This window comes from Argopecten irradians, chromosome 3 (genome assembly GCF_041381155.1).
Source record: "Argopecten irradians isolate NY chromosome 3, Ai_NY, whole genome shotgun sequence".
NCBI classification, from domain to species: domain Eukaryota; kingdom Metazoa; phylum Mollusca; class Bivalvia; order Pectinida; family Pectinidae; genus Argopecten; species Argopecten irradians.
Genome location: NC_091136.1, coordinates 1,960,310 through 2,244,485, shown reverse-complemented (window position 1 = coordinate 2,244,485; position 284,176 = coordinate 1,960,310). Strand labels below are relative to the sequence as shown.

Here is a 284,176-nt window from a genome sequence, read left to right as displayed (position 1 = left end):
TAAGTCGATAGACTAAATGACCTCCTCAACATTAAGAAGGATACTTGCAGTAAAGCTTTTAGATGCCATGGAAATCTCTTAACCAAGAAATGCAATCTCAAAACAACTTAACTGAAGAATAACAAAATCTTCTACATTAACTGAAAAAATCAACTCTTTATTTGCTCGCAAAAATATCATTAATCCATTTAAAAGGTAATAAAAGTGTATCGCAAAATATAACAGTACTCTAGATTTACTTTATATCCAGTAAATTTAACCGCAAAACAATGTTCAAAAGGTTAGCGCCACGAAGAATTTACACAATATACGGGAATACAATTAGTGCAAAAATCATTTTGACAACAATGCTTTTTCGAAAAGCCCTGAAATAAATTTCCCGCTAAAATGTATATATTTACAGTATATTGAAGATATGAGTTCTAATGGTGTTTGCCTAACGGGCATGCTTACAAGACAAACTAGTTTTTATGTGGAATTAGGTTAACTGAGAAGAATACAGACACCTAGGATGACCTAAGTGTATCGATTTTTACACGCTTCTAATGTTTGTCTGCAGCACACGACCTTGTATATCTCAGAAATATTCAAGAGGAATACAATCGCAGTTTATTGTTTAGTTGAGTTCCACATCGGAAGCAATGTTTATACTTTGGGCTATAGTCAATAGTATACGTTAGTATACGTCTATTCAAAAGCCAATTAAGGCGTTTATGTTTGAATATGGGGTTTTAAATAAGAAACAAATACATTGACCTTATTAGTGTGTTTCACAATTTCAGTGGTATGCATTCCCGTGAGAATTATAAAGTACCTGTTCGGTTTCAACGTTCCATTTTGAATAATAGATCGAAGGCATGCCCCAGGAGTGTATGGTAAATCATATTAAAAAGGCTGTTTTAAAACTAACTCATGTTTTGATGAAGAAGTATAGACAACGCTTTGACTGTTATAAATAATAAAAGGAATTGCCGGTGTGATCACACGGGCTACTGGTCCATATCTAAGTATTGATTTAGATAACGTTGCCGTGCATACGTGTGTAAGGTAGAAGTCGACAAGTAGTGTGTATAATGACGAAAAGAGAGACAAAACGAAGACAACTGTTGAAACATCACTTTCCAAGAAATCACAAAGAAACAAAGAAAATTAGAACAACACGTGGAATAGTGATTGGTGATATCGTTATATGAGATCTATCGTTTGTTCTCAGTTGTGTATTTCATACAAACAGGCGGTTATTGAAGCATCCGATCTTGTGTCAATGCAGTTTTCTCCTAGGTACCGTTAACCAAACACGGTATGGTGAGCCTACCAAACTATAGCTGTATAATGGTATTTGGTAGTACTGATTGGTTTCGTACATGGCTATACATTGTTTATAAGTCATCACAATAGACTGGGTGATACTGTGAAGAAATAAAACGGTGACTACACATTCACGAGATGACAATTTACTAGGTATTGGAAATGTGGCTGGAGCTGAGGTATGAAATGTATCGCTGTGTGTAATTTTTAATGCTATTCGCATAATTTTTTGTTTGGACTTACGTTATATTGGACCGATGCCATGTCACGTGCGCAATAAATATTTGATGCGAAAGTTGTTTCTTGCATCGACAGTATCACACCTCAGCTAGCAGACAGCAGGTCAGATCTATCGGTCACTCCGCTGGTCAGTTTACCGAATATAATTGCAGCCACTGCCCACTCGTGGTCAACCTAACATCGATTCATGCCTTCCAGCCATGACGACTAAGGAACACCTTGTGAGTATGTTCAGGGCTTGCTTGATAGATATAACAATAATGTAACATTTTTAATATTTTCATTAACTCATTGATATCAATTTATCTTAACATATCTTTAATTAGTTTTACACACAATAAAAAAATAATGCAGAAATAAATGCTTTGTATTTGTACAAATAACTATAGGATACAAATATTACAATTTTTTTCACTCTCTGAAATGACAAGCTTAATGAAGTATATGTCATATCTGGCCTTTGAGCCTTTTATATCTTGCTTGATCTTTGACCCTCTTTTTATCTGCCTTTTAATACAAGAAATGTCTTTTTATTCGCGACTGCTATACACATGTAACGATTTTTTCTAATAAAAAAATAAAATCAATAATGATAAATAAATGAATGACTGAATTCTGACGGATACTATTCAAAGCCAAGCTAATTTGACAAGGTTGTTTGGAAATTTGAAGTATACACTCACGAAACGGGTCATTAATAGATGCTTTTGTACGACTCCTACTTGGATTCTATTCACAATACCTAAGATAAGTTGGAAGGAGGGCGATGGATAGTAACAGGAGTAAGGCTACAATGCCGAATTCCGCGGCTGGTTTGGCAGCGGACCGATTACACTTTAACCTCATAAAACCTACATCCACATCAGGGCAAATCGATTAGGCGTATTGTATGATATATATTTATAACTTTTATCTATTTACAATTTGCTGTTGGAAAGGAAACACGGTCCAATTGGCAATACACCTCAGAGCGAAACTTTGAAGCATACTGACACGACTGCTAATTTAAGGTGTTATATTTTCGCTGCTCATTAGTGCAATATTATTCCAAAAAGAGAGCAGAATATCTATATGCAGGTTAAATAATTGTCGTTCTACGAAAACATGCAGCTCATCTGAGAATATGTACGATGTTTGTCTGGTGAATTACGGTTGAAATGTATTGCATCGATTGTCAATTCAATACAAGATATTCTTATATTTCAATTTTCTTTCTCGTTCTGTCCTAGTCCTAGACATGGATACCTATTCAACATTAACATGAGGCTAGAACACGTTCATATTTGGATATGGAAACACATACTATTACTGTAAATGTTTTCAATTATCATCGTCATCGCGGTTTATCAGGAATATGTTCCTGATTAAACGAGTGATTTTTGTATGTCTTTATACCACTTCTTAGGTGTATTTTAACATAACTTAGTAGACATAAAGTATGTATATATTGGCGCTTACATTACTTTTGAGTCATAGATTGTTGTGTGGCTTGTAAAGATGCAAAATATGCGAAAAATGTACATTTTAGGAAAACAGATTTCTGTCACCAAATAACCGTGTCATTATGTTCACCAGTGTCTACCTTGCAGTGGCATCTGTATGCAAAGGTCAAATAAGAACTCGATATAAATGTTTTTGTAAAGTCGAATCCAGTCAAACAAACGCTCTTTGTACTTAATATAGACACAGGTAAACATAATGGCAGAAATATGTACGGAACCCTATGGACATATTTTCCTAAATTGTTCATTTGTTCGCATATTTAGCAAATAAATTCAAACTACACAACTCATGTCAATAGTGATGCTTAATCTTAGACCTGGTGCATACACACTTTTAATCATTTTTGTTAGGTTCAAATGCACATAAGAAGTTAGATATGTATATATGTAGGTCTATAAAATATCACTAGTTACATAGAGGCCAATACCGTAATTCCATTATAGTATAGTTATTAATTTAATCTGACGCATTCAATGCTAAACTTGTTTTCTAATTTTGACAGGTATACTATTACCTGCAAATTACCTGCACAGTTTATGGGATTTAATTAACTTTGTGATCCTGGTTATGTTAATACTTAAAATACTCGTTCTTATATCATTAAATTCTGCTATGTTATTGCAACATTTCCAATTAGAACGAAACACTATATGATCTCATTTAGGTATACAGTATATAACTAAATGAGTATATTAACAGGAAACAAATGCGATAGTTAGTCAGGCTTGTCAACAAGCAAGAGGACGCTGTGAATCATTGATGAAACTATTGTTGATGTCAACCTTTGTATATAAGACACGGTAAATTGGTTGATTAGTTATGTATTACCTCCAACAGCAAGGGTTGCTTAAAAATGAAGTCTCATGGACATTATAGTTATATAGTTAGTTGATGTATGCAGGTAGATTTGTCTCTATTTTCACATTTTGAATATTACGGCTGATACACAGTTTAAAGTCCTTTCTTGACTCTTTCGAATATTTTAAAGTTATCTATGACGACATTATTGTATTTCGTCAACCCTTCTCTCTAGACGGACTACCCTCCTATCCCATGGCGGCCCGCGGACTCTATATAAAATCGCCGTCTTCCCTGTCTGGCTTCTCATTTGCTTCTTCTCTGAGTATATTTTCTCTTTCGTTTTCGCTTAAATTTCGTCAAGCCGTTCTTTATGTGTATCGAAGACTCTTTTCTGTTAAATTTTAGGTTTCAAATGTTATTAAATATGGTTTTCTTGGTTTTTTAACTGTTTCAACATAATAAAAATCGACTTGTTGGATTTTAGTTCGTTTTTCAATCAATTCTTTGCCTAGACTAATTAACCTTTGAACTTTTTTGTTTTCTGGTGATTCTGCTCCACATGCTGATAAAAATTCATCTATTTCTTTTGTATCGATCATTATTATGTGTTGGTTCTGGTGAGTGTGTAAGTGTTTTGAAAGACTACGGTAAGCTACTATTGTGTCATATTGAAGTCGTGGAATCCATGCTCCTTTATAATGTTACCTCACCAAATCATACTGCTTAATCACATTTCTACTGAAAATGGGCTAATCAATCGTCCCTCTACCGTTTTGTTGAATACAATAGCAGACAGAGCTTTAGATGTGTCTATGATATAAAGTTTGAAAAAGGACATGTCACAAAGTCGCCATTGATGGTGAAAAACGTTCGTGGACAACTAAAGCAAATGTTGGCCTGTTTCGACCCTGACTATTACATAAATGTACAACGATGGGTGACTTTCAGTTCAATTCTTGTTTGTTTTCTGTGGGTTGTAAACCTGTGTTATCACTTATGTCTACTGCGTCAGTATGATTTGTTTTCAAAATTTACACCTCATGAGACATCAATATATTACAGAACCATTAATTGTAACAATAACTAGTTAAGATGTTCTTCAATTGGGAATTAATCAAACCTAATTGTACACTATGGTGTATCAAGGGGTATCTTTGCTTGGTCCAGGCAATTCTTATTTAATAATACATTATTGTGCGTTGTTGAGTTGAAATATTCTGAGTGTTTGTTTTACCCGTGATTCAAACCCTGATCGTAACTTTATGCATGTCGTCCATTTATAATATGAATATATAATATGTTTACGTAAAATAAACAAACCACTGAATTTGTAATATCTAGATTTAATATTATGTGAAATAGAAAAAGTAATGATTACTTTTAAATGTACCTGTTTTATGATAGATTTTTACTATTTAATGCATTTTAATTCTTTTCTATGAATGCTATGAAATAACAATGAAACAAAAACAAGACGATTAGATATAACGGGTTGATATAAAAGCGCCACGCCTTTATGTTTCAGGCGAAGCTAGCGGCGCTACAGAGTCTGACGGAAGAACAAGTGGCGGGTAAGTTTCTGATAAATAGTGTCTCCCCACTCTACTTCCCCACCCGCTGTTAACAACTCTGGCATTCATGGCAGCAACAGAATCATGTGAAATTAAACTATGGCGATCAATCAAAAAGATGGGCTTAGTTATCTTATAATCTCCTGTCTTCATGTAGGCGATGTTAGATGATATTACGCATCACAGCTGGTCTTTGAAACAGTATTCGGCTATCATCAACTTTATATCGAGTTTATCTTTCCTAATGATGAAATTTTCAAGAGTAGTCAATAATTCGGATATTATAAACCTTCAATTGAGTGCATGTTTATCTAAGAATAGAATGTCCACGGATAATAACAACAGGATCAACATAGAAGGATTGTCAATGCATATTTGTGAATTTAAGTTATGCGCAAATACATTTTAAACATTCAAATTTACGTCATATTTTATAAAAGAATTTCATATCCATCTTATTCAAGTTTTTAAAAAGCGTTTAATATATTCCTTGATATTTGATAAGGTATATTGGTTATCATTGATTAACGAATGCTAATTGAAATCAATTTATTGTAAACGTATTTTAATAAGTAAAATTGTAGGTATATGTGATAAGTCGGCAGAATTATAATACTTGCTAGTTGATTTATCTTTTCTACAGTGCATTTGTAGCCTAACGTCAATAGAAATTAGGTCGCCAGACTTGTAGAGAGCATGATCTGAACGCATCATGTAGACATATATTTTACGGTATTTCACATAATTGGCGTATAAGTGCTTGAAACTTTTACATTGTCAAACGCCTGAACTTGGACGCATAACATAGACATAGGGGCAAGGATAAGATGATTGGTCTGAGGACTTACACCTGAAGCCAGACGTAGGCATCAGGGCAAGACCTCTGGCCTAAAGACAGTAAATATATATTTGATCTAGAGATGGTAACAATACGCCAGACATAGAGTCGGTTAAAAGACACTTGGAGTAGAGACGCCAACAAGACATCCAACCTAGAGACGGTAACAAGAAACCTGACCTAGATACAATAACAAGACATCTGACCTTGAGACAATTACAAGACACCTGACCTAAAGACAATAACAAGACACCTGACCTAGAGACGGTAACAAGACAGCTGACCTAGAGACAATAACAAGACACATGACCTTGAGACAATAACAAGACACCTGACCTAAAGACAATAACAAGACACCTGACCTAGAGACGGTAACAAGACAGCTGACCTAGAGACAATAACAAGACACCTGACCTAGAGACGGTAACAAGACACCTGACCTAAAGACAATAACAAGACACCTGACCTAGAGACAGTATTAACCATAAGACCTGGTATAAACGTGTTATTTTTTAGGAATTACGATTGAAGCATTAAGAATATATGACCAGCAAAGACGTCTGAATTAGGTACCTGACATTAATTTTTGGATGAATCGAACGGCGGACGTTTGACCTTGGTACTTGGAAATTAGGTTTAAGGATGTATTCTGCTGAGGGGTCAAAAATTTCTTGTAAATACAGTTTTTTTTCTTATGACTTTTTTGAAAGAGGGGTTATTGACAAACAAAAAAATGCAATAAAAAATATATGTTGGTGTGCTTCTTTTTTCTCTATAGCTTCTTGAAAATGCCTACTTATTTACACTTTTTTCATCAATTTTCCATGAAAAATTCAATTATGAACAATAATTATTAAAATAAACAAAATATAAGTATCAGGTTAATTTTCTTCTTCTTCAAATTGATTCATGACTATGTCATTTACAAAGTTTGAGCAAAAAATTGTACATGAAAACGCATGTGTTGCCATTTGTTTCTTATTTTCATCCAGGTATGATTGATTATGTATGGCATGATTTAAATACATTATTTTAGCTTTTAAACTAAAATTTATCCAAATTGTTGTAAATACATCTTCTCCATTTTTTTTCATATGATAAAAGAGACCTAAATGAACAAATATTTGAAAAAAAAATAATAGGTTAGTGTTGAAACTTTAGAAATAATGATGGAAAAAGAGAAAACCAAAAAATTACAGAGTTATCTCCCCTGGCCCGATTTACCAAATACATTGCTATTCATTTGGGGGTGCATCCAAATTAATACAAACATTGCAACAAACATTTCTTATTCTTCCAAAATAGCAAAAGTATATAGTTAATTAATTTTTTTTCAAAATTTATATTGTTTTTTCAGATACAAATAGAGGACATCGAGAATCATATATAATATTAAATTTTGCCACTTTTAACATGACTGACAGAACCACAAAGTTCAGGTCTTAGTTATAATATTCATATTTATTTTACATACCTACAATTATGTAAGTATGTTGAATAAATTAATTTAATAAAAAATGTCTTTTTATAGTTTTTTTTTTTTAATTTCACCTATATATATTTAACATTTTATTGTTTTCACAAGAAGAATGAATGTTGTAATGCCATAACTATTTAAATGTCGGAAAAGAAATATCCATTTTAAATATGATGTCAATAGTGAATATAAGTTGTAAAAAAATATAAATCATTAGAATTCCATTTCACATCTGCTTCAGACTTCTGTATCCAATTCATTATTATACAAAAATAATTAATCAATGCATGTTTAATTTACTCTTACAGCTAATAAGTATATACCAGGTATATATAAAGAGCCATCAATCATGACACAACAAAAGTGCTAGCAAGAAATTTTGTTGTTGTTGTTATTTTTTTTAAATATATATATAATATATATATTTATATATGTACATTGTATGTGAAAGGTACTACATGTATATATCAGTGATTTTGCACCAGAAATTGACTTCATTGGCAGGAATAAGAAATTTAATCTAGACTATTCCTATACATGTGTAATGGTTCTGAATCAGTATTAGGTACAGTAGTTTATCTGTAAATTTGAGATCCAAGATTGGAACCCTTGTCTTGTCATGTATTTGTCTGCTCCTCTTATATTACACTTGTATAGTTCATGTCTATATATCCAACATGAAAGAATTCGAAGCTAACACAATACTGCATTATTGATTTATTTATTTCACATAATAGAATTTCACCTGATAACATACACCAGGTATATATGCCTCTTTCACATTATGTGTATGACACATTTCCAAGAAAATTTTACACTATTATGATAAATTAATTGTTAAGAGTACCAAAACTGAAAATGTTTTTGATCACAGAATTTTTATTTCCTCGTGTACACACATGTTGAACACAAATTTGCTCCTGGAGTGGTTCCTAGTCGAATTATACTGTGATGTGCCTGCAGCCATTCTGTAAAAAAAATATGAGAACATACATGTACAGATGTATATCATGTAGGCCTTTCATGTGCCAAAGAAATATGATTTGTTACTTTCATAAATTTTACAACAATATCAGTTCAGAAGAGACAAGAGATGAACAAGTTTTCATTCTTTTCTTAATACCCTAACCTAGAATCATTTATAAATTATAGACCTAAATCTGATAAATGAATGTGTGCACATTGTACATGTACTCAACTGTACTTGAACTGTATGTGTGGAGGGGCTGATGGGAATATAACCTGTGTGCAATGTACAATATTTTAGCTATAGAATAAGTGTTTTACACATTGTTAATATACTGCATTTGATAATTGCGTTTATAGATAATGTAATAAAAATGTAAATGTACTTACATTTAGAATGTACCTTATTTACTGCCGTCAGTTGGAAGATCTAGATCTTGCGACTTTGAATAACTTGTTAGCTTTAGATATTCTGAACAGTGTCAGTCAGTATTACGTACTAGTACTTAGAGGCAGTTACGTGAAATCGATGTAAGACAGGGTTTATTTTCCGCAACTGCATCATCAAACACACTGTCGTAAATTATCAGCATGATCACTCTTTCAACATTCCAGGGCAGATGTCCAGTTGACAAGTTTATAATCATGAGCTCGACTGCCCAACTGCAAGTTGGTCTGTCCGTCTAGTCACCACTCAGTTTGCTATTGATTAAAGTTCCACGATATACTAAATCTTGGTGTTTCATGTTTGTCTTTCTTCTAGTGTCACATTACAAGTGCACTGACTCTATATTATTTTCCTAATGACGGTTGAAAGACGTCACTCTCACCACACACATGAAAACTCGACCGACATTGTTTACATTTCCGGTCATTGCGCCGATATACGATATGTCGTAAAATGATACTATTTTTTACTAAAACTAAAAATAAACACTTTGGACTTCATGGAAACGTCACATTTAGTTTATTTTTTAACAGTAAACACCTTAATAACCAAAACATATTTTAAAAATGGTTTACGTCATAGTAATGGTGCTAAAGAGTTACGTCCCTTTGTTCACGTCAAACCTTGGTACTTGAAAGTTACTTAATACAGGTACGAGTCATTGACGATTAATTTGAAGAACGCCTAAGGAAGACACTTGCTTATTTTATTGCCGCTAGACTCTGCATCATTAATACAAAATCATTACGAATTGGTCAATAAAAACTTACGCGAATAAAGTTAACCGATCAGTCAAGTGAAAAATGTATGAATTTGATAGCAATGTTTATATTTATCATGATTACATGACCACGATATAAATTTGAGGAATAATACATAGATGTCATAATTATACAACCAATCGTGGATGAGTAACATTTTATGAGTTGTTAATTGGATGTTAGATATGCCTACTTGTCAATTTGATGTGTTTTTCTTAGTAGTGATAGTGTATTATTTTGTATCATATCAATTATGGACCTATGTTGAGGTCCATATAGTGTTATGTCAGCTGAGTAGAATAAATAATGAGCAAGGGCATAGCTCGATGCCATTATATTAAATCCTACAAGGACGAAATAACACCACACAGACGTCTTTAATTTTTATATTAGATATATCGCTTCTCACAAATGTCAAAACATATCCTATGTGCCTATCAATTACAAGAAAGTATTGGTCAAAGAACGCCATCCTGAAGAATGCAGCAGCTGGGCAATGAAATATTGACTCGGTGGTTCTCAAAATTGAAACACCGAGTCAATTTGCTACATATTGAACGTCACGTGACTATGTATTAACCAATGAAAATAGTGATAAATTAGAACATATCTGATATATTTTGATAAGTTTTATGCAAAACACACATATATTTGGTGTTATGAAACTAAGAAGCTGCGAAAAAAATAGACTAAGTAGACTTAGAATAAAACTACTTATTACTACCGAAAGTTTTATATATTATATTGTCAATTTGTATTAGTAAAGTTTAAGTCAACTATTTCATTATTAAGCATGTAATTTAACATTTAATATTATAAATAAACGATATACACATATTCTTTTTTTTCATTTTAGAAATACGTGAGGCTTTTAATGTCTTTGATAAGAATGGTGACGGAATTGTTTCCCTTAAGGAGTTAGGGACAGTGATGAGGTCCTTGGGACAGAACCCTACGGACGCCGAGGTACAGGAGATGATCAACGAGGTGGACGCGGATGGTAAGATGGTAGTCTATCCTTGCTCCATTTCTGCTTTTAAAACTGAGGTTAAATATAGTTAACAGTATTGTGAAACATTAGACAACGTTTAGAAATCATTATAACTAGCAGAACCCGGAGTACCTAGAACAATTCTTCAAAATATCGTCTTTCTTTTTAATACTGTGAGGCTATGAACGACTCAGCCCCTAATAAAAAGGCGATATAAAGGTATATCGGCGCAAGGCTTATAAAACGATAAAACGGGAAGGTTGTTCTGACTTATTGGGAACATCCATTTAGGGAATCGAATCACGACCAGTTGAATAGTCCTCGACGAAATATCTCCCCTTTGAATAGTCCCCAATTAACATATATCCCTATGAATAGCCCCGATGGAACATATATCTTCCCTTTGAGTAGTCTTCAATGGAACATCTATCCATTCGATATCTAGATATTGGTTTCATCAAGTTAACATGTTATTTTTAAAAGGTTATATTTCCTAAAATATCCATTGTTTTTGTTTGTCATATATACAACAAAAATCGAATATTCATTTTGATGACGTTTGATTTATATCAACATACGATGTAATCATGTATTTCATCCACTACACCTGCTATCACTTATACATTGCAGTTATAAGAAAAGAGGCTATGATGACAGAAATGTTAACAATGATATATCATAACCAATACGCATAAAAATATTTGCTCTTAGACAAACGACACTATACAATGTTTTTGATCAATATCGTTCTGTGGTTTCAGGTAGCGGAACGATCGAGTTCCTAGAGTTCGTGAACATGATGAAACGTAAAATTGACACCATCGACGATGCGGAGGAGGTGAGGCAAGCATGGCGAGTGTTCGACCGTGACGGTCAAGGCTTCATTCACGTGGATGAGATGAAATACGTACTAACAAGTCTAGAGGAGGCAGATGTATCCATTGATGAGGTGGACGAACTACTAGAGGTAGCAGACAAAGACGGCGATGGTCTGCTGGAGTACGACGGTAGGAAGATATGTTGTACTTCTATAGAACAAATCATGATTACTGTCAGAAACATTTTAGATTATGACTCACGAACTGTTCACAAATACATTATCCGTTTAACAACTGAAGTGTTCATTACGGAAATTTTATAATGTTTTGTCATTTATATCCACTAAAACACACCCGTGCTTACCACGAGAAAAAAAAAATACTGTATGGTTGGTAATATTCGCGGGGGTTTTAATTTCGATGAGTTCGCAGATTCATCACACATCGCGAAATTTAGTACCTCGCGAAATTTATCAAATTCATGGTTAACTATATTATGGCATGTCGTAGGAATGACGCTTTCAAATGTTGCTAAGGTAATTCGCGAAAATAACCCCCCCCCCCAAGAGAACGTTACAAACAATAATATATTATCACGAAATTTTGCACCCGCAAAATGTAAAAGAACTATACAGTACTATATCGGAAAGTGATGAAGAAAGGCAGAGTAATAGACAATGGTACTCCACCATACCAAGATTAACCTTATTAATCAATAAGCGAAAAGCCGTGGTACCAACTCATAAAGTTACAATCTCTGATTATATTCACGATATTAATGATAATTGACCAATCCACGTTTATTTAATCTTCGAATGACTGTTTTTGTTTCAGAATTCGTCATGATGATAACGAAGAAGGACTGGAGATAGTTCTGTAATCTGAATACCAGGAAGGCGTGTGACGCTTTTTGAAAATAGCTTTTTACAACGACGTGGTGTCCTGCATCGATTTGATATCTCACATTCCTCCATACTGTTTGTTACTGTGCTAAGGAAACCATATTTACATTTATAAGGATTGGACGTGGCTGAAAAGATTTCAATAAATCCAACGATATCATAGATAATGAATGCATCTTTTATTTCATTTTATTCGTAATTGTGTTACATGTTTTCTTATATATAAATGTTTATAACACCAGTCAGTTAAATGCAAACCATGCTCTCATATCATTCACACTTCAAATATTTAAAGTCAAGCATTCTTATAAATAAACATTGTTTCAAAATAAGTTAAATTGTAAATAACATTTTTCAATCATTCATTAGCAAAAAGTACATTTGAAGAAGTGTTTGACATCATTGAGAAAATGTTGAATCAGCTATGTCGGACATGAGTGCTCTATGTAGAGTTGATATGATGTTTAGTTTCTTTTTGATGATTTTCCTTGGGAGAAACACCAAATCAATCATCAAAGTCAAACATCAAAGTGTTTTTTAAATTACATATTGTGGTTCAGTATATTATTCATAGGTAAATGTTCTTTGATTTTTTTTCGCCACAGTAACTTGTTAAATGCCATGCTCTAAAAGTTTTAAAGCGTTTAACCTTTGATATTCCTCAAAATTTACATTATACCCTTACGCGAATGTTTAACAAATACATATTCATCGTATGTACATCATTCTTTAAGCTGTATTGATTTCGCAATATATTTGTGTTCTATGAATAATTAAGATCAATTTGAATACTATCGTTTCTTCCTATAGCCAATAGATAACCATAAATGATTCGGATAACAATTGAGAATTGGCCTTAGGGGAGAAAACACCGCATAACAACCGATACGTGTATCTACATATTCATTGGCTTCATTGGCATTTAAAGTACACTGATTGATGTATTTATCAATTGTTCCATATGTGATATATATATATATATATATAGTTTTTTTCCATAGCTATTGGTTGAATAAGTCGCTTTACCAGAATAATTCACGGCAGAGTGGAATGCTATATATCACTCGTTTTTCACAGTATCAAGATTTTTCTCCAAAGACCAGTAATACTACACAATCAAATTTGATTTGTGAAATTGTAATTAATTATACATGTAATAATAACAATATCACTGTCAGTAATACATATATAACCTTGCGATACAGATGGGTGTCTTTAAAAATCGAAACTTTAAGTATTACCAAAACTATTTGTAAAGCAGCTATGACAATAAATCCTAATTATGAATATGAATCTTGATCACATGTAATATATGTACACAGATCCCTTCCTTACAAACTCAAATGTAATTTATAACACGCTCAATTGTAAGTCATTTTCGAAGACACAATGTATATTGTTATAATAAATAACATCATTTGTTACCAGGTCCCAGTTTCATAAACATCCCTCAACTTTAAAGAAGTTCTCAATATTATCAATAGAGAAGCATTACAGAAGTTAAGGAAAGAACCTTAACTTAAGATTATACCCTTAACATTGTAGTGCTTTCCTATGGAGACTAGTGTGAAAGAATGCTAAAACTGAGCCCTGATAGAAAGCGGAAGTAGTATCTACTATGTTGGGTACTAGATACAAACTCAAGCATTTAATAAAGTTAAAATGAGATCAAACAATATATCGGTTTGGGGGTATCAACATAACTGATACATTATCATACTGTTCAAAATCATAATCTTTTTATGATTGGTTTATAACATGAAGATGTGATGTATTTACAAAATGAATTTAGTGGATTTTTTGCGTTAATCTAAAGTGATGACTAATTATCCAGGTTGAAGCCTCACTACCCTATACTTAAGGCTATTTCAGGGATATTTATCATTTAAAAGGGTAAAACAAAATTAAATGTACCCTCTTAACTTATTTTCCACTCTCTTTTTTTTATCAAAAATTACCTTAATGTAGAAATAAGTTTTCTTGTTTTATAGAACCAGCAACACTTAATTGAGTCATAAAACTGTAGCTTTTGATCTTTGCATATAAATAAAAATTATCTTTCATTTCAGAGGAATTGTATTCCCAGTTGCAGTTGTCGACATATTTAAGAATTACGTCAGTGAAGCTAAATTATAAATAAATATAAGCTATCAACTTGTTTTATGTGATTTCCATACTGAAATTTAGTGAAATATTATTGACAGAACGTTTTAATTGTGTAATATTACATTTCAATGTGCATGTCGTCTTCAAATGTGTTACCTCAGAGGTGACGTAGTCTTGTTAAACAATGTTTAATTGAATTATCTATGCAATTTGATAATATACCATGATACATTTCTTGCACTTTAACTTATTATATGTGCACTTTCCTGTTTGTAACTTTTAATAAAACTTCATGCCAATCTACATTGAGTTTTGTTATCTCATCAATGCAAAATTAATTATCAATTTGCTATTAGACATCTCAGATTCAGCGAAAGGAACGTAGGCACGCCAGCCACGCCACGTGTCAAACGTATAAAATCATATAGATTCTTCGTCTAAACACGTGTATTGAAAATTTAGAAAGTACTTGGCGCAGACCTCACATTCCACACAGATGTGTGATTAAATTACATTGCAACGGTTACATCGCTCTGAAACTACATAATCATGCTTTCTGTTACGTTTATACGCATGAAACCATATTTTACTGATTGAAATTGTCATGTGGCGTCGTATTGTCAAAGATAGCTTCTAACTTGCGTCACAAAAGACTCAAATGCATTCACCTACTGTTAAAACACAGATAAATGTATTTTGTAAGGTGCTTGAATTTTAAAACTCGAAAGTTTTCTCGTAAGAATAAATATGGCAAGTACGTGAAGATACCAAATCTGTCTGTGAGAGTGGTAATGGCTGAGGAAACTAGAATGATGCTTCTTTTTAAAGATTCAGCAACATGATTAAGAGTTATATACACATACAATGTTCCTTTATACAGCTGCAATATCCCTCAGTCCACCCACAACACGCTCTCGACTTAATGACAGGACATCAACTCTTCGACATCATTGCCAGGAATTCTAAAATCCAAAATATGATCTTAATGAAGCATAAAAAAGTAAATAAAACAAAAGAAGCCAATAAATCAATAAATAAATAAAACAAAATAATTCAATAAATCAATAGATAAATATAGATAAATAAATAAAACGTTATGATACGTTTTGCTTAAAAATCATCTTGTTGTTATGTAAATCCCGTTAAATTCTTCTATATTAAAGATGCTCCACCGGCGACAGAGCGTAAATTATATTTATCATTTGAACAATAATTAGTGTTAATCATGTATATATATGTTTAATTAACACAAGAAATAATAGTAGGTTTTTGGCCACTCGTGCATGCGCAATCAGTACTTCATTTATTATAGGATATAGTGCCACGGAGTCCAGGTCAGTGAGATAACTTACATAGACATTGCCAGTTGTTAATCACTTTTCAATTGAATTTTTAATTGAAATAAGATTGTATTGAAATTGAAATTGAAATGTATATTTCTCACCATCATAGTTAATGAGACCGTCCCCGTCAAGGTCTGCCTCGCTAATCATCTCTTCTACCTCCTCGTCCGACAGTTTCTCCCCTAGACACGCCATCACTAGCCGGAGCTCCTCACCACTTATATAACCATTTCCGTCCTTATCGAACACTCGGAAAGCCTCTTTTATTTCCTGTTCGCTATCGGAGTCTTTCATTTTCTTCACCATCATTTGTAGGAATTCATCGAATTCAATAGTGCCGTTACCTGAAATTATTGGTTAAAGTTATAAGTGCTTCTACAAAAATATACTAGTCATTTCCCTTCTCAGGCCAAAGATAAGAATGTTACTTTTTCAATTGAAGTAATTTGAGTACACCAAAGTACATGTAATAGAATCATTATCACAATATTTGTTTTTACTTCCACTATAATTAATGTATGTATGTACTACATATACCTTAGATATTTCCCCCGTTTGTTCTTTAAAATCAATATAATTTTAGATACATACTTTTTATTGTTTTATGTATTGCACATAAAATTACCTTACCATCAGTATCTACTTCTTTTATCATTTCTTGTAGCTCTGCGTCTGATGGGTTCTGCCCGAGAGCCTTCATCACTGTTCCAAGTTCTTTGGCGGAAACTGTGCCGTCGCCATCTTTATCAAACAGGCTAAACGCCTCTTGGAACTCTATCAAAAATTTAAAATAAAATGAAACGATTAATATTTATATAATCAGTTAGGAGGATTCGCGTTAAAACTTATCAATCTTGAACAGTCTGACTCTAAGCATCGATGTAACAAATGAAATCGATATAAACGAGTGTGTGCAATTTCTTTTTGTCTTATGTTTCAGATTTCTATTCATTGTTCATTTCCATTTTAAAGTCATATATTGAAATGTACTTCTTTTGAAAAAAAAATCACTTCTTTATTTCTTAATCTGAAAAAAACAATGTTTGTGATACTCGCATTTTATGTCCACAAATCCCATTATTAAACTCGTTTACTCTATCTATCGCATATTAATATTCTGTAGTTAGTCTCTGTTCCCATGTGGGTGTCTCTCACCTGCTATCTGATCCGGGGATAGGTCGATTTCATCATCAGCTGGCTCTGACGTCGTTGACTTTAAAAATGAAACAATTACAACAATATATTGTTCTGTCACTGTCAACACGGAGACAACGCTTAATCTTACTTAGAAAGAGACAGATCAGGTACAAGTATTGTCCTGTCTAGACTCGGAATAAAATTAATGCAAAAATATAATATGCAGAGAAAAAATATCAGTAGAGTTTAGATATGTCGTAGTGTTATCAATGACTGTCAAATAAAAACAAAAAAACCATTGAAGCTATCTTTGGAAAAGGTGCATTGTAACTACGTGTGGGAAGGGAGAAGAAATAAACATGTCGAGGCTGCAACAACAGCTGAGAACTGATAAGCAAAAACCTCATTTATATTTCATAAATCAATATGGCGTATCGAGATATGGACAAGAAGATGGCATGTCTAGCATTTGAAACAACAAACTGGTTTCTTGGTAGTATCTATTGGAAACAATAAGTTAGAGCTACATTGTAAACTTTCGAATATTAGGTAGGTGACTCTAAGAAAGTCGTGAAATGAAATCATTAATATTGTATCGGAATGTTAATTGTAGGTCACCATGTAATACTTTTGAATGTTGTTTCGTCAATAAGCATTTGACATTACCCGATCATGTTGAACTCATGTTGGTAATTGTACATGAAGGCAAAATATAATTACACAAGATAAAGATACGTGTCATGTCACAAATGCATACGCAGTTGTACACTGCACACACACAAATAAAATGCCAATTGTTATGATGTTTATTTCCGAATTAGACGTAATAAGCGTTACGTTCCTGGATAAATTAATACCGCTCATTATATATCCTTTTAATGGTCCAAACACGTCCACAGGAGTAAGGCATATGTAGGAGATTATTCTACATATAACAGACTGCGAGAAAGATACAAAAGTACAAGAAAGGTAAAATGTCCAGCATTTCATAATAACCGGGTTGGCAGTGTCATGCTATCCCTATTAAAACTCAAGCAGTATGTCTGATTAACATTGCATTATTGACATCAATATGTGAAATAAATACCATACGAAACACTATTTTAATGTTTGATAACACAATACTTACCATTTTAAGGAAACTACTGTTTCCGCCTACATGTGTAGCTGGTGATGTAGAGTATCAGAAAACCAGTCCTGTGTTATTCGTGAATATGTTGACTCAGTATGGCATTAACGTTGTTTTGATATCTACACGAATCGGTTTATGCATGATTTAATTGTTTTATAAACCACGGGATCTCAATATGTGAATTGTCTTATAGGTAGAGATCATTGTTTAATTACACAGTTAAGTTGTAGCCGAGGCTTTGTCAGATGTGTCTCGTTCCCAATCAGCTGTAACTCGATCTCTGTCCATTGTCCGATCCCGAACTATGTTTTAGATGACAGCCATAGGGTCAGTTCGTGTCACTCAAACTTAGACTTATTCAGTGCCAAAGTCTGCAAGGACAAAATTGATTTAAATAATCAATTAATAGTATCATCAAAAGTACATTTACATTATGTACCTTTACGTATTTTAATAGATTTTAATGACGTAATCCGTTGATCTTCTTTATATCTCACACATGATGGAGTTTATATATATGTCACCAGGACCAATATGTTGGTCAGTATATACAGGAATCCGGATTATACAGGTTTTTATTACTATAAACTAGGAAAGAAATTATCGTATAATTACCCAGGTATAGACAGGACTAGGTTTAACACATAAACTATAAAAAATCGCATATCAAGCTCAATAGGAAAATTGAATAGGTAATGTTTAAAACAAAAATATGAATAATATAAAAAATCTTCTGCTTATTGTGGGATAGATAAAAATGACCTTATTTGTGGATTTAAAAAAAAAAGAACACAAAAAATCATACCGAATGTAAACGATACTCAAATCATTTAATATGTATAAAATTGCAATGATAAGGGAATCAGAAAATACAAGAAATTTGTGACGTAATTCAATTTCTGAGGGAGAATAATTAAAATGATCGTGTACAATAATTATATTTGAATTGAATATAGATATTAAATACTTTGTACGTTGTACTTAAAGATGCTCCGCCGCCGACGAATGGTATTTTTATCTCTATCTAAAAACAGGATCATACAACTAAGTAATTTCCTTCGATTGCAAAAGTTATTTACACCAAAACCAGCATTGAAAAGTTTGAGCTTCTTATTTTAATTCAAGATAGAAATATTTAAAATAATTTAGTACCGTAAAAAAATCCACGGCACTATGCCTTATATGGAATGAAGTACTGATTGGGCATGTACTAAAAGCAAAATATATCATTCTATAAATGTTAATTTGACACATATATACACGATTAAACATCAGTTATTGTTCAAAAGATGGATGTCGTTTATGCTCTGTCGGCTGTAGAGTATTTTTAAAAGGTTCTAGATATTGCATAAAAATTAAGTCGTTGTTAAGTGCTGATGTGTTTGATCATTTTCCACTAGTTTAGAGTACTCTTTGCCTTGATGTGTGTCATTGCTGACTATGTTTCCCTTAACATAATTACTCACATACACATAGATAGATAGAGTTCTAGAGTGATCCCTGCAATCCTTTGCATGATTACTGAATGTGACTTAAGTGGAATTCTATTTTCTCTTCCCGTAACCCCAATATCTCCGTTATCACCGCTGCAATTTATATCTTCACTTAACGTACTTTCTCTTCAAACGTCATACATGTAACTACTGCTTTGAAAACCTAGCGCGAATTCCGGCCAGATCTTATGTATGATAAAGTCAGTCAGAGCACGAAAAGTAGACCAAAGTACATGTGTAAGTATATACGTGTTTACTTGCATAACGCTTTGTTAGCCTATAAAACATATTTGTTAGACTGCGAAAAATCTATATTATATAAGCACCACTTATTTAATTGCAATTGATGTATACATAAGAGCAGGAAGATGATTATTCATAAGATATCGAAAGAGATTTTTAATGCAATAAACTGAAAACGCCCCCCCCCCCTTTCAGAGGCAATTAAACAATGAGAAAGTATTGATACGAAATTTACAAAGGCATCAAGGGGAGACATGATGTATCATCTTAGTTGTTGCTATTTACAAATATGTGGTGTTGTGGAATGATTCGACAGAGAGCGAAAGATAAAGTGTGCCGGCGAGAGTATCGTTTATAGACCCGAGACTGTTGTCGAATCTATTTTAAAACGACGAAATCTTCGCGTGTGCTGATTTCTCCAAGATTACGCGAGCTTACAACATAGAATCCATATCATGTATTACTTGTACTGATATCGGGATTGGATCCACGAATCGCACACGTTTTCGTTCCCTACGCCGCAACCATGAACACCAAGATGCTGAAATCCTAAGATAAAGAGTCATGCATTTGATATCAACCGATCCCCGACTTCCCCAAGCTTCCATCAGACCTCAACATCTATTTTTATAAGCAGACCACTATACGTGTGTCAGTTTGCGGTTATAGGGTGGTGAATAATTCTTCAATGTGTTTTAAGGAGTATGATTTGTTACTTATATATTATACGGGACTTTACAAAGCGCACGAAAAACGCTAGATATTGATAAAGGACTTAAACGGCTTTATTGTTCTTCATACAGATCTGTCCGCGCAATCACAGGCAACTTAAACAGGATCCGTTCCAACCCACAGCACACTGTTCAATTATCGACTAATTTCAATATACCAAGTGGAGACCAAACGAGAAAAGGACCGTATATATTTTGTAAATGAGCCAAAAAGATTTGATGTTCTGATAGAAATAATTAAAGACGGTTCAAGACAAAGGACATATAATATTAATTCTACTGTGAGTACGTTAGGCGAAGGGACAACACTGTGATGTCAGACTTCCCCTAGTACACGGTGAGTTGTTTTTACTTTACTTGTCAGAATTAATTAGATCTTCTCCTCGTTGGTATAAATGTGTGTTAATGTTAAAAACAGATTCCCCTGAAGCCGACCAGCACCTGATTCACTAGTGTAACAGGTGAGCAGCTGCCTCTCATGTGTTACGCTAATCATCCCAATAAACTTACTAACGGGCCCTCCCCATCTTATTGGTTTAAATGATTCTAGATATGTGAGGTTTCACAGGAATTCGGTTTAGAATATTGTATCCACCATTGTCTATAAAACAGTTTTCGAAAAAGTGTGGTAGAACTAAAAATATTTGTTTTGACGAAATTGGATTATAATACTGACGTACCAGTCACGGTTCTACGACAAACAAACTTGGTGTTTATCCGAAACCGAAGATGGAGTAACATAATGTAAACAAACATACATTTATTTTCTGTCTATATCAATTGGAGAACTGGCATCTGTTCAAATAATCATATCTGTATGATATAATTGCGAGTGTGCTGCAAAGATGTTGCATATACCTTTCCCAGTAAAGTTTGATTTCTACCAGAATTATAGAAATAATCATATTCTGTTTACAGAGATCTTTTCTGCATGTATTTTTAACATTTCGTTGTTGATGAGTCATTAAATTGTTAATAGTTATAAATATAACTATATGTTTGAGTAACTTAACGCATGTTTGAAGCCATTTTACCAACCATTATGCGTGAAAAGTCAAAATAAATAATCAAAACATTACGTTATCATGTTACACATGAATGTACAAAACAGTAGAGTTGAAAAAGAACATTAAAACTTACTTGCTTTTACTTGAAATATAACATGACGTGTGTGAAGATAAGGACATCTTGCATGTCGTTGTTTTATATTATATCGCACAATTGATTATTTTTCAGATGGAACATCTCTCACAGGAGCAAATAGACGGTAAGTTAAAATCCTCGTGAAATCAATTGGTCTACACACTACACATTTCCATTATGGTGACGTCACACGGCCTTCCATCATGGGTTCTATGTTGTTCATTATAACTGTACTACCGCGTACAACTCCTGCAAACCACAATTTTAATAGAGCTATTCAGCTATTGGTATGCTACCGCGAAGTTGAGATAATTTCCTTCAATTATAAGTTGAAGTAGACTGGGAATTGCTAGTATGAAAGATGTGAGGGTGAATGTTTTGGAGTGAGATTCCAGCAGATGAGACCGGACAGGGCTGAGTCACAGCACTTAAAATCAAGTTTAACAAACAACATCAGCAAATGATAACATGTGGCGACCCTTTAACTGTATCGCTTAAGACCCATCCCCTGCCTATCGTGGTGCAGGATGGAGCAACATCACTGTATGTATGTTTATACACCAGAGTTATTATCGTTATCCTTCACTACATTACGTAACGTTCACTGACAGTCATTGAAAGGCTGCTCTGTAGGTCTCTACCGAAATCTGGATTTCACTGTCTCAAGGACTTCACTATATCAATCAGACTCCTGCACTGTCATTCAACAAAATCAGTTAGACTTCTCGGGCATTATTAAACTATAAGCTGAGTAGTATGACACAGTAGCGTTTTACTTTTTTATCCAAAGAAACCTTTTCGTTACATATCGCAGTACCGCGATTAACTTTGCCGTTAAAGGGTTCATTTACTTCTATATGTAAAATAAAGATACTTTATCAGCTGATCGCACTTGATCATGTAACTGTTAGACACCAGAGAAGTGATAAAAGTATAAACACCGAATCACTTTACCACAGATTCGTATCTATCAGTAACACAGTGGAAATATTACCGATTGCTGATGTAAACAGCGGGAAACATTTGTATTACCATTTATTGATTTTTTGCTGATTTTTCAAAAATCTTTTTACTAAGTGGATATACATGCTATTTAACATTGTCAATCCTGTCTGTGCTTGTTGAATTACTACCTATCATATTTTCCGTTTTTGAGCGAATTGTGGTATAAATCATACGATTGAGTATATCTAGTCTTATTCCTAATAACCACAGTCTTTCTTTCTAATACGTTAACGATAAAGTCACGACTTTATCTTAATAAAATTGATTATTCCTATTGTTTTACACTATAAATAGATTTGATGACTGATATAAAAAAAATAATCGAGAATCACGTAAACGAGGTCACGTGTCCTAGTTATTTGGCCTAGAAGTACCTGCCCAGAGATATTGTGGTTTATTTCATTCACACATCCTGAATCTTTACAATTATTTTTGCATGCGACTTATCTGATACGTTATAACCTAATTATACGTTTACTATTGAGGTTTATCCGATGTATTTATATACGCGGCATAACTATATTTATTAAATTACTCTGACGCGATAACAAGATATAAATATATATTTTGCGCAAGGTCTAATCTTATTGTGATAAATTGGCTTATATCTTAGAGATACAGCATGTTTATATTTGTATCTATCCATCTTGATAAGAAAATATTAATAAGCGGTTAAGGTTAGTTGGATTAGTTTGGACTGTGTATTCTAGAAATGATTTATATAATTGTATCAAAAAGTTCGAGATGAATTTTACATAGTCGGTTTTTGTTTCCATGTAAAATAGGATGGCAGGGATTTGATAATTTGTACAAGAAGTGTTTGGTACTATTTAAATCATACATATTTTCTCCTTCTGGATGACGATTATCTGAATCTATTGTATATTTCAAGGATATCATTTTACAGATGAATGAAACCGGAGCTAACTATACAACAACAAAAATGCATTGTCAGTGTGAAAAATTAAGCTGTATTTACGCGAGAATTATGTAATTGTTTTAAGCATTAGTGTGCAAAAATTCATTTTTTTACTATCATTATCTATACAGACAAGTTTTCAAATACGATATTTAATGATGCCGAAATACGTGCAAAAAGGACAATATAAGTATACTTTATGTTGCCATTTGATAACACAAAATACTACATGTATTAATAGGTCATGCTATTTTTTATGATTTATTCAGCATGTAGTAGCATTTCATTACAAAGGCGTTCATGGAAGTTAGTTTTGTAAACCAAATAAATGTAATAGTCACTATACAGATGACCTATAAATGTATGTATTGTTACAGAATTTAAAGAGGCTTTTAAGCTGTTTGACCGTGATGGCGACGGGACGGTGGATGTGGACGAGTTGGGGACGGTAATGAAATCCTTAGGACAGGAACCGACGGAACAGGAAGTCAGGGACATGATCAACGAAGTGGATAATGATCGTAGGTATCATCTACAATACACAATATACATACAAACTTCAGGATCTGTTTTAATGAAGATACCCTCGTCTTTAAGCTCGTTTAAGACGTTGAATTGATGAGCATGTCATTCAATAAACCTCTTTTTTCTCAGATGATTTCATTTCATTAGTAATAAGATGCAGCATTACAAAAGGCGACATAGTTTTTATGTCCACGATATTATAACATATTATCATTCTACAAAGCTCAGCACCACAACTTTCAATGAAGCATTGCCTTTTTCCAACAGAGAGCGGTTCCATTGAGTTTCCGGAGTTCTTACAGCTTATGGCAAAGAAAATGAATGACACTGATACTGAGCAGGAAATCAAAGATGCATTCAAAGTGTTTGATTCGAACGCTAGAGGATACATTACGGCGAGTGAGCTAAAGGACATCATGACAACTTTAGGTGAGAAACTAACGGACGAAGAAACGGACGAAATGATCAAGTACTCTCACGCTGATATGGACGGACACATCAACTATGTCGGTAAGTGGTATATGTTTAAAGAGTATGAAGTAGAATGCTCTGCAAGGAGAGAAGGGACAATGCTAATCACAAGAACCATCTAAGCCTTATATTATATAATGTTCAGTTTAACGTTAGTTAATGGAAAAATTCTGCGCATAATCAACCAATAGTAATCATGACATTAAAAAAAAATCTCAAATTCCTTATTTCCCCATTTGAGTTCTCAAAAGTCATATTTTGTTCTCATTAATAATTATACCATTTCTCGGTTAATGATATTTCAAATAAATCAAAATAACTAAAATATATGTATTTGAAATGTGTGTATTTATGTTATAAATAGATCAAATAATGTTTTGTAGGAAGTTGTGGCGTTTAAATATTTCATAAAATGTTCTCCATGTACTTTAGGATAGCAAACAATTTTAATATTGTAATGAATTACATATTATCACCTTTGACTCAAAATTGGGACACTGTGCCTACACAGTACTCAGGAAATGTATTTTCAATAAATCAAAGCAATCAGGAAATGGTAATTAGTTACTTCAGACAATGTATTTATTATCAATTTGAATTAAGGAAGTACTTTACAATTCATTAACAAGCTCGCTTTCTTTTTCTCTCAAAGTAGGTAGACTCTTTGTACCAATTAATGGCAGAGTGCTATGCACTCTCGACATCCGTATACCGATCGGAGAAACAGGCACTTCTTGAATTTGTTTTTGTTTTTACAGAGTTCGTGCGCCTGATGACAGCGCCTTAAAGATGTTTATCAGCTGATATCCTCTGTGGTTTGGAACTGTGCCTAGGAGAGACAATATAGTCATACATTAGTAGATGCATTATGAATCACGTATATTAATTTATTTTTACTCTACATTTTATCCCTTCTTCAACATCACTGATGAAAATAATTTTTTTAGACGGAATCTTTGGTAAATCCGCGATATTGTTTTTTCACGATCAGAAAGACTTGCAGATTTTTGTGCAATGATGAAGCATGGTAAATATTATGTTTCTGGACTTGTTAATGCACCGCTAGAGTTTGTACAGCAAATGGATTGCACATTATGAGTTATAAATTCGTTTGTTATATGTACATTCATTAAAGATATATCTAACAATTATTCTACGTTGTTGTTCACTTTTATTTTATTATAACTTAGGATGACATTTTACAAATATTAAGGACACAGAAGAGTCGAATCTGTTACAAAAATATACAAAGTTTTACATTAAAATGGCGTTAGGTTTCCTTTTGCAATTTTCTAACTTAAACGATATAAAATTAATTGAGTGATTTTACGTTGACAAAAAACAAGTAGAATGTATAGAAACACTTATATCATTACCAGTTAACGAATAAGCCTACTTGGGATTTTAGAAAGGTGATCTTCATTAAACTTATTACATATGAAAAAGATAATATGTTTAAAACAAATCTAGGTCGTTCTCATTTATACTTTCATAACACAAAAAACCCATTCAGTTGTATTCACACCGCCGATAGCTGCACAACGCTGTATCAATAACAGGTTCTATACGACTATAATTATATAAAGCTATTCCTCACACAGGACATTTTATATGTCAATAACGCTCGTATTTATTATATTTTTTCCACACAGCTATGCCGCTAAACATTTTAAACATTCTTTTCTACCATATAAACCTTTTAAGAGTTGTTTCCCTTTAAAGGAGAAAATTGATTTATGAACTCGATCGTATAAAAACAGACTTATATGAATATAAAACTTAATAATAATCATGTACGTTAAGCCTATTAACAGGTTACAAATAATTTACAATCAGTCGTTTCACTTAAAATGTTTCTCTTAATTCGCTGTATCAACAGCCCATATTGGCATTATTAAAGAAAAAAATGTCGTGCTTCTTTCATTGCCTTGTATCAATATTATACTCAACATTTTTAAAACGACAATTAAATGCATTTCCTTTACGCGTTAAAACACATTAGAAGCCGTTTGAATTCACAGTGACATAGCCGTGATATTTCCATTGTCCTTGGAGCTGTTCTCCTACATACCTGTTTTATTGTTGATAACAATAATGCCTTAATATAATGTGTATTACTGGTCAACAGGCGAGGAGATTATCCCCCAGGGGTTAACGCCACTTGTGTCCTTTAATGAAAAGTACCGGATTTATCGTGAAACCAATAGTGGACTGTTTAGATTGTATGTCTGCCAGCTCCTTATAAAGCAAGGTAATTCGTGAACTTAGACGTAGTACAAGCAAGTCATGGTAAGTGTTACTGTTTCATATAAACTCTTTGTTCTAGTAACTGCATTTGTTTCGATTTATATAACTATACTGAAGTACCTTTAAGCATCACTGATATAGGTAGGCTCATAACAGATCCGAAGTATCTTACAATATTAAATATACCAATATTACGTACATAGAGATTGTAAACTACTTGTCAAAATGAATGTTAGATGTCCATTGCTCTGTAATTTCAAAAAGCCATAATTAATTGCAAAAATATGCATTATAAACATATCTTATTTGTTGCAAAATTTACATCTGAAATATCATTAAGATGCCTTAATATCTTTGCTCCAATCTGAGGAATTCTAAACATAGTAACTGACGTTTGGATATTCAGTGATATTGATTTAAACCGCACTCGCCTTTCACTCTCTATAACCATCAGAGGACTTAAATTCTTTACTATGTCATAGACATGTAATGCATCATTGCGTTGTATAAAGATATGTTTTCAGTATCAACAATTTACATTGGTATATGCTTAAATGCTTTATCCGCAATTAATATGCATTACTGATTGGCATTATAGTTAATTTTTGTGTGACGAAATATTTGTAAAATATCAAAAAAAAAAAAAAAAAAAAAAGTTTTGTTTCCATGAAATACTAGAAGAATTCAATATTCTGTATGAAACAATATTTTAACAATAATGCAAATAAACAAAAATACGTATGACTACTATCACCGTTTTATACAAATTTGATTAACTACCTTTGATTGCAGGATGAACTACTAAATGTTGACCTCAGTGACAAAGGTAAGTAAAAGCAGAGAGAGAGAGAGAGAGAGTGTGTGTGTGCGCATGTTTGTGGTGGTGTTTGAGAGGATGTATTTGCTGTGTACCAGGTTTTATTGCATATAAGGTATATAAAACTTGCAATAAAAATAATGACGAATGATTGTGAGTGAGTGACTTAACATATGTCAGTATATGTCTATGGATTCATAAACTTGATCGGAAAAAAGAAAAGAAAAGAAAACATATCACAATCAAAGCTATATTGCGATTTCATTACAATAATCATCTTGAAGTAAAACATATATAATAATATACGCCAAGTCGGAATGAGTGGTCACACGCTAAAACTAATATAAGGAAGAAAGGATTAAGTCATTCCAATGTCAGGGGTGTAAGAGAATGATCCAGTCATATTCTGCATTCCTACAAAATACTTCTCGGGCGCAGTCCGAAGGGATTGTAGTTAACCATACATGTAGTTGTTGAAGCGCGATGTGTCGGACAGCTTTCAAATTTTGACAAAATATACTAACAAAATTGTGCGTATAAGGAAAAAGGCGCAGTGTGTTTGGATCATTATCACATGTCAGTCAATACATAAAAATGTAAGACAATGATTGATCCGTATCTCTTGATTGTGTTTGATGTATTGACGCCGAACAACGAAAATTAAATAGCATGTTTCAAATCGGAAAATATGTTGTAAACTGTGTAATTATGCCATACATAATCCAGAAGAAAATGTTATGACGCATCAACACATATGTACACATAATATTAAATGCTTTCCAGTATACAGATTAAAAACTTAGCTCGATAGTTCAGATACTCTGGTAAAGACAAATCCTGTTGTGAACTGCCTTAAGAATTGTTTTCAGATTTTGATTTCTTTTCTTAAGTAATCATGTGAAACCAAACAAAATAAAAAGCGGAATAACCTATAGGCTTTTTATTCAATAATACACGTGATATTTTTACTGTTTGAATGGAAATAGAGTGTACAATACCAATTACAAATTAGTTTTTGCATTATGGCGCTCCCCTTGTACTGCAGCGTCGTACATGATGTAATTTCCTGCAAACTGATACACTGTATAAGGATTGTCATATAGGTAGCTAAACCTTGAGACAACTCGTGACAGAAAAGAACGTGGGCCTTCCAATCACTTCAGACGTGATTTAATAAATATATTTATAGTGTAAATCGTTTCTGCCACGGGTATGTGTTTTCCTTTAGTAACATGATGGTATCCCCATTTTCCTTTCACAGAAATAGCGGAAGCGTTTGCCCTTTTTGACGATGATGGGGACGGAACCATCACTATTAAGGAGCTCGGCGGGATAATGAGATCACTGGGCCACAACCCCACTAATGACGAACTGAAGGAAATCATGCTGGAGGCGGATGTCGACGGTCAGTTTATAGAAACTGTCGCTGATTGAGTTAGTCTCTTCACATTCATTTCAGATTTGGTACTCTACAGTGTATCCATAGTTCAGTTCCAAATATTGATTGTGATAGACAGACCCGTATTTGCGTTATTTGCATACCCAGTTTTGTTTTATACTTTGAATAGACTCTACGTTACGAACAAAGAACGATAATCGTTAGTAAAGACATTTGAGATGAGAATCATCGGTTGTGACTACATGTATATATATTATACAAGTAATATATAATAATGAGTGCTTTAATTTTGACCTGGAGAAAAGAATGAAATTATAACAAATATCCAATATTATTATCATAAATTAATATTGACGGCGGCTTTTATTAGTAAAGAAGCAATAGCTTCCACATATATGCATAGACAATGAACTATATATCAAATGTCAGTACGTTTATACATGTCAGACACTTATATGTACCTAGAGTAGTCTCCCTTTACAAAGAATATCGAGACGATTATGATATCAATTAACTAATAATAAGAACACTTAAATAAAATAGTCCAACATTAAATAAAGTAATAAATAGTTTTGAATCGCTGGCATTCCGATATGAAATATCACTTTCACGTCATTCAACAAGTTTTTTATATTATTTTTGATTCTTAGATAAATGTTCTTATAGTAATCCGATTGCACTCATGGGTTGATCCAAATGTAATTACTTAATCACTCCGTAAAAGGTCAGCATTACTATACACCTGAACAAAAAATAAAAACATATTAACTAGTTCAAGAAACCTCAATCGCTTTATTTATAGCATCATTAATCCTGTTTTCATTACTTTCACATCACGTTTAGTTTTGACACATTGAAACGCAGCTCGATTAAATTTCTATATAATTTACATTTTTTGTGTTAAATGATGATTTAGGAAATCTGACAAACATTTACTGAAATTGAACAAAATATATGGGAATGACATGCCTATAAAAGCATGTCTAACACTATTATCATTTGTATTCTACATAAAAATTGTATTTTAATTAACAACATAATTATCAAACAGTATTTTGTACATGTCTTTTTGCTTTTTGATATGAAGGCAACGGCTACATTGATGTTGAGGAATTCAAAATGGTTATAGCAAAGAAACAATCCGAGGAGAACACTGAAGAGGAAATCAGAGAGGCGTTCCATGTGTTCGATAAAGATGGGAATGGTTACATTACGCGCAAAGATATCAAGATACTTCTCGCGAGACTTGGAGACGAGATGTCCCCCGACGACATAGACGACATGATAGCCGAGGCCGACAATGACGGTAACGGCAGAGTCAGCATAGAAGGTTCGTTCGAATCGTGAAGTGTACTTACAATGTATGTTATTATTGCATCCGTCCGCCATCGAAAGTGATTTGTATAAGTTATATAACTTGTTTAGCAATCGAGGTCTACATTTGATATATGTATGGTCTTAAACAATTAATTATATATATATATATATAATGGTAAAGATCAATAAGCGCAATCATAATTTTGAAACTTTCACAGAAAAAATGTTAGAACATCAATTAGGCTTTGCTGATTGTCTTTGAAATAGTGACGATATTGTTTCCAATCAATATAACTCATTGCACGTCCTCGACATATTTTATATAATACATTTATGTGTATTGCAGAACGTATTTATTTACGAATTATACTGCATTACCTATTTTTTTTAATTTTCAGAGTTTGTTGAAATAATGCAACGAGTATAGAAGAGAATTCGGTATCATCCTTCTTCATTTTTTCTACTGAAACCGTTACTAAAACGTCAGAAATCTCGATTTCATCATTGTTCACCAGTCTGTCTGGTATCTATCTGCAGTATTAGTTACGTGATGGATAATCTGCCAACATGTCTTCTGAAGTTATCCGCCGAGCTGTGTACATAGGTTATGGTTGTACAATGTATAATGGTTCCTTTTCCCTTTCAAACGGTTAAATTTACATTGTAGTTAGTCTTTATTTTCAAATACCACTGTGTGTTCATTCATCATTGATTTTAGTAATCAAGTCAAAGTCCTTAACATTTGCTTAATCAAGATTGTTTCTGTGAACATATGTCCTTTTTAACGACGAACTTTTCAATCTGTTATCATTTGAGTTTAACTGTGTAGCATAGATATGTGTTCTACACATTGCCGATATATTTACAAGCTATTTTCCTACACTGCTTTATGAGAACACTGTATTTGTCCTATGTATATATAATTCCATTGTTATTCCCTGATTTTATTACAATGCTAAATTATCTTGCCACATAACAATGTTGACGTAATTAGTGTCTAGCTATGTCAATACACATGTACATTCGTGACTATATTGTATTGGGTCTTTACCATATTTGTCTGAAAATGCAATGTTGGTTCTTAATCCTCGTAAACTGGTTGTGCAATTAATTTGTAAAAAATCAAGCATTTTAACTTAAATCAACGAAATCAAAAAAATATATATGAATATCTATATGTATTTGTTCATAATTCCTATTGAAGGACAGATTATCGAATCGACGCCCAACAAAGATTACCATCTTCAAGAATATATAACTCGTTTTAGACATCATGATGAATCCGACTGCATGTCTTGTATATATATATATATGTGTGTAATCGATATTTGATACGGCTATATCTCAACCGCAAGAAAATACATCGTGTTCACCTCGGGTACTTTGACGTGGTTAATGCCAGGCAATACCTTAAACACTGATTGTCAGTGTGACTTAAAACGAGATGAATCATTACTTCTGTTTAAGAAATTCGATAATTCTAAATCAATATTAACACCATCTCAAATATTCACCTAAAATGAATAAGAAGTATCTTTAAAAAAATAACTGTTTACGGACCATGAGAAACTCACAAAATGTAAAATAATGGAGAGGTTTTGTATTGTAATCTCACTATAATAGGACAGTTTGAAACTCAGATTCTACAATAAAAACAGGTTATGACAACATATCAACGAGTCATCTAATATCCTATCGTATTTTTATTCTTGTTGATCGTCGCTATAAATCGGCTTTCCTCGATCTGTATGGTTAGTAAAGCCATTTTCAGATATATCGCCCTTTCTCCCATCTCCACCTCATCCCTTAATACATCCACTTTACATACCAGGCTTTTTTTTAAAGCGGATATTAACACTATACATTGTGTGTTGTTAATGTAGCATAGCAGCTATAAACAAACTGTGCATAAGCATAGGGTACAAAAAACTTACAGTAATTTAAAGTTTTATGACGTAGTGACGTGATGTTTTTCGTTGGTAACGGATTCTATGTTAATGAAGATATGTTAATATATTATTTCGCGGTTCTGTTATAACCGAGAATTAATATTTTCTTAACATTCCACGTATGCTTATGGCCACTGCTATATTAACAGCCAAGATCATTTAAGGACTTGATATGGTTAAGGTTGATAAAAAACAGACTACCCGGAGAGAAACCTCCGATCTGTGGTCAATACATTTGAACCTTGAAACTGCCCGATTTAACATTCCAACTTGCCAGCCAGGTATGGAAGGACAGTGGTTATGTGTTGTGACACCACAACTCAGTTACCGCTGTACCATCGTTTTGTTTTACAATTATGCATATTTCTTATTTAAATTATGCACAATGCAGATCGACGATTGACATCAAGATTTCCGTTGTGAGTGAAGCAATAGGTTTACAGACATGAACTATTATACATATTTCCTTTTTACCGTTATCTAGCACGCTACACTGTATATAAACACGCACAGCAATACTCAAGGTGTGCTTTGTAACAGATACCCGTATTTAACATAACAAATCAAAACTTTAAAATTAGCCTGCTGTGGCGCTAATTAAACACTAGTTTGAATGGGATCCGACCTCGGAGGTATATTTAAATAAACATGAGGCGGTACGGAGACCTCCCAACCGTGTTTGTAATGTTTCAAGTGGTGTATGATTGTGCGGCAATGTGGACCTAAGACATTACCTATCAAAGAGCCTCTCGGGTATTCTATTGAAGTGTTCAGAAGTCATTGTACCCCATCAACAATCTAAATGATAATCGTCCAATAAACATTTAGAAAAATCAGTCAGCTGGAGCAATGTATTTAAAGCTGTAAGCTATTACCAACTGAATGCTACCAGCTACACTTAGAAAGCGTCTGAAGTGTTTTGAAATAAGAAACTCTTTCACGAAAGGAAAATAGCAAATAATGACTGTCGACTATGGTAAGTGTATTGGAATTACTATATATAACAGTTACATATTTACTCTGCTACATGTGTATTCATAAGCTCTAATCACACCACAACGTTCTGGGCTTAGTTCTACCTACAGAGCGACATGGCTTGATTTCGGTATAAAACACAAATGGCGCATAAAGATAACCGTGTCTGGCAGGCAAGAAGAGTAAGATAATTAATTTATTGTCATTTTATTTATTTGCCTATTTTATATTATTTATTGTTTTGACAAAATTTGACATTGTGTTTGTTATCGACACTTTTATTTTTATCTTAAGTAATGTTTGTACCTATCGACACCGGAAGTCGATCATGGCCGGACATATTTTCAAACATTTATTGTATCATTACAAAATACAATGCCAAAAAGACATTGATATGCTTTTTATTTGTTTTCCTTTAGGATGAATTGACCGAAGAACAGATTGCGGGTGAGTGTTATTTATTTTATATTTATTCTTTATCCTCTCGTAATGTTAATGGTGTGTTAGAGGAACCAAATTCATATTACATTTTCTAAGGGATCCATCAATAGTTGTCTTATAAAACATACTTCTTATATGTTTGAATAACTAAACTTTGATGAAATCGTATGATTGTACAATACTACATTTAGCATGAAACCGTTACGTTATACCTCTATGAAGTTAGTAATGTTTGTGCGATCCCTTCGTGCTTATAGTACGTCAGTATAATTAGACGTATTAGATATTACCTCCTGTAAGGTATAAGGCAGCAATTTATAATCCTATTAAATACTATTAATAGTGCATTATGTATCCGACTTTATATTTGGTGGTTACATATCTTAATCAAAATAATATATGGAGTTGTATTGGTGCTATCCAGTAAACTAGGTACATGTTGTTTAATGTAATTTTAAAGAGGAATTTTCGAATAAGTAAACAAAGTCGTAAATGATTATACAATCACAGACCGAAGTATTAACTGTAAATAATTTTTTACGCATGCAATCCTAATTGTGTTTCTTATAGTTAAGGTGATATGACATTCTGAGTTTTATGATATATACACCAAACAAAACACAAAAGATATATTCGACTCCATCATTCAATAATGCCATGAACTTACAAATTTAACGGAGATTAATTTTTGATATAATCATTACTGTGATTTTTTGGCGAATAAGACTCTACAATACAAAACAGCGACGTCCATGAGTTGATCACATAATTTTCAAAGGCAATGTAAATGCTCGTTGCAAGTGAAATTGGATTATTATAATATACACTGACATATATTTCACTAACATTCACCCATTCCATATGAAGAGCTGGAGGCTGCGTTCAGTATCTTTGATACTGATGATGATGGCTGTATCACCACGGACGAGCTGGCCTCCGTGATGCGGAGTATGGGTGGAGTCACCACAGAGGAAGAACTACAGGACATGATTAAGGAGGCAGACGCAGACGGTAAGTACAAAGATGAGGATCTAAATGAGGGATACCAATACTAGTAATCAAAGAAACAAACAGCATACGCCGGCATTAGTTATTACAGAGGGATTAAGGTAGTCATTAATGGGAGTCAAGCATGCAGACACTAGCGGTAGGTATTAATAAAGAGGATCAAGGTTGAAGTCACTAGCGGTAGGATGCAGTCACTAGCGGTAGGTATTAATGGAGGGGGTCAAGAATGCAGTCACTAGCGGTAGGTATTAATAAAGGGGATCAAGAATCCAGTCACTAGCGGTAGGTATTAATGGAGATCGAAGATGCAGTCACTAGCGGTAGGTATTAATGGGGATCGAAGATGCAGTCACTAGCGGTAGGTATTAATGGAGGGGTCAAGAATGCAGTCACTAGCGGTAGGTATTAATGGGGATCAAGGTTGAAGTCACTAGCGGTAGGTATTGATGGTGGATCAAGGTTGCAGTCACTAGCGGTAGGTATTAATGGGGGTCAAAGATGCAGTCACTAGCGGTAGGTATTGATGGGGGATCAAGGATGCAGTCACTAGCGGTAGGTGTTTATGGGAGATCAAGGTTGAAGTCACTAGCGGTAGGTATTAATGGGGATCGAAGATGCAGTCACTAGCGGTAGGTATTAATGGGAGATCAAGGTTGAAGTCACTAGCGGTAGGTATTAATGGAGGGGATCGCGGTAGGTATAAATGGGGGGAACAGGGATGCAGTCACTAGCGGTAAGTATTCATGAGTATCAAGGATCTAGTAACTAGCGGTAGGTATTAATGGAGGGGATCAAGGATGTAGGGAAGATTGAACGGTGGCAGATGTTGACGACGATGAGCACGTTAGTGAATGATATGTAAGTAGTAAATCGTACAAAGGATTACTGAGGAGGAAATGGAGCTAATAGAGTCTAAGAAGAATGCCTCTTTTAACATTCGATTTTTAGTCTTTAGGGAGTATATAGTTAAGCATACCATCATATCATTATGATTTGGAAATGCAGTTATATGGACTTATTCGTTTAGGTTACATACCAAGTAAGGGACATAACCAAATACTCGTTATATGTTAACTATAATGACGTCATTTTGATTGGTATTTTAAGAAAACAAAAATAAATTATAAAAGTATGTGAAATCATTAATGAAAATGCAATACTGTTCAAAACCATTCTTGCAGGCAGTGGTGATATCGATTTGGAGGAATTCCTTGCATTGATGGCTAAGAAGATGAAGGACACTGACTCTGAAGAAGACTTAAAACAAGCCTTTAAGGTGTTCGATAAAGATAATAGTGGTTTTATTACTCAGATAGAACTACGGACAGTCATGACAAACCTCGGAGAGAAGATGGACGATGAGGAGGTTGAGGAAATGATCAAAGAGGCAGATTTAGACGGGGATGGAAAAATCAATTACTCAGGTATTCAAATATTCAAATATAATAATTGTATTAAGACATTGCCAAAAGAGTTACTTTACTACAAAGAAGCCTACACTTCGCTATCAAAGGTTCTATTATGGTTACAACAAAATTAAGTCTCTGTTGTCAGATATTTATTTTTTTGACATTGAAACAATACTAATTAAACAAAAACTCTAATAGACTGGTATCTTAATTTTACCAGGCATAATTAGAGATTGCTGACATGTCTGGTTAGGTTTTTAATCTTTTCTCTTGATGTTGCAGTCAATGTGACCTTTAGATCGTGATATGTCAGTGTAGGGGGTAGTTTCAACAACTGTGACATTTGAAGTCTTTAGACGATATACACTTCACCCCATTATACTTCTACGTCCACATCATAGATAATTTACGCTATCAGATAGTTGCAGTAGTATTGTAGATAATTGTGAATGCGTCTATCAGTTGCTTTAGCATCCTAGATATGTATTATCATTTTTGTATCAGGAAATAATGTTTTTATTTGTCGTGAGAATTTCGCATAACCTAGTATAAAAATATATTTAATACTTAAGATATCATGACATTATTTAATTTATTTTCCATTAGAATTTGTTGCGATGATGACGAGGTCCTGACAGGCAGATAATGGATTCAATAAGACTTTAATATGTGATGTATAGAGAAAGACACTGCTGTGATGGGCTCCAGGATTGTTCCTTGATTTTCCATACAGTATTTTGTTCCATGAAAATGCATTGATTATATCGATTAAATTTGTATTTGTATGTAAATAAATAATACCTTGATCTAACCAGTATGTTGAATTCTTTGTTTTAAAAGTGTAAACACTCACAAAATAACAAAAATAATCAATAATTTTCAATCAAACAAAAAAGCCAAACTGACAAATAATTGTCCTCTCTGTGGTCTTTATGTGACAATAGATTAATATGAAGCAAACGTATAATCTCTGTACCAGCCTTGCTATTCAATAATGAATACATTTTTGTTCATCCCTCCCTTGATAATTAAGTAACAAGGCCCAGTTCCATGATCATTCCTTAAACTTAAGGAAAGCATTACAGATTTTAAGGATGGTGTCTTAACTTAAAAGTTTTCCCGTAACTGTTGTAACGCTTTTCTATGGGGAAATTTAAGTTAAGAAATTCCTTAGTTAAGGAATGTTCGTGAAACTGGGCCCATATATACTTCAGTTTGAAATTACCAAACAATATCCACCTTATATTGTGATTCCCAGTGAGTGATATTTGCATACCAATATATAAAGATACAATCATAAATCATAAAATCATAAATTCTGTCTTCATGTGCATACACGTAATGCGGTCTATGATTATGATTCGATGTCACCTCCCAGTGTTGTCTTTTCGCGCTATACTAGGGGGCTAAGCTGTCTGCTCCAACATTAACTGTTGCCAAAGCTACTTGTGTGCACATGGCACAGAGTCAATCACGGAAACCATTACAACACTGATTTGGAACTGTGATTAATAGAACATCATTCTCCACAAAACGCGAAACGAGAAAAGATATAGCTTATTGTACTTTTCTCATAGGAGCGGAGAGAAAATCGATCTGTTTTTTTCAGCTGTCAAAAACAGACAGCTGGCTATTGGTAAACAACAATGCGAACTTTTTATTCTTCAAACAATTGCTCAGCTGCTTGGTAAAAGGCAAGTTATCTACCGAATAACAACATAACTACTAGTATACTATATAATTTATGAAAGTCTGTGTCAGTAATTTAACGACTCTTCCACAAGTTGTGAAAACCCGTGAGGTAGTTATCTATTCACCTGATTTCTATGGTGCATCATATGTCATTGTTTCTCTGTGCCGTACCGTTAGAATTCCCGTGCCTACTTGAACAATACGCTATAAGAAACAGTACGAAGAATAGAAGAAATAAAGTGTGAAACCTACGCCCTACCAGGCCGATAATTTTACAATAAAAAAAGAAGTCACGACACGATATGTTTTGTGTTGATAATGTAGCCCCATATAACAATGTTCATAGAGACTACGATATACATATTTTTGTATTTGCGAAAGTGAGGTAGAAGGAAAACCTATGTGTTTGATCTTTGGTGATATTCCTGGACAATATGGTAAGTTTTCGTCTTTAAAGATAGAAATCGTTTAATATAGATTGGTGGTATGATAACTTAAGACAATGATACAGATGTAAATGTTTCACTGGAATGTTGTAACAAATAATCAGTAGTGTCTGTTATAATACGGCTGTTTCTGATACAAATTATAAAAACCGTCTTTTAGTCTCACCTTCCGGTGATTTTGACGTTACAAAAATCACATCGGAAACGTCGTCGTCATACTAACTGACTGTCACTATTATTATAACTACCATGGTGATATATACATATTAAGTTTTTTAACTCTTTTTATCGGGTTGTTGAGATTTATAATCAATAAGATTTGTACATATCTATGCGACAATATTCATCGTTATTTTTTTTAAATTTATTTATTTACAATATTCTATAAATGTTATGATATTTCCACCTAATCGAATATAGAATAATGAAGTTTTTGTTTGGGTTTTCGGCTTGTACAATTCTCAAGTTATAAAAACATACATTTAATGTAAACAGTATATATGGTGACTTTCAGGATATCACCGCGTCACTAACGGAAGTACAGATTGCCGGTAAGGTTATTCAATAGCATTATATACCGTACGATTTTATATATTTATAATTATAACTGATTTATAAGTGTCTTACTGAGTAACGTCTAGTGTATATAAGAAACAAAAACAAATCCGCATTACCAATTTAGTTTGTATAACTCTCCATAATCATGGCGCCTGGACTACAGTTGCCTAGTAAATACTCCTTTTTGGACCAACATAAATCCAACCCCAATCTCCCCAAAGACCACATCCTACCTTAAACAATTCTGTTCCGTAATGTTGTAACGTATTCATATAACACCAACCAAGATTTGCCCTACGCAATCACATTGGCCTTATATCTAAATATCTAACTTATATATCTCTGTTTCCATTGGCCTGCCTCAGAACTGAAAGAGGTGTTTAGTTTATACGACAAAGACTGTGACGGCTTTGTGGACCTGGCGGAGCTGGGACCAATGATGAGGTCAATGGGACTAAATCCATCGGAGAAGGAAATACTCGCTTACACAGAAAAGTTCAATGAAAGTACGCTTCCATACTACTTTTTACACTGTTTCAGTAAAGTATAGAAAAGATGTATTAATCTGTAAATGACACATATAATTGAGAGTATGATGATAATCAAGCCCTGTTACTGCATTATCAACCTTGTCCCTTAGTTTAAAAGTTTTACGTGAAGGTAAAAAATGCATCGAAAATAAATTGCATCCCGCAAAATTCTGTCGCACTATGTCCAATATGGAATTAAGTACTGATTGCGCATGCACCAAAAGCAATGTTTGTTGTGGTAATTAGACAGACATATACATGATTAAATGCGAATTATTGTTCAAATTATTGGTATCGCTCATACTCTGTCGGCGTTGGAGCTTTTTTAAACATATTTTTTGAGGAGTCTGAACACATGAAGATAATATTATTCAGATATATGAAATATCAGTAAAAGAAAGACTCGTATTACAAATGTGGTATATATATTTTATCGATTTTTTTTTTCATTTTCTCGGTTGTTTGCTTGATAGCACGGTTCCATATTTCTTCATATGGTAACCTTTTTGGGTGCGCTGTTTGAACATTTTTTTTATATCTGTATTATGGAGTCATAAGCATCTACGTCCTTGATCTGCATACCTAGAGTATTGATAAAAAAATAGATCATAGGAGTCTTGCAGATAAAATACATATCTGGCTGACTTCTTCCTTTAATACTATTCGTCTAGGACATGACAAAAATGTAGACTTTCGGGACGCCTTAGAAGTTGTGGTTGACACTCTAGCTAACCCACAGGAGACAGAAGAAAGTCTACGCGAGGCGTTCCGAGTACTAGACAGAGACGGCACCGGATTCGTCAGCTGTGCCGAACTCACCCAACTGATGACATCACGAGGAGAGCGATTATCAGATGATGACGTCAAGGAGATGATAATCGAGGCTGACGATGGCGAAGGGCACATCAAATACGAAGGTACATGGATTACTTTTTCTTTTCTGTTATTTTTCTCTATCTCATTTCAACACTCAGAGAGTTGAGACGTCAGACATGTCAGGTGTTATCATTGTCACCATCGTTTTCGTCCAAACCCTAAGTACCAATACATTCACACTCGTCTGTCATCCGTACCCTTTTTGCATATGATTAAGACCATTCTCCCATCACTTTCAGATCTACTACACTATTTAGTTATTTAGTTTTTATTGGTGTCTCATTAATTGCATAATACAAATATTCTTCCTTTCACTACAGTTTTTGCCTTTTCATTTCAAGTACATGGATTACTAGTATTCAAAAGAGAATGCCATTTGAAAGATTGTATTCTTTTTTTAAGTTGACAGAAAACTTAATAATTTTTGACACGTGAATTAGTTATCATTTAATTAGTTATGAACTGAATTATCTTCTTTGGAATAATGAAGCTATATCTAATAGCCTGACAGAACAGAATTAGTATTGATGTTGACAAACTTTAATATCTACCCTATACAAGCAAGTACAGAATTATTGACATTGCATTCACTCGAATGGAAAACCTTAAATTATCGGGCTGCAATAGTATATATTATCCACTGATTATTCTACATTGATATTTGCAGTTATCATATAAAGCACAAAATAAGCCTACTTCCAACTAATCTTATAATCTATTCTAACGATTTCCGGGAAATCTGGTTAATATATGACGGTTGGTTAATGACAATCATGTACCTCTCATTTATCACATCACGATATCGCGAAATTATTACGTTAACGAGATGTGCCATGTACATACGGGCACCTCGCACGAGCGTTAATCACCAACCACGTGACATTAATTGTATTTGAAACGGTCTGCTTACTATTTATCATTAACAACATATCTACAGAGGACAACAATCTGCATTCTTGACCAGTATAAGTGATTCTTAACCATAACAATACGTGGTCTTTTGTTACTGATACTGTAGAGATGGAAATTTACGCGAGAGGGAATTTTACGCTAATTATTCGAAGGTAATATTTTGTACATTTTGCTGTTAAAAGTCCGAAAGTATATTATCACAACCCAACAACACCACGAATTTTTAAGTATTAAAATCGCGAAATTAAACATTAAAATATCCATGTTTACAGAAGACGTGGTCGTTTGTTTAAGTCCATAGTTTTATATCTTTTCTTGTCAACATACGTTCAAATTCAATTGCATTAGAATCGTTGTTTCTTCACCAAGAACAATGCTATTTTTTCCTATATCACTCCCCAATGTATTCAAAACAGCTTTTTATCAATTTATTTATTGGTTTTATTTTTGTTACGTAAGTCATTACCTTTGTTTTATTTTATATTTTCTTAAAGATGTGTTTGTTTAAAAGGAATTTGCCAGCTGTATAACCCGCGAGGTATTTAACTGACAATCCCTTGTGAAAAGACAATATATCTATATATTTTTTTATTTATTTTACAGAGTTTGTCCGGTTAATCCTAGGAAAGAGCTAGCCAGTACATCATCAGTGAATCTGTACTAACGGCTTTGTGGGGGAAATAATCATTGCATCACTTAATACGATTGTGACGGTCCAGGAACGGCCGACATCGTTCTATAAAGTGTTCACCCTCCCTGGGGACGCAAAGGCCGGGAAAGTGTTTCAAACCCGACTCGAATATCATGCCTATGTTGCTGTGGACGCGACTGATACATCATCAGGGGCCCTTTACCTAATTGATTTGTACTACATTCCACAACACTCGGGGGTGCTATGTTACAATGTATTAATCTAGGGTCGCTTGTTCTTCAAATACAATCACATCTCCCGTTTAGACACACCAACTGCCTGGCTGTATCAACCATTTTCATTTGACAGTGCTGGTGTTAGCTGATGGCGGTATTCATTTCCGTCCAAAGGTTTTCTTCCAATCAAATGTGTAAATGTGTAATGCGTATATCACACAGTTTATTGCTCATATATGCTTTGTACAAATTCAATACATATTTTGTAAGTTATATTGTACTTGAAAAGTCATAAAAGATTATATATCATAAATTCTCAATATCATCGGTCCTATATGAATAGAACCGTTAGACAGGCAGGTTGTTGCTGTCTATAAAACCTATGACGTAACAACAACGCAAATAAAGATAATCTTGCTTGCTACTTCAAAGTATATACAGTATATCTATAACATTTATATTTGTCTACTTTGTCCCGCATTACTGTTCGTATCCTATTATGTAATCGTGTTCGTTTTGTATATCTTGATAAAGAGGCAGATCGCCTCGAAAATTTGATAATTTTGTTTTGTCCACACGGTTGGAATTACTTCCTTGTCCCATATTTACCATTTGAAGTCATTCGTATCCAACAGACTTTCGTTTGATTGGATCCCATGTCATTTAGAAAATCCTGTTGATATAACTTCTTTGACCCTTATAACATTTATATCTTAATATATACATATATGGTGTTTTATTGGGTTTTTTTATCAAAAATGTTTTCAAGTCAATAATGAACCCCTAAGTCATACATGATATACTTCCGTTAGCTGCTGTAACACACTATCGCGCGGGAACTGGTTCAAAATCGTGAATCAAACGGATCTCGAACCAAAGTAAACACTTATTCAGAAAATTTGCTATTGGTGTTAAGAAGCCGTTATATTAACATACTGGGTAGGGGGGGGAGGTTGTCAAAGGGAATTTTTTTGGTTTTCTTCTGCAATTTTGGGAGGGTGTCTTTTTCTTTAATGCCACTTTATACATAAACTATCAAACGCATATTTATCACATAACTGGTCTGTCCAGCTATGTCATACGGCATACGGAATAACGTTACCTCCGAGTCGGATTTCTACCTTTTTATATAAAGACAAAAGTCTAAACTTTTACTTATATCGATATTAATTAAAGTTATGTGAAAAACAGAATCTTACACTATTGACTAAGTGATAAAAAATTGTCGAAATAATTTGATATGCTACTCGCCTAAAGGCTCGTGGCATACCAAATTATTGAACTCGTTTAATAAATTTTATATTACAAAGCCACTCATGTAAGATGCTCTATATCAACTGTATTGTATTTTCATTTTATTATTTTTATCTCATCATGTAATGTCTAATGATCATACGGAGTTTTTCAAATACATCATTGAATTGCAAATACTGCTGTTTACTTTTACAAAGAACACATTATTATATTGTGTATATCGCATTGTTTAGTATTGTTTAGAATTGTAACTGAGCGCACACTGCAAAATTAAATACATAGGATGTTTTAAATCTATCAAAAAGAAACCCGTTCAAGTTTTATTAAGCTTGATTACAACAGTGTCCAAATTGTGTTTTGTTATTTTAGATATATTGTATCAACAAAAAAATGACTTTAAATCATGTTGTCAAAACAACAAATCGTTAACATTACCTGTCTTTGTTTGTTTTTTTTTTCAAATTGAAGTCATCAACTTGTAAGCATTTAATACATTTGTTTCGCTCTGGTCATACCTTTTATTGGTTTATAAACTTTATTTAACATTTTACATCCAATATGGGTATCATTATAGTACGGCTATGTCTACTCAATACAAACACGCACATCGTAAGTTTGGGTTTCACCTCTATGCAGTCAACCGTTTGTATTTTTATCAAGAGTTGTGATAAGTCGATGCCATGTTAGCTTACAAAACGTTTTACGCGATTGTTAAAAATGCAAATCTCTAAACATTTATTACTTATGAGTGTCCGGAACTCACAGACTTGTCATTTTCCAGTTCCTGTCATTCTATTTATACATTTATGTATTAATCATAAGCAATTTATAAAACTTTCAAATAGAATTAATTAGAGGGAGATGACGTGGCTTTCGTTATTATGTCTATGACCAACATGAGGGTTGGTAAGAATTCCCACCAAAGTCTGATTGTCTAAACAAACTATTTGCAGACACACATTAGAAATAGATAAACATCCATAATGGTAAGTATTCAATAATGACGAACAGATTCATGTGTGGCTAACCATTTTTTCAAAATGTGTTGATGATAATTTTTGTAATGATAAATTAAAAACAGGGGCTGATATGATTTTATGTATCGTACTTTGGATTTGTGTAGAACGAAGGAGAAGAGGACCAACAGATACCGGAAAACCAGGTAGTAGGTAGGTGTCTTTTATTTATTTTTTCATCTATTTATCCATTTATGCGTTATCTCATTTTTCTTTTTCATGTATTTATCCACTTATCTATTTTTTCTATTGTAAAAAACAACTAACAGAAAAGACTGTACGACAGAGTGACTAGCAAACGTCAGTACCCGGATCTTTGTGGCGCAATATGTAAATCGTTTTGGTGAAACAGATTGTTACTCTACAGTAAAACACGGTTATAATGAACCTCTTGGAACCAACACATCACTTCGTTATAAGCATAGTTTTTTATTCGTGTTCTTTATAAACGTGATTTATTGTAACGTCACACCGCTCACAATGAAATGCTAGCAAAATTGAACACTTTTAAAATATTTGATACAGTTTTGACAATGATGTAAAACAAACTTTAATTGGGAGTTCTATTTTGGGTATAGAGACCAGGTATGCTTAAAAGTTCTCCATTTGTAAAAGAACACTAATGATTCGTATCAGAAAGCTAGAGGGTCGGTTGCCTGAATTTTCCACGACAGTTTAGCCACCATCTTAAGTAGGCAAGAAAATGAACACAGATCAGATTTTAGACCTAGATTATATCATTTGTGAATTATTCGGAAATAAATCAGGATCAAACATTCGGTAGACAAGTTTTAACAATTATCTTCAAAAGATGTTCTGTTTTCGGTAGCGTCGCATTTAGTTAATAAAATAAAACAACTCTTTCGTATTATACAACTAATTGATTGACTGAGGTCAGTATAGACCCAAGAAAAAATAAATAATCAAGGGCAATAACTCCATATATTAGCCTACATTAAATTGTATGTCAATACCTGCAGTTGTGCAAGGCTACCATCACATAGTGAGCATTCAAATAGTGTTATCGTTTAAAGCATCACAAAGCAATATTTTTGACGTAGGCTAGTTCGCTATAGTATTCACATTGCTTTTGATTCGGAGTTTAGGTAGGCGGTACTAGTGTATACTAGATACAGAATCTGTATATAGTTGTCAACCCTCTTTCTTTCAAAATGACATCAATCTGAACTTTATCCTGAAGATAATCACGACCCTGTTTTCAATATGTTTGTATATGAAAGATCAAAACGCAATTTTCTTCATTTCATCATTAAGAATCTCATCGCACAGATCGTGTCGTTTACGATACGAATCCGTATTTAGTTCACGAGTGAGTGGTGTATGCGAATACGACATCTGGCAAATACTGAATAGACCTTGTTAGTTCTGTAACACGGGCCAAGATTATACCTCGTTTTTACAAACGAACACTTTATCCTTTTTTGTTAATCAGGATATACGGGATATTAAAAAAAAACAATAATGTTATTTAAAAAATGAACACATTGATTGATAAATTGTTAGGCATTTGATACCTTCGTTTTCATTACAATAGATCCTCGGAATCAATGGCAGATATTAGACAACAAAACTTCGTAAGGTACAATAATATGAACAATGATGCATTTTCTGTATCTAAACACTTCAGAGATGAAGGAAGTATTCAGCCTGCTGGACAAGGACTGTGATGGTCTGATCCCAGTTGAACACCTAGGTCCCGCCTTAAGGTCCATGGGACTTAATCCAACCGAGGAGTCACTTAAGGCTGCTGGCGAGGAATTTAAATCTAGTATGTTGAAAACAATATAACTCTTTTTACCGATGAAATTGATTTATGTTCTTACATTGTGTACCCATTCGCTAATATTTGTCATATGTTTATATTGACATCCGATCATAACATCAATTAGTTATTTCGTTTTCCGTTTTATGTTTTTGCGTTTTGATCTAAGCAAAATAACTAACCAATATGTATTTTCTAGTTGAGTTTTGTCATTTCGCTTGAATTCACTTTGATAAATCTGTTATTGAAGTGTAAATCCATTCTGAGTTGATGTTTTAAAAAAAATAAAAATCTGAACATCTTATTTTTTATCATCGATGCATTTTATTCCATGTTTCGGATTAGGACCTAGTTGTTTATTTCAACAAAAAGAATGACAATTGGATATTTTCTTTGCTTTTATCTCAATATTTGATTGATCCATATTATTCCTTTTAGGAGAAAATCGATCACTTAATTTTGACGAATGTTTAAAAATTGCTGCGGAGTTGATAAAAGAGCCCGATGAGACCAAAGAGAGTCTACGCGAGGCGTTCCGAGCGTTTGACAAAGAAAGGATTGGATGGATAGACAGTGCGGATCTCCGGCAGGCTATGATAAACCTGGGTGAACGACTGACAGAAGAGGAAGCGTCTGAACTGATAGAAGACGCCAATGGCTTAGACGGACACATTCAATACGGAGGTAGGGTCCCACTCGGGCCAAGCTAACTTTCTTATTTTTCTCACAGCCCAGTCAATTTTGATATGGAAATTCCCATTACATCTCATGCAAGTCGTCTAAATAACCTCTTCAAACACTACACATGCAATTATAAAACTTATTAAAGGGACATGAACGTTAATAAGCCATGTAAATTTGAGTAAAATACATATTTAAGACGTGTCAGATACCTTACTAAGTAATATATATCAATTATTGTGCAAATGTGTCAAATAAAATGATTATAATGGAAATTCCATCTTTCTGTATTTTGAACCGGCCCGGTCGAATTTTGTAACGATAGTATAGTAGTGTTGAACTTTAGTGACCTCCCACAATGAACTGCATATGCGTGAGACGGGAGCAACTCCCCTTTTTATACTTGCGTGATGTACATACATGTATGTGCAATAAGTCAGGAACCTTCCTTCGCGGTGCCCTGTCGAATGAAAAGTTTCGTTTGACTTTTGACTTATCATTCTTACGCTAAATACAAATTGTTTATAGCAAATATGGCTTAAACTTCATTTGCCAACCATCGTATATCAGAAAATCAACTTAAAATGTGGAAAACTAATATTCCTTGTTATGTCAGCAAGTTTGTTGTTCATTATAACCTCGCTTTCGGCCAGCTTTCGTTTTGTGTTCCAAAAATAGAATATGACGGTCTATTTTTAGCTCACCTGGCCCAAAGGGCCGGTGAGCTTATGTCATGGCGCGCGTATCGTCTCGCGTCGCTCCTCCGTCGTCCGTCCGTCCGTCCTTCCGTCCGTCTGTCTGACGTCAACATTTCCTTCAAATCGCTACTAGTCATAGAGTTCTGCATGGATTGTAACCAAATTTGGCCAGAAACATCCTTGGGGGAAGGGAAACAGGACTTGTATAAATTTTGGCTCTGACCCCCGGTTGCAGGAGGGGCGGGGCCCAATAGGGGAAATAGAGGTAAATCCTATAAATCGCTACTTGTCCTAGAGTTCTGCATGGATTGTAACCAAATTTGGCCAGAAACATCCTTTGGGGAAGGGGAACAGAACTTGTATAAATTTTGGCTTTGACCCCCCGGTTGCAGGAGGGGCGGGGCTCAATAGGGGAAATAGAGGTAAATCCTATAAATCGCTACTTGTCCTAGAGTTCTGCATGGATTGTAACCAAATTTGGCCAGAAACATCCTTTGGGGAAGGGGAACAGAACTTGTATAAATTTTGGCTTTGACCCCCCGGTGGCAGGAGGGGCGGGGCCCAATAGGGGAAATAGAGGTAAATCTTCATTCGGGATCAGTATATATTATAAGCTGTGCACTACAATACAAACTTAGATACAGTTAGCATGCATAACGTTCTTATTGGCAAATATGTCAATGTTGATTTCGAAACAGCATATATCTGTATAGCCTGGACCATATCACGATTTCATATCCATATTGACTTTCAGTAGTAATGGTTTTTAAAAACCAATGTCGAAGTGTTTACCGAGTATTTATCGTTTTATTCACATTTCATTTTGTAGATTTTTAAAACTTTGATATTATTTGTATTTGTTTCAGAATTTATCAAGTTAATTCTGAGTGATCGGTAACATGGGTGATTCCTGGAAAACGTCGCAGAAAGCCTGTGCTGGCACAACCCGCGTTATAAACCATATTCGGGATATTTGTACATCAGCTAGTCTGACAAGTATCGATCCTGCTCCCCGACGACACTCCTTTCACTAATCTGATTCCTTTACATCCAATATTATTTAGCTTTATTAACTTTTATATTATATATACATATATACACGGTCTCAATAACAAAATCATATCATTTTTACAATGCAGAATGTCGATGACCTCAGCGTAATACAATGGTATCGGTCTTTTTTCTTATTTTAATGGCATATTAAAACGCATATGTATAGTTTTGAAATATGTTTGTGCTTTTTCTTTATACGCCTGTCCAAATTTAATCAGACGACAATGGTTGTGTCTATCGATGCCTGTCAGACTGTAATGATCAGTATTCAACAGAGTTACCAAATCGTCTCGGATATCAAATAATACAACAACGCATAAATGTTGCTAATGTTTTCAGTTCACATGTCTACTATTAGTCTTACTCGCAGCATATCAAATTGTCTGTCAATTCGTTGATTTCATAGTACAAACCCGGAATTACTTTTATTCCAATTCCGGGAGTGGTTTTTATCCATATTCCGATGAATTCTGTCCCAATCTAGAGTTTTTTTTTAGTTTTTTTTATTAGTTTAATGTCCTAGCCATGGTCATGTAAGGACGTGTAAGATTTGTTGGTGGAGGAAGGTCGAGCTGGATTGATTACAACGATTGTGATTACAATCAGAATTTTTGTCCCAATCCGCGACTATATATAATCCCAATCCGGCTGATGTGTATCCAATTTTGAAGTAATTTTGTCCCAACACACAGGATCTTTATCCGATGGTTGATGCATAAAGGTGACCAGACAGGGGGCATGCCAAGTTCTTACATTTCGATAGTGTCGCTGTTTGGTGTGTTTAAGGTTAATTAATTAGCATAGATATTTTTTCAAATGGCCTAAAAATGTGATATTTTCATATTGATATTTTATATGTATCGTCATTTTGTTACAATATACAATACAATCCCGTTCTTTGAATCGTTAAATATGTTTGATCGAGCCAAGATCAATGAAGTAGGGCAATCACAGGTACAATATATAATGTGAACGTTTAAAGTTAGTTAGGATACCAACATCATAAACACAAGTAGATAGATATGCATAATGTACTCAAAATAAAACAATTAAAACATTATAATACAAATTTAAGGGAATGGGATTCATTGCTGATATAGTCGATCGATTCACCTTTTGAAGTAACAAAATGTCCTACTTCATTGCAATCTATAATGTATAGTGATGTTGTTTGTTTTTACAACGGATGTTTACCATGCCTCAATTAACAATACTTGATTAAAAGTCTAGTGTACTTATCGATACTCTTACCTTTGATCAAGGGCGATAACCCTAATTAGTTACAATTTTACCATGAGAATTCAATGTTGTTATCGAGTGTTACGTCATCACGATAATGATCGTGGTCTATGAACGAACGCACCGATCGTCAGCGGTGTGCCCGAAGGCGCGTTTGATTGTGACAATTAGCGGAACGCTATTGAAAGAGACGAGGGAACCGGAAGCCAAACAAACAACAGCTTCGTTAATTATGCATCTTACACTTGTGACCGGCTTATTAGAGTCAGTCTCTGACAGCTGTCGTCTGCTTAGTAGATAGGCCATGACGACCCCAAAGTCACAGAGAAATGAAGTATTGTTCATATACCTGCAACAGGACGATCGCTACACTTATGTTCAATACTTAATATTAAAACCTGCTACACACTAAAGGGGGGATTTGGTGACAATGTCTGCTAGTCATAGAACATAATTATCCATTTGTTTAAATTTTAATTAAGTATAAGTCAAGCAAAGCAAAAAGTATACCTGCAACAGGGCGAGCGCTTCACTATCTTAATATTCTCAATTAAAACCTGCTTCAGACTGAATGGGGATTGGTGAAAATGTGTGCTTGTTATTGGACATATCCATTTGTTTAAAATTCAATGAATTATAAGTCAAGCAAGGAAAACAACAACAACAACAACAACAACAAACAACAATACAACAAATCCACGGATGAAACCTGGCGCGTTATTAAGTTTACCTATATACTAGAGTGTCGCGTTATTGCTGAAATTGATTCTATAACAACAATACATTACACATATATACTACTAGTCTTTATGAGTTTTAGATTATAGATGCTATGATAACACGATTGTAACTTTAAAACCATTGAAAACGTATCGATCTGTTTTTGGAATAACATTTGCATTCACAAATTTGAATAATCGATGATTTCGCCATGTAACATTAACGATGATGGTTGACAACGTGCGATTAGGATGCGAGGACGGCAAGCATTAAACAAATAAGGCTGTTTTTCAATTTCCGATCGAACTAATTGCTATGCACACAGAATTTGAATGAGAGAAATACAGGTTTAGTGTCTTCAATATCATCCGTATTGATACAGACTGGTTGGTGTTTAAATTGCCAATGAGGAAACCCAGAAACGCCACCGAAAGACCGCGACGAGACAAAAGTGTTCTCGTTATGGTGGAGAGTCAATAAACACTACTGCAGTGATCGAATTTATTGTCATGATGCCACCTGTTTTAAAGAGTCAGTGTAGTGTGAACCAAGCTCTGCTCGTGTGCAGTCAGCTTGTTATCGCCAACAAAGTACTGCTTTTTCTGATGTGTTTGTCTACGCTAATGGCACCGGGCCTTGAGTAAACACATAATAATCAGTAAGATATAATAAAATAATGATTTTTTCCCGAGTTGAACGCGTTCAACCAGCATCAAGTATCAAATACTGTTTCAAATCGGCATAATACCAAACCTTGAGTCATATTCTAGTGTTGACATATATATTGTAATGTCTATACCCGTCTATACATGAAACCGACAACAGTTTAGATCAGCCCTATATACTGCAACTTGCCAAAACTTGAAACCGATACCAGTTGATGAAATCAACATCGTCATTGTTCCCTTTTCACAATGGACTGGGCATCACGATACCAACAATACTGTTCTTTTACATGAGGAGTCCTTTCATGACATCGATTTTAACCGTTGAAAATAATGCTCTGGTTCAGTTTCATAGAACTTTATAGCCGATGCCAGAGACAGGGTGTGACATCTGCTGTAATGGCGCCCAGCACACCACTATGATCGATTTCCGTACAGTACTCTTACATCTAGTACTGTCCTCCAACCGCAGACTTCGTTTGTGTGATACGTAGCAACCCTTAGTGGATAACTGCCTGAATGCAAGCACCATATTTCGATATCTTTACAAATTAATGAAAATCGCAGAACTGTCAAATGCACTGTATTATTCATGGTGAAGTAGTTTCTGTCGAATAGCAGTACGCTAGTATTCCACGGTCCAGTGGCTTGGCAACACCAGGCAGCCTCGTTTTCGTTTTGTTCACGGGACGTTACCACGCCACTCGAATCCTTAACAAGGACTGTGTGAACTATACCAGCGAGATGGTAAGTATATAATGCATGAGATGTTTCTTTTAATCACTGCTTTTCAATCATTTACGTATGTACGGTACAGTTAACGTTTCATCTTCGTTTAATATTTTATTCTCTGTAGCTTCGCTGGTAGCAAATTGACATGACTTCATAACAATAATTAATTAAAAGTCGATTTTTTTTTTTACTTTCATACATATGTATATATATATGCCTCATTACTTTAACACATTGTAAGTATCAACAATACCGTGGAATGTAAGCGTGTCGTTTCGTTTTATTCTAGATTTCAATATATACTAATACTACATTTTTACGCTATAAGTGTTATAGTATAGCCGGTCACATGAACTTTTTGGTTCAGCCTAACAACTTAGATAAAATGCCACCAGGCGATTATATACTCATCAGTGCTCGATTTAATAATTCAACACGTACACAATTACAATAGGTCGCTAATTATGAAATTACGTTCCGTACTGCATTCATCTACAAAAAAACCAAGGCAGTATCCGTTTATATGTTGTTGTGAGGTTAAAGGGTTTGGTAGGCTGACTGTCAAACGTAGCGACTGGTCGATAATATGACTACTTTTGAAACCCGCGCAGTGTATCAGACTTCATCAGAGTGCAAACTATTGCGAGAGTGTTGCTAGGGTCGCTATTAAAAGTAATATTTGTCATAGGAAAATGAAGATAATGTTAGAATTTGATTGTTGGACCAACGACATTTCAAAACATAAGTTTACAAGCTGATATGGTGTATTTCGGAGTAAAACATTTAAAACACAAGTGTATACATTTATCGGTGTTTGTAAAACTCATCAGGGCTACAAACGAAAACTATATTTGGGACAACAGTTTATCTTACCCCGGACACGGATTTCCGTAATTTGTGAGATTTTGCCCACGTGCTCTAATAGGATAAAAGGAGCATGCGCTCTCTTTGGGGCGAGACAGGAGATTTCAACCCTCGGGGTGAACTTCTTAAGCTGCCAAACAGCTGCAAAGCCTATGGTTGAGGTTTCCCTGTCTCACCCAAAAGGGGATGAAAGATTTTATTACTCATACAGGGGTATATCGAGTAACCATAGCATACAGGGGGGTACATGTATATCGGGTACAAATACTATACACAGGGGTACATCGGGTAAACATATCATAAAGGGGATGTATCGGGAAACATACCATACAGGGGGGTATATCGGGTAAACATACCATACAGGGGTTATATCGGGTAAACATGCCTTACACGGGGTATATCGGGTAAACATACCATACAGGGGGGTATATCGGGTAAACATACCATACAGGGGGTTATATCGGGTAAACATACCATACAGGGGGTATATCGTGTAAACATCTAGGTAAACGGTACAAACTTACAGGGGGGTATATCGGGTAAACATAACTTACACGGGGTATATCGGGTAAACATAACTTACACGGGGTATATCGGGTAAACATAACTTACACGGGGTATATCGGGTAAACATACCATACAGGGGGTATATCGGGTAAACATACCATACAGGGGGTTATATCGGGTAAACATACCATACAGGGGGTTATATCGGGTAAACATACCATACAGGAGGGTATATCGGGTAAACATACCATACAGGGGGTATATCGGGTAAACATACCTTACAGGGGTTATATCGGGTAAACATACCATACAGGGGGGTATATCGGGTAAACATACCATACAGGGGGTTATATCGGGTAAACATACCATACAGGGGGTATATCGGGTAAACATACCATACAGGGGGTATATCGGGTAAACATACCATACAGGGGGTATATCGGGTAAACATACCTTACACGGGGTATATCGGGTAAACATACCATACAGGGGTTATATCGGGTAAACATACCATACAGGGGGTATATCGGGTAAACATACCATACAGGGGGTTATATCGGGTAAACATACCATACAGGGGGTATATCGGGTAAACATACCATACAGGGGTTATATCGGGTAAACATACCATACAGGGGGTTATATCGGGTAAACATACCATACAGGGGGGTATATCGGGTAAACATACCATACAGGGGTTATATCGGGTAAACATACCATACAGGGGGTTATATCGGGTAAACATACCATACAGGGGGTTATATCGGGTAAATACCATACAGGGGGGTATATCGGGTAAACATACCATACAGGGGGTTATATCGGGTAAACATACCATACAGGGGGTTATATCGGGTAAACATACCATACAGGGGGTTATATCGGGTAAACATACCATACAGGGAGGTATATCGGGTAAACATACCATACAGGGGTTATATCGTGTAAACATATCATACAGGGGTTATATCGGGTAAACATACCATACAGGGGTTATATCGTGTAAACATACCATACAGGGGGTTATATCGGGTAAACATACCATACATACCGTACAGAGGGTTATATCGTGTAAACATACCATACAGGGGGTTATATCGGGTAAACATACCATACAGGGGGTTATATCGGGTAAACATACCATACAGGGAAGTATATCGTGTAAACACATCATATAGGGGTTATATCGGGTAAACATACCATACAGGGGTTATATCGTGTAAACATACCATACAGGGGGTTATATCGGATAAACATACCATACAGGGGGTTATATCGGGTAAACATACCATACAGGGGGTTATATCGGGTAAACATACCATACAGGGGGTATATCGGGTAAACATACCATACAGGGGTTATATCGGGTAAACATACCATACAGGGGGTATATCGGGTAAACATACCATACAGGGGGTTATATCGGGTAAACATACCATACAGGGGGTTATATCGGTAAACATACCATACAGGGGTTATATCGGTAAACTAAACAGGGGGTAACAGGTAACATACCATACAGGGGGTTATATCGTGATAAACATACCATACAGGGGGTTATATCGGGTAAACATACCATACAGGGGGTTATATCGGGTAAACATACCATACAGGGAGGTATATCGGGTAAACATACCATACAGGGGGTATATCGGGTAAACATACCATACAGGGGGTATATCGGGTAAACATACCATACAGGGGGTTATATCGGGGGTAATCGTACATACCATACAGGGGGTATATCGGGTAAACATACCATACCGGTAACATACAGGGGGTTATAAACATACCTACAGGTTAATCGGGTAAACATACCATACAGGGGGTATATCGGGTAAACATACCATACAGGGGGTTTTATCGGGTAAACATATACCATACAGGGGGTATATCGGGTAAACATACCATACAGGGGGTTATATCGGGTAAACATACCATACAGGGGGTTTTATCGGGTAAACATACCATACAGGGGGTTATATCGGGTAAACATACCATACAGGGGTTATATCGGGTAAACATACCATACAGGGGGTTATCGGGTAAACATACCATACAGGGTTATATCGGGTAAACATACCATACAGAGGGGTATATCGGGTAAACATACCATACAGGGGGTATATCGGGTAAGCATACCATACAGGGGGTATATCGGGTAAACATACCATACAGGGGGTTATATCGGGTAAACATACCATACATAGGGTTATATCGGGTAAACATACCATACAGGGGGTATATCGGGTAAACATACCATACAGGGGTATATCGGGTAAACATACATACAGGGGGTATATCGGGTAAACATACCATACAGGGGGTATTACAGGGTAAAACATACCATACAGGGGGTTATCGGGTAAACATACCATACAGGGGTATATCGGGTAAACATACCATACAGGGGGTATATCGGGTAAACATACCATACAGGGGGTATATCGGGTAAACATACCATACAGGGGGTATATCGGTATACCATACATACAGGGGTATATCGGGTAAACATACGGGGTATATCGGGTAACATACCATACAGGGGGTTATATCGGGTAAACATACCATACAGGGGTTATATCGGGTAAACATACCATACAGGGGGGTTATCGGGTAAACATACCATACAGGGTTATATCGGGTAAACATACCAAGGTACATACAGGGGGTTATATCGGGTAAACATACCATACAGGGGGTATATCGGATAAACATACCATACAGGGGGTTATATCGGGTAAACATACCTTACAGGGGGTTTTATCGGGTACATACCATACAGGGAGGTATATCGGGTAAACATACCATACAGGGGTTATATCGGGTAAACATACCATACAGGGGGGTTATATCGGGTAAACATACCATACAAGGGTTATATCGGGTAAACATACCATACAGAGGGGTATATCGGGTAAACATACCATACAGGGGGTTATATCGGGTAAGCATACCATACAGGGGGTATATCGGGTAAACATACCATACAGTGGGTATATCGGGTAAAACATACCATACAAGGGTTATATCGGGTAAACATACCATACAGAGGGGTATATCGGGTAAACATACCATACATGGGGGTATATCGGGTAAGCATACCATACAGGGGGGTATATCGGGTAAACATACCATACACGGGGTATATCGGGTAAACATAACTTACACGGGGTATATCGGGTAAACATACCATACAGGGGGTATATCGGGTAAACATACCATACAGGAGGTTATATCGGGGTACAAAATCTCAATACAATATAATTTGAGGTATGATATATTTTTTTTAATATGGAATTACATATTTTAAGATTTTGTGACAATAATTATTGTTTAACGATCAAATAACGTCTGCTTTATAACCTAATCTATAAACTTCATTTTTAAATACTTTTGTTCTATGACGTAATGTATGGCCAACTGATATCTACCGATTATTTGTTTGCCAACATGCGCAAAAATGCAATATGATGTTTTATATCTTATTGCTTATGACACTATATTGACTATTGACTTCGGCATTATAACACGCTTAACTTAAATTAATAATAATTAAATTGAATATATGTAAGCAAACTGTCATGATTGTATATGTTTAAGGTATTCATAGAAAAAATACGTTCTCATTCATTCAAAGTGCGAACTGTTGAATTGGTGCGTGAAATGTACTTAATGAACAAGGACAACATACAGTGGGATGTTATGAGGTGATTCAGCGACCACATATCTCGTCAACGTGTGTCTTGATGTGTAAAATTATTGGACTCAGTTGTCAGAAGTGATTTCCTAAACATTCAACAGCCGCTCGTTGCTTTAAGGCCAAGCAAACAACACATCTTTTGGTCATTCGGTAGTCGTTTGCTACTTCAAGTACAAACAAGTATGACATAGAAACCATAAAGATCAGCGTGACAGTTGTCGATGTAAGGCCAAACAAACAAAATAGAATGACATAAGAATTGAAATCATCCAAATGTCAGTCGCTGCTGAAAGGCCAAACAAACAAAATAGAATGACATAAGAATTGAAAACATCCAAATGTCAGTCGCTGCTGAAAGGCCAAACAAACAAAATAGAATGACATAAGAATTGAAAACATCCAAATGTCAGTCGCTGCTGAAAGGCCAAACAAACAAAATAGTGTGACATAAGAATCATGACAAAATAGAATGACATAAGAATTGAAATCATCCAAATGTCAGTCGCTGCTGAAAGGCCAAACAAACAAAATAGTATGACATAAGAATCGAAAACATCCAAATGTCAGTCGCTGCTGAAAGGCCAAACAAACAAAATAGAATGACATAAGAATTGAAAACATCCAAATGTCAGTCGCTGCTGAAAGGCCAGACAAACAAAATAGTATGACATAAGAATTGAAAACATCCAAATGTCAGTCGCTGCTGAAAGGCCAAACAAACAAAATAGTATGACATAAGAATCGAAAACATCCAAATGTCAGTCGCTGCTGAAAGGCCAAACAAACAAAATAGTATGACATAAGAATCGAAAACATCCAAATGTCAGTCGCTGCTGAAAGGCCAAACAAACAAAATAGTATGACATAAGAATCGAAAACATCCAAATGTCAGTCGCTGCTGAAAGGCCAAACAAACAAAATAGTATGACATAAGAATCGAAAAAATCCAAATGTCAGTCGCTGCTGAAAGGCTAAACAAACAAAATAGTATGACATAAGAATCGGAAAAAACCCAAATGTCAGTCGTTACTGTTATACAAATCAAGCCTGCTAGTATGACATTGGGATACCAAACATTTGAAATTGTTGTTTGGTGCGTCTGTCGTTGCTTTAAGGCCAAGCAAGCAGTAATGTATGATGCAGGGGAATAATAAGGTGATGATTTGTCAAATATGACCGTTGAGATGTGATGTGTTAAATGTTCATAAATACCTTCAATTAGTGAGATCCTTTTGTCGTATCTTAAATGGATGTATATATATTTTCAACACAGTAGATATTCCAACCCGATGATAACGATCAATCAAAATGTTTTTAATTCTGGTTAATTCTTCATTTAGTTCTGCGTGTCGTTTTGTCGTAGTAAGTATAGTCTGAGGGGTGGTATGGTGTAGAAGTGTTCAGGAAGACATCTGAATAACGCAGTTATGGTGTCCCCTGAACACTCACAAACATCACATTTACGGCTGTGCAGCAATTCACGGAATGCTGAATATGATTTGACCATGAAGCATCAATTTATGAAAGTATAGACAAAATCCATGGTCAAAGTAATCATGATAAAAAAATTATCAATCAGACTTTATTTTTTTAGAATCAAGTAATCTCCATCTATTTTTTCAAACACAAATGTTAGTATGACCTACATGACAGTTTAAACTCAAAGACAACGTAAAATCATAGCTCTGTATTTCATGAAAAAGATCCAAACAGCATTTTCGTAGGGAATTAAATTTCATAAGAGTGTAATCCTAATGATACTGAACTTGAATCGCTGTGGTGTATTGCGCTTGTTGGTGGAGAATTAAGGCAACATGAAATGTATGAGTCAAATAGACCACTAGTACATTTACCCTTCATCTGTGAGTCAATAGTAATGTATAATAATCGATATGTGAGCAGGTCCTTCTGTACTGTTATCAATATTTCATGTTATCTTTTGTTGTTTGCAAGTAATTGTGACGGATGACCTCAAATAAACACAAAATAGACCAGGGTTGTTGAAACGAAGCTGTAGATAATGAGGATTTGAACAGGTAAACACATATATGTCACTAAAATCAACACGAAAAAGACCAGGGTTGTTAAAATGAAGCTTTAGTTGATGATGTTTTGATCAGGGTAAACACACGTGTTAAGTGGCTGAAATGAACACGAAATAGACTAGTGTTGCGGAAATGAAGCTTAGTTGATGAAGTTTTGAACAATGTAAATGTACGTGTTAAGTGACTGAAATCAACACGAAATAGACCGGTGTTGCTGAAATGAAGCTTAGTTGATGAGGTTTTGGACAGGGTAATATACACGTATTATTTGACTGAAATCAACACGAAATAGACCAGGGTTGTCGAAATGAAGCTTTAGTTAATTGAGCTTTTAACAAGGTAAATATACGCGTGTTAAAAGACTGAAATCAACACGAAATAGACCAGGGTTGTTGAAATGAAGCTTTAGTTAATTGAGCTTTTTAAATATACGTATGTTAAGTGACTGAAATCAATACGAAATAGACCAGGGATTAAAACAGGGTAAATACTTTGTGTTAAGTGACTGAAATCAACACGAAATAGACCAGGGTTGCTGAAATGAAGCTTCAGTTAATTGAGTTTTAAACAGGGTAAATATACGCGTGTTAAGTGACTGAAATCAACACGAAATAGTTTTTTTGGTATCTTGATTGACAGAAAAGCTAGAAATTACATAAAAGTCTTATACTGATAATACAAACTAAACAAACTTTTCTTGACTGATGGAGCTACATTAAAGGTGTGCTTAAACAATCACTTGGCGGACTATTATATTATGTATGAAGCTAGCAAATACAACGTATACACAACATACTCATATAGTCATATCAAATTAACTATTGAAAAACTGATACCAATCAGACATGGTTTAATTGTTATAGTCCAGTTTGATTGTATCTGTATCCCGGAAACCGATAATGGTAGATCGCGTACGAAAATGCCACCTGCCGTAGGAATGCTGGTTGATAGGATTGTTGACACTGATATTGTGTCGTATGTAATAATTCACCAATCAGCTTGAATCTGAGAACTGACCGCCAGTCATACCAACGGTTATATATTTTGTAGAGAGGCATTGTAATGACCATTAATTACGCTTGATACCATAAGGTTATACCACAAATCACGAACTTGTTGCAATGACCTCTGATTCGATGACGTCACCCCACCACTTATGTATGAGACACGTTTAAGTGCTCAAGGTATAGTTTATTCACTGCAGTTGATGAATCTATATTTTAAATATATATATCGGTTTTATTGTTATAATTTTGCAACCACCATCGACGATTTTGACATTTTTCTTGCTTACATCGATTTACGACACGGAACTAGTAGATTTATATATACTAAGTAAAGAGAATGTCAGTAGACTTATATAATAAGAACTCGCTTAATTGGAACACTAGGATAACTCGAAGTTTATCTCGCTCCCTTCAAGTTTAACCGAGTTTCACTGTACTTTGAAATAGAAATTATTCTTGTGCAGTCAGTCAGGATTGATATTGTCGATTCTTACACAGTGAAATACTTGAGACTGCTTGAGTATCCATATCGAGTGATTGATTTGTGTACGTATGTACTGTATAACACAACATTTTCGTGGGAACATTTTATCGTGTTTTGGAGGCTTCAGATTATTTCGAGAGAAGAAATAATCGTTGTTGGGTCGTGGAACAGTAATTTTATTAACTCATTAACCAAATTCGTTTTTATTTTAATTTATTTACGGCTTCAACGAGAATTTCTTCAAGAAAAACATTACATGATATACATCAATCCTTGTAACCATACTAAAATGATAATTATTTATCTCATAATTTTGAGCGCTTTCGATGTCAATGCATCTTGTGGTAGTATTTGGTTTGTTTCTGCGGAATGCTTTTTGATGCACTCCATGTTTTTGGATGTTAACATTCGGCTTTCAAGCTGATTTGTGCGATGGGTTTTGATGATAAAGATCAAGCTTACCTTACATGTACATAGTCCCTGGTTCATTAAGCATAAAACTCTAATTCAGAACCGATGTACAAAATACATTATTTTAGGCTATTTATTGACTATCAGGATTATTTCCATCTTTGCTTCGATGAATATTTCGATAGTTCGATGCCAATGTAAAGATTATCTAACCCTTTTGTTTTCATCAGCAAAAATCGAAGTCTATGTGCTTCTAATCTTGTGTTTAACTGACAGAATGGCGGTGACTGATTTTCCCCCGCATATATACATATTAAAACAAATCATTTTTTGAATTCAATATCAAATACCCCTCGGAAATCATATTGCGTATTTATTGATACAAATGTAGCCATGCCTATGAGTTATTTTTATATATACTGTTTTAATATTTGACTTTAGATTCACAAAAATCGTTAGGGCTAGACTGAGTTATGGGTAAGAACATGTATCGTTAGCAAGGACTTGAAAAATGAAGAGTTTTTTTTATGACTGCAGCATCAGACATACTCAGGAACATTTTATGAAGATTCTAGAGTTCTAAAACAAAGCCTTGCTTACGATGACACAATAGCATGGAGGTCTGGTATTGTTTATGGGGGAATATAAACAGCTGCTCGTCTTTTAGTATGCTATACAACACAATTTCTAAGATTAAATCCGGCCGGTAGGTGGCACTACAATCAGAAAACGGTAGAACTGTAGACAAAGAGGTGATATGAAATAGAATCGATTTTTCGTAAGATGTTCCTTAATAGTACGGCGTGTGTCATTCACTCACAGAGACATAAACAACTATTGTTGTTACTGAAGGGCAAGGTATGCTGCGAATCTCTGATTAATATTTCAGTCTTTTAATCCCGCACAAATACTGTTCCTGTCTAATAAGCTATGGTGCGGATTGGATTGAAGCTGTACAGGCTAATACGTAAACCAATAATGGCCTGATGGCCACGGATTGAGTAATGAGGAGCCAAAAGTTAAAACTAATTATATTAAATAATTAAGTTGAATATATGTCTATTTAAGGATCACAATAAGGTGCTTAAACTTGTACATAGACACAATGAGAATCCGTCCGTTCGGAACTCTTCTTTGATATTTGCATATATAATGTATAACTGCCGAAGTAAATCTGATAGGATCTGTACTTACATCTATATTATAATTAGCTTATAAGTTCATGAACTTATCAACAGCTTAATAAATTAAATAATTGAGCCACTTTTGAAATATTTTATGTCACGTCATTAATTAAAATGAATAGATAATTTCTTATCAGATATTGGTCGCAGTTCTGATTATTTGAATAAGTGTTAGTAAATACGGCCTGTTCGAAAGAGGACAAAGAAGATAGATGCGGTTGAAAAATTAAGTTTAAAAGTACCTTTTTATATGAGGGGGTGGTTAGGACCTCACATTCACGGAACGGGTTACTCGGATATAGACAAATACCCGGTGTGCACAAAGGAAGTTAATGACGGAAGAAACAAAACAAGACAAATATATAAAAACCTTAATGTAATCATTCAGGATGTAATATTAAATGTTGAAATATTTAGGCTTTTACCTGATGCAAAATCTATTTGCATCTTATCATTCACAATAAAATTTGTTAAAATTGAAATATAGAAACAAAACATATATGATGGCTCTGGTGTGATTTCCTTTTCAAGTTCGAGTACTACCACGACAAACTGGCATACACATTTAAAAACATAAGAGAAATTATTGATTTTAATGAAATAACGTTATTTATTTCGGATTAGTTTGACATTATGTAAATCTGTTCAATTGTCTTCTATTCTCAAAATTCCTCTTTTGTCCTTCACATTACGAAAAGGTTATAGTAGAGGGGACCATCTTCGCGGTTTTATTGTCATGTGTAAGGATTTCTTTAGCGTTGGTTTTGATTTTTCACATTTCTGTAATAGTATTATAAAACGTGGACCAGTTCGCCCTTTACTGGTAAATTAATGCTCATTATCCCATCTTAACGATTGATGCGTCACATTTGCAAAAGGCTGGCGGATAAGTGAGAGTGGGTCTGGGAGAAGTCGTCACGAGGTCTATCTGCCTATACGCTTTGGCACCATGGAGGACTGAGCGTCTGGGATAACTACCACGATACAGATCTGTACTGATACCACTATCACTCAAGGCCGCCTAGGATTCCGAACCACACGCCATGCCGTAATTATAGCGAGTATTAGCTTGTGCATAGGTGCACTAGAACTGTGTCGTGTCTAGGTGATATTTATGGGACACGTGCACCGTTTCGTTAAATGTATAAGCCGCAGTCGGTTCGAAACATTTAAACTAAATTGGCGACTGTTACAATCATATAAAACGAAATCTTTAGAAGAATGAAGCAAACGGTTGATTTCGGTATCATCTTGATTGGGTTGAAGAAATCCATTTATATACCATTAGACCTAAAACAATAAAATATTAAATAATCCTTCAAGCATCATAACTTGACTTGAAGCATCATAAGTTGACTTGAAGCATCATAAGTTGACTAGAAGCATCATAAGACTTGACTAAGTTGAAGCATCATAAGTTGACTTGAAGCATCATAGTTGACTTGAAGCATCATAAGTTGACTAGAAGCATCATAAGTTGACTAGAAGCATCATAAGTTACTAGAAGCATCATAAGTTGACTAGAAGCATCATAAGTTGACTTGAAGCATAAGTTGACTTGAAGCATCATAAGTTGACTTGAAGCATCATAAGTTGACTTGAAGCATCATAAGTTGACTAGAAGCATCATAAGTTGACTAGAAGCATCATAAGTTGACTGAAGCATCATAAGTTGACTAGAGCTCATAAGTTGACTGAAGCATCATAAGTTGACTAGAAGCATCATAAGTTGACTAGAAGCATCATAAGTTGACTAGAAGCATCATAAGTTGACTGAAGCATCATAAGTTGACTAGAAGCATCATAAGTTGACTAGAGCATCATAGTTAATACAAGCATCATAAGACTAGAAGCATCATAAGTTGACTAGAAGCATCATAGTTACTACAAGCATCATAAGTTGACTAGAAGCATCATAAGTTGACTAGAAGCATCATAAGTTAACTAGAAGCATCATAAGTTGACTAGAAGCATCATAAGTTGACTATAAGTGACTTGACTAGAAGCATCATAAGTTGAGACTAGAAGCATCATAAGTTGACTAGAAGCATCATACGTTGACTTGAAGCACGAATATTGACTCTTGTTTGGATGATTGTTTTTACTTCGTTGCTAATTCACGAAAATACAAACCACATCGCCTCTGTAAAATGTTGTGACATTTTATCGATCTTCACTTTCTTTTTAAGAAAATAATTCTTATCTATGTTTGAATGTATAAAGTTCAATCAATAACAGTGATGTATTCACTAAAAAAGACAAATATTGAACCATTCGATATGTTACTTCACTTTATATAAATACTGTATATATATTATTCACATTTGCTTTGTATGTATAGAAAACACTTCTTTGTATTGCCGGCAGGTTTTTTGCTAGATACAATGTAGTAGTTTGACTATATCTTTCGAGCTTGTATCACAACTATACTCAATTCGGGAAGCTTTCTTCGCAGGAATTGCAAGATGGGATAGTAAGAAGTAGTTACTATGTGCAAGCAGTTCAGCCTTATCATTATTCCGTGAGCCCCTCTCTCTCCGGGTTGCTTTGACAAACTGATGAAAGTGTCTGTAATTCTTCCATGAAATTTAGACTTATTCATTAGTTTATCACTGGTATTGGGTTGTGTGTCTTTCCCCCGGTACCCCTCTGCCTCCGTCAATCATTATGATATGACACTACTCCTAGTCTTTAACACTACAAATCCTGACTATTTGTTTCTTGTTTATTCTGTCTCCCTTTGCATCCTCTCATTTTAGTTCCATTGACGGGTGAGGATGATTCTTTGAAATCAGCTAGATGTAGACTTAGTGCGCAGGTGCGGAAATGCTATATAAGCACCCGAAAGCCGGAGGCGATCGGAAAAGAATCCCCTGGATGTAGATTGTCTCTTGCTTACCAACATGGTGTAAGTGACAAAACGAATGGAAGGAACAAATAGAATTATGACCTTTTTCAATTGGAAAATGACATGAATAATCTGCTATCATGAATAACAACACATCTACGATCTTTTTTCTCTGTACATCTACTTACCAAACATATGGCATCATTAATTATTCATATCATATAGTGTTGACAAGATATTAGACCAATATGCAACTTAATCAAGAAAGCAACTTGTTAATGTGGGAACCTATCTGTGTTAGTCCCTTTGGTCCTTTAGTTGTCAGGGGAAATATCGAACATGCTTGTAACTGTAATTAATTCTTAAAATGTGAAGTGGTTAAGTTTAGCATGTTTTCGATATTTCATCATAACGATATGTATGATACATGTGCTTCGCGTGCTCACACGCACACTAAAACACTCATCCTATCAGGAATATTGTGACGAGACATGTTGCAATGGTGATACCAATATAAAATTGAATTTGAGAAAGTTTACGTAACTCCTCAGACGGATTTATAATTGAACGTTAAAGGTATTTGATGTTATTAGAAATGATTGGCGATAGATAAAGCCGTGAGAGATACAGACAAATTTCGTTTTCGTCCAGTGTATTGGCAGTGTTTCTAAAGAGCGAGGCTAATATGTGCGATAGTCGTGTGTCGTTGGGAACCTACACCAGCCCATCGACTTGTAACTCAATGAAGAGAAAGCGCCGGTACGTCGATGCATAAATCATGAGATTTCACATTAAGGGGTCGATGCACGTGCTCCACGCACGATATGTCATTGTTAAATTAGTAAATGTTGAAATCAATAGATTTATAGAAGTGAGTATAGTTTCAACCATGAATCGACCAAATTGCTATGTATACTGGAATACAATGGGCGTAGTAATACAAAGAGCGTATCATCACTTGTTTTCTGGAAAGGTCGATTTGTCTATCAGATTTATTGGAAAGGGCTAACCAATTAAGTACAAGTTCGTGAGGAAAGTTGCAATGAAATTATTATTGTTTTCTTCTATTCTTGACTCATTAAAGAGAGCGGAAGAGGAAGTTATTTGAGTTTCGACTGCAAGCATAGACAAATGATTGTAGCAATTCGTTTGGTTTATTGTACCGACAACTTTGTGTAGTGTATTCGATGTACCTGCACTTTTAAGTAGTCAACTTTGTAGAAATTGTTATCATATATAATCATAAGTGAAAAATCGTGAAAATAAATGAACTATCCGTATGGGCTGTGACTACTATTCCGCTTACTTTTAACATATGTTTTATGAGCAGTGATTCTGCCTAATTTCACATGATCATGTGTATTGAACAAAAATAAAATTTTGTCGTTAATCGGTTAATTAACACAGTTAACAACAAATTGATCAATAAGAAGCTATGTAACACGGTCGTTTTGCTTAAAGTGAATAGTCGGGCAAAGAAAACCAGTCTAAATGCGTTCATTGGCCTTCCAAAAGTTCTCACATATTTATGCCAAGTTCTGCTTACGTTTCCCAGTTTGACCATTAAAGTAAAGGAAAGTTGAAAGCATTGAAAGCGAGGCTGCATGGAAATGTAACCACGGACATAGTCAGCCGGGAGGACATTTTAGGATTCTTGTACTTTAAATTAATTTCTTCGTACGCAGACAGATTTTGGTGAGAGATTTTATTTTTTTATTTCAAAAGAAATTATACTGGATACATTCACACCATTTTTACCGACTTTAGCCATCCTTGCCCGACTGTTCACTTTAACATTTATTCATATGCACGAAATATTACTAATAATGGAATAAAGTTTGATACAAAATGCATATTGCACATATTTTTTTCCAATTTTGAACTTCTGTAAATGTAAATCTAACGTCAACATATAGCGATAAATATTGTATTCTATTTATATCTAGCCATCTACTAGCAAATTCTAGTTGGAGAAAAAGGGCTTCCACCTGTCGCCATATATGCTAATATTTGACATTTTCCATCTCATTATACAATTAATTGACTCTAATGTTATTTATCATATAGCAGATATACTTGTTAATTTCGAAACGTCATCTAATTGACGAAAAAGGGCTGCTCGAAATGAGTTATGGAGAGAGACCCACATATTGATTCAGTGAGGAACGGCTGGTTACGTACCAGGTTAGCTGCAGACATAGAACGAAAACCCGTCTCACAGACATTTTTCTGATTTCACTAATCTGTAAAAAATATCTAATTGTCCTAGCCCCTGCATGATTTACTTCTTCCGACTGATTCAGACATAGGATGTTTCCCATCACGTGTGTTCAGTATCAGGCTTCCTGCATTCAGTAATACTAAGTAAATGTTTCAGTTTGCCGGATCTTTGTTAAATATGTTACATAAAAATGTTTCAATTATCTAGGTCTGTGGTAAATTTGTTAGATAAAATGTTTCATTTTTTCAGGTCTGTGTTAAATATGTCATATGAAATGTTTCAGTTTGCCAAATCTGTATCAAATATGTTAAATCAAATGTTTCGGTCCATAGTCTCTGTGTTAAATACAATTTATGTTATATGAAATATTTCAGATTGCCGGTTCTGAGTTAAATATGTATGAATAAAATGTTTAAGTTTACCGCCTGTATGTTAAATACATTATGAGCATTGGTTCAGTTTGCCAACCCATGTGTTTAGTATGGAATGGAAAATTTTTCAGCTTGCTAATTCCTGTCTTTAGTATGGAATGTAAAATGTTTTAGTAGATTACCAGCCCTTATACGACAGACAAACAATATGCATGGTTTCCTGTGTGACTAAAACACTGATCCAATTGTCATCCGTATGAATTATGGAACTACAACTCTGACTTACGTCGCGTGCACACGAGATTTGCCATGTTTATAGGAATGATATGCTACAAAAGGATATAATATCCATCTTTTGTCTGACTATCATAAAGAAAAAAAAAACTTAATCAGTTTCTAAAAGAGTCTGATGATTGTTTGCTAAATAAATCAACACAAATCGTTTCGGAAAAATGTAAGGAGACACTTTTTTCATCTAACCTAGAACGAAGTTGTTTTTAAAAATTGAAACTTTGATATAGAAGAAGATTTTATTAAAAATGCTTCACCGCCGACAGAGCATAAACGATACTCATCATTTTAACAATAATGGGTGTTTAGTGGTGTATATATATGTCTAATTAACACAAAAATAATTATAAATAATCATTTTGCTGTTGGTGTATGCGCAATCAGTACTTCATTTCATATAGGGTATAGTACCGCGGATATTATTCGGGAAGCAAGAAATTATTTTTCAATGGTGGCAATGGTGCACAGTAAGTAACTTTTTTTACTTAACTTAAATACTATACTTAATGTTTTTGATAGAGAAAAATACCAGTTATCAGCGGGGGAGCAGCTTTAATATACAATAATGTATTTGGATCGGTGTCAGTATTTGTGCACGTAAGGTAATGGTATACACACTCTGTTCGTGTGGGAAAAACCTCTTACTTACCGGCTTTATAATGCTGTTAATTGTGGCAGGCTTAAGTTGGTTCCGAGTTCCGAGTTCCGTTTACGCTAAACGGAACTCGGAACTGGTTCCGAAATCCGTTTTACTTAAGCGGAACTCGGAAATTTGGAGTTGTTGGAATACGAAATTAAAGTGGATTCATCATTAGTAAAATCACTATGAAAAAGACAACAGGCAACATTTATCATATGTTTTAGGCATATTGAATGATTTTATCTAAAATGATAGAAATCCGATTTCCGTTTTATTTAAACGGAAATACAAGTTTTTTTAAACTTATTTAAACTGACTCTATCATAAATTATCCATGACAAAACACAACAGACAACATTCTTAATATGTTCAAATCACATAAACTGATTTTTTTTTTAAATTTTATTTAAAAAAACAAAATCCTTAAACGGAACTGTTTTACTGAAACGGAACTCGGAATCAACATCAATATGTACTCCTCAATCAATTTCAGCATTATCTTTTAGTATTGATGAGGTAATATCAAACAGTAATACATACTTTTCGGACGGGGCTTATCCAGGTTTACTAACCTGCACGAACCATATCTTTATTCACTTGTACATTTGCTTTTTGCTGCTCTATTGGTTGTTCTATTGTTGTTGGATCCATTTCAGATATATACTGGTATTTGGTACCTTTGTAGTACTTATTGGTGTCGGCTAGGGATTTTATTGTAGCCTCCAATACGGATTTACGCTCACGTTATCGTGAAAATTTGTTATCCAGCCCAGTGATTTCCTATATATCCCATACTGTTCAAAAAGAGGAAATTAGCGGGACAAATTTTCATATACTTTGTCACAGTCACGAAAACATCGACACTTTTACCTACCTGACAATGTGTTACTAGTCTTGCTTTCCATTAAATATGGTGATGGTGTGGCAGAGTGTGTTACTGTCCTGCCTTCTATGTTGGTGAAGAATACATGTTGTCGGTTTCCACTCAAAATATTCAGGGTTTTTTTCACTTACTATTCCGTTACTATTCTGTTTGTTGTAGACGCCCGTTTTGGTTTCATGATTTCCCCTATGATCAATGAATTCTGGACTTTAGTGTAACAAGTGATCAGAATAACTTAGAATTACCTTTAATCTTCCTTACAAGGTCCGTTGTGTATTTGCACATTGGAATTGGGCCTTGTTTTAGGGCAAACATGCTAGCAACCACAGCTTGTGACGATTTGGTCAATTTTCTGTTTTCTAATGGGAGTAATTGGCCCATAGACAAATTTGAGCTCCAATGTATGTTTTAGCTTCTTCATTAATCCTTGTTCTGCTGTGAATTTTGTTTTCTTCATCCTTTTATACATTTTTCTATGCTATTTTACATATCAGATATTGTAATCGAACCCCGGCCAACATGGTTGAAAGCACGTTCATATTTAACGTGCCATTCGAGCCTATGGAGCGATACCAATAGTTACTGATACCATTTGATTGGCGCATGAATGACTTCTTAAGAGCAATGTGTCATTTGTATCACTTGCTTCACATTTGTCACAAGACACACAGTATAGAGGGGTACTAGGTAACAAGCTTAATCCGTTTTCAAGGTTACATAATTTTACTATCGATCCGCGATCCGCATGTCGAGAGGTGCGATATAACCGTAGACTGATCCTCTACCTGTCATGAGAGGCAGGATAAAAATATTCCCTGTTGAGGAGTCTGGATGCCATATCAGAAGGCGGGAAATCCCCGTGTATGAATAATTCATTAGTTTAAATATTGACTCTGAATTCGATGCCGCCGTGGATCGATGTTATGTTTGCGCTGCATGTTTATTACGGCTCCGTATCACTGACTTTAGTAACGGATGCCAGGTGCCTCGATAGCAGACGATCCTTGGAGGCTCGCGCGCGTTTCAGACAGGTCTGGACTAAGTTCGGTTTCGTCCCATGCGATCCTCTGTGCCTATGCAGCATCGTCACATCCACGTCTCGGGGACATGTGGATTGTATCAGTTTTATTTATCGTAGCATTATATATGTGGAAATAAACTTCATGCCGTCTAGACCATGTCATAAAATACATTACTTGGACCAAAAAACGAGGCATAAAGGATAATCTGTAAACTTCTTGTACTGTACGTGTTAAATTCAGAGTTTTTGATGATTATACTTCATCTTAAATATATGGTCAATATATATTATATTTGAAAGCTTATTATGTGGTTTTAAGCAAGGAATCAACTATTTATGTAGCATTATCGATTATTTGTTCGGTCCTGGGTATTCAGAATCAAAAACTAAAAATGCATTGTCGAAAAGTAGAACATTATTGACATGAAAGCGAAGGCAATGTGGTGGAAAGCAAGCATAGTTCAGAACTACATGGTGGATAATTTGTGTTAATGAAAGTGTCGATATATGTTATGCGATGTAAGGCTATAGGAAAAACCAAATATAAATTTTTAGCGTGATTCGTTTCCTCTGCATTCTACCACTCCTTGTTTACAAGAAAATGAAAAAGAACTATAAAACGCAGCTTTTTGTTCTCATAGGCTGTTTCAAAAAGTGCAATCTCTCGGTTGGGCTATGCCATCCTCAATACTCCAGTGGTTACTATAAATGTCATAATATCCAACCCTGGCCTATGACAGAGTAAAATTTAAAGTATTTCAGGAGAAAAAAATGACCATTAACTGCAGGCCTAGAGGGACTGCATTTGAAGATTATAAAGAGTGACTTTCAACTGTAAATCCACACCACTCTTGCTCGTGGAATATATTTTGATTTTTTAATGAAACATAGTCAATGTTTACTTTTAAATTGTCCGTTTCAGACGGATCTAAGGTAGTAATGTGTAGACGTGACATAATCTGTGTCTAATATGACCTTAATGAGGGCTTCACTTAAGTTCAATAACGTGTGCCCAATTACTTTTACACCGTCATATAAAAACAGTTTCAACTAAAATCATATGAATTTCTTGATAATCAATATGAAATCACTTAACTTACATTAATTCCTTTTCATACATTATCTTTTATATACTGTAAACCAATTTCTTTCGCGCGCGATTTACTTTCGCGAATTGTGCGATACAAATAAATTTGAGAAACTTAATTTCCGCGAATTTATATCTACATTATTGAAAATTATGATGTCTACTCAATTTTAAAATCCGTAAATTTAAGCTTTGCTAACTTGTTTTAATTTGAAAATCGCGAAATTAAGTAGCCGCGAAAGAAAATTGTTTTACAGTATGATATACTCAATCACTACCAGTGTTGTAACAAATCACTACAGGGGTAACCAATCGACTTCAAACAAAGCTCCTAGCTCGTCTAAGATTCCACATCCAAGCTTGTCATCTCCTCAATCACCAGCCATTCGGCAACACAGCCGGGATACCATTTTTAAAGTTTAGGCGCCCTTTGCATAATTTTTGCACAAAAGATCGATTAGCCGTCCTCGATTATTTCTGAATCTCGTGTTTGGTGCGTATAAATGTCTGTTTTTGACTGGGTATTTCAGTGCTCTTATAGCCCTTCGATCCATCATGCAATTTAGTAAAGTATTATGCAAACATATTTTTAACATTGGATAATTCTAATGCCGTTTTTCGCTATTTCCCAAGAGGCAGATGATAATGATGATGATGATGATGATGATGATGATTGATGATACGATAATGATGATGATGATGGTGATTATGATGTTGGTGATGATGATGATGATGATTGATGATATGATGATGATGATGGTGATTAGGATGATGATGATAATGATGATAATGATGATGATTGATGATGATGATGATGATGATGATGATGATGATGATGATGATGATGATGATGATGATGATGATGATGATGATGATGATGATGATGATGATAATGATGATTATGTTGGTGTGATGATGATGATGATGATGATTGATGATGATGATGATAATGATGGTGATTATGATGTGATGATGATGATGATGATGATGATGATGATTGATGATACAATGATGATGATGATGATGATGATGATATGATAATGATGATGATGTTATGATGATGATGATGATGATGATGATGATGACGATGATGATGATGATGATGATGATGATGACGATGGTAATTATGGTGATGGTGATTATATGATGATGATGATGATGATGATGATGATGATGATGATGATGTGATGATGATGATGATGAGATGATGATGATGATTGTGATGATGAAATTGATGATGATTATGATGCTGATGATTATATATTTACCCTTTTACAGGTTCTTGTAGTATAGATAATGCTGCTACCTTGAAGCAAGGAAATTTATCATATATAAGACAAAAATCCAAAAATTGATATTCTAATTGACAACATCTGATAGATAAACCAAATTTAAAACTACAATCTATTTTCTCGTATGAAAACGAGTTATGGAGTCATTAAAATGCGGTATGTCTATAAATAGTTATTGAAGAATTTAATTCGCTGAAACGTGGTTCGTAGTACATATAGCACATTGTAATTATACGCATTATGTACACTTCCCCTTTTATTGTTGCTTAGGATTTGTACTCCAGCGATGCTATTGACAAAGTGTATCTTAAAAGCTAGACTTTCTTTAAAAAGCCATCAACAAATTTCTTTATAGAAATATATATATAACAAATAATATAATTATACGGATTTTATTGTATTTTATTGCTATATGGAATTAAAGAGAATGTGATATTATGTCTCCATAAGCTTGAACTGATTTCAAAGATATACGACACCGGTATTGGCAGCATTAAAATCATACAGAATAAGTTATTGAATAACTATGTGTAATATCAACTCTGTTTGATTGATCGAGTGGGACTTCAATGTACACACGAATAATCAATCAAGTAATGACACAATAGGAGATACGCTCTAGACTTTTTTTAGTATCCTTGGAAGGCATTGATTATCCTAATATAAACCTTTTGGTTTAAGGCCCTGTTTAAACTACTGATTTTTGTATCCCTATATATTACTTCAATATAACTTAGTTGATATAAAGTGTCTATGCATCCGTCCTAGCCTTAGATATTACTGTTGATTCCTTGATTGTTGTGTTGTTTGTAAACTTTGGCAAAATATGCCAAAATTGTACATTTCAGTTTTGCAAGCCCATAGGTTTCAGTAGATATTTCTGTCCCAAAATAGCAATGTCATTATGTTTACTAGTGTTTATAGCATTTAGTAGGAGCGCTGGGTTAACTGAATTCGACTTTACAAAGGCATACACATCGAGTCCTTTGTTACCTTTTCAGGAAAATGGCGGTTATTTTCAATTACACCCACGAATTTATATATAGGCAAAAAAATAGTTTAAATAGGGTTTTATACCTTAACGTTTCATTTATGAAGAAGTCGAGCACTAATGTATATAAGGAACAACCAACTAAAAGAAAAAAAAACAACGAATGACCCCTGTGTATAGAAGATATAGTCCAGGATAGAATTTTGACCCGGCCACTGAATGGCTGGTTGATTATGAAGTAAAAATGTCTTTGACAAGTAATTATTCCCAGATAACAATGATATGAATGTGGAAATATCAAATTTAGGTTCAAAATATCAATATAGTTGAAATTTGTAAAAATACTATTATTTTAGGATTTTTTTTACTGCTGAATGCACCCCCATTTTAAAATGGCTACCCCGGTGAGAGTTTGAGCTAAAGGACGCTTAACCTTGTTTTCTATCTTTTGTTATGTGAGAACGTATACTTATAGTATAGAACATAGCGGCTAATCAGAATTTAGTAGTGTTTAGTACTGTTAGAAGTATCTGCCAAAACGTTAACACTGTAGTCTATTGGAAAACATTTCGTTGGTTGTTCTCTTTGCTTATCTTACTCTGTCAATAAAATGGTGCACACCATCATCACCATGATCCCAATACGCTTAGGAAGCGATGTAGGTAACACACTCCCCACGAACTCAGCAACTAGAGAGTGAAATTACTACTACAACAGGTTGTGTTATTCCATTATCCGATTATCCGACAATGTATGTATAAATGTGTTAGGTGTTGTGAAAATATATTGGTATTGCTACTTTACGATATTCCATTATTTTCATTGGTAAAAATATCAAGACTTTGTCTCCAACTTCTTTTTTGTATCATAATTATCTTTAAACAATACGAATAAACAAATGAAACCATACTGCTCTGCACTGATTTCTGCTGGACTAACAAACAGCTGTTAAAAACGCTTATAGAAATCTTTATAAAAATGTCCTTACAGAAAAAGGTTTCGTTACAAATAAATACATTGTTATGCAAGAAAGACTTTCAAAAATAAATATTTTTCATATAGATATATCAATACATTTTTCATATATACCCATTATGTCAGTAACTGCATCGCTACAACTTTCTATTGGTGGAAGTAGGTCATACGAATGTCGAATATGGAATTCATTCCACACTTGTGACTTGAAAATAAAATTTTCTTTAAAACAATAATAACAAAAGAAATTTATATCGATGGCCTAAGATAAGTTACAACGCCAAATCAATGCAAGTTTTCCATGTTTAATCTATGTTGACAGTTAAGATTCATGTCGCCGTTTTGTCGTCTAGCGCAGTGATACAACTAACGCGCGGTATTTAGGACGACGACGGGAAACATAATACGATCCGTGTTATGAAAATTAACATTTAAGTTATTTTAACATTTTGATTAAATTGTATAGGAATTGATAATACGTGTAGTATTAACGTTAAGATAATAAGTTTTGCGACTCTACAAAATCATCAATCTCGTTTAACATTCCCATTTTAAAAATCAAAAGCCGTTTCGGAAAGGTATTGGCCCTTTAAATAGCACATGGTACACAATCGCTAAAAGGGTCGCGGTGGATCACTGTCTATTGGGTTACATCTCTGCTGCTCGGCGGTCCCCCCCCCCCCCCCCCCCCCCCCCCCCCCCGCCATTTCGGTATTACACTTTTCCGTTTTTGTTGTATTCTTTAGACAATGGATGAACATCACTAGAATAGCCTTGTCTAGTGAATAAACTACTTATTATCTACAATACCTGTCTTAATTACACATATACCGATCTTTAAATTAGGAGAATATACATATATGTAAGCGTGTGGGTATAACATTTCATGGTCAATAAGTGTCCAGCTCGCGTGCTAAAGTTCCTTGACACGTGGTCAGCAGGTCCTTACCACGGTAGATATACACCCGATTTGCATGCTAACCCGATAAATTGCCCTCTTGTTTGGCTACTGATGGTCAACAGGCCGAGTACAACGACCAGACAGTGACCTCAGACACGCTCCTTAAGCCCCTGGCTGTCATGGCTGACGGATTACCATCTCAGCTGTCATCGACGTTCATTAAAGGCAAAGCCAAACGACACATATACAACAAAGCAGGCATGGACACACTCACTCACGATGTTAATTTCACAAATCTGAACTTGGCCATGACCAATTGTTATCGAGTTTCTGATTCTCTTTTCTTATCCTCACAACCTTGGGACGTAGGGTCCGTATGGTATCAAGATTAAATCAAGGTATTCAATCGGAGTAATAGGGTTTATAGCAACAAAGTTAGTATCAGCTTTATTTACAATGTAAATAGCATATACTCCACATAAAACACAATGCTCAAAACAAGTTTTCACAATGATTTGGCGTTTTCTCGGAGTGGATTTTAAACGTATAACATAATATAGAGTATTTATACAAGTGTGTAACATATACATGTATGGGTGTACATATCACACGACACACATACCGACGGGGACTTCGGCTTCATTACTTATCTGATAACGCCGCATGTGGGTGATACAATGTTAAAACTAAAATATGCAAATATGAGAGTTTCATAGAAACAATTATGATGTACGTAATATTAATGTACCTACTTTTATCTAGAGTACATGTTTGGTGTCTTGAGGTGTATTTTTGTTACATGTGTTTGATCTTTGGGGGTGAAGAAATAATGTATAGAATCATATGAGAGACCAGTCCATTACTCCTTTGATAAATTATAATTGTAATTAATAAATGTTGTTCATGTATGTTAGTTCATGACTTCAGCTTTACCCAAAAATGATTAATGCATACACATTATAAGTTGTTTAACAAGTAACTTCAAAGTGGAACATGAAAGGTTTACGACAAGAAAGAGACGCGATCACGCACGTGCTATGAGTGCATATGACTACAGACATTTTAGTTTCGTTATGAAATTATTAAACTAATTTTAACTCAGTGACGTGATCCCATCACGAAGGCGATCGGAAAACACACAGGTCAAATGTAACAATTCTACTAATGACTCAGGAGGAATTCAAAGTTTGAGAGAAATGCTTGTGAAGGTTCAGGTGGAAATGAATGACATGAAATGTGAATATAGACATGTAATAACTTCTATGAAAAGTGAAATTACAAAAAATGATAATGATATAAAAACACTACAGAAGACCGTGCAAAAACTAGTGAAAGAAAGGGATGAAGCAAAGACACGCGGCAAAAAGAGCGGTAGAAGAACTCGACGCCTGTAAATCCCGTCTGACAAAACTTGAAAAAGAACTGAATGATTCACGTGATCAAGTCAAAAAACAGAACGACATGTTTACAAAAGATAAGAACAATGTAGATACACGGGTAAATACAATAAACGACGAGATTAAAAACTATAAAACATTCAAGACTAGTACAGAGAAGAAAATCAGTAACCTCAACAAAGAAATGAAAACAATTTCAGACAACATACAGGATTTTCTAATGATATCCAGCAGAATTGACAATAACCAATTAAATGGCGTTGCAAGTTGTAAAACTGCTGTTAAACTATCAACGGAAAAAATGAGATCAGTAGAAGAAGAAGTGCAAAGAATGAATGACGTTCTGAAAGAGACACAAAAAATGCATGAACAACCTACAACAGCAAGTAAAACATACAAAAACACAAGACAATAGACAGAAAAGTAAGCCTATAAATAACTCTGTCAGAGCGACAACAAATAAAACTACACCAAGAGAACTTGAAGATCAGCAATTAGTTTCTCTAGAAACATCCAACCGCTTTCATCTACTAAGTGATGACGAATCCGTAGCCATGGAACCACCTAATCAGTCACAAACATATGCTCACGTGACAATAAAAGACACTTCATCCAGCACAGCAGCCAATGATACCACACTGAATCGACGAAGCGGGACAGCAACATCGGTCACGAGAAACAAGTTGATCTACCAATGAGAGTCGAGATCAATCAACCGTATGGCAAACACAAAGACGAAAATACGTGCGCTGACTTCGCCCAAATAAAAGTTCATTGCCCTTCGTCTGTGTGCCATCCAGCTCCTGAGTCTTCAAAGAAACTGAGTGACAGATTCATAGGATTTGTTCCAGCCAAACATAAACGCGTTAAGAGGTATTATATTCATGGAATAAACAAGTACATTGCCTCTGAAAGTGCAATGAGAGACTTCTTAGAAGATAATGGAGTCAAAGTTACATTTCTCCGCTACTTCGAAAAACGCTTTAAAAGCACTGCTTCAGCGCAGCTGAATGTTTTAGATGATGGTACCGACGTCATCGACGATCCAGATTTCTGGCCACCCGGAATACATGCAAGACCATGGCTACCACGACAGGTTTTCTGGAATGAGTACAATGATAAAAAATGATCAAGTTACATGTAATGTTATGTGCTGGAACTGTGAGGGGATCATGGCTAGTACACCTTATCTTCTCAATTGTCTCAGTGCCTACGACATTGATGTTTGCGGACTGTCGGAGCACTGGATAAGGGAATACCATATGTCATTTTTTGATAGTTTTAATGATTCCGGGTATAAGTGTATTGCTAAACCAGTTCATGAAGTAGACCCATTCCGTTACAAGTGCAATATTAGAGGTGGTGTGTGTTTTATTATATAAATCTTGCCTTAATGTACAAGAAATTACAGTTGATAGTCCTAGAATTGTTGGTCTAGAATTACAATCACCTAATGGAGAATATTCATACTGGTTTTCAGTATACATGCCAGCGTCGTCAAGACCTATAGATGTTTTTCTCGAACACATTGATATTTTAGAATCTTTGTATAATGTACACTCCGAAAAAGGTAAAGTCTTTATAATAGGCGATTTAAATGTAAAAGTCCGTGGTGAACGATACGACTTTACAGATAACGATCGTTCGGAGTTTTTTCAGAATTTTTTTAGATAGAGTCAACTTGATTTCAGCAAATGTTAGGACTGAATGCAGTGGTCCAGTTTGTACGTTTCATCCTGAAACAGGAAATTCCACGGCAATTGATCATATATTAATAGAATCAAATTGTATAGATTTAATTCGATATTGTGAGGTTTTAGACGATTACAGTAATTTGTCTGAACATCACCCAATCATCTGTTCAATACGTTTACCTAAAATTGTATCCAAACAAAGTTCATTGAATTGTAACAGATATAAATGGAGAAAAGCTGTACAAGATGGTTCGATACGCAATTATGAACGTTATGTCAAACATTTACTGGATTGCATTAAGGTACCGGGAGAAAATATAAACCCTCAAAAAATAGATCATTATTATGATGATATATGTGCGGTTTTAAACCAAGCCGCAAATAGTTGTATACAGAGAAAAGTTTATAAAAAGTACTTAAAACCTTATTGGGATGAAACTCTAACATTGCTACATAATGAAATGCAGCAAAAACGGCATACCTGGATACAATCCGGAAAACGTAGAGAGTGTCGATCATTCACTGATTATAAAAATTGTAAAAGAAAATTTAGACGTACATTGCGTAAGTGTTTTGAATTGTATATGAAATCTCAATTTACTGAAATTGATACATCAAGTGAGTTAGACCAGAACTTGTTTTGGCAGCTTTACAAACGGAAATGTAGTAATACAAAGGTTCAGCAAACCGAATTAAAATCAGAAGGAAAAATGTTAAGGGATACTGACGACATTTTAACTGGTTGGTCCTTGCACTTTCAAAATATATTTAAAGACCATGATGCAGATGAATTTGACAACTGTTTCCCCAGTGAGATTAAAAACCGAATCGAAATTATTAAAACGAATAGCCGATCTGATAAAGATATGTTTTTATATGAAAAATTTTCATCAAAAGAAATTAAACTGATCTGTAAAAATTTAAAAGCGAATAAAGCAGGTGGTCATGAAGGTCTTGTATATGGACATGTAAAATATGCTGGACAATCTGTGATTGACCACATACAGAATTTATTTAACCTTGTCGTAAAATATGCATATATCCCCAAGAGTTGGAAAAAGGGTATAATAGTGACATTACATAAAGGTTGCGGAAAGTCAAAAGACGACCCTAACAGCTACAGAGGGATAACGCTACTACTAGTATTTTTTAAGATTTTGGAAATGGCTATAGCCAATAGAATTAACAAAATAATTGATTCTGATGTATTTCCTAGCAAGCAGCAATCAGCGTACCAGAAAACTTATGTAGTTTTTGTACAACATTCAATTTACAAGAATATCTTTATTATAATGGAAAATGGTTCTGATGTATATGTGGCGTTTCTAGATAGTACCAAAGCATTCGATACCGTTGGCACGATGGTCTTACAGTTAAATTATACGATATTGGTCTTACAGGGAAGGTATGGGATATCTTAAGGTTTATGTATACAGATGTACAAAGTTCAGTATTGTTTAACGGTATTACATCTGAGCCAGTCAAGATGGAGAGAGGTATTTTACAAGGAGGGGCCCTCTCCGCAAAAATGTATCTTGTTTTTATTAATAACCTATTGAATCAAGTCGAAAACTGTGGTAGAAGTGCATCTATAATCGATATACCTGCAAATATACCTACGCAGACGGATGATATATGTCATGTTAGTACAAATAGTACGAGCCTCCAAAACAATGTTTAGTATATGTGAAGAATACAGTAGAAAATGGAGATTTTTGTATTCAAGCTCAAAAAGTATTTTATGGTATTTTCTGATAAGAGAACCTTAAACATCAACTGTACATTTAGTCTTTATAATAATGCTTTACCTATTGTTTTAGAAACTAATCATCTTGGTTTTATTATGAATAGTAAACATCAATCCTTTGAAATGATTAAACAGGCATGTAACAACTTAAAAGGTAATACTATGGCATTGCTACGTTCTGGTACACACCAGTGTGCCCTGAACCCCCTTACTATTTCAAAAAATTATCAAAATAAAAGTTTATCCTTCTGCTCTCTATGGGTGTGAGCTTTGGGTGTTATCAAAACCTGATTTATTAATGCTTGAAAGGGCTCAACATTTTATCATAAAGTCTATACAAGGGTTTGACAGAAGAACTAGAACAGATATGTATACTTCACTAATATATTTGACCTCTATTGAGGCTTATATAGATATTAAAAAAACATTTTTCCTAGGCAGAGTTTCCAGAATGAAAAGAACAAATTTGATTTTTAGAATTTTCAATGTGAGATATTTTGTAAATAATGTGACAACGTATGTTCAAAAAGGTTTTATTCCAGACATTACCAAAATACTTAAGAAATACAACTTATATGAATATGTCTTTAAAATATTTGATGACGGCTCTTTTCCTTCCAGATATTGTTGGAAGGCATTAGTCCACAAATCTGTAACTATGTATGAAACAAATGCCTGGAAATTGAAAATGTCAAATGACGCAGAATTCACACGATTCTTATCATTACATGATTGTTTAAAACCCTATTACCTTTGGAAACTAGCTCTACGTAATCCAAATTGCCTTGAAAATGTAAGATATAATATGAAAATGATTGTGTCTGTACGTTTAGAAAATTCTGTAACATTATGTCACTATTGTGGACACTTTTACACTGATATTGTTAGTCATATTGTTTTGAATTGTTCATTAACTGAACAAATAAGAAATGATTTCATATGTTCAATTGTTTCAATCACAAATGTAGATTTTATTACATATTTTTACTCCCTCTCAGATTTTGAGCTAATTCATGTATTATTAGGAGGTCCCTTGGACTATACATTGGAATGGTATGATATAGAACAATTCAGATTGACATGCGTGTAAACTCTTAAAAAGATGTTCAATTTGTATATGTAACTGATTAAAACTTACTCGTTTATGAATATATGAATATATATATATTGAAAATAATTTGATATAGAAATATCCGAGAGAATTGTGTCCTCATCTCTCTTTCTCTGATTTATAATAATCATGTTGTGTATTTTCCCCCTATTCTCTCTCTGATTTTGTACATAATATCTCATGCTGTTATCATATGTATTTTCATATACATTTGTATTATCATAATATACTCTTCATTTTGGAGGAAATAAAGATAATAATAATTGTATTGTCAGTTTGGGCGATATCTCTATATATCATATATAAACACTTATAAATCTATATTGAAATAAAGTACAAGTTGTGTACATTTATTATAAGATTATTAAATAAAAGTGATAACATGTACATTAAAATAATTATATATATTAGAGTTACATACAATTCATGTTGTCAAGAGACATTTTAATTATACGTATAGATCTATTTAATCAATGTTTACACATACACAAAAAATACATGTACAATATTTTATCATATTACATGTACATACATGTGTACATGTAGATATATGTACATGTGTATTATACAAAAGTGTAATTGGTACAAAAGTCTGTTGCATACACTGATATATATATATATATATATATATATAATAAATAAATGTTGAATATCCTTGTAATGGAATTTAAATAGAAAAAAAAAATTAAAACAAATCTGCGATCGATCTCTATATATATACATGTACTTTACGTTGTACGGGGGGATACAGGCCTGCATTTACGTAATTATATTTATATAAATGACTTTTACTGTAAATTATAGACACACTGGGCTGTCGTTATAGTCACTTATAAGCCTAGGGCCCTTTTCTCCCTCTTTTCCCATCCCACCACCTCCGAAGGTGACACCTTAGCTGAGATGATGATCAGTCAGGCGTCACAAGTAATAAGGTATACCTATTTTTTTAAACCAGGGGGTCCGTTATAACATTCCAGTCAATTGATAACAAGCATGCTGTAATCGCCTCTGTACCTGTATAACCTGATTTTGTAAAGTCTACTTGACCCCATGTGTAATTTTGTTTCAAATCATAATAATAAAAAAAACCTTATAGCTACTTTTTATCAAAGTGAGTTTATTCTTTCAATTGAGAATAATTGATATAATATTAAAAAAAATTCTCAAAATGAAGATAATTTACACATTTTTTGTATCTTTTTTGTACTTTTATTTACATTGTATCTTTTTTTCAGGAAAGGGAGAGGGTTTATTAATAGTTAAATTCATACTACACATATGTGTATTTCAAACATGCTTCGAGACAATACCCATTTGGCTCCCTTATACCCAGCCCCTCCCCAAACCTACATTGTACCTTCATGTACAGTATATATACATTGCACATGTATATAGTTAGCTATTGTATGTGTATTTCGCCGCGCGCTCTGTCACTAATTCTGCCCTCTGGTCATGGATTGTTTTACCTTCAATTTAACTTGTATCCTGGCTCAAGTATACATACTTGTCTAACAGATCTAGTATAGAGAGTATATGAATACCTGAATGAAAACAAGATATTTAGATAATATACAATATAAATTTCTGGTAAAACCTAATTATTTAATAAAGCTTTCCCGCTTTAAAAGATTTATATGATTTGTTTTAGATATTCATATACAATTAAATTTCAAAACTGAAACATTTTTCAAGTAAACAATACAAAAAAGAGTTTGAAGATGTTATTCAATACGTAGAATATCAACCTTGTAAAGGCCTAATTAGCTGGTACAGTAGACTGTTTAGCAGCCTCAAATAGGTTAATTGTCAAGCAAACAAAACAAAACAAAATAAATATTTGTTATATTATGGAGATCCTTTATATATGTGTGTATATCACATTTGGATTTACCTTTACTTCAAATGTTCCGCATGTTTACTCAATAAAATTGAATTCCAATATTTATATCGAACACGTTAATTATCGCCCAGACACCGTTCCTACGGCCAGGCCGAACATCGAGCGCACATTGCACATCGTGCATACATCGTGCGCACACCGCACATCGTGTAACGATGTGCGGTCACACAACTGTACTTTGAGTATGCAAATTAACCAAAATACACATATATTAGACGTTAGTTTTTGCATAGCCAACCAATAATGATGCCATTTTTTCAGTTTCATCCATGATTGGCAAAGTCAAACCATCCATGATTGGCATAGTCAAACCATCCATGATTGGCATAGTCAAACCATCCATGATTGGCATAGTCATACCATCCATGATTGGCATAGTCAAACCATCCATGATTGCCAAAGTCAAACCATCCATGATTGGCATAGTCAACCATCCATGATTGGCATAGTCAAGCCATCCATGATTGGCATAGTCATACCATCCATGATTGGCATAGTCAAACCATCCATGATTGGCATAGTCAACCATCCATGATTGGCATAGTCAAGCCATCCATGATTGGCATAGTCATACCATTCATGATTGGCATAGTCAAACCATCCATGATTGGCAAAGTCAAACCATCCATGATTGGCATAGTCATACCATCCATGATTGACATAGTCAAACCATCCATGATTGACATAGTCATACCATCCATGATTGGCATAGTCAAACCATCCATGATTGGCATAGTCAAACCATCCATGATTGGCATAGTCAAACCATCCATGATTGGCATAGTCAAACCATCCATGATTGGCATAGTCAAACCATCCATGATTGGCATAGTCATACCATCCATGATTGGTATAGTCAACCATCCATGATTGGTATAGTCAACCATCCATGATTGGTATAGTCAAACCTTAACACTGTTTTTGAACAATTCATTTTAAACGAAATCACACATCATACATCTATATAAATATGTGCTCAATATGTTATACGATGTGATCTGACAATTGTACTTCCATTTATTAACACTACTTTTAATGTAATTTCAGACAGAGGCCGTAATGGAGGCCCTGACGGAGGATCAGATTGCAGGTCAGTAAAGGTCATCCATTACTGTATATTAATGTAATGATATTTGTATATGTGTTGATAAATATATGTAAAACAATTACCATTATCTTACATTAGACACTTAACACCAAGGAATGCATTGGTGAATTGTTGTTATTATTGTTCGAGATATTGATTCTGTGTCACTTACCTAAATGAACTTATCATCATTTGTTATGATAGATAATTGCAAAATATATTTATAGAATTTAAAGAGGCGTTTAGCTTGTTTGACAAAGATGGCGACGGTACCATAACAACCAAAGAGTTGGGGACAGTGATGAGGTCACTAGGTCAGAACCCAACGGAAGCTGAGTTACAGGACATGATCAACGAGGTGGACGCTGACGGTAAGTAAATATTCATAGAGATTGAACAGTGTTTTGATTGCGTTAAAGGCGGTATGAACGCAATGGGATACAGACATATTCAATGTAGCGCGTTAGCGCTACATGTAGAATATGTCTGTATCCCATTGCGTTCATACCACCTTTAACGCAATCAAAACACTGTTCAATCTTTATATTTACATAAATAAGTCTACTTTTACGTCAAACTTAAAACGGTGATGGTTGCTAAGTTGAGTAACTGCGGTAGTCAGGATGACCGAAGATATAGTTCCGATTGTTGAATGTTATAGCTTCAGTTTGATTTGAAATATAACAATGACACCTTTAAATTATTTTTAAATTATGTTGGATTTTTTTTTCAATTTGATAAAGTATCAATAATGTCCATTTCGAATAAAAAATGAGATAACCGAGGCGGAACGACTACCGGTATATTATCGTTGTCAGGGTAGTGATGCGGTCCGAAGTGGAGCGAGCCGCCATATTTGATTTTCAACCGAGGAAAGTAACTGTGAAATAGCCTGTTGATCAAATGGTATGACTGTTGAGCTGCTGAATGTTTGTACTGTATGTATCGGTCTACGTACGCGATATAGACTAAATTCTTCATAGTCACGACTTTTATTTTGTTCTACGAATGATAGACAAGTGTTTGCATGGTGTGTGACTGACGTAACTATGGAATTCCTCGAACATTCCTGAGGAAAGCCCTCGGTTGTAGCCTCGACCAGCGATTCTTTTTGTTGTTTATTACAGTTACAATACTTGAACACATATTCTGTTTTGATGTCAAATACATTTTAATTGGATTTTATAACAACTCTTTATTATTATTTTGTAATCCGACAACGAGGAAAATTTGTTTACACTTCATACAGTAGGCCAACCGAGTAGGCTAATGACCAGCATGATATTGTCTGTGCCGCTTAAGGATCAGTCTTGAGACAAATAGAAGACCGAAATCGTTTTTTAGTTTAAAATTCAAAGCAAATATGTCATCTGTGAAAAGGTAAAATGAAAATTAAGTAATTAAAGTTTATTTAGATTATCATATGACGCAAAATCTTACCGAAGCGTGAACTAGAAGTAGTCCGATCCTACTCTGGGTTTGTATTCATACGTCGTTGCGTTTACGCTAATTTGAACGCAACTCCCCTCCCGTTGATTATATAGGGGCATATGTAAATATATTCATTTAAGATAATGTTTCGACTGAATAGGAGCAAAATCATAACAGTTTTAAATATTCTCGGAATTGCTTATTTTTCGGGGTAACATGATAAATGGAATTGTTCGATGCATATTTTGAAATCAATTTGATTAATTAATTTCAAAGTAAGGTTCAGTATCTAGATGTCATATAGACAATATTAATACTAAATGATTTTTGAGATCATAGTTAAGGTCCTTGATAAAAAAATAAAAAAATGATTGGAAAATTGGGCTTACTCTATTTTTCTTCACGCATAATGTTTTGAAGTCATCAGGAATGGAGAATTCATTACAATACCGTATTTGAACAAAAAAAAGAAAGTATTTCACTGACATAGATTAATAAAATCTTACAAGTGGACAGGGGTTTATCAACCAGAATGAATTTTTTTGGCTGGTCAACCTGTGGCTTTCTGAAGGTTGATGGTCATAATCCTCCACGAGGGTCCATCTGACTGGCCCATGTTAGATTCTGTTTTTCTCATACTAAATGTCAAGAATGGGAGAAATTACATAGCAACGTTCCACAGATGTGTATACAACGATAGGAATACACAACTACAGCAGCTAACATTTTGTATTTAATTCGTTAATTAAGTCGTATTTATTTCAATCACAAAGATTCTAATTGTAATTATGTCCCTTGTTCAATTTAATTTGTAAGTAAGGCTATCGGGTCGGATGCCATCCATTACAGTTTATGTAAGATATTGACCATCCTTTCGGAAAGGAAAACTCGTTTACCTGACTAGTTTTATTGGCTGTGCTAGGTTTCTATATCTTATATGTGACCGGTTTAATACTCCTCGTTTCAAAAATCGAAGATCCATTTGATTTTATCTCCTTTGACGAATGAAGGTCTAGTCAAGATTTATTTTAAGCTAGCTCAGACGGCAAAAAAACCTTTTGCATCCGTGTGTACAATATCAACTCCCTATTCTAGCTTTGTATGTATCCAGAAGGAAGGTTTATGGAAACTTGAGATTTCATCGGAAAATCAATGGCTTAGGTAAAATATTCAGCTAAAACAAACGTATACAGAAAATATTTAAGTCAGCTTGCCGATGGTGGTTCAAACATCATTTAACATCACATATTTTATTACTATTATTTTAACGGGAAAGACATATCTTTTCACCAGTTGATCAGTTTTTAAGTAATTGTTGAAACATTTCATTGAATCTACACCAGCGGTGTTATACACATGTAATTGTCGCCTGTTATTTAGAATTGGGATTTTATGTTCTTTTCTTGATTTTTGTGTTCTGATCCTAAATGTATTGACATTTTTTATATATCTCTTATCTCCCGATCCCCGAAATAGTTACTGTGTAAGTATATGTATATCGCGGTAGATTCATTTAGCTAAACATGAGTATCCACAAACGAAAAAAAAACCCAAATGATAACAGGAAAACGAACCAGTAAAGCATATTTCAATTTAAAATTGATATTTTAAAACATTTTCCCCACAAATGATTATTAACTTAAAGATCGCGAGATTGTCCAAGCAAACAAATATATACATTATACAACTAATGACGTCAAATGACAAGAAATAACGTCGTTTTCTTGTCTCAAAATACCATTTCTAATTTTCGTGTGATATGTTTTAAGAACATTTTAAGAAGTTATCGAATGTATGACATTAGTAGTTTGTTGCATTACAACAGAAACGCACACGTTTTATACATATCCGCTAATGTTTCATGTCACAGGAAACGGGGAGATTGACTTCGAGGAGTTTCTAACGATGATGGCGAGAAAAATGACTAGTATGGACTCTCACGAGGAGCTTACTGAAGCGTTTAGGGTATTCGACAGGGACGGAAACGGACTAATCAGTGCAGCCGAATTACGTCACGTGATGACGAATCTCGGAGAAAGGTTAACAGACGAGGAGGTTGATGAAATGATCCGGGAAGCGGATGTAGACGGCGATGGACACGTCAACTATGAAGGTAACAATATGTTCAGCATTGATGAAGGTGTTGATAAAAAATATCAAACAATTAAGTTATATCACAACTTTGTTAAATTTAATGAATTAGTGAAGTATATAAAATACTGTACAATGATTGAAAATAGCAATTAATGTACTTACACGGGAACGATATGAAATATGCAAATGTCTCTAAACAATCGTTTTCTCAAAAGCGATGTTATTAAATGTCCCATTCTTACTTTATTCGGCCTTTTTTTCGTTTCAGAGTTTGTTAAAATGATGACAGCAAAATAGCCATTCTGCAACATATAATATTTATAAGGCATGATGCCACAGCCATGTATGTAAAGTCACAACCCACTAGAGCTGAAGTGTAATTAATCGTCGCCACCTCATCTTAAACTCATTATCTCGGCTGATGTCTAATTTTGACGATTGGTCCTAATTATGAAAATTAGAATACTTATTTGACTCATTAGACAGCAAAATCATACAATTATTTGATTAAATCCTGTGAAATGTATGTACATGTTTTGATACATGTTCAATACCTTCTTGTGTGAATTGTCTGTGATTTTAAAAATAACTTAGACGAACACACGTTTGATGCTAACGGTTTCCCCTTGTTTGAGAGTTTAATGTTTTTCTATTGTTTAAAGTGAAAAATAAAGAAATAAAGAAACAACATGGATCTCTTCATCAATGTCCAGTGTTTTGGTTAACGTATGAAACAAATAAAAAATATATTGGACATATATTCAATGTGCATTTTTTCTTTTCTTGGTTTTTATAATGCAACGTAACCTTGCCTGTTGCAAGCTGTACATGTATATTAGTCTAATATACGAAGTACACCCAGTCGGCTATAGCATACAGAGTGATCTCCCTTAGCATATGAAACTTCATAGATTTAACTACGTGTATAGTGAAATGAGAAACTTGTTAATTAATCAGCTAAAGGTAACTGAAGCCTTATGTCTTGTCCATTTTTATTATATTATTCAGTCATGAATAGTTTTTTGTCCATTTGATTGTTTTTCACAGCTTATCAAACCGTATGGTTTTCAATAGATAACTGAATAAATATCATGTCAAAAGTTTTGCTCAGTTAAGGCACATTTGCCAGGTGTTTGAGCTAAAAAGGCACAGTTGCCAGGTGTTTGAGCTAAAAAGGCACAGTTGCCAGGTGTTTGAGCTAAATATTACCTGATATATTTATGAAGGTGATGCAGACTCTTATTATAGCGGGTGTTTTAGTGACATCATCTTGGTAAAATATTCAAATGCAGTACTGACTTATACAAGGCCAAATAATCTTTCCTTTACATTTTCTCTCTTGTCGTCTGGTAGCTGAGAGTTCTATTTTGAATTTGGATGCTACTTAATAGAGGAAGACTAGTATTGTCATGGAATTATAGAATATTACATGGGCGTGTCAGATGGACAGTGATATCTCAACCAAGATTTTGGCTTCTCTACCAAAATCTGTCACAAGGGTTGAGATATTCCAGTCCATCTGACAGATCCAAGTTTGATTTTTTTCCCATCCTTAAACGAAGCATTATGAAAATGTAGTCATTTAGAAACATTTCCAAAGCGCCGCCATTATATAAACGTCGCAATAACGTCGTCGACAATAGTCACCGCATGTAATGATGACGTGACGTCATTGTTTCGCGCATGTGAGCTTTTTTTCACTTACCACGGTAAAAGGCAGAATTATCTTTTCCCTGGCAACCGTGGGATAAGTTTGGGAGAAAATTCTGTCTTTTACCGGGGTAGGGAAAAGTCTTTTACCGGGGTAGGGAAAATACAGCTCACACACACTAGACAGTGATGTCATCAATGCATTTTCACCAGTTTCACACAGTGTAAGTATGTGAGAAAAAGAATCTTAGATGGGCCAGTCAGGTAGACAAGAATATTTCAACCCCCGTGAAAATATTGTGACCATCAACCCTGGGCAAGCCTCGGGTTGATTAGCTAAAATCTTTCACTCGGGTTGAGATATCCCTGACCACTTGACATACCCATGTTAGATTCTACTAATCTTTTCTCCAGCAAGCGCGGGATAACCCTGTCAAGTATGGGAGAAAAGTTCGTCTGACATATATCTAGTAAGGTATAAAAATGTGATTATAACAATCTAAAAATTTGATTATGTTGGTTCTTTGTAAATGTTAGTTTGTTTATTTCATCAAAACGTCAGTCTAGGATCAGGTGCATACGATATAAAATGTAAATCACACCACCTTACGTAAGTCTTCTATTCTTTGTCGATTTAAATACAAAAAACATTAAATCCAGATAAAGTTCGATGTGTCTGGTTTGCCCCCCATTAATCCACGCGTGATGTCATCAACAGTAGCACAAAGAGGACATTTAGTATGGGACAAACCCATAACGGCGTTTAATAGGTTCAATCCTATTGTTGAGCTTAGGTCAGAATCTCCATGTAAGATAAATAATTTAAATATTCAAGGGCCAATAAAAGAGCCCTGTTCTGCTTGATAATGTAACCAGTGCGGCCTTCGTACCTAAAGTAACAGATGTTTTCGCTATCTAAAATTCTATTAGAACGAGGATCTATGACTTCTTTTCGTAATTACTCAACATAATTTGCATTTCTCATCCAAACATATTTGTGATTTGCTGAAGAGGGACTAAATTATTGCAGTATGCCGATAATCCCATTAAAATATTCTGAATGTAATTAAATATAATGTAGAACTTTAGTAAGGAATTGATACGCTCATTGAAAGTGACAGATAGATGTGTTTCAACTTGACTGGCGGAGAAGAAGAACAAGGAAATCAACGACTAGTCTGGAGATTTGAGCTTAACCTTGTATTTAAAAGCAAAACACCATGACTTTGGTAGGTATTCATTCTTAATACGAAATCATGCTCATTACTTTTTTGAATGATAGTTAGATTTAAGTTACATTTGTCTGTTTTTTTGTTTTCTAAGATCAATAATTTCAGTTACAGATACATCTGTACTTACTCATGTTAATATATATTTAAGATGAAACTGTATTAACTTTGCAGCAAATGTTAATGGAAAGGTATGGTATGACCTTGGTACAAATAAAAGGTAAGTAGACAACATTATTAAATCATTTTCAAAATCATTCACCGGGGTCATGCGAGTCAAACGAGAAAGAATGTGAATTTGCTCAAGGTTTGCAAAGTGTCCAGAGACAGTTATATTTAAAAACTAAGCAAAAACAAAAGCAAATCCTGCTGTTTGTGTTAGTAATGCTGAAATACTTGAACCTACTTTTAGATTTTTCAACTTTTACAAGATTCTAGTAAATTAATAAGCAAACGCAGTGTACATTGTAATAATATCAATATGGCGTAAATGAATGAAACAAACTTTGCCAGCATTTAAATACACATGATATTAAGGCACATTTACCAGCTTAATAAATAGTACAATCGACTTTTGTTTTTTATATAAAGATGCCGTACACCCACTGGAAATATTAACCCTAGATGTAAAGCAGATTATTCGCGACTGTTCTCTACTTGGTCGTATTACCTAACCGACAATGAAATTAATTCTACTATATTTCATGTTTGTCATCCTCAATTTTCTAGGGAATACGCTTACTTACGACCTCTGCACCCTTGAAACATGTCATAGCAAAACTGAAGGTAGTTCAGAAGAAAAACAAACTGACCAATCACAGAGCTGTAGACACGTCCATTTAAAATTTACGTAGACCGACACTTCACTTTCAGATCCATACAATGTACCACTATTCGATTCATTTGAAGACATCATCGGAACATACTACCTGCTGATCCGATGTCGCACTTAGGGCCTTCAGTATTGCTATGGTATAGTTCATGGATGCAGATCGTAAGTGATCGTAACTCCTGGAATATCATGGATGCATTTTTACTGTCTTTTTAGAACAAATAAGAAGTGTAATGTATGTATAACACAAACCGCCATTTTTGTTCGGGTTTGGTTCACCTTTCAGAAATGCGTGACGTGTTTAAGACATTTGACCAGGACGGTGATGGTGTGATCACGGAGCGGGAGCTAGGGGTAGTTCTCCGGTCACTTGGGGAAAACCTGTCCGATAATGACCTCCATGACATGATGCTCGAGGTTGATGAAGACGGTTTGTGTACAATTTTAATATATCTTTTATTCCATAGCCTGTTTTCTTATTTGGTTTAATACGTCGTAGTAAACTTTATTTCCGCGAAATCAAAAATCAAATTAAAAAGGCTATTAAAGTTATATTCCGGTACATATCGTTAAAACAGTATTTACAAAAATATTAAGACAATACTGAAAAGCTGTCAGGGTCCAGTTTCATGAACATTCCTTAACTTTAATGAATATTAGCTTAACATTCTTCATAGGAAAGTATATCATTAGCCATCATATAACTCTGTAATACTATCCTAAGGTTAATTTAGAGTTAGGCAATTTCTTTTTTTATAGAATGTTTGTGAAACTGGGCCCCGGAGACATCTTCTTATGTGATGTCATACGAAAACAATTTTGTTTTGTAAAATTCAAATAGGAAACGGTGAAATAGATTTCCCGGAATTCCTTTCTATGATGTCCCGAAGAATGAAAGACCGTGGTTCGAAGGAGGACCTCCGCGAGGCGTTCCGAGTGTTCGATCTAGACGGAGACGGGTATATCACAGCTAGCGAGTTACGGCACGCGATGACCAGCATGGGGGAGAAGTTGTCTGAGGAGGAGGTGGAGGAGATGATCACGGATGCAGACGCTGACGGGGACGGTAGGATCAATTACATAGGTAATGAACAGTTCGCTAACTTAAACCATATACAATTATGGCCCTCTGTGGAGGGATACATCTAGAATTGTCTCCCTGGAAAGAGTTATTTTCTCGAGGGCGAAGCCCGAGAGAAAATAACTCTTTTCAGGGAGACAATTCTAGATGTATCCCGACACATAGGGACATAATTATTTTATTATACCGAACAAAATTAAAAGAAATCTCTGTTAAAAGAACCCATGAAGATATTTCCCAACAACAACGTTGTTAAATTCGTTGGGCTACAAAAAAATAAACAACACCGTTGCCATTGTTGGTTGACGTTGCAGATGACGTCAACTTCCGGTCACGTGCGGAGCTTCCAACGGGTTATTTCCCTGGGGTTATTTCCCTCGGGGGTTATTTCCCTGGGGTTATTTCCCTCGGGGTTTTTTTCCCTGGGGTTATTTCCCTCGCCTTCCAATTCCGAGGGAAACATCTAACTTATTCAGTGTCATGTGATCAAGTTTAATCCAATCAGAACATTCTAAATGAAAGTGAGGTATAATAACACTAAATATTGACCATAATGGTCATCATCAAGCAGTAAATTATTCATCCAGTAAAATTGATAACTATTCATGTACTTATGTATCTTCAACATATTCCTCAGTTGGCTTTCGACATTTCATCAAAATTGATTGATTGATGATTGATTAACATGACATTGCTAAGAATATTCTTAAAGGTACCGACGATGAAATAAGCATAAAGTAATACAATTTATGCATTTTAACTATGTGACGAATATGTGTACCTCGTTTTTTTAATATCTTTGATATTATTTACTGTCCAAGTACAACGTATCGGCAAAATAGAAACACTTATTGAGCTCCATTTGATAAATTATCACATTAGGATTTATTTTCTCGCGCAAATATTCCACAAAAGACCGCAAAATACTAGCGTGTGAAGCAGATATTCATATGATATTATTGATAACCTGCTATACATACAATGTACAACAGGGTTTGTACTATACTGTTGATGTTTATTTTCAGAGTTTGTTGAAATGCTGGCTGCTGAAAAGGTACCCTCACCGTTACCTCCAGAATCTGATTCTAAGGAATTGAGCACTGTACCGGAATGACCTCAACCTCAGCTAAGTTACCGAAAGCTGTGTGACATACCGAACTCAATTTTAGAGAATTAAAAATAAGATAAAACATTTTGTCCACCACGTATTGCCAAACAAGAGGTGTGAATTTAGTCGAGGAATTTTCCATCTCGAACATCGAATCGTTGTGTGGTCAGTCTACGTAATATATTAAAATAATTTTTAGTTTGATTCACAATGCAATTTAACTGCATCTGTGGCGTAATAAACCAAGGCTAAAATATAGTACAACTGTAGTCAATCGATGTACAATGTATGTATTGAATGCTAACAATGTGTGATGTATGATACACATTCGATGTACAATGTATGCATGGAATGCTAACAATGTGTCATGTATGTATGGAATGCTAACAATGTGTCATGTATGATACACATTCGATGTACAATGTATGTATGGAATGCTAACAATGTGTCATGTATGTATGGAATGCTAACAATGTGTCATGTATGATACACATTCGATGTACAATGCATGTATGGAATGCTAACAATGTGTCATGTATGATACACATTCGATGTACAATGTCTGTATGGAATGCTAACAATGTGTCATGTATGTATGGAATGCTAACAATGTGTCATGTATGATACACATTCGATGTACAATGTATGTATGGAATGCTAACAATGTGTCATGTATGATACACATTCGATGTACAATGTATGTATGGAAAGCTAACAATGTGTCATGTATGATACACATTATGATTACTGTAAACTGACATTCTTTCGCGGCTAATAAATTTCGCGATTTCCATTTCAAAACAAGTTAGCGAAGACAATTATTCGGTAATTTCAAAAATTAATTATGTTAATTTTAATTCGCGAAGATAAAATTTCGCAAATTTACTTGGATCGCAAAATCCGCGAAAGTAAATCGCACGCAAAAGAAAGTTGGTTCACAGTTACTTCTGTCGATGTAAGGTATATATACATGTATCTGATCCCAGGTACAACGGTCATAATTTGGATTCTACATGATGCAAATAGTGTCAAACACTTTATAATTAAATTATAATGATACATGAGCCCTTTGGCATTTTGTTCGTTTAACTATTTTAACGATATTAACCATTTTCAAATTATTCAATGTTGCTCGTCATTGTGTAAAATTATTTTATAGTGTTATCGAGAGAAACACATCATCATTAACATAATGTATACAGTCCCCTTTCCTATTGGTAAATGTTTGACTCAATCTTTTGACTCAATGTATGTGGATATGGGAAAGAAACATTTACCTGTATATTTAACTTAGACCCAGAAGAAATTCACAACTATTTGCGATAGTTAGTCAGTATTAATTACATCATCAACCTGGGATTTTTTTTTTATTTAGTCGTGAATGTAGACATTTTTATTTAGATTTGTGAACACTTCCTCTGATAAGGGTCTATATGTCTGTTCAACCCTCAATGTCGGAACTGACCAGTGGCTATATATGTGTACCCCTGCGTGGGTAATTTACTAATGCTTAAACGTCAAAACTCTCAATATCAAAATTCAAAAAAAAAGATAAATATGTTTAATATTTTAAACCGATTTAACAGACAGTAGATGGCAAAAAGTCATTACTTTTGCTGTACATAGAGATTATGTTTCTGTCGATAGAAAGCCTGTATTTATAAAATACGTTTACATACACTTTTAATTTTACAATAACCAGTTATCAGAATAAATATTTATGCATTATTGATGCGTTTGTCGTAATAACGGTATATTTATCCAGTTAAATATTGTCAAGGGTCGCTTTGCCTGGCTGGCTCCCTAACTTTCTATACCGGTTGAGTCCCTAGACTGGCTGGCTCCCTCGGTTCCTTGATTGGAGGTTGTGTTTTCTTGACGCCTCACTACTTACTCGTACCGGTCAGTTGAGGGTGCGCAGTGATGAAGCCAAAGTGAAAGCCGAAGTACAAACTCTATCTTAACATATTCGTCATGCATAAAATGCACGCAGTACAATTTATAAAAAAAATATTTTACTAAATATTACCAATAATATGTCGCTAACATATGCTATTTAAATCGTGAAGTTAAAGTGTTGCAAATATGCATAAATACTTGGAAAAATCAACCTCTTGGCCGTCACGAGTTCAAATTCCATGTCAGGCAGCTCCCATGTATTGATCGCAGGTCGGTGGGTTTTCTCCGGTTACTCCGACTTTCTTCGATCTCATAAAATGATCGTTAAATGGACGTTAACCCAAACAAACCAACCCCAACTTTAAATAGAATACGTAGAGAGATATAAAATATGTCCAAATCCAAAATGGTCTGTGTGCATACACGTATATAAATATATAAATATCAATATCAATCTTAGTTGTGATTAAAATTCAAAACAACGTAACAAATCCTTCCATATTTTCAGGAGTATTATTTTCAGTTATCGTAGAAAAACATATCATTATTTGCAATGCATTCCAACCCTAATTACTTTAACTTCAAAAGTAGACGAGTCAATTTATTTCAATTCAAGGTTGACCTTCCACGTTGATGAATATGTCTACGTCGGTGGGTTCTAACAAAGACTATTAAGTCACGGAATTTGTGCTTACAAGTATGAAACCCACACCGAGATTAATAGCATGGGATTAAAAACCTATTATTCTGCGTTCAAAGGAAGCTATCGCAACAAATGAAACATATCTCAAAAGAAAACCATTTTTCTGGCTTCACGGACAAATTAAATTATTATGATTAACACGCACAGGTAGAGTTTTTCGATGTCAATATAAATGAAACGACAGCAGTTACATGGTAATGGTAAATACATCCTTATAATAACAATAACATATGATATTTTACGCTATAACATAAATTCGCATAATTAACGTTCCAATGAAAATGATAGTAAACAAATCAATTTGAAAATTGCTAAAAGATGTAAAGAGGACAACCATCATAATTACGAGACTTAAGAAAAACTGCTTAGGACTATATTACAATGTTTTATATATATATATACACTTTTAAAAACATAAACATTAGTAATGCCTTAACTAAATCAAAAGCATAATAATGACATAAAGTTAATGTTTTCCTTTATAGATCACATCAAAATAACAACCAAGTATGATCTAAGTTACCTTTACAATGACAAACTATTAATATCTATGTTAAAGATAAGCTAGCAATGTTTACGTTCAAATCGGTATAACTCCAAATAAGTTATGTCTAAGTCAGTTTAAACATTATTTTATTCATATAATGATACATATAGTACAGTAAATAAACACATTTCGGGATCGGAAAACAAGCTTATATAAATTCCTAAGTTAAAGTTAAAGTTGGCAAAAAGACGAACCAAACTCATACAAATAACAGCATTCCATTTCTTTGTTTGGACATCTGAAATTATTCTGCTATAAAATGTGATGATGAGCAATGTTTACAAATAAACACTAGTCACAGAAAAATGATTACACTTATTACTGATCCCCCTGATTTGTGCAATATCACTTGATACGTCGGTTCGCATTTGATTAAATCCCGATTTACCTGTGTGCATCTGTGTAGTACATCGATGTACAGATTATACTTTTTATACACAGTGTATTGTTTTTTCTTGTTTCATATAGATACACAAAAGGTGTTTAAGATGTATTTATATCCCTTTAATTGAAATAAATATACCTTATATCGACGCACCCTCACTAATCTAGTTTGAGACCATCTGGATTACAAAACTGTATATTAATTATGTATAAACATCTAGTCTTTCATGAGAAATTATTTTTCCAAACAAATGATTGTGTTACTGAAATAAGTCCAAATATTTTGTTGACAAAAAGATATAGTCAGGCATGGTCTATATTGATCCTCTCCCGAGTCGCTCTATATTAAGATGAAGCAATGTATTCTTATCCTGGTTGCAACCCAGTACGAGTATACCAATGTATGCGTTCGTCCCCATGTTATAACTTGTCTGTTTATATGACGTCAATACGAAACACTAGAGCTGATTCTCTTTGGGGTAAGGAAATGTAAATAAGTGTGGTGATTAAAAAGAATGCTTCAATTTGAATAGAGTTCATCGCCTGAAGTCCTATTCGCCAAGACTGCCATTGGCCTTCATACACAATATGTTGAGTTCTTTAAATCTCTTTATGTAACGGTATTTGAAGACTGTAAATAATGTACACTTGACAAACGAAACATAATAATGAGAGCCATTAAAACTCTGTTTGTTTGATTTGATTTTAGTGAGCAGTAGTCGTTTTCAGTGTTTGTGTAGCTGTAGCTCAGGTACACATTCAGTTCCGGACATTCTTCCTATCTACAATCCTAGTGTTTCCTGGTACTTTTTTTATCATATTATATCACTTTGGATACATCAGGTCCTCGTCATAATGGTAAGATTTTGGTATATTTTATTTCTTTAGCATCATATGTCTAAGTCAAAATGACTATAAGTATTCGGTAACTAAAAAGAATAATTTATTGATATTCTACCGTTTCCTCCCCTTCTTAATCGTTAAATACAATATGTAAGCTACGCAGATGACCATTGAATTACAATTTCTTTATGTCACGAACCAATTGTAATGTGGTTGTAATTTGATAATTCGCGGATCATCGAATACATTATAGGTGAGTGTGTGTAAAAGTTACATTAATTATGTGTAACACTTTATTAAAGATGCTCCACCGCCGACAGAGCATAAATGATATTTATCATTTGAACCATAATTGGTGTTTAATCGTGTATATATATGTGTAATTAACAAAAAAAATAATATAAAATAATTTATTTAGCCTTTGGTGCATGCGCAATCAGTACTTCATTCCATATAGGATATAGTGACACGGAATTTTTTCGGGATGCAATTAATTATTTTTCATATTTTAACTTGAAATAAAATTAGAAGCTTAAGCTCTTCAATGGTGGTAATGGTGTAAAGTAAGTAACTTTTGTAACTGAAGAAAAATACTAAATCGTCTGCTCCTGTTTTTGATAGTGAAAAAATACCATTTGTCAGCGGTGGAGCATCTTTAAACCTGTACCTCGTATACATATTTCAAGCAAAAGTTCTATATTTAAGGAAAATATTTTTATTTTGTTGAGGTTACGAGGGTATAATGATAATGGAGCGCGCGTAAATTAGGTAACCCCGGCGAAGCCGGGTTACATGAAATTTACACGAGCTCCATTATCATTATAACCTTAACAAAAAAAAATTATTCCTTATATTTACAGTTTTTCACGTAAATAAATATTATTTATTCTCGCAACAGTTGCATATATTTTTTTATTAAAATACCCCTATTTTTCTTCTCCCGTTATCGTCAACGAATTCGATTGAACTGCTGATTGGAATCGAGTCATTCATATGTTCCCAACAAAAGTGGGGTCATGACTCCACGTTGCTACGCCAGCGACTATTCCCGTAACAATATAATTGCAGCACGTGTTGTACTATCATTATGCATTGATAATGATAATACTAGAAAGCATGGTTATTGCGTCCATATCAGTGCAAACTATAAATATTCCAATATAGTGTTAACTGCTAGCATATACATGTACTTTATATTTCTGTCGTATGTAAGGATGATCGGGTGATGTAGTGGTTAAGCCACTCGCCTTTCACCTAGTCGGCTTTGGCTAAGGGTTCATCTGACCGGAGTTTACCTCTTGGGCGCTTTCATAACATATATAACTGGTTTCGCAATAAATGTAAAATTAATATGTAACAGGAGAGGAGAAAATGAAGCGCCCAGACTAGAATTCGAACCAGGGACCCCCTAACACTAGAGCGGTGCTCTACCGACTGAGCTACCTGGTCACCGATGATCGACCCAGTCCAATCCCGCTACACTCTCCCTCCTCACTCGAAGTCTTCGCCCTCGATGACATACGAGACCCTTCCAAATACCAACACCTTAGGTTATTTAGGTAGGCGCCAATTTTGTAACAGAAGAGGAGAAATGTAGCGGCCAGACCGGGATTCGAACCAGGGACCCTCCGAACACTAATCGAGTGCTCTACCGACTGAGCTACTGGGTCCCAGTCTTATTCCGTTACAAATATCTTATCTTTTTGTATTTTTATATTTTTCATCCATTATCTCATGAAGGTTAAGTGTACAAGAGACATACGTGTTCTTTGTATTTTTATCTAAACATCTTCTTTAATATTCTTAAAACGAAAATAGCATTTCTAATGTACAAAAAATCTATAATTCATATTAAAAATTAGAAAAAAAATGTGTTTGACAAGACATTATTAGAGATTTTAAAAGCCATACTGAATTGACTTATTATTGAGAAGCTACAAAATAAGTTCATGGTTAGCATGACAAACGAAGATCATGTTCTCCTTGAAGTGTTCAATCTAATAACATACTGTAGATAGTAATATGACTTTATGATTTATGAGTTAACACTTTAAAACCGGATAAATCACCTTAATACTGATAGGAGTTACTGATACCATTGTATTCAGTACGCATTAGAAGGGAATAACAATGAGAAAGATTGGCGATATGTTAAATACTTTATCATATGCTGTTGTTTATATACACATTTTATTAGAAAAATCTTAGATATTTTCGACGAGATCAAATATCGAGCGGATGGTGTCCTTTATAAATATGCACTTCTATGGCTGGAAGGAAGCCAATCCTAATAACTTGTCTAGAGGCATGATAGAAAGATATTCAGCATGTCTACCTAAAGCTGGTGGCGGGCTGGACAGGTTTAATATCTCTTCAAGTTTCGTTGTCGGTTCGTCATAATTTTGGAGTGAAATGGTACGAGTATACGATATTAGCGCAATCATTAAATTATTATGATATTATTAAAAAGATATTGACCACGTGCTATGAATTAAATCACGATTTCTGTTTATAACGAATTACAAAATATTGATATAGATTCAATTATTTGTTCTAATTTGTCTGGTTTCTGAGTTGCAGAGTGATACAGAACAAACGCAAGAGTCTCCTGTCCAACTAACTGAGCAACAGCTGGAAGGTAAGAAACCAATATCAATACACCTATACGTGTAGTTTACATTGTAAAACCTGCAAAATTCACCGATTTTTCTATCTTATTTAAATAAACTTTAACTGATGTTGTTTACGTGTCAGCTTATATTCACATTAGTCAAAATATTTTCAAAACTTTATACCGTGACATGAATGCTTATGTTATGATGTAAATAAATCATATTAGTATGTTTAGTCTGATACCTGTAGTTGGTGAAAAATCAAAACCTCAGACATCATAGTGTACTGTGTTCAGCCGAGAATATTGGGGGATACGTGTGGATTTGATGGGGATTGTTATGCTTGGACAGCTTTCTATAGTGAACCTGGACAAATAGATTAGATCTTTATTTAAATGGAAGTGGAAACCTTAAGGTATCAGGTAGACAAATTTGCATGTGTCGATAATGGGCAATGTATTTGGTTTAACACATTTTCTGTTAAACACATTTAGAACTGAAAGTCAGTATTGAGTTGAATTAGTTTTTAATATAACTTAGGTTGATGGGTTTTACCAGTTTTGAATTATGTAAGGACGTGTCAGATTTTGTTTGTGGAGGAAAGTATGAGTACCTTGAGAAAAACCACCGACCATTGGCCAGTATCTGGCAACTGCCCCATATGGGATTCGAACTCGCGACTCAGAGGTGAACGGCCTCTGGTAATTTTTCAAGACATCTTAACAACTCGACCACCGCAGCCCTACTTAGGTTAATATTAAATAGTGAAAAAATATTAAAATAGTGAAAAGAAATCATCGCAAAATTTTACTAGACCGTGATATTTCTGAAAATGAATTATACACGAATAAAGGTTTGTTTACTGTATAGGGATATATCAATTCAATTTTAATTGAATAGAACACTTTGACGTTTATCTGAATAGGAAACATTTTCGAAAATGTTATGTATATGCATTGTTATAGCATTGTCAGTTTTTAGATTGTAGGGCAGCCTTTGACATGTTTGACAAGGATGGGGATGGAACCGTTACAACAGAGGAACTAACCGCGGTGTTACGGTCTATGGGACAGAATCCTACAGAGGCAGTTGTGCAGGAGATGATGGATGACGTTGATACGGACGGTTGGTTCTACCATTAAATCACTTATTTCAACGCCGCTTTTTATCTAATATCATCAGAACTAACTTATTAAACTGCCGTTATCCTAAACAGTCGAACTTTACGATTCAGTTTCATATCAAATCCATTATGCCAGGTTTTTCAACGGAAAATACTTTATCATATAACTTCCGTGTTTCACAATTCAGTAAAGTCATTTAATTTTATTATTACACACATGTAATATAACCTATTTGCATTGTGATTGGTTGATTCCGATTAATGATACGTATTTCTAACGTCGTAGGAAACGACTTTTTTACTATGAAGTTTAACTAAGAAACGATGGATTGAACGACGTCACCACACTTGAATCTGTATTAATAACACCCTCTCGTATCAATTGGAACATGAATCGATAAAATCATCTTTCAAATATCCTAAATCAAAGAGTAAAAGTTCGAAGCGATGACATAACGACGTCCGACGTCATGTTCTGGTCATGATGTCATTATTACCTGTGACATCACAATAGTGTTATATCCTATAACATGGCTGGACGTACTAGTTATGTGATAAATATAATCTTTTACTCGTGGCTACATTATATGAAAGACTCGTGGTATATCTTCTTCTGTTCTTATAGTCACATAAAATGCATAGAATATTGATCTATTATGGCCTGTTTGAGAGGGCACTATTACCTCATAGTATTGTCGAGGGATGGAATAGTGCCCGAGCCGAAGGCGAGGGAACTATCCCATCATGAGACACTACTATGAGGCAATAGTGCCCTCTCAAACAGGCCATAATGGGTTTAGTACATCACTTTCAGATGGGACTTGTTTTTATGTTATCGTAACAGAAGCACGTCAAAGTGACACCTCGCAATGCTATCTTCATTTCCAAACCATATTATTACGTTAAAAGTACAGCACATGAATTGTCGCGGAAATCTGTGTTTCTATAAAACGGGATTCAGCTTCATGAAGATTAAAAGTATATCAATATAGAACATGAGTGAACTGTCTTCTGTAGAACAGCAACATTTGCTTCCATCCCCGCACACAACAGCCTGTCCGCCATCTTGACGTCTTGGTCGAAGCGCAGCGTTATAATGACGTCATGTAATGGTGACGTCACAATACATTCACGTTCAATTTCGCGCCACTTCAATAGTGCCCGCTTGCCCGGGCACTATTGCAAATAGTAGCCATGTGTGTAGCCAATCAGAATCCAGTATTTTGTCACGTGATGTACTAACGATGATTAGTTTGAGGTGGCTTGGCGGATGGGTGCATAGATTGTGTAAAAAGTTAAATTATATAAAGTGAAGGTGCAGGTTACTTCTCTTTTATTTGATATGTATAAGATAAAATTTGGTGTGGAGTTTAGGAATTGGGGTTCGAGTACTTCGTTTTGGATAAGTGACTTGAATCTGTAATATGAAGTTTGACTATAGTCTATTTCCACGTGATGGTGTATTATTTTATAGAATACTATTGATCGTGTTCTGTGTATGTAGTGAGGTTGAGATTTTTCAACATGCTTTGTACTGAACTTATGTTGTGGTATCTGCTTGTTGTGTAGAAAGCTCTTCGGCGTTTTGTGTGTGTGGGTTGTTTTTTTCAATTTGCAAGACTAGGTTTGCCTGGTGAGGGTCCCATATGGAGGAGCAGTTATCCAGTTTGGGTCTGACTATGAATTTGTAAGCATATTATGTTATATTTTGTGAGTTTCTATGGAGATTTCGTTTTAAGAATTCTAGTGTTCTGTGAGCATTTGCAGTAATTTTGTTGATGTGTGTGTCCTATCGAAAGATAGTTTGTATTGTGATGCCTAGGTGTTTGCAAGATGTTCCTTGCTGCAATCTGTGGTTGTGGATTTTCTATGTATAGATGGTCTTTGTGCATTCCTTAGAGATGCGGTGGACGTTGCTCTTTTTCGGATGGAACTTCCACACACCTACCGGCAACGTCTAGATCTTCTCAAATTAAATGAGTCTTGTGTGTTGTGTATGGTGTTGTATATTATGCAGTCATTTGCAAAGAGTCTGAGGGTACTGATATCAAATTATTGAAGTAATTTTATTTTCTTATAACAAACCCACTCATGTAATAACCTATGTATGTAATTTCAGGTAGTGGCACTGTGGAGTTCGATGAATTTGTAGGTTTGATGACAAAATATCTGTTGAGTTCAAATCCAGAAGAGGATTTACGGGAATCGTTTAAAGTGTTCGATAAGGACGGGAACGGATTTATCAGTGCTGCAGAGCTTCGGCTTGTGATGACGAATCTTGGTGAGAAAATGACGGATGCCGAGGTCGACGAGATGATACTAGAGGCAGACTTAGATGGTGACGGGCAGATAAATTATGAAGGTATTTGTCTATGTGAATGTGAAGGTAGAAAACCATTCTGTTATCGATAGAACGTCGTGGGATACGTATCGTCTGCATGCTCGCGTGTCCTTTATCGTATGCAAATTAAAGCTTTTAAGGGAATATCGTTTCCGTTTGGTATGTACGAGGGATATACAGATTGGACTGGGTCGCTCATGGATGACCAGGTAGCTCAGTGATAGGGCATTCGGGGATCTCGGGTTCGAATTCCGGTCTGGCGGCTACATTTCCTCCTCGTCTGTTAAAAAAGTAACCCGAACTAAAATACCCACAGTGGTAGTATATGGGTCTCGTATGTCTTCGAGAGCGAAGACTTTGATACAAGACGGAGGAGTGTAGTTGGATTAGACTGGATCGATCATCGTGACCAGATAGCTCAGCGGTAGAGCGTTCGGCTAGTGGATCGATCATCGTGACCAGATAGCTCAGCGGTAGAGCGTTCGGCTAGTGTCGGCGATCCCGGGTTTGCATTCCGATCTGGCCGCTACATTTTCACAAAGATTTTACATACAAAATGAGGACGTTAACAAAACCATGATCTAGCTTTCTGACTTTAACTGTTTCAGTATGAAATATTACACTTATCATATAATGTGAGAGTTATCTTCGTTACATCATTGGTTTGGTGAGAACTACATTATAAAAAAAGTTTTACCCGTGTCAGGAATATGGGCTACCTTCGACTTATTCCGTTTTGGCAATTTGTAAACATTTGCCATAAAGGATATCATAAATAAAATATACATATTAACTAAATAAAAAGGTATCAGTTTGCATTTTCAATTTGAAAGATATTGAATTTTGATTTTGCAGCTAATACGTGCATTATGGAAACAATGCTAAAGGATTTTATTTTTTTTATTTTTCAGAATTTGTTCGCATGATGTCTCCCAGCGCGGACTGATAATGAAAACAACTGTCAACGAAAGTATGTTTAAAGTCTTCAGACTTGAGGTTCAAATTGGATGACTGCAGAAGAGGTTATGCAATATTCATGAGTGTATATATTATATGTTTTCTACTCATTATGAAAGATGTTCTCCATATTTGAAGTTGCATCTACGAAAATGACATTAAGTAAAGTGGATCTTAATGCAATTGAACCCGATAACTTTCAAAGGACGTATGTTTCGGGTTCAATATCCGTACTGATACGTTGAAGGACTGACAGCACACTGGAGATACTCAGTAGCAAACTGTAATATATTCAGTCGTCTTCTACCACAATACATATACGCACACTCTAACAATTGTATAAACATGTTGAGTGTTTCCTCAGTGCTACGTCACTGTATAATCGGTGACATCATTAAATGTGATATGACATCATACTGGTGTATACGAACGTTACCTGACTTACAACATCAATCAGAACATATTTCAGGTGGTATTGTTTGTGTCAAATGATACGTGGATTGAATCATTATTATTCATATAAAACTGAAGCCATATTTTATTCTGTTTAGTGCTTCCTTTATCAGAGATGAAAACAAAATGCTCACCGACACGTTCCATATGGTGTCATTTTAATTTGATTCCATTTCTATCCTTTCATTAATCATGCCTTTTAAGTATTACGTCCACATACATTTACATTGTCACGTATAACTAAAATATGCTTTTGACATGGTATTTGCCAAGGGTTTAAACAACAATCCAGTACATTTTACTTGTGTTGCTTTATCGAATGTTTAGTATATTTTGGTACCACGTTAGTTTTCCGTATATAGGAACTATGAATTAAAGGTTTTACAAACATGATTATTAATGGACACCTATGGTATTTATTAGTGAAAACTACATGAATATTTCTTTTTTAAATCATATATCTTGTATTCCAATTCTTGACCTGCTTGGCATGATAAATTACAACTTTGCGACATGTGCGTAAAAATTACACCTTTTGTTTTCTTAATGATCTAAACAGAGAAGTTTTACATATGTATATCAAATACTGTTATGAATGTAACGGGTATTACGTAAAGGTTTATAGAGAGAGGAAACCAAGTACTACACGACGCGTGCTTCCTGGGAGAGTGCCATAAATAAACGATATGAATTCAAAAACACCTCAATACTTCATTCATTGATTCTAAAGTGTGTAGTTTGACTTTCGTTTTGACATGTATATATGACATATACCTGGAAATAATTTCCAATATAGAATTGATTACGATCGTTGACATGGACGTGTTTAATTCCGTCTTATATATCATGTGGCTAAACCTTTATTAACTTAATTCGTTCGAGATAGAGGAGCTAAATTAACAATCTTGAAATTCAAAAGTCGTTTAATCTACTCAATGAAGGGGATGATATCAACAATAAAAACAAACTTCCTTTCGCGGCTAATAAATTTTGCGATTGCTATTTTAATCAAGTTCGTAGTGATTTACATTTAATTCGTCCCAGAGAGACGAGCTTAATTTAAAATCTTGAAATTGAAAAGTCGTTAAACTACTCAATGGAGGGGATGAAATCAACAATGTAAACAAACTTCCGACTAATAAATTTTGCGATTTCTATTTGAATCAAGTTCTTGGGTGATTACGTTTAAATGTTATACAAAGTGAGTTTAAAAATCTTCAAATATAAGTGCGCTAGATATTAATTCGGGGATATTATCTTTCACGAAATTACTTCGATGGGGAAAGTAAATCGCACATGAAAGAACGTTTGTTTATAACACTCAGTTACTTTTTTTAAGTTGTCGTGTAAACAAAAGTGAAATAAGTGACGATCAAGCGACCTCTTGTTCACATCAATTTCATAATACGATAAAAGAACAATTTCATTATTCTAAGTTTTGATATATAAACATAATTTACAAGACTTTGAAATACGCGTGTATCTATTTTAAGTGATTGTAACCTAACACATTTTACAAATTAAAATCTGAAGAGAGTTTTCATTTTAAATACTTTTCATCACATAACCACAACAACTTAACATTTTTGACGTCAAAATGCACCCAAAAATCTAGTGGGGCAGACATATTGTAACGTCACGTCATTGTTTAAATGATACATTTCTTACACAATGAAAATAGCATTATAAAGGGGTCAAATTACGCTACTTGTTACTGGATATCACACGGATTATTTGATTAAGATATACCAACATGTTCATGTTTGTACTATATTATACGCTCTGAAAAGTAAGTATTGAAAGTTGAAGAAATAAAAAAATCTGATTGTGTTTTGTGTCGAAGGCGCACTCCAACTTCCGATTTTAATATGTTTCAAGGTTACAATAAAAATATCGAAAATGTCCGCTATGTAATTGATTATAAAGACTCTGTACTTCACTTAACAAAACATTTCAATATTTATGAGCTGCTAAATATTACTACAGTTTATTATTTGATTTAAGCCTATCAATGAGTTTCAGTTTCGTTATCTAACCTAACCAAATGCAGTTGGCGATGTTCAGTGCAAGAATTACCATCCGCTTAGTATGACGTCTTTACCGTTGTGACGTCACAATGTTGTGCGAGCGATGACGTAATATGGTTGTTCAAAAGTTGGTCTGTCCATGGTTATAACGAATTGTTTATTGATTATATATGCAAAATCTCTCGAGATTTTATCATAAAGTTAATAGAAGATACAAATACAAGCATTGAACTGTACAGAGTTAGCAATAATGGGAGCATGAATACCAAATGGACACGGCAAATCCTACATTAAGCGCTTGCGCGATTCATTAAAGTTGCCGATGGCCAGTTGGCGTACATACTCCCAGTAATTTCCATTTGAGTGCAATTCAGAGCTTAGATCACATGCAAAATATATACAGCCATGTGAATTACCGATAAAATCTGTTGATTTTTTGTCAACTGAAGAGTGGTACTGAAGATGTAGAGAAGTTAAAGAAAGAAAATAAGTATATCCAAGATATTGTTTTACAATACAATTAGAATAATATATTGATATACAGTGTATAAGAACAAAAAACTATAACCAAGGCAACACCTTTATTGACATGAAACCTCCGCAGTAGGTTATCTTCGCTTTAAATGATATCAATGACGTCATAATGCTTTATCATGAAATCCCACATGTAGTTGTACACGATCATTATAAATTGTGATAAAAAGATTAACACATTCTCCATTTAACACATGAAATGTACTTTCATGGCGACAGAGGCACTTACTGAAAATATATAACATGTCTAAAGTCGGGAGATGTTTTCTGAAAAACCTTGTATTATGCACATCTGTATCTGTAAAGCTAACCATGCTTCTACAAACTTCTAAATCTGAACTGCTTAGTTCACGTACATAGCTTAACTATACTAAGAATATGTATTTTAATTCCACTAATTGCGATGGAGCGATATTATTTACCTGGCATTTACTGTTACCTGAGTCTGGCTTTAGCCTGTGATATGTTTATAGCAGGAAAATTTAAATCACGTCTCGTGTCCAATTCAGGTATCGATTTCTTCACCAGTATTCAACAATTTACATTATCGGTGATTTAAAGCGCGCCTGCTTTTTATACCATAGTTGTAATGGGTTTAGCGACTTTATTCAACCGTTCGGAAATCCTGTGTACAATATAAACAGTAAATTTACTCCGGTAATTTATAATATTTCAAACTATCCCAGTCTGACACTGACATGCTAATACACAACCCGTCTAGAGATGGGAACTTTCTATAAAACATAAATAATTTTCATCGCAGCAATAGTTGTGTACCTTACCGTACATGTTTGGGTGTGTATATCGTTTAAGTAGGATGTTTAAATCTGTGTGAAAGGGAACAGGGTAATATTTTGAAATGAATGTAATCCTATAAGTAAGAGAGAAAGCGGTACAGTACGTGTCTGGATATAATCAGCTAATACAACATTAACGTTCAGGGGACAGGTTATATGACGTCGCCTGCCCAGAGATCGAACGAGCGCTAGATCAACACAACACCCCTGAAGGCCACAATGGTAAGAACTATCTTAAACAATGTTGATTTCTGTAAGGCAGATTATGATTTTAAATTCGATATTTGATCAATTTGTATTAATATATATACTGATATGAGTGAAGCTACAAAATGGTTGGTGTCGGATACTTTGTCTTATCTATAGACCAAATACAAAATATGCTATAGCATCAATGCTATAGCTATCTCATTCTGTGTCTAAATGTAATGCAATCATGATTTTAAATTCGATATTTGATCAATTTGTATTAATATATAATACATATATATATTGATGTGATTGAAGTCGTAAATAGCTGGTGTCGGATACTTCGTCTTACTCATAGACAAAAATACAATTTAACACGCTGTATAGCATTGACGCTATAGCCAACTCATTCGGTGTCTAAAAGTAATTTAATCATGATTTGGAATTGCCATAAATGTATTTGTATAATATGGTACTGGGCATTAATCTAGACATACACACAATATTCTACACATATTATACAGAATTATAAGTATTTATTAGCAAACGTTGAATAACTTATGCAATTCCATATTGTCCTTCATTGTTCATGTTCCAAAGCATTTCTTTTTAAAATATATAAATTGATAGATAAAGTCACTTGAAAAGGTGTAGAAATACTTAACCAAACGATATGTTTCTAGTGTACATCTATCAAATATGGTTACTTTATTTAATTACAACAATGGTTCATATCTACTGTATGACAATTAGTAACCTCTAGACTACAATATTTGGTAACTTGGTATGATATGGGTACTGTTTAATCTAATATTGTTATACTTCTTAGTGGTACTCAATGATATGACACATATTGATGTAATCAAAGATAAATCAACACAATAACAGACAGTAAAGGTGAATATTAGACTATATCTCAGAAATCATGTACATTACCACCATAATATTAACGGTTTCCGCCTGAGAATATCAGCTTGTACTTACCTTTGTTTTTTACCACCTCTGTGTCCGAAATGGTCAAAACATACGTGAGTCATTTTGACCTGTGTATAAGGTCCACTGGGCCATCATTTGTCTGTGTAGGTAGTCAGTAGACAGGTTCGTCTATAATTGATCATAAAGTATATTATTAAGTTACTGTTGATATGCATTTCAAAAATGGACAAATAAGATCAACTGAAATGTTATTGTTATATAAAACAAACTAATTCACGTTAATGTTAGATTGTAGTTTACAGGGAATATGTTGCTTAGATAGATTGGTAGAAAATCTTCATTTCCCCATATACATGAGATTACAAACACAAAACAAAAACAAACAGAAAAAATAGGAGAAAAGAACCGAACAGTATGCAGTGCAGAAAATTACATAAAGTGAACTGTTTCGTATTTGATATTCACAGTCAAGAGATGTCCATTTATAGAAAGTTCAGATTACGCTGTGTTCATAATATTATTGTAGATAATTTCTTGCTTTGCCACTTATAACATTTGATGAATTTTCAAGTACATTTTTGGTATCAATGTTTTCCTTACGTGTAAGTTACTCTCTATTCTTCTAACTGTCAACATTGCCACAAACTCAATAAAGCTACAAAACGGTTGGTAGGAGCGAACTACCATTGATTTATTTAACATTTTTGTTTTTGGTTATGAAGACTACCATTGATTTATTTAACATTTTTGTTTATGGTTATGAAGACTACCATTGATTTATTTAACATTTTAGTTTATGGTTATGAAGACTACCATTGATTTATTTAACATTTTTGTTTATGGTTATGAAGACTACCATTGATTTATTTAACATTTTAGTTTATGGTTATGAAGACTACCATTGATGTATTTAACATTTTAGTTTATGGTTATGAAGACTACCATTGATTTATTTAACATTTTTATGATTATGAAGACTACCATTGATTTATTTAACATTTTAGTTTATGGTTATGAAGACTACCATTGATTTATTTAACATTTTAGTTTATGGTTATGAAGACTACCATTGATTTATTTAACATTTTAGTTTATGGTTATGAAGACTACCATTGATTTATTTAACATTTTAGTTTATGGTTATGAAGACTACCATTGATTTATTTAACATTTTTGTTTATGGTTATGAAGACTACCATTGATTTATTTAACATTTTGTTATGGTTATGAAGACTACCATTGATTTTTAACATTTTGTTTATGGTTATGAAGACTCCATTTTTATTTAACATTTTTATGGTTATGAAGACTACCATTGATTTATTTAACATTTTATTTATGGTTATGAAGACTACCATTGATTTATTTAAACATTTTAGTTTATGGTTATGAAGACTACCATTGATTTATTTAACATTTTAGTTTATGGTTATGAAGACTACCATTGATTTATTTAACATTTTAGTTTATGGTTATGAAGACTACCATTGATTTATTTAACATTTTGTTTATGGTTATGCAGACTACCATTGATTTATTTAACATTTTAGTTTATGGTTATGAAGACTACCATTGATTTATTTAACATTTTTTTATGGTTATGAAGACTACCATTGATTTATTTAACATTTTAGTTTATGGTTGTGAAGACTACCATTGATTTATTTAACATTTTAGTTTATGGTTATGAAGACTACCATTGATTTATTAAACAATTTTGTTTATGGTTTTGAAGACTACCATTGATTTATTTAACATTTTTGTTTATGGTTATGAAGACTACCATTGATTTATTTAACATTTTTGTTTATGGTTATGAAGACTACCATTGATTTATTTAACATTTTTGTTTATGGTTATGAAGACATTGCTATTGCAATACGAAATCAGGAAACGTGTTGCTTGTCTTATGTTGATATATGAACAGTTTTATAATCCATTCATCAGTGTGGTATATTGTACCAGACTCAATAGATGTGAAAATGGTCTTTTCACAATTCCAAATAGTAGCTTTATTAATAATAGGAGAGAGTTGCCTAATGGACCCTTTGTACGGTACATTATGATTTATAGGACGATTCAGCTTCCCCACCCACCAATTGTCTCCCTCGTTACCTGGTTGTTTTACCTGTCCAGGTGAGCAGACCTCCCGCTGTATATTGTGTGTTCTCATTGATTTATAGATACGTACGCTAACAACATTAAACACTTCATATTGACAGAGCCTCAGCGAAACTGGTTTAACGGACGACGAAATTGAGGGTAAATATTCTATCGAGATTAAGAAATTTTGATTAAACCTTTTTAGATATATTTCAATATTAAAATCGGTGAAGGGTTTATCTAGTCATGCTTTATGCGACTATATCAACTTTTTTTTAAAGTAATGCTATTCTGATAAATTTAGCTCCAGTAAATTAGGAAGTACTACAACACCGACTATTGTGTGACTGGTTCCTCAGTAGATCTAATAACACCAAGTAATAATGGGGGATAACAACCGCACATAATAATTACCAATCTGGTATCATGAACCAAAATTGATATTCACACATAGAGAGCAATGATTAACACAAGCGATCGACGTAGTTGCTGTAAAAATATTACATGTTAAGCGAATTATGTTACAAATCTAAATAATATTCGATAGTATTAAAACGATTCGCAATCATATTTGAATCACTTTAAACCCCGCAAAAGGTGTTTATCATACCCTATGCTTAACTTTTGTAGAGTTTCGGGAAGCCTTCAGCCTGTTCGATAGAGACGGAGATGGATCAATCCCAACTGCAGAACTGGGCACAGTTCTTAGAGCACTTGGCCAGAATCCATCGGCATCCGAACTGAAACAAATGATAAATGAAGTTGACCAAGACGGTGAGTTATAAAAATGAGGAAAGAAATAAATGACAAAAAAGTATGCTTTATTTGCTCCAATGTGGTCTTTATTAAGTTTTTAGTTTGTTAGATTTATTAATTAACGTCCTATTGACAGCTAGGGTCATGTAAGGACGGCCTCCTATGTATGCGGTGTGTTGTGCGTATGAAATACATGTGTGTTATGGGAGACTGCGGTACGTTCGTGTTTTATCATATTATATAGTGAAAATGTTGCCCTTTTATAGTACTATATGACTGAAGCATACCGCCGAAGACACCAAGCAACACACCCCACAGCCTGACTACAATGAATAAATGCATCAGTGGTTTATAGATAAAACGTTACCATGTCTTGTGATATTTTTCACGATATGATCTATCAACATTTATGTTGTAACAGGGGATGGAACCGTGGATTTCCCAGAGTTCCTTGTTCTACTTGTCCGAAAGATGAAGGAGGCAAGCGGTGAAACCGAAATGCAAGAAGCCTTCAAAGTGTTCGATAGAGATGGAAACGGTATGATCACAGCTGCTGAGATAAGGACCGCTATGTATAACCTCGGCGAGAAACTCACGGACGAGGAAATCGACGAAATGATAAAGGAGGCGGATTTGGATGGGGATGGGCAACTCAGCTATGAAGGTTCGTTTAATAAAATGTTAATTAAGTTTTAGAATCCATTCAACATTATCAATATCAATGCACATTTTCTTATTCGAATAATGTAATTCTACCAATGACTCAAGTTCATGTGCTAGGTATTATTTTCATCATCGATTGTGTCTAGTAATAGAGTTAATGTTACAGTTCTGTATATCCCTATGTCATTTTAATGTTACTTAAATTTTAATCATCTGAAGGTTGTGTAGGGAACTCTGATTTTGATATCACTGCGTGCTACCAGATTAATCTGTGTTGCCAATGTTAAATTATTGTATAGTTTGTATCGTACTTGTATGTTAATTATGACAGTGTCTTCCTTTTGTGTAAAAGTTAATACAATAGCATGAAGATAATTTTACAGATCTATAATTTTTTCTTCAGAATTCACGTCGATACTACGCTAATAAAGTGCTAACCTGACTTGTCTCCAGTTCCAACATATATGTATAGACTGAGGTTGCGATCCGGATCACCCCGTAACCGTCACCTGCTTGTGGTTTAACTATACCTGCCAACATCCGGATGTTCTGAATTGTTTCCTTTTATATTTGTTGTTGTAAACCTAAGCACAAACTATTACAAAATTGCTTCATTTTTCAAATGAAGTGAGATCGTATCAAAAGCAATCATATCCATGTATTGTTTTCATATTGTTGTTGATTAATTTATAAACCAACCATTAAAAGTTTTTTTCTTCTATTTTCTGTCGATACTGATTTTCTTTTCTAGTTTCAGGGACCTAGCTATAGGTTAAGAGATAAAAAATAACCAACAGAATCTGTATTTTGTATGCAAAAGAAAACATGTCAATATCGTGTTATTTGGAAAGATACTATGATGCTTAGTAATACACGACGAATTCGATATATGATGAGGCTACCCTTATGCTAAATTTATATGTATTTTAAAGTTTGTTATGACGTTTTATCTTTCCAAAAACTGATTAGAAAGTATCTAGTACCACTCTTCAGCACTGAGACACAGTAATGATCAATACCGAAGTACAATGTATATACAAAGTGAATTAACTCCGTACTAAAAGTTTTATATATATCGCATTGTCGAGTTGTCGCATGGCGTATAGTCGCACAAATGTATAAAAATTCTTAAATTGGAACATTTTCTTTACCATTACACTTAACGGGTATTCTGGATAAACGTTTTTCACGTAAGATGAAGTATGCAGTTGGTAGTTTTCACACCAGTTTACCATTCATGGAGGTTAACCATGAGTCGACAAGGATGCTTAATTACTTTGTCTCCAATAACGGCTACGTCTCGGGGTTACCATTTGCGAGAGAAAAAGTATATAATTAGTGTAATAGCAGTATGACGTGCTAATTTCGAATCGTAAATGATGAGCATGCGACGGTGGACATATGCCATGCCACAATTCAACAATTGCATATTGTCGCACAAATTGATACAAATACATTAATTTTAACAGTTTCTTTACAATTAAATATAGCAGGTATTCTGGATATACGTTTTTCACGTGAGTTAAAGCATACTTACCTAAAAGCAGTTGGTAGTTTTTCACGACTGCAGTTTACCATTCATGGATGTAAACTATCCGTCGTCATCCAAGGATGCTTACCATATTGCCCTTCCTGTCGTCTCATGGGTCCTGGAAATCTGAAACATGTAGTCTCCAACAACGGCCACGTCTAGTGGTTACTATTTGCGAGAAAAGAAAATATATGATTATTGTAATGGCTTGAATGGCTTAATTTTGAAACGTAAATCAACATGGCCGACTTTCCCTTCCATTCGATTAGTAGAAAGTTAGATACTTCTGATTTCTATGGTGATAACTTAGGATTTGTCGCACTGTCGCAATGGGGACAATGCAACAGTGCAAAAATGCGCAATGTGACAAACACAATGTCGCATGGCACATTATCGCGCAGCCGCATGGTACATTTGCGGACAAATTGATGAAAATACATTAACTTGGCAAGTTTAATGTGTATTGTCACAGTTAGAGTATACTTACGTCAAAGCAGTTTAGAAATTTTCACGACTCCAGTTTACCATATATGGAGGCAAACCATTCGTCGTTATACAAGGATGCTTACCATGTTGCCCTTCATATTGTCATATTGGTCTTGGAAATCTGAAACTTATAGTCTCCAACAACGGCCACGTCACGTGATTACCATTTGCGAGAGAAGAAAATATATAAGTATTGTAAAGGCAATCTACAGGATGTACTTATTTTGAAACGTAAGTCAATATGGCCAAATTTCGCTTTCATTCGATTAGTTGAAAGTTATATATTTCTGATTTCTATAGTGATTGATTTAGGCTTTGTCGCACTGTCATTGGCGACAATGCAACAGTTCAACAAGGCTCAATGTGACAAACACATTGTCACAGGGCACAATGTCGCACTGTCGCATGGCACATTATCGCACTGTTGCATGGCACATTTGCGTACAAATTGATGAAAATACATTAACTTGGCAAGTTTACTGTGTATTGTCACAGTTAGAGAGAACTTACATTAATGCAGTTGGTAGTTTATCACGACTTCAGTTTACCATATATGGAGGCAAATCATTCGTCGACATCCAATGATGCTTACCATGTTGTCCTTTATGTCGTCACATGGGTCTCTGCGCTCTTATAATGTAAGTATCGGTTAGCTTGTTAACTTACATTATATATTATAATAATAAAAAGAAGAGCGCAGCTCTCTGCGCGGCCGAAGGCCGCGTAGAGCGAAGCTCTACTAACCATAACACGTGTGTGAGCATATAAATTCCAATACATTCCAGTACCCCTTGGACTTTGAAATTGTGTCCCGCGGGAATAGTCTCGCGCCTCCATGTAGGCAGCCATGTTTTAATTCTCGTTATCAGCACGACGAGATTGGAAATTTCTGTACTAGACTAAATGTGTTATTAGTATACGCCTCAAAATTACTGTAAGTAGTTTTAATTTACCTATATATACAAGAACAACGCAATAAATGTACTGGTCCAATATATACTGCATATGTTCTCAAGCGCACGGACCGTCAGCAGTGACGTCACAAAACCTGACGTCAAAGACGACGGCACATATTCGCCCGTATTTTTGATAGCATGGCATGTTGCCAAGTTTTCTCTGCATCTGATAAAAACAAGATTGAAGTAAATTGAACTATTCCATTTGGATTATTTTGAATTCTTTCTAACTATCGATAGTATGTGTATGTCAGTGAAATATTTTATTGTTAATCTCGTAGAAAAATATAGACAATATAAACTTATGATGTTATAATCTTTGACATGTAGCTGCGCTCTTCTGAGGCTTTACCTTAAATTCATATTAGAGAGCGCAGCGAACTCTTGTGATAGAGGTGTCTCGGTAACTTTATTCTATGTGAATCATCCAATATATGTATAGTTGGAAAACTTTCTCAAAAACCGGAAACAGGAAGTCAACACAAGATCCAGCATCGCGCAAGACAGTATCGAAAGTCACACTCTCGCGTGATTACAAAATCACACTCTCGCGTGATTACAAACAAGTAACGGTTGGTAAAAATTCAAAATGAAAACATTAGTGAAAGATAAACCTTCCAATTTATTCTTACCTGAATCTAACAATTACATTTTGTCTTGAATCTTAACTTAAAAGCCGTTTTGAGTGAGCAGTTTCTTCAGAATTTTCCGCCTGGCAACAGAGAATGACGTTGAGATATAATTTGTAGCCGCAGTCACGTATTTTTGCAGAAAGTGAAAGTAGAAGTATCCTGTGTTCATTATTGTTTTTCTTGTTACAAACGCAATGCCAGTAATTCAGCAAAGCTATGATTCTAATAATGAATAATTCTATAAATGGTTTCTAGCAGTAGAGTTATTCAGCGCATCCAATAAGCTTTAAAAACAAAACACATGTCAATATCGATAAGACTGAAGGATCAGGGGAGATTACTCTTTCGCCGTTGGAAATCCTTTATTTACCTGGCATATTTTTCTATTTAGTTACACATTTAAAAAAAAAACACAAAAAAAAACGAAAGAATGGATTAACTGCTGCGCTCTCACCACATAGGCTTTGCCTAAAATTATATTAAAAATACTGTAAGAGGTGCAAGAGGTATCTTCATAATTCCAATTGTTCTGAAATCAGAACGATTTTGAAGTGTTCCCGCAAAATTAATGTAGTGTAACTTACTTACTTTTTGTGTCCCTATTTCCCTAATGCAAATATTTACTGTTGCCATACTTGGAAGGTCTTTATCACTTCGGTGTTTATTCCCGTTGAAAACAAGCGCTCTGACGCCCTTCGCGGGTTAAGTTCATTTTACGAATTTAAAGTCAACAAAGGAAGCGGAACAATATCAAGAAACAATGCATTTTCAGCACTAATATCGACATTAGTCGGGCACAGAACTCGATACCTTGACAATAAGAATTTCCTGTAATAGTTGCAATGGGAAAATATTACGATGTCAGTAAATAAATGTTTAATTTCTTTCGTTTAATTCAATTTCTAATTTGATGACTTGATCCCGAACATTCCAGTGACGTCACTTTTAGTAGGAGTGAATGAAACGGCAGTCAGTCCCGCCAAACAGTGACGTCACAATCACCGGAATGACGTCAAAATAAAAATGTCGAACGTTGGAAATATTGCAAGTACATTCATTATTTACATAAACCAGTAATTAGAATAATTATGGTGGCATATTTCTGCCATCTTGGAATCATTATGTAGAAAGTCGGTAACCCGGCGATTAATCGTGTTTATGCTCGGGTGTGACACCGACTTGTCAGTTATTGATGTCGACATCTGGTCTTTAAAGTGGAAATAAAAGGCCACTCTTTCATAAAACACTGTGTATATATGCAGCAAGGCACCATACAGTAGAGATCGACGTTGATTTTGTTAATTCAGGTTTTTATTTATTTGATTTATGAAATTAACATTTTATGTCGTTTTGCCTGTCCAGTAAAATCTAGGTCAAAAGCACTCATATTCCCTTGTAACAAATTTTGTATGCATTCATTTCACTTTCTGGTGATATTTTCCCATTGCAAATACAAATAGGCTATCTCTGATAACTCTTTCATTAATCCAATTCAACAGCTAAGCGAGGAATCACACTTCTTTTATCCAGCACTCGACTCTTGTTCGTATAATCCGCCATATTGTAATTGATGATGGGTGCCTTTTTGGTGTACTCGCCCTTACCCGATACTACACTGAAATTCTGTACTCAGACTTTGTATAAATTAAGTTTCACGGTTTAGGTTCTTAGAAGAACCTTTATTTGAGATGCATATATCATTAATTGAAGAATCTAACTTAAATGGAGACTCTAATGTTGTACTTGACCGTTACCACATTGATATTGTAGCGTTTAATGTACAGACACCGGGTATATGGTGTTTCCAGTCCGGGTCCGGGTATGGGGTACACAATATCCACACAAACGTGTTTAACCTAGATTTCAGTGGACAGGCAAAACGACATCGGTGATATCTGACTGCATTTTCCACGTTTATAGTGAAATAAAGTTATGTTAATATATTATTTCGTGTTTAAAGTTGTGTTTTCCATGTCGAAAATTTATTTAAGAATATATTGGTATTGAATATGTACATATTTATCAATGTTTGACGGAATACGGGCGACTTTTGTAGAGGCAGGTGTACCTCTTCCAAGCGAGCCGTTGGTTCCCTTGTCCTTTTATATAGTATATCGTACACATGTATACACAGCAGACTTTCTCACAACCTACGTTACAAGTCCCTGTGATTGTAATAGCTTTATTGATTCGTGAAAACATTAACATACATATTACACAAGCCGTGAAGAAATATGAAACGTTATTTGGAATTCTTCGAGTTCATTTTTAATTTGCTTTTGATCTTATGCACTTATTATACTCGCCAACAACAGTTAATCTAATTCAAACTATAATTTATACAGGTACGTTACCGGTTTTCAGCAATAGAACAAACGTGTACATTATTATGTTGAAACTTTTTCGTTCAGAAATAATTGACGCCTGCTTGAATTAATACACATTTAATTTGAACACTGGCTGAACCCATCGTCGGAGACCCACGGGTGATCGCACTACACTACATGTGACATGCTCAATCTGATTAAAACACATATCCTTATAACCACTCCGTTCAATCCAACGTAGTGATAATAAAGATCTGTATTTTAATCAGATTGCTACACGCTACACTTATCAACGTTAGTGTATATCGCCTGGGTTACCGAGGATGGCTAAACCACGTGCACAATCTATGTTAAATACGGAAAAAGTTAAAGTAGAAGCATATATTATACATTTACATTTAGATATAATGCCATAAATGGCCAAACAAATTGACATGTTATTTTTTCTTCTGTAATCTATTAAAAACCGTCATGTTTGATGAATTAAGCTGTGAAAATTATTTAAATGGACAGACAAACATGTATGATGCCTTATACACAGAATCTACAACACAAGATGTAAGCCTTATGTATGGTAAGATGGAAACATACCTGCAGAAATAATTTAACAATTACGAATAAATTTCACTGTAAAATTGTCGATCACAGCTTGGCTTCATGGTGTACATGCACTCATTTCACTGCACTTTACAGATACAAATATGATTATTTTGAAAATTATGGCCCATATAACTTTAACAGTTTTAAACGAGTTACTGTAGTATGTTTAAACAATCGAGAAATGCATCTGATCCCTTGAGTTATTCGTATTGGCTTACAAAATAAACTTTAACTAAGTGCATATCTCGTAAGTTAGTTGATCAACCGTTTCTAACAGTTGAAATGGCGATCACAGGGGGCTTTGACCATAGTGTATCATTTAATTCATTTTTCACAAAAATCATACGAGCAGCAACCTGAAACGTCATAATATGCATGTGCATATCAAAGGGTCTCCAATACTTTTAAATGACATGTGTTTTAATTTACTAGTAAATGTGTATTAGTACACACTTCAACTGAACATGCTGTGTTTATTACGTAAAATCTAGTGATAATGTGGACATGCCGTACATAACGACTGTTTCACATGGGGAATGATTTACGTGCCCCTGTGCAGTATTTCAGTATTTTTAAACCATGCATCTTAAGTAGTTCCATGAGGAAAATAAAGTCATTAACTTAAAATCCTGAACATAAAACCTTCAAATGATTTCTTCTCAAGTTCTGGAAGGCCTCGAGACCTAAGATTAAGCATATGATTGACATTGAACGTCATTAAAAGTCACATGGGCCAAAATCCTAAAATCTTCAAATGACTTTTCCTAAGTTCTGGAAGGCCTAGATATCTAGAATTAAGCATGTAGCTCGCTGACATAAATGACTACCGAGTTTGTTAATATAATTGACATTGAACTTCATACACGTAGGCCTAATGATTCTCCGACGTCGATGGCGATAGATTTCAGTAAACGTTTTATATTTAAATACTGTGTTAAAGTCGATTGTTTTGATTAAAAGCCTAAGTTACAGAATGATATTTGCCAATCTAAGAAGTAGGAGCGTCTGTTTTGAAATGCGACCCTTACAGTGATATTTGCCTTCGGTTATTATGGAATAATTAATTCAAATGTTACACTATAAAAAGTGGCACAGTCATTGGCCAAACTAAACTATTGGCTAAAATATCAATGAGCCTCCAATTGATCTGTTTTATTTTAAAACAAAATAAAAATACGCATATTAATGCCTAAATAGTACCTTACTGAGTTATTCAAATTAAATGATAAAGATTATTTGCGTCTATGAAGAATGTCCTTCCGTCTATGATTTCATAAACCCAAAAGATATTGAAAATAATCCTTATATTGACTGATTTTTGGTTTTAAGTTTTTTTAGGTAATATACATACAAAGCTATAACAAATAGTCTGTAATATAAACACAAGAAGATACTTTGATGATCTATGAGAGCATCCTCAGATAAACACGATTTGTGTTTCTTTATCCTATAAAACATGTTTATTGTTGTTTTATAGGAGTAGTTTGAATCAGACGTCACCGAGGAAGAGAGACGGTATCCACACAGGAAAAATGTGCGACTGACTTAGGGATCATTGGGTCAAAGAGATACAACAGCGATAGGTTTAAACCTGCAGGTCACATATTACGCACAAACTTCGCAATGAAAGGATAACTGCGATGGTTTGTAATACATTCTGAGTAAAAGTGAAGCGTGCATGACCACCATTCTCCACATTCGCCTACTATAGTTCTAAGTGTAGCAAACATTGAGATCAGTGTTCGGTTATTGTTTAGAATAAACGATGGACAAGATAAGCTCGGAACAATACAGAGGTAAGTGGTAAATACGTATTTCTGTAACTATATCATATACTCTATGAATATGTCTTCTAATTATTTTTAACTGAGACAATATTTTTAACGAAGAGAGGGAAAATATATAAAAATATGGAAATATGTATGAGAGGCCTTCTGTTGGAGGAACACTGTATGATATTAAACATGTTACATTGAATAAAAATTTGTTATGGTAAAAAAAAGTGTAATTTGCATCCTGATAATTTCACACTATCTTCGATTTAACGACAATTAAGTGATTTAAATAAACACATTTTATCACAGTGCTGGTTTTACTGGCCGTTTTATTGTCAATCATAACATCTAAATATGACCTTTTACCTTTCATAGGACTAATGATATGTACATTTAAGTTCCAATTATTTTCTAAATTTGCAGTACCATAATTTCAAAGTAATTCCCTCTATCGTCAGATTTGTTATCTATCTGAGATTGTCTTGAGACTGTCCTACTGCTACAAGTAAGCCAGAATCTAAGTAGCATCTCTATACTATTTCCTTTCTCTCGATCCACACTGCTTATCAGTAACTTATTTTACTCGACTCATCATCTAAACTAGTTGAGTACGTAGCAGCTCAACTGAAGTCAACTTATTGTTTCAAAACTTCATTCTGTTTTAAATTTGCATTAATGCGTAAGGACGGGTCACTTAGACCAAACGCGAGAGAAAGAACTCCCGCAACGTTAAAGTTTTGAGATTAAACATTGACCCGGCGTTTAGAATTAGGTGTACTAAAATAAATCTGACCATGCCTTTTATCGGCTAGTTTAGAAAAAGACAAAACCTTTGACGGAAATGGTGTTTGATTCACGTTTCTGTGTGTGTGCGTGTGTGTGTGTGAATGTGTGAATGTGTGTGTGTGTGTGTGTGTGTGTGTGTGTGTGTGTGTGTGTGTGTGTGTGTGTGTGTGTGTGTGTGTGTGTGTGTGTGTGTGTGTGTGTGTGTGTGTGTGTGTGAGAGGGTGTGTGTATGTGTGTGTGTGTGTTTAACAAGGGTATCAGACAAATCTCTCTTCAGTGTCATTTGCATATGTTTGGATGTGGTATTTGTCCCGAGTTCAATATCATGCAGATATATGGCACATGACCGTAAAGAAGTCATCAACTGGCCATGGCTGTGAAGCGCCGTGTTACTTTAATGTATTAACATTAATGTATTTAATGTACTGCTATGATGTAATATATCTAATCAGTGATTCGTTACAAGTCAATACCTTCCCAACAGTTGTCAGACCCAGTCTCACTGGAATTATTGTCGATATTACTATCGACGTGTTTCGTTGTATTTGCTTCCCCAACGTAACCACTGCAATTGCCATAACGGGTCACCGTGTCGTCTGCGTAGATTAAGATATAGTTGGATACGCCAACTATATCTTAATCTAAATTTTATAAGACCGTTCAAAAAATTGCTGAAAAATGTCATTTTCCTCATTCCAGAACGGGTGACAGATTTTAATCAAAACTGCTCTTCTGATTGTGTTTTTTCATAAGTTTCCCTAACCACAACTCCAGCTATACCATGGTGAGTATATTAATAAACAGAATTAAGCTAATTTCTTTTTTTTGTACAGAATTTAAGGAAGCATTCGATTTGTTTGACAAGGACGGCGATGGTCTTATCAATTCTAAGGAGTTGGCGGCCATGATGCTCTCCATGGGACAGGCACCAACTGACGATGAAATACGACGCTTTATAGAGCAAGTCGACTGCAACGGTAATGTATATAGAACAAGTCGACTTCAATGGTAATGTTTATAGAACAAGTCGACTGTAATGGTAATGTATATAGAACAAGTTGACTGCAATAGTAATGTTTATAGAACAAGTCGACTGCAATGATAATGTGTATAGAACAAGTCGACTTCAATGGTAATGTATATAGAACAAGTCGACTGCGATGGTAATGTATATAGAACAAGTCGACTGCAATGGTAATGTATATAGGACAAGTTCACTGCAATGGTAATGTATATAGAACAAGTCGACTTCAATGGTAATGTATATAGAACAAGTCGACTGTAATGGTAATGTATATAGAACAAGTCGACTTCAATGGTAATGTATATAGAACAAGTCGACTGTAATGGTAATGTATATAGAACAAGTCGACTGTAATGGTAATGTATATAGAACAAGTAGACTGTAATGGTAATGTATATAGAACAAGTCGACTGCGATGGTAATGTATATAGAACAAGTTGACTGCAATGGTAACGTATATAGAACAAGTCGACTGTAATTGTAATGTTTATAGAACAAGTCGACTGTAATGGTAATGTATATACAACAAGTTGACTGCAATAGTAATGTATATAGAACAAGTCGACTGCAATGGTAATGTATATAGAACAAGTCGACTGCAAAAGTATTTATATAGAACAAGTCGACTGCAATGGTAATTTATATAGAACAAGTCGACTGCAATGGTAATGTATATAGAACAAGTCGACTCAATGGTAATGTATATAGAACAAGTCGACTCAATGGTAATGTATATAGAACAAGTCGACTGCAATGGTAATGTATATAGAACAAGTCGACTGCAATGGTAATGTTATATAGAACAAGTCGACTGCAATGGTAATGTATATAGAACAAGTCGACTGCAATGGTAATGTATATAGAACAAGTCGACTGCAATGGTAATGTTTATAGAACAAGTCGACTGCAATGGTAATGTATATAGAACAAGTCGACTGCAATGGTAATGTATATAGAACAAGTTGACTGCAATGGTAATGTATATAGAACAAGTCGACTGCAATGTAATTTATATAGAACAAGTCGACTGCAATGGTAATGTTATATAGAACAAGTCGACTGCAATGGTAATTTATATAGAACAAGTCGACTGCAATGGTAATGTATATAGAACAAGTCGACTGCAATGGTAATGTTATATAGAACAAGTCGACTCCAATAGTAATTTATATAGAACAAGTCGACTGCAATGGTAATTTATATAGAACAAGTCGACTGCAATGGTAATTTATATAGAACAAGTCGACTGCAATGGTAATTTATATAGAACAAGTCGACTGCAATGGTAATTTATATAGAACAAGTCGACTGCAATGGTAATTTATATAGAACAAGTCGACTGCAATGGTAATGTATATAGAACAAGTCGACTGCAATGGTAATTTATATAGAACAAGTCGACTGCAATGGTAATTTATATAGAACAAGTCGACTCCAATGATAATTTATATAGAACAAGTCGACTGCAATGGTAATTTATATAGAACAAGTCGACTCCAATAGTAATTTATATAGAACAAGTCGACTGCAATGATAATTTATATAGAACAAGTCGACTGCAATGGTAATTTATATAGAACAAGTCGACTGCAATGGTAATGTATATAGAACAAGTTGACTGCAATGGTAATGTATATAGAACAAGTCGACTGCAATGGTAATTTATATAGAACAAGTCGACTGCAATGGTAATGTATATAGAACAAGTTGACTGCAATAGTAATGTTTTATATAGAACAAGTCGACTGCAATGGTAATTTATATAGAACAAGTCGACTGCAATGATAATTTATATAGAACAAGTCGACTGCAATGGTAATTTATATAGAACAAGTCGACTGCAATGGTAATTTATATAGAACAAGTCGACTGCAATGGTAATGTTTATATAGAACAAGTCGACTGTAATGGTAATTTATATAGAACAAGTCGACTGTAATGGTAATTTATATAGAACAAGTCGACTGTAATGTAATTTATATAGAACAAGTCGACTCCAATAGTAATTTATATAGAACAAGTCGACTGCAATGGTAATTTATATAGAACAAGTCGACTGTAATGGTAAATGTTATATAGAACAAGTCGACTCAATGGTAATTTTATAGAACAAGTCGACTGTAATGGTAATTTATATAGAACAAGTCGACTGTAATGGTAATTTATATAGAACAATTCGACTGTAATGGTAATGTATATAGAACAAGTCGACTGCAATAGTAATGTATATAGAACAAGTCGACTGCAATGGTAATTTATATAGAACAAGTCGACTGCAATGGTAATTTATATAGAACAAGTCGACTGCAATGGTAATGTATATAGAACAAGTCGACTGCAATGGTAATTATATAGAACAAGTCGACTGCAATGGTAATGTATATAGAACAAGTCGACTGTAATGGTAATGTATATAGAACAAGTCGACTGTAATGGTAATGTTTATAGAACAAGTCGACTGTAATGGTAATGTATATAGAACAAGTCGACTGTAATGGTAATGTATATAGAACAAGTCGACTGTAATGGTAATTTATATAGAACAAGTCGACTGTAATGGTAATTTATATAGAACAAGTCGACTGTAATGGTAATTTATATAGAACAAGTCGACTGTAATGGTAATGTATATAGAACAAGTCGACTGCAATGGTAATTTATATAGAACAAGTCGACTGCAATGGTAATTTATATAGAACAAGTCGACTGCAATGGTAATTTATATAGAACAAGTCGACTGCAATGGTAATTTATATAGAACAAGTCGACTGAATGGTAATGTTTATATAGAACAAGTCGACTGCAATATAATGTATATAGAACAAGTCGACTGTAATGGTAATTTATATAGAACAAGTCGACTGCAATGGTAATTTATATAGAACAAGTCGACTGCAATGGTAATTTATATAGAACAAGTCGACTGCAATGGTAATTTATATAGAACAAGTCGACTGTAATGGTAATGTATATAGAACAAGTCGACTGCAATGGTAATGTATATAGAACAAGTCGACTGCAATAGTAATTTATATAGAACAAGTCGACTGCAATGGTAATTTATATAGAACAAGTCGACTGCAATGGTAATTTATATAGAACAAGTCGACTGCAATGGTAATTTATATAGAGACAAGTCGACTGCAATGGTAATTTATATAGAACAAGTCGACTGCAATGACTTATATAGAACAAGTGACTGCAATGGTAATTTATATAGAACAAGTCGACTGCAATGGTAATTTATATAGAACAAGTTGACTGCAATGGTAATTTATATAGAACAAGTTGACTGCAATGGTAATTTATATAGAACAAGTCGACTGCAATGGTAATTTATATAGAACAAGTTGACTGCAATGTAATTTATATAGAACAAGTCGACTGCAATGGTAATTTATATAGAACAAGTCGACTGCAATGGTAATTTATATAGAACAAGTCGACTGTAATGGTAATTTATATAGAACAAGTCGACTGCAATGGTAATTTATATAGAACAAGTTGACTGCAATGGTAATTTATATAGAACAAGTCGACTGCAATAAATAATTTATATAGAACAAGTTGACTGCAATGATAATTTATATAGAACAAGTTGACTGCAATGGTAATTTATATAGAACAAGTCGACTGCAATGGTAATTTATATAGAACAAGTCGACTGCAATGGTAATTTATATAGAACAAGTCGACTGCAATGATAATTTATATAGAACAAGTCGACTGCAATGGTAATTTATATAGAACAAGTCGACTGTAATGGTAATTTATATAGAACAAGTCGACTGCTGTAATGGTAATTTATATAGAACAAGTCGACTGAATGGTAATGTATATAGAACAAGTCGACTGTAATGGTAATGTATATAGAACAAGTCGACTGTAATGGTAATGTATATAGAACAAGTCGACTGCAATGGTAATGTATATAGAACAAGTCGACTCCAATGTAATGTATATAGAACAAGTCGACTGTAATGGTAATGTATATAGAACAAGTCGACTGAATGGTAATGTTATATAGAACAAGTCGACTGTAATGGTAATGTATATAGAACAAGTCGACTGCAATGGTAATGTATATAGAACAAGTCGACTCAATGTAATGTATATAGAACAAGTCGACTGCAATGGTAATGTATATAGAACAAGTCGACTGCAATGGTAATGTATATAGAACAAGTTGACTGCAATGGTAATGTATATAGAACAAGTCGACTGCAATGGTAATGTATATAGAACAAGTCGACTGCAATGGTAATGTATATAGAACAAGTCGACTGCAATGGTAATTTATATAGAACAAGTCGACTGCAATGGTAATTTATATAGAACAAGTCGACTGCAATGGTAATTTATATAGAACAAGTCGACTGCAATGGTAATTTATATAGAACAAGTCGACTGCAATGGTAATTTATATAGAACAAGTCGACTGTAATGGTAATGTTATATAGAACAAGTCGACTGTAATGGTAATGTTAATAGAACAAGTTGACTGCAATGGTAATGTATATATAGAACAAGTCGACTGCAATGGTAATGTATATAGAACAAGTCGACTGTAATGGTAATGTATATAGAACAAGTCGACTGCAATGGTAATGTTATATAGAACAAGTCGACTGTAATGGTAATGTTTATAGAACAAGTCGACTGTAATGGTAATGTATATAGAACAAGTCGACTGCAATGGTAATGTATATAGAACAAGTTGACTGCAATGGTAATGTATATAGAACAAGTCGACTGCAATGGTAATGTATATAGAACAAGTCGACTGCAATGGTAATGTATATAGAACAAGTTGACTGCAATGGTAATGTATATAGAACAAGTCGACTGTAATAGTAATGTTATATAGAACAAGTCGACTGTAATGGTAATGTATATAGAACAAGTCGACTGTCAATGGTAATGTATATAGAACAAGTCGACTCAAATGGTAATGTTTATAGAACAAGTCGACTGCAATGGTAATGTATATAGACAAGTCGACTTTAATGGTAATGTATATAGAACAAGTCGACTGCAATGGTAATGTCATATAGAACAAGTCGACTCCAATGGTAATTTATATAGAACAAGTCGACTGCAATGGTAATTTATATAGAACAAGTCGACTCCAATAGTAATGTATATAGAACAAGTCGACTGTAATGGTAATGTATATAGAACAAGTCGACTCCAATAGTAATGTATATAGAACAAGTCGACTGCAATGGTAATTTATATAGAACAAGTCGACTGCAATGGTAATGTAATATAGAACAAGTCGATCCAATAGTAATGTTTATAGAACAAGTCGACTGCAATGGTAATGTATATAGAACAAGTCGACTGCAATGTAATGTATATAGAACAAGTCGACTGTCAATGGTAATGTATATAGAACAAGTCGACTGAATGGTAATGTTATATAGAACAAGTCGACTGCAATGGTAATGTATATAGAACAAGTCGACTGCAATGGTAATTTATATAGAACAAGTCGACTGCATGTAATGTTTATAGAACAAGTTGACTGCAATGGTAATGTATATAGAACAAGTCGACTGTAATGGTAATGTCAAAGAACAAGTCGACTGTAATGGTAATGTTATAGAACAAGTCGACTGTAATGGTAATGTATATAGAACAAGTCGACTGTAATGGTAATGTATATAGAACAAGTCGACTGCAATGGTAATGTTATATAGAACAAGTTGACTGTAATGGTAATGTATATAGAACAAGTCGACTGTTAATGGTAATGTTATATAGAACAAGTCGACTGCAATGGTAATGTATATAGAACAAGTCGACTGCAATGTAATGTTTATAGAACAAGTTGACTGCAATGGTAATGTTATATAGAACAAGTCGACTGCAATGGTAATGTTTATAGAACAAGTCGACTGCAATGGTAATGTATATAGAACAAGTCGACTGCAATGGTAATGTTATATAGAACAAGTCGACTGCAATAGTAATGTTTAATAGAACAAGTGACTGCAATGGTAATGTATATAGAACAAGTCGACTTTAATGGTAATTTATATAGAACAAGTCGACTGCAATGGAATGGTAATGTTTATAGAACAAGTCGACTGTAATGGTAATTTATATAGAACAAGTCGACTGTAATGGTAATTTATATAGAACAAGTCGACTGTAATGGTAATTTATATAGAACAAGTCGACTGTAATGGTAATGTATATAGAACAAGTCGACTCCAATAGTAATGTATATAGAACAAGTCGACTGTAATGGTAATGTATATAGAACAAGTCGACTCCAATAGTAATGTATATAGAACAAGTCGACTGTAATGGTAATGTTTATAGAACAAGTCGACTGTAATGGTAATGTTATATAGAACAAGTCGACTGTAATGGTAATGTTTATAGAACAAGTCGACTGTAATAGTAATGTATATAGAACAAGTCGACTGCACTATTAATTTATAGAACAAGTACGACTGAATGGTAATGTATATAGAACAAGTCGACTGTAATGTAATGTTTATATAGAACAAGTCGACTGTAATGGTAATGTATATAGAACAAGTCGACTGCAATGGTAATGAATAGAACAAGTCGAGTGAATAGAATGTATATAGAACAAGTCGACTGTAATGGTAATATTATATAGAACAAGTCGACTGTAATGTAATGTTATATAGAACAAGTCGACTGTAATGTAATGTATATAGAACAAGTTGACTGCTAATGGTAATGTATATATAGAACAAGTCGACTGTAATGGTAATGTTATAGAACAAGTCGACTGCAATAGTAATGTTTATAGAACAAGTCGACTGTAATGGTAATGTTATATAGAACAAGTCGACTGTAATGGTAATGTATATAGAACAAGTCGACTGCAATGGTAATTTATATAGAACAAGTCGACTGCAATGGTAATTTATATAGAACAAGTCGACTGCAATGGTAATTTATATAGAACAAGTCGACTGTAATGGTAATTTATATAGAACAAGTCGACTGTAATGGTAATTTTAAGAACAAGTCGACGTAATGGTAATGTATATAGAACAAGTCGACTGTAATGGTAATTTATATAGAACAAGTCGACTGTAATGGTAATTTATATAGAACAAGTCGACTGTAATGGTAATTTATATAGAACAAGTCGACTGTAATGGTAATGTTATATAGAACAAGTCGACTGTAATGGTAATGTATATAGAACAAGTCGACTGTAATGGTAATGTATATAGAACAAGTCGACTGTAATGGTAATGTATATAGAACAAGTCGACTGTAATGGTAATTTATATAGAACAAGTCGACTGTAATGGTAATGTATAATAGAACAAGTCGACTGTAATGGTAATGTATATAGAACAAGTCGACTGTAATGGTAATGTATATAGAACAAGTCGACTCCAATAGTAATGTATATAGAACAAGTCGACTGTAATGGTAATGTATATAGAACAAGTCGACTGTAATGGTAATGTTTATAGAACAAGTCGACTGTAATGGTAATTTATATAGAACAAGTCGACTGTAATGGTAATGTATATAGAACAAGTCGACTGTAATGGTAATGTATATAGAACAAGTCGACTCCAATAGTAATGTATATAGAACAAGTCGACTGTAATGGTAATGTATATAGAACAAGTCGACTGTAATGGTAATGTATATAGAACAAGTCGACTGTAATGGTAATGTATATAGAACAAGTCGACTGTAATGGTAATGTATATAGAACAAGTCGACTGTAATGGTAATGTATATAGAACAAGTCGACTGTAATGGTAATGTTTATAGAACAAGTCGACTGTAATGGTAATGTATATAGAACAAGTCGACTGTAATGGTAATGTATATAGAACAAGTCGACTGTAATGGTAATTTATGTAATAGAACAAGTCGACTGTAATGGTAATTTATATAGAACAAGTCGACTCCAATGGTAATGTATATAGAACAAGTCGACTGTAATGGTAATGTTTATAGAACAATTCGACTGTAATGGTAATGTATATAGAACAAGTCGACTGTAATGGTAATGTATATAGAACAAGTCGACTGTAATGGTAATGTATATAGAACAAGTCGACTGTAATGGTAATGTATATAGAACAAGTCGACTTCAATGGTAATGTATATAGAACAAGTCGACTGTAATGGTAATGTATATAGAACAAGTCGACTGTAATGGTAATGTATATAGAACAAGTCGACTGCAATGGTAATGTATATAGAACAAGTCGACTGCAATGGTAATGTATATAGAACAAGTTGACTGCAATGGTAATGTATATAGAACAAGTTGACTGCAATGGTAATGTATATAGAACAAGTTGACTGCAATGGTAATGTTTATAGAACAAGTCGACTGCAATGGTAATGTATATAGAACAAGTTGACTGCAATGGTAATGTATATAGAACAAGTCGACTGTAATGGTAATGTATATAGAACAAGTCGACTCCAATAGTAATGTTTATAGAACAAGTTGACTGCAATGTAATGTTGTGCAATGGTAATATAGACAAGTTGACTGCAATGGTAATGTATAGAACAAGTTGACTGCAATGGTAATGATATAGAACAAGTTGACTGCAATGGTAATGTTTATAGAACAAGTTGACTGCAATGGTAATGTTTATAGAACAAGTTGACTGCAATGGTAATGTGTATATAGACAAGTTCGACTGCAATGGTAATGTATATAGGACAAATGTCGACTGCAATGGTAATGTTTATAGAACAAGTTGACTGCAATGGTAATGTATATAGGACAAGTCGACTGCAATGGTAATGTATATAGGACAAGTCGACTGCAATGGTAATGTATATAGGACAAGTTCGACTGCAATGGTAATGTATATAGAAAAGTCGACTGTCAATGGTAATGTATATAGAACAAGTCGACTGTCAATGGTAATGTATATAGAACAAGTCGACTGTAATGGTAATGTATATAGAACAAGTCGACTGTAATGGTAATGTTTATAGAACAAGTCGACTGTAATGGTAATGTATATAGAACAAGTCGACTGTAATGGTAATGTATATAGAACAAGTTGACTGTAAATGGTAATGTATATAGAACAAGTCGACTGTAAAAGTAATGTATATAGAACAAGTCGACTGCAACAGTAATGTATATAGAACAAGTCGACTGTAATGGTAATGTTATATAGAACAAGTCGACTGTAATGGTAATGTTTATAGAACAAGTCGACTGTAATGGTAATTTATATAGAACAAGTCGACTGTAATGGTAATGTATATAGAACAAGTCGACTGTAATGGTAATGTATATAGAACAAGTCGACTGTAATGGTAATGTATATAGAACAAGTCGACTGTAATGGTAATGTATATAGAACAAGTCGACTGTAATAGTAATGTATATAGAAACAAGTCGACTGTAATGGTAATGTATATAGAACAAGTCGACTGTAATGGTAATGTATATAGAACAAGTTCGACTGTAATGGTAATGTATATAGAACAAGTTCGACTGTAATGGTAATGTATATAGAACAAGTCGACTGCAATAGTAATGTATATAGAACAAGTCGACTGTAATGGTAATGTTATATAGAACAAGTCGACTGCAAAATGGTAATGTATATAGAACAAGTCGACTGTAATGGTAATTTATATAGAACAAGTCGACTGTAATGGTAATTTATATAGAACAAGTCGACTCCAATGGTAATGTATATAGAAACAAGTCGACTGTAATGGTAATGTATATAGAACAAGTTGACTGCAATGGTAATTCTTATAGAACAAGTTGATTGCAATGGTAATGTTTATAGAACAAGTTGACTGCAATGGTAATGTATATAGACAAGTTGACTGCAATGGTAATGTATATATGAACAAGTTGACTGCAATGGTAATGTTTATAGAACAAGTTGACTGCAATGAAATGTATAAGGACACGTCGACTGCAATGTTAATAGGACAAGTTCACTGCAATGGTAATGTATATAGGACGAAATGACTGCAATGGTAATGTATATAGGAACAAGTCGACTGCAATGGTAATGTATATAGAACAAGTCGACTGCAATGGTAATGTATATAGAACAAGTCGACTTCAATGGTAATGTATATAGAACAAGTCGACTTCAATGGTAATGTATATAGAACAAGTCGACTGTAATGGTAATGTTATATAGAACAAGTCGACTGTAATGGTAATGTTTATAGAAAGTCGACTAATGTAATGTATAGAACAAGTCGACTGTAATGGTAATGTATATAGAACAAGTTGACTGTAATGGTAATGTATATAGAACAAGTCGACTGTAATGGTAATGTATATAGAACAAGTCGACTGTAAAGTAATGTATATAGAACAAGTCGACTGTACATGGTAATGTATATAGAACAAGTCGACTGTAATGGTAATGTATATAGAACAAGTCGACTGCAATGGTAATGTATATAGAACAAGTCGACTGCAATGGTAATGTATATAGAACAAGTCGACTGCAATGGTAATGTATATAGAACAAGTTGACTGCAATGGTAATGTATATAGAACAAGTTGACTGCAATGGTAATGTATATAGAACAAGTCGACTGCAATGGTAATGTATATAGAACAAGTTGACTGCAATGGTAATGTATATAGAACAAGTCGACTGTAATGGTAATGTATATAGAACAAGTCGACTGTAATGGTAATGTATATAGAACACGTGTAATAATTATATAGAACAAGTTGACTGCAATAGTAATGTTTATAGAACAAGTCGACTGTAATGGTAATGTATATAGAAACAAGTCGACTGTAATGGTAATGTATATAGAACAAGTTGACTGTAATGGTAATTATATATATAATACAAGTCGACTGTAATGGTAATTTATATAGAACAAGTCGACTCCAATAGTAATGTATATAAAACAAGTCGACTGTAATGGTAATGTTTATATAGAACAATTCGACTGTAATGATAATATATATAGAACAAGTTGACTCAATAGTAATGTATATAGAACAAGTCGACTCCAATAGTAATGTATATAGAACAAGTCGACTGTAATGGTAATGTATATAGAACAAGTTGACTGCAATGAGTAATGAACAAGTACTCAATTAGTAATGTATATAGAACAAGTTCGACTGTAATGGTAATGTATATAGAACAAGTCGACAATGTAATGTAATGTATATAGAACAAGTTGACTGCAATGGTAATGTATATAGAACAAGTCGACTGTAATGGTAATGTATATAGGACAAATCGACTTCAATATTAATGTTTATAGAACAAGTTGACTGCAATGGTAATGTTATATAGAACAAGTCGACTGTAATAGTAATGTATATAGAACAAGTCGACTGTAATGGTAATTTATATAGAACAAGTTGACTCCAATAGTAATGTTTATAGAACAAGTCGACTGTAATGGTAATTTATATAGAACAAGTCGACTGTAATGGTAATGTTTATAGAACAAGTCGACTGTAATGGTAATTTATATAGAACAAGTCGACTGTAATGGTAATTTATATAGAACAAGTCGACTGCAATAATAATGTATATAGAACAAGTCGACTGTAATGGTAATGTATATAGAACAAGTCGACTGTAATGGTAATGTATATAGAACAAGTCGACTGTAATGGTAATGTATATAGAACAAGTTGACTGCAATAGTAATGTATATAGAACAAGTCGACTGTAATGTTGTACTGTAATATTTATTAGAACAAGTCGATGTAATGGTAATTATATAGAACAATTCGACTGTAATGGTAATGTATATAGAACAAGTTGACTGCAATAGTAATGTTTATAGAACAAGTCGACTGTAATGGTAATGTATATAGAACAAGTTGACTGCAATAATAATGTATATAGAACAAGTCGACTATAATGGTAATTTATATAGAACAAGTCGACTGTAATGGTAATTTATATAGAACAAGTCGACTCCAATAGTAATGTATATAGAACAAGTCGACTGTAATGGTAATTTTTATAGAACAATTCGACTGTAATGATAATATATATAGAACAAATTGACTGCAATAGTAATGTATATAGAACAAGTCGACTCCAATAGTAATGTATATAGAACAAGTCGACTGTAATGGTAATGTATATAGAACAAGTTGACTGCAATAGTAATGTATATAGAACAAGTTCACTGCAATGGTAATGTATATAGAACAAGTCGACTTCAATGGTTATGTATATAGAACAAGTCGACTTCAATGGTAATGTATATAGAACAAGTCGACTGCAATGGTAATGTATATAGGACAAGTCGACTGCAATGTTAATGTATATAGGACAAATTCACTGCAATGGTAATGTATATAGAACAAGTTGACTGCAATGGTAATGTATATAGAACAAGTCGACTGCAATGGTAATGTTTATAGAACAAGTTGACTGCAATGGTAATGTATATAGGACAAGTTCACTGCAATGGTAATGTATATAGAACAAGTTGACTGCAATGGTAATGTATGTAGAACAAGTCGACTTCAATGGTAATTCTTATAGAACAAGTTGATTGCAATGGTAATGTTTATAGAACAAGTTGACTGCAATGGTAATGTATATAGGACAAGTTGACTGCAATGGTAATGTATATAGAACAAGTTGACTGCAATGGTAATGTATATAGAACAAGTTGACTGCAATGGTAATGTATATAGGACAAGTCGACTGCAATGTTAATGTATATAGGACAAGTTCACTGCAATGGTAATGTATATAGGACAAGTTGACTGCAATGGTAATGTATATAGAACAAGTCGACTGCAATGGTAATGTATTTAGAACAAGTTGACTGCAATGGCAATGCACATGTATATAGGACAAGTTTACTGCAATGGTAATGTATATAGAAAAAGTTGACTGCACTCGTAATTTGAAGGCTACATGTATAAGGAAATACACATTCGCTCACTAAAATCATTACATCGTCTTAATGATTACAACTGTACATATAAGTTTCATATCTGCTGTAAATCTTAATGTTTATTAATTGACATTATTTTTATCGGAGTTACAGGAAACGGATGCATAGATCTTGCTGAGTTTATTACACTGATGATGCAGGAAGGGATCGACGCATACTCCAAGAAGCAGTTGATGGAGGCCTTCCGAGTGTTCGACAAAGATATGAAGGGGTTCCTAACAGTCAATCAGGTCCGACAGGCCCTAACTACCCTTGGAGAGGCCTTGTCATTTGACGAAGTAGAGGAACTCGTACACAGTGCCGACAAAAACAAGGATGGCAACATCAACTACAAGGGTACGAAGAAACCTCATAGGATTATTTCATAGTCTGTCTTGAAAATTAATCTAAATTCTGTAGGAAGAAAAATCTATCCCATGGGAAAATATGTTTCATAAACATGCCCTTTCCTTAAGGAGTTCCTTCACTTAGGTGTCCCCATAAAAACCGTAACAAAAGTTAATGAGCCTTCCTTAAAATCTGTATTGCTTTCCTATGGAGAATTTCAAGTTAAGGGATTCCTTAAATTTAAGGAATGTTCATGAAGATTGGCCCAAATTGTGATATTTATATTAAAAGTAAGCTTAACCGACATCCAAACGCTTTTTTCAAATAAAACATTACTTAAAAAGGATGTTTTAATTATTTCTGTCCATATCAGCATCAGTTCACTCATTTCTCCAGACCTAATCCTGAACACATCATCCCTTTATTTCAGAATTTGTGGAAATGATGAACTCTTAGAAATGCTGGCCCTACAGAAAAAGTGATGTGATAGATGGAGTAAAGACAAACAGAAAACGGTTTTTGATGATTTATACAGAGTTGTTTAACTGCCTTACAGAATAGTGAATACAAATAATGTTATCACTTCATTAATGTTAAAAAGCCTTTTTGATCCAGAGCAGTGACATATTTGGAAAACAAAATAACTAGCTTTAATAGTTTATGAAAAAGAAAGAAAATCTTAATTGTTGAATTACTTTCTGAGAAACAGCACTAACAAGCATTATTGAAGGAAGGACAGACACACTATTTATATGGTGGAGACAAAGAATAGACAACTTAACGTTCAGATTGTCATCTAAAAATATTTATTTTCCCATAAAATGAACATTCTTTGTCCATGCACATGTATAAAGTGTACATTTTCTTTATCAACCTTAATCAAACATGTGACAAATTTATGCATTAACAATATAAGCATGTCAGTGCAGCCATATTTTAATTACTGGAATGGCTAATTTGTAAAATCATAATTATTTCACACAAATGGTATTATTTAACTTCTTTAAAAAAACACAAATTAATCACTGATTTATTTCAAGTGGCTTATTTTCACTAGATGAATTTCATCATTGATAAAACTATGAGTAACACATAAATTTGGCAAGTATTTCTTATTGCGGTATTTGACCCAATAAGCGCCCCTTCCCATTTTTAAGGCGTCCATTTTGCACTTACATAAAATAAAATGTAGAGTGAGAAAGTATGAACACTGTAGGTTTCTTTCTTTGATTTCTCTTTCAAATTGATTTATGGCTTACTTTGTACAACAATTTTATGAAACGCTAATCCAAAATTGATTCTATCGAATACCCTCATTTTTTTTTTGAAATTTTAGGGCTCTAACTGGGTCGAATACAACAATAGTGGTTAACTGGAGAATAATTCTAAATGAAAATGCTGCCTTATTTAATATACCGTAATTGACCCAACAAGTGCGCCTGTTGCCTCTTTGAGACCTCCATTTCGCTTAAATCCAGATTGATTATTTGAAAACCAAGTAGGTTTCTCTATTTGATTTCTTTTGCTAAATAATTACAATAATTTTGTGAAGGTTAGCCCTATAAAGGACCTCATGGATTATTCAATTGTTTAAGTGCTTTTGATGCTTATATGGTCGAATACAGTAAATAAACCAATAAATCCTCTTCACATTCAAATCGAATTTTAAAATGAGCAAAACAGTGTGATATCTGGATATAAATATATAGGCATGATTTTATCGTTCTGATCAACCAGACTTGCTTCCCTTAGTTTTTACTGATGGATCAAAGAAATGAAGTGTTGAATAAAATCTCTAAATCATGATTATCTTACCTAGATCATGTATAGGATGAAGATTTCAAAAATACTGAAAATTACCAGTGCTGTTTACTGGATCCAAAGAGCAAGAAATAACTTACAGATAAAAATAGAAATTTAATACATTAAATAAAACTCTCTATGATAGATATTTAACTTTAAAACTTTAACAAGGTTCCCCTCGTGTCCCTAGGGGTCAGGGTCAGACTAGTGTCAATTATATCAAATATGACCCTCTACTCCAAATAATGCTTCACACCAAATTTGGTTGTAATCCATTCAATAGTTGAGGAGAAATATATATTAAAGCAAAAGTTCAGTAAATATCCCCACATGAAGAATTTGTAGAAATAAAAGACCTCCATGTAAAATGTACATTATAGCTGGTATCGACAAATATTGTTGGTCATTTGCATAGCATTGTTCTTGTGTTTTTCTTTAGTACTGATAGTAAACATTGTTCTGTGTTTGAGTCCAAAAGGCAAATGGAAGGAGTTAAATGTGTCTGTAGGGGTAGATTCATCAACTTCGGAGATTCTCAGGGCAGTCAGCCATTTTGGATGGATGAGATTCTTTGAAGGGATCCAGTTGGAGCAGAGATTCATTGATGCGAGAAATAATAGGATACTGGTCCATTTCTACCTTAAATCTGCAAGACAGGAGAAATAAATCTCAATCGTGTTTCAAACTTCACTATCTTAGAAGATTGTGAATGATATTTTTCAAATAATTGCCAAAATGGCATTATGTAAAAATACCATTGAAGTATGTTTTGTACAAATCCCTTTAGATTGCAACTGAACATGTAATTTTCCTTAATCAAGTAAAAATTTAGAAATTTACCTGTTAGCGTTGTACACTTGAGGCACAAGACAAGCGTCTGCTATTGTTACTGTGTCACCTACGCAGTACTTCCCTGCAGTACGCTTCAAAATTTGTTCTAGAGCTGTTCGATATCAAAACAAGGTAAAAGGTCATAAATACACGAAGGTTAAAGGTCGCAGGTGCAGAGTTACTAAAATCTAATGGCAGATTTCACTGATCTATATAAAATGAATTTAAGACATATTTTCAACTTCTATTAACATCAACATCATTTTATCTTTTTTATGTCATTATATTAATTGTAGAGTTATATGTATATATATACCAAAGAATCACACGCATGAAGCCAAATAAACAAGAGGCCCATGGGCCTTAATGGTTATCTGACTCATGGCACAAAATAACAAAGTCACAGTATAAAGTTTTGGTTAACGATTAATATAAACAATACAAGGAACTCCTTAGTTGAATATGTAAGTTTCTGAAATAGGTAAATGTCATTTGTTGAACAAACTTGGTAGCCCTTCATCCATATATGGTTGTAACCCATTCAACGATTAATATAAGGATGAGTCAGATTTTAAAGCCAAATTTCAGCAAAGCTCCCATTTTGGACCTCCACCGTACTATCCCCATGGGTCTTAGCTCGGTCCTTTATAAAATATGATTGTCCTCACCTTAAGACCAATTTCCATTGAGATCGGATACTGAACCCGAAAACAGGAAGTGGGCCAGCGGCCATCTTGGAATACCAAAATCTTTACGAAAATGTTTGTATGTTGTTCGGCATCAATTAAAACCCCTATAGACCAATTTTCATTGAGATCGGAGACTGAAACCTTAAAACAGGAAGTGGGCCAGCGGCCATCTTGGAATACCAAAATCTTTACGAAAATGTTTGTATGTTGTTCGGCATCAATTAAAACCCCTATAGACCAATTTTCATTGAGATCGGAGACTGAAACCTTAAAACAGGAAGTGGGCCAGCGGCCATCTTGGAATACCAAAATCTTTACGAAAATGTTTGCATGTTGTTCGGCATCAATTAAAACCCCTATAGACCAATTTTCATTGAGATCGGAGACCGAAACCTGAAAACAGGACGTGGGCCAGCTAAAATTAAGAAAATTAGCCCTTTTGGGGCCCCAGTCCTCAGCCCCTAGGGGTCGGACCAGACTCATTTATATAAAATATGATTGACCTTCCCCAATGATGTTTCACACCAAATATGGATGAAATTCATCCAAGGATGAAGGAGGAGTATGATTTTAAAGCTAAAATTAAGAAAATTTCCCCATTTGGGGCCCCACCCCTCAGCCCCTAAGGGTCTGACCAGGCTCATTTATATAAAATATGATTGTCCTTCCCCAATGATGTTTAACACCAAATATAGATGAAATCCATCCAAGGATGAAGGAGGAGTAGGATTTTAAAGCTAAAATTAAGAAAATTTGCCCTTTTGGGGCCCCAACCCTCAGCCCCTAGAGGTCGGACCAGGGTCATTTATATAAAATATGATTGCCCTTCCCCAATGATGTTTCACACCAAATATGGATGAGATCCATCTAAGGATGAAGGAGGTGTAGGATTTTAAAGCTAAAATTAAGAAAATTTACCCTTTTGGGGCCCCACCCCTCAGTCCCTAGGGGTCAGACCAAGCTCATTTATATAAAAAATGATTGTCTTTCCCAAATGATGTTCCATACAAAATATGGATGAAATCCATCCAAGGATGAAGGAGGAGTAGGATTTTAAAGCTTAAATTAAGAAAATTTGCCCTTTTGTCGCCCCAACCCCCAGCCCCTAGGGGTCGGACCTATCTCATTTATACAAAAAATAATTGTCCTTCCCCAATGATGTTTCACACTAAATATGGATGAAATCCATCCAAGGATGAAGGAGGAGTAGAATTTTAAAGCTAAAATAAGAAAATTTGCCCTTTTGGGGCCCCACCCCTCAGCCCCTAGGGGTCGGACCAGGCTCATTTATATAAAATATGATTGTCCTTCCCTAATGATGTTTCAAACCAAATATGGATGAAATCCATCCAAGGGTGAAGGAGGAGTAGGCTTTTAAAATAGTCTTACGCACGACGCACGGCGGACGGCGCATGGCGGCGCACGACGACGGACGAAACACGGTGACCTTAAGAGTCAGATGACCCTAAAAACTTCTGTACATAGTTGAACTTCCTTCTCATTACTATATATATATATATATGTATCAATCAAGTCTATGCCTGAAGTCTGGGTATGAGCAAACTGTTTGCATAAGAATAGCCTCTTGCCTATCCTGTATTTGCATATTACAGAGTTATCTGCCCTTGCGGGACGGTATTGATCGCGATGTCATGTCATACTATGAGGGAAAACGATGTAAATTGCGCCCACAAAATAATGATGTCACAATGGATACTTAAATGCAAGGGAGCTAACTCTGTAATATGCAATGACAGAATAGCGAGTAACACATTGTACCTTTGATAAAAAGTAAAATTACCTTGAAATCCCTTGTCTATCCAGAATTTTCCCCATTCCATTTTCCCCTCGTCGCCGATTTTTTGTAGCACACTGAGATTCTGGAGCGGCTGAATTCCTCCCGATATAACTGACACAATCTCTCGCACCTTGAAATGTAAGATAAGTTTCTTTGTTTTAATATGTATCTAATATTTCACTAATATCAAATGTGACAACCCAAAATGAATAGGATTAGCTCCATACTACCAATTTTGCTATATACATGTACAAATTAATCCTATACATTTATGTACTATATATAAATTAAGTAATCAAGTTTTAGTGATATTTTTAGACTGTCCAATCAAGTACTACCTCATAATTCCTTGACAGGGAGGAAATGTCAGAAACATTTTTGTGTATGTAGTCATTTCGCTTAAAAAACCATAGCATGTCACAGTCCCGTATTTGCTGTAAATAGTGACCTGTCCCAAGAGTCCTCACCTCTTACATAGGAGTTAAATTGTATTCCAAATTGCATGACATCCTTGTTATACATGTAGCATGCATTAACTTGCATGAGTCTTTTATGTGTGAATCATGATAACGTAATAATAAGTCTGAAATAAAAGAATTAAGGGACATCACAGCTTTCTTCCCTAATAAGTCATTACAATACCTTAACCCTGTCCAGAGGATCAGCTGGTAGGAGGGGCTTCTCTGGGTGAACTTCTTCTAAGTATTCCAGCATGGCTACCTTCAACAGAACAAAGAAAAACAGAGTGAATTACGTTCCAATCATAATCAAAAGTTGTTCCTACTTTACTGTGGAAACACGGCTTACTGACACTATAAAGAGATGGAGCCATATACACTCCTCCAAAAGTTGTGTTACATATGCTAAAATTTTCTAGCAATTTATCTCTAAGAAACTTTCGAAAAAACAATTAATGAGTAAGAGGAGATAAATAAGTTGATAAATAATATAAGACTCTTTCATATGTGAATATGAAGAATTGGGATATTCTACCCGAGGGTCACAAAATGTTGTAAAACCCGAGGCTTGCCGAGGGTCACACAATGCAGTAATACCCGAGGCTTGCCGAGGGTCACACAATGTAGTAATACCCGAGGCTTGCCGAGGGTCACACAATGTAGTAATACCCGAGGCTTGCCGAGGGTCACACAATGTAGTAATACCCAGGCTTGCCGAGGGTCACACAATGTAGTAATACCCGAGGCTTGCCGAGGGTCACACAATGTAGTAATACCCGAGGCTTGCCGAGGGTCACACAATGTAGTAATACCCGAGGCTTGCCGAGGGTCACACAATGTAGTAATACCCGAGGCTTGCCGAGGGTCACACAATGTAGTAATACTCAAGGCTTGCCGAGGGTTTTGCAACATTTTGTGATCCCGAGGGTAGAATATCCCTGTCCTTCATATTTACTTATAAAAGAGAATTTTTTTTTTCATACTTTGATGTTTTATTGCAATTTTACAACCATAATATCCCGCCATTTTGAAATAAATTTGAAGAAATCCACAGCTGAGAGTCAATTTTTCATACATGAAAAAATATGTGATATTTTCAACAAAAATTCCGTTGTTTGCATCTTTTATAGTAAAACCAGTCAAGTTTGTGAAAAAAATGTTAAAATTTTACCGAGGAAATAGAAATTTTGTTGACGCTGTGACGTCATGAGGCTTTATATTGCATGGGTAGCCATGCAACACAGCCTCAGGCGGCATGAGTGTATTGCCCTAGACCAGCCAGTATTACACCTGTAGGTATGAAAGAATATATACTGATGCCTGCATTAAAAAGGTTTACATATTTCTAAAATTTGTAAATATTTGTAAAACTGCACATGTAACACAATTTTTGGAGGGCAGTGTATATTACATGTATAATGAAACATGTACTTAATAATGGACCTCTGGGGACCATCAAAATTTCTTTGTTATAGGCATAGTTTATAATACAGATAATGCATGAAAATTTCTACATTATAAACTGGAATTTGTTGTAAACTTATCATTAACATGTTATTTATGTGTTTTACTGTAATTACATTTTAGTAACAATTTAAGGAATACATTTACCTCTATTGGTTAAATACATTATGATCTACACAAGAATGCTATTAATAGATTATAGTAGATCTATAGGTAAAGGGAGACAACTATCAATTGCATATTGCTCACCTCATTAAAGAAGCAGAATACTTAGAGCATATTAGTTTCTGTATTTCATCAATATCACTCCTAGCATGTGCTATAATTCCAATAAGCAGGTCTGAGAAATCACTATATTTGGAAGTAAACACACAATCCCGTGATCATTAGTTACCCATAATACAATTTCATATTTTGGCCAATGGCATGAATGAGGTATATATAAGCACGTGACATGTTTACTATGTTTTTTCTACAAAAAAAATGTGTGTTTTGTACCATTTGGGGGAATATTCCCCGCGGATCGTGGTTTCATTTCCAAAGTTGGCTATAGTCCCAATAAGAGTACCCTGGAACAAGAAAACACAATACCAGGTAACTACTCACAGACTGTGTCATTGTAGTGCCATCTATAACTAATGCTGGGACCTGCTTCATCGGGTTGATGCTGGCATACTCCTCTTTTTTCTGTATAGGACAATTACACAAATAATATGTAAATAAACAGACAATGTACAGTGTCAGATTAAATCAAACCAATTTATTAAAGTCTTTTAATTAGAAACTATAACTTTCAAAAATTATTTGGGTAGGTTGATGTTTATTATTCTGTTCGTTCAGTTTTCTAAGACCTTCAATTATCTATTTTACACAAGCACACCAGAGTTATTCAGAATTTGTAATCTTTTTTCCACATGTTTTGCAATCATTGATTGTTATCTGTCATCTTTTTTCAATAACTACATTCTCACTACAACAGAATAAAGAGTATATAAATAGACTCTTGTCTAATTATAACCACACCATACAATATACAGGTACTCACCTGCTGTCCGCCATCTTTTACCAAATTAACAAACTGAGATTCATATTCAATGCCTTTCCACGCAAGTGCTGAAACAAACATATAATTGTAACACACACACACACACAGATATATATATATATATATTTACAGCTCTCATGAGTATAAGAAATACATATATATATATTTACAGCTCTCATGAGTATAAGAAATACATTTTTGTATTATAAAATATCAGGTAATGTTTTAAAACAAATTTGCTATATCTCATTATCTTTCATCAGAATAAGTCTTGCAAAACGTATTTACTGTAACTGCTATACTAAGTTTATTTTCATTTCTACAAAGTTTTAATTAAGTCTTTAAATAACAAAATCATTTACATGCATAAAATTAATGAAAGTAATAGGACAACAAATGGAACCAGAAACTAGATGTACCGGTAAATTAAATTTAACTTCTGATGGTAAACAATCCCTATGGTGTAAATGGGTATAATGTTTCATGTGTTTAGTATAATAGTCTGTGATATATATAAATATGTTTATAGTTTATATGTAATAGCAAATACAGTAAAACATGCATCCTTCATACTACAGGGGTTACTGTCGTTAATATTTACACCTGGAATATGCCACAGGAAAACTGAAGACTATGTGTAGGATAACAGTTTAACTCTTTAGTGTACATCAAAAGAATTGGAAAATGACTTTGAAGTTTGATGTTGCTGTCTGTTAATCTTCAAATGAAGTCTCTGTAGGTATTTGATAGGTCGTTGTTTTTCTCCTGAACTGACATCAGTTAAGTTACATACATGTTATGTAACTACAGTGAAAGTAACCCCTGAAGTATCAAGGATGCAGTAAAACATGTTTATAAACACACTTACAACAAATTCTTGGTTATAACATAGTTATTTTCATTCCCAATACAACGACCCAGAGAAACTAAATGTACATGTAAGAAATCAGAAATTAATTTTAGTATCAGATACAGGGCAGTTCGAAGCCAAGTGTAGACATCATTGTAGTAACAACAGACTTTTTTACATTGGCTCACAAATTGATGTAAATGAATTTAACCAATGACTTACCAATCCTTACCCTCCAGGAGCAGGAACTCCGAAAGTAAGTGTACAGCACTGGCTATAAATAAAAACAATATATTATAATACTACAGCAGTACTTCAAACAAACAAAAAATGTTACAGTACTACAGCAGTGGCTATAAATAAAAACAATATGTTATAGTACTACAGCAGTACTTCAAACAAACAAAAAATGTTACAGTACTACAGCAATGGCTATAAATAAAAACAATATGTTATAGTACTACAGCAATGGCTATAAATAGACTGGTTCCCTTCCCTTAGTTCTCTACTCTCCGCCAGGCTGCGCTCCGCTCACTAGGGACCGGTAGCGGGTAACCATGATGATTTTTTGATTGGTCAATCTACATATCCGGTTCGCTGGTATCACTTTTTTTAGACGTGGGAAACCCCTTTAACGCACGAAGCGACAGATCTTAACGTAAAGAATAAATAATTTATTTGAACGATATATAAACAAAATTAAATAAGATTCTTAAGTTTTGAAATCATTTCATGCTAACAGAGTTTAGTGTGTTCATAGGAACGACATTAATGACGTTATTTTCTCTTAACGGAAGTAGCCGTCTCCATGATGACATATCATGCGCAAAAAATGATGCGCACTACTCTGGAGTTGGAATTCTCACTCAAGATGGCTACTCGCTACCGGTCCTCAGTGAAGCGTACGCAAGGGAGGTAACTGAGGCGGGAACCAGTCTATGGCTATAAATAAAAACAATATGTTATAATACTACACCAATGGCTATAAATAAAAACAATATGTTATAGTACTACAGCAGTACTTCAAACAAAAACAATATGTTATAGTACTACAGCAGTACTTCAAACAAAAGCAATATGTTATAGTACTACAGCAGTGGGCTATAAACAAAAACAATATGTTATCGTACTACAGCAGTGGCTATAAACAAAAACAATATGTCATAGTACTACAGCAGTGGCTATAAATAAAAACAATATGTTATAGTACTACAGCAGTACTTCAAACAAAAACAATATGTTATAGTACTACAGCAGTGGCTATAAATAAAAACAATATGTTATAGTACTACAGCAGTGGCTATAAATAAAAACAATATGTTATAGTACTACAGCAGTACTTCAAACAAAAACAATATGTTATAGTACTACAGCAGTACTTCAAACAAAAACAATATGTTATAGTACTACAGCAGTACTTCAAACAAAAACAATATGTTATAGTACTACAGCAGTGGCTAATAAACAAAAACAATATGTTATAGTACTACAGCAGTACTTCAAACAAAAACAATATGTTATAGTACTACAGCAGTACTTCAAACAAAAACAATATGTTATAGTACTACAGCAGTCGCTATAAATAAAAACAATATGTTATAGTACTACAGCAGTGGCTATAAATAAAAACAATATGTTATAGTACTACAGCAGTGGCTATAAATAAAAACAATATGTTATAGTACTACAGCAGTGGCTATAAATAAAAACAATATGTTATAGTACTACAGCAGTACTTCAAACAAAAACAATATGTTATAGTACTACAGCAGTGGCTATAAATAAAAACAATATGTTATAGTACTACAGCAGTACTTCAAACAAAAACAATATGTTATAGTACTTACAGCAGTACTTCAAACAAAAACAATATGTTATAGTACTACAGCAGCGGCTATAAATAAAAACAATATGTTATAGTACTACAGCAGTGGCTATAAAAAAAACAATATGTTATAGTACTTGTACTACAGAGTGCGACTAATAAATAACAACAATATAGTTATAGTACTACAGCAGTACTTCAAACAAAAACAATATGTTATAGTACTACAGCAGTGGCTATAAATAAAAACAATATGTTATAGTACTACAGCAGTGGCTATAAATAAAAACAATATGTTATAGTACTACAGCAGTGGCTATAAATAAAAACAATATGTTATAGTACTACAGCATGTACTTCAAACAAAAAATTTGTTATATATGTTGGCTAAAAATAAAAACTATATGTTATATTACACAGCAGTACTTCAAACAAAAACAATATGTCATAGTACTACAGCAGTGGCTATAAACATAAAAACAATATGTTATAGTACTACAGCAGTGGCTATAAATAAAAACAATATGTTATAGTACTACAGCAGTGGCTATAAATAAAAACAATATGTTATAGTACTACAGCAGTGGCTATAAATAAAAACAATATGTTATAATACTACAGCAGTATTCAAATAAAAACAATATGTTATAGTACACAAGTAGTGGCTATAAATAAAAACAATATGTTATAGTACTTCAGTAGTGGCTATAAATAAAAACAATATGTTATTAGTACTACAGCAGTACTTCAAACAAAAACAATATTTTATAGTACTACAGCAGCGCTTTAAATAAAAAAACAATATGTTATAGTACTACAGCAGTGGCTATAAACAAAAACAATATGTTATAGTACTACAGCAGTACTTCAAACAAAAACAATATGTTATAGTACTACAGCAGTGGCTATAAACAAAAACAATATGTTATAGTACTACAGCAGTACTTCAAACAAAAACAATATGTTATAGTACTACAGCAGTACTTCAAACAAAAGCAATATGTTATAGTACTACAGCAGTAGCTTCAAACAAAAACAATATGTCATAGTACTACAGCAGTATATCAAACAAAAACAATATGTTATAGTACTACAGCAGTACTTCAAACAAAAACAATATGTTATATAGTACTACAGCAGTGGCTATAAAAACAAAAACAATATGTTATAGTACTACAGCAGTGGCTATAAATAAAAACAATATGTTATAGTACTACAGCAGTGGCTATAAATAAAAACAATATGTTATAGTACTACAGCAGTGGCTATAAACAAAAACAATATGTTATAGTACTACAGCAGTACTTCAAACAAAAACAATATGTTATAGTACTACAGCAGCGGCTATAAATAAAAACAATATGTTATAGTACTACAGCAGTGGCTATAAATAAAAAACATATGTTATAGTACTACAGCAGTGGCTATAAACAAAAACAATATGTTTATAGTACTACAGCAGTTACTACGCTAAAAATAAAAACAATATGTTATAGTACTACAGCAGTGGCTATAAATAAAAACAATATGTTATAGTACTACAGCAGTGGCTATAAATAAAAACAATATGTTATAGTACTACAGCAGTGGCTAATAAACAAAAACAATGTTATAGTACTACAGCAGTACTTCAAACAAAAACAATATGTTTATAGTACTACAGCAGTGGCTATAAATAAAAACAATATGTTATAGTACTACAGCAGTGGCTATAAACAAAAACAATGTGTTATAGTACTACAGCAGTAGTTCAAACAAAAAGCTATATGTTATAGTACTACAGCAGTACATTCAAACAAAAACAATATGTTATAGTACTACAGCAGTGGCTATAAACAAAAACAATATGTTATAGTACTACAGCAGTGGCTATCAAACAAAAACAATATGTTATAGTACTACAGCAGTACTATCAAACAAAAACAATATGTTATAGTTCTACAGCAGTACTTCAAAACAAAAACAATATGTTATAGTACTACAGCAGTGTGGCTATAAACAAAAACAATATGTTATAGTACTACAGCAATGGCTATAAACAAAAACAATATGTTTATAGTACTACAGCAGTACTTCAAACAAAAACAATATGTTATAGTACTACAGCAGTGGCTTAAACAAAAACAATATGTTATAGTACTACAGCAGTACTTCAAACAAAAACAATATGTTATAGTACTACAGCAGTGGCTATCAAACACAAAAAACAATATGTTATAGTACTACAGCAGTGGCTATAAACAAAAACAATATGTTATAGTACTACAGCAGTGGCTATTCAAACAAAAACAATTATGTTATAGTACTACAGCAGTACTTCAAACAAAAACAATATGTTATAGTACTACAGCAGTACTTATCAAACAAAAACAATATGTTATAGTACTACAGCAGTGGCTATAAATAAAAACAATATGTTATAGTTCTACAGCAGTAGTGCTATAAACAAAAACAATATGTTTATAGTACTTCACAGCAGTACTTCAAACTAAAAAAAACAATATGTTATAGTACTACAGCTGTACTATAAAAAAAAACAATATGTTATAGTACTACAGCAGTGGCTTTATAAATAAAAACAATATGTTATAGTACTACAGCAGTACTTCAAACAAAAACAATATGTTATAGTACTACAGCAGTACTTCAAACAAAAAACAATATGTTATAGTACTACAGCAGTGGCTATAAATAAAAAACAATATGTTATAGTACTACAGCAGTACTTCAAACAAAAACAATATGTATAGTACTACAGTAGTACTTACAAACAAAAACAATATGTTATAGTACTACAGCAGTACTTCAAACAAAAACAATATGTTATAGTACTACAGCAGTACTATAAATAAAAAACAATATGTTATAGTACTACAGCAGTCTTCAAACAAAAAACAATATGTCATAGTACTACAGCAGTACTTCAAACAAAAACAATATGTTATAGTACTACAGCAGTACTTCAAACAAAAACAATATGTTATAGTACTACAGCAGTGGCTATAAATAAAAACAATATGTTATAGTACTACAGCAGTGGCTAAACAAAAAACAATATGTTATAGTAAAAACAAAAAACATATGTTATAGTACTACAGCAGTGGCTATAAATAAAAACAATATGTTATAGTACTACAGCAGTGGCTATAAATAAAAACAATATGTTATAGTACTACAGCAGTGGCTATAAATAAAAACAATATGTTATAGTACTACAGCAGTGGCTATAAATAAAAACAATATGTTATAGTACTACAGCAGTACTTCAAACAAAAACAATATGTTATAGTACTACAGCAGTGGCTATAAATAAAAACAATATGTTATAGTACTACAGCAGTACTTCAAACAAAAACAATATGTTATAGTACTACAGCAGTGGCTATAAATAAAAACAATATGTTATAGTACTACAGCAGTGGCTATCAAACAAAAACAATATGTTATAGTACTACAGCAGTGGCTATAAACAAAAACAATATGTTATAGTACTACAGCAGTACTTCAAACAAAAACAATATGTTATAGTACTACAGCAGTGGCTATAAACAAAAACAATATGTTATAGTACTACAGCAGTACTATCAAACATAAAAACAATATGTTATAGTACTACAGCAGTACTTCAAACAAAAACAATATGTTATAGTACTACAGCAGTGGCTATAAATAAAAGCAATATGTTATAGTACTACAGCAGTGGCTATAAATAAAAACAATATGTTATAGTACTACAGCAGTACTTCAAACAAAAACAATATGTTATAGTACTACAGCAGTACTTCAAACAAAAACAATATGTTATAGTACTACAGCAGTACTTCAAACAAAAACAATATGTTATAGTACTACAGCAGTACTTCAAACAAAAACAATATGTTATAGTACTACAGCAGTGGCTATAAACAAAAACAATATGTTATAGTACTACAGCAGTACTTAAATAAAAAACAATATGTTATAGTACTACTACAGCAGTGGCTTTAAACAAAAACAATATGTTATAGTACTACAGCAGTGGCTATAAACAAAAACAATATGTTATAGTACTACAGCAGTACTTCAAACAAAAACAATATGTTATAGTACTACAGCAGTGGCTATAAATAAAAACAATATGTTATAGTACTACAGCAGTGGCTATAAACAAAAACAATATGTTATAGTACTACAGCAGTGGCTATAAATAAAAACAATATGTTATAGTACTACAGCAGTACTTCAAACAAAAACAATATGTTATAGTACTACAGCAGTGGCTATAAATAAAAACAATATGTTATAGTACTACAGCAGTGGCTATAAATAAAAACAATATGTTATAGTACTACAGCAGTGGCTATAAATAAAAACAATATGTTATAGTACTACAGCAGTGGCTATAAACAAAAACAATATGTTATAGTACTACAGCAGTACTATAAAACAAAGCAATATGTTATAGTACTACAGCAAGTACTTCAAACAAAAACAATATGTTATAGTACTACAGCAGTACTGGCAAAACAAAAAACAATATGTTATAGTACTACAGTAGTGGCTATAAACAAAAACAATATGTTATAGTACTACAGCAGTACTTCAAACAAAAACAATATGTTATAGTACTACAGCAGTGGCTATAAACAAAAAACAATATGTTATAGTACTACAGCAGTGGCTATTCAAACAAAAAACAATATGTTATAGTACTACAGCAGTGGCTATAAATAAAAACAATATGTCTATATTACTACAGCAGTGGCTATAAACAAAAACAATATGTTATAGTACTACAGTAGTACTTCAAACAAAAACAATATGTTATAGTACTACAGTAGTGGCTATAAACAAAAACAATATGTTATAGTACTACAGCAGTGGCTATAAAAAAAAACAAATGTTATAGTACTTCAGCAGTACTATCAATAACAAAGCAATATGTTATAGTACTACAGCAGTACTATAAACAAAAACAATATGTTATAGTACTACAGCAATGGCTATAAACAAAAAACAATATGTTATAGTTCTACAGCAGTATCTTCAAACAAAAACAATATGTTATAGTACTACAGCAGTACTTCAAACAAAAACAATATGTTATAGTACTACAGCAGTGGCTATAAATAAAAACAATATGTTATAGTACTACAGCAGTGGCTATAAATAAAAACAATATGTTATAGTACTACAGCAGTACTTAAATAAAACAATATGTTATAGTACTACAGCAGTACTTCAAACAAAAAACAATATGTTATAGTACTACAGCAGTGGCTTCAAATAAAAACAATATGTTATAGTACTACAGCCATGGCTTAAAACAAAAACAATATGTTATAGTACTACAGCAGTGGCTATAAATAAAAACAATATGTTATAGTACTACAGCAGTACTTCAAACAAAAACAATATGTTATAGTACTACAGCAGTATGGTTATAAATAAAAACAATATGTTATAGTACTACAGCAATGGCTATAAACAAAAACAATATGTTATAGTACTGCAGCAGTGGCTATAAATAAAAACAATATGTTATAGTACTACAGCAGTGGTTTTCAAACAAAAACAATATGTTATAGTACTACAGCAATGGTTATAAACAACAACAATATGTTATAGTACTACAGTAGTACTATAAACAAAAACAATATGTTATAGTACTACAGCAGTACTTCAAACAAAAACAATATGTTATAGTACTACACAGTAGCTTTAATACAAAAACAATATGTTATAGTACTACAGCCAGTGGCTTCAAATAAAAAACAATATGTTATAGTACTACAGTAGTGGCTATAAACAAAAACAATATGTTATAGTACTACAGCAGTACTTCAAACAAAAACAATATGTTATAGTACTACAGCAGTACTTCAAACAAAACAAAATAGATGTTATAGTACTACAGTAGTGGCTATAACAAAAACAATGTGTTTATAGTACTACAGCAGTACTTCAAACAAAAACAATATGTTATAGTACTACAGCAGTGGCTATAAATAAAAACAATATGTTATAGTACTACAGCAGTACTTCAAACAAAAACAATATGTTATAGTACTACAGCAGCGGCTATAAACAAAAACAATATGTTATAGTACTACAGCAGTGGCTTTAAATAAAAACAATATGTTATAGTACTACAGCAGTGGCTATAAATAAAAAGCAATATGTTATCAGTACTACAGCAGTACTTCAAACAAAAACAATATATTACAGCACTACAGCAGTACTTCAAACAAAAACAATATATTATAGTACTACAGTAGTACTTCAAACACAGTGGACGAAACCAATAGGTTAATACAGCAGCTGTGTCCTATGTGTAAAATATAACAAGTTTTAGTAACTATATGGTGACTGATTTTTGCCATTTCGTATCTTTGAAAATTGAAGATTTTAATCTTCATCTTTTCGTCAGATCACTCCGAAAAGGCGAAAATTTACAAAAACTAAATTTCATCTATTCACACCAAAACGACGAAAAGTCCAACAGAAAAAGATGAAAGTGATAAACGCTAATTAGCAACTTAAGTTCTCATATTTTCGCCTTCAAAAAATCTTGTCTATTTGTCTTTTTCGTTGGTTAACTTTCGTCTTTTTGGGGTGAAAAGACAAAATTTAAGATTTGTGTAATTTACGTCTTTTTGCCCCGGTTAAAGACATGAGTTTTAAAGGCAAATCATATGTTGATAATTAGCGTGCATCAAATTTGTCTCCTTGTGTTTTAATTTTTGCCTCGAAAACACAAGACACCAACATTTAGATCTTTCTCTTTTCAGGGCGAAAAGAAGAAATTGCAAAAATCAGCAACCATAAGTTACACATACATTTTATAATCCTAGGGATCGATAATGTAAATTACTGAACAGTTAACCTAACGTACCAGATCTAAAGTTACTTTTCTCTTCGTTTGACTGTTGATTTTTTTTCATTTTGAATTTATGCAATGATTCCCAGTAGTATAACAGCCGCCTACACCAAGTGAGATAAATACAAACGTATAGGCCTACAATATTTTTAGACTTTATTGTTACAAGGAAACACCTCTAGAGAACCAAACTTCAACTCATCAAAATTTCTTCATGGGTCAGTACACAGAGATAAAAAGTAATCTAGCCAAGATAGACTGTCATCGCTTAGACTCAATCCAAGATGTTGATGTAGCTTGGAATTCCCTTACTGTTCATTTTAACTACATTATAGAGAAATTTATACCAGTGAGTAAGGGGAGAAACACCAACAAACCTCAAAACCGTGAATTGAGTCACAAGGCCAAGTCAGCCATCCGAGCTAAAAACCGTCGCTGGATTAAATACTTACATTGTAAGACAGAAGATAACTTCAGACTTAACAAATCTGCCAGAAACATTGCTACAAAACAAAATCGATCCTCGAAATACAACTACGAAAAGGACCTTGCCAGGAAGATCAAAACAAACCCAAAACTATTCTGGTCTCATGTCAAATCCAAAGTTAAATCAACCATAGGAGAAATAAAAAAACCAAATGGCGAACTATCAACCAACAACAAGGAAACAGCAGATACATAAACAACTACTTTGCAAGTGAATTTGTCAAAGACCAAGATGTCGAATTACCTCCCTTTCCCCGAAGACATCAACAAGACGACATAGTCAACATAGACATTACAGAAGAAAAGGTACTAAAAGCCATTAAGAATATTAACCCAAACAAGTCTCCTGGCCCTGACAACATTCACCCAAAGTTTATAACCGAAGCAGCAGAAGAACTTAAAGGACCTTTGAAAATTATTTATAAGAAGTCCCTACAAAACTGCAAATTACCATCAGCATGGAAAAAAGCCATAGTCACTCCATTATTCAAAAAGGGAGCAAAAAACAATCCTAGCAATTACAGACCAATTAGCTTAACATCAGTTCCATTAAAAATCATGCAACGGATAGTGAGGGATGAAATTAGCATATATGGATACCAACAACCTATTCACTCCTCATCAACATGGCTTCAGATCTGGAAAATCGTGTGTCACTCAGTTACTAGAATCAATGGAAAACTGGACCAGAAGCATAGATTCAGGAAAAAGTGTTAATGTCATTTATCTGGACTTTAGCAAGGCTTTCGACAAAGTCTCGCACAAATTCCTCCTCCATAAATTAAAACAGTACGGAACCAACGGTAAACTGTTGGGATGGATCAAAGCCTTTCTCGACAACATGACACAACGAGTAACGGTAAATGGAGCAACATCAGAACCCCATCCAGTTACAAGTGGAGTACCGCAGGGGAGTGTACTAGGACCAATCCTCTTTTTGATCTATGTCAATGACATGCCAGACATGCTAAACTGTACAATTAAACTTTTTGCTGACTACACAAAGTTATACTCCAAAATCAACAATATGGATGATAGACAAAACCTGCAGCATAACATATAGACCAAATGTGTAGATGGACACAGACCTGGCTCATGCAACTAAATACATCCAAATCTAAATACCTGGAGATTGGCAGATCTCAGGGAAACCATGTTTATACTATTAGTCAAGATGGCATCGCAACACCAGTACAAAAAGTAGAGTCGGAAAAGAACTTAGGAGTGACCAAAACCTGCAGTTCTCAATTCATGCCAACTCGTCAAGCTCAAAGGCCAACAAAATCATCGGTATAATGTTTAGATCATGCTCGTATATGAGCCCTCAAATGTTCCTGGCACTGTACAAATCACTTATTCGTCCAATTGTGAAATACGCAATACCAGTATCCTCACCACACCTGGTCAGAGACATGACTGTCATTGAAAAAGTACAAAGATGAGCAACAAAAAGGATACTGTGTTTAAAACATCTATCCTACCAAGATCGCTTAAAGAGTCTAAGTCTACCAACACTTCAATATCGTAGAGAACGTGCAGATATCATCCAAACCTACAAAATTCTAAATCATTTGGACATACTGAATTTTGACTCACTATTCGATGAAATTGGATGAACTTCAACAAGGGGGCACTCCAGAAAACTATATAAAAGGCAATTTAGACTGGGAAAATCAGGCCACTTCTTCAGCAACAGAGTTATCAACATCTGGAATTCTCTACCAGAAGAAGTGGTGTGTTCACCATCTCTAAACACCTTCAAGTCAAGACTCAATAAGTACTGAAAAAACCACCCAGCAAAATATCAACCATCTTTCTGACAAAATTGTACAAATCGGGGTGAAAAAAATTACTCACAGGAATGGACAGCAAACCCTGTGATATTCTAAATCCATGGAAACTTTTTAACCAGTGTTTTTATCAGTGTCTGGCACTTATATGTGTCGGTATGTCATTACTATGAGATTAAGTAACAATGTGGATATATATATTTAAATATCTATATATATAATGGGATGGAATTCATACCCTGCCGGGCACCGGAGTGGAGGCAGGGTATGATTATTCGTTCTAACCTGCAGCGTGCTAAATAGTAACACCTACACGGTTCATAAAGACTTCTAGCGCATCCTAACATGCGACCTTAAGTAAGCTAGTATATTAATTAAGCGTGGCACACACTTTAGTTAGGATTGATATTTTGAGAGGTAATAGTTTCTATTTTTCGCCAGCTTATAACATGTGTAGTGTATTTACCTTCGCCATTTTACAGGTTTTGTTAAAAAACCGAAGTTTCGTATAAAAATAAAACTTTTGTATTAACTCATTTTATGTATTTTTTTTACAAAACTAAATCAATTATATCAAATAGTCTATAAAATGTTATGGTTCTATATATTCATTCCGTGATGATCCGTTTCTGAAATTCGAAACTACGTCTACAGGCTGTGTGAACGATCCATCTTGAGGTCGCGACCCCTCAAAGTTCAAGTTCTTGGCCTGGTAGCCGAAAACCACGAGAGGCGTCGGCTTCCTTGAAATAGATAATAATGGCGGAAATTCTCAGTGGCAAGGATGTGTCTGAGTAAGTTGTCTTTATCTTCGTCATTTGCAAAAACTAATAATGGTAGCTGACACATTTCATTGTGCGTGTTTCGAGCATGTAAAATGCGGCTGGTGCATTGCCCCTTTGCATCATGTTGCAAGGCCGTTCGGATTTCGATGTGTAACGTTATACATGTACATTAGGTTAGTGCTAGGACTATATAACCTTGGCTTATGTAAACATTGCGACCTATCTTCATTTTAATGATTTCTGAATCCATCTCAAATTTATTGTTTTCTTTGCAATTGATAGTATCCATTTCAAAAAATTATATGTAGCGTTTCTCCAAAATATGATAGCACTTATAGGCTATGACGAGACGCTATTGTATATCGTAAGTCCGTGATGGAAGGTGACTACGGCAGGGAAAACTAGAAAACATCACTTTAAAACTCACATAATTTATTCACATAAACATCCACGTAATGTAGTTCACAATAAATCCATTAGGAACACACACACTGGTACACTGTTTCACTTAAGTTCACTGCTAGGTGATATCCATAATTGCGAAGTATTCAGTACATCCCAAATGCAAGTATAAATCCCATAGTCACAAACACACTAAGAATGATAGAGTAATCCGTATATATCACATCACTGATACATGTAGGAAATATCCGTACAGTACATCCCAAGTATAAATCCCATAGTCACAAACACACTAAGTGTAGTAAAGTAATCCGAATTGAAATAACTGATCCTGAGATGCGTGGAGTAAGTCCCAAAATTTCATGTAATCTACCTTTTCTTCACGTGCACCCCCTTTTATACCACTTTCTTACTATCATCTAATTGGCTAAAACCTCGCTCCTTCCATATTCATTCTCACGTTCATTGGCTGAATCTTAATATGATTACGTATTTCTACCTACTTCCATCCCCCCTCCCAACCTAACTCTAATTGGCTGGCCGGAGTGACCACTACCTAAATTTAGCTCTCTGTTACTATTAATACGAACACCTTATGCAACCTGTCCATCAAACTGGACCCAAATACACAGCCCTAGTCGTAAACAACTCCTTATATGGAAAACGGAATGCGGTGCCCTAGCTCCCTTATACGTAACGACCCTAGATGGGCACGTGCACGTGGCCACCTGGTCCCTAACTGTCCTATGTATGTATATATACACTATACATACTACATATATATAAACTAAAACTATGAACTAAATTGTATAAAACTGTTATTTTACAATACAAATAAACTTTAACTTCAACAACTAATAAAAACTAAGCGTGACATAAATTTCCACGCTACATATATACACATCACAATATCAACCCAGGATATTCTTGCCATTCAGAGGATGGTTTTAAAAAAAAACACTAGACCTAATATGCTGATAAAATAACATAAAGGATACATTTATAGGCGTCTGCATTGTAAAACATTATTATGCTGAAATCAAAATTACAAATCATTTTTTGGAGTTATGGTCCTTGGTTTATTTTTTGTGTCCGCTTGAATTTGTCAAGATTCGCTCAAAATACATCGTTGAAAGTGTTTTAATAGTTCTTTACTTTACTAATGCATAGCGTACAACGTGAACTTAGAAATTAACTTCTGGTTGCTTGATAAAATAAATATATACAATGTACATGTATATATACAGTTCTTGTGATTAAAAAGAAAAACACTGTAGGTACTTCCACACTTCTTTTGCAGGCTTATTCCATGTTTTTGCATTGTTGGGTATAGTGATATGTAACATATTTAAGTCTATAGTCAATACATATGTTATACATTTGTATTATAAATTTCCACTGCTTGTCAACATTCCTATGTGGACGAGTAAGTCTCATAGTGTATGAGTGCCATGCAATATGTGTGGGATTGTTTGACCTATTTTTATAATGAATCATGTTCAATATTGATACATACATACCATTTCTAAAAAGGCTGCCTATAAATTTTTGAATTATTAGTATAAAATTATACATGTACATGTACACTGTACCATAGTTATTCCACACGATAAGCACTTAGGACGGATAAAACAAGAAATAATAACTGACACTTAATAGGGCTAACATTTCACAAAAACAGTGTGCAGGAGTTGTTTAGCCTTAATTGGGTCATGTTTTCTAAATTTAAGGTAATGTGTTGCTACTTTTGAAATTATGAATTTAAGTGTGCTGCAGCTTTAAGATTATGAGCTACATATGTGTTTGTGTTATAGAAATGAAATTCAATATTACAATTGCTAATTGTATTATTTCTTATCCTCTCAGAGACATAAGAAATGGACTTAAGAAAGAGATTGAAGGGCTACAACAGAAATACACTGGATTCAAACCTAGTCTAGCAATTGTACAGGTAAAAAGTATAAAATAAAACTAAATTATTTTGTCATTACTTTTAGAAATGTTTTTTACTGAATCTACATTATAGAGAATATCTTGTTACACCTCAACGGCATTCATAAAAATTATGACAACAGTATGGAGGATAAGCATGGTTTTTCATTGGCGAGACTATAGTAAAAACAAATAAATGGTTGCTTGTGAAAAGAATTTACTGTAGTTAAGCCCTGTTTTAGGTTGGAGGCAGAGAGGACTCAACAGTGTACATTGGCCAGAAAGTCAAGAATGCTGCAACGGTAGGCGTCCAGGCTGAACATATCAAGCTTCCAAGAAGTTCAACCCAAGAACAGGTAAGTCAAAGTTACTATCATCTAATCATTACTTCTTATAGGGACATTTTGGCTCCATATAGATAGAGCCATATATTACCAATTGAAAATATCTCCTCTTCATTCTCCTATTCCTCCTTTCCCTTTCTTCCTCTCCCCTTCATTCACCTATTCCTCCTCTCCCTTTCCTCCTCACCCCTTCATTCTCCTAGTTAAAATTTTAACCAAATCTTCCAGTTGTTAACACAAACCCCAGAAAATGTACTAAGAGACCTAGAGACCTGATATTAGGCCTGTGACATGCTGGGATGAAGGGCTACCAAGTTTGTTCAAATAAATGACCTTGACCTTCATTCAAGGTCACGGGGGTCAAATTGGCTAAAATCTTTAAACGTCTTCTTCTCAAGAACCCGAAGGTCAAGGGTACTGATATTTGGCCTGTGACATGCTGGGATGAAGGGCTACCAAATTTATTCAATTGAATGACCTTGACCTTCATTCAAGGTCACAGGGGTCAAAAAGGCTAAAATCTTTAAATGACTTCTTCTCAAGAACCAGAAGGCCCAGGGTACTGATATTTAGACTGTAGGATGCTGGGATGAAGGGCTACCAAGTTTGTTCAAATGAATGACCTTGACCTTCATTCAAGGTCACAGGGGTCAAAAAGGCTAAAATCTTTAAACGACTTCTTCTCAAGAACCAGACGGCCAAGGGTACTGATATTGGGCCCGTAGGATGCTGGGATGAAAGGCTACCAAGTTTGTTCAAATAAATGACCTTGACCTTCATTCAAGGTCACAGGGGTCAAATAGGCTATAATCATTTAAACAACATCTTGTGAATAATGAAGAGGTTTAGAGACCTGATATTAGGCCTGTGGCATGCTGGGATGAAGGGCTACCAAGTTTGTTTAAATGAATGACCTTGACCTTCATTCAAGGTCACAGGGGTCAAATAGTCTAAAATCTTTAAATGACTTCTTCTCAAGAACCAGAAGGCCCAGGGTACTGATATTGGGCATGTAAAATGCTGGGAGGAAGGGCTACCAAGTTTGTTCAAATGAATGACCTTGAACTTCATTCAAGGTCACAGGGGTCAAATAGGCTAAAATCTTTAAATGACTTTTTCTCAAGAACTAAATGGCCCAGGATACTCATATTAGGCCTGCAGCATGCTGGGATGGAGGGCTACCAAGTTTGTTCAAATGAAGGACCTTGACCTTCATACAAGGTCACAGGGGTCAAAAAGGTTAAAATCTTTTAACGACTTCTTGAGAATAACTAGGAGGCCTAGAGACCTGATATTGGGCCTTTTACATGCTTGGATGAAGGGCTATCAAATTTGTTCAAATGAATTACCTTGATCTTCATTCATTGTCATAGGGGTCAAAAAGGCTAAAATCTTTAGATAACTTCTTCTCAAGACCCAGAAGGCCTGTGGTACTGATATTGGGCCTGTAGCATGCTGGGATGAAAGGCTATCGAGTTTGTTCAAATGAATGACCTTGGCCTTCATTCAAGGTCACAGGGGTCAAATAGGCTAAAATCTTTAAAACAATATGTTGTTTTGTACTAATAGTCAGATGACAGTTAAATCCCATGGGCCTCTTGTTCTTATTGCAGATGTCTGTTTAATAATAATCTATTTCATGAACTGAACTAACCCTCTGTATTTTACAGGTGTTACAGGCTGTGGATAAACTCAACTCTAATCCTTCAGTCCATGGTATCATTGTACAGGTAAGTTTTACAGGCTGTGGATAAACTCAACTCTTATCCTTCAGTCCATGGTATCATTGTACAGGTAAGTTTTACAGCTGTAGATAATCTCAACTCTAATCCTTCAGTACATGGTATCATTGTACAGGTAAGTTTTACAGCTGTAGATAAACTCAGTTCTAATCCTTCAGTACATGGTATCATTGTACAGGTAAGTTTTACAGGCTGTGGATAAACTCAACTCTAATCCTTCAGTCCATGGTATCATTGTACAGGTAAGTTTTACAGCTGTAGATAAACTCAGTTCTAATCCTTCAGTACATGGTATCATTGTACAGGTAAGTTTTACAGGCTGTAGATAAACTCAACTCTAATCCTTCAGTCCATGGTATCATTGTACAGGTAAGTTTTACAGCTGTAGATAAACTCAACTCTAATCCTTCAGTCCATGGTATCATTGTACAGGTAAGTTTTACAGGCTGTGGATAAACTCAGTTCTAATCCTTCAGTACATGGTATCATTGTACAGGTAAGTTTTACAGGCTGTGGATAAACTCAACTCTAATCCTTCAGTCCATGGTATCATTGTACAGGTAAGTTTTACAGCTGTAGATAAACTCAACTCTAATCCTTCAGTCCATGGTATCATTGTACAGGTAAGTTTTACAGCTGTAGATAAACTCAACTCTAATCCTTCAGTCCATGGTATCATTGTACAGGTAAGTTTTACAGCTGTAGATAAACTCAGTTCTAATCCTTCAGTCCATGGTATCATTGTACAGGTAAGTTTTACAGGCTGTAGATAAACTCAACTCTAATCCTTCAGTACATGGTATCATTGTACAGGTAAGTTTTACAGGCTGTAGATAAACTCAGTTCTAATCCTTCAGTACATGGTATCATTGTACAGGTAAGTTTTACAGGCTGTAGATAAACTCAGTTCTAATCCTTCAGTACATGGCATCATTGTACAGGTAAGTTTTACAGCTGTAGATAAACTCAGTTCTAATCCTTCAGTACATGGTATCATTGTACAGGTAAGTTTTACAGCTGTAGATAAACTCGGTTCTAATCCTTCAGTCCATGGTATCATTGTACAGGTAAGTTTTACAGCTGTAGATAAACTCAACTCTAATCCTTCAGTACATGGGATCATTGTACAGGTAAGTTTTATCCTGTTTGGTAAAATCTGAATTGACTTGATTTGTCTGTATCTATTCTGTATTTGCATATTACAGAGTTATCTGCCCTTGCAGTTGCTGGTAGGTAATGATTGTGATGTCATGTGTTTGCAAGTGTAACATCATACTTCTCGGAGAAATCCATGTGAATTGTGCCCACAAAATAATGATCGATATACCTACCCGCAAGGGATCTAATTCTGTAACCTTCAGACATTTATACTGAAAACAAAAGCAAAGCTAAAAAAAATATCAAAACCATCATATAGTTTAAGACATTTTACCCTGATTTTGAGTTAACTGCTTGATGTGTATTTTTTGTTTTTACCTGTAGAATTTCTTCTGTTGCTGTTTTAGTTACCACTGGATTCCGATAAGGATATAGATACCCATTTAGTGACCAACTCTATACTGGAATGTAAAGATGTAGATGGGTAGGTCTACAAGTAATCCTCAAGCTCATCAAGATATCAGCTAAAATAAAAGTCTCTTAGTAAGCAAATCTTCTGCTTGACTACTTTTTATCAATTGGTCAACATTTAAAGTTTTTGAGAAGAAAAACAAATTGGCCAATCGGATTTGAAAGTTCAGTATGCATAATTATGAGAAAAAACTTATATTAAGTTAATTAAAATTCATTTAGTTTACTGACCAAATGTTTATCAAAATTTGTCAACTTTTACTGGTTTTATCAAGTGGAAAAGAACCAGCCAGTGAAATTTGAAGATTCCTGATTTAATAAGCGTTTGAAAAAAAAGTTGTGTACCGTATTTTCGTTAATTAGCATCCCTCTCCCTTTCTGGAGAAGAGTTGAAGTGGTATAAACGCCCCCTTTCCATGGATTTAAAATGTTTTACAACATGTGATGCCTCTAACATCAGCATTGTTTCTCATATAACATGAACTTGCAAATCTTTTACATGTGAATCACGACATGATAATGTGTCTCAAAGATTACAATTTGTTACAATAATTGAAGCGCCATGGGCGCTAATTATGGCGAATACGGTATTTATTTTAATATTATGCATGGATGAGGCTCTGCTATGCAGTCAGTCACTATAAGAATACAAATACAATAAAACAGCCTGTTAATTTGTTTTTTTATTTTAAGAAATGAATGCTATGTTTTAAGGTTACACCAGTCCAATGCAGGAAGGCTTTCCCGCGGTAATCTTGATGGATGTGTGTTACCTTGTACACCACGAGGCTGTCTGGAGCTTATCAAACGTTCAGGTATACATGTATTATAAAAACACTTGTTAATGTACTTTTAATTTATTATTATAATTTCAAAAAATTACTTGTAAGATTACAATTTCTCGATACAAAAGTGACGATCGACTTGAGTCAAAACTTAAGTTATTTCTACTGTGTTATCTATGTAAATAATTTTAGACTTAAGTTCTGTTTTTTGACTTAAGTTTGTTTTGAGAAATCGGGGCCTGGGTTAGAGTCTACTCTGCCTGTAGTTATCAGGATTGTATGGTTGCTCTACAGGTCAGACTATTGAGGGTAAGTCAGCGGTCGTCGTAGGCCGGAGTATGATTGTAGGCTCCCCAATGGCAGATCTCCTCAAATGGAATCACGCAACTGTAACAGTGTGTCACTCACGCACAAAGGATCTCCCAAGTATTGTAAGTAAAATATATATGAGACGTCTAATCTGAAAGTATAAAACATGACGAAAGCTGTTAATGGCAAGGAAATTTAATTCTAAAAAAATCAATATAGGTCAAATTTCTGACATCTCTGAGTTTTAAAATGGTATGACATTAATCAAATACAGTCAAACCTGTTTATAAAGACCATCCAATGGACAGAGATAAACTGGTCCTTAAAGCCAGGTGGTCTTTATACACAGGTTGGATTGTGGTGAAATTGATTATTTGGAACCATAGGAAAGTAGTCTTATTAGGCAAGTGGTCTTTCTACAGAGGTGGTCGCTAGCTGTTCAATGTGTGTTTATGAAACAATATTCTTCTTTATGTTACAACTATTACATTATAGATGTTGATCTCTATATTCTTTACATTGGTATGTATCTTACGATCATGAGATTGGTGACTAATGAACTGTCATAAAAGTCTAAAGAAAGATGAATGACAAGCTAGGTTTAATAGTTATGAGCTGTTCTATGGCATCCAGCATGACACGATTGCTGACCATCTGTCAATAGTTCACAAAATTGACTTCTTAAAAACTTTTAGTCAAAAGACTTTACTTTAATATTTATAATTTAGTTAGAACATCTGATTTGTGATCCAGACTCTGATAGCAGTACGAGGCAGGGCCAGTCACCATGGCCTATGTTATGATTTGTAGATAAAATATTTGCTTGTATTACCAGGTAAAGTCTGCAGATATCTTAGTAGTAGCTGTTGGGAAGGCAGAGTTTGTGAAAGGTGACTGGATAAAAAAGGGAGCTGTTGTTATTGACTGTGGAATCAACTCTATACCAGGTATATATTCCATGTAGATAATGATTGAAGCATATTTGTTTTTTTAGGTCATCTGACCGAAGGTCAGGATGACCTATTGTCATCGTGTTTCGTCCGTCGTGCGTAAGACTATTTATACAAAAGCCTACTCCTCCTTAACCCTTCAGCAGATTTCATCCATATTTAGTGTGAAACCTCATTGGGGAAGGGTAATCATATTTTATATAAATGAGCCTGGTCCGACCCCTAGGGGCTGAGGGGTGGGGCCCCCAAAGGGCAAATTTTCTTAATTTTAACTTTAAAATCCTACTCCTCCTTCATCCTTGAATGGATTTCATCCATATTTGGTGTGAAACATCATTGGGGATGGACAATCATATTTTATATAAATGAGTCTGGTCCGACCTCTAGGGGCTGAGGGGTGGGGCCCAAAAAGGGCAAATTTTCTTAATTTTAGCTTTAAAATCCTACTCCTCCTTCATCCTTGAATGGATTTCATCTATATTTAGTGTAAAATATCATTGGGGAAGGACAATCATATTTTATATAAATGAGATAGGTCCGACCCCTAGGGGCAGAGGGGCGGTGCCAAAAAGGGGAAATTTTCTTAATTTAAGCTTTTAAATCTTACTCCTCCTTCATCCTTAGATGAATTTCATCCATATTTGGTGTGAAACATCATTTAAGAAGGACAATCATATTTTATATGAATGAGTCTGGTTGAATGAGTCTGGTCCGACCCCTAGGGGCTGAGGTGTGGGGCCCCAAAAGGGCAAATTTTCTTAATTTTAGCTGGACCACTTCCAGTTTTCAGATTTCGGTCTGCGATCTCAATGACAATTGGTCTGGTATTCCAAGATGGCAGCTGGCCTACTTCCTGTTTTCAGGTTTCAGTCTTTGATCTCAAGGAAAATTGGTCTATAGGGGTTTTAATTGATTCAGAAGGGGGAACTTTAGCTGAGGACAATCATATTTCATAAAGGGCCGAGCTAAGACCCATGGGGATAGTATGGCGGATGTCCAAAATGGAAGCTTTGCTGAAATTGGCTTTAAAATCTGACTCCTCCTTATATTAATCCGTGAATGGGTTACAACCATATATGGATGAAGGGCTACCAAGTTTGTTCAACAAATGACATTTACCTATTTCAGAAACTTACATATTCAACTAAGGAGTTCCTTGTATTGTTTATATTAATCGTTAACCAATACTTTATACTGTGACTTTGTTGTTTTGTGCAATGAGTCAAATGACCGTTAAGGCCCATGGGCCTCTTGTTTTAATTCCCTAATTATTAGTGCGAGTGTACTCGCTCTATTATTTTCCTTGTCGAGTGTAGAGTCTGTGTACATCCGCTATATGTGCAGATTCCAACTGCGTACACGATACCGGAAGTCGGTGTCTCATACAGTTTAATAGATTTTGTCGTGATTTTAGTGAATTCAACCTTTAAAAAAACAAATATACTAAGACAAACTTGTCAGCGATGATCTACTATAAAATAAAAACAGTGACATTACACAGTGCTAAACGCATTTGTTTTGTGTAAACTTAAAACTCTTGCATCGCTCACGATATTCTAAGCATCTGCAAATCAGGTTTAAATAGTCAATAAAAGAAAGTGACGAAACGGGGAACTTTTAGTACAGGCCACATATTTAATTTATTTCATATCATCTTAGGTCCTAGGTGTACGTTCCGCTATCGCTTGCTAAATTCTATGACCACAGTCCGCATTTGTTGCAGTTCTAAGAAATATTTCTAAAATCACACATCTTTGAGTAAGAGAAACAAAAACAGACAATATAAAATATCAGTCTAGGTGTCTGAACTCTAGATCTAATGTACCCAAGAAAGGTGTTCATGCATGGCACAGGTAAGTCACCACATGCACAGAGACTGGACGGTGTTCTAGCAGACGACTATTTTGAACAGTGAAACAAGTACCCCTGGTATATGGTATCAATATCTATATAATAATAATCACACTTCTATATAACAAAGTACACACTTAACAAAGTTCAAAGTAATTTTACAGTTAAAGTTCTGATGAAGTAAAGGAAAGTATTTATTACAATACATCAAGGGTTTAAACCATCTCCTTGCAATAGCCCCAAGGATAATGAGCAAAAGTGCTACGCACACGGGGACACCTGTTGCCGAAGATGATTTCATACTGGAAATTAAGGTTAGGAAGTAGTTAGCGAGCACCTTATGTCTAACAGACATATTTCTAGTTTCTTTTTGTTTTCCACATTAGTGATGCTATTAAGGAAAAGGTCTAGCTTAATTTTGATATATTTCATTCCAAAATTCATTAAGTAATTTCAATTTCTGATCTAATATTTATATTTTACTGTTATTTGGAAAAACCTGAGTGTGTATGGTTATGTAATCTGACTATGTGAAAGATTGCATGATTTTTTAGGTCACCACCATGAAGACGAAGTCTCGAAGTTTGACCTATTCTATATCGCCTTTTGTCCGTCTCGCCGTCGTCCGTCGTTGCGACATAGGTAGTTGAGTAGCGCGTCCGTTGGGGACGTATGTCCTTAAACTCTCTATAATTTACATATTCGACTTCTTCTCCAAAACTGCTGAAGCATATTTCAATGAAATTTTTTGCAGAAACACTTCTTAGGCATAAGCCCAATCAAAAATTGGTAGAAATTATGATGGATCCCAACATCACCCCTGAACCCCACCCCCCATGGGGGGATGTGGGAGGGGCCAAAAGGGGTAAAATTGAGTAAAATTTCAAAAATCTTCTTCTCTACTCACAGATGTGGTAGAATCAAATACTCTTCATAGATAGAAAGGTCTTAAGGTCCTTTACAAAAATTGTGAATTATATGACACTGGGGTCTCTAGTTTCCGCCTGGGGAGGGGGTTAAGTTTACTATAGTTTATATTGGGAAAACACATTTTTGCGCATTATTTTGGTCATTTGTAATAGGAAATGAGTCAAATGTTGTCAGAATTATCAGTATGAGATGGCCACTTAATCCTATTAACAAATTTTCTATGACTGACCCCCAGGGGCCTTAGGGGCGGGGTCAAAAGGGGTCAAATAGGCTAAAACTTCAAAAATCTTCTTCTGAAATACTGGAACTGGTAGAATCAAATACTTTTCATAAATAGAAAGGTCTTAAGGTCCTTTACAAAAATTGTGAATTATATGACCCTGGGGTCTCACGTTTCCCCCTGGGGAGGGGGTCAAGTTTACTATAGTTTATATAGGGAAATCACATTTATGAACATTATCATATAATTTTTTCATAGGAAATTAGTCAAACTGGGTTAGAATTATTAGCCTGAGATAGCATTTTAACATCATATCCATATTGTTCATGGCTGACCCCCAGGGGCCAGAGGGGCGGAGCCAAAAGGGGTCAAAGTGGTAATTTCAAAAATCTTCTTTTTGAATTCACAGATTTGATGGACCCAGATACTCTTGATAGATTGGAAGGTCTTAAGGCCCTTTACAAAAAATTGTGAATTTCATGGTCCTGGGATCTCAGATTTTCCCCTGGGGAGGGGGTCAAATTTACTATAGTTTATAAAGGAAAAAACACATTTAAGAACATTATTTGCTTAGTTTTCATAGGAAATTAGTCAATCTGGGTTAGAATTATTAGCCTGAGATAGCATTTTAACATCATACAATGTATTCATATTGGTCTTGGCCGATCCCCAGGGACGAGAGGGGCGGGGCCAAAAGGGGTCCAAATGGATAACATTTCAAAAATCTTTCTTCTGAATTCACATAATCTTCATAGATTAAAAAGTCAAATTTATAAAATCACTGACTGACTTCAAGGGCCTGATGGGCCAATATATAGTGTTTATATGCATGTCTTTGTTTCATTCTGTATCCGAAATCAGGTGAAGATGTTATTCATATTACGTAGAAAACATCAAATTGATGAACATCATTTTTTGTCTAATATATGGATAATTAGTCCCTGCTGTTGAAACAAAAGGGGCCTTGTGGTCTCTCACCTTGACTTTGCCTTTGTCTATGAAGTCTGTTGACCTGCTCATCTTACTAGTTAGAATCGTAATTGGATTCTTTTGAAAATATGTATTTACACATAATTAAACTAGCATACTGTTTTCCTTTTGAGATGACACGAAGAAGTCTGGCAGACGGCTGGTTGGCGATGTTGAGTTTGCCTCAGCCAAGGAAGTGGCAGGATGGATAACTCCTGTACCGGGAGGAGTAGGGCCCATGACAGTCGCCATGTTGCTAAAAAACACAGTTGACCAGGCTAGGAAGGCTTCAGAGAAAGCTGAGGTAGGTGTCAGAACAGATCAGTCATTTTGCTTTTTTAGGGACTTTTGCCTTCTAGTAAATCTGCAGTACTTTGTAGTATCTCATACAACTATTGCACTTGAAGTGAAATGGATCCAATGTTATAGATAATCATATTAATAAAAGTAACAAAAAAGTAAAAAAGAAACATCATATTTACCTCTGGGGAACATCATTCTTAATTGGGGCTTAATTGTGCCCCAATGGTGATTGCCTTTGTTCACACAGAATTATCTCCCTTCTGATCTGTACACAAATATTGGACAAATGACTCTGTATCTCTTATAAGTAAGGTTTTATTTTATGCATTTTAATTCCAGAAACAAAACAAAAAACTAAGAACACTCATTTGAATTTAAAAACTTGTGAAAATTGAAATTTAATTCTCATGCTTATTCCAAGTCTTCAAAATTTTGTCCTGCAAAAATAAATGGCTATGAAGGTTGGTAATTCTTGTATTGTAGAATGCCAGCAAATGGTCATTAACTCTTAATCCACTGGAGCTAAAGAGGCCTGTTCCAAGGTAAAGGTTACGTCTTACTATATATGTACAATGTTTTTGTATAAAGGTGGAAAGTGCTTTAATGGTCTTGCAGTACTTGATAATGCTGACAATGAAATAGCTTACAGCTTGTGTCAATCCAGTGCTAAGAAAATGCTTAGATTTGATTTGAGATCAGTGCTTGAATTTGGAATCAATTTTTATTTTTTATTTTTTTTCATTTTCATGATCAATATATACTTGCTATAGATATACCATGCCTTATCATGATTTTAGATTTCTTAAAAATGAATGTCATGTTAAATGTTATGCAGCATCCAGCTGACATCCGTAACATTGAGTATTAAGTATATGGTATGGATACTCTTGGCATATCACAGTATATGTGATTACAGTACACCACTAAATTAAAAATAATGTTGTTATATCTCTGGTGTTCAGTGATATAGAGATTGCTCAGTCCCAGACCCCTAGGAACATCGAGAACATCGCAAAGGAGATAAATCTTCTGTCGGATGAGGTGGATCTGTACGGGAAGAAGAAAGCCAAGGTTTCTCTACAAGTCCTTGATCGTCTCAAGGATCAGAAAGACGGTAGATATGTAGTGGTTACTGGGTAGGTATCACTGAAAATTTATATGTTTATACATTTACATCCACTTCTGCTGTTTTCCATATTACAGAGTTAGCTCCCTTGCCGGTTGGTATTGATTTTTACTTCATTATTTTGTGAGTGCAATTTACGTCTTTTTCTCCAAAAAGTATGCCATTACGCTCTCAAACACATGACGTCACCTACCTGCAAGGGCAGATAACTCTGTAATAGGCAGATACAGAATAGGCTATCATAAGTGGAGCAGGCTTCTCAGCTGTACAATCTCATTGTTTTGGGATCAGTTGATAAAATGTAATCACTTGATGTTAACCGATCACTTTTCCAATCATATGTAGGCATGCTACTAACTATAACCTGGTATGGTTTCTTACCCATATATAGGAAGTGAAAAAGCGTTGATGTATGATGTTAAGATGACCAACATTGTTGTATTCTGTACAGTATCACACCAACTCCCTTGGGGGAGGGCAAGAGTACCACCACCATAGGTCTAGCTCAAGCCATTGGCTCACAGCTGAAGAAAAATGTGTTCGCATGTGTTCGTCAACCTTCGCAAGGACCTACATTTGGAATCAAAGGTAATTTCAAAGACTAGGTTCATTAATAATTATAGGTGTTAACCTCTGTAACTACTAAATGAGGGAGGAAGTTCTGTCTTTAAACTCCATAGAGAATATGCATGAACAAATTTATAACTTATACAAATCAACATTAAGATAAACTGCTGTTATAGCACTCCACCTCTTTCAGTTAATGTACTCGTATCTTGATACATCGCTACTCACTGTTAGTGACACAACTGAATTTTTGATGTAGTGAAACAGCAATCATAGGTATGCTTAGCAAGCCTGAGCACATCAAAACAACAATAAGAATCCACGATGAAAATTAAATGCTGTTTTGTTACTTTCACACCCTAATTGAAAGTATAGAATAATAAAACACATGTACAATAATTGTCACAACGATAATTGATGTGTACAATTAAGCAATTAGTGATGTTTTCCGATGTTTATTTAGAACTATTTCGTTTTGACCTTGGTTCAAAGATTGTGTATTCCCGAAAATCACACGCAACGCCTTCTTAATTTATTCCTCCGCAGTAGATTTTCTTAGCTTTTCTATCTAGTTGAATGGTACAAAATTGATGCTATAAAAGATGTTTAATCATATTTGTTTTAATGATTTATACAAAAAAATAAGATTTTAATGTGCTTGCAAAAGTCTTTTATTTGGTTGACTTTTATTTGGCGAACTACATCTGTTGCAATTACTACGCTCTCTTCCATCTATGTGATGTGAAATCTTGAGTTGCCTTCCTTTAAACGTCATTGCTATTAGGCCTTTCATAGCAGGAATTTATCATTTATAGCTACCTTTTAATTATTTATTTAAAATCAAATCAAACTAATACAAATTGAAATTATACATGAGGTGTCAATCTCTAGTCAACATTAATTTCATCTTTCTTTTTTTCTGAAAACATGTACGGCCGTAACACTGCTATGTTACTGTAGTAAACCGAACTACTGTATATCTGATGAAATTACTACGCTCTCTTCCATCTAGAGAAAGCTCGAGTTGCCTCTTTTTATATTGCCGTAGTGAAATTGCACTGCATAGCACTTGCTGTTCGACATACACAACATATTTGCAACAATGTTTCGTAACATCAAAGGATTGTTGTAATAGGTAACCAAATTCTGACTTTTTATTTTACAAAAGTATCTGGCCATGATTTATAAGCCAAAAGTTGGCAAAGCAAAGTGATACACTTGCAAGCAGCCATGTTAGTCTTTCTAACAAGGAAATCACTACATCATCTGGAAATCGCAATATTTCTGTTGTTATTATATGAATATTAATTAACTTATTTTCTTTTCTTTTAAAGAGACATTGGTGAAATTGATAATTTCAGAAATTAATTAATATGTATATAGATTACTTACATGTATTAAACAAAAATGGCACTCAGACTTTAACCTGATTTATTGGTTTAATAAATCTACTTATTTTAGAAATAAGAAATTTTAATATATGAAATATATTACAGTCATTAACCTATTTAAAGTGAATAGTCGGGCAAAGAAAATAGTCTAAATGCGTTCATTGGCGTTCCAAAAGTTCTCACATATTAATATGACGGCCAAGTTCTGCTTACGTTTCCCAGTTCTGACCATTAAAGTAAAGGAAAGTTGAAAGCATTGAAAGCGAGGCTGCGTGTAAATGTAACCACGGGCATAGTCAGCCAGGAGGACGTTTTAGGATTCCTATACTTTAAATTAATTTCTTCGTACGCAGACAGATTTTGGCGAGAGATTTTATTTTTCCATTTCATAAGAAATTATACTGGATACATTCACACCATTTTTACCGACTTTAGCCCTCCTTGCCCGACTGTTCACTTTAAGTTATGGTGGTTGAATCAACTTTAATTACAGATAACAAATAGCTTTTGTCTAACTCCAAAATTCAACATTGTACATTATATAAATACAATGTTCTACAACATGTTAACTAAATTTAATATATATATATATGATGAATCAATTCTTTTATTCCTTTGAGTCCTTCATTCACAGCATCTTTGAGTGGCCTGGGCACTTTGATTCTATTTGTAAATAAAATAGTTTATTCTTATGACTTGATTTTATATGTCTTAAGCAACATGTAAGTGTTTAAAATTGTAATGCCTGACAGGAATATACACTGCCCTCCAAACGTTCAGTTATGTAATCATGTAAAAATAAGCTGACAATTCATCACTGACAAAGTTCTCTAAAAATAAATTAATGAAGATAAATAAGTTGATAAATTTATACTGATGCCTACAATAACGAGGTTTACATATTTCCATACTTTATGTATTTATATTTGTAAAAACGCATGTGTCACAAAACTTTTACACGGCAGTGTAAATGTGGCAAAAATAGAACATCAAACTGTTTTTTAGTTTTAAGTTACAGAAGTTTTTTTTAAATAAACCAAATTATTATAATTCGACACAATGATTTTCTTCCCTAACACTAGGTGGAGCTGCTGGAGGAGGGTATTCCCAGGTGATTCCAATGGAGGAGTTTAACCTCCATTTAACTGGTGACATCCACGCAATCACTGCTGCCAACAACTTGCTTGCTGCTCAAATTGAGGCTAGGATGTTTCACGAGAGTACGCAAAAAGATGACGCTCTCTATAAACGCCTTGTCCCAGACAATAAGGGCAATCGTGCCTTCTCAAAGATTCAGCTTGGCCGACTCAAGGTAGACAGGCCCAGTGTTATGATTTTCAGTTAAAAAAGGGCCTGTTTTTGTGTGCTATGTTTATCTCCCCTTCTGTATGAATTATCTCCCTTTCTAATATTGATTATTTCCATATCTATAATATATTGATTATCTCCCCTTTTGTAATAGATTATATCCCTGATATATTTTATTATTTCCGTATCTCAATATTAATTATCTCCCTTTCTGTATTTGATGAACTATGATACCATTCTTTTGGAACTGTTCTGTAGCATTTTTTGATGTCAGAAAATAGGGAACTGTGCAGAAATATATATACAGTAAAACACTGCTGTGATGAACCATTGGAGACTTTGTTATAACCATGAATTCTCTGTTAGCCTGTTCTTTATAAACATACTGTAAAAAAACGTTCATAAAGATACTGTATAGAAATACTATTTCAGAGACTTGGAATAGACAAGACTGATCCCAACAGTCTAACAGAGGAGGAGATTACCAAGTTCTCCCGACTAAACATTGATCCACCTACAATCACTTGGCAACGAGGTAACCTACCTATCAATTAAAAGTCATTATCATTGTCTAAAATAACATGAACACCTAATTTATACACACAAAATATGGCAGTTAGTTAAAGATAACATTTCTTGACTTTGATTTTCTTTAGAGAGCAACCAACTAAATAATTTTACATAGAACACAGTGTTTAACTTTGTTAAAGTTTTGTACTGTATTATTAAAACAAAGGAATATTAGTTAGCTATTGTGTTCTATAATTAAAGTCTAGGTTCTCATATAACACTAAATAGAAAAAAAAGTTTGGGTCCTTCTGCTCAAACTCCAACCAGGGTAGCTTTATTGAAATCAGGCGCATTTTGCACTAAAAAATCCTGAAATTCTAATGCTTTTACCAATCAGTGGCCGGGTTAAAATTCTATCCTGGGCTCAATCTTGTATACACAGGGGCCATTTCGAAGGTATTTTTTTTTATTTAGTTGGTTGATCCCTACAGATAGTACCTGCCAGATCAGATAAAACACAAAAATCGGTGAAAATATGTTTGGCTTTCCATGTTAATGATAACAGTAAAACAGTTCTGTAAGAAATCTGCCAAAAGTATACAGTTGTATTTTTTACAGGAAATTGGTAAAAAATAAATATTTTTTCAGTGCTTGATACAAACGACCGCTTCCTGAGGAAGATCACAGTGGGCCAAGGACCAAACGAGAAAGGACACACACGAGAATGTCAATTTGATATCGCCGTGGCGAGTGAAATTATGGCCATTCTGGCTCTGACTACTAGTCTGATAGATATGAGAGAGAGGCTAGGACACATGGTGGTGGCCAGTGACACCGAGGGCAACCCTATCACCGCTGATGACCTGGTAAGTTTGCATTGGGACCCAGAACAGGGATATGGGAAGTTTGGTTTTATTTCAGAATTTCACGCCTGGTTAAGAAATATGCAGTCGAGGGCATACTAAGAGGGTTTGGCTACCAACTCCTAGTCTACAAAAGTCAATGGTCGATCTTTGATGCTTTGATGACACGGCCAAAAGAGGCCAGGTGATGATGTGAAGTCCTTCTAGGGTCTCACATGGAATGACAGTCTGTGTCTTTGGCTGTATATATAAATACCATGCCTGGTCTGACTATATATTCACTGTAGGGAATGTACGTCACACTAAGAGAACAACGTAATGGCTGCAGTGAGACCCACCTCACGGTAAGTATACCTCTGTTTGTATCTTTATCAATCAACTTATCAATTATCAAAGCCGTCTAAAGTACTTTTACTTTGTTCAAGATTCGTTGACTGTTAATGGATTTCTTACAGAATGTGCCGTTTTTTTCAAACGGAAAAACGTCGTACGATCATAGGTTAAACGTGATTATCGTTTGGACTTTTACGTGAAATTGCAGCAAACCCCTTAATCCCCTTTTCTTGCGTATTTCGATAATCTAAAATGATTGTAAGCCATACCAAACTCGTTTCGAACAGAGTTTGCTAAATTTCAAGCAATGACAGCTTGTATAGAGAAATTAAGAGAAGGAGGCTATCCTTAGGACACCATAAAACAGTGTTAGGACATTATTTCATGAATGAGTATTCTTTTTGCAGGAATTTTTCATTACTTTTCATTTTGCCTCTATGTGTCCAATTAATGTATAAATATCGTTATCACACAATACTGGCGGGCATGTTTTTGTTTTTTTTTTGTTTGTTATCACACTTCCAGAATGACATATGACACATTAAGGTACAAAGAGAACCTACATCCACTATACTCTCTCTCTCTCTTTCTCTCTCTCTCTCTCTCTCTCTCAATCTATTTATTATGCCTTATATTCATTATTTTACTAAAACAAACACAGTATATCAAATAAGCTATGAACAAATATCCTTGCGATCCTGCTGACGACACTGGAGAAATGTATCCAAGTTAAGAGTGACAAGGAGAGAGCAACTAAGAAATGGAATGATGGACATTCAGTAATTAAAGTAACAGAATAACAAAAGTGTAAACTGTCGTTGGCAATGGAAGTGGTTTCTGTCTTACTACATTAACATTATTAATTACATTTTTCACAGTAAAGTATAAGGTTTTATGGTGAAAATATAAGTGATATTTTCCCTGGAGTTAAAATATGACTTTTGATATTTTCACTCACATTTGACCCAAATAGAATGCAGCATTGACAGTGAAAATATCTTTCTGTGAAAAATATGACGTTATGCTCACAAAAATATACGACTTAATAATCGCAAGGGCAAATAATGCTGTAAAATACAATGGAATAACCTTTGGCGGAACTAGTAGTGATGGTCTTCTGTAAATGAAAGCGAGAAAACAAATGTAATAAATAGAATATTCCTTGTTTCTTGATGACCACCAGTTATATTTCATCGAGTGAGGTAGTTATATTTCATCGAGTGAGGTGGAAACTTTGATATTTTTCACGAGTGATTCCCTCTATATAAATCGCGAGTGTAATGTTATAATTTGACGAAATATGATCACTCTCTCTCTCATGACCCCCTCCTTCTCTCTGTCTTTCTCTGTATGTTTTTATTATACATTGGCAATACATTAACCATTTTGTCTTCCCATCCATGTCTCAACATTTATATATGAAAAAAATGTATAATGCTATATTATATTGTACATGCATATTATAGTAAATAATTATTTGTGAGGAAAAGGCTTTTTAAGTTAAGAAAACTTGTGCCTAATCCTTGTTGTCAAATTTGGACAATAAAAACAGCTTTAAACCAAACTCGCATTCTGATGTTATGCTATATGACATTTAAAGCATAAATGGCATGAACCATGTTTCTGCTTGTGCCTTTTCTCATTACATGTCCGAAAGTTTGGTTGGAATATGGTAATTTTTTTTATCACATTTAAAAGTGACATTCCTTGATTCTATTTTGAGGAATTTGCATGCCTATTCAGGCTGGTTCGGTAAGCTAATGCCATGATGGTCCATCAGCTGTGGGTTTTATGATGGTCCATCAGCTGTGGGTTTTATGATGGTCCATCAGCTGTGGGTTTTATGATGGTCCATCAGCTGTGGGTTTTATGATGGTCCATCAGCTGTGGGTTTTATGATGGTCCATTAGCTGTGGGTCCATCAGCTGTGGGTTTTATGATGGTCCATCAGCTGTGGGTTTTATGATGGTCCATCAGCTGTGGGTTTTATGATGGTCCATTAGCTGTGGGTTTTATGATGGTCCATCAGCTGTGGGTTTTATGATGGTCCATGGTGGTCCATCAGCTGTGGGTTTTATGATGGTCCATCAGCTGTGGGTTTTATGATGGTCCATCAGCTGTGGGTTTTATGATGGTCCATCAGCTGTGGGTTTTATGATGGTCCATCAGCTGTGGGATTTATGATGGTCCATCAGCTGTGGGTTTTATGATGGTCCATCAGCTGTGGGATTTCTTCCAACTTTCTTAAGCGATGCCTACATCTTTCATGCATCCAGTTTACACAATTACTATAAAGCATGTAAGTGTCCTAACGATAGCCACACAATTCTATGTTCTAACGATTTCCCCCTTCTCTAGAGTCCTCTATATAAGTTGTTTCAGCTCGAAATTTAGCAAACTCTGTTCGAAACGAGTTTGGTATGGCTTACAATCATTTTAGATTATCGAAATATGCTAGAAAAGGGGATTTAGGGGTAATTTGCAGCAATTTCACGTATCGTACGACGTTTGTCCTTGAATATTTGAAAAAACGGCACATTCTGTAAGAAATCCATTAAAGGCCTACTACCTTTCCGAAATGGCTTTAAATCTTTAAAATGGGAATGTAAAACAAGATCGATAATTTTGTAGAGTCACAAAAATTATTAACTTTCCGTTAATACTACATTTATCATCACCTTCTGAACGATTTGATTAAAATAAATAAAATGTTTATTTTCATAACGCGGGTCGTATTATGTTTCCCGCCGTCGTCCTAAATACCGGGCGATACTTGACTATCACTGCGCCAGACGGCAAAACAGCGAATTGACTCTGCACTGTTTTCATATATTACGCAGGAAATCTTGCATATGTTTGGTGTCGTAACCTTATTTTAGGTCATCGGTACGCATTTTTCTGATGTTATTAATGTTTTTTAAAAAACTTTTATATTTTGCTCCGGAAAGGTAATGGGCCTTTAACAGTCGATGAATCTTGAATAAAGTAAAAAGTACTTTAGACGGCTTTGAAAATATAATAAGTTTGTTGATAAAGATACAAACAGAGGTAAACCCTCACCACAGCTATTACATTGTTCTCTTAGTAATGTTTGTGACGTACATTCCCTACAATGATATTGTTGGCATATCTATAACGAAATTAGATTTGAGTTACTTTTCTTGAACTAGCAGTTATTTGTTGTAAAAAATACTATAGTCCAAAGATATTAGTTCTGTTTGTGCTCATTATCTTAAGGTTTAAAAACTTGGGTAAACAAGGAAGTCATTTTAATAATAATGGCTTGAGATTAAAAGAAAGTATTTCAAATTATTTTTATTTATATCCAAAATAATGGTATATCTATTACAGTAATAACCAATTGAAGCATTATTAGTTTTTTGACATTTTCAAATTGGTGACTTTTGAACAGAGTTATTGACAAAGTTTTCTACCTGTGATTGATCTCCATGTTAGGGTGTGAGTGGAGCGCTGGCTGTTCTGATGAAAGACGCTATCAGACCAAACCTGATGCAAACACTGGAGGTTAGTGATGCTCTCAAGGAACTCTTAAATGATAGGTTTTCAATTCATCTTCAAATGCTTTCTATAAATATTACGTTATTTGACCCAATACGTGCTCAAGGCATTTGAAAAATTGAAAAAAATGAAGAAAAGGTGCTGAATAAGACGAAATTATTGGAAACACATACAATTTTGATAGTCTTGATCTTATGTCTGGGCTTCTGAAATGAGGTCTCAAAAAGGGGAGGGGGGGCACTTATATTGTCATGGGCGCTTATTGGGTCGAAAATGGTACAGATTTCTTGTGAACTACATTTAATATAAAAAAAAATTTAACCCTGAAAGTGACTGTGAATTTTCCATAGACAATCAGTCAGTCTAAAGAGAAAGAAAATTCTATGGCCCCAGTGATTTTTTCATATACCAGTTTTATCATCACATACATGTATTGTTTTGAAAATGAAAGGACCATAAGATTGATTGTAATGCTTCTAAGGGTTTTGTATTACTAAAACAACAAAAACCTATGGGAATTGCTAAATTTAAAGATTTTTCATAATGAATTTAATTCTTAATTCTTGTCAAGCATTTCACTAAATAAAGATCAAGATCAGAATTTGTCTTAAGAATGCAGAACAAAAGAATTTTATGTCAAAACTACATAGCTAATAGGGCCAACATGATAAGATTTTACATAGACTGACCAGATTTTCTATAGCCTTGGGCCATCGGGCCGCCTTTACTCGTTAACACTGTTTTATCTTTATTACTTTTAATATTTAACCATTTCTCAAACAGAGATATGTTTCCATGTGTATATGAATTACTTGTAAAGAGGGGAAGGGAAGTTCCGGTAATTTCAGCAATCCCTATAAAATCTGTTTAAAGGGAACACCGGTGTTTGTCCATGCTGGGCCATTTGCCAATATTGCTCATGGTAACTCATCCATTCTGGCTGATAAGATCGGCCTGAAACTTGTGGGAGAGGATGGAATCGTAGGTAAGCAGCAAATACTCATACAATACATAACAAAATAGGTTATACTTAGTCCAATTTAATGTTAACAGTAAAATAAAATGTTTGATGAATATGAAGATTATTTCTTGAAAACTGACATTTCCGATGTTCAGTATTATTGGAGACTGTATACAGTATCTGATTGTATTACCTTTAAGTTACGGAGGCTGGTTTTGGAGCTGACATTGGGATGGAGAAATTTTTCAACATTAAGTGCCGATATTCTGGTCTAATTCCTAATGCTGTGGTATTGGTTGCAACTGTGCGAGCCCTAAAGATGCATGGGGGAGGCCCCACTGTAACGGCAGGAGTGCCACTACCTAAAGCCTACATAGAGGAGGTAGGATAATTTAGGATGTACTTGTTGATTTGCTGTAATCAGACAGGCAGTGTTGGTTTTGTATATTACTTTTAGCATTATCTCGTTTCCCAAAAGGGAGAAAGAGTTAGAATGATTTTTCTACTTCTTTATCAAATTTAACCATGCCCTGAATATTTGATACACTATATGTAGACGGTAAAAAAATAAATACCGATAAAAATTCTGCTGATTTTAATAATTGATGCTTGGCAATGTGTATTCATTTCGGTAACCTTGACCTTTGGTGATGATAACACCAAGTATGTCAAAGAAATAACTAGATTAATGATCATGACTTTGACAGTCCATACTTTAGATTCTTAAAATGAGAATCACCCGTGATCAAAATAAACAAATATTGTAACTTTGGATTTTTGAGGAAATAAATGGAGTGATTTATGTTTTTATTACAGAATTTGGAACTTTTACAAGCAGGCTGTCTTAATCTAGGAAAACAGATAGAAAATGCGAACAAGTTTGGTATCCCTGTTGTTGTAGCCATCAACTCATTTGTGTAAGTTTCAGCTAGGTCATTGTGTATGTTTATATTGTTAAGCTCACCTGGTCTGGACAAATGAATGAATGATCTTGGTTCCAAGGAGAATCATTAAGCACAGCAGCGAGTCAGGGCAAAATAGGGTGAAAGTGATAAGAAAGAACTATCAGAAATATTGAAGTTGATTTTTAATCTGTCGTTTTTTCATGTATTTTAATATTCTTTTCAATAATTGGGGTTCCTCGTTGTTTATGGTATTGTTTGGTATACTCATACAATATGTACTTTTATAACATTGTTGGCTTTGTCTAAAATTTCAAGTAAGCAATACAGGCCCCCTGGGACTCTTGTTTTGTTTTGATATTAAACTTAGCTTAATTTGTTATAACACATTGTCAAGTTTATCCATATACAAAAGTGCTATATAACACATTGTCAAGTTTATCCATATACAAAAGTGCTATATAACACATTGTCAAGTTTATCCATATACAAAAGTGCTATATAACACATTGTCAAGTTTATCCATATACAAAAGTGCTATATAACACATTGTCAAGTTTATCCATATACAAAAGTGCTATATAACACATTGTCAAGTTTATCCATATACAAAAGTGCTAACAGAATGAATTGTTAAACAGGTGAGCTAGAACTTGACTTAAATGATAACAAAATATATTTGACGGGGAAGACCATTTTGAAATAATTATACCCTCCGCAATAAAGTTGGGGGGGGGGCCTGTATACTAGAATCAGATTGTCTATCTGTCTGTAGACACAACTTCTCCTTAACTGCTTGAAAGATTTTGATAAAGTTTGGTACACAGAACCCTGACATAAAAGGGAGTTGGGTAAACGATATAGGGTATTGAAATGTCCCCTATTATTGGAGATATTACTAAATTTGTGCAGTGGGGGAATTAGTGGTCCACTGTGGTGACAGTTCTTGTTAAAAGTAGAATGAAGAGTAAAATCCAGCTTATGATCATTTGTGCTTGTAGGACAGATACACCAGCAGAGGTTGAACTAGTCCAGAAGTTTGCGCGTGAAAATGGCGCTTTTGATGCGGTGATCTGTAGTCACTGGGCCGATGGGGGAGCTGGAGCGACAGATCTAGCAGCAGCAGTAGACAAGGCAACCAGTCAGCCAAGCAATTTCAAGTTCCTTTATGATGTTAAGGTAATAAACAACCATTGGTACTGAAAATAACAGTGTTCCAGTGCTACCACATTTGTTCAAATGTATGGCCTTGTCTTTTATTAAGGTTGCAAAGGTCAAATAGGCTAAAATTTTGCCAACACTAGTGTTCCTAGAGACCTTACATTGGGCTTGTAACATTCTTGAATGAAAGAGTACAATTTTTTAGCTCGCCTATTCAAAGAATAGGGGGAGCTAATGTTGTCACCCCGGCGTCGGCGTCAGCGTTGGCGTCCCATTTCACGTTAAAGTTTTTGAGCAAGTTTCTGTTTCGTCAATTGTTGAAGCTTAAGTCATCATAAATGTTTATGATTTTATTTTCCTAATGTGTATGGATACTGAACGTGATAATACAACCAATTTGGGGCCTTTTAGGGGGTTTTTGAGTCTGTTAATTTGTCATATTTCCATGTTAAAGTTTTTGAGCAAGTTTCTATTTTGTCAATTGTTTAAGCATAAGTCATCATAAATGTTTATGATTTTATTTTCCTAATTTGTATGGATGCTGAACGTGATAATACAACCAATTTGGGACCCTTTAGGGGGTTTTTGAGTCTGTTAATTTGTCATATTTCCATGTTTAAATAGTAAATACTTGAACATCAACTTCTTCTGAATAGGCGAGCTTTGCTGTTCTCCAACAGCTCTTGTTTTAAATGACAGACGTTTACTTTCATTCAAGGTATATGTGTCACAAGGTCAAATAAGATGAAATTTCCAAAGTATTTTTGTCCATAAGTAGCAAGGCCTAGTGACATGATATATGCCACTATAGCATGCTGGTATAATTGACTACATCATTTGTTAGAATGAATTACCTTGACCCTCATTCAAATTCACCGGCATTAAATAGGCAACCTTCGAAAGCAATTTTGGGCCTACAGCATGCTGGGGTTAAAAACTACTAGACAGACCTTGAAGTAATAAGGGCCCTAAATTGCTCTTAGTCTTATTGTGCTAGTGTTCCTGTGATTTGCCTTCTCTCTACATAATAGAAGGAAATAAAGAGTTTTTATGATTTATGTATTCTGTATTTGCATATTACAGAGTTATCTGCCCTTGTGGGTAGGTATTGATTGTGATGTCATGTGTTTGCGAGTGTAATGTCATACACCTCGGAGGAAACGACAAGAATTACCCTCACAAAATAATGACATCACACTCAATACCTACCCGAAAGGGAGCTAACCTGTAATATGCAAAGACCAAATACATAATATGAATAATCTTGTGTGTATCTTGTTTTCTGAAACTAAGGCTTTATTCTCCTTTTTGTAGCTGTCAATTGAAGAGAAGATAGAAATTATTACTAAGGAGATCTACGGTGCTGACGGTATAGAAATTCTACCAACAGCTCGGGAACAGATTGATCGCTACAAAAGACAAGTAAGTAAAGTCTACTATAAATGATATTTTTTTCATTTCAACTAATTTAATTGCAAATAATATGCAAATGGATTTGGCAACATTCAAAGCCTATATTAGCCATCTCCAAACAAATCCGGTATAGTACAATTATCAACAAAATATTTAATGATATTTAATGATACTTATTCAAAATAAGGCTAGTAAGCAATTTAATTTATCAGTTCACTTGCTCAAAAAAGAATAAAATTGATCAAATCTAAGAATGATATAAATGTATTAGAAGATGTAATTTAAAGAATACCACAAATATGATAAATTAGAAGTTTTACTTGATAACAATGGGAAGTAAGCTACAAGGAATGAAAATGTTGAAAAGAAACTTATGTTGTGTGCTTTTCAAAATCAGCAAATTACTATACTCCTATATATAATATGTTAGCAAAATGTATCTAGAAATAGGATAGAAATTTTCCTTTTGCCATTTCACAGTGAATCAAAATGTATGTAACATATTGAATTTACTGATGCTGATTTTAGGGTTTCAACGACCTCCCAATTTGTATGGCCAAGACTCACTTGTCACTGTCACATGATCCCAGTAAGAAGGGGGCTCCTAAGGGGTTCACTGTACCAATAAGAGAGGTTCGAGCCAGCATAGGAGCTGGATTTATCTTTCCCCTTCTGGGAACGGTAAGTAGATTCGGAGGAATTGAAAAGAAATGTTGTATTCATTTTTCTATTGTTTTATTCATGAATAAAATTATTTTGCGAAGGTGCACCAAAAAAAAGTCAATCATGTTGATATATAAAATATGTTTGCTGAGTAACAACAGGTAAGGCTACAGAACCCAAAACAGAAGTTGTTTTCCAACAATTCTAGTTTATGCTGCCAGGAAATTTATTTATTTATGCTTAAAATGAATAAATATACACATTTTTTTGGTAGTTTGTCAATTCAAATTATCCAGAACATTACAACACACTCTTAAATGTTTGAAATAGTGATAAATGTCAATAAATAAAAAAAAACATTTTTTTTTTTCGTTTTTACAACCATTTACAAATTAATTTTGTGTATGATAATGAAAAAACAGTTGTTAACCTGTTTGTGAAGCGTGTCATTTGGATAAACAAATGCGCTAATTGGTGATGTCAGAGCATATCTAAGAATAATTTATGCAGTTTTCGCGTAATGATTTTGATCTTAAAAGCACTGTTTGATAATATTCTGGAAATGTAACTAGACATTTTGATATTTTAATCCAATTTGGTGATTCAATAGGGTATTTAGTAATCTCATGGCCTGTAAGGCTTTAGTAATCTCATGGCCTGTAAGGCTTTAGTAATATTGCCTGTAAGGCTTTAGTAATCTCATGGCCTGTAAGGCTTTAGTAATCTCATGGCCTGTAAGGCTTTAGTAATCTCATGGCCTGTAAGGCTTTAGTAATCTCATGGCCTGTAAGGCTTTAGTAATCTCATGGCCTGTAAGGCTTTAGTAATCTCATGGCCTGTAAGGCTTTAGTAATCTCATGGCCTGTAAGGCTTTAGTAATCTCATGGCCTGTAAGGCTTTAGTAATATTGCCTGTAAGGCTTTAGTAATCTCATGGCCTGTAAGGCTTTAGTAATCTCATGGCCTGTAAGGCTTTAGTAATCTCATTGGCCTGTAAGGCTTTAGTAATCTCATGGCCTGTAAGGCTTTAGTAATATCATTGCCTGTAAGGCTTTAGTAATCTCATGGCCTGTAAGGCTTTAGTAATCTCATGGCCTGTAAGGCTTTAGTAATCTCATGGCCTGTAATCTCATGGCTTAAGCTTAGTAATCTCATGGCCTGTAAGGCTTTAGTAATCTCATGGCCTGTAAGGCTTTAGTAATCTCATGGCCTGTAAGGCTTTAGTAATCTCATGGCCTGTAAGGCTTTAGTAATCTCATGGCCTGTAAGGCTTTAGTAATCTCATGGCCTGTAAGGCTTTAGTAATCTCATGGCCTGTAAGGCTTTAGTAATCTCATGGCCTGTAAGGCTTTAGTAATCTCATGGCCTGTAAGGCTTTAGTAATCTCATGGCCTGTAAGGCTTTAGTAATCTCATGGCCTGTAAGGCTTTAGTAATCTCATGGCCTGTAAGGCTTTAGTAATTTCATGGCCTGTATGGCTTTAGTAATCTCATGGCCTGTAAGGCTTTAGTAATCTCATGGCCTGTAAGGCTTTAGTAATCTCATGGCCTGTAAGGCTTTAGTAATCTCATGGCCTGTAAGGCTTAGTAGTAATACTCATGGCCTGTAAGGCTTTAGTAATCTCATGGCCTGTAAGGCTTTAGTAATCTCATGGCCTGTAAGGCTTTAGTAATCTCATGGCCTGTAAGGCTTTAGTAATCTCATGGCCTGTAAGGCTTTAGTATCTTGGCCTGTAGGCTTAGTAATCTCATGGCCTGTAAGGCTTTAGTAATCTCATGGCCTGTAAGGCTTTAGTAATCTCATGGCTGTATCTCATGGCCTGTAAGGCTATAGTAATCTCATGGCCTGTAAGGCTTTAGTAATCTCATGGCCTGTAAGGCTTTAGTAATCTCATGGCCTGTAAGGCTTTAGTAATCTCATGGCCTGTAAGGCTTTAGTAATCTCATGGCCTGTAAGGCTTTAGTAATCTCATGGCCTGTAAGGCTTTTAGTAATCTCATGGCCTGTAAGGCTTTAGTAATCTCATGGCCTGTAAGGCTTTAGTAATCTCATGGCCTGTAAGGCTTTAGTAATCTCATGGCCTGTAAGGCTTTAGTAATCTCATGGCCTGTAAGGCTTTAGTAATCTCATGGCCTGTAAGGCTTTAGTAATCTCATGGCCTGTAAGGCTTTAGTAATCTCATGGCCTGTAAGGCTTTAGTAATCTCATGGCCTGTAAGGCTTTAGTAATCTCATGGCCTGTAAGGCTTTAGTAATCTCATGGCCTGTAAGGCTTTAGTAATCTCATGGCCTGTAAGGCTTTAGTAATCTCATGGCCTGTAAGGCTTTAGTAATCTCATGGCCTGTAAGGCTTTAGTAATCTCATGGCCTGTAAGGCTTTAGTAATATTGCCTGTAAGGCTTTAGTAATCTCATGGCCTGTAAGGCTTTAGTAATATTGCCTGTAAGGCTTTAGTAATCTCATGGCCTGTAAGGCTTTAGTAATCTCATGGCCTGTAAGGCTTTAGTAATCTCATGGCCTGTAAGGCTTTAGTAATCTCATGGCCTGTATGGCTTTAGTAATCTCATGGCCTGTAAGGCTTTAGTAATCTCATGGCCTGTAAGGCTTTAGTAATCTCATGGCCTGTAAGGCTTTAGTAATCTCATGGCCTGTAAGGCTTTAGTAATCTCATGGCCTGTAAGGCTTTAGTAATCTCATGGCCTGTAAGGCTTTAGTAATCTCATGGCCTGTAAGGCTTTAGTAATCTCATGGCCTGTAAGGCTTTAGTAATCTCATGGCCTGTAAGGCTTTAGTAATCTCATGGCCTGTAAGGCTTTAGTAATCTCATGGCCTGTAAGGCTTTAGTAATCTCATTGCCTGTAAGGCTTTAGTAATCTCATGGCCTGTAAGGCTTTAGTAATCTCATGGCCTGTAAGGCTTTAGTAATCTCATGGCCTGTAAGGCTTTAGTAATCTCATGGCCTGTAAGGCTTTAGTAATCTCATGGCCTGTAAGGCTTTAGTAATCTCATGGCCTGTAAGGCTTTAGTAATCTCATGGCCTGTAAGGCTTTAGTAATCTCATGGCCTGTAAGGCTTTAGTAATCTCATGGCCTGTAAGGCTTTAGTAATCTCATGGCCTGTAAGGCTTTAGTAATCTCATGGCCTGTAAGGCTTTAGTAATCTCATGGCCTGTAAGGCTTTAGTAATCTCATGGCCTGTAAGGCTTTAGTAATATCATGGCCTGTAAGGCTTTAGTAATCTCATGGCCTGTAAGGCTTTAGTAATCTCATGGCCTGTAAGGCTTTAGTAATCTCATGGCCTGTAAGGCTTTAGTAATCTCATGGCCTGTAAGGCTTTAGTAATAATTCATGGCCTGTAAGGCTTTAGTAATCTCATGGCCTGTAAGGCTTTAGTAATCTCATGGCCTGTAAGGCTTTAGTAATATCATGGCCTGTAAGGCTTTAGTAATCTCATGGCCTGTAAGGCTTTAGTAATCTCATGGCCTGTAAGGCTTTAGTAATCTCATGGCCTGTAAGGCTTTAGTAATATGGCCTGTAAGGCTTTAGTAATCTCATGGCCTGTAAGGCTAAATCTCATGGCCTGTAAGGCTTTAGTAATCTCATGGCCTGTAAGGCTTTAGTAATCTCATGGCCTGTAGTAGTAATCTCATGGCCTGTAAGGCTTTAGTAATCTCATGGCCTGTAAGGCTTTAGTAATCTCATGGCCTGTAAGGCTTTAGTAATCTCATGGCCTGTAAGGCTTTAGTAATCTCATGGCCTGTAAGGCTTTAGTAATCTCATGCTATGGGCCTGTAAGGCTTTAGTAATCTCATGGCCTGTAAGGCTTTAGTAATCTCATGGCCTGTAGGCTTAATTGGCCTGTAAGGCTTTAGTAATCTCATGGCCTGTATGGCTTTAGTAATCTCATGGCCTGTAAGGCTTTAGTAATCTCATGGCCTGTAAGGCTTTAGTAATCTCATGTAAGGCCTGTAAGGCTTTAGTAATCTCATGGCCTGTAAGGCTTTAGTAATCTCATGGCCTGTAAGGCTTTAGTAATCTCATGGCCTGTAAGGCTTTAGTAATCTCATGGCCTGTAAGGCTTTAGTAATCTCATGGCCTGTAAGGCTTTAGTAATCTCATGGCCTGTAAGGCTTTAGTAATCTCATGGCCTGTAAGGCTTTAGTAATCTCATGGCCTGTAAGGCTTTAGTAATCTCATGGCCTGTAAGGCTTTAGTAATCTCATGGCCTGTAAGGCTTTAGTAATCTCATGGCCTGTAAGGCTTTAGTAATCTCATGGCCTGTAAGGCTTTAGTAATCTCATGGCCTGTAAGGCTTTAGTAATCTCATGGCCTGTAAGGCTTTAGTAATCTCATGGCCTGTAAGGCTTTAGTAATCTCATGGCCTGTAAGGCTTTAGTAATCTCATGGCCTGTAAGGCTTTAGTAATCTCATGGCCTGTAAGGCTTTAGTAATCTCATGGCCTGTAAGGCTTTAGTAATCTCATGGCCTGTAAGGCTTTAGTAATCTCATGGACTTTAGTAATCTCATGGCCTGTAAGGCTTTAGTAATCTCATGGCCTGTAAGGCTTTAGTAATCTCATGGCCTGTAAGGCTTTAGTAATCTCATAGCCTGTAAGGCTTTAGTAATCTCATGGCCTGTAAGGCTTTAGTAATATCATTGCCTGTAAGGCTTTAGTAATATCATTGCCTGTAAGGCTTTCTGTAAATGTTTCTTGTATAAACTGTAATATTAAGTTTCTGGGTTCTGATATCGTTATAGTATAAGCTATTACTTCTTTATTGTCACAGAAATTTGGTCGCTTGTACACCTTCTGTCATTATCAGGTCACCTGGTCTGAAGGACCAAAGTGAGCTTAAGCTATACCCGAGCGTCCAGCTTCCGTCCGTCCATCAACAATTGACTTTCTCCATAACTGCTGGTCGGAATTTAACAAAATTTGACTGGTAGCATCCTTATGGGTTACTGACTGACTGAAAATTGTACAAATGATGGTGCTGACCCCCCAGGGGCCTGAGGGGCGGGGCCAAAAGCACCCATAATGCAATGGTAGCATCCTTATTGGATGGGGATTCAAAATTGTACAAATGATGGGACTTACCTCCCAGGGGAATGAGGGGCTGGGTCAAAAAGAGTCAATTTGGCTTTTTCCTTATAAACGAATTCTCTGCAACTAAGCTTGGAAGAGCACTCATAATGTGATGGTAGCATCCTTATAGGGTGGCCGGGATTCAAAATTGTACAAATGATGGGGTTGACCCCCGCTGGCAGAGGGATGGGGTCAAAGGGGATCAATTTGGGTGTTACCATATTAAAAACTTCTCTGCAACAAAGTATGGGATAGCAGTCATAACGCAATGGTAGCATTCTTATAGGGTAGGGATTTAAAATTGTAAAAATGATAGGTCTGAACCGCTGGGCCTCTTGTACTAAATTAAAGATCTAAGACAGAATAGCATTTGATAGATTTAAACACAAAATATATCCTCTTCATTTCATACACAGAAAAACAATAATATCTTTCTTTAAAAATATTTATTGATTTTTTCCAACAATACAGCATAGAGAGAAAACAAATCTTGATTCATATAGAATGAATATTTACATGTGAAATGATGAGATCACCAGATTTTCTACCACATAGAACTTTTACTCTTCACCTGTTTGGCTGCCAAGTAAAGGAATGATACTGATATTTCATTGTGAAATATATCTGATCCCCGCACACCCAACATAAATCACTTCAAAACATTTCTTCCTTCCAATTATATAAATAATATGATTATTAGGTGGATTTTATGATAAAACAAGTATATCTCTATGTAAGTGATTACAGTGGGATCCGGAAATCCTTATGTACACTTCTGAGTTTATATAGAAGTTCTATATGCCAATGAACATATCAATAAAATGGAAACTCTCGAAATGTAAATTTAATAAAGGGGAAAAAAATCAAGAAAAATGAAATTTAAAATCACGTATTCTTGTAAATAATAATTAGACATTGCTGCAGCTACATATACTGCAAATATATACACAATATACAAATGAATTACTGTATTAAAACAACATCATTTGTTTTCTAGATGAGCACCATGCCTGGTCTCCCAACACGCCCATGTTTCTACGATATTGACATAGACCCTGACACAGAAGAAATCCTAGGCCTTTCCTAGTTACTCCACAGCTAATGCCACTTCTGACCTCACCAGGACAGAGTACGGACAAAGTCTATCTGTCTACTACCAGGTTAATCCCGTTATGAATAATGAAATATTCACTTTTTTGTTAAATTGATGGAATGGGATTTTGACATTGAAATAATTTGAAAGACAAACATTTTGTTAAGCAATGTGATAAAAGTCAATGGTTGACATACCGGTACATTATAGATATAGGGTTTGTACTTTATGTGTGCATGAATGTCATCACCCTGTATAAATGTTTGAATGTCTTGATGATGCGATTCCTTGTGAAACACAAAGTTTTAGAATCCAGAAAGATTGTTGTACATGTAACTTGTCCATGACTTTTCAGTTATACAGTAAATTCAGAAGAAACCCCATTGACAAATAATTCAATGTATAAGAATCTAAAGTGCTAAATTTAAAAATCGCTGAGGGAATGGTGTCTGTCCGATGTGTAGGATGATCGATGTGTAATGCTGATAATTAATGTTACTTTTGGTGCCAGGTTGTGTTTGTAATATCATGTTAAATGCTATGTAAGCAGAAGTTATGTCTGTTGGGGTCACATATTCCTGTGACTTTAATTCAGTCTTATGATTTTTCTTTAATTTCTTGTTGTTGTTATACAAATCATGTGATTTAATCAGTATTAATATATTGAATTCCATAATAGTTCGAAGTGATTTTGCAATAAAATGCATTAATTTTGTATTGTCTTGTTTTGTTTGTTGTAAGAATTAAAACTATTGCTGTAACAGACATTCATGACTTGTTGGCCTTCATTCATTGACTAGAATACATTAAATATAATATACCACATGCACTATGAATGCATATATTTTCTTGATGGATACATGTAGCATGTTTATAATACATGTATAACTGAAATTCTGGAAGTGATAGTCATACTGATTATAAAGACATATAACATATATCAAGCTTCACTTTAAAAATCCAATAGCACGATAAAAGCTTTAGTCGTTTATGCTAACGCCAATTTCTGGTACCCATTTTATGATGTTTAAAATAGGAAAAGCTGCACTATATCAATCTGAGTTTTTAATGGGCTCAATGATATGTTGATCTTAAATATGCATTCCTACCATCATGTTAATGTTTAAGAAAACTAAGACACCAACTGAGAACTATTCCACATTTTCATATTTCTGATCCAACAGAGTTACATATGAACTTGCATTGCCTCCGTTTCTCTGTAGATCTGTCAGTCACAGTATCATGAGTATGTATGTATATACCAGCTACTCTGCTGGAGTGAAACGAAGGCAAGTAACTCTAATAGATCAAAATGCAGTTGCATGCTAGCATGTATGTATAATCTGTTACGTATGCCATTATGGAAAGTGGCCCTGCAGGTAGGGCGTTAGAATTGTACCTGCTGCCCCTATTGCATGATCGTAAAAGGCGACTAAATTTAGGATCTTATCTTTTCACTTCTTCCTAACCGACTTTATCTTTCCTAATGCCTCCCTTGGCACCGCCTCCTAACCGACTTTAGAGTTGAGCGTTCGCCCCTGTGAGGAAGGCTCTGGGTTCTGTCCCCTGGCCGAGACACACCAAAGTCTATAAAAGTGGTAGTTTCTGCTCCCGCTTAGCGTTCAGCATACAGGGAGTGGGACGACTGGTTCGCCCGTTGTCAGTATAATGTGACCGGGTTGGGTGTGTTGCTTGGTGTCTTCGGTGGCATGCTTCAGTGATATAGCACTATAAAAAGGGCAAAAGTTCCACTATACAAGAAGATACTACATGAATATACCGCAGTCTCCCAAAACACGCACCTCGCACAACATACACGCAACACACAGCATACATGGGAGGCCGTCCTTACATGACCCTGGCTGTTAATAGGACGTTAATTAATCAAACAACCAAACAACAACAACCTTATGGAAAGACAATCAGATATTCGCTTGATGTAGTTGTTACTTGTATGTGGATGGGAATGTGTAATTTCGAGTTTGTGTAAAGTTACGACGACGGGACCCCTGTGTTCTATTTGTGATTATGACCACAGGACCTGACTCGATTTTTTACCAACAGTATATATATATTGCCAGGTCCCTGTGATCATGACTGACAAAAAATGAACACTAGTAATTTCGATGTTACACTATACAGTTGTTTTAAACTTAAAACAGTATAATCTTTCAAGCATAATTTATGTTGAAATACATTTTTACCAGAGTCTTTTTAATAACGTTTTATTTCGCAATTTACATGGTTACGGGTATAAGGTATTGTGTTTCACTTTTGAATTTAAACATTTTCCCGTTAATAACACACTATCAGAGTGCACACTTACGAACACCATAAATAATTGTTTTTCGCGGTTTACATGGGTGGTTTCTGCCATTGAGCACATTTCTTAAATGTGTTTGATATTTCATCCTCTAGATCTGATATATACAAGTAGCTGATTGGCAATAAGATGTGACCCGTTGGTAGATGATTGGTCAGTAGAGACGGTATCCCTTGGTAGCTGATTGGTCAGTAGATGTCACTCGTTGGTAGCTGATTGGTCAGTAGATGTCTCCCGTTCGTAGCTGATTGGTCAGTAGATGTCTCCCGTTGGTAGCTGATTGGTCAGTAGATGTAACTCGTTGGTAGCTGATTGGTCATTAGGTGCACTCGTTGGTAGCTGATTGGTCAGTAGATGTCTCCCGTTGGTAGCTGATTGGTCAGTAGATGTCTCCCGTTGGTAGCTGATTGGTCAGTAGATGTCTCCCGTTGGTAGCTGATTGGTCAGTAGATGTCTCCCGTTGGTAGCTGATTGGTCAGTAGATGTCTCCCGTTGGTAGCTGATTGGTCAGTAGATGTCACTCGTTGGTAGCTGATTGGTCAGTAGATGTCTCCCGTTGGTAGCTGATTGGTCAGTAGATGTCTCCCGTTGGTAGCTGATTAGTCAGTAGATGTTCACCCATTGGTAGCTGATTGGTCAGTAGATGTCACCCGTTAATAGCGGATTGGTCATTAGGTGCACTCGTTGGTAGCTGATTGGTCAGTAGATGTCTCCCGTTGGTAGCTGATTGGTCATTAGGTGCACTCGTTGGTAGCTGATTGGTCAGTAGATGTCTCCCGTTGGTAGCTGATTAGTCTGTAGATGTCACCCGTTGGTAGCTGATTAGTCTGTAGATGTCACCCGTTAATAGCGGATTGGTCATTAGGTGCACTCGTTGGTAGCTGATTGGTCAGTAGATGTCACTCGTTGGTAGCTGATTGGTCAGTAGATGTCTCCCGTTGGTAGCTGATTGGTCAGTAGATGTCTCCCGTTGGTAGCTGATTGGTCAGTAGATGTCTCCCGTTGGTAGCTGATTAGTCAGTAGATGTCACCCGTTGGTAGCTGATTAGTCAGTAGATGTCACCCGTTAATAGCGGATTGGTTAATAATCTGGTAGCTGATTTCTCAGTAGATTCCATCCTCTCGCACTCGTATCTGAAAGAGAGAACACAATTCGCCAGTGTAATACAAACCATGGCTTGTAGTCCAACAATTGTGACTATGGGTGATAATGTAACATTGGCAACGTTTAGGCTATTTTTACTTATTTGATTAAGATACTATTAAATAGCATGTCTTTAATAATATGAAAAAATGGAAAATGAGGAAAACGAAGAATTAATGGAAATAACGTGGCAACAAAAACAAGCAAAGGCTCGATACTGTACGAAACGTCCACTAAGCATTCAAGTGAGAATCTAGCTGTTACATTAATATGAATATCGGGTTAGATTAGAAAGGATCAGTTCATAAACAAGCCCCATATTCGACATCGTTAGTGACTCACGGTGGATTGCACTACACTACGCTACATTTATCCTTAAGTCTAGTGCGATCACCCGTGGGTCTCCGACGATGATCAAAACCGTAATCCTGTGTTTTAATTAATGGCGAACCTACTGACAACTAATAAGTATTGTAATATACATTAGGCCGTCAGAGTACTGTAAACCATTTTTTTCGCACTAACTAAATTTCGCAATTTTAATTTCAAATTACGCGTAACGCGTATTAAACACTAGCAATTCGTCGGATTGGACTCGAATATTTGCATTACTGTTAATTTCTGTTATCAAACGTTTCCATTTTTTACGATCTATCTTGACCCCTCATTATCAATAATAAATATCAAAAATGATATATTATTTTTCTTCAAAATTATGGAAAACAATCGCCAAAAGATGTATGTATGGGTTTTTATATATATCATCTATGGCATATTTTGGAAGATTAAAACTAGCAACATCATAATTGTACTGGCATAAATAAGAATACCTGTCTGTACTATGTATATTATATTGAACCAGGGCAAAGAAAGTTACTGCCAGTCTAGATCTATGCCAGCCGTGTTCAGTAACATGACATAGGGGTACATCCCTCGGTCATATATAATTAGACTGTAGCTGAAGGCAACCAGCTGTAGGTGGTTGTCGAAAGCTACCCCTAATATGATTTGTTTGATGAGAGATTTGTTTACGTTTCATCTGTTAAAATACTTATAACTTGTACGTTTACAGAACCTATCTTTCGGTGCTACATGTAGCTTAAGTTAGCTTAGTATATTTATAAGAAATGCCACCAGTGGAAAATACTTTTATAATGTCTATAAAACAGCAGCATGCATACGTCGATCATGTCTCCGTTGTAACATCAGAGAATAGTCTGCAAGATAGAATGTGATTATATTGCTTTACATTACTTTTGATTATCCAATACTTATGTCTGAGTTCTCTCTTTTTATGTCCGAAGAAGATTGTGGTGATAAGATCTCACTATAGAACAATATAAGATATGCATATCACATCGTATAATCTGTATCTTAAACCAGCAATCAACAGCTGGAAATCAAATGTGTTTTCTTAACATGAAAACAGTATCTTTTTCAACCAGATAAAAATACCAATGTGATCAAAATTTTCATTTATGAATTTGTTAATAACACGGAGACGCAATTTGTCATAAATAATTCTGTTTTGGGATTCATTCCATTACCGGATTCTATTGCAATTTCTAATGTCTCACTTTTAATTATATTGCAGTTCCATTTCAACATTTTACTTAACACCGTATCATACTTCGCCCATAGTGTTAACCTTGAAGAATAGTTAGACACGAAAATGAACACCCCAGATCCTACTTAACTGAAATATTTTGTTTACAGTAGTTTTTTAAAACACACATTATTTAATATTGTTCAGAAACGACGCAGAGGCACTCAATTTCCACGGAAGATAAATATGTAGGCCAACGTATTATTAAAATGACAGGCAAAAGCGTAATCGTTAGACCAAGCGTTCATTTTCTGTAACTGATGCTCAAATTAGAATCGATGTTAAGCTATTATCGAAGATAAATAGATTTCTGTAAAACATATAAATCCAATTTCATGATACAATATGAAATTATTTGGAGATGAAATGAATTTTAATAACCAAATTCATTTCGGACAACAATATTCCGTTCTATAAAGCACTTGGACAATAAAATCGGAAATTGAAAATTGTCATACTTTAGAAATACGAGGAACAATATTATTAATTTGATTGTCGACCAAACTTTAAAAAAGAATAAAGTTATGTCTTGTTAATACTACAAAATCAATCTAATGTTCGAGATTGCACTTTTTATGAACACATAAAACAGTTAACTAATTACAATATTGTAAATGCAATACAATTTCATTTCAAGTTCGAAACCGAGTAAGCAAATACAAAACTTAAAAATATGGTTATATAAACTGGAATTCTGAAAAGGAGGCTACTTAACAGAGCAAGGAGCTCGAAACAAGCAAGCGTTCCCTGCTTTAGTAGAACGCTCGCAACACAATTAAACTTAAAACCGGGATGTGTTTCGTAAGCTCATTGATAGGCAAAATAACAACAAGCAAACAGTAGGCATGTTTTACTTCGATTCGTTACAGAGAACTTCGTTTAAAGAACTTTCCAAACAATTTAAACTAGAAGACAATTATAGCACTATAACAGATATTGAAATTAACGCCGTACATTGTATGTTACGCACAGTGTGCGGAAATGTCTAATTAATATTTGTTACCATTGCCATACTTATTTGATTGCCAATTTATATGCTAACTACATGTTTTATGATTTGATGTGCATCTGCATATCTATATTGTAATTTCGGGGTATCTTTTGGTGTATTGAAACTGACGTGATAGTAAGATGATAGAATCACCCTGGCGTTCCCGGTCACGTCGGCGTTAAGGTTCGTATTTGAGAGGTGAGATACTGTCAAAAAATTACATTTCTATCTTAAAAAGATTTTTTTATACGGGGATTTTTAAAAATGACGCATTCGGCGGCCATTTTGAAATTGTGTCTTTTTTCGCTTTGAGTAGAGCCACAGTTTTACCATTTTTTACTTAATTTGTTTTTTTTTTTTTACAAAAATCATCACTGCGCCACCATTTTTAGCTCAATCGAGCTAATTTTTGCTGTAAATCTTTACTAGGTTCTTGGTGATTGAAATAATGAGCATTAATGTGTGAAATGGTACACCTTTGTCACTTTATTTTTACATTTAATGGTAATTTGATCACATCTATTTTTTACTCCAAAATATTGAAAAATAACAAATATTCAAATGGGGGAAAAAAGTAAGCTCACGGACAACCCCCTCCCCCCATTTTTCTGCCTGATTTAGAAAGAACAACCATTTCTCTATTGAAATGCAAAATATTAACAAAATTTTAATACCAGAACTGTTTCTATAAAGGGTTAAATTTGGCAAAAAGAGCTGAAAATGGCGCATTCTGTAGCTCAAAATAAAGGGGTAGGGGTAGCATATGTTGTTATTCTGAGAAAAATATGAGTCCTATTATTCAAAACTGGTATATTCATAAAGAAGACCACTGAGAAATAAATTCTACAAACATCCATAAATATCAAACACCTAATTAGGAATATGGCTTAAATATCTTGTATGTATGGTAAAAACGGCAAAATTCCCATAAAATCCAATAATTTGTCAACTAGGCATCTTTGAGTGACAATAGCTCAAAAACGTTTTCTTTTATGGTATGAACTCCTATTTCCAATTTTTTTATGAGAAAAAAAGTTTAATACAAGTCTTCTCAGAGGAGTACATCCTTGGAGGGACAATTCACTTGGACTAATTCTTTTACATAACCAAGGAGCAAAATATGGCATAAATGTATTGTTCTACATTTCTTATGAAACATATAACATAAAATATTGACAAATTTCATGTCATTGTTTAGTATTTTAATATATACCGTTGTAACTATAAATTGTTGATCAATACGATTCAGCAGGTAAAATATGTACGCTGTACCTAAACACGAGCCAACGCCAAGCACGTTAAACAAATGAACTACATAACCACTGAGGAGGTGATAAAATGATTTTCTAGACAAGGCAATTCACCTAATAAGGCAAACACATTACTTTCAGAGCGATTTGAGCACTTCTAGACAAAAGTAGTATTACTCTACAAGCACAGGACAGGGTTCGGCATACAAGATGTTCGACCACAATGTGTAATGGCGGACAGCGAGCGAGTTTGAACACTCCACACGCATTTCGCCACCATGGGCTTTTCTGGCATATCACAGTAAAACCGACTGATCTAATTTCCATTAGAACTGGCGTTTTTCCGATATATGTACAAATTTTAATGTTCTTTTAGCCTGAATTGTCCCTTTAACGCAAATTCCAATTTAACAGATACTTTGTCATTTTTAGATTCACGAAGAAACAAACTCTTATAATAATAATAAATGGTTTTAATTACCTCAAAAATCTTGTTCTCGAAAGCATTTTGTTGGGGAATGTGGTCCTTTTGTGTTTTCCACTTTCTGCGGATGACAAGGGCTGTTGCTCCCACCAACACCGCCACTGTGATTGTAACCATGGCGACAATCACCCCAATCAGATAGTTTTGATATTGTCGTTTGTCTATCACGGATTCTGCGAAATGAAACTAAAGTTAAGAGTCGACACGATTGTTTGAAATTGTTCATAAAGCTGACTATTTAAGTTAAACACCTTCTTGAGAAAAATATTTACCTTAAATCATTTAAATGGTTTGCAGATGATCCTTGATATTGACCAACGTTTCTAAGAGGAAATTGGCTGGATTTTTTTTTTCATTTAATGGCACAAATAGCTGGTTATATCCCAAAATATGTCCAAGATGAAAACTGAAATAAGCAAACCATTTAAAAGATTGATTCATCTCTACTCTAACGTTTTTTTTTACTTTGGATTGACAGCTTTAATTCAGCATATAACATGGTACGTAATACAAGAAACAGTTGTTTAGAACATAGTCGATAAGAATCCAATTTAGAGCAATTTAGAACAATACGTGATAGGTTGCATACAGCCACTTTGATTTTTAGATACCTTTATCTTTAAGTTATGGATTTTATTATAAACATGAAATGAAAAACAACCATAGTTTTGTTATTTTCTGTTCTGTGTCCTTTTCATTTTCTAAAACCTACCAATAGCTAAAACACACACAAAAGAAAATATACACTAAATTTCCCTAGAAAGGTTTTGAGAAATTGTTACTTTTTGTATACATTGTTTTTCAGAACTTATTTATTTCATTGCAATTACTCGAATTCAGTGAAAAAGTTTTATTTTCTGTAGAATTTACGTCTTTTAACATAAAAGGAATAATTCTTTTTCCATTTGCATCAGTCTTTATTGCTCAGTTCCTAAAAACATTTTCGTGATTTTCTTAATCGTGGAATCTAAAACCATCCAGCAGACAAACAGAAAAAATCCATGAAACTAACAAAACGTCATCTAAACTTCAAAGAATAGACATGTAATTGGACTCCTAAATAGGGAATGAAAATTGTGTTCTTGAAAAGGAGATTAGGCAAATAGATGGTCATATGATTGATTTATTTCTAGTGTTATGAAATGGAGGTTGCTGTATGGTGGGTTCCAGTTTCGTTCCGATGTTGGTTAATTCCAATTTCATTGGTCACAGAACTCAAGACTAAATAACACTTTCTGATAGTTAAGATAATAATAAATTCCGAAGACACATTTGACTAGGTCCCTTTAAAGCTGCTTCGTTTATATTAGAACTTAATGTTGCCATTGTTATGCTGTCGTATCGGCTATAATAAAAGGGTCTAACTAATATATGTTTCCTTATAAGGAAAAGTGATATACACATTAGGAAAAAACATATCTACATTCATCACGTGGTCCCCTGTGACTTGTCTAAGATCAATATCACTCTACGTCTGATACGCGTTGCATGATACCACACTAAACGTTTCGATGAACCGAACTTATTTCTGGTTTCTGAAGTACATTATGTTTATTCCCGTCATACAGTTCCCATACATAACAGAATAAACACTTTTTCTAAATTCGATCAATTTTCCGCCATTACGTGCCTATTACTCTTTAACACGACTAGGTGAACAAGTTGTCTGCCACGATGACAGCACGTCTCTCGGCGGCGATTGGACGTGATTTATCTGAAACCGGGAGCGACTGTTCATGGGCAGTTTGACCTCGGTAAAAATACAAATTGGTTTTATGCTTTATTTACACGCGTAAAAACATTCACGCAATAATGTAACATGCCATCATTTGAAGACGATTTTCATGAGGCAGATGAAAGAAACACTTAATTCGTGAGCTATAACTGGAAGTAGTTTTATTTATTTTCCAATAGATACTAACGCTTTGATCACATATGGCTGTATAAAGAGAGTCGAGATGCAAGGATGCATTTTTATATAAATGCCATTCATTGTTTAACATGCACTATATGTTCTGTAAATTGTTTGCATGACAAACAAATAATTAGAAGAGAAGAAATGTATCGGCCAAACCGTATGACCTTTAGTTTTAGCTCTATGGTCGCCGATTATCGACCCATTCCAATCCAGCTACAATTCTCCCTCTTTGCCCAACGCCCTTATGCCACCACCGTGGGTAGTTTAGCTCGACGCTAAAATTAGTACATGTAACAGGAGAGAAGATAATACAGCAGTCAGACTGAGACGCGAACCCGGGACCGCCGAACATTAGCTGGATAATGTAGCAGTCAGGCCGAGTCTCGAACTTGGGACCGCCGAGCATTCGCTTGATGCTCTATCGATTGAAGTCTGTACATGTTCATCAATGATGATCCAGTCAAATATCCTCCTATACGAATGTGTTCAGGTTGAACTGGTACCTAGTGACACCTTTCAAATCTGGTCTGCATTGTGTAAAGTTGATATGATACTCCCTACACCTTACAAAATGTACTTGTGCTATCTTAACGATTTCAATGAAATCGCCCAGAAATCTCCTGCCAGCGAAACGTTTTCTGCTAAATAATATCAAAAACATTCGTGCGGGTTCGCAAGATAATCTAATCTAGCGAATGCAGAAATATCGTTTCTATATAGTAGATTAGAAGCCATTTCAATCTGAAGTAGAACCAAGAAGATGCCAGCAGAATGTAATGACGTATAACGTTGTCACAGATAACGCTCTATATCATTAACTTAGCCCTGGTACAATGTAACCCACAGTCAAAGCCAGTGAGGTACCAAACCTTTTTAACATATCTATACTTAGTCGCTCGTAGACTTTAAAAGACGATTTTTTAGGTGACACCATATATATGAGTATTCTTTTGGGACTTTTAACGAAATTAACATACAGCTACATTCGTCCTTCTAGGAACCATCAGTGACGCTAGGGACGTCATATAGACACTCATTCTTCTGGGACTCATCAATGATGCAAGGGAGGCAATACAGATATTCGTCCTTCTACGACTCATCAGCTACTGACGTCATATAGAAACTCGTTCATCTGGGACTCATCAATGATGCTAGGGAGGTCATACAGCTATTCGTCCTTCTAGGTCTCATCGGTGACGCTAGTGAGATCATATATTTATTCGTCCTTCTGGGACTCACCAGTGATGCTAGGAAGGTCATACAGATCTATATTCGTTCTTCTAGGACTGACATCAGTGACGCTAGGAAGGTCATTTAAGCATTGAACGTCCTTCAGCTGGCATTCATAGCCAATATGAATGCCAACTGGACAAAGGCAAATTCCATGAAGCGCTACCATTCGGTTACAATTTTATGTTGAAATACCAATTCATGCTATGGTGTCTAAATCGTGGACATTTTAATTTAAGCCTTTCCCGAATAAAATACAATTTTCAGCTTCATATTGCTTGGATCTGATGTACAAATAATGTATTTGAGGCGTCTGTCGAGACAAAGGATCATTAATGGCATTTGTTTTAGAGCGAAACATGTTGATGGGTCAGACGGCACTGTCAGACTAATAACAGTGACATACAGGTCGGACGTCTAAACATAACAGCCACAAATCTAGCGGACCCCCACCCAACACGCTGTATTACGGTTGTGCGAATCACTCAGACATTGAATAGACCAAATCACATCAATGACCAATATAGATATGACTCAGACTTTTTGTAATGAAATAAATCTGTTTATCTTTTGTTTCTCCCGATATTTCAAATATTTCTGTCTATTGTGTATTCTGTATATAGTAATATCATTGCTAGAGGAATCATCATTTGATAGAATAATGAAGGAGTATTTACACTGTATGTAACTCAAATGATGGTTACAAAACAAATATCAATTCAATGAAGTTTCATTATATTAACATTAACCTTTTCAGGTTTTTTTAATCTTTTTTGTAATCACAAACATTTACAAGACAATTACCACGTCGCATAACATATTGACTAAAGCCAGGTAAGTTGTTACTGAGACCAACTGTGAAGTTTCGAAAAATATATATATATAAATATAATTATAATATTGTGGACCACAATAAATACAAACCGAAACAGAAAATCTTCTGGAAAATATTTCATGACCCGTTCGACTTCGCACGAAAATGTGTTGGCCTATATAAACGAAACGCTTCGGTAATAGTCGGTTTTGCAATGGCGAATGTTTCAAGGTGGCAGGTATGTTTACAAGACGATAAATGACCGTTCGATATCATAGGTTTATCTGCACGGTGTAATGTCATAATACACAACTTTAATCTTTATTCTAGGTCATTAGTACAATGTTCGATTATTGTATATGTTTGGGATTACAAAACAAAATTGAAAAATTGCGTATGTTGGGTTTTTAGAGTGGTTTGTTATGTAACTCTTGATATTGAGTTTTTCAGATATGAATTTTAAAATTGCAATTTTTCTTATATACTATTAATACTAGTATTACTTATATTTGTCGAACTCTGACCTTTTAACAAGTTTCGTTTTAGCGTGGGGTTTTTTCTTGCAAAAAGTAAGAAGCGTAGAACAGAACAATTAAACACAATGTAGTTGGATGGACATATTATAACGGTTGAATACAAAGAAACGGTAGTACATTGTAACTTCGAATAGTATAACAGTTACAGATGTGTTGACTATCTTCTATGTAGTTTGCTATTTCTTATATGGACTCTTTCAAAGGTTTTATAACGATTCGGTTATAGGCCTAGTAAAATTTATCAATTTAATTTAAGTTTCTTTGCTTGATTTGTATGTATCGACCATGCGTTTTGAAATCAAAATTAAAATTTTAATAAGAAATGGCATATTATACTTTCTTGTATTTATTGTCGTATTACAGGCTATGTATTATCTTTACTTTCAAATCCATATACATGTGAAATGTCATTAGGCCTACCTGCCGTTGTTAAGAAATGAACTTCTTGAAGATGGATCCAGGTAAGATTTTGTACGAGAACATCTAGCCAGGCGGTATACAATGTGGAAGGATTGAGATTATCTATATACACTTTTGTTTTGTTTTTGTTGACAGGAATCTGTGTAACCTGCGTTTCCTCGTCCAGCTGCTTCCAGCACACGACTAGACTCGTGATATCCTCGCTATACAAGGACAATGACCAGTTGAGGACAACAGATCTCTCCAGCACCTGGTATATCTGGAATAACCGACCCGCAGATTCCGTTAGGTTTACTGAAATAGTTAGATAAAAACACTTTTATAATTCTGCGAATCGTGTAGAGCAGTCATACATTATATAATGATATTGCGTCTAACTTTGAGATGGTCGAAATAGATTATCTTACAGCGCTGGACGTATGATATGTTTAACCATATAGGAGGCAAAACATGAATATAAAATGAACAATACAATCAGAAGAAAATTTTAAATACTTATTTACATGTATCTATTTTCAGAGCATGTTTTCAAAATTAGCCGATTGCTTTGCAATAATCTCTGATAAATCGGTAATTGTATTGAAAATGTTGTAAAATAGCTATTTCAGTGGTAATTTTATTTAATCGTTTTTTGCTGGAGAAATGCTGTGCTACAAGTTTTGCTTTCCCTAATTTTGCGTTCTTAACATCTTTTATATAGTCATGGTGGCGATGGCGCGAATTTGCCATTGAGCTAACCTGTCGTAGTTTTGTCGATAATTCGATTGTATCAAAATATTATACAACAAGAGCATTCATTGTTTTATCATTTTGCTTAGTTTTTTCTGTACATGTACATGTAAAATTGTTATCAGTCGATCATTACTTTATAAGGGGTCACGTGGGGTACCAACATCCAACGAGATTGGCGGAAAACTAAGAAAAACGTTAACAGGCACTCGTAAAAAAACAGTAAAAATTTTCTATAGCGAATCACATGGGACCAGAAGAAATAATTCGTTATAACAGAAATTCGAGATAGAGTTCCCAAACTATAATTGAATTAAACTAATAGGTCGATTGCAAACCGAACACAAATTCCAATGTTGTCAACAATGTCTTTTTTGTCAGATTTTCCATTATCGACAATCAATTGTATACATGTACTTGTTTGATCGTATTTGATTTTCTATCAATCGATTCCCTTTTTGGTCTCAAGTTTCAATTTAAAACAAGGTTACATCCAGCACTTCAAGAACAAAATTTTGGAAAAAAAATATTTTAGAGTAAATATTTGCTGGACAGGACACGAAATCACTTCGTATGAAAAGATAATTCGTTATAACAAAAATTCGTTTTAAGCAGATTCGCCTTAAGAAATTTTTACTTTATAACCGAGAAACGTATTAGTGATATCTACCACACTTGATTCCATTCCAAGAGAAACCTTGGCAACATGTGTAAACAGGCTGTGATATTTGGACATCTACGACCGGAAGTGTTTTATTCCCGTCATACACGGCAGCTGACGTCATAGACCGGCTAATGTTGTACATCAGCGTCACAAAGTTATCCAGAGAAATGTTGCGATCGGTGACTCTAAAACGAAAAACAAATATACAACAATGGTAAGTTAGAATACCTGACACTGAAACTGTACGCGATAATGTTTCGATTTGTGACTCTAAAACGATAAATTACACACATTGGTAAGTTATAACAAGAGGCACTGAAACTATATACGATACAAGTCAGTGTGGACTGTTTTGGTTTGTGACCCTGGAAAACGACAATACAAAATAATACAAACCAAAGCAAAATTGCATTTAGAACATTAGATTAAAAGAAAATTGAATTATTACGTTAATATAGACTATAAAGCTCTGTAGTATGACTGATATAATTTAGTATTCTTAATGATATGATATGGTCCTTTGTTCTCGGTCTATTGTTAATCGATAACTTTAAATTAGATTATTCTGATAGCATGTAATCTGATGTCCTGGTTTCCGTTTCAGCCTTTCATGGAGTACGCCATGTATCATCAAATATGAAATAAATGCCAAAACATCAAGACTCTGAATGAAACTGCTAAACCTAAGCTACCCTCTGCTCAATTATTCTATCTAGGTGTATTCATAATATTATTTGCTGTACATTATTTTAATATTGTTTCTTTTTTCATGTACATGTGTATTTTGCGATTATAACAAGGACATAGTCATTCAGACCCTCTGCCAATGGAGATGTCAAAACTGAAGTAAGTTTGATTTTGGAGACTTACGTGTATGAAAAAAAAACAGGAAAAAGGAAGTTGAGCTAAAGAAAGATGGAGTATAATTCAAGTAGAGCGGGGCTGCAATTGTTGAATCAGGTATACAGCCTTGACATTTATATTAGACTATATACACAAAGATGGGTGGAGTTTTGCAAAGTAACATTTACCATTTACCATATTTTCAGCAATGTTTCTATGGTAACGGAAAAAGTGCAAAAAAAGAAAACCTAAAAATAGCAAAATATACTACTAGACCATAAAAAGAACGTGTCTATGAAGTATTGTGGAAATATCTCTACTGCTTTTAGAGTTATGCTCCGGAAATGAACCTGCTACAAAAATATGATATTTTCAGCAATGTTTATATGGTTACAGAAAAAAGCACAAAAAATTAAAACCTAAAAATAGCAAAAGGCACTACTAGACCATAAGAACAATGTGTCTATGAAGTTTCATGGAAATATTTCTACTGGTTTTAGGGTTGTGCTCCGGAAACGATTCTTACACAAAAATTTGCAATTTCAGCAATGTTTCCATGGTTACAGAAAAAAAGTACAATAAGTGAAAACCTTAAAATAGCAAAAGGCACTACTAGACCATAAGACTAATCTGCCTATGGAGTTCCGTGTATATATCTCAATCGGTATTCCAGTTATGCTCCGAAAACAAACCTGGTCCAAAAATATGATATTTTCAGCAATGTTTCCATGGTTACGGAAAAAGTGCAAAAAATGAAAACCTAAAAATAGCAAAAGGCACTACAAGACCATAAGAACAATGTGTCTATGAAGTTTCATGGAAATATCTCTGCTGGTTTTAGAGTTGTGCTCCGGAAACGATTCTTACACAAAAATCTGCCATTTTCAGCAATGTTTCCATGATTACAGAAAAAAGTACAATAAGTGAAAACCTTAAAATAGCAAAATATACTACTAGACCATAAGACTAATCTGCCTATGGAGTGCATATATCTCAATCGGTATTCCAGTTATGCTCCGGAAACAAACCTGGTACAAAAATATGATATTTTCAGCAATGTTTCCATGGTTACGGAAAAAGTGCAAAAAATGAAAACCTAAAAATAGCAAAAGGCACTACAAGACCATAAGAACAATGTGTCTATGAAGTTTCATGGAAATATCTCTGCTGGTTTTAGAGTTGTGCTCCGGAAACGATTCTTACACAAAAATCTGCCATTTTCAGCAATGTTTCCATGATTACAGAAAAAAGTACAATAAGTGAAAACCTTAAAATAGCAAAATGTACTACTAGACCATAAGACTAATGTGCCTATGGAGTTCCGTGCATATATCTCAACAGGTTTTCCAGTTATGCTCCGGAAATGAACCTGGTACAAAAATATGATATTTTCAGCAATGTTTCCATGGTTACGGAAAAAGTGCAAAAAATGAAAATCTAAAAATAGCAAAAGGCACTACTAGACCATAAGAACAATGTGTCTATGAAGTTTCATGGTAATATCTCTGCTGGTTTTAGAGTTGTGCTCCGGAAATGATTCTTACACAAAAATCTGCCATTTTCAGCAATGTTTCCATGGCTACATAAAAAAGTACAAAAAGTGAAAACCTTAAAATAGCAAAAGGCACTACTAGAACATAAGACCAATGTGTCTATGAAGTTTCGTGGAAATATCTCTACTGGTTTTAGAGTTATGTTCCGGAAACCATTCGTACGGACGGACAGACGGACGGACAGACGGACGGAAGGACGGAACCCATTTGTATGTCCGGATAATTAATTTATTTCAGACATTGATTACGTCTTTCTGATTTCCATTGCCGAAGGAAGTTAACAGATCACTCTATGTTGCCATCTTATTGTACAGTTGTTTCATTATTGAAAGAGAACATTTCGCGATCTCCACTTTTGTCATTTTTCAACTAGCAATAACTTTCTATATTATTCGTGAATATTTAAACACACCAAAAATTACTGGAATACATCGAAATTTAATACCCGCGAATAATACACCTATACAGTATACCCACAAAGGTAAATGCGTAAAAATATGAAAATAAATTACATCAAATGTTGTAGGGCAATTAAAGAAGAAGTGTCAAAGCAATTTCAAGAAAATTACTCTTTCTAAAATTCCAATAACAAGTACGACAGACCAATTTAGACGTGAAATTTGAAGTCTTTGAAGTTCTATTCAAACTAAACTAATTTGGCAATTTCATCCATCGTTGGGAACCATAATGACAATACATGTACTAGGTCTATGTTTTAATTGCTTACCTTATATGAAAGGAAAGAGCTAACATGAGATGAATTCTATCGCGCACTGTACAATGGATATATGATCTGTCTATAGTACACGACACTCCGACGTCCTCGGAAGTAGAACAGTCCTTTAAACTGTAGAAATAGAGTACTGATGATCCCGCCTCAGAAAGCACTGATAAACTGGTATAGTCAGATTCCTCACAGGGCCCTTCCATCTCCAGTGTAACATTCACTGTCACCGTATGCACCTCATCTGTAAACATACATATCAAAATAGAGAGATTTACGTTAATTCAGTCTGGGAACAAATGAGCTTTATTTTTAAGTTTTACTATTTTTAACACCATAAGTTGAATAGTCAGGCTAAGAAAACCAGTCTAAAGGCGTTCGTTGGTCTTCCAAATGTCCTAACATAACAAAACGACGGCCAAGCTCTGCTGACGTTGCCCAGTTTTGACCATTGAAATTATGGAAAAACACCGTTTAAATCTGACACATTTTTAAAAAATCGCCTTATTTTTTTTCCATTTCAGAATATTTTATTTTCAGATGTTACAGACAATCGGAATTGGGCAACAGGCAACATGCCTATACACGCCCTCTCCTTACATATTAACAGTAGATACAAATTAATATTGATATATACATAAATAATCTGAATTGTATATTTATTTAATGATGATGATATCCTAAAACATCAAGCTAGATATTGATAAACATCATATAAAATGTCTCCTAGTTCATATCATTACAAATAGAAAACAAAAATGATTTTACAAGATATTCAACGAATTCAACGAAATCTATTCAACAAAATCAGCGAAATCTATTGGTATCTCTGACAAAGCACTGAACTTTATCCAATATAGCTTTATTAATGTTTATATCGTGTCTTTCAGAGCCTTGCAAAAATGTTTGTGTTGTCAGTGGTATATTATTGTCAAGTCCCAAAATAGAGTTAAAAAGGAGCAGTCTAGGGTTGACGTATAAAGGACAGTATAGAAAATAGTGTTCACAATCTTCGTTTTGAAATCCACACAGGCAGGCTGGACTGTCACTGAGATGAGAATTAAAGAGATCCGCATTACGGTTTCTAGCAAAATTACTCAACTGACATAAAAAACATTTGACATACCATCACCATTATATTTGAAAATATCGGAACATTCAGTTCTATCATCAAAGATATATGTATTTACTGTAAAACTTTTGATGGATCTAACAGATGATATTGTAGAAAATGGACAGGACGGTTCGTTTCACTCGGTCATAATAGACGGGAAGAAGCTGTTTTTATATAACTGGGTTCTAGCAGCAGGAACATTAAATAATCTGTTATGTCGGAAATTGTAATTATCACTAATATCTAGAGAGGGTTGTAATAATTCATAAATATGAGAAGGGCAATTGTTATTAAATATATTGAAAAAAGTTATATTTCGATGTAGATGTCTTCGTTTAATAAGTGGTATTAAGCCAGATTCTTTATAAATTATAGCGTGACTTGTTCCCCTTCTTAAGGTTCATGTAAAGGCTTTAAACAGTGATATTTTGCAAGCCTAAAACTCATTACTGTGCTGCAATTGAACAGAACTAATTTCATTAATTGTTGGTATATACCCTGGCTAACTGTCAGTCTTACTGTTGATATGTAATTTGTGAAGCTGTTCGTAAAATTCAGTAAAATATGAGAAAAATGTATATTTCTGGAGAAGAAATATAACTCGTGTGAATTGCATTGATGGAACCAAATAATAATGCCATCGTGTTCAGTTGTGAATACGCCAGGTACTCCAACATTTTGTTTGGCAAAATCAGACCAGCAAATAGCGCAGGAGCCTATTGTAGTAAATGTAAATGGCTGCTATAAATGGCAGATCACAAATATCGCATATAAGAAGCCATCTCAATTGATACAAATGTTCTTATAGACACCATAAGGTACTCTGAACATGACAAGACGACTCTTCACGAAAAAAATAGTTCAACCGATCTGTTTGGGGCGAAAAATGCAAATTTCCGGAAAGAGCCTCAAAGTCCACATTTTAGCTATTTTTCGTAAATAGCTAAAATGAAGTTAGTTTTGTTCAATTGCAGCACAGTAATGAGTTATAGGCTTGCAAAATATCACTGGTTAAAGCCCTTTACATGAACCTTAAACCAGCTATAATGCGTGCTGCTTCAAGCTGAATTGACTCCAAAATATCACACTCAGATTGGTTGCAATTAGACCATACTATATTAGAATACTCGAGAATGGGTCAAATTAAGGAAGTATAAATAGTTTGAAGTGATTTTTTTTATCAAGTTTGAATTTCAGTAATCTGAGTATGTTTATTCTTTTGTATGCTTTCTCATATATATAATTCATATGGGTAGACCAATTTGCCATTGAATTGAAATATACTCCTAAGTGCTTATGATTGGTAACATTATTAATTTTTGTATTGTTGAAAAGTAAATCAGGAATTAATATTTGGGAGTGAACTTGCCTTGAGAAAAGAAGAGATACATTTTATCAGGATTAAAAAGTATGCCCCATTTTTCAGCCCACAAAGATATTTTCCTCAAATCATTATTAAGAATTTCGCCAGATTCATGTCTATTTCCTTCAATGAGACTTATTAAGGAAGTATCGTCAGCAAACAATTTAACATTAGAAGAAATATCATCACCAATATCATTAATATACAATAGAAAGAGATATGGTCCCAGGACAGATCCCTGTGGTATCCCCGCCTGTATGGATTTAAAAGTAGATTTGAATCCATCAAAGACCACTCTCTGTCTCCTGTTCTTCAAATAAGATGAAAACCATGTCAACATATTACCTTCGATTCCATATTTTTTAAGCTTATATATAAAACCATCATGCCAAACACGATCAAAAGCTTTGCTTATATCACAAAATATCATTTTCTCTTCTTTGCCATTATCCAAATGTTTTACAATTGTATCATATATAGCTAATAGTTGATAGGTTGTTGAATCTTTAGGTAAAAAATCTGATTGATGGTTGAAGATTATGTTATGTCTGGAAAGATAGTTAAAAAGATTTTTAAACACAATTTTTTCCAAAATTTTGCTAGAAATAGGAGTCACCGAAATAGGTCAATAATTAGAAGGGGCACTTCGTAAATCTTTACCTTAAAATCGCCTTAATCTTCGAAAGCGAGGCTGCGTGGAAATTTCAACACTGACATAGCTATAGTCGGGAGGACATTTTGGAATTCCTATAATATAAATTAGCTTCTTCGCATCCACAGCTATTTTGACGGGATTTTTTTTAATTTCTGTTATTTTTTTTATTAAGAAATTATACCAGATAAATTAACACATTTTTTACCGACTTCATTTACCCGACTAATTACATAAATGACGATGACAAATGAAATAAAACAGGCTGAGTTCCATACGTCCCATTGTGAATCTGACGGGAATATTGAACAGTTTGCAATACACTAACTGCACTTGGCTGACACCATGTGTCATTCGTCGTCATCCATTACGGTTCTTTGTGTTTCGTTTGTTATGGAAATACTCACATGGCTGACAAACCCATTGATGACAGCAGAGATGAGGCTGGCTGACAAGGCGACAGTCCATACTAGAAACTAAGGCCATAGAACTGTCCGAACACAATGGGTAACAGGTCAGTCCGTTCTCAGTACAGTTACAATAACTACCACAGTCCGTATGCCAAGTCTTGATACCGCGATCTCTGTACTGAATGCAAGTGTTTTCTTCAGATGTTTCACCTGCAGTACAAAACTTACAATAAACTTCTTTCACTGAAATAAATTGAGGTTTCTAATAACTAGCATTTAAAGATGCTCAACGTCGACAGAGCATAAACGATACTCATAATTTGAACAATAATTGGTATTTAATCATGTATATATGTGTCTAATTAACACAAATAAAAAATCATATAAAATAATCAATTTTGCGTTTGTACTTCATTCCATATATGACATAGTGTTACGGATTATTTTCGAGACGCAATTAATTATATTAGATATTTTTTATCTTGAAGTAAAATTAGAAGCTCAAACTTTTCAATTGTGGTAATGGTGTAAAGTAAGCAACTTTTGTAACTGAAGAAAAATATTTGTTTGTTCCTGTTTTCTATTGAAGAAAATGCTATTCATCGGCAGTGGAGCATCTTAAAGGTATTTCTTTGAAGAGAACAAATGCTGCAAGTTTTTTTTTTCTTTTTCTTAAACCGGTTTTCGCCACATATTGCTTGTTAATAAGTGAATTAAAATATGTTTGATAACGATAAAATGTCATTTGTTTTATTTCAAAAGCCGTATTAAAATACCCAGCAAATTTTGGGATAAGAGGATAATTAATTTAAACATGAAAAATCGGCAATTACATTGTGTTATGAAAAATCAATTTGAAGTGTACCCTTTTGATACCAAAAGACATGTTTAAATGTGGGAAGAATGATCATGGGGGTACTTTAGAAGCGAACAGTTTGTTAGAATAATTCTAAACGACATTGATTACGCGACTGGTGCTTAGTTTTACTACTGATGATGAATGTAGTCGGTGCTTCCTGCACAAATAAAGACACCAGTGACAGACTCGATTAAAAGAACGTTGATCAATGAGAAACCTGCCTGATCTTTATGCATTTAATGATACCTCTCTGCTACATCTCTTGGGGTACAGGGAATAGCTTCATATCAATCTGTCAGCGATGTTACTCTAACAAGAAGAAAACTACACCATCACTCATTAAAGGCAATACTTTCTTTGTTAATTGATATGATATTTTATCGCTTTGATGACGTGATTCGTGTTATCTATCGTTTCCATGTGCTGTAGACTAGGGCATTAAAATCTCAGGAGTATCTATGTGCACTAAAAACTATCTTTTAATCTTAAGCTCCATTGCCCCACGCAATCGTCAAAGCAACGTTATCTGATTTCTGAGGCTTAATTTGCGGTGTTTTAGTCTTGCGTATGGATTTTGTATTGAGTTAGCATCATGCACTTCCGGATTAGGTTTATGATACATAAGACAAAACAAAAACAACCATAATAAGATATCGAGAATCGTTTTTGGTCTTTCATATAACGAAAACAAATACCACGTAGTGCGTTATGCGCTTTTCGGGCAAGAACCTTAAAAACAAAAGTGGTACCATATATTTACATTGAGATCATGAACCAATTGAATCATTTCATCTTACAAACTCTTATAACAAATAGTCCTATCAACTCATTAATAAATACATTTCTTAACAAAAGTAAAAACGCGCCTCAACCGTTCAAAATTATGTTTTCAATTTAGATTAATTGACGAAACAAATCAGAAAAAAGTGATGTCCCACAAATGTTAAGATATTGATACAATTGACAGTATTTATTTACGACGTTATTGTTTAATATTATGTTTAACCAATTCAAAACTGTTTGATTTTTATTTTGATTGAAAACACACTCGAATGGCGACCAGTTAATAAATTATACCTATAATATATACAGTGTAGCCCGTTATTTTCGCGGGGATGATATTTTCGTGATATTGTGGCACACTGCTATGATCACAAAAAATTGATCCGCGAAATAATTAGAAATAGTTGATTGATATCTACCCTTAAGTCAATATCGCTAAAATATAAAATCACTTACAAATGAGTTTCTCGTTGTAAGATCAAATCGCGAAAATTTTGGTCCGCCAAAATAACCGGCTAAGCGGTATTGTGTAAACCAACTGATTTTCGCATGTGCTTTATTTTTGCGTATTTCACAAGTGATAAGAAATTGCGAGAAAAAAACCGCAGCGATTATATTTCAAATACAAGAAAAGCAGCAGGAGAAGTCCGGATTGAAATGAATTAAATATATCCACCGCCGACGAATGGTCAAAAACAGAAACAGAAGAATCAGTATTTTTTAAGTTACTCAAGTTACTTACGTTACACCATTACCACTATTGAACAGTATGAGCTTCTTATTTTGTTTCAAGGTTAAAATATTAAACATAATTAAATACGTCCCGAACAAAATCCATGACACTGCGGCCTACATGTATATGGAATAAAGTATTAATTTCGCATGCACCAAAAACAAAATAAATTATTTCATACACATTTTGTATTAATTAGACACATATAAACACGATTAATCATTTGTAATTGTTCAAATGATGGGTATCGTTTATGCTCGTCGGCGGTGGAGTATCTTTAAAACAAATTGTCTTGAAAAAGTCGTCGCGAAAAAAGAATTACAATATAAAGCCATGTACCTGGTTTGTGTGTAAGAGGAATGCTGTCGGTACAAACGGTTGTGGGACAACAGCCTTTCATTTCCTCCCGACAGACGAGGTTGGGAGCAGTAGGGAGTAGGAGAGACGTATCGTTACAGACTGGACGACATTCCAGTTCTCCGTCTGTCATACACACACACACATCTTCACAGTCGATCTGGAACTCCTGACCTACTCGGTACTGGTTATCGTTGTAGTAACAATAAGGAAGCACTATAAAGACAAATTGAAATACTAAAAAGAGTTAATGTCTTCAATGGTGTTACTGATCAATGTTGATATAACTATATTTCTAAGAGTTATCTAATCTTGCAACTAGATCACTACTAGTAGTCTTAGGAAGCCATTATAAATGGTCTATATTGCCAACGAATGTATACCTATTTTTACAGACGTTTCAAAATTATGATAAAAATGGAACAATGTTCATTCATAAAGTAACATATTAACCTTACTGCAAACAGATCTTAATGAGGATTAACACTAAAGTATATTAATTTGACAATCTCAGCAGAAAATTAATGCGGAGTTCATCATTACGGGATATAAGGTCTTGGTATCCTAGAAACCCTTATGAAATAACTGTATGATTTTACAGCAAGATTAGACAGTAAAGAAGTCGTCCCTGTTTTCGAGAATACTGTAAACCAATTTTCTTTCGGGTGCTTTTTTTCGTGAATTTCGCATCCAAAACCTTCGCGAAAGTTTGTCTCCGCGAACTAACATCTACATGTACATCATTGATACTGATAGAAATGATTTTTTAAAATCCACGAATGTGAATCTTCTGGAATTTGTTTTGAAATGGTAATGGCGAAATTTAGAAGCCGCGAATGAAAGTTGGTTTATACAATGAAAATAACGAAAGGATCCTAACAGGAGCATCTGAGTTGAGATGTCGTTCCCTGTTTCTTTTTTCATCTCCTTTTCTTAATTTTAGATGTATTGCATATAAATGTGTACACGACGATTTTTTTTATTATTACATGTATTATTATTTAGGTTCAAAATACTTTATTATTCCAACAAAATTAAATATATACAGTCTAATCCCTGCACACAGGAGTAAAACGAAATTCAATTAGACTTTATACTGCAAATCGATATGTTAACTTATTGTATAATTGAAAAAAAATGAACATACAATCTAGTTCCCATGTACAGTGTAGAGCGGCTAAAATATGTATTGGCTGGCGAGGAGGTCTCACCTAGGAGGTCTCACCTAACTTTATATTGGAATGTAAAATGTTCTAGAAGCGGTATATACATGAGTGTAAATCTCGTGTACATTGTGAGCAAAAGATCATTTTATAATTAAATATTTAATCACTTCTGACACCAATGCGAAACTGAGCTATAAATTCATAAACAAGAAAGCATTTCAAATTCAAATATAGAGTAATATTGAAGCGCGATATGTATTTCCGCGGATTCGTTCAATATATACCAAACGCATCGTTCAGTCAGATGAATAATTGAACTTTTCATGGTTGATTTTAAAGCAAGCATGGCTATATAACCTATTGATTACAGCGTGTTTGTCGTAAACTGTTCGTTATCGTCCATCACTTCTTTAAAGAAACCAATAAAAGTTTGAAGTATTTATACGCTTGTTCACAACATAAACGCTGTTATTGCGCAACAACACACACAAAGAGATATTGGCGTAACACAGTCGGTCTCAACTGAAATGATAATGGTCCGCGTAATGAGATATCACGAGAAACAATCGAGTACATCTAAGACAATGCTAGTTCGAGGTGCTATCTATTGGTAATCAGAAATGTAGTCTATTGCAGATCGCGCCGAGATGAATATGATTCTGAAACCTATGCGAGCCAAAGACAAAACAGACTCAATCAATTACATAATACATATCGTTGGAATCGTATGAAATGTATGATCCAAACGAAGATATAAACGTTCTATTCGAACCTATATTAACGTTGTCTGGAATAAAACTATGATCAATTTTACAGACATAGACAAATTAACCGGACACACGAATATACGAATGATATTCAGTGCGCCGAATAACTGTATATGATGTCTCAAATATCGGTTTCGTCTATCTAGATAGGGTATAACTCGGTAGGACATGCACGCCTATTTGTCTGCTGTGGTTGAGTTACTTCTTTTGGTATCATGATAAATATAGAGTTACGCCCCCTTTCTGTCACAAATGATTCACGACTAACGTTACAAGCCAGACGCACCTGTCGTGCTGATAACGACCACCTCTGTCAGGTTAGCAATGACGTCCGTCTGTTGCCAGGTAGCCACTCTCATAAAGTACAAAGTGTTCGGCTGGAGTCCATACATGGTGGCAATCGACATATCCCCGTGCTGCAAAAGACGATTCATAGTTGATATTGATGTTCAAAATACAATTTGGCCAACCCTATACGATAAATCCCCAAATCCGTAATTATCATTGCAGGACATCTAAGCAAGACACATGATTCCTAAACAACAGCTATTTTGATCGCTCTAATGTCTTGTTACTTCTCACTGTCAGTTTGTTGTGGAAGTAATTAATTTTCTCTTTCGCTAATTGGATCATCTGAGGGTCCGCTGGAAGCTCTGGCTTAATATCATTCTCGTTAGCTGACAGACTCGGATAGAAAACTGAGATAATTTAGGACTAACCTCCTCTCGCTGCCATTCCGTCGTGTCGTTAGAGAACACTTTGGAATAGAACACTGTGTACTCAAACCTGTACCCTGATGGCTGAAAGTCGTCCCAGGATATCGTTATGCTGGTGATGCTTACATTCGTCACTGTCAAGCCAAACCGACCTATTAAGGAACAAAGATCAGAGGACGCCCATAAAACAGGAATGACGAAACATAATGTAAACTATCGAATGTAGTGATGAATGACAAGACGCAAAATGCATGCTTAACAGCATATAAAATAAATTGGTAAGAATGTTACTACAAAATAAAAATATGTCGATTGCAAATTGTTGGAATTATTTTACATAGAGATTGAACACTACGTGATTGCGTTAAAGGTGGTATGAACGCAATGGAATACAGACATATTCAATGTAGCACTAACGCAATCAAAACACTGTTCAATCTATATACTTACATAAATAAGTCTATTTTTATATGTTCGTGATCAAATTTAAAACGATGTTGGTTGCTGAGCTAGGTTACTACGGTAGTCAGGATGACCGAAGATACAGTTCCGATTGTTGAATGTTATAGCTGCCGTTTGGTTTGAAATATAACAATGACAGCTTTCAATTATTTTTAAAATATGTTGTTTTTTCATTCCATCATATATCAATAATGTCTGTTTCGAATAGAAATTGAGATAACCGAGGCGGAACGACTTCCGGTATGTATCGTTGTCAGGGAAGTGATGCGGTCCGAAGTGGAGAGAGCCGTCATACTGTGCTATAGCCCATTGAATCATGATGGCTTGACCGTTGATCTGCTGAATGTTTGTCATGTATGTATCGGTCTACGAACGCGATATAGACTAAATTATTCATAGTCATGACTTTTATTTTATTGTACGGAGGATTGACATGTGTTTGACATGGGGGGAGCTGATGATACTGTTTTCTGAAATTCTGTACATAACCTGTTTACCTATTGATCGCTTAGATGCTCCCAGAATTGTTCTCCGACAATCAGATGTTCTGTATATTTAGGAGAGTTGAGTGACCGTCCATGTACACACATACTGACGTAACTATGGAATTTCCCGAACTTTCCTGAGGAAAGCCCACCACCCCCCACCCAACCCTCCCCCCCGGTTGTAGGCCCAACCAGCGGTTCATTTTGTTTGTTTACTACCGTTACTATGCTTGAACACATCTTTTGTTTTGATGTCAAATACATATTTAATTGGATCTAATAAAAAACACCTTCATTGTTAATTTGAAATCCTTCAACTTATGACGCAAAATCGAGGCGTGAACTAGAAGTAGTCCGAACCTGCACTGCGTTTGTACTCATACGTCATTGCGATTACGCTAATTTGAACGCAACTCCCCTACCGTTGACTATATAGGGACATATGTAAATATATATGTATAACGCACTATGCTTATAACAAAGTGTTTCGTTGGTCCCCAATGGTTAGTTATATAGATGTGCGTTGTTGTATTGCTAGTAAGCAAGGTAAATATAAAACATCGCTTTATAGAAGGACTACAAAGACGTGACAGAGAAACAAAACAGGCGTCCGTAAAGAATCACTGCTATCTACTTAGTTAGACAAATCAAGGTCTAGACAGTCTACACCGCCAGTTAACACGGTACCCTGGTGCAAACGCTGGACCATTTCCATATTTGTAAGATAATAATGTCGACTTATGAATCGATATTTGATTATCAAGATAGCTAATAAACTTGAGATTATTGATGTGACAATATTAGGGTTCAATAATGGGTATTATAGACCTTTATGAGAGCAGATTATTGACGTCGCTTATAGTATAAAGTCATTTATCTAAAATCAAACTTTAAATGTCAAGGTGGATTTTACTGCCCTCGTTTGTTAGTGATGGCATCTGCAACTTCAGTCATTTCAATATATATGTCTTAATGCTATTTTTCTATTTGCAATTGCTTTAATTTCAAAGTTGAAGTAATTAAAATAAAACGCCATTGCAAACATGTAAAGGCAAAGAATTAAACAAAGACCCATTAAGCTATTTTCAATGAGACTACTTATTTCTTAGAATCTTTCATAAAACAATTTGATTCTCTTTAACATTCTGGATGTTTCATACCCCAATCTTACAATTCTTAAAGATCGATAAAACTGTAGGAAGCTGTCATCAAATTGCTTATCATAGCGAACTTAACGTGAATCTAGATCCTCGATATCTAAATAAATGCTTAATTAATTGCTGAATCAAATAAATGCTCTGTTCCATCGGTTTATACGACTCCCTTAATTTTACACAAATTCTGGAATAAGCCCAAGATATGATGAATGGAAATATGTGAAATGTCACGGCGTAATGCGAATAATTCATTGTATTTACACGGTTTAACCGATCGATTTATATTCACTCGTGTTTATTTGTTTCTCAACCTCTACTTAATCTTTAGAAAGACAACTCTTCATAAAGGACGCATGGCATCGCTATTTTGATTGGTGGAGCAAAATTCATTAGGGTACAGTGATCTAATGATTGCAAGAGCTATGTAATCAATTACGTACACAGGCGATTCCGGACGTTGTTCTACAATACATGTTTATATATCTCGTAGAGTTACGCCAATACAATGTTGATGTTGGAGAGAATTGAAGGCATTTAGAGGCTGTAATTAGGTAGTGGTATAATGTCATCAATCACATGAACATCCTTTCAAACTATGACATAAATTGCATTATCACATAATCTGCCTGATATTCAGTGATTTCCCGCGTAATATTTCATGTCACTAGTGTAATATGACCTGGAGCGATTTTCATTGGCTAGAAATTCATTGTGATGTCAAGACAGAAACAATAAAATGACGCCAGGACAAATGGCATGACGATAGGATTTCGAGGGCGGCAGGACAAAAAGGTAGCATATACATGATTTTCGTAAAATATTTTGACGGTAGATTCTTTGAAATGTAGCTTTTTGTAGTTATGTGATAAATAGTATCTTAAAATGAATATTCATTTCATTTGAGATTTTATAAAACTCGAAGTTTTAAGTTTTTGCTCGTTTTATGTATATTGCAGCATACCCCTTATTTGGTTTGAATATCCAATAATAAAAGTTCAACATGTCGGGTTCCCCTGAATTTGTAGATGTCATCATTTATGGAATTATTTCTGAACATGCTGAATTATTTTTTCAATATATATGTCACATAGGAATACATTTTGAAATATTTCAAGAAAGTCTTGCACTTATAGATGATTTTATGAAAAGAATTATCACCAACATGTTATGTGATAGTATTGAACATTTATCATAAACATTTTTGGAGGGGGAGTTTGATTTATTTGATTTTTATAGGTATCCACATCATCTACAAGTGTGACTGATGCTAAGTTGTAATACATGTTGTAAAGGGACATCTCAGTGAGGGTTTTATGGCAGGTAAAATGATAATATTTCAAAAAACGTAATCTACCAGTCAAGGCAATATACAACAAAAACCTGAATTATGGCAATGAATAAGATTTTTCTTTAATAACATTTTATCTTTATTTTATTGGGGTTTTTTAAGGGGGGGGTTAATTTTTTTTAAAACATTAATCTGATCCCGAAATATCGTAATAATTTTTATTTGCTTAAGCATTAATAGATGAACTTGATAGGCTGAAGTATTGATGGTTATAATATATACATGCATTTTAACGGGCTTCACGAATGGTAGTGTGGTATTTAAAGGCATATTTTAATGGATTAAAACTTTGATTTATTTGCTGTAGTTAGATTCAATGAAGACATATCTTGTCTATACATCATGTGGAATATTACACGGCACTATAACGTATTCACCACTATACAGTGACTTGTTTGTGTTGCATTAGTGAACATAACAAAATCCACTTACAATCATCAATCTGAAAGATGTAACATAAAGTCAGACACATTCATAAATCGGTTTCAACGTCACGACAATGAGAAAACATTATCTATCATACGAACAATATAGTGGAGCGGCTAAGCATGAAAATCATGAAAATTTGCATATGACCTCTTTCGGACATAAGGTTTCAGGAAAAAAATGGACCCCAAAAAATCACGGCCCCTGCCGTCCGCCATATTGGTTTTCAAAATGGCCGCCAAAAACCACCTTCTGCGACACATATCTTATATTCTATACCAGCTAGACCAAAACTTTTAACGCGTACATCCATATTATTGATGCTTAGGAACATTCTGGTAGCGTTAAACTTCATGGAGAAGCACCGCCATTTTGAATTTCAAGATGGTCACCATCTTTGCGAACTATATCTGTATAAAATACATCTAATTGGCTAAGCTAACTTTAAGGAAATAAACACTTGCAAATAAAGTGAGAGTATCAATACTTTTATAGTGTTTGATACATAAATAATTTGATTATTATTTTATTTTCAAAATGACCGCCATTTTGAAATCCAACATACCGTATAAATTCAAGTTGTTTCCCTATTTATCTGTAAAAATCAAGTTAACATTCTTTAACGTCTACACCCAAATTATTGATAGTTATTATTATTATTACTTAGGATCATTCTGGTAGTGTTAAACTTCATGTAAAAAGACGTCATTTTGTATTCTAAGATGGCAGCCAATTTACTTCATTTACCTATATCTGTATATAATAATAATATCACAATTGGCTTAGCTGATTTTAAGTAAATAAAAAAACTGCAAATACAGTGAGTATTTATATTTTGTAGCGTTTGATACAAAATAATTCCATTCTTATTTGAATTTCAAAATGGCCTCTGTTCTGAAATTCAAGATGTCCGGCAGTATTCAATTAAAGGTACATAAGTTAACCAAATTGGCTGATAATTTCGGAAACATTACGTAAACACTTGATATTAACTTCTACAAACATTATACATCCATTATTCTCTGAACCAATCTGCATAGATAAATTCAATGCAAACGTTAATTTCCATAAAGCGGGTCGCATATGATCCCTGACGTCGTCCTTATAAACACACCGTGATAGACTTTCAATACGGTCATTAGAAAACTTTTAACCTTTTCATCATTTCGGAAAGGTAGTGGACATTTAACTCTTTCGGAGTACAGCAGCTTGGAAAACATTCCTCACACCCATTATCATGCAAAAAGGATAATTATAGTTCTAGAATAAAATTTAACACGATAGCAATATTTGTCATTCTGGAAAGTACACTCATACAAGAGCTATACCATGTAACTGGAAATAGCCTATCCTGATGGAGATCTTCACTACATCGGCACAGTGTCCTATTGGTATACCTTTCACCGTTTACAAATGCAAGATGTACCCAAACATTATAAAAGATACTGTAGAGACTCATTAATGTTATTTGTAAGAGAGAAAGTATATCTGATAAACTGTAGAGAACAGAGGAGGTGTTTCCGAAAGATTCAAATTGTAAACAACAAAAACAATCGAGGATCATCTCCTTTTTGAATGTGGAATGGAAGATCGTATTTGCCAGAAGAATGGTAATCTTCATGACGGCTAACGAATATATTTTGGATAAAGCAAAAAGCAAGGCTTCAAATGGTTTATTATGACTGCAACTATTTAATGCATATGGATGATACCACATCACTATCTCTCAACAGAGCAAGGGAATTATCAGAAAATATCTAAACGAAATCACTTTGGCAGGCATCCGAAATACTTTGCGTGATGGAGATTCACCTTAATATCAGACCTGCAAACAGAAGTAATAAATGCAAGATCATTTGGGATTCGTCTACCGAAGAAGGTTTCAAGGATGAGATGGCCGCACTCATATTGCATAACCACGTTCATGTCAACCGTCTCTCAGGAAATCTTATGTGGATTCAGGGGAAGATATTTGCTCTAAAATAATCAGATAAAATGCCAAGAAAATGTGTTCGATGCAATCCTGCACGACTCCAACAACATCAGGACACTCCACTTTAGGAAGGACTTCGAGTAAGTCCAAAGCAAGGTTTTTCCGCCAAAACTTGGATGTCTACCTGGTCTGACATGACACCTTGTGGTACGTTTATGAATTTGACAGCAGTGGCCCTAGCAATTAACCACAAACAAGTCCTTGCGAAAATAGTCATACCTACCTCAATGACATTTTTTTTTTACAAATGTAAGCTGTGCCTCAGAGCCAGAACTCCCAATTCCAATGCAGGCTTAGGAGATAAAGATGGCGAAGGTAAAACAGATGATGGTGTTGAATTAAGAACAGAGATGATGCAAACTAAATCCACCTAAAACATAAAGTAACCGTCAGTAAAACATGCATACGGCACCAAGGACTGGGTGAAAATAAATAGCAGCCATGCAGAACAAGAGAACTTTAAGTCTCCAAAGAGAAAGTATATATGGTAATTAAAACTAAGTGCAAAATGTGGAGATGATAGGGAGTATATTTAAGATTGGGAAGCACATAGACTGAAAACTAACTTATTGATATTGTCATCTGGAAACTTGCCGACTTTACTTTAGGTTATGGATAACTTTACAGTTTCATCGAAGTAACACTGTGAGGAGGGATTTGAAAGTAGGAAGCCGAGGTATAAAGCATTGGTAGAAAATATCAATATCCTAGAATATCGGAATTGGTGTTCCTGTTTCCTGCATATTCAAATTAAAAGCTATTTCCAAGATTGGAAGTAATGGGCAGTGAAAAGACTTCAGCTGAAGATGTAATGTCAAAACAGGAGAGAATGCGCCCGACTGATCGCAGTAGAAGCGACAAGGTAAGAGCTGGGTGTAATCCACAGATGGAGAGAGATTTGGCCAATCACTGCTGATTTGTGACTTTGAAGATGTTCCAACTGAGGACTCGATGAAGCACGCGAAAGATTATTATCTGATGACGTCTGTAGAGTTGCAATTCAGATATCTGTTCCAAGATTATTCAAGGCATCTCATAAGTATCAACATTTTATTTTTTTACTTCTCTTACATAGTGAAATACAGAGCCAACTTCAATTCAAACGGCCATCTTGGATCTTAAAATTGCGGACATTATGAAGTTAAAATAAGAATAAAATTATTTATGTATTAAACACTACAAAAATATAAATACTCTCACTATATTTGCATGTGCTTATTTGCTTAAAGTAAGCTTAGCCATTAGATGTATCATATACAAATACACTTCGCAAAGTTAGCGGCCATCTTGAAATTCAAAATGGCGGTCCTCCTACATGAAGTTTAACACTCTCAGAATGTTCCTAAGTGTCAATAATATGGGTGTTGACGTTTAAAATTTGAGACTAGCTGGTATAGAACGCGAGATATTGGTCGCAGAAGGTGCTTTTTGACGGCCATTTTGGAAACCAAAATGGCGGCCGCCAGGGGTCGTGATTTTTTGGGGTCCATTTTTTTCCTGAAACCTTATGTCTTAAAGAGGTCATATGCAAAGTTTCATGCTTTCTTCAAACTTTGAACGATTTTGCCAAAAAATAGACCTTAGCCGCTCCACTATTACAAAAGTAGTCTATTCCACTAATTTACCAGCATTATTTTTTCTTCATCTTTATATACAGATGTTCCACCACCGACAGAGCAATAACGATACTACTCGTCATTTGAACAATTACTTATGTTTAATCGTGTATATAAGTGCCTAATTTTAAAACACAAAAATGCATATAATCATTTTGCCTTTGGTAGATGCACATAAGTACTTCATATTTAGGACAAAGCGCTATAGATTTTTTTCGGTATGCAATTAATTATTTCTGATATATTTATTTTAAGTAAAATAAGATACTCAAACTTTTCAATGGTGGAAGTGGTGTAAAAAATAAGTAACTTTTGTAACTAAAGAAAAATACTGATTAGTTTGTTCATGTTTATGATAGCAAAAATACCATTTGTCAGCCGTGTAGCACCTTTAATAATAGTTGAAACACTCTACAAGAATAGGGCTTCTGTATGACTTATTGTACATCCATTTTACAAGGATTTGCGTGCCATAGTCGTCAAACACTCATTGCATGTTATCATAAATCGTCATATTAGCTGGTATTGGTTAACAAGTGCAAATATAAACAGGATATATGAAGAAGTCTGTGGACTTCTCACGCTCAAGTAGAACAAATTCGAAGGAAAAGGTGTTCATTATCCTCATTGACGATTTTCTCCGTAAACATTTGGGCAAAACACTGATCAAGTTACGGTCTTCAACAGGAGTCGAATATGCTGCTGAAAGAATTTGCTTTAAAAAGGTATAGTATGACCAGTAAAGCAATATCAACAGAAAATATATGAGAACGTCGATATTCGCATAGACGAAAAACAATTTTGTCACTTCTTTAATACTCAAAGACAAACACAACACAGCATCTATATACCGGTAGCAAATCATAAAAAATACGACAGTGTCAACCAGCTAAAATAGAGAAAAATCAATACAGTAAAATTTCACATATTAAGTAATTTACGATACCTGTGTGATGTATATAAAACAGTTTATGTGTCACGGAATTTAGGCACACCCGATAGAAATCAGACTAATTGTAATGAATATATCTTCACAGTAATCAAATGGCGACAGAATGCATTAAGATGTTGGCAGTCTCCAACCAGGCACGCATACATGCCCTAGAGCTAGTTAAAACAAATTACTCTCTGATTGATTAAAACCAAATAGATATTGACAATTTACCACCAGCATTATGCACTTCTGCCCTATCTGTTTTCACAGATGTTAACATGCTAAGGCAGTAAGGAGAGAGATCGCGAGGCGTTTAACACAAGATACCAACAATTCACATAAGTGATCGTTTGAAATACAGAACCAAAACAGATTTTACATTTTACAAAATAAGGAAGAAAATGTACATTTCAATGTAAATTATGAACGAACCCAATAGGCAAGATCCGATTTGAAGGGATTTACATTAAAAAATGATTTTGATAAAATAAGGGAAAATGTAAATAAAACATTGCATTTCAGGAGAATCCATAAAACTCTTCTCACAGAATGTGTTTGGGTTTAGTTAATTAAACGTCATATTGACAGCCAGGGTCATGTGAGGATGTGCCAGGCTTGTTGGTGGAGGAAAACCGGAGTATCCGGAGAAAAACTACCGACCAACGGTCAGTACCTGGCATATGCCCCACTTGCAGGTTTTTAATTTGACGTTCATCCGTCGGGTAAACACAAGAGAGTAAAACCTAATTTCTAATAAAGGGTAATATAAAAAATAGTAAAGAGACTTTCACGAAACATTCATAAAACTCTGATATAATTGTTTTCTCATTTCTGAACCTCAATGTCGTTAGACTAATGAAGCTATAATTAATGTGTAATGGCCTAAAATGGCTGACAGTATAGTTATATCTCAAAACACATATGACGTCAGAATTCAAATCCAGTCGAAGATTAAGCCGTTAATTTGATTTCAAATCTACTCGAGAATCAAGCATGTTGCGCATCAAGCCATACATTGAAGCATTTCTGCCTATATTCTGTGAGCCATTAAATCAGTGCTACCTTGCGCTCTACTTTCCATAAACGGTTTTATTGGACGTGTAATTTAAAGAACCGTAAATATAATTTCCTATAACCTTGAGCTTCCGTCACGTGGTACAACATAACACATTTCTGATTGCCAGAATAAACTTTAAGACACCTTTATCTATGAACTAAGCAGAACATTTTAAAACTTTTTTTCTTTTTACCTATTTCATTCGCAATGTTGGTTTTGTGATTCCTTTAAGATGGCTTTGATCGTGTCATTTATACAAACCTGGTGAAGTTAAAGATAACGTGACAAATCATTTAAATATGAAAAATAAATTTGAAAGTTTAATTGATGTCTATGTTTTAATCATCGTACATTTCTGACTTAACGTTACATTACATGGTACCGATATTCCATTGGCCATATGCGAAAGACGAGATGTGTATTTTTACAAGTGGAAGCTCTTGTAAAAACCGAACAATAGAAAAATTGGAAAAGTTTTTAATCACGGCGAATTAAATAAATATAAAATATTGCAGAACAAAAGTAAACGTAACATGCCTTTACAGACATGGCAATTGTAGTGGAGTAATGAAAAACTAAATTAGTGGAATACGCGTAATGCTTTTGAAGCACAATTTTAGCATGTGATAGATTGTTTCCTTGCTATTAAAATGCACAAGTCTTTAAATTAGTCATCAATCATTGAACTAATTCTATTTATAACTCTTCTGTTAAAATATAATGAATGCAATCCAACACATAAAGCAACCAAATAAATGATAATTGTCTTATGTATACTGTTATACCAATACTTGTATAAAACGGATAATATCTGCCAAGTTCTTTGCAAACTCTTTGAATGAAAAAAAAAAATTTAAGCATGAATCGTTTTAAATATCTTGCATTATTGGCTTGAAGTAGTTAATTTAATGGATGCTGTAGGGGTAGGAGATGACAATTTTAGCAAGGACACGTGCTAGTACATACAGTGAGAGGTAGTCATATAACTTTTTATTTAACTTCCTTTGTTCAAGAGTGAAATATTTAAAGTATCAATAGACTAATAGTCTTTTTGTTATGACTCCTTGATAATGATACCATGTAGCATCCATGTATTACATATAGTCAGTAACGCAAGCAAGTTTATAAGGTAGATTAAGTTCAGACCCAAGTTATGCGTTTAAAATATCTTTTTCCTCGAATTACAACGTCACTTTCTGATTCTCTCATTCATTTTTCTTTCAAAAGGTTTGGTAGTACATTCAACTAAGGTTATAACTTTTGCCCCAATGAACCATATACTTTCCCACTAAACAACGCAAATCTCTTGTCACTTAAGTATGATTCCGCGTGCTTTTATCTAACGCTTTGCTTCTGCAAATAATGTTTAATTAAAGAGTTAGTTAATTAGTTAATTCAATTACATGGCAGTAAATATTGTCTTCGTTTAAGTAGAGAGAGTATTGATAAACGATTGGTAAACGATAATGCTTACGAACCTGCTTCATTAAACACTCTGAAGTAAATTAAGGATATCATAGGAAATCATTCTGTTTCAATACTAAATGATATCGTGAGTGTTGGTTTCGTGTAATAGATAAATCGGTCTTGATTTTATAGTGTCTTTGATGTTGACGTTTCAAAGTTTTGAAACGAGAACTTTATTTGATATATAGACTGCAACAGAGGCTGTGGATGTGTGACCTGTACTTCAAAACAGACAGATTTTTACTACGTCGACAAATTAATCTTATCTTATCCTCTGTCATTCTTCATGTGAAGATTTCATATCATCATTTTTCATTCGACATGTAACATGTTTAAGAACTACAAGCGCTACTAATAACTGAATTTTGGTAAAACCAATTTGATAAAGGTTTGGCAACGGATGTTTGAAAAAAAAATGATTTGTGAATTATGCAAAAAAAATATATTACGAAGTATGGTCGTCAGATAGCTTTGGTATTTGTTTTGTTGCAACGTTTGTCCTTTTTAGAAATACAAGGCGAATGAGAAAAACTATTATTTTGACATATTTTATAGGTTTTCTTTAATGGCAATGTGTTTAACTTGGTATACCGATCTTGGCTGTCTTGATAAAAAATGCAATTTATGAGTCATAGTAGTGGAAAAAACGATCGATAAGGGATGTTTCTTAATGAAAGCGTGGTATATACTGATTTGTATATACTGTTTTTACAATGGAATATACATTTATGATCCACATCAATACTGAAATCGTAACCTAGCCCAGTGTGGTACTTTTGATAAATGATTGCAGGAGTTCCTCTCATGTTCAACATCTTTTTGGGGAAAAACCAAAGCAAAAATAATATGTCTTCATCTATTTCAGACAATACGCGCCAGTCCAATCTTCTTTATTTACTAGGCACAAACAGCGTCCATTTTCTGTCTTTTTCAGTTTTAAGACAATGTCATGTTGTAATTAATGGCTTTTCTATCACTGGACCATCTGATTAACTCATTGATTGGCCGCATCTGAAAACTTGGAACAAAATCATAAGGATACCAAAAGTCACTAGTCATAAAGATACTGCTACAGTATTGTCTTATCCAATAGGGGTTTGGATATTGACTAACCATGCCAGAGAAGTGATAATGATGCTATTTGAAGCTCATCAACGCTTAATAGACAATGCAAACAAATGGTTTGCCATTTCTGCCATGTTTAAACTTGTTCGGGCTCTTACAAGATATTTCAATTATATCCTGAATGAAGACAAAAGATCAATGGCTTTATGGCTGTGAGTTTACCATTACCACATGAAGACAATGCTAAAAGTGGACCAAGACTTAATCAAGACCAGATTGGTTTACGAGTATATAAGTATATACTGTCAGCTCTCTTGCATTGGCTTCCCCTAAGGTACTGCTAAACGCTATCCACGTGCTCAAAGTACCACGTAACTACATTTGTATTAAATATTAGAGGAACCGCGCGGCTTAGTCATTATTAGTTTTACACAATACGTGTTACCATGGGCAGGGAAGAACTTGTACTTTAAGCAAAATGTCGAACGAAAATATAACTGGGTCATGTAACCCACACAAAGCTAGCGACAAAGAAGACACAGGTGTGAATGTCGTAACCAAAAGATGTAACAACATAGAGTGAATATTAAACGACTGAGAAAAGTATTACTAAAAGTGCATGTAAAACAACTTTATATACATGAGTTTATACTCTCGGACGAATATTAATAAAGGATGAACTTGAATAAAGAGAATCTCTTCAATATTCAAAATTCATTTAGTGACACTTTTGTCTTTGAAATCATTACGCCGTCATCTAAGGCAATCAGAAGCAACGTTACAAACGGCGACGCCATTTTTCCTTTATGGGCTGATAAAGTAAATTTTAAGCCAATGAAAATGCTCGTAACAAGCAGAATTGAATTATCTGTCCTCAAGACAAATTATATACATTTATGATTGGATACACCTTTCCATTCTAGGCATACATTTTGTTCTTCAACATCATTAGGATCGGATCAATAAGAACAAATCTGTTACTAATTAATGCCTTTCAGTTAGTATACCAACACTGATATTTGCGATCAATTAGTGGTTATAGGTAATGAATACCATGATGGAATATACCAACATGCTTTAAAACTATTTCGCCGTGACTTCGTTTCGCGTTTTCATGTCTACCAATTTTTTCATATCGATATAATTTCAACCAGTTTGCGGCGATTTGTTTTCTTTGGTTTGTGTTTGTATTTTTTTTTTAATTTAATAAATCAAGCACTGGAGAGTTTTACGGATACCGTGGGTGAGCATTCAGTTGATAAGGATGCAGGTGTACAGAACAATGTCTGAAGCATAAACTGTATAACTAATCCCCGGGGAGCAAACCAAAAACATTGTATCTTGATACTTTGGGAGAGTAAATGAACCGATATTAACAAAGGGATTTAGCCAAGTATCATCACTGTTACAATAAACAAATCATTAGATAACACTGACAGATAAGCGGATACAAAGATATGAAGAGGAGCGAAGCCGTGTATGGTAAAATGTTATACAATCCATGTACTTCATGGGGCGCCTGTCCTGGAATTCGTTTCATGTGACAGTCCGCTCATTCAAATCCCACAATATGGAAATATAAAGTGTCATTTCGGTTATAAATACATTTACTTTGACACAGTCTGTCTCCTAGAAGCTCTTCATCATTTTTTTGTATTCTTGGTTTGGATGTAGCTCAGCAACAAACAAACAAACAATCTTATAATCTTCTCTTTTCATGTTAGACAGGATATTAATTTCAAAAGTATTCCTTCATTTATATTTTATGAGCAATATCAAAGATGCTGTTATTAAATCAAAAACGAGAATTGATTTTACACGACATTCAACAGACAGGATTTCTACCACTAATGGGTTTCAGCTTAGATCTGTGAACATCCATTTCTCCATAATCCAGGTACTTTGTAGAAAACAACAGCAAATTGTCAATATGTTTACTGAAAAATTAGGAATTTAGTCATGATTAAACATATTATTTTTTGTTTATTAGAAAGCGAAATTGCTTTGTTTGTTTCATGGCTTGGTCGTCCTTTAAATACTTATTTCCTTTTTGTAAATCAGAATGATACTTTTACTTCGTTTGTTGCTTACATCAGCGGTTTCAGATATTGACACATGCTATATAGATAAAATGAATACTGCATTGAAGAGATACGAGACGGAAAACGTCGACATAAATACCAATATGAGACACGCTAAATAAATTCGTTCTGTTTCCCATTGGCAGAAAAAAAAATGTTTTCGATTGATTCTCTTTTAATGTACTTAGAAAAACCTCAATTAAAATTACCATCAAATTATCAAATACGTAACGAAGTTATTTTGCATGGTTAATATATTAATTGATAACAAAAACACATGATGTAGAATTACACATTGCCATTGATTCAATGTTATGTACACTTGTTATCGTTGCTAACATAACGAATATCTTTCAGGAAACAGGTAATCTATAATGTTTATGTAGCGTACTTGTGTTGACAAGAATTTGATTGACACGTCATTGTATTTGTTTAAGATACCATTATTCATAATGGACAATGCATTCAAATAGTCTATTATTGAATTGAAATAATTTGTACACATAGCTCTATATAATCACGGCTATAAATTCATGATATTCCGTAAAATACAGAATTCTTAACTGTAATGTCAACTACCTTAGGTTCCAGGAAAATGGCAGAAAGTTTCATTTAGATGAAGTTTTCCATCTAAGCAATCTCGTTTTAATCGAATCACGCGGAATTGGCGTCGACAAACTTAATGTCTGCATATAAACGCCATCGTGAAGGCTACCTGCACGTTTGAATTAATGTTTATTAGACAATTTAATTGGGCAATACTTATTCCATCATTATTATATAGCAAATAGTGAGACCCTTGACTTAGAAAGGAATGCATTGGTGGGACGTGTGCAGTAACTTGCAGTTCTATCAGGACTATGGAATATAGTCTCACCACAATACACGCTACAGAACCACTGTGGTGATATAAAATGACATGTCTGATAAATCAGATATTTAAGGCAAATATGCCTGCAAGCATCACAAAATTGATGAGTTGATTTTGCAATTCTTTGATACAAGATACACTTATGTGTTTAGGTCATTTAATTAAGGATAAAGGTATCTTTCTGGTGGTTCTATCGAAGGATAAAGTTGAGTAGGTATCGTTATTCGGAAGCGGTCCATGAAACAGATATCGATTCCCTACTCAACTTTATCCTTCGATAAAACCACCAGAAAGAGACTCTAATCCTTATATTTACAGTCTTAATCATTATTTGCATAGCTAAACATTTACCATATTTAGTATTTATGGCATTTAAAACACTAAAACTGACTTATACCGTTTGGCTCCGACAGGCATTTGGAACAGCCACCAGAAGTGGTGGAAATTCCCGCCAATTTATCAATGAACATACAATTAAAAATAGTTTCATCTGATGAAGCATATATCTGGGGGTTTTCCGATATGAAACTATAAATCGTTTTATTTATCTGATGTTAAAAGCTCCATAGTATAAAACTGATTAATTAAAATCTATTGCGTCGTATGATTACACACTCTCACACAATTCATACGTGGCAGGATATTTAACGTAGTTGTGACGCGGCGTCAGATTCAAATCGCCTGTGTCAAGGCCGGTGTGAGAAACAGAGAATGTCTTCAATTTTGTAATCACTTGAGTTCTACTTTGATCAGTTCACGTTTGAAGTTACTTGCAATTGAACACTCGGATGTTTAAATGGTTACTTGTCATAATTTCCGGGTTTTGGAGGTTTTCAAATGAATCGGACGTCGTTTCGAGCAACATGTACGAAGTTACAAACACAGGTAGGCCCGCTACTGTAAACATTTACTGTACCGCTCTCAGAATGTTAGCATATATTGCAAGTATCGTAAAGCTACAACTGTAGGATCCTACCTAATTTGTCGAAACACCCATGTATGTAAGGCCTACTCTCGCCGATTCACAGTAGATAGCGGACAGGGCTTGTCCTCTAAATTTAATAAAGTGCATTGTCGTGCTTCTAGTAATATGTCGTTTTGGTTAAAGTGAATAGTCGGGCAAAGAAAACCAGTCTAAATGCGTTCATTGGCCTTCCAAACGTTCTCACATATTAATAGGACGGTCAAGTTCTGCTTAGTTTCGCAGTTCTGACCATTAAAGTAAAGAAAAGTTGAAAGCATTGAAATCGAGGCTGCGTGGAAATGTAACCACAGACGTTAGTGAGCCGGGAGGACGTTTTAGAATTCCCATACTTTAAATTAATTTTTTCGTACGCAGACAGATTTTGACGAGAGATTTTATTTTTCTATTTCATAAGAAATAATACTGGATACATTCACACCATTTCACCAACTTTAGCCATCCTTGCCCGACTGTTCACTTTAAACATATCCAACTCAAAGACTGTTATTGTCCTGACATCTTTTATCCATATACATGCAACGAAAATGTTACAAATGCAAATAGTATAGTAGTCAAGATGTTGTAGCGAACAACGCCGCGTCGCCGAAACAGCAAGTAAACATTGCGACGTCATTGGAATGTGCAAAACTGTACATTGTACAAAACTGTATATTTATCATACGCACGGAAGCATTGCTCAAAGAGATACGGTAGTAACATAAACAATGTAACTTTTCTACATTCAATAGGCTACTGAAAACACCAACACTGATACGGACAGTCATAAATTCATCCGCGCGTCTTCAAATTGCGCGTGACATACTCAATATATCGAAAAATAAAGTTGAGTAGCCTTTGGTTAAAATCAACGGGTTTTATACTAACAATTCATCACTGACTGTAAATATGTGATAATAAAATAACTGAAACTAGCGAAAATAAGTAAGCCAAATGTCAGACAAAGGAGCAGTGTCAATTTGGGCCCTCTAGCGGCCATGTTAGATAAGCATTATTTTTACAGATACTCGTTGGTTTAATTTACATCCAGCTACAGTTTAAATCTCCAATAAGGTTTCAGAAAGATGAAATGTAGCATCAACTTATAGATTAATTGCGTTGCATAACCTAACATAAGGTATATTTCTAATAGCTTATTGAATTCATATTGTTGATCGTTACATGTTCTATGAAAGATAACTTACATAAAAATGTCTATCTTACAATGATCGGTATCGAGGGCTATCACTTATGCTTATCACTAACTTTACTGTAGTTACGGCTATAAAATCGGACATTGCCACTTGGTTATCACGGCTCCGATTTTGATGTCGGTCATGATGCTGATTGCGTGATCTTCAAAAAACTTTATATCTTAATCAACTTTGATAGCAGCTTTATTCGGGACTCACAACCATGTCAATAAAATATAACTTAATTTTCGTATTAGAAGTTTTATTCCAAATGATTTTACATGAATCTTGTTATTAGACCATCATCATTATCAGCTATTGGTGTGTCGGTCGTGACAATTCACACAGTTATGACTGCCATCACGATCTCATGAGAAAATATTAAATTTCATTTTACAGCATGCGCGATGCTCGCTAATATGACTAGTGGATCTAGTGTTAGCATTAAAAGTTTGATTTTAGAAAACCAATATGGAAATGATCCAAAATTACGACCACTAGAAGAGCCTTCTTAAATCAATCGATTCCCAGCATAATGACACTTACATGTATGTATTGTGTGTCTCAGTATGTTTCAGTGCAAAAATACTAGGTAGTTTAGAAAGGCTCTGGTACCAGTTGAAAACTAGTCACTTATACACACTTTCTAAACGTTTGAGATGTATATACTGGGGGATCCATCCTTAAATTACCTTAACGTTTGAGATGTATATACTGGGGGATCCATCCTTAAATTACCTTAACGTTTGAGATGTATATACTGGGGGATCCCTCCTTTAATTACCTTTACGTTTGAGATGTATATACTAGGGGATCCATCCTTAAATTATCTTAACGTTTGAGATGTATATACTGGGGGATCCATCCTTAAATTACCTTAAAGTTTGAGATGTATATACTGGGGGATCCATCCTTAAATTACCTTAACGTTTGAGATGTATATACTGGGGGATCCATCCTTAAATTACCTTTACGTTTGAGATGTATATACTGGGGGATCCATCCTTAAATTACCTTAACGTTTGAGATGTATATACTGGGGGATCCATCCTTAAATTACCTTTACGTTTGAGATGTATATACTGGGGGATCCATCCTTAAATTACCTTAACGTTTGAGATGTATATACTGGGGGATCCATCCTTAAATTACCTTTACGTTTGAGATGTATATACTGGGGGATCCATCCTTAAATTACCTTACGTTTGAGATGTATATACTGGGGGATCCTCCTTAAATTACCTTAACGTTTGAGATGTATATACTGGGGGATCCCTCCTTAAATTACCTTTACGTTTGAGATGTATATACTGGGGGATCCATCCTTAAATTACCTTAACGTTTGAGATATATATACTAGGGGATCCATCCTTAAATTACCTTTACGTTTGAGATGTATATACTAGGGGATCCATCCTTAAATTACCTTTACGTTTGAGATGTATATACTGGGGGATCCATCCTTAAATTACCTTTACGTTTGAGATGTATATACTGGGGGATCCATCCTTAAATTACCTTTACGTTTGAGATGTATATACTGGGGGATCCATCCTTAAATTACCTTAACGTTTTAGATGTATATACTGGGGGATCCATCCTTAAATTACCTTTACGTTTGAGATGTATATACTGGGGGATCCATCCTTAAATTACCTTACGTTTGAGATGTATATACTGGGGATCCATCCTTAAATTACCTTAACGTTTGAGATGTATATACTGGGGGATCATCCTTAAATTACCTTTACGTTTGAGATGTATATACTGGGGGATCCATCCTTAAATTAACCTTTAAATCTTTTGAGATGTATATACTGGGGGATCCAATCCTTAAATTACCTTTACGTTTGAGATGTATATACTGGGGGATCCATCCCTTAAATTACCTTTACGTTTGAGATGTATATACTGGGGGATCAAATACCTTACGTTGAGTGTATACGGGGGATCATCCTTAAATTACTTTACGTTTGAGATGTATATACTGGGGGATCCATCCTTAAATTACCTAACGTTTGAGATGTATATACTGGGGGATCCATCCTTAAATTACCTTACGTTTGAGATGTATATACTGGGGGATCCATCCTTAAATTACCTTAACGTTTGAGATGTATATACTGGGGGATCCATCCTTAAATTACCTTTACGTTTGAGATGTATATACTGGGGGATCCATCCTTAAATTACCTTTACGTTTGAGATGTATATACTGGGGGATCCATCCTTAAATTACCTTTACGTTTGAGATGTATATACTGGGGGATCCATCCTTAAATTACCTTTACGTTTGAGATGTATATATGGGGGATCCAAATTACCTTAAATTATTCTTTGGATGTATATACTGGGGATCCATCCTTAAATTACCTTTACGTTTGAGATGTATATACTGGGGGATCCATCCTTAAATTACCTTTACGTTTGAGTGTATATACTGGGGGATCCTCCTTAAATTACCTTTACGTTTGAGATGTATATACTGGGGGATCCATCCTTAAATTACCTTACGTTTGAGATGTATATACTGGGGGGATCCATCCTTAAATTACCTTTACGTTTGAGATGTATATACTGGGGGATCCATCCTTAAATTACCTTTACGTTTGAGATGTATATACTGGGGGATCCATCCTTAAATTACCTTTAAACGTTTGAGATGTATATACTGGGGGATCCATCCTTAAATTACCTTTACGTTTGAGATGTATATATCTGGGGGATCCATCCTTAAATTACCTTTACGTTTGAGATGTATATACTGGGGGATCCCTCCTTAAATTACCTTTACGTTTGAGATGTATATACTGGGGGATCCATCCTTAAATTACCTTTACGTTTGAGATGTATATACTGGAGGATCCATCCTTAAATTACCTTTACGTTTGAGATGTATATACTGGGGGATCCATCCTTAAATTACCTTAACGTTTGAGATGTATATACTGGGGGATCCATCCTTAAATTACCTTTACGTTTGAGATGTATATACTGGGGGATCCATCCTTAAATTACCTTTACGTTTGAGATGTATATACTGGGGGATCCATCCTTAAATTACCTTTACGTTTGAGATGTATATACTGGGGGATCCATCCTTAAATTACCTTTACGTTTGAGATGTATATACTGGGGGATCCATCCTTAAATTACCTTTACGTTTGAGATGTATATACTGGGGGATCCATCCTTAAATTACCTTTACGTTTGAGATGTATATACTGGGGGATCCATCCTTAAATTACCTTTACGTTTGAGATGTATATATACTGGGGGATCCATCCTTAAATTACCTTTACGTTTGAGATGTATATACTGGGGGATCCATCCTTAAATTACCTTACGTTTGAGATGTATATACTGGGGGATCCATCCTTAAATTACCTTAACGTTTGAGATGTATATACTGGGGGATCCATCCTTAAATTACCTTAACGTTTGAGATGTATATACTGGGGGATCCATCCTTAAATTACCTTTACGTTTGAGATGTATATACTGGGGGATCCATCCTTAAATTACCTTAACGTTTGAGATGTATATACTGGGGGATCCCTCCTTAAATTACCTTTACGTTTGAGATGTATATACTGGGGGATCCATCCTTAAATTACCTTTACGTTTGAGATGTATATACTGGGGGATCCATCCTTAAATTACCTTTACGTTTGAGATGTATATACTGGGGGATCCATCCTTAAATTACCTTTACGTTTGAGATGTATATACTGGGGGATCCCTCCTTAAATTACCTTTACGTTTGAGATGTATATACTGGGGGATCCCTCCTTAAATTACCTTTACGTTTGAGATGTATATATAACTGGGGGATCCCTCCTTAAATTACCTTTACGTTTGAGATGTATATACTGGGGGATCCCATCCTTAAATTACCTTTACGTTTGAGATGTATATACTGGGGGATCCATCCTTAAATTACCTTTACGTTTGAGATGTATATACTGGGGGATCCATCCTTAAATTACCTTAACGTTTGAGATGTATATACTGGGGGATCCATCCTTAAATTACCTTAACGTTTGAGATGTATATACTGGGGGATCCATCCTTAAATTACCTTAACGTTTGAGATGTATATACTGGGGGATCCATCCTTAAATTACCTTAACGTTTGAGATGTATATACTGGGGGATCCATCCTTAAATTACCTTTACGTTTGAGATGTATATACTGGGGGATCCATCCTTAAATTACCTTTACGTTTGAGATGTATATACTGGGGGATCCATCCTTAAATTACCTTTACGTTTGAGATGTATATACTGGGGGGATCCATCCTTAAATTACCTATACGTTTGAGATGTATATACTGGGGGATCCCTCCTTAAATTACCTTTACGTTTGAGATGTATATACTGGGTGATCCATCCTTAAATTACCTTTACGTTTGAGATGTATATACTGGGGGATCCATCCTTAAATTACCTTTACGTTTGAGATGTATATACTGGGGGATCCATCCTTAAATTACCTTTACGTTTGAGATGTATATACTGGGGGATCCATCCTTAAATTACCTTAACGTTTGAGATGTATATACTGGGGGATCCATCCTTAAATTACCTTAACGTTTGAGATGTATATACTGGGGATCCATCCTTAAATTACCGTTTACGTTTGAGATGTATATACTGGGGGATCCATCCTTAAATTACCTTTACGTTTGAGATGTATATACTGGGGGATCCATCCTTAAATTACCTTTACGTTTGAGATGTATATACTGGGGGATCCATCCTTAAATTACCTTTACGTTTGAGATGTATATACTGGGGGATCCATCCTTAAATTACCTTAACGTTTGAGATGTATATACTGGGGGATCCATCCTTAAATTACCTTTACGTTTGAGATGTATATACTGGGGGATCCATCCTTAAATTACCTTTACGTTTGAGATGTATATACTGGGGGATCCATCCTTAAATTACCTTACGTTTGAGATGTATATACTGGGGGATCCATCCTTAAATTACCTTTACGTTTGAGATGTATATACTGGGGGATCCCTCCTTAAATTACCTTTACGTTTGAGATGTATATACTGGGGGATCCATCCTTAAATTACCTTTACGTTTGAGTGTATATACTGGGGGATCCTCCTTAAATTACTTTACGTTTGAGATGTATATACTGGGGGATCCATCCTTAAATTACCTTTACGTTTGAGATGTATATACTGGGGGATCCATCCTTAAATTACCTTTACGTTTGAGATGTATATACTGGGGGATCCATCCTTAAATTACCTTTACGTTTGAGATGTATATACTGGGGGATCCATCCTTAAATTACCTTAACGTTTGAGATGTATATACTGGGGGATCCATCCTTAAATTACCTTAACGTTTGAGATGTATATACTGGGGGATCCTCCTTAAATTACCTTACGTTGATTATAACTGGGGATCCTCCTTAATTACCTTTACGTTTGAGATGTATATACTGGGGGATCCATCCTTAAATTACCTTTACGTTTGAGATGTATATACTGGGGGATCCATCCTTAAATTACCTTTACGTTTGAGATGTATATACTGGGGGATCCATCCTTAAATTACCTTAACGTTTGAGATGTATATACTGGGGGATCCATCCTTAAATTACCTTTACGTTTGAGATGTATATACTGGGGGATCCATCCTTAAATTACCTTAACGTTTGAGATGTATATACTGGGGGATCCATCCTTAAATTACCTTAACGTTTGAGATGTATATACTGGGGGATCCATCCTTAAATTACCTTTACGTTTGAGATGTATATACTGGGGGATCCATCCTTAAATTACCTTTACGTTTGAGATGTATATACTGGGGGATCCATCCTTAAATTACCTTTACGTTTGAGATGTATATACTGGGGGATCCATCCTTAAATTACCTTTACGTTTGAGATGTATATACTGGGGGATCCATCCTTAAATTACCTTTACGTTTGAGATGTATATACTGGGGGATCCAGCCTTAAATTACCTTAACGTTTGATATGTATATACTGGGGGATCCATCCTTAAATTACCTTTACGTTTGAGATGTATATACTGGGGGATCCATCCTTAAATTACCTTTACGTTTGAGATGTATATACTGGGGGATCCATCCTTAAATTACCTTTACGTTTGAGATGTATATACTGGGGGATCCATCCTTAAATTACCTTAACGTTTGAGATGTATATACTGGGGGATCCATCCTTAAATTACCTTAACGTTTGAGATGTATATACTGGGGGATCCCTCTTAAATTACCTTAAAGATGTATATACTGGGATCCATCCTTAAATTACCTTACGTTTGAGATGTATATACTGGGGATCCCTCCTTAAATTACCTTTACGTTTGAGATGTATATACTGGGGGATCCATCCTTAAATTACCTTTACGTTTGAGATGTATATACTGGGGGATCCATCCTTAAATTACCTTTACGTTTGAGATGTATATACTGGGGGATCCATCCTTAAATTACCTTTACGTTTGAGATGTATATACTGGGGGATCCATCCTTAAATTACCTTTACGTTTGAGATGTATATACTGGGGGATCCATCCTTAAATTACCTTTACGTTTGAGATGTATATACTGGGGGATCCATCCTTAAATTACCTTTACGTTTGAGATGTATATACTGGGGGATCATCCTAAATTACCCTTTACGTTTTTAGATGTATATCTGGGGGATCCATCTTAAATTACCTTTACGTTTGAGATGTATTACTGGAGGATATCTTAAATTACCTTACGGGATGTATCCTCATCTTAAATTACCTTAACGTTTGAGATGTATATACTGGGGGATCCATCCTTAAATTACCTTAACGTTTGAGATGTATATACTGGGGGATCCATCCTTAAATTACCTTTACGTTTGAGATGTATATACTGGGGGATCCCTCCTTAAATTACCTTTACGTTTGAGATGTATATACTGGGGGATCCCTCCTTAAATTACCTTAACGTTTGAGATGTATATACTGGGGATCCCTCCTTAAATTACCTTTACGTTTGAGATGTATATACTGGGGGATCCCTCCTTAAATTACCTTACGTTTGAGATGTATATACTGGGGATCCCTCCTTAAATTACCTTTACGTTTGAGATGTATATACTGGGGGATCCCTCCTTAAATTACCTTTACGTTTGAGATGTATATACTGGGGGATCCATCCTTAAATTACCTTTACGTTATTACAAATAGACAATATAATCACACATTTAGTTCTCTTCAATTAAGACAGATTTATCGAATGTTCTAGCATCCGCCATTTTATGTTGAATTAAGATGTCATTGCAGTGTTTTTTGTTGTGGTGTGAGGTAAATATATAAACAAAACACATCAAAATGGAACAAAGGTATAGATTACAGAGAAAAGAAGACATTTATATTAAATGATACAACAGTATACAGTTGTTGACTGGGTTTTCGGGCAACAGATGATTTGTTGGACCCGAAGTCAAAGTTTGTGTGAGGGTCCAATAAATCATCTATTGCCCGAAAACCCAGTCGATAATTGTTTTGTTATACCCATTGTGACGTCGATCCGGTCCAACAGCACATTTTAACAGTCGATTTTAACAGGTATTTGGACCCCACGACGAACCAGTTCATTTATTGGCATTTTTGTCAATAGAGTTTATATAGAAACTATTTCAAACGGTTATAACAAAAAAATAATCTGTGTTTGAGCCAAGCAAAAATTGAGAAAAAAATGGTATAAGTTATCTATCAAATAGTATTTTTTTCTTCAGCAAAAGGAATCTAAGAACCTTGGGGAAAGTTGAATGGAACGAATATCATAGAGTGTATTCGAATTACAGGTACAAAAACCAAGATTCGTTACCAAAGTGATCTGGTTCAGTCGTACGTGTTGGATACATAACGATTTAACATCAGCCAACATCTATATGATGATATGCCTTCCAACAATAGAAAACCCAATATTAACACCAAGAAGAGGATTATTCTATTTCAACAGACTCCATAGTTCTTACAATACATTACAATGATACTCAGTTTTGCAGTCCTGCACGATATCGAACACTTATCTATGCTCAGTTTGACATCTAAACATGTATTGTTTGAGTGGTTGGCAAGAGATACATTGTTTCGTAGCCAAACTTTCCACAATGGGAAACTTTAACTTATATACAATCCACGAGCGACAACAGGTCGTGTGCTGCAAGAAGTTAGCATCTTAGCGTAATCATCGTAGACGGATATTCTAGCTTTATTCAGAACTACTCCTGATGAATTGTAAATTTATTTTAAAAAAGACACGATTTTTGGCGAACATGGGAATGGAAAAGGAAAAATGCTCTGGATTATATAAGCTGCTATGTCCATCAATGAACAAGTACATATTATCCTTTTGACCCGTTCTGTCATACTTGCAATGTAAATTAGGCAGTGATACCATATCAACCACTTTGACATTAAGTAAACACCGGCCGATCTATTCGCTATCGTGGTGTTGAAATTGATTAATTTGGCTTAAAAGTTATTACAGATACAACCCCATGTCTGGATTTCAGGGGGAAATTATCGATTAGTAAGTTTCCCAACGCTTATTTTACCCATTACAGTTCCAGTGGACTTCCATAGAGAATTTTAGTTTGATTCTTAAGTCAAAACCACATAACAAAACCATTGTTCGATAATGTACAATGTACATTCAATATCTAGAGTAATATTATTAGTTTCACAGCTTGTTAGTGACCTAAGACGGTGAAATATATTGCTCTAAAATAAACTTTATCGGACGAGCCTGATAACGTTTTTAAGACTCAATATTTTTTTAACGTTGGCAACCCTTTTAATTAAATGATTAATTATCTTGGAAGTGCTGACTCATTAAAGGATGGAGAAACGCTATAACTATTATGGGTGTTTTTTCCTGAAATCTCTGAGGCATTAGTAGATCTGAATAAAGCGTTTCAACAGGCTAGGCGTGTAGTTTTCCGGTCTTTGTTATAATACCCGTGATGTTTGCGTGTTGAACTCGAGTTAGCACACGTAGTATAGATATAACAGGATATGACCAGTTGCGTGATGTACTTTTATGAAGTGCTTTATTGCCAGAATATATAATTATCGTATATTTGCATTTTCACTGCAGCCCCTTTTTTGTAACATTATAAAGCTTGGTTTAATTTGAATAAATCAGTCTATAAATTGCCATCCGCTTATTATGACGTCACTATCATGGTGTCGTCACAATTGCCGTGCGAGCGATGATTAAAGATGGCTGTTTAAATGTCTGCTCAATTGGCTGTTCAAATGGTTGTTCTGTCTTTGACGGTAATTAATTCTTTATTCATTATAGATGCAAAATGTCACGAGTTTTCATTTTAAAATTGTTATAAAAAGTAAATATCAACATCGAACTGTATTCAGTTGTAAATTATGGGAATGTGAATGCGAACTGGACAGCGGCATATTCAACATGTAGCGCTAGCGCATTTCATTAGATTTTTCGCTTTCCAGTTGGCATCCATACTTCCATAAATGCCAACTGAATGCAATTGTAATACGAGAATGCTATTTTACGTTTATCGTATAAGATCGATCTGATAGCACAATGGACTTTGAAAAGCTGCGGATACTGGTAAAAATGCAAAAAGAAAAAAAATGGACTGTCATTAACACAAGAGATAAGAGCTTGTATGTATGATTTGGCTTTATGTGAAAAAATAACTGGATAAGCAATGCATTTATTGTCAACACAATGTAGACAAAATGAGACATTTAAATCCCCTAGACTCCCATTACCTCAGCGTTTTCTAGCTGAGAAAGAGTTGTATTTGTTTAATGTTCTGTCGGCTGGTCTACAGGTCTAGGCTATATTTATGGCTATGTAAAGACTCTCATTAACGCAGAGGTGGGGAAGGTTTATTGCGAAAGGTCACAAGCGGAAAGTGTACAGAGAGCGTCAGTCTATCGTCTAAACCGCCTTCATCTGATTAACACGTTGACATGCATCGCGAATCGTAAAGAAAGACAATTACGCAGATATTTTTTTAAAGAAAATATATCGGATGACTGAGCTTACAGCAGTCGCTAGTTTAGGTCATAACAGACAATATAAGTGGTGTTTTCTTGAAAGAATAGCCATAATCTGGCGTGCAGTTTTATTTTCGTGCCAAAGATCTTCTACATTTTATTCAATTTATTTGGCACCTCTTCTCTACGTCATGAAGGCAGATTCTCCTAAATAGATATCAGTGGTTATAGAGACAGGTTTGATGTCTATAATGATTGCTTCTTACCAAATACCCATGCATATTTCCTACAAAATCAATGCCATCACACTTTACACACCACGTACAGATGACACGTAAGACAACAGGCCTAAAACAAACTTCTACCAGTACTGCGAAGACGTGGAAATTCACAAAAATCTGTTCTTTGTTCCTTGTAATACATTTTTAAACTGTGCGTTTTAAGCTTTGCGTTTTTAACGCATCAACGCAACATTCCTATAAAATGTCCGATGACAATCCTGTCGCCATTATGCCGTCTAGTAGTGCGGATATTTTCTGAGATATACCAGTTAATACAATTTCACTAAAATGTGTACAACGCCATCGCTAAAATAGTGGTTCGACACGAACATATAAATAAATGTTTTCTGACACAAATGATATTAGGACCCAATTTAGCAATTTCTTATGATAGCTTAGATCAGAAACGGCAGACCGACACGAAATATGAGGGCATCAAATAATGTTGTTTTATTCGAGTTTCACGCAGACCTTTCGCTTGTGCCTTCACTGCTCATTCAGATGGATGTTACTAAAGGGCCAACGAGACGTGATTACAAGTGTTAAAAGCCCAGACAGGGCATACTAGGTAATCTTGTTTCCCTCCGGTTAGGGCTGCGTAAGCATGCTCCAGGGGCATGGAACAGTTATCGTCATAGTCTCTCGCACTCCACGTCTCGTAGATAAACCACTTCTGATGCATATCATAGTTTTACATGATTTTCCCAGAACACATACCGCCGCGATACGCCGTGTAGCAAATGGAAACTATATATCGAGCTTCACTTGATGTAAAACTATTTCAGTAACATCTTAAAGTTATGTTGAATTACACTTTGATAAGCATTTGAATTGTTCACGATAATGGAAAAAAGTTCGTTTTAAAGCAAATGTAGATGTCAAAGATGTTTTAATATACGCTTGGGAATATGATAAAACTTATCGCTAAACAAAGAATGTTCTTCAAGTAGACTGAAAAAAACGAGTCTCTGTTATAAGAGCGCATGGAATCATTTGATAAGGACTGCTTATGAATGAGGTACGTTCGGAAGTAAAATAAACTGTGAAACGTCCACAAATTTCCTTATCATATTCAGTGGTTAAGATTTTTTTTGATTTTTTTTAAGGTAATATCAGTTTTCTTTATTGGGTTCCTTCATACATATGATGAGTATGTTATGAAAAATGAGGTATCTTCGTGTTATGTCTCCTTGCGCTAGCGCGATCGCTCGCCTACTGGATTGTGCTCCTACATTTACACACATAATCGGCGACATATCTATCATCTGACACTCTCTGTACAAAGTATATTGGCAACGGACAACAGAGTTACCACAATACCCAGAGTAACAAATTATTGACATGGTGTAAAAAAGAAAACATAAATGCCATTGTTTTTATTCATCAATAAAAGCTGAATTAGACTTTTATTTTTTCGAACAGCCATTAATCGCCTTACGGTTTTTTTTATGATGCAAATGAAAATAATAATTAGTTAAAATTTCGTCAAGCCACGTGTGTGCTGAAGAATTCGAAGTTAAATAAGGACCGTACTCTCGATATCTTCGAGTACAGATATTTTCAAATTTTGTGCCAATAAGTATGACATTCATTTCTATTTACTATTGAATACATTTGTACATGGTTTTAATTTAGCTGTTTCATTCAAAACGGGCTACGTTTGAATAATGAAGAACCGTCTTATTTTTTCAGTTCTAACAATATTTGTTGTCAGTCTATTATCCACAGTTTTCTTGTTTTGTTGGAAATTATTAAAAAAAATCTCGATATATATTTTCAATATAATTTCCCTTATCCTCTAACTTTGTATTATATTTTGTACCGCGGGCGGTTGCTTTTCTGTTGTAATGTGGATCTGTACGCCGTTATATATAACTTTTATCAAAAACACACGCAGGCTATTGATAAATGTTATCTTCATTTTACCCGATCAAAAGAAGTGGTTCCTGTTTGTAATTCCAATGTTCAATAGCTGCAGGTGAAACTGTTCATCCTTTTATAATGATAATATCACTTAAAAGAATTTCATATACAATAGCATATATCGGAGTTTTATGGCAGCACCAGTGCTAGAAGGTAGCGCAAGGTAAAAAATCAACAATTCAATATCATTTTTTTTTATCAAAAAAAATCATCTATCAAAGAAGGCCAACAAGTGCGCGGCACATATCTAATCCATTTTAGTGAGGGTGGAAAGGTAGACAAAGGCAAGTTTAAGCTGGTGAATTTGTAACAGTAATCATTAATCATATATCTAACTAGTATGTAAATGATATATATGTAATATGTTCACACTATCAAAAATCAATGTCAACTGATTTATATACAATGTACAAGATATTGAAGCTGGCTAATTTGTAACATTGACCATTAATCATATATTTAACTAGTTACAATGTAAATGATATAATACATGTAATCAATAATCAATGTTAACTGATTTCTATCTGTAAATATAACTTTTGCAGTACTGTGTACATGGAATCCGTGAACATTGATGTCCTATAGGAACAATTGTAGTATCCAATAATGTTATTTGCTGAGATTTAGAGATTTGGGCATTCATTTTCATAAATTTACCTGTTTTAGCGGTTTTATATCTCAGCACTTTAAGCGCAAGATCTTTTGCGAATCTTTTTGCGATCTTTTGTGAATTTATGGCTGCGCTAACCTAATGGATTGCGCCAAATTCAGTTGCTAGACAAAATATAGAGTCAAATTTACGAATTAGTAGCAATTCATTGGCAATATATTTGCGCAAATTAACGACTGAGCTAACTTTTTTGATTACGGCAAATAAGGTACTCGGTAAAATATAAAGTCCAAATTTATGAATTGACTCTGAGGTTAGACAATCGCGTGTGAAATGATGACACGGGCTTAGATTTTTTAAGGTGTGTTTGGTATGTTTGGGTGTCTATCGTATTTTGGAGTAAATTCATTGTAGAAATCCGATCTATATCAAACTGATAATTGAAAAAATAGACCAAGTAACCCCAGTACTCAATTGCAGTTATGGTCCGAGGGGATTTCATCCTAAATAGTCTTTTCCTCCTTTGACATATTCTTATTCGCATGTATTCGGCCTCGTTGAAAGTCGGCTTACTTGTACAGAAACATTGATGAGGCTTTGTGCTTGCGATGTCTGATAGGGGTCTTTTATCAATTTATATTTTGTTTTCAAGACACATACATGTTTTAATAGTCACAAAGTGCATTTTCAAGGCGGATACATATAATTCTTTGCAGTGTTAAAAGTCATCAAGTGCATTTCTAGGCCTGTTTTATTTGGAACTTTTAGGGGAATCATAAAATCATTAACAACTTCATTAATCGAATGATTTTTCTTGTAATATGATTTTGAACTTTGACTTACGATATTGAGAGTCAGACAGTTATTTTGATATTTGATTAGTCGGAAGAAACTAAATATTGTGAAGATGTGTACGAAATGTGTAAGAGATGAGGGTTTGAGAAGTGCAGGCGACTTCATAGACGTAGTGTTCAACGGTGAGGTGAAACATGAAAAACATGGATTTTACAGTCGTTCAGGAGTACATAAATCTCGTGGAGATTATATATGGTACTGTGGTTCTATGGTAAATGTTGCCTGGTAGACGAGACACAACATGGTGTATATACTTCAGACATCGGGACTATGGTAGGGAGCACCAGATTAAGAATCTCCTAGACACTACACTTGTACACAACAAATCGATTCAAACATTACTCTCAGATACTTCACAAGGCTTTATGTAGTGTATCTACATTTCTCATTACGGAGAAAAAATAATATTGACTCGGCTATTACCAATTATCTGAGATTCGGGAGAGATAGGATATTAGTATATATTTACACTTGCTAGGCTTGTTCACTATACGCAAATACTAGCCGATTTTGTTTACCATAACTGCATGGTAACATTGAACTTTGAACTTGCGTATGAAAATGTTCTATTTAACTTAAACGGGCTACATTTTTATTAAAAGAAACACATTGCTTTGTTTACATTTAGACGCAACATTACGTGTATATTGTTGTTTTTCATAGAGTTTTGGAAAAATGTAAACAATACATATATGTTTTATATTTATATATGATACCAACATTTTGTAAATTAACAATTTTATAAAGAAACGGGAAAATATCCCGACTGGGGCGACGTGCAGTGCTGTCAAATGTAAACATTACCTCTGTGTCTATGTTCGTCCTACGATCGAGTCTTTGGGGTGGACGGGCGTGAGACCCTCTGACAGAGGTCAGTTATAAACATATAATCTTGTCTTTGTTCTTTGAGAATTTAATCATGTGTATTATAAAACATGCACCGCTAGTAATCCACGCGTTGACAGTTACGCGTCACCACAAATACATTGCACCCATCGAACATAAGTGAAATGATCTAAGCGTAGATTATACAATCGCATGGCTCCCAATGATGGAATTTCGTCAAGTCAGACGACAATCTGAAACACGTTGAGCTACTTGAACACCGGTGTATTGACAACTTCGGCAAACTCCAGTGTGTATGCGTGCGTCAGCTTCGCCTCGCTGCACAAAACGGTCACCGAGTTTTCTCACATGTGGCCGAGTACAAATTCTTTATGTATTTACGCTATATATTAACTTTTAGCAAAATTGAATATATATTTAAAATTCTGATCTGGTGAAATAAAATTTTCTAAGAAATGTACTTTGTTTGTCATGTTTATTTTAAAATAAAATATTGAACATTTTTGTCGTCGCGGATGAATAATTCTACCTTACGTAAAGAGTCATCATTCGCTGTTCAATTGAGTAAGCTCCTTCCACTTTTGACCGACTTTTATTGAATAATTACGTCATATTTAAATGACGATTTCATTGCATAAAATAAAAATAAAAAAAGTCGTTTGAGTATAAATATAGGGATTGGATTTCGCTTTTATGTTAACCATGCTTGTATAGAGCAATTCCTCTAAGAATATATTCAATATGGGGGACTAACGCGCCCCATAGAATATATTCTTAGAGGAATTGCTCCATACAAACATGGTTAACATAAAAGCGAAATCCAATCCCTTTTTTGCTGAATAAGTAGCATTTATCGTGGTGCCATTTTGTTCAGTGCTGAGGCTTGGATATCAAATACAAATAATCCGAATAATTTGTTATGCTACCAAATTAGATATCTCTAGATTATGTAAGTCGTATCAAGATCTACTGATGAATACAACAGATTCTAGATAAGTATATAGACTTTAAGATAAGGACACTTTCTTTATAGTGTAATGCTACATTTCACAAATATTCATTTGTTTATTCTCTAATAGACATCGATTTCCCTCGCATTGGCTGAACACTCGATTTACCATTACGGCTATATGGATGCATAAGAAGAAAATTTCTTTAAATTGTAATTCCATTAAAGAAGTTTTAGGTATTGGCGAAACCGATATTATTACTCGAGGCAATCTCAGTAAAGCTTTTACTAGCTTTTGAAGTTGATAAGTAGATAATCGAATGAATAGTGTCTCCTCTGTTGGCAATCAGACTTTATTTACTCTATTTGAGATATTAGTCAGCTTACAATGTTGTGTTATGAATTTAATCACTGTCTGAAACAAAATTTACAGCTTTCTGTGATTTTTTAGAAGAATTGTAGAAAAAGAAATCCCTACTAACCTAAATCATTAATTCTCTTTTTCACCTTGTATTATCTACGTTAGTAGTGTTTGATACAGGTCCAGAACGTTTATTAAGTTCAAGTGAGTACCATGACTTTATTTGTTGCCTTGCTAAAAATTGCCCTTAAACTGCGTCACAAATGTGAACGAATTTCAAGCTGGTGACACATGCAATGAAATATATAAAAAAAACAATCACCAATGAACTACATGTATACATATGTCTATTACATGTGTACATATGTCTATTACATGTATACTATGTCTATTACATGTATACTATGTCTATTACATATACTATGTCTATTACATGTATACATATGTCTATTACATGTATACTATGTCTATTACATGTATACATATGTCTATTACATGTATACCTATGTCTATTACATGTATACCTATGTCTATTACATGTATACATATGTCTATTACATGTATACATATGTCTATTACATGTATACATATGTCTATTACATGTATACCTATGTCTATTACATGTATACATATGTCTATTACATGTATACATATGTCTATTACATGTATACCTATGTCTATTACATGTATACCTATGTCTATTACATGTATACATATGTCTATTACATGTATACCTATGTCTATTACATGTATACTATGTCTATTACATGTATACTATTACATGTATACATATGTCTATTACATGTATACTATGTCTATTACATGTATACATATGTCTATTACATGTATACTATGTCTATTACATGTATACTATGTCTATTACATGTATACTATGTCTATTACATGTATACTATGTCTATTACATGTATACATATGTCTATTACATGTATACTATGTCTATTACATGTAATCTATGTCTATTACATGTATACCTATGTCTATTACATGTATACATATGTCTATTACATGTATACCTATGTCTATTACATGTATACATATGTCTATTACATGTATACATATGTCTATTACATGTATATCTATGTCTATTACATGTATACATATGTCTATTACATGTATATCTATGTCTATTACATGTATACATATGCCTATTACATGTATACCTATGTCTATTACATGTATACATATGCCTATTACATGTATACCTATGTCTATTACATGTATACATATGTCTATTACATGTATATCTATGTCTATTACATGTATACCTATGTCTATTACATGTATATCTATGTCTATTACATGTATACCTATGTCTATTACATGTATACCTATGTCTATTACATGTATACATATGTCTATTACATGTATACATATGTCTATTACATGTATACATATGCCTATTACATGTATACATATGTCTATTACATGTATACATATGTCTATTACATGTATACATATGCCTATTACATGTATACATATGTCTATTACATGTATACATATGTCTATTACATGTATACCTATGTCTATTACATGTATACATATGTCTATTACATGTATACATATGTCTATTACATGTATACATATGTCTATTACATGTATACCTATGTCTATATAACAATTTATATTATCTATGACACCTTTATCAATATAGTTTTACATATTCTGCGGATTCACGATAACTCGGACGCCGACAGTCCGGAAAACTCACAATCCGGACGGAAATATCAGAAAACTGATTTGATTATTGATAAAATTAACGGAATCCAACAATCCGTAAAAACTCGCAATCCGGACGGAAATATCAGAAAAAATTATTTGATTTTTGATAAAATTAACGGAATCCAACAATCCGTAAAAACTCACAATTCGGACGGAAATATCAGAAAAATTATTTGATTTTTGATAAAATTAACGGAATCCAACAATCCGTAAAAACTCACAATTCGGACGGAAATATCAGAAAAATTATTTGATTTTTGATAAAGTAAACGCAATCCGACTGTCAGGAAAATTCTCAATCCGGATGATTTGTGCTGGAAACGCAAGTATTCGAAATATCAAGGGTCCACTGTAGTAAATAATATACGAAACTATATAAAAGATTCACTTAATGTTATAAGTTTTCATGACATTTTTAATCATATGTATGACTATAATCATAAATCCCTCATATGGCCTTACCTGTACAGTATCCAGTGCCGTGTTCTATTACTGAACATTCGTATCCAAGTTTTTTATTACAGTCAAACTGGCCGGAGCCGCATGTGGCCCCTCCAAGTCCACCACAACACGGCCTCTCGGGGAGAGGACCCTCTCCTTGACAAATGTCGTCCTCGACACAATTCGCTTCCACTGTCTGGAAAACGGGGAATCGGGTCACTAAGATCCCAAGCACAAACATTACAGAATTGAGCATAGTGACAGTGGCACATGCTTCTCCATAGACCTTATTGTTTCACCATTATCCAATACCAGAGCGCCATCTCATGTAATTCACTGATTGAATCTGATGACGCTTCTGGAGCCATGTTCTCTTTAGAAGTGAATCTTACATCCTCCGTACAGAAGGTTCAGTTCTCACATTGTCGCATTTTCTAACTTAATGTGAAATTATGGCGTTATCTTAGGCTGCAGAAAATCAATCCTATTTCATTACTTTCTAAGTACTGTAGTATTCATAAATTATGTAAACTCCAAAAAACGGTTCTTTCCCTATTGTGAATTCTGACAACTCCTAAAATCAAGTGTCACTCTGAATGTTCCGTTGTTTATGTGATATAATTACTACACCAGTCAATAATCCAGGGGAGACACTTCAAACCTACGGGAAAAACCCTCAAAATGTAAGAAAGTTCCCAATTAACGTAAGGTTTGCACGTTTTATATCCAGCAGCTTTTCCCAGTTACATTGTAGGACAGATCCATGAGAAAACAACAGATATAATACATATATTGTGTCGACACCAGTTCTATCTCAGGACCACTATAATGCTAGACAAGGTTTTGTATAACTTGTGGTAGTTTAGCGCGACCATCGGATGACTAAATCCTCGAATGTCAATAACACACTGTGTACATGAGGCATAGCGGGAAGACCAAAACAAATTGACACGCGTTCACGTGTAAATATTGGACGCTTCAGTAACGGCGGCGTGTAGTTGTAAGCTTTAGGCTGAGGTTCGTGAGCAGGAGTTGAAAGAGGAGGAAGACAACAGGGAGAAAAGAGGAGGACAAGGAGGAGAATATGAGGACGAGGAAACGGACGAGGAGGACGAGGATGACAAAAGGAGGACGAGAGGAGGAGGAAAGAAGGACGAGGAGGAGGAAAGGAGGACGAAGAGGAGAAAAGGAGGACGAGGACGAGGAAAAGAGGACGAGGAGGAGAAAAGGAGGACGAGAAGTAGAAAAGGAAGACGAGGAGAAGGACGAGGAGGAGAAAAAGAGGACGAGAAGGAGGACGAGGGGGAGAAAAAGAGGACGAGGAGGAGAAAAAGAGGACGAGAAGGAGGACGACAAGGAGAAAAGGAGGACGACGAGAAATGGAGGACGATGAGGAGAAAAGGAGGACGAGGAGGAAAAAAAGAGCACGAGGAGGAGAAAAGGAGGACGAGGAGGAGGATGACGAGGAGGATAGAATGAGGACGAGGAGGATAAAAGGAGGACGAGGAGGAGGACGAGGAGAAATGGAGGACGATGAGGAGGACAAGAAGATAAAAAGGAGGACGCGGATAAGGAAGAGGAGGAAGAGGAGGAGAAAAGAAGGACGAGGAGGAGGACGAGGATGACAAAAAGAGGACGAGGAGAAGGAAAGAAGGACGAGAAGGAGAAAAGGAGGACGAGGAGGAGAAAAGGAGGACGAGGACGAGGAAAGGAGGACGAGGAGGAGGACGAGGAGGACGAGGAGGAGGACGAGGGGGAGAAAAGGAGGACGAGGAGGAGGACGAGGGGGAGAAAAGAAGGACGAGAAGGAGAAAAGGAGGACGAGGAGGAGAAAAGGAGGACGAGGACGAGGAAAGGAGGACGAGGAGGAGTACGAGGGGGAGACAAGGAGGACGAGGAGGAGGACGAGAGGGAGAAAAGAAGGACGAGGAGGAGAAAAAGAGGACGAGAAGGAGAAAAAGAGGACGAGAAGAAGAACGAGGAGAAGAAAAAGAGGACGAGGAGGAGAAAAGGAGCACGACGAGGAGGACGAGGAGGAGAAAAGGAGGATGAGGAGAAATGGAGGACGATGAGAAAAAAAGGAGGACGAGGATAAGGAAGAGGATGAGAAAATAAGGACGAGGACGAGGAGGAGAAAAGGAGGACGATGAGGAGAAAAGGAGGACGAGGAGACGGACGATGAGGAGAAAAGGAGGACAATGAGGAGGACGAGGAGGTCGAGGAGGAGGACGAGGAGGAGAAAAGGAGGACCAGGAGAAGGACGAGGAGGAGAAAAGGAGGACGAGGAGGAGAAAAGGAGAACGAGAAGGAGAAAAGGAGGACGAGGAGGAGAAAAGGAGAACGAGGAAGAGAGAAGGAGGACGAGGAGGAGAAAAGGAGAACGAGGAAGAGAGAAGGAGGACGAGGAAGAGAAAAGGAGGACGAGGAAGAGAAAAGGAGGACGAGGAGGAGAAAAGGAGGACGAGGAGGAGAAAAGGAGGACGAGGAGGAGAAAAGGAGAACGAGAAGGAGAAAAGGAGGACGAAGAGGAGAAAAGGAGGACGAGGAGGAGAAAAGGAGGACGAGGTGGAGAAAAGGAGGACGAGGGGGAGAAAAGGAGAACGAGAAGGAGAAAAGGAGGACGAAGAGGAGAAAAGGAGGACGAGGAGGAGAAAAGGAGGACGAGGTGGAGAAAAGGAGGACGAGGAGGAGAAAAGGAGGACGAGGAGGAGAAAAGGAGGACGAGGAGGAGAAAAGGAGGACGAGGAGGAGAAAAGGAGGACGAGGAGGAGGACGAGGGGGAGAAAAGGAGGACGAGGAGGAGAAAAGGAGGACGAGAAGGAGAAAAGGAGGACGAGGAGGAGGACGAGGGGGAGAAAAGGAGGACGAGGAGGAGAAAAGGAGGACGAGAAGGAGAAAAGGAGGACGAGGAGGAAGATAACAACGACGATAATCGCCACGCTTATGAGAAGGACGATGTCAACGACACGGGGTATACGTTTTTGAGATTTAAGTTCTTCAAGTCGTTAAAACACCAAGAAGAGAGCAACAGCGGATGGGGATTCTGATTATGAGGATACCGAAATAAATAGAGCGATCACATTGATGGAGAGGAGGGGTATGAAGAGGACGTTCGTGTTCTCTTCATTTGTAATATTTAAGAGAGCTGGTGGGAGAGAACGAAATCGATTTGTTCAAGTGCATAAATGACAAAAATAATTTTGCTATCTAAATATAGATCCGATGTAACAGTCAGAGTATTGCAATATCTTGTTAAGACACTTACTGAAATAATTAAAACACCAAGGATATTCGAGCTTATGATGCATTCATAGTGTACAAGTCTGAGTCATTATTTACTCAGTAAAGATTTGACGAAATATTTAACAGTAAAAGCTTACGTAATAATCATATAAAAACGCTGACTGCCACAAACTGAATTGTCCTAGACATCCTAAGTGTTCTGGCACACAGATACTGATTTTATGTGATTCTTTTAGTTCTAAAATAATTTAAACGCAAACGTTTAGAGTTTGCAATACATTTTAAGACTCTTTTATATTCAGATATATCCCGTTCATTGTATTCATTGCAACGAAGGTCACAGACCTTTTAAGGGGCCGCAGTGGCCGGGAGGTTAAGATGTCCTGACATATTACCACAAGCCATCCACCTCTTGGATGCCACTTCGAATCTTATGTGGGGATACTCCGTATACTCTAGCTTTCTTCCACCAACAAACCTGGCACATCCTTACATGACCCTGGCAGTTAATAGGGCGTTATAACTAATAAAAACAAAGCCCAAAGTTATTTTCATACAACAGGGACTCTTAATTCATTTAAACAACATACAACAGGGACTCTTAATTCATTTAAACAACATACAACAGGGACTCTTAATTCATTTAAACAACATACAACAGGGACTCTTAATTCATTTAAACAACATACAACAGGGACTCTTAATTCATTTAAACAACATACAACAGGGACTTTTAATTCATTTAAACAACATACAACAGGGACTCTTAATTCATTTAAACAACATACAACAGGGACTCTTAATTCATTTAAACAACATACAACAGGGACTCTTAATTCATTTAAACAACATACAACAGGGACTCTTAATTCATTTAAACAACATACAACAGGGACTCTTAATTCATTTAAACAACATACAACAGGGACTCTTAATTCATTTAAACAACATACAACAGGGACTCTTAATTCATTTAAACAACATTCAAACTCATCATTCATTCATATCATTATTCAATTAATCATTCAAATCATCCATTGATATCATCATTCATTCATTGATAATTGTTTCATTCATTCATTTGTTTCGACTATCAGTTAGATAATCAGTTGATTAACCATTGGTGTATCTATTCGTTTTCTTATTCTGCCTTTCATTGCGTAATCCTGTCTATTCGAAACATCAAAAATGATTTAGCTTTTATTTTAGTTTGAAAAAATTACAGTTATCTCCTGCAAATACACAATCAACCAAATTCCATTATATTTAGTTAAGCAAACTGTATTATTGTTGTATCTGAGTTTGATTCAACACGCGTGTACATCCTGTTTGTTGATTGTTAGTAGATGTGCTCACACCTGTCTATGTGCTGGTCCCAGCCACAAGACAAAGACATGACATTACCTTCAGATCAAACTAAGGTACAACAAGAGATTCGGATGGTATTTGGGAAAATGCTCAAAACTAGTATGTCTATTTTTTTTGTTTTTGTTTTTTTTGTTTTTTTTATCATAATCATTAGTATTTAGTCGTCTTGAATCAGTAACAGAGCAGCAACACTAAACATTAAGCGTATCAGTACATAACCTCATAAATTACGGAGACAGTGTGTGTAAAGTGGCAAGATCTATGATAATTTGTAGGTATTTTGACCGAAATAAAAACAAGTAGTCTTAAACCAATTTTCTTTATTGATTTCCAATAGCATTCGCATTAAAATATCCCAAAAAAATCAATTTGTGTTTTGTTTGTGGTTAGTATCCAGTCATTAATTAAGGAGAGGATTTTTTTAAAGGCATTCATTTATTGCAGGACATTTTCTGATTATTTCTCGCAATGAGCTATAGTGCTGGATTATTGAGTATTTAGATTTATCGGACTAGAGAACGAGAAAAAAATATCCAATTATAACGTTAAAAAGGGTTGCTGACTACCAGCATTCAGATAGGGGAAAGTTGTGAGATATATAGACAGTTTAAGGAGGTAAATCTTCCATCAGGTCCCAGGAGGTAAGAACTGGTAATCACCTACACCGCCACAACTGGTGCGAGGCGTTTAGACCAGTTTCTCCACTTCTGTCAATCACTAGATAATTTCCATTGCTATAATAAGATTATACCTTAGAAGGTATTGCCAAATATATACTGTCAAGGGAGAAAATCGATTACAACCAGGTTTCCACTGGTCATATATTTATGGGTATCATAGAGTCCAACAGCAATGTGTCTGTCAGAACCGTACAACGTAATGTTTTCTATAGAAGGTCTTATTTGGTGAAAGTAAGGGACACCACTGGTCATTTGGAAATGATATCTAGCATTTTTCAACCAGCCATCACGTCTTAAGCTTAGAAGAGAAACATAAAAAAATAATTAATTTTACGAATAACCTTTAGGAAAATCATTTCTAATTTTTATATTCATAAGGAAATCATATATTGTTTTTATGTTAAATGTTATAGTTTTGCTCAGATTGGAACAAAAGATTTTCGAGATTGAAATTGGCATCTTTCTGTCATTAAAATGTCGATGTGGGAACGCCAGACTTTTTATGGCACTGGTTGCTATCGGTGAAATGGGACAGATGGGACCACCAGAAGATATTAGATTTCCCTGAAACACCTGAAAGCTTGTCGCAGACTAATGACTTGTAAGGGGATACCAAATGCCTCGAGGTGAGCATATCTTTTGTCGCATCGAATATTGCTTTATCATAATTGTTCGTAATGAAAAAGGCGAAGTCATTTATCGTCAACAAATTACGATATAAGATCTTTGTTCGATTATTTCCTTTCTTACTTAAAAAAAAATCTTTACTTGAGATTCTTAAATATATACATAGCAGTAACAAAAGCAAGACAAAACTTATATTTATTTCTTGAAAATTGAAATGTTTGTCAAAACCCCTGTTATTTAATAATAATAAATGTCTACCTCCAAACCAATTAAAAATCAGCAAAAGCTAATACAATAAATTTTCTGTGGAGCTTAGAATGAAACCAGGGGCTCCGGGAGAGGAGGCGTTTTAAGTTTTATCTTTCATATTCTTTATCACAAATCATAGCCATGTCTGTTAAAATCGGAGACGGAATGTATCAAGATGTTGGAGAAGTACACTACTGTACCGAAGACAAAAGGACTTGTTATTGGAAAAAGATGTTGTAACAGCAATGGAGAGCTAAATACAGCTAGATCTACTGTGCTATGGATAAAATATAACACAAATATCCTCTCCGTTAGTGAGGGCTGGGGATGTCGAGTGATACATTTGGGAGACATATAAAAGAGACTTCGAGATGAAGTCTCATAAGGAATGGGACGATTATAGTATAATGGCAATGTAGATACTGGACACTATTGGATATGTTAATGATTAAAGATGGGTAAATCAAAGTAAATACTGGGTTTTTTTTTCTTTTTTTTTTCATTCTTTCTTTCTCTGTTTTTCTTATTTCCTTTTTTTGTGTTTTTGTTTTGTATTTCCGTGTATGCCTTTTGCCATCAATAAAGAAAAATGATTTTTGAATATTCAACCATATTGGAATATATAACAGAATTGATAATTAAATTTTACTCTTGATTAATCACTACATTTATATTTATAAAATTAGATGCTTACAAAAATCACTTAATGTTATTGAATAAGCCTATTCCATGAATGATTAGTATACTATGCAGAAAAATATAGCATTTGGAAAAGGTGATTTTTTTAGAGAAATTTGATAATGATTGGAAAAAAATGATAAACTTGTAAATCATTGTCTAAACCTTGACTCTTTAACACTGTTCATTTAAGTGGTACTTAATGTGTATATATGTTCAACTATGTTATTTTTTCCTATTTTCATACTTGGTATTGAATATTATACTTCATTTCTTGCAATTTAGCAAGTTACTATATATAAAATCAGTTATGTAAGTTAAAAGTGCATTTTGTCCTTCTGCTCCCCTCCTTCTCCCCAGCCCTGTCTCTCTTTATAAATATCTCTCTTTCAAATCTCCTCCACCATTTTCTTCTCCCCCTTTTTGTATTGTATATGTTTATTATAATGTCATATAGCATTACTGTGAAATGTTTTTGAAAATAAAAGAAATATAAAAGATAATTCCTATATATGCTTTCTTGATTGAATATGGCGAAATTAAAGTAAATGTTCCATTTTTTATTTCCTTTTTCCTTTTTTCTTCCTCTATTTTCTTCTTTTCTTTTCTGTTTACTTTTTTTATTATTATTATTCCCATACATGTATATGTTTTCTTATATTACAAGGATTTTCGGTCGTGAAGTCCTGCTGGGTTGCTTTCCATCACAATTTGGTGACCTTCTCTCTCATGGTAGGTACAGTACCAAATTCCGAAAATCCTATTGATCACCTCTACTGCTAAGCGGAGGAAACTTAAGTCCAAATATCCCGTATGTGTATAATTGTAAAGCTAAGAAGTTTGCTAAAATAAGATTTAAAGGAAGACCAACATTACCAAAAAAGCATGTTAAATAATGCAGGGACCACTATAGCGACATAACACCAACACAGGATGAGGCAATTCTCGTTTTCCGCCACAAATTGACTCTTGTGTCATCAATTTTTATTATATAACTTAGAGAAAACAGTCTCCAATTACAACTTCAATATATCTTAGTCTTGATATTAGCTTTGTTTTTCTTTAAATGTAAAACCTGCACATATGATTCTTCTCGAAGCTTACTAGTTAAACGTAAATTTTGATACAGTATAGCCTGTTATCATCGCGGAGATGATATTTTTGCGATTTCGCAGGGTATTGCTACGATCCCAATAATTTGATCCGCAAAATCGCAAAATGATTGAATCATTTATTCAAAATTGCGAAAATTTTATCCTCCCGTTTTTAACTGAAATAGCGAAAATTTTGACACTCAAAAAGAACTGGCTATACGGTATGTGGACATAGAACTTAAGTCTCACTTATTACTACTCGTCCGAGACTTTGGGTCCTGGATATACTGTACCCAATGGGGACAGCCGACGTCACTGAAAAGGGGTCGAACACACGAAACAATGAACAAACTGCTAAAATCTTGGCATAATAGTCATGTGTCTGCTAAAGTTATCGAGCTTCAAAGACAGAATGATGTTAGAGGCTCGATAAAGTTCTTAAATATGGTCAACTTGCCTCAAATATAATGCAGACACCTCGCTACAAAAAATGATAGCTTGGGTATCGTTCACATGGTATTCGCCTGTGTTAATTATAATTCTATTAATTGTCAGAAAGGTGTCCCATTTACCACTGTTACATTTTTGTATTGTGCAATATCTCACCTCTTATTATATTTATCGTGATAGCAACACAGAGCATAAACGATACTCATCACTTGAACATTAATTGGTGTTTAATCGTATATATATATATATATGTGTGTGTGTGTGTGTGTGTGTGTGTGTGTGTGTGTGTGTTAACACAAAACATAAAATAATTTATTTTGCTTTTAGTGCATGCGCAATCAGTACTATATAGGACATATTGCCACAAAATGTTTTCTGGAGGAGCAATTAATTAGTTATATTATTGTTATCGTGAAATAAAATAAGAAGCTCAAACTTTTTTGATGGAAATAGTGTAAACACTAAATCGTCTGCTTCTGTTTTTACAGCTATGGAGCATCTTTTAAGTAATGCGTTTTATTGAAAATATAGCTCTAAGGGTATTTTCATGTTTTGTTGAACGTGTTCAATTCCCGAACACACTTTTTAACCATTTTTCTTGGTAACATCTACTTCGCTCTGGCAATGGCTGGGAAATGTTTGCCGAACCAAATTACATTTAGGAAAGCACTTGCAAACCCTCACTAAGGAGAGACAATTTGTTTCCTCGGTATCAGATTAAAGGGACTGGTACTGAGATGAGATGTAAGTAATACTTACACATTACATTGTACTTTGTAATAATTTAAGATTATGTTTCGACTGTTTAATCACCAAGTCTTAGTTGACCTATATACCCGTACCCTAGGGCCATTAATTGTATCGCGACTCCTAAGACAAAAAAATCATTAGGAATATCCTATGAGAAGTCCCTACAATACTTACTTGGAACCTCCAATACATTCTTTGATTTTTTTTCGGCGAGTTTGTCACAAAAAATAACAGCTGCAACTGTAATCAACTACTCAAATTCTGTGATTTTTTCAATCAACAAAATTTTAATGATGTCCAATACGTATAAGGAAAATCTTACAGAATTGTGAGCAAGAGCTCAAGTCTAATTTGTGCATAATGATGTCTCCATCAATGGCTTCCCCAGGCTAGTGTCCGTCCTCGCTTTACTGAATTGCTATTATATATCAATATAAGCCTGATTTGGTAAAAGGCGGAACACTGTGTGTACATTTCATAGGCAATAGAACATTCATACAGAAGAGAACTATTAACAGGGAAATGGCGGCAGATAACTGTGTCGTAATGACGTAGTGTTGTCTGGCGGCAGATAGCTGTGTTGTAATGACGTAGTGTTGTCTGGCGGCAGATAGCTGTGTCGTAATGACGTAGTGTTGTCTGGCGGCAGATAGCTGTGTCGTATGACGTAGTGTTGTCTGGCGGCAGATAGCTGTGTCGTAGACGTAGTGTGTGCGGAGATACTGTGTCGTAATGACGTAGTGTTGTCTGGCGGCAGATAACTGTGTCGTATGACGTAGTGTTGTCTGGCGGCAGATACTGTGTCGTAGAGATAGCTGTGTGTCGTAATGACGTAGTGTTGTCTGGCGGCAGATAGCTGTGTCGTAATGACGTAGTGTTGTCTGGCGGCAGATAGCTGTGTCGTATGACGTAGTGTTGTCTGGCGGCAGATAGCTGTGTCGTATGACGTAGTGTTGTCTGTACAGGAATCATTTAACGACGTCACTTAGCTCACGTGTCACTATTTCCGGAACTCCTTAAACAAAGAGTCGTTTTAGAGAAGACAGCTGGAGTAGTGTGCTTCACCGTCTGTGGTAATCAACTCAGCCGGTAAAATGGCATATACGATCATCTATATATATCTCTTGATTATGTATCATATCCATTCATTTTCATTTAGACGTTCTATCTAGCAAAACTTGGCCAATCACCAGAAGAAAATCATTCAAAAGAGAAGCTAAAATCGAAAGTACATAAAAATGTCAATTTATGTAGATGTATCTACGACGGACAAGGGACCATGAGAATAGGTCACTTGAGATTCCGTCTCGGGTGACCTAAACATCGGTTAAGAAAAAATAAACGACATCGACCGAAACAAGACTTGTCTTATTTTAAGTCATGTTTGACTACAAATATAATGAAATAATGAAAACACGTAATTATAAATCATAAGTGCCATTTTCAACAGCTCTTTAAAGACTAATACAATAAACAATGCTAGTGATTTGGGGAAATAGACCTATCAATTGAGTTTTCAAAACACTCATTGGAGTTAAATCAAATTCTGAACTGAACCTTTACTAAACGAAGCAACAAATGAGCTAATTGAGACTTACAAGCAAATAAGGACCAGGTATTCACGAGGGAGAGCGTTTTATGCTTTACCGACAAACTTTTCTACCCAAACATTGCACGAAATGGATTCCCCAAAACGGCTCAAATTTATGTTTTTGATGCGGTCTGAAAAAAAAATCGCTGCTGGCATCTTCTGATATTCTACTAAAATACTTCCTGACCTTCAACCTACTGTAAAACTAATGTTGGTTTATATCTACAAAAAAAAACTATACGTATCGTGATATTACATATTATGTAAGTGTCGTATAGAATGTACATTTGTTCGAGTTAAACTTAATGTTCTTGCTGTATATTTTTTTCGATAAACAATGAGCTACACATCGTATAAATCTAAAAAACAGGGTCTACAGGGAAATCATCTAAACAGAGACGTTCTATACGAACTGGAAACTGCGAGGCACATTCCATTTTCAAAGAGCGGACCAATGGCTCTTTTGGTCCCTCCTGCTGAACTTCACTCGCCAACTGGCTTCCCAGAGCGGCCAAAGCTTTCATCTTTAGGATGTAAGTGAACCGACAATGGATTGGGCAAGTTTTTGGTGCGCTTCTATACATTAGCCATCCCTGGGACAGACCCGTGCCTGAGCAGCCTTTCTAGTATGAACAACGGAATCATCAATTATCTAAAAAAAAATCTATTTCTTTATTTTGCTTCTACTGTTCCTAGTGGAAAGAGTAAATATCATCGGCAAGTTCGTCGGATAATTGGTGTAAGTTAGCCTTCAAAATGAACAGTTACGCTGACATACAGAAGTATGAAATATCAAATTAATCATAAGTTTAAGTTTTGTATATTTACCGCAAATATATTTTTTAAAAGTAATATGAAGTTTGTAATGGATTTATTTGCGCATAATGCAGACAATAATTTGTTCAGTCGCAACATTGCGTTTTGATTGAGCTCATCTTATTAATTTGTTTCTTTGTTTATTTGTTTGATTAAATTAACGTCATATTAACAGTCAGGGTCATGTAAGGTCGGTCTCCTACACAGGGACTTGTAACGTAGGTTGTGAGAAAGTCTGTTGTGTATACATGTGTACTATAGGCCTATATACTATATAAAAGGGACAAGGGAACCAACGGCTCGCTTACACCTGCCTCTACAAAAGTCGCCGGTATTCCGTCAAACATGGATAAATATGTATATATTTAATACTAATATATTCTTAAATAAATTTTCGATACGGAAAACACAACTTCAGACACGAAATAATATATTAACATACCTTTATTTCACTATGAACGCGGAAAATGCAGTCAGATTTCCTCACTGTCGTTTTGCCTGTCCAGTGAAATCTAGGTCAAAGGCACTCATATTCCCTTGTAACAAATTTTGTATGCATTCATTTCACTTTCTGGTGATATTTTCCCATTGCAAATACAAATAGGCTATCTCCGATAACTCTTTCATTAATCCAATCCAACAACTAAGCGAGGAATCACACTTTTTTTATCCAGCACTCGACTCTTGTTCGTATAATCCGCCATATTGTAATTGATGATGGGTACCTTTTTAGTGTACCCGCCCTTACCCGATACTGCACTGGAATTCTGTACCCAGACTTTGAATAAATTAAGTTTTATGGTTAAGGTTCTTAGAAGTACCTTTATTTGAAATACACGTATCATTAATTGAAGAATCTAACTTAAGTCGAGACTCTAATGTTTTACTTTACCGTTACCACATTAATATTGTAGCTTTTAGTATACAGGCACTGTGTATATGGGGTTTCCAGTTCGGGTCCGGGTATGGGGTACACAATATCCACTCAAACGTGTTTAACCTAGATTTCAGTGGACAAGCAAAACGACAGTGAGGAAATCTGACTGCATTTTCCGCGTTCATAGTGAAATAAAGGTATGTTAATATATTATTTCGTCTCTGAAGTTGTGTTTTCCGTATCGAAAATTTATTTGAGAATATATTTGTATTAAATATATACATATTTATCCATGTTTGACGGAATACCGGCGACTTTTGTAGAGGTAGGTGTACCTCTTCCAAGCGAGCCGTTGGTTCCCTTGTCCTTTTATATAGTATATAAGCATATAGTACACATGTACATGTATACACAACAGACTTTCTCCCAACCTACTTTACAAGTCCCTGTGGTCTCCCATGTATGCGGTGTGCCGCGTGTATTTATTGTAATGTGGAAGTTTCGATATTTTTGTATGTTGACCATGGCCATGGTGAAGTATGAGTGTATATATGAGCGAGTGATATTATAGAATGTTAAATACTTTAATTATCTGTGAATGCTTATTGTTTTGTAATGAATTGTCGTGTATGTGCACGTGGCTACCGGAAGGGCCACATATCTATATATATTCTACTTTCACTTTCAGTTCTATCCTTTGTTTCTATTGGTTGTTTCTAAACTATCCTTTCATTGGACCGGGAAACTATAAAAGAGCGTGTCTCCTTCTCTTTCGTCAGTCTGTAGAAGCTTTCCTGCCTGAGCAGACTCACTCTTCTCTCTCTCTCTCTCTCTCTCTCTTTCTCGTTGTTGTCTCTATGTGTAGAGTGTGTGTTCGTTGTCGGGAGTAGCTATGTATTAGCTGACCTGTGAGTGGTGTATTGTGCACGTGCAATGTTGTAGTTTGCCATACGCTGTATGAACGGGGCTTTGTGTCATGTATATATATTATTCGTCTTTCTACATGTTTGTATATAATAAATATCATTCGAATGTATTTCTGTTGTTCGTTGTAATTGCTTCACGGAACCCCAAATAGAACCTGGGTAGACGAGGTCACTCCTCCTACAAATGGTGCCGTGATACGAGTTTGGGTAATCCGTGTTGCAAGTTTTATATGTTGAATGTTTTTGTTTGTCATTTGCAGTTTTGTGTCTTGGGTTTAATCTTTCTGTATTTATAAACTAATATATTTTGGATATTTTCTCAGTATGACTTCTGATAGAGAACGACGGACGTTGGGTAAAACCTTTATTGGTGATATACTCACAAGTGATAAACAGTCAGACAGACATTTAGATTCTATTTCTGTCGTAGAGACTACAGAACGTATGTCAGCTTGTAATGGTGTAGGACGAGGTAGACATTTGTTTAACTTTCCAATTTCGTCCACTGTTGGTAGTAAAGGTCAAAGGTCATACGAGGTCCCGATTAAGCGTAGTGTTAGCGATATCGATGGAAATAGTGACCACGTGTTTTCAGCTGTTGTTTCTCCCGAGCGTGAGGTTTTATATCAAGCTATTGTCAGACCTTCAGTGGCCAATAGTGTTCCTGTTTCCTGTACTAGTGGCCTTAGTTCTCAGTATTGTGGAATAAAAAATACGGATGTTTTACGGGTAGGAGAGGAACAGAATTTTGATTATCAATGCAGTGTGCCACATTGTCCAACACAGTCACTATCTGTCAGTACTACAGGGTTTACACCCATGTATTCGACTTCTATGGGAATGTCTAGTACGAATGTTACAAATTCAGTGTCAACAATATCATCATGTTGTAGTAGTTTGTCCAGTTCTGTGATTAGGCCTCAATCTAGTAAAGGTCTCAGTGCTGTAAAAAGGGAAGAAAAGGATCCTCAAAATTTCGACGGCACGACTAGTTTTCAGGATTTCTTGGTACATTTTGAGCATACATCTAATTGGAATAAGTGGACAGATTTAGAGAAAGCCCAACAATTAATTATGTGTTTACGGGGATCAGCACAACAGCTTTTATCAGAGTTAAAACCCTTAGAAATGACTTGTTTTGAAACAATAAAAGTGAAATTAACGAATAGATTTGATCCACCAGGTAGAGAAGTTGTATATAAGACAGATTTCAGAAATCGTCATAGGGAGGAAGGCGAGAGTTTGGTTGCCTATGGAGAAGCTTTAAGATCAGCTGCCCGTAAGGCCTACCCAAACAAACCTGTGGACGTTCTAGAAGGTGATATGGTTGATAGATTTATAGATGGTTTAAACAGTTACGAACTTGGTAGGCATGTACAGTTTTGTCATGCTAAAACGTTAGAGGAGTCGGTTACTGCTGCTTTGGAATTCGAATCTTTTAGTTCGAGACGTATAGGGCAGATTCCAACAGTAAAAAAGCCGCTAAATTCAAAACCGGAAGTTTCAAGTTTTGTCCAGGCTATTTCTAATGACTCTATCAGAACCGTAGTAAAAGGTGAATCAGGGTCAGATTTAGCTTCTTTGATATTAGGAGAGTTTCAGAAGTTAAACAGGAAATTGAACTCTATGAATAGAAATCATAAGGCTAGGAATAGTAAAAGACTTTCTCAACGACAGTGTTATATATGTGGTGAGTTTGGTCATGTGTCTTATGAGTGTTCATTTAAACAGGGAGCTAAAACTTTGTAAAAATAGTCAGAGACATTATATCAAGTGTTGTCAGGGTTTGAATTTAGTTCCTTTTTATAGAGTGAAAGGTCGTTTGTTTGCTGGTCATGGTGTTTATGGGTTGGTTGCTAGTTTTTTTTTAGTGGACTCAGGATTGTTTGTTCTGTTAGTTGACTTATGCAGTCAATTTTATATATGGAGAGAAGGTATATGCCTGAGTTAAAAGAACTGGTGAGTTAAGCTAACAACAGCGTCTGGTAGTAAGTTAGTGGTGTTTGACAAAGCAGATTTCTTTTTAAAGTTTGGTGACCGTAGTTTCGTGTGTGAAACTATTGTGGTGATACTTCAGGGGCTCAAACTCGATACCTTGTGTATCGATTTTCTCTAATGGCGTGAGAGAAATGAAGTTTGGTGATTTAGTGAAGAGTCTGAAGTTTGGTGACCACTGGGTATTACTTTATACGGAACCTGCTAGTTAATGTGCTCACGTGGAGTTTAGGGTACTGTTTCTATACCGGAAACTGATTCAGAGTGTTACTACCCAGAATATTGTTGATAAGGGATGTTGTTAGAGATGGTGTAACAAACGGGTGATCAGTTAAGATATGTATACATAAGGCAAAAGCGAAGGAAATAGGAACTGTATTTTTGATTAAATGTTTCCAGGACATTGTGCTTTTATTTAAACTATTTTGGGGGTAATTAAGTTATTACTGAGTGATGTATGGGTCACTATGTCGAAGTTGAAAGTAATTATAATCCTCAGATAGAAGGCGTTAATTTATACGAAAGCAGCCTGACTTATCTGATATGAGACTGGTGCAGAAAAAGTGATATTTTGAGCACACAAATACATTGTCAATGTGATAGTGTATGTCTTTGTCGTGTGTTGTCCCTTATCGATGTATTGTGATAATTCAGGTTTTACTTTACAGCTTTCATGAAATTGGAGTGTTTCAACCTTATTTAAAGAAGGAGAAGAGGATATAATGTAATCCTTATACATGTATATATAGTTTTAGAACGAAGGAAGCTTTAATGCTGTCGTTAATGTATGTTCCGTGGTGAAGGCTATAGCCTGAATATGGGAAATGTTGTGTATAAATGTTTTTGTTATTTTCTTTGAAGCTCTATTGCTTGTGTAATTTTTGGATGAAGATTTTTTATTCTGTGTCATTTGAATTATGTTAAGAACAAAGATTTCTGTTTTGAATTGAAAGGTGTGTATATGTATTATGAATTATTCCTCGTTGTAGATAATGAATAATTTGTTGTAAGAAAAATACTAATTAAAATTATGATTTTTCTTAAAAAGAAAGGGAAGTGTGTGGAAGTTTCGATATTTTTGTATGTTGACCATGGCCATGGTGAAGTATGAGTGTATATATGAGCGAGTGATATTATAGAATGTTAAATACTTTAATTATCTGTGAATGCTTATTGTTTTGTAATGAATTGTCGTGTATGTGCACGTGGCTACCGGAAGGGCCACATATCTATATATATTCTACTTTCACTTTCAGTTCTATCCTTTGTTTCTATTGGTTGTTTCTAAACTATCCTTTCATTGGACCGGGAAACTATAAAAGAGCGTGTCTCCTTCTCTTTCGTCAGTCTGTAGAAGCTTTCCTGCCTGAGCAGACTCACTCTTCTCTCTCTCTCTCTCTCTCTCTCTCTCTCTCTCTCTCTCTCTCTCGTTGTTGTCTCTATGTGTAGAGTGTGTGTTCGTTGTCGGGAGTAGCTATGTATTAGCTGACCTGTGAGTGGTGTATTGTGCACGTGCAATGTTGTAGTTTGCCATACGCTGTATGAACGGGGCTTTGTGTCATGTATATATATTATTCGTCTTTCTACATGTTTGTATATAATAAATATCATTCGAATGTATTTCTGTTGTTCGTTGTAATTGCTTCACGGAACCCCAAATAGAACCTGGGTAGACGAGGTCACTCCTCCTACAGTAAGGTGCGTGTTTTTTGAGGCTGCGGTATATTCATGTTGTGTCTTCTTGTATAGTGGAACTCTTTTCCTTTTTATAGTACCATATCACTGCCAAGCAATATTAAACTGACAAAAGGTGAACTAGTCGTCCCACTCCCGGTACGCTGAGGGCGAAGCAGGAGCAGAAACTACCGAGGTACCACTTTTATAGAACATAATTTTGTCATATTTTTTCCATATGGAAACAACCTTCTACAAAAAGGGACAGTCATTTATTTTGAAAATCACAACATATAAGATTTACTTTATTGGCTAACTTTAAAAGATTGTCGCTTTATGATTTTTTTCAACGAAACTGGCCAAAACCTCCTGCGTTACACAGTTAGGCGTGTAATACTGCATCAGTACTAAAAAATAGAGAGAGAGAGAGAGAGAAAATGACTATAGAGCCAAATGCCTGTGGTTAGAAGAAGGGCAACGACTCTAGAAAGTTCTATATGCCGTTATTTTTATACTCACAGATCAAGAAGCGTTTTCCATATGCTATTCACCACCAAAAAAAACCCAACATTTTGAAAATTACAATACTTACAAATGCATAATATCTCAAAATGAATTTTGGCAGTCCTACCAAAATTCTTTATATTTACGCATAAAATGCAATGAAATGAGTACATATGACAAGACCATGAAGCCAAGTCCTGGACTACAATTTCATTTCATAAGTTCACACTGTTAAAGCCTAAAACATGAACTTTTACAATGCAAACAATATTGTATTGTAACTAAATATATAAAAGGCATCATACATTTTTTCTGTGCCTTTGAATGATAACAACTTTATTCGTCAAACCTTCTAGCTTTCAATAGATTACTGAAGAAAAAACAGCTTGTCAAAATGTTCAACAGTTACAGCACATATAACTTTTAAAGAATTTATATTTATATTAGATATGCTCTGATTTTTCACTATTTTCATTGGCTAATACGTGGTCACGTGACGTTCAATATATATAGCATATTGACTCGGTGTTTCCATTTTAAGAAGTGCTCGTACCCAGAAACGATTACGTGACGGTACGTTAAACCAACTCAACTCAATTTTAGAAATGCGCGAGTTAATATTCCATTGCCCAAACGCTGCATTCTTCAGGGTGGTGTTCTTTGCTCAATGCTTTCCTTGTTATTTATACGCACATCAGGTATTGTTTTTGGCATTTGTTAAAGAAACTACATAAATATAAGAATTAAAGATGCTCCACCGCTGACAAATGGTATTTTTCACTATTAAAAACAGGAGCAGACGATTTAGTATTTGTCTTCAGTTACAAAAGTTACTTACTTTGATGAATATCATTTTTGGTCTGTCGGGGGTGGAGCATCTTTAAAAGTTTATAAGGTGTTATATCAACCTTCTAGAATTTAAAATAATGTTAACTAATATTAAAGTTATTATCTATTCTACTCTGCTGATATAACAACATATAGACCTCAACAAAGGTCAATAATATTCATAAGAACGTATTGTAATCTCTAAAAGGACGAGTCTGGGGTTACAGGCGCTTGCAGATCATACCTATAAAATTGATGTAAATAGTATAACGGTGTAGGCTTAAACCATCCTCGATACTCCAGGGGTTCCGATCACTTACGATCTCTACACCCCTGAACTATATCATCATCCCTGGACTATATCACATCCGAGCCATAGTCTTCCTCCAATTACCGTAGGTACATAACAATACATAGATAAATTGACTGTATACTGTCTAGAAAAAAATGTAACTTACGTTCTTTCGGTAAAAAAAGTCTGATGAAAGATATAGGTTTTCTACACTGTATCTCCATTTCATGTCTAAGCAACCAAAAAAATATGTCTGTTTAGGATTACATTGGCAAAAAAATAGGGTTGGTAGGTCGGGATTTCACTCTAATTTAATGTGCGGAACCGGAGTCTGAGATCAAAATCCAGACTTTTAATTTTTTTCGCAGAAAAGTGCAAAAATTAGGGTCGGGGGTAAAAAAATAGGATCGGTCGGGTAACCCTAAACACACATTTTTTTTTTTTTTTTTTTTTTTTTTGCACGAAACCTACCTTTAATAATGTCAAATAATAGCTCAAAATGAATTTGGGAAGTACTGTCTAAAATCATTATATTTACGCATTCAATGCCATGAAATGAGTACAAATGATCAGACCATGAAGCCAATTTGTGGTCTACAATTTCATTTCACATTTTCACACTGTTATAGTTTTAATTGTAAAGTAACTTTTGCATAAATGTTTTCATCTAAACATATATAAAGCATAATGCAGAACTTTTACAGTGTACATGTAAATAATGTTGTGTTATAACTTTTGTTAATATGTCATCATACATATTTGTCTGTTACTTTGAATGATTTTAACAAAATTATTCATCAAACTTAATGGCTATCAATAGATTACTGAAGAAAATACATTCAAGAATATATATATATTATATATCCTCTAATTTTCTACTATTTTCATTGGCTAATACATGTTCACGTGACGTTCAATATATAGCAAATTAACTCAGTGTTTCCATTATATTTTTAGAAACGTGCGAATTAACATTCCTTTTCCCAAACGCTGCATTCTTCGGGGTGGCGTCCTTTGATCAATGTTTTTTTCTTGTAATTAATATGCACGTCAGGTATTCTCTTTGACATTTGTTAAAGAAACTACATAATTTATATAAGAATTAAAAGATAAACTTTGTTTTAGTTTATAAGGTGTTATATCATCCTTCTAGAATTTAAAATAATGACCTCGGGCTACGCCCTCGGTTATTATCTATTCTACTCGGCTGATACAACAACATATTGACCTCAACAAAAGTCAATAATTGATATATATACATGTATACAGTGTATGATGTCGCCATTTAACATGATATTATATATTCATAAAAATTGTAATGCAATTTTTAAAAGGACGAGTCTGGGGTTACAGCGCTTGCAGATCATACCTATAGAATTGCTGTAAAAAGTATAACGGTATAGGCTAAACCATCATCGATATTCCAGGGGTTCCGATCACTTACGATCTATACACCCCTGGACTCATCCTCGATACTCCAGGGGTTACGATCACTTACGATCTCTACACCCCTGGACTATCTCGTAGTAAAACTGGAGGCAACAGAATAGAACAGGTAACTTAGTCATTTGATGTACATCAAAAGAGCCGTATAACGGTACACTGTGGTTGACTCTGTGGCTTTGATGTTAGGCGTCGCTCTCTCTGTAGTCTTCAAATGAAATATTTGCGGGCCCATGATTGGTCAAATGTTTTCCGCTGAGCTGCCTTCAATTTCACTGTGAGATAGTCCAGGGGTGTAGAGATCGTAAGTGATCGGAAGCCCTGGAGTATCGAGGATGCCCTGGACTATCTCATAGTAAAACTGGATGAAACAGAACAAAACAGGTTATTTAGTCATTTGATGTACATCAAAAGAGCCATATAACGGTACACTGTGGTTGACTGTGTAGCTTGGAAGTTGTGCGTCGCTCTCTCTCTGTGGTCTCAAGAATTTTTTGAGGGCCTGTTCTGAGTTCAGATTTGTTCCCCTTAGCTGCCTTCAATTTTACTATGAGATAGGCAAGAGTGCAGATATTATACAATTATCGACCTATTTCCAGGTGGATACGGTGAGTTATCAACCCGAGTAAGTGATATATCCCGAGGCCTGAGGCCGAGGGTTATATCATTTTCGAGGGTTGATAACTCACCGTATCCACCTGAAAATAGGTCGATAACTGTTTTATTATATGACATTTACAGGATATTAACCCGTTTCTTCAAAAAGACTTACCAAAAATAAACAGGAAGATATATTCAAGTGTTCCTTTTTACAAAACCGGAATATTTTATCGCTGCATCAACTTCTCGTCTGGAATTCTTGAAAGTGTTCCATAAATTGAAGTTTGCAGTTGATCAACGTTGATCGCAGTAAACTTGCTGCTTTCTGCCATGTATATTGCCGACTATGTATAATGACGTCACAATAGATTATCCCGACGTCATTGAATGAGGGAAACTCCTGTTACGCTATATTTGGGTGCGACTCGACGTCAAAAGTGATTATGACGTCACATCTCAAGGGAGTTTTCCTCGATCTATATTTGACACGGGTTACTGGACTTGCGAGAGGTATCTGAACTAAGTCCAGTAACCTCGCGTGCTTTTCGCCGCCGATTTCGAGGTTGATATCGCAGTTGATGAATACTTTTGAGAAACGTTTTGGCCAATTAAAATACAGCAAAAGCACCAGTCATATGATAAAGTATATGATCGAAACCCCTGGAGTATCGAGGGTGATAATGTATCTGGGGACGCCCAAGTCGTGCGAAGCCTCAGGCTGCAGAGGTATAAAATATACCCTGATTTCTCCGTCATGGCATAGCAGTTTTACATGAATACGTCCTTGTGCTTGGTAAGAACATTGTATGTAGCTTTTGCACAGATATATATTTTTAACGAAATCTTATGGGAAATCAGTATAAGGATGCTATACATTCACATCTGTCTGCTTTCACTTAAACGGCTGGTCTGAACATTTTTATCGCGTATTCAGATGCAATTTCCTCGATCTTCAAGAGTCATAAATCCTGCAATGCTCGCCATCATACAAGGTAGACGGTAAAGACTTGATGTTATCGGTTTCCAATTCTTGAAATTCAGATATTGAGTATTTCACCATTAATGCGTTTCAGCCACTTCTTAATACCACTAGAGACATGAAATTACATTTTTTTTAATATCTTCCTTCAAGATTGTATGATACAAAGGCATTAAAAAACTAGAAATTGTCATAGACCATTTGGCGGGCTTTTCACTATATTTAGTTTACAATGCCGTCATTGCCAGGTAAGTTAAGAATTAGGTAATGCATGAGTTTTGAAGTTGTAACCAATAAATGACCTTGACTTTCAGCCCTGAATAAAAGTGTTTTAGTGAAGATCTGCATGAAGTTTGATCACCGAAGAGATCTCTCATCTTAATCCAATTCATATTTCCAAATTCGTTCGAGCAAATGATAACGAGATCGAATGCGCCTTAACGTCATCTGACTTGCGGTGTTGTTAAGTATATATACCCCGGTATGTAAACCGGAAGTTGACATTTTTAGTGATGATGGTGGGCTGTTCAAATCGCCCTGCGTCCGTGGTCCGTGATCCGTGGTCCGTCCGTCCGTAAACAATCCTTGTTATCGCTCTTTCTCAAATTTCATGAGTAGGTTCCCCTTGGTCCCTTATTTTGCATATTGCATTTTTGGACCGATCTGTAAACAACATGGCCGACAGGCGGCCATCTTGGATTTTGTCATTTGAAGTTTCTTATCGCTATTTCTCAGAAAGTACTAAAGGGATCTTTCTGAAATTTCATGTGTAGGTTCCCCTTGGTCCCTAGTTATGCATATTGCATTTTGGGACCAATCGGAAAACAACATGGCCGACAGGTGGAGGAAGCAGGGAAAGAAGGAAAAGCAGAGAAAAGATCAGTCTTACAAAGATCCAATAAAGTTCACTCAATGGTGGGCGCCAAGATCCCTCTGGGATCTGTTGTTATAACAAGTTATTATTAGAAAAACACTGCCCTGTAGATTATCTTCAAATAACATACTTGCATGAAAGCTGTAAAACCAACGATAAGTTAGTTATGACCATTTAAACAATTTATTTATGATATATTTATTTGACCCCTGTGAACTTGAATATGGGTCAAGGTCATTCCTAGTATCTGACTTTATAGCCCATCCCCTGGACATCTTATATATGAAATATGAAGATCCTAGACCTTACAGAACTTCAGGAGAAAAGTTTTCAAGTTTATTGTTAAAAACACGACCTTTAGCATTTGACCCTTAACGAATACCGGATGTTGCCATTTTTTGTAATAACATGTAGAGAGAAAAAGTTTACGCTTAAGATTATCTGCAAAAAATATTGTTGGATGAAATCTGTGAAAAGAACTGTTAGTGAGTTATATTTACATTTCTGTTTTCACCTTGCTATATAACCTTACTAACCGGGCAATCGTTTACACTTGCGTAAACGCATAGGGGCTGCTGCGCAAGAACACACTGACTTCCGCCCTTATGTGAATGCGCATCGATATCCGGTTAGGCCAAAATATATGCCATGACAAAAGTTCGATATCAACATCAGTTTGAATGCTATGGAAAGCATTGTGTTAATATTAAGAAAATAAAAAAATGAAAACATATGGAATAAATGGATAAAAAACGCTAAAGTTATTGTGGAACTATATCTTATTTACTCTCGGAACTTGACACATTTTCCCGCCAAATTGGAGCCAGTTGTTTCGCGATTCCATCAATTACTCAGCTGTACCATCAATCGTATAACGTTGAAAAAACGAAGGTTTATTTCACCGGAACACTAAATTTAAATGAAATGGTCGGTCGAAATGTAAATATAAGGAATGTTTTTAATTTTTTGTTGTTTACTGGTGTGTAAACTGCATTTTTTGTACAGATATTTCAACATGACGCGCTGACGCGCGTCATTTAAAATATCTGTACAAAAAATGCAGTTAACACACCAGTAAACAACAAAAAATAAAAAGCATTCCTTAAATAAGCATTTCTAAATTTTAAGATATTACGTCATAGCGGCCATTTTTTTTTTTTTTTTTTTTTTTTTTTTTTTTGATGAAGATGAAAGTCATATCAAACGTTAAAGAACATTAGAGGGGTCTTTTCTATAGCAATTGCAGACTATATTAGTCATTCAGTTCGACAATATATAATGTTAAACATTTTGGCGGGAATTTAGCAAAGATCAAAGGATTGTTTTAAAATGGCATACATCATTAACCGGAAGTGCTACCGAAAAATAAAAGACACTTAATTAATCAGAATGACATTTTGCATCGATATGTAAAAAGAAATTTTGCAAAATCAAAAGAAAAAAAAAATCGTGAACTTTGACCCCATAGCGAACTTTTTTGTTTGACCTTTGGACCTAATTGCTGTAATTGAATAAAAGTTAGTCTTTTTATACATCTTTTAACTTCATATAATTTCAAAGAGAACGTGGCCAAATGAGTATCAAATATTATTTTTTGCGTAAAAAATGTTCCCATGCAACCAAAAATATACACAATGAAAAATTGCAGTTTTGCGCTGATAGAACCATTTCCTATGTGATTTCAGTCGAAAAACACATAGAACAACAATGTATTGGTTTTGAAAAAAAATGTAAATTGTATAATGTATGTTTTATGTCTTATAAAGATTTAGAATACACTTATTATGTTTTATGTACTGCAAGATTGTAGAATACACTGCACGTAATACAAGTATGTTTTTAATAGTCCAATATTTAGATACGTGATACTTGATTATCAAACCATACTGACCCCATAGCGAATATTGCAGAAATAACTAGATATATTTATATATGGCGTCTACCACAGGCCTTAGACACCTCTTTTTACGGGCAATTACTGTATTACACATTATGAATTCCCTATATCTATACCATGCACATTTGGTAGACACATTCATATATCTTGTATCTTGCCTTTGTTTGACCTTTGGATAAACAAACATTGTAAAAAAACATCCCGAATCATAAAATCATTTAATGGCATTCCTGGTTTGGTACAAAACATCAAATGAAATCCTAACTAAGTAATAAATAACATGTGTACACAGGTTAAATGATGTACTTAAAATACCTTTTTAAAAAATCTTGCCTCATATTGAATACACTACAGCTTAAAAGTTACATTGCTGTTTGGTTAAGATTTGTGCTAGGTCCCTGTGACTCCATTACTGATTAATAGGAAATATGTTGCTCTTACATTTTGCAGTAATACAATCTAGCAGATTTCTCAAATATTCACTAATCTTACCAATAAAACTTCTTGGTGGGCATTGAATAAAAGTTAGTGACTTTTATACGATCAGGGTATAGAATCTACATAAAAATAAAATCATCAAAAATATTTGCTGTATGAAGTCTTAAACTAGGTTCTACTTCTGTTGTTAGAGATACAAGAAACCCTCAGTTGCAGGTATGTTTTTATTTTATCTGTTTTAAATTCTATAGTAAACTAATGAAGAACAGCTCATGTGAAGTACATGATTTTAGGTATGTATTGAATTGAATTTGAACAAAAAAATATCAAACATGCACTGTTAACACCATTTTAGCACCTTGATGTGCAGTAACACTATACAATTAACATCACATGTAAGGGTGGAAATAGATTTGTACCACAACATAGTACACTGAAATATTGGTCAAATATGTTCAAATCTGACGAAATTATTTGTAAAATGAGAGAGCCTAATTCATTCATGGCCATAAGGCCCACAGACAAATAGGCCTAAAATTTATAATATGAAAACATGCTATACTTTTATATACAAGAATGATATCACAGTGCAATTCATGCCTTATGACTTTTGCGCTCTAAGAATCTTGTTTTGTTATTTTGTAAAAAGATAAATCTGGAGCAGTAACACTACAGTATAATTCAGCTGTCAATGTTACCTACTTACAACTGCACATGGCCCGTGTTGTAAATCGAAAGTGTCTAGTCCCTCAGATAGAAATCGCCTGTCGTCAGCATCAAATAATTCTTGTGTCTCGTCAACAATGTTTTTAAAATATCATTATTCTAATGAAAAATTTTAATATATTACTTTGTTGTAACGGACCGCGATTTCCGTCGCAACTACTAGCAAATAGATATAGAGAGGCAATAGAACACTTATTTCGGCATGTAAATTGAATTACAAATTTTTGTAATTTGTGCTTATGCACCAAAGGCAAAACAAATTATTTTATTACATTTTTGTGCTAATAATACATATATACACGATTAAACACCAATTACTGTTCAAGTGATGAATATCATTTATGCTTTGTCGGCGGTGGAGCATCTTTAAAGAATATGAAATAAAAATAAACTCATTTACTGGCATGCGCATCTCCTAGCATCAATATAATCCAGTATTTACAATGTAACCAAATCTTTTTCAACAGATTACAATTCAATGGCTCTCATATTATTGATCTATCAACAAAGTGTTTATCTGTATTCAATTTAGTCTGGCTATTTGACTTACCCGTCTACTGCTCCCATGCGCTTGTGTAGCTCAAAACACAGTCAGGCAAACAATTCTTTTGCCATCATGTTGATTCATATACATCTGCTACATTTCCTATGAAAATTGGGCAAATGATGCTCATAAATGTGTTTCCCTATATAAACTTTGGTAAATGCAAGGATTTATAAGTCTCATATACGTCCTTGGTAAATGTGACCCTCTCCTCTTGGGAAAATTCCGAGACCCCAGGGCCATGAAATTCACGATTTTAGTAGGGGTAATTCTGACGAACAAAGTGATATACTAATAACCAGTAGTATCTAGGCATTTTCGTACGGAACCTACCGAAGCATAATGAGTTAGGTCCTACATATATATATATATATACATAAAAAAACACAACTATAAAACAGTTTTTTCTCCCTAGCGCTTTCTCGGCTCATGCATGAGCCGAGAAAGCGCTAGGGAGAAAAAACTGTTTTATAGTTGTGTTTGTTTATGTATATGGAAACCATCACATGGACATTGTTCTTTTTTATTTATATATATATATATATATATATATGTAGGTCCCAATTTAGCACATACAAGTGATATATATATATATATATATATATATATATATATATATATATATATGTAGGTCCCAATTTAGCACATACAAGTGTTAAGCCCGTGCAAGCACATCGTTTTCCTTAGTATGTGTAGACGTACATGTATTAGATTCCCAAAAAGCTAAGTGGATACGCGGAAAAACCATTTGTTTGGAAAGAATTTGAAAATTAACCAATGATATGATAGTATCGCCTAGCAATTTCAAATGGTGGATATGAAACCACGATCCGCGGATGATTTTCCCCATAATGGTACAAAGCAGGGGTTCTTTAATTTGTAGTCAGACGTAGTAAAACATGTCACGTGCTTATACTTCATTCATGCCATTGGCCGAAATGAATATGAAATTTTATTATGGGTAACTAGTGATCACATGACTCATGAGTGTGTGTTTACTTCCAAATATCGTGACTTCTCTGACCTGGTATCTTTGTATATAATTTGGCCTTTTGACGAAGATCTTATTTTCTCTGTGTAGCAGGTAATAATATATTAAATACTCATACAGTACATATCTGCAAGTCAAAATGATATGCATGCGATATTAATAACATTTTGGAGTCTAGATATTTTCAAATAAATCATTTTTTCCGAAGAAATGGCAAGCAAACGATCACCATATTTGGAAGTAAACACACAATCACGTGATCACTAGTTACCCATAATACACTTGTATATTCCGGCCAATGGCATGAATGAGGTATAAACACGTGACTTTTTTTACTACGTTTTTACAACAAAAAATAGATGCAGAAATATCCTGATTCTGGAGATAAAACCCGCGTCCCAGGAGGATTTTTAGTCCAAGGGTTGAATCTGGCCATTAAGACCATAACAAAAATTCGTTGTGCCTTTATAAAAGTGTATCGAAGGATGTAAATATTTATGTATATATATGGACAGGGCAAGCTAACAAGTAAAGCTGGTTTCCCAATGTGTATTATGTACCTGTACAGTGACATTTATGGCATTTAAATTACGTAACTGGTATTTTTCGTGATTCGCAAGAAAACAAATCATGTAAAAAACATCATTTTTTAATATATATAGTATAGTACGGTATATGTACTACATGGACTTGATACATCTATTAATAAATAATTATGGCCAAGATGATGGAAATTTGAACTCTCTCTATATATATCTATAGCTTCGTCAGCTCTGACTAACAGCCACGTACACGCAGGCTACAGTTGCATGGCCGGGATTTGCAGGATCACATTTGTTTATCAAATAAATAAAAACCTGAATTAATGAAATCAACGTCGATCTCTGCTGTTTGGTGCCTTGCTGCATATACACAGTGCTTTATGAAAGGGTGGCCTTTTATTTCCACTTTCAAGACCAGATGTCGACATCTTTTAGTTTAGATGTCGACATCAATAACTGACAAGTCGATGTCACACCCGAGCATAAACACGATTAATCACCGAGTTACCGACTTTCTACATAATTATCTTGGAATCATTATGTGGGAAGACATGTGGTAAGTCGACATGTTCTTCTGTTGAATGTCTTAATTATGTTGACATCATTAAGTCGGCAACTCGATGGCAGAAATATGCCACCATAAATAATCGTTTATTTCATCTAGACTAAATAATTTGCAAATCCCCGCCTGCAAGGTGTCCTTGGCCTATCGCTACCCACGATACTCTCGATCGTGGTCTTTCGCTACCCACGATATTCTCGATCGTGGTGATATTAAATCTAGATATATCTGTTTTCGACAGTTAAATTTCTATGAACATGTGTAAAACAAGCAGTCTCAACTGCTATTCCGAGACCGTAAAGTGCTATCTAGGTCACCTCAGCCAAAACACAGGGGCACGCAAATTATTACTGAAACGTTTACTGGTAAATTGATGCGTATGTCATTTAAAAGTATTGGAGACCTTTTGATATGCACGTGTATATCATGACGTTTCAAGTGGCTCCCCGTATTATTTTTTGTGAAAAATTAATTTTACATATATGTTATAAAATTCGGTTAGCTTTTTTATTATCATTATTGTTACACTGTATGTGATATTTAAACGAAAACACAGATTTTACCTAAGAAGCCAATGATATATTATATATAATGTAAGTATCGGTTAGCTTGTAATAATAATAATAATATAAAAAAAAACAGAACAAAAACAATAGGTCTTTTCACCACATGGTGAAAAACCCTATAATTATTAAACCCGTACTGAAATTATGTCAGAAGATCAGATGTGCCCTAAAAGTTTGACTCTCACGTAATTGACACTGTGGATAGATATATTCCCTCCAATCCAAAATTTACATTTACTAAGCCATAAAGAAGATGTCAACGACAATATAATGAACAGTGTTCATTCTCATCGTTCACTTTGACTGTTGAGCATGATACATTATGTATATATCGCCGTGTGTTGGTGGAAGTTAGTGAACGATCTGTGTATAGTCCAGTAAAGATAGGGTGTTACCCCAAAATAATTGCAACAGAATTTTTTCTTTGTTTTTCATACAGATCCGACTTTGTTTTATACAAGAAAAAAAGTCGCCACAAATAAAAATTTGGGAAAGTATTTTTCTTGACCTCCAAAATATTAGAAAAATAGGAATATTTGCATAATTTGCCAACTTTGAAGCCAAATATAAACTTACATGGTTATCATGAGATACTAGAAAATTAATGTATGGCAAGAACGTTATAAGGACAGAACAGATTGCCAAAAACATAAGTTGAAATCAACACAGGGAAAAAGTATGACAGCATGAAAATTGCATAATATATGCTTTTGTTGGATTGTTAAGATAAAAAAAAATTATTATCAACAATACCATTGAAACTCATTTTGGTGGAATCTTTTTAAATAAAACTTGTTGATAAAAGGCTTTAAAAGTAAAACATTTTACTTTAACTATCTGAGATAATATGGTTGCTCAAAGTTGGTCTCTTGGCCTTTTCCAAGGACATTTTGAAGTCCAAATTGAATAATATGTCTTTTTCATTCAAGAATTATTTAGTAAGTACCGTCTCAAGTGTTTAGATAGTTATTAATTCAGATTCTATGTAGGCTATACTCACCTAAAAGAGACTACTATATCAAGATATCCCCAAATATAAAAGACGTGAGGTCGATCAAATCCTCATTTAGTGCCAATTTGACTAAACTTCTCTAATTGGCTAAGTCCTTAAGTTGAAATGTCAAAAATGTGAATATCTATTTTGTGACTAATCAGATTGCAAAATCCTTTAGCAGATATTACCACCATAATGGAGCGCTCTTTATAAAGTGAGATTGAAGTTTCTTTTTGATCAAATGTTTGCATAGGTCAGTTTTTCATTTTACCATAATGGAACTGGATGGGGGTTATATAATTTTCAATGAGATAAAGGAATACATAAAGTTCAATTTTATAGCTAAAAATCATCACAGTTCTGATTAATTTACTGGCAAAATTTTATGACAAACGAATAAAGTATATTCGAAAAAATAAGACTTTTGTATTGCAGATTAATGGACTTTGACATATTTTGGTATTCAGCCAAATTAACGTGATTGGAAGTTTTTACTACTAAATAAGATGTGCATATTTATACCGTTTTTTACAAGAAATGATAAAAATGACAAGAACAAAATATACAAAAAAAAAAGATAAAACATATTTTGAAGCATTTGCTTTTTTATTTTCCGAAATATTAACCACCAAAATGGGTGTTTTGCCAAAAATCTAAGTAAAAAAACACTTCAAATTGGCACGATCAGTCAACTTGACATGTTAATATTTAGGTTTTTTCTAGCTAATGAATTATCGATCATGCATTAATATCAAAGAAAATGTAATTCTTTAAGGCATAAAACATAAACTGATATAGTTCAGGGTAAGATTTTACAAATGTTTGCATCTAAAAAGAACAAAAAAACGGTAATGCTAGCTAAATTCAAAAGGTTTTGAGTCGTTTTCATCCTTCTTTATTTCTTGGATTGGCTGAAATTATTGTATCATTTCAACTTATTTGTACTAACCTAAAGTTTGTCTTACTATATACCCGATTTCATATTTCAAGTATTGCAAAAATAGCAGATATTGTAATTTAAAAGTGGTCAAAAGTGTAATTTCTTTATATTTTCTTATTTTTCGGGTGCTGAAAAAAACGACTTTCCGAACATATGATTTTTGGCGACTTTTTTCATGGTAAAGTACTAAGATCCTTCAACCCAAAAAGCAGAAAACAAATTCTGTTGCAATTATTTGGAGGTTAGGCCTCTATTTTTCGTATTTTTACTGGACTAATAGCCTTGTGGAAGCTCGTGGATTTTGTTCTCGTATAGGTAGAATATACCAATGTTAAAATTTGCCTGAAATGCCATGCTAGGTTCATATCCAAGCCCTAACGCCATAATTTGCCAAGTACCGTAGATACATGTCAAAACATACATACAGTTGGTAGTAGACTAAAGGTTACACTCTTGTGCACACGGAGTGCACTACGTTTAGACTACAGGTAGACACGGAGTGCACGAGGTTTAGACTACAGGTAGACACGGAGTGCACGAGGTTTAGACTACAGGTAGACACGGAGTGCACAAGATTTAGACTACAGGTAGACACGGAGTGCACTACGTGTGAACACGGTGTCCACTACAGGTGGACATCGTGTCCAGGTACATTGAGACCTAGACAGACAAGGTGATGTGTTACAGTTAGGGATCGGGGAAGAATAAGTTCTTCAATTTGAAATAATACATAATTATAATTTTTAAGTGTTTATTTTTTTTAATTACAACATCTAC

General features: G+C 34.7%; 11 protein-coding genes, 1 long non-coding RNA gene and 1 pseudogene across 17 annotated transcripts; 9 read left to right on the top strand and 4 right to left on the bottom strand.

Annotated features, from left to right (window-relative positions):
- The first annotated feature begins 1,119 nt into the window (after positions 1 to 1,119).
- Positions 1,120 to 12,771, top strand: LOC138317261 (calmodulin-like). The gene is made up of 5 exons (XM_069258813.1): positions 1,120 to 1,769; positions 5,378 to 5,423; positions 10,770 to 10,913; positions 11,666 to 11,911; positions 12,557 to 12,771. Exons 1-5 carry the CDS (start codon positions 1,749 to 1,751, stop codon positions 12,592 to 12,594), a joined length of 495 nt encoding a protein of 164 aa, XP_069114914.1. The 5' UTR covers positions 1,120 to 1,748; the 3' UTR covers positions 12,595 to 12,771.
- On the bottom strand, positions 8,443 to 9,635 carry LOC138317260 (uncharacterized). The gene is made up of 2 exons (XR_011207747.1): positions 9,095 to 9,635; positions 8,443 to 8,706 (listed from the first exon to the last, which is right to left on the bottom strand). It is a non-coding gene; the product is annotated as an uncharacterized lncRNA (long non-coding RNA).
- A 510-nt stretch (positions 12,772 to 13,281) lies between the features above and the next one.
- On the bottom strand, positions 13,282 to 22,446 carry LOC138317262 (calmodulin-like). Its single transcript, XM_069258814.1, has 6 exons — positions 21,950 to 22,446; positions 18,340 to 18,713; positions 17,229 to 17,286; positions 16,704 to 16,847; positions 16,175 to 16,417; positions 13,282 to 15,692 (listed from the first exon to the last, which is right to left on the bottom strand). The coding sequence occupies exons 2-6, from the start codon at positions 18,340 to 18,342 to the stop codon at positions 15,664 to 15,666; spliced, it is 477 nt and encodes a 158-aa protein (XP_069114915.1). The 5' UTR covers positions 18,343 to 18,713; positions 21,950 to 22,446; the 3' UTR covers positions 13,282 to 15,663.
- LOC138317263 (calmodulin-like) lies at positions 20,682 to 26,023 on the top strand. The gene is made up of 5 exons (XM_069258815.1): positions 20,682 to 21,146; positions 22,046 to 22,076; positions 24,254 to 24,397; positions 24,669 to 24,911; positions 25,631 to 26,023. Exons 2-5 carry the CDS (start codon positions 22,046 to 22,048, stop codon positions 25,657 to 25,659), a joined length of 447 nt encoding a protein of 148 aa, XP_069114916.1. The 5' UTR covers positions 20,682 to 21,146; the 3' UTR covers positions 25,660 to 26,023.
- A 1,005-nt stretch (positions 26,024 to 27,028) lies between these two features.
- Positions 27,029 to 31,686, top strand: LOC138317295 (calmodulin-like). Its single transcript, XM_069258863.1, has 5 exons — positions 27,029 to 27,161; positions 27,912 to 27,945; positions 29,198 to 29,341; positions 30,423 to 30,665; positions 31,051 to 31,686. Exons 1-5 carry the CDS (start codon positions 27,159 to 27,161, stop codon positions 31,077 to 31,079), a joined length of 453 nt encoding a protein of 150 aa, XP_069114964.1. The 5' UTR covers positions 27,029 to 27,158; the 3' UTR covers positions 31,080 to 31,686.
- Positions 31,687 to 31,932: 246 nt separating this feature from the next.
- Positions 31,933 to 37,245, top strand: LOC138317292 (uncharacterized). Of its 2 annotated transcripts, none has more exons than XM_069258860.1 (5): positions 31,933 to 33,577; positions 33,996 to 34,023; positions 34,885 to 35,028; positions 36,207 to 36,449; positions 37,041 to 37,245. In XM_069258860.1, the coding sequence occupies exons 1-5, from the start codon at positions 33,575 to 33,577 to the stop codon at positions 37,067 to 37,069; spliced, it is 447 nt and encodes a 148-aa protein (XP_069114961.1). In that variant the 5' UTR covers positions 31,933 to 33,574; the 3' UTR covers positions 37,070 to 37,245. The 2 variants fall into 2 exon arrangements, with proteins under 2 accessions (XP_069114961.1, XP_069114960.1); XM_069258859.1 differs by lacking the exon at positions 31,933 to 33,577 and adding an exon at positions 33,590 to 33,758.
- A 24-nt stretch (positions 37,246 to 37,269) lies between these two features.
- Positions 37,270 to 46,336, top strand: LOC138317293 (calmodulin-like). Of its 2 annotated transcripts, XM_069258861.1 has the most exons (6): positions 37,270 to 38,563; positions 39,087 to 39,123; positions 39,496 to 39,636; positions 40,332 to 40,577; positions 42,052 to 44,738; positions 46,234 to 46,336. In XM_069258861.1, exons 1-5 carry the CDS (start codon positions 38,561 to 38,563, stop codon positions 42,081 to 42,083), a joined length of 459 nt encoding a protein of 152 aa, XP_069114962.1. In that variant the 5' UTR covers positions 37,270 to 38,560; the 3' UTR covers positions 42,084 to 44,738; positions 46,234 to 46,336. The 2 variants fall into 2 exon arrangements, with proteins under 2 accessions (XP_069114962.1, XP_069114963.1); XM_069258862.1 differs by lacking the exon at positions 39,087 to 39,123 and having other exon boundaries at positions 37,371 to 38,563.
- Positions 44,754 to 48,974, top strand: LOC138317296 (uncharacterized). The gene is made up of 3 exons (XM_069258864.1): positions 44,754 to 46,374; positions 46,807 to 47,052; positions 48,614 to 48,974. Exons 1-3 carry the CDS (start codon positions 46,203 to 46,205, stop codon positions 48,643 to 48,645), a joined length of 450 nt encoding a protein of 149 aa, XP_069114965.1. The 5' UTR covers positions 44,754 to 46,202; the 3' UTR covers positions 48,646 to 48,974.
- Positions 48,975 to 84,766: 35,792 nt separating this feature from the next.
- LOC138320193 (uncharacterized) lies at positions 84,767 to 95,989 on the top strand (annotated as a pseudogene).
- Positions 95,990 to 98,475: 2,486 nt separating this feature from the next.
- LOC138320192 (uncharacterized) lies at positions 98,476 to 138,687 on the top strand. Its single transcript, XM_069263237.1, has 9 exons — positions 98,476 to 98,634; positions 101,200 to 101,257; positions 102,213 to 102,356; positions 104,474 to 104,716; positions 113,322 to 113,465; positions 113,869 to 114,111; positions 124,037 to 124,180; positions 137,248 to 137,490; positions 137,912 to 138,687. Exons 1-9 carry the CDS (start codon positions 98,632 to 98,634, stop codon positions 137,935 to 137,937), a joined length of 1,248 nt encoding a protein of 415 aa, XP_069119338.1. The 5' UTR covers positions 98,476 to 98,631; the 3' UTR covers positions 137,938 to 138,687.
- A 139-nt stretch (positions 138,688 to 138,826) lies between these two features.
- On the bottom strand, positions 138,827 to 157,870 carry LOC138317291 (maleylacetoacetate isomerase-like). Its single transcript, XM_069258858.1, has 8 exons — positions 157,846 to 157,870; positions 146,642 to 146,693; positions 145,570 to 145,637; positions 145,131 to 145,211; positions 143,245 to 143,322; positions 142,606 to 142,732; positions 140,125 to 140,227; positions 138,827 to 139,930 (listed from the first exon to the last, which is right to left on the bottom strand). The coding sequence occupies exons 1-8, from the start codon at positions 157,852 to 157,854 to the stop codon at positions 139,804 to 139,806; spliced, it is 645 nt and encodes a 214-aa protein (XP_069114959.1). The 5' UTR covers positions 157,855 to 157,870; the 3' UTR covers positions 138,827 to 139,803.
- Positions 157,871 to 158,009: 139 nt separating this feature from the next.
- LOC138317289 (C-1-tetrahydrofolate synthase, cytoplasmic-like) lies at positions 158,010 to 192,077 on the top strand. Of its 4 annotated transcripts, XM_069258852.1 has the most exons (23): positions 158,010 to 158,173; positions 160,433 to 160,517; positions 160,741 to 160,854; positions 162,513 to 162,572; positions 164,090 to 164,166; positions 164,868 to 164,968; positions 165,233 to 165,369; positions 166,083 to 166,194; positions 170,302 to 170,471; positions 170,954 to 171,012; positions 171,433 to 171,606; positions 172,048 to 172,184; positions 174,637 to 174,866; positions 175,295 to 175,397; positions 176,021 to 176,238; positions 180,025 to 180,093; positions 180,961 to 181,072; positions 181,249 to 181,430; positions 181,865 to 181,965; positions 182,952 to 183,129; positions 184,426 to 184,533; positions 185,053 to 185,205; positions 191,267 to 192,077. In XM_069258852.1, exons 1-23 carry the CDS (start codon positions 158,139 to 158,141, stop codon positions 191,354 to 191,356), a joined length of 2,805 nt encoding a protein of 934 aa, XP_069114953.1. In that variant the 5' UTR covers positions 158,010 to 158,138; the 3' UTR covers positions 191,357 to 192,077. The 4 variants fall into 4 exon arrangements, with proteins under 4 accessions (XP_069114953.1, XP_069114956.1, XP_069114954.1 ...); XM_069258855.1 differs by lacking the exons at positions 158,010 to 158,173; positions 160,433 to 160,517; positions 160,741 to 160,854; positions 162,513 to 162,572 and adding an exon at positions 163,091 to 163,144; XM_069258853.1 differs by lacking the exons at positions 158,010 to 158,173; positions 160,433 to 160,517; positions 160,741 to 160,854; positions 162,513 to 162,572 and adding an exon at positions 163,169 to 163,270.
- Positions 192,078 to 192,900: 823 nt separating this feature from the next.
- LOC138317259 (uncharacterized) lies at positions 192,901 to 253,517 on the bottom strand. Its single transcript, XM_069258812.1, has 10 exons — positions 252,683 to 253,517; positions 217,515 to 217,663; positions 217,082 to 217,211; positions 214,845 to 215,078; positions 212,128 to 212,340; positions 208,595 to 208,835; positions 205,478 to 205,656; positions 204,079 to 204,372; positions 199,158 to 199,333; positions 192,901 to 194,819 (listed from the first exon to the last, which is right to left on the bottom strand). The coding sequence occupies exons 1-10, from the start codon at positions 252,915 to 252,917 to the stop codon at positions 194,790 to 194,792; spliced, it is 1,881 nt and encodes a 626-aa protein (XP_069114913.1). The 5' UTR covers positions 252,918 to 253,517; the 3' UTR covers positions 192,901 to 194,789.
- Between the last annotated feature and the right edge of the window lie 30,659 nt (positions 253,518 to 284,176).

Coding starts and splice junctions, on each gene's coding strand:
- LOC138317261 (XM_069258813.1), top strand. CDS start 1,749: ATGACGACTAAGGAACACCTT. Junction 10,914..11,665: donor CAACGAGGTGGACGCGGATG/GTAAGATGGTAG, acceptor CTGTGGTTTCAG/GTAGCGGAACGATCGAGTTC. Junction 11,912..12,556: donor TGGTCTGCTGGAGTACGACG/GTAGGAAGATAT, acceptor TTTTTGTTTCAG/AATTCGTCATGATGATAACG.
- LOC138317262 (XM_069258814.1), bottom strand. Junction 16,848..17,228: donor ATCCCCGGATCAGATAGCAG/GTGAGAGACACC, acceptor AATTTTTGATAG/AGTTCCAAGAGGCGTTTAGC. Junction 15,693..16,174: donor CGGTCTCATTAACTATGATG/GTGAGAAATATA, acceptor TTTGGATTTTAG/AATTCCTGGCAATGATGTCG.
- LOC138317263 (XM_069258815.1), top strand. CDS start 22,046: ATGGAACATCTCTCACAGGAGCAAATAGACG. Junction 22,077..24,253: donor CTCACAGGAGCAAATAGACG/GTAAGTTAAAAT, acceptor GTATTGTTACAG/AATTTAAAGAGGCTTTTAAG. Junction 24,912..25,630: donor CGGACACATCAACTATGTCG/GTAAGTGGTATA, acceptor TTGTTTTTACAG/AGTTCGTGCGCCTGATGACA.
- LOC138317295 (XM_069258863.1), top strand. Junction 27,946..29,197: donor TGTTGACCTCAGTGACAAAG/GTAAGTAAAAGC, acceptor TTCCTTTCACAG/AAATAGCGGAAGCGTTTGCC. Junction 30,666..31,050: donor CGGCAGAGTCAGCATAGAAG/GTTCGTTCGAAT, acceptor TTTAATTTTCAG/AGTTTGTTGAAATAATGCAA.
- LOC138317292 (XM_069258859.1), top strand. CDS start 33,720: ATGGCGCATAAAGATAACCGTGTCTGGCAGGCAAGAAGA. Junction 34,024..34,884: donor GACCGAAGAACAGATTGCGG/GTGAGTGTTATT, acceptor TTCCATATGAAG/AGCTGGAGGCTGCGTTCAGT. Junction 36,450..37,040: donor TGGAAAAATCAATTACTCAG/GTATTCAAATAT, acceptor ATTTTCCATTAG/AATTTGTTGCGATGATGACG.
- LOC138317293 (XM_069258861.1), top strand. Junction 39,124..39,495: donor AACGGAAGTACAGATTGCCG/GTAAGGTTATTC, acceptor GGCCTGCCTCAG/AACTGAAAGAGGTGTTTAGT. Junction 40,578..42,051: donor AGGGCACATCAAATACGAAG/GTACATGGATTA, acceptor TTTATTTTACAG/AGTTTGTCCGGTTAATCCTA.
- LOC138317296 (XM_069258864.1), top strand. CDS start 46,203: ATGATGCATTTTCTGTATCTAAACACTTCAGAGATGAAGGAAGTATTC. Junction 46,375..46,806: donor TGGCGAGGAATTTAAATCTA/GTATGTTGAAAA, acceptor TATTCCTTTTAG/GAGAAAATCGATCACTTAAT. Junction 47,053..48,613: donor CGGACACATTCAATACGGAG/GTAGGGTCCCAC, acceptor TATTTGTTTCAG/AATTTATCAAGTTAATTCTG.
- LOC138320192 (XM_069263237.1), top strand. Junction 102,357..104,473: donor GGATGACGTTGATACGGACG/GTTGGTTCTACC, acceptor ATGTAATTTCAG/GTAGTGGCACTGTGGAGTTC. Junction 113,466..113,868: donor AAATGAAGTTGACCAAGACG/GTGAGTTATAAA, acceptor ATGTTGTAACAG/GGGATGGAACCGTGGATTTC.
- LOC138317291 (XM_069258858.1), bottom strand. Junction 145,212..145,569: donor TAAAAGATGGCGGACAGCAG/GTGAGTACCTGT, acceptor TGTCCTATACAG/AAAAAAGAGGAGTATGCCAG. Junction 139,931..140,124: donor CAAGTGTACAACGCTAACAG/GTAAATTTCTAA, acceptor CCTGTCTTGCAG/ATTTAAGGTAGAAATGGACC.
- LOC138317289 (XM_069258852.1), top strand. CDS start 158,139: ATGGCGGAAATTCTCAGTGGCAAGGATGTGTCTGA. Junction 171,013..171,432: donor CTAAAGAGGCCTGTTCCAAG/GTAAAGGTTACG, acceptor TCTGGTGTTCAG/TGATATAGAGATTGCTCAGT. Junction 172,185..174,636: donor ACCTACATTTGGAATCAAAG/GTAATTTCAAAG, acceptor CCCTAACACTAG/GTGGAGCTGCTGGAGGAGGG.
- LOC138317259 (XM_069258812.1), bottom strand. CDS start 252,917: ATGCTCAATTCTGTAATGTTTGTGCTTGGGATCTTAGTGACCCGATTC. Junction 212,341..214,844: donor TCCTCTTACACACAAACCAG/GTACATGGCTTT, acceptor TTTGTACTGCAG/GTGAAACATCTGAAGAAAAC. Junction 208,836..212,127: donor TCAATGGGTTTGTCAGCCAT/GTGAGTATTTCC, acceptor GTATGTTTACAG/ATGAGGTGCATACGGTGACA.